Consider the following 251,721-nt stretch of genomic DNA (forward strand, 5'->3'; position numbering starts at 1 on the left):
TAAGAGTTTGCTTTTGTTTATAGACTCTGCACTGGGACTCATCTAGGTGACAAATTTTTATGTTTCAAATGTTTCCTTGTCTTTGCCCATTGCTTATAATTGTTTGTCTCATATAGTTTTGTTAAAATGATGATAAATTTAAGGTTATGATACTTCTTTGATGGGATATTTTTTCTTGTTTTGTTCTTGTACAGGTGCATTTGAACTAGTTATTAAATCTACTGGTACTCCTTACTTGGCTAGACTTTGTTTAGTGCTAGAGAGGTTAATGTTCAAACACCCCTGGTAGACTTTTTTTTTTTTTTTTTTTTTTTTTTTTTGTCTTTTTGAGACAGGCTTTTGCTATGCAGTTCAGGCTGGCCTTGAGCTCACTTTGTAGCCTTGGCTGGTCTTGAACTCACAATGATCCTCCAGCCTCAGCCTCCCAAGTGCTGGCATTACAGGTATGAGCCACCACACCCAGCCCTGGTAGACTTTAATATAAACTTCTGTAAAAAGGCTCTTCTTAAATAAAAGCTAGCTCAGACTTAGAACATATACATGCCTATGATGAAACTCAAGACTCCTTCCCCCAGCTAAGTGAAAGCAGGTCGTGGGGTCCTGGGTCAGCGGTCACTGGGACAGACTCACTCTGACCTTCCTCTCCCTCTAGAGGAAATGTCCAGCCTCTTCTGCTTCAGTTTCCTTTCTCTGGCCTTACTTCTAGCCTTTTCCTGGTCACTTTGTACTTTCCCTTTTAGAGGCGTGTAAAATTAGAAAGAAAGAATGCTGTACTATTTCAACCTTTTCCCCTGAATAAATCCACAGAAAATGAGCTTAGTGTTCTGGGCAGGTCTCCTTTGGGCAATGGAATCTGAGACACAGTGGAAAGAACTGACTTCTGGGTGAAACCACACTTAGGGCACCAAAACACATTTGGACGAAGAAGGCTCTCCAGCCTTTCATTTATATGCATAGGAAAATACTTTAGCAATAAGCTGTGGGCTTTAAAATCTTTGTTGTAAACTTATAAAGCCTAAGGTGATGACCTTACTCTGGCCTTTAATTACCCTTACAGGACTCTGACGGCCAGTGGTTATTCTGCTTGCTAGTTAAATGCCTTCGAGCAGCTGCCACTCTTAAAGCAGAGAACAGGTTTCCTGTGGAAGCCTGTGGCCAATGGAATGTTGACCAGATGGCTGGATTCCTTTCTGAAGACTGATCTCTGGTTATCTGAACCAATAAAACTGAGAACAACCTGGCTCATGGCCAGGGCTACCCTCTGGCAGATACCCAAAGATTCCTCAGTAGAAACTGACTTCCAGCTATAGGCAAATCTCCACTTATATATCGTCCTTATGTCTCTGCTAGTAAACCAGAAACTCTCCCTAAACTTTCAGTGAATTTTTTTTCTTTTTAAATTTTTTTATTTAAAGGGGAAAAAAAACAGAAAAAAGGGTAGATATAATACAGGATTTCAAAAAATAAACAGTAAGAAATCAGTAGTTGATAAGATACATATTGTCACCTTAGAAATAGTTGTTCAAGTTACAAAATTTAAGCATACACAGTGAGATTCAAATAATGACACTGCAAACAGTTCTGCTCAATGATCCAAAAAAAACTTAGTAATATGGTTATCAGTCCTACACACTTGTTTTTTATCTTAGAGGGTAAGATTAAACATATCAAAACAGAACAAAACAGTTCATAAGGAAACAATTTAAAGAAACACAGATTTCAAAGCAAGTCCACTGGAGATCTTCACTGTCTATCTTATTGTCTTTAGTTTTCTTCCAAATAGTTGTCCCCATCTTCACACACATTGAATACATACTGAACATTATAGAACTAATCAAATCATTACAAGATGCTGAAGGCTTTTTAGGTCTTCAGGACCTGACATTGGGGAAGTGAATAATGACTACCATAATGTCTCTCATTCTCTTCATAGTAGCTGTCCTTATCTTTATGTATGCTGAAATTGAACATAAGGGACTAGACTAATATCACTCTGAACAGTGAATAATAGTATTGCCAGATTTTATATCATACTGCTACAGAATTAGCATTGGGTTTCTTAGTGTCTCTTCTTCAGAGTATCTGTTCATTACATTGTGCATTATATAATCTGTCCCCGTAAATAGTTTACAAGTTCTTCCCATGTGTGAATCTCTACATGTATATCTATTCTCTCTGTATTATAGGGAGAAACAGATCATAACCAGATAACAAAACAAATTCCTAGAAAAACATGAAATGAAAAAGGCATATAAGACTACAATATTAGGTGATCTACAGGCGTTACTATGCTTTCTCTTGTTATTTTCAATAGAATTGTCCACACCATCAGGCATTATATAGTTAAGCATAGCATTACATAGCTCTTTTTATAAAAACACAACTTTGAAGACATTGTAGGAGTTGAAAGCAGTTAATAATCAAAACTGGAATGGACATCTTTTACATCTTGTCATCTTCAAAGTAGTTATCTCTACTCTTAGACTTGATACTATTAAGCATACCAAATTTGAATAAAATCAGTCAAGGCAAAACAGAAGTCTAACAAACCAGCTTCAAATAAGATCAGTCATAGTAAGACAATGTAAGTAATACAGGGCTTCAGTTTAAGTTTATAGGAAATTAAGGATAGTTACTGTGGGATAACCTGCTATTTTTGGGTTAGCTGTCTGTGTCCTCAAATCTAATATGGGTAGACAGACCAGAACAAAATAAAATCAAACTAAACAGAGCGATAAGACTACTGTGACTTTTTTTTTTAACTTTTTATCAGTACCAGGGATCAAACTCACAACCGCCTGCTTGCAAGGCAGGTGCTTATGCCGCTGAGCTAAATCCCCAGCCCCAAGACTACTATGACTTTTAAATCCTGATACACTATTAACAATGTCCTCTGCCTTCCTTTTTCAGGCTATTTTTCACCTTTCCCCTTCTCAGGATGCTTTGTATATTTTGGGTCCCACTAGCTTCTTTAGTTTTTAGATTGGGGGGTCAACCTGTTATCTATCTAAGTGTTTGCTGAACCTTTTTACCCCTGAGCTTGATCTTGAGCTGTACTCCTTTACTTACTAAAGTCACAAGGTTTTCCTTCCTTCAGCTGTGTAGTTCTACACTGCCCAAAAGTGTCAGAGCTTTCCAATCTATCTGCAGCTGCTGGACGAGTTGTCCCTATTTCTCTCTGGTTTCCTGTCACATAGCATTGTTTTCTCATCTTTGACTCTCAGTTTATGAACCCTCTTTCAGGTTGAGTGTATTTCCTATTCTGAGCATCTCGATGGATTCTGCCTTCTAATCTACTCTGCCTGCCTTTCTTTTTTGTTAGTGTATCAAGGCTATCAATATTAAAGATTATAGCTTACCATCTCTGCCTCATCTCTGCCCTATTCTATTTTTCTGCTATTATTTGTCCACTTTACTCCTTCATTCCACTGTCTGCCCTGTTCATTGAGGCCTCTCTGCCACTGTTGCTGGAATCCTGGTATTTTTTCCAATCTCTCTCTGGAATGTACTTCAGCATTTTTTGTAGGGTTGGGTGGTGAACTCCCACAGTTCCTCCTTGTCTTGGAAATATCTTGTTTCTCCATTAATTTTGAGAGTTTTGGCTGGTACATCAATCTTGGTTGGAGGTTATTTTCTTTCAGGGCTTAGACTATTTTCCCCCAGGCTCTTCTCGATTTGAAAGTTTGTGTTGATAAGTCTGTCATTATTTTGACAATTTTTCTTTTGTAGGTAATCTGCTTGTTTTCTCTGGCTGCTTTTAATATTCTGTTCATGTGGTGGATTTCTGGAATCTTGATTATTATATGTCTGGGTGTAGATCTGTTTTGGTTGCAGGTGGCTGGAGTTCTGTATGCCTCATTTATCTGGATATCATTTCTTTACCCTATGCTTGGGAAATTTTCCTTAATTATATCTGTGAATAGTCTTTGTAGTTCATTTGTGGTTACTCCTGCTTCTTCGCTCATATTTTTTATTCTTAAGTTATAAATCCTCTTGTCATCTTCTAGCCTTTGAATTGTTTCTTCCTGGTTCCTTGTTATTTTTAAGAGATCTTTTCTTTCACGATCGCAATTCATAAATATCTCTTCAAGTTTTGAAAGCCTAACTTCAGTTTCTGTCAAGGCATTTTTCCAGCTTTCAATGGAGTTTTTAGTTTCCTGGTAATCTCTTTGGATTTGTTTTATGTATTCTAGGTTTTGTTTATATTCTTCACCAAAGGTTTCTCTTCCTTTTCTGAGTTCCTCCGTTCTTCCATCTGTATTTTCTTGGGAGGTGCTTAGCATTTCTTTAATTAATCTTTTTATATCTTGCCTCACTTGGATCAGAATTACAGTTTTAAATTCATCTATGAGGTCATGAAGGTATTTCTTTATGTCCGCTGATGCTGTGTGTAATATTGCGTGATTGCTGTACTGGTTCTCTTCTGTATTTACCTCTCCTGGGCTTATTTTCCCAGGGTCAGTGGCTGGAGGTTTTTATTATTATTATTATTTCTATCTCTTGTCATGTTTCTGGTTTCTTTCAGATAGGTGTGTCTTGGCAGTCTCTGACACTCTCCGTATTGCTTAGGGTCTTTCCAGAGTGTGCTGATTGGGGTTTTGCTGCCCTCCCCAATTTGCTGTTATCTGAGGTACAGACAGGCACACAGGGACAGTGCAGGCTAGCCTCAAGCCTCTGAGTCAGTCGACCTGCAATTTCCTTCAGCAACTTAGGCTGTACCTTGTGGACATCACAGAGTCATTTGTCCCTGGCTACTGGATCCCAACCAGAGGTGTAGCTCAGCCCTAGCAGATCCCACCATCCTCTCTGTGCCAGGGGCTGCTGACTGACGATGCCACAGTGCTGGGCTCTGCCCAACTCTAAGATGTCCTCCAGCCAGCGACAGCAGCCTCAGAACCCAGTCCCCAGCACTCACCAGGAATCAATGCAGTTCTCCATCTTGTCTCCACTCCACGCTGCACCACGGGCTTGGGACTCAACAATTCCCATTATCAGAGGCTGTGGCTTAAGCCTGACCTTGAATCACCTGACTCCACGGTGCTCCCAGCACAGTGTGAACTGGTCTCAGTGAGCACGTAGGGCTCCAGCCCTCCACTCCCGTTCTTCCTTCCTCTTTCTATTTTTTTTCACTTCAGCTTCCTCCTGGGTTTGTGAGAGTGCCTCTCTGCTTGTCTGGCCCTCTCCATGTTGTCAAATTCCAGCATCTGAGCTATTTTTCCAGAGAGGCTCTCCACCCAGTGACCTAGCAAGCAGCCATTTTTTGCGCCCCCCCCCCACAGTCCTTTTCAGTGAATTTTAAGATCACTTAGACTACCCCAGCCTTCAGAGATTAGGCTGAGATAGTTTGGAACAACTGTTCACATTTCACACCTTACATATGTTAATTAAGAGTAAATAGTGACCTTTTTATTTTCTGTGTGCCTAGGATACTGATGTACCTTTACTAACATATAAAATGTGATTGCTAGATGATAATATGTAAGTTTAACCTGTTAGTTTCAAAGACATAAAAATTTAAATAAAGCACAGCCATATCTTGCTGCTAGGAAAGATTGCCCAGGAGATTAAATGGGGAGCACAAGCATCTGGGAGGCTTATTTGCCCAGGGTGGAACTCCCCAAGTCATTTATTTGTTGCCTTATCTCCAGAAGCAATCTCCTGCACAGTACAGCTGGAAAAATGCTGTAAACTGCTAACTCACCTTTTTAGGTATGTCCTCTTCCCATGAACAAAAGCAATAGTTTATTACAAAGTTAAGCTTCCTTCTTTAAACATTCCTGTCAACATAATGCATAAATGTCTTATGGAAACAAAGTTTACAAGCTACTAGAAAACTCTCTCCAGATGGCATTATCAAGTGGAAATAAGAAAGGGGTGCCCAGTTATTTCTTTTTGCAAAGACAGATAGCTCAGTGTGAACCTCGCATGCACTGGAAGATGTTCAACCCTTACATGTCGTTTTTTATATTATAAACCTGGGTAACTCAGTCTCAATGTCTCTCACTCCTTTGGAATGCATTCTTAGCACTGGAAAATGTTCAAACCTCACATTTGGAAAAAGAGCCATTTGATATTTCTCTGCACACAGCATGACCTAACTACTCCCTACAGCCAAAATGGAATACAGAGGGAAGTATTAATTATGATGCTATTAAAGCTGGGTGTGGTAGCATATGCCTATAATCCCAGCACTTGGGAGGCTGAGGCAGGAGAATTGTTTGCAAGTTTGAGACCAGAGTGGGCTACACAGTGAGCTCAAGGCAGCCTGAACTGCATAGAGAGATCCTGTCTCAAAAAGACAAAACAAAATTATGATACTATTTTACAACTACACGCATACTATAAAAATGAGAGGAAATTGTTAGAATTGTCTTATTCTCTGACATTCTCTGCATTGAGAAATACTCCTGATTTATGCCTTAAATGTAATTGTGAGCCACAGGAAAACCAGGCACCTCAGACCCTTAGAATATTACTGCCCTGGAGCCTGAGATTGCTCTTCCCCACACTTTGGAACCTGAGGACAAGATAGCCTTAATCAAAACTCCACCCCCCATTACTGAACCTGAGGTTTCTGCTACCTGCCCTTCCAGTCTTAAGGATGAGGTTTCTAGACCAGCTGTAACCCAGGCCTCTACAGGGTTATGCCCATGCTTGACTAAATTTGTACAAGCTCTTCAAGGACAGTATCCTTTACAGGAGGTACATGGACAATTTGAAACTTCCAGAACTCATGTGCCTTTTTCTCTCAGTGACCTAAAACAGATCAAGCTAGAACTAAGACAATTTTCAAATGAACTTGATAAGTACAGTGAGGTCCTTAGAGGACTTACTCAGACCTATGAGCTAGCTTAGAAAGAGATAATGTTACTCTGAAATCAAACATGACTTCTAGTGAGAGACAAACAGCGTTATAAGCTGCTATTGCATTTGGGGATAAATATCATACTGTTAATTTTAGACAGCCAGGGGACCTGCAGCCAGGAGAACCACCAGTACCCATTTGGGTACAAGCAGCTGCCACCCAAGACCCCCTACTGGCCTCGCAACTAGACAGGAAATTTAAGCAGGAGATAATTTCAACTATGTATTCTTGAAGGCTTAAGGAGGACAAAAACCAAGGCTTCTAGTTATTTAAGAGTGTCAGTTATTTTTCAGCAGAGAGATGAAAACTCCTCTGACTTCTTAGATTTTTTTACTAGAGGCACTGGTAAAACATATTTCCCTAAATCCTATTAAGTAAAGGAACAGATTTTACTTAAACAGATGGTTATTACCCATCAACCCCAGCTATTAGAAAAAAGTTCTAAAAGATAGCCTTTGCTCCAGATAGTCCACTTGATAGGTCGTTTGTTTGTTTGTTTGTTGGTATCGGGAATCAAGCTCACAACTTCACACTTGCCAGTCAGGCACTTATGCCACTGAGCTAAATCCCTGGCTCCCTACTTGATACTTTATTAAAAACTGCCTCCTCAGTATTCTATAACTGTGACTGGGAGAAAGCCAAAGAGAGAAAACAAAGAGACCAAAAAGTGCCTGCCTTTATTGCAGCCTTAAAAGAAACAAACCTGAAGTCTGATTCTTAGGACTCCACTGCTAATACTGTGGAAAGCCAGGCCACCTTAAGGGCTCTGGCCTAAAAAGCCCCCTGGGTCATGCCCTAATTGCAGAGATGACCACTGGAGGTCAGACTGCCCAGTGAGGCCAACGCCTCAGAGTTCAGACCCATCCTATCAGCTGGCCCAGCAGGACTAAAGGGCCCCAGGGCACTGGCCTCCTCCCTCTGGCCTCAGGGCCATCTCTGTGGAGGAGCCCGGAGTGATTACAGCAAGAGGTTAAAAACCAGCCTACTTCTGGACATCAGCTCATGTCTGTTTGTCCTTGTCAACTCTGGTCTCCCTTCCTGAGGTATCATACCTCAACGAACAGTCACCAAAAACATCTTGCTCAGAGCTGTAACTCGTATAACTCTCTCTTCATCTATTCCTTTTAGTTATGTCTGAAAGCCCAACTCCCTTCCTGGAGAGGTTTTATCCTGTCTAAATACTGAATTATGTCTATCCAACTTGCCAACTAATCAAAACTATGCTGAGACTGCTTTTTACAAATACATACTGTCGTTCATGAATAAAAATCTTAGAAGTGTTTTTCATTGATCAAAATAATGTATTATTCTGGTTCTTCATATATGATCAAAAATTCAGGAATAATTATAACTAAAGTTAGAAGGATTTATGAAAAAATGTCAAACTCCGTTAATACAGGGTCCTAAGAGCCAGAAGGTTATAATTGCTATCCGTTAAAAACAGTTTCGAGGGCTGGAGATTTAGCTCAGTGGCATAAGCGCCTGCCTGGAAAGTGCAAGGTCCTGAGTTCAATCCCTGCTACAGCAAAAAAAAAAAAAAAAAAAAAAAGAATCAGTTAAAAAAAAAAAAACAGTTTCGAAAGTTTACTCATCAGATCTAATGCTGGCCTTTGCATACATATTTGACTATACATGCTTTGATTATAATTGGTTCTTGCCTAAAAGATGCCAAACCCCAAGGCATTGTACAGATAAAGCCAAAAACAAATATGCTAGATTCCTTTTACTGAGATCCCCCAGATCTTGTCCAGAGAAAGTTATATGACATATATTGAGGCCTTAACTATACAGTGCCTGGTCTCTCCCTCCCAAATGAAGAAGTAAAATTAATGAGAAGCCATCCTCTGAAATCAGATGGCATTAGACAATCTAAGAGCCCAAGAGATACTTGCAAATTGTAAAAACTGAATGTTGTGTGTACATTCCTAATCTTTTGCTAACATCTCAATAGATGTTCAGGATATTAGATGACAAATCAATGATATGTCAGACTCTAAAATTTCCTGGACCTCATCCTCATCTTCCTCATGGGAAGCTATTACTAGTTTCTCTTGGTGAAAATCTTTGTTAACTACACTCATAATTATCCTGTTGATTCTATTATTTGGTCCATGCATACTTAATTGCTTCTTTGGCTTTGTCTCCTCCAAGTTTAAAGGAGTACACCTACCCAAGATAAAAATGTCTTGTGTTTATCAAGGGCCTTTAGGTAGACTCTTTGCAAGAGTATCGCTAACTTCTCATCAGCAACTACCACCCCCTTCAGCCTGAAGAAGCCAAATTGGTCATTGCCCGTTACTCCCTCGTGGCAGTTCGGGTACTTCTTCAGAGGGGTCAATGTTATAGTTAGACAGGGCTGGGCCCTCAAAGGACCCAATGCAGAAGACCAGATACCTGGAAACTGTGGGTAAGGCAAACACCTTCAGCTGTGAAGCTGATCTCAAGGCAAAAGATCAAACAAATGCACCTACATCCTAAGCATAGTATCAGGAATTGATATTCTAAATAGGTGTCAGATCACCTTGAAGAAGACAGAGGTCACTAATGCAATCCCCTACAGTCAAACCCTGTTCCTGTTTATTACATGGCTCTTTTCCCTATGAGATCCCAATTTAATCAATTTTAGCTGAGCAATTACACTCAATCTTATTGGTTGGCGATAGTCCTGCCCCAGCTCATGCCCCCCTGCCTTGTGAGTTCCCGTTTTTTCCACATTTTTTACCTGCCTCGTATTGTAGTTTTGCTCTGGAAAAGGCAGGATCCTCTGCAACCCACTCAGGACCCCTTTTGTCTCTCACTCAGACAGAAGCTTTCTTTCTCTCAATAAATATATTCTGCTCTTAAAAACAAAAGGGTTAAGCTACAGGTCTGGACTTCTCTCTATTAAGTTAGAAACTTCAGGTTTTTCTCCTCCTTTCCTTTCTGTCCAATCCTCCTCCACGTCCCTCCCACGTGGATTCTTCTTGACTTTTCTCTCACATGACTTCCTCCCACTGCCCTTAGCCTTGAGACACACCCCAGGGGGCCAGCTGGGAGCCGCCCTGCCTGCATGCCATCCTGGCCAGGTTTCCAGGTTCCACAACCCCAGCACTAAGCACCAGAGCCCAGTGTGCCCAGCCCTTCTTGCCCAGAGCCCTCACAGCCCTGGCAACATGAAACAGCAAACACATGGTGCTGTCATAGGAGTCAAGGCCCCACCAGTACTTGTACACACAACAGGACCACGGTGCCCAGGTGTACAAACCTCCATCCACACTCACAGCCTGTATGGCAGGCCCCTTGCCCACCCTGTGCACAGCAGGCCACACTCCTGGCCATGCCTGCAGCTATGGCACCTCCACCCAGCCACACTGTGCCCCCTGCACCTCCACAACAGTCAGCCGCCTGGCTTCACTAGTGAACGGATCTGTGCCCAGCCCAAGAGCAGCCACTTGAGAGCCCACTCATGAAGACTCAGTGTCACTCACGGCACTGCAGGGGCACATTGCCCTGCCAGCTGCTCCTCTAACATTGGTTACATGCACTCAGTCCAGACTACTTCCTCCCTTCCCGCACTCCTCTTCCTGCCTCTCTGGGAGACCTCTCCCAGCTCAGCCAGCATCTGAGCTTTTTCTCTCCAGACCCTAAAAACCACAGTTTTTCTCCAACTTGCCAAAAGTTAACTCTAAGCCCCTTGATTAACGACTGCTCTTCCCTCCGGGAGGTTACATTAACAAAGCTGACAGCTGTGTGCTTTTAATAGAAGACCACAACTATCAGAAAAGTATCTACACTTGTGCTTTACCCAGCTAACTAAGACTATAAAACTAATCCTCTCTTCTGAGGATTCATAACTATTATTTAGAGGCAAACACAGGCTAAAACCCAGAAAATATTTTGGCTTTGGCCCTCCAAGGTCAGCAAAGACCCAGGACATGAGAGGAAATGTTTGCTAACTGTACCTCAGACAAAAGATTACTATTGAGAACATATAAAGAACTAGAAAAAAAAGTCAATCCTTCCAAATTTAAAGACTCATTTCTAAAAAAAGGGCATCTGAGATGCATACACACTTCTCAGATGAAGAAATATGAAGGACAGAGGCTGGGGATTTAGCGGCATAAGTGCCTGCCTTGCAAGTAGGCAGTTGTGAGTTCGATCCTTGGTACCAATAAAAACATAAAGACCATAAAATAAAGACCAAAAAAAAAAAAAAAAGAAATATGAAGGACAAATAAAAATGTGAAAAAATGTTCAGCATCACTGGTCATTTGAGAGATGCAAATTAAAAATACTGAGATTCCATCTCACTCCAGAAAGAATGACTATTACTAAGAAATCAAGCAATAACAAATGCTGGAGAGGCTATGGGGGAAAAGGAACCCTTCTCCAGTGTTGGTGGGAGTGTAGACTGGTGCAACCACTGTGGAAATCAGTGTGGAGATTCCTCAAAAGACTAGGGTTGGAAGTCCCATTCAACTCAGCTATTCCCCTTCTGGCTATCTTCCTAAAAGAATTAAAAATATCATACTACAGTGATATATATATATACCCATGTTTATAGCAGCACAATTTGTAATAACCAGATCTTATAACAACATAAATGCCCATCGACTGAGGAATGGACAAAAAAGATGTGGTTTTTTTTTTTTTTTTTTTTTTTTTTTTTTTTTTTTTTACGATGGAGTACTACTCACCCATAAAGGATAAACTGTAGACTTTTATAAGTAAATGGATGCAACTTGAGACCATACTCATTAATGAAACAAATAAGACTCACATGTATAAACATCTTATTGTCTCATTAGTGTGAGGATCTGAAAGAACCAACATATATGTAATACATGTATATAAAAATAGTTTTGAAAATACCTGGGACACATATCCAGGGGCTATGTTGCCATCACCCACTACTGAGATGAATGGAGGTGGTCTGAATAAAATCAATTATTTTACAGGTGTTGAGATTGACTATATGGTTGTCTTACTTAGTTTTTACTTATCACTGAGACAAAATACCCGACACCCAAAGTTCAGGAAGGAAAGGTTTATTTCTTACAGTTCTTGGAGGTTTCAGTCTGTACTCAGTTGGCTCCAAGGCAGGGTGGCTTGGCGGGACCGCAGTTCCTGGCAGCTGCAAACTGCAAGGCGCAAACCCGCAAAAGTGGCAGACACACTTTCATCCCACCATTACGTCATATGCTGGCTCCATACCTAGGTGGGTGTAGCACTCGAACCACCAGTCTGAGCGCTACACAGTGAACCAATCACAAACACATCATTGCATGACATGTGGGGGCCACTGACATAAAACACGACAGTGGTTTAGTGATGCTTATTTTATTTTATTTATTTGATATCAGGGATCAAACTTAGGAGTTTGTGCTTGTCAGGCAGGCGCTTAGGCCGCTGAGCTAAATCCCCAGCCCATGATGGTTATTTTAAAGATGGTATTTGTACTTAAAGAGTCAAAGAATACTCTCTTGTGATTAGAGATTAGATTCTCTCATATATATATGTGTGTGTGTGTGTGTGTGTGTGTGTGTGTGTGTGTGTATTCAGTGAAATCTGTTTATTATGCTACTCAAAATTCAATACTTTAAATTTCTTTCTTTTATTTTGATACCAGGAATAGAACTCAGGATCTCGTACTTGCCAGGCAGGTGCTGTGCTGCTGAGTTATACCCCCAGCCAATACTTTAAATTTCTTTTTTCTTTCCTTAGCTGTCAATTTCTGGAATGTTTTATTAAATATCATACAGATAACAGAGTCTATAATAAATAAATATCTCACCGTAATTCTCTCAAAACCTTTTTGGTTTTGGTGTACAAGTTTCAGAATATGGCACCCCCTTGTAGGCATCAGGAAGCATGTGGCCTTCATTCTTCTACTGACTCTGCCTCCTCCTTCCCTTCTGGCTCAGTCAGAAAAATGCTACCCTCGGGGCTGGGGATTTAGCTCAGCGGCATAAGCACCTGCCTTGCAAGCAGGCAGTTGTGAGTTTGATCCTCGGTACCGATAAAAAGGAAAAACACAAAAAAAAAAAAAGAAAAGAAAAATGCTACCCTCATTTGTATTGGCCCAGTGTTTTCACACTCAGGGTCCCTGGAATCTTAGCTCCAGACCTCTAAACAGTTTCCTCCAAAGGTCCACAGGCCACAGAATTGTGGCAAATGGAAAGTTGCCTGCGATACTGTGTGAGAGCTGCACATCCCACATCATCCCCAAGGAAGACAAGGCCGAGCATGGCTTGGTGTTTCACATCCCCAAGGCCTGCCCTGCTTTGTGGCTCCATAAACACATTAGAATATTAAGGAAAGAGATGCACTGGGGAAGCTGTCATAACAGCACATGTTACAAGTCTATAACTTTAAGAACAGATCATCGTCATGCTTAGTATGATGGAGGCCAGGTTCTTTCTGATTCTTTCTGAAGATAAGGAAATGCTGTAAATGGTGAAAAACATTTCATAAATATCTTATGTCATTTAACATGCATTCTTTCTAGTACTGAGCTAGGAATTCAGAATCTAGACAAATGTGGTCATAATTTCTTGTCTCAAGAAAGCCCATTCTATTGTGAGGTAGAGGAAGCAAAATTAATATTCATGTCTGAAGTCAACGTAACCCTCAGGATAAGTTCATGCTGACTTCTGCTGCTCTGCTGCACTACAGAGGGAGAGTCTGAAAAATTTAAAGAGGAAAACAAATTTGGATGCATGCTGAGCTGGAAATAGAGAAAGAAATCCCCAAAACACAGCAACTGGAAGTAATTTAAGGGCAAAATAATAAGTTTGCAGATTACAGCCAGTAATACAAGAGGAAGAAAAGAAGGGGTGGGGGAGGAACTAGAACTATCAGAGTAGGAACAACATCCCTTGAACAAGGAGATAGCCCCTAGGACAGTGGTGGCACGCAGAGCCCTCTCTGTCAGCACACAAGCCAAGTCTTCCCAACCAAATTATCAGCATGCTTACAACAGCAGAGATCACATTAACTGTGCAAAAGCATGCCAAATGCAAACTTTTATCTTTTAGTAAAAAGCCGTTTGTATCATTGGAAGCTTTGTTATTGTGTTTTTCTTTTGAGACAAAAGATGCTAATGTTTGAGCTGTTTTTCCTAAGCTGAAACCTCAGTGTTCAGATTTAATTGCAGTGTAAGCACATAGCAATGAGTAAGTGGGTTTTTTTAGATTGCAGTTTATGCTCAGTCCTAAGAGGCTCACCATCACTGCCCTAGGACTTGTTTGAAGAACTTTGGAATTAAAATGTTGCTCAATCAGGCTTCTGCAGTAGGATCTGTGGAAGAAGTAAAACAACACTTCCTGTGTGAAACTCAGGACTCTGGGTCTCTATCATGTAAAGTAAGAATTTTCGTGACCTTCTTTGACCTGGATGTTCCCACATCCAAAAGTCAATAGAAAACTTGTTCTGTCATTGGGAAATCTCTAGAAGAATCAGTAGGAGAAAATGTAGCACTCATCTTAGTATATCCTGAGAGCATTAAGGACCCCACAAAACAAAACAATCCCTGATGAATTTCGTAACCCTCAGCACACATGCAACTCACCAGAGGGTGAAGTTGTCAGGCAGGTGCTGTGCTGCTGAGCTATATCCCCAGCCAATACTTTAAATTCATTTTTTGGATAGCAAGCCGATCACTGACGAGCACACACCTTTCAGATAATGAGATAATCCAAAGGAGGTAATAAACAAGGAGATTTACAAAGCATAGGTAGATAAAAGGGCTAGAAAACACAGAGGAATAAATACAACACTGTGAAAGAATAGGTGAATAAGAAAAGGAGTCAGATGGAGTTATTAGAAGTGAAGCATATTGGGGAAAAAATTCTCCCAAGTCCTCAAGGTAAGAATCCAACAGGAGACTGAAAGAAAGGTCCTGAAATTAAGAGTAAATCTTGAGAAAACAATCCAGAATAATACTTATTTGGGGTGACACCTCTTTCAAGGCATTACTGATAAAGGAATATGAAAGCGATGCTAACAGTTGTATAGAAGAAGAGTCATAGTATGATAAATAAGAACAAGGTTATAAATAATGGTAGTAATTGAAGTGGTAATGGCTCAGAATTTTTCAGAATTGATAGAAGGCTTGAATTGTTAGTTTGAAGAAGCTATTCCAAATAGGGATACTCCAGGCATGAAGGTTAATTTTAGATGTTGATTTAACTGGGTTTGAAAGGCCCTGAAAATTGGCAAGTTATTGTACTGGGTGTGTCTGCAGGGTGTTTCCTCAAAAGGTTATTGTGAGAGACATTGTTGCCTGGCACTACGGGAGGACACCATCTAACTGGCCACGAGGGAGACTAGAACTTTGCTCCACTACCTCAGACATCGGAACTTCAGGGTTGCTGGCCTTGGACTCTGTAGTGAGAATTGTCCTCGGAACCTCCGCCAAAGTGATCACATCTTGTAATGCTCCTCCCACTTCACCGGGGTCCAGCTGTCTGGTGAGACTCGGCACCAGCCTGTGTCACTTACACTGCAACTTGGCTGTGCTCCCGATAAAGACGGCTGGGACTGGAGGGTACACAACTTTTCCTAAGGACCCTTCTTGCTTTTGATTCAGTTTGTGCTGCTTTAATTAGTGCTGTCCAGAATAGTAATTTAGCAAAGAGGACAGGTAACTTAGGTAGTGAGTGCTACAGCCTAGGAGTTACACATTGTTCTGCAAGTAACCCTTACTAAATACATGTACCAACAAATTGGACTTGATGAAGTTTTTTGGACTCTCTCTCTCTCTCTCTCTCTCTCTCTCTCTCTCTGAGACAGTTCTCACTATGTAGTTCAGGTTGGCCTCCAGCTCGTGGTGATTCTCCTGTTTCAGCCTTCCAGGTGCTGAGATGTAGGTACGCCCCACCATGCCTGGCCTCCGGCAAAGTTATGTTTTCTGTCTCTCTGGGAAACTCACACATCAGAGTCCAGGACTTACACTGCTGAACCACCCAACCCCCTAACTGTGTACTCAAGCTCTCAGCCTTAAACTGAAAGTTATAGCAGCTTTCCTGTTTGGAGGCCATAGGACTTAGATTGAGCCACACTGCCAGCAATCCGAGGTCTCTACCTTGCAGGTGGCCCTTTATGACATACCATAATAGACACCATAAGAGCGTAAGCCAATTCCCCTAATAAATTCTCCATCAGGTATCTACAAGCACATACTATTAGTATGTTTTGCTGGAGATGCTGATTAATAACCACAATAAAAGCCCATTTTATTTATTAAATCTAGCCACAGAGATATTTCCTAGATAAAACAGTAAAATACTAGGCTCCAAAGACTAAGAGAAAAATCTCTCAGTTAGGTATAAAATACCCCGGTAGGGAACAGTGCAAACCAGAGACAAGCAGAAACCACCATGCTTGTGTAAAGGAAGCAGGCATGAAATTTATTGTGCCTGGATACAGGCAGGCAGAGGGTGAAAAGGCTGTCTGTGTGGTACAGAGAAAAGCAGAGCCTTTTAGAGGGCTTGGACAAAGTTGGTCAGGGACCTCAGATGAAGAGACTTCAGCAAACATCGTGTTATAAAGTTTTCTGAATGTCTGGTGCCTCAGTGGGCAACATCCTAGGGGTGTCCAGTGTCTTCAGCTGTCCTAATGCTTGGAAGAGTCCATGCTCTATTTTATCTCTTTTCATGACATCCTGGGTTTACTAAGGGCAACAACACCAGTGTTGAACTAGGTTTTCTCTGAGAACAATGCCTCTGCTGGCACCCAGTTGGGTGCTGGGAGATCATGCCTGTGTTGGGTCTGATGTTCCTTATTATTAAAAAAAAGGGAAAAAAATAAGAAAAAAAGGGGAGATGGGCATTGTTTCTCATGGCTTATTTTTGCAGGACATGTGTGCAGCATGGACACCTTGAATCAGGAGAGGGTTTGTAGGGAATGGAATTGTATGGGGGTAGTACCTGAGGTTCATAAGGACTCAGATTTAGGGAGGGACTGCAGTGGTTGAAGATATGGAAATTTAAAGCCAGTAATCTTGGCTAAGAATTCGACCCATGTAGCAGGAAGTGAGTTAGCTGCAGGGTCCTGTAGAGATGGCCAGAACATTCAGAAGAGCACTAAGTGGGAGGTAACCATGGGGCATGGTAGAAGGAACAGGAGGCCTAGCTGAACAAGACCATGTAGAGAGGAGAGGGAGAATTTGACCCTGTCTAGGGAGAGTCACACAGAGTGTCAAAAGTGGGGGCTTAAGGTTCTTGGTTCCACCCAAGAACAAGGAGGACTGAAGGAAGGAAGTGGGTGAAATGGCAGGATAGGCATGCACAGGGCATTCAGGTGTCTCCAGGAATTTGGATCAGCCTGCAGAAAAGAGGAGAGAATATTGGCGATTTTTACAAGGAGAGATCAGGTGAGCAGGCAGCAGAAGTGATGAACCCACTGGGGAAAATTTCAAAGGTGAATAGTGCTTTCGGTCGATGACCTGGGAGGTCCTGTCTACTTAGGCTGTGGGGTCCATGGGTTTAAATGTTTAATGAGGACAGATTTGTTAGTAAGGCTATCTTCATAAGGCTTGGTGGTAAAGGAAGGCAGAAGAAGGCTAGCAGGCTGTCTTACCCCTTTTTAGACCGGTTGAAGAACTGGGAGACAGTCTTTGAGAGGGCTGGTCCATGGGCTGAGGTTTGGCCTGAGCAGAAATGTGTTGTCACATAAAAGTTCAAATGGACTGTACCTTTTAGGTTCCTGGAGAGTGACTTGGACATCAAGGAGAGTGAATAGGAGTAGGGAAATCCAGTCTTTATGGAGCTAGAGTGTGTGCTTAGTGTAGTAACCCTTGTGGATGGAGGCTATTATCTCTCTCTACTTTTTTGGATGGTAGAGACCAGTAGGGGCTGTGGAGGTTTTATTGGACTCCAAGTGACTTGGACACCTCCTGGGTAATTTGACTAATGAAAGCTGAGTCACTGTCTGATTGAATAGAGAAGGGGATGTCAAACCAGAGGTATCAGCTAGGAGGGAGTTGACAGTGACTGAGGCCTTTTCTGAGCCAGTGGAAAGGTCTCTATCCTTCCAGTAAAAGTATTGACCCAAATCAGGAGATACCTTAAGTTTTGCACCCACATGATGTGTGTGAAATCAATTTGCCAGTCCTGCGTTGCAGAAAAGCCTCCCTCCTGATGTGTAGGAGAAGGAGGGTTAGGGTTAGGAGGTGGTGTCTGATTGGCAGGAGGCTCTGGGAGATGGGAAGAAGCAGCAGCAGCAGCCAAGGCAGGAGGCCTGGCAGGAGCCGCCCAAGAGGACCAAGGTCAGTTGGATCCATTGTCAGGGAAAAGTTAGCACTGGGCACAGAGAGTTCAGGTGGAGAAAATAGGAAAGGTTTGAGAGGAGTCACAGGGGGAACAGAGGGTGGGAAGGTTGCAGAGTGTAAAGAATGCCTGGATATGGTGTATCTTGACTGATGAGGGGAGGGGTGGATAGATTTTAAATTTTTGAGGAGACAAGCTAGGGAAGAGGAAGGGGGAAAAGAAGAAAGGTTTCCCATGGAGAGCAGAGAGAGATAACTGTCACACCTGGCATGTTAAAATGAGAGTGGTAACAAGGTCCGCATCGGATGCCTCCAGTTGGGACTCAGGGCTGTAACGAGGTGCGGGTGAGTGACCAAGGCAGGAGTCCCCACATACAGCCCAACACCAAGGGAAGACAGTTCTTCCCAGAGGGCGTATCCATGAGCAGCACTGAGTTTAAATGGCACAGGAAGTAGAGTGAGCATCTCTGTTCCAGGAAGAGGAAGGGTGGAAAAGGAGGGCGGGGCAAGGAGAAAGTGTGAGAGGTGGGAAGAAGAAGACATGAGTTCCTCAGGATTATGGGATGAGTAGTGGGTGAATGGGGCATGTCTAGAGATTTTGAGCATCCCAGGAGTAACATGGCCTTTTTTAAGCTCTGAAAAAAAGAATGAGGAAGGGCCCTGTGATCTAAGGGTTCAATGGAGACTATCTTTATGGGTTTGTAGAAGAGTTTAGTGAGCAAAGCCAAGAATCCAGAGGTGGAAACACCCCATCACACAGAGAAAGGAGCAGAGCGCTTGAGTGTTTTGGGTTTTCTGATACCACAGGAGGGTACTTCCATGTGACTTAGCTCTACATTATGTAGGAATATAATGCCATGTGATTAAAGAGAAACTAAAGAATCTTGTCCAGTATTATGGTTTACACATGAAGTACCTCCAAAGTCTTATGTAGTGAGTATTTCATTCCTGGTACAACAATGTTCAGAAGTAGGGGAAGAGAGATGATTGGATGCTGATGGTGCTAATTCTGTTAATGGAGCAATCCACTCATAACTTTAGGAGGTAGGACAATTGGAGGAAGTAGGTCACTTGAAGTGTGCTTTGGAGGGTATTCCTTGACCCTGGCCCCTTCCTCCCTGGCTTTTGTTCTTTCTGCTTCCCACATGCCATGAAGTGAGCAGCTTTCCTTAACCATGTGCCATCTCACCATGATGCTTATGCCTTGATGTTGGGAACCACAAATTATAAACTGAGTCTAGGAGATGTCCATGCTTGTTCTTGTCCTGCCCTTGAGCCAGATTGGAATATAGAAACTCCTGCTCTTTTCTGGTCACAGCTGGGAGTCACAGGGCTAATGACTGCTGTGGTGTTTGATGGGCAAGAAAAGATCTGCTGGAGATGTTAGCCATCTGGGGAAACTAGTTTCCTCACTGTCCCTGTCTTGTCCTTGTCCTTTCAAGAGTGCTCTGTTCTTATGAGGCCACTGTAGTCACCGTTACTATTCCCAGAAACAACCCTGCCCTCTGCTCATTGTCCTGGACTCAGATGTAATGAATCTGAGTGCCTTGGGGCCTTTTGTTCCCCAAGAACAACTGGTCATCCCAGATCTTTTCCTGCACCCCTATTTTGTCTCTTTAGGCCCACTTTGCACTATAACAGTTGGCAGGAAATTGGGGACTCACTGCACTGCAGGGGTCTCTAATACCTTGACATGGCTCTAAAAAGCAATGGAGCCAACTGACCATGGGCTGAAACCTCAGAAACTATGAGTCAAAATAAACTTTTCCTCCTTTGTTTCTTCTCAGGTATTTGGTCACAGCAACAAAAAGCTTGTTAGAACAAACACATCGAGAGTTCTTATCCATTTGCTTATGAGACATGTATCAAATAATATCTGAGGAAAAGGCTTCCTGTGGCATAACACTCATCACTAATGACCTAAAAAATGAAATCAAATCCCCACTATTTCTGGCCCTAGAACAGGATAGTGAGTATCTCTGCAATGGCAATTGCAAGAAAGTACTTTCTCCGTCTCTGGAAAGCCTTAGCCATACTGACCACTACATCCAACAAACCCTTGGCCCCAAGTTCCAAGGTGAAATTGCCCCATCCCCAAACCCTGCAACATGGGGTCAGCGTCAAGAAAGCCTCTGTATTGGGTGCAAGTTCCCACTAAGAGAGAAGTAATAGTGATTTACTTCTCAACACTATGGTTTCAAGTTGTATCTATTTTCCTACAAATAACTCAAGTTTCTCCTTTATTTATTTATCTGTGTACCAGGGATGGAGCTCATGAACTCACGCTTGCCAAGCAGGGACTTATGCTACTGAGGTAAACCCTGAGCCCCTTAAGTTTCTCCTTTATAGCAGGGTAAGTAGCATATTTTCTTTGTATGTTAATGAGCCATATAGGTTACCTCTGAGTCATTATAAATTAGGCTTCTATAAATACAAATATGCAGAGGTCACTGTAATCTCATGACTTTAACTCTTTCTGAAAGATTCTTAGAAGTGGAATAATTGAGTCTAATAGAATTGCTGGTTTTAATTTTTTAAAGAATCTTCATACTGGTCTCCATAGTTGTTATAGTAGTTTGCATTCCCAGCAACAATGTAGAAAGGTTCTGTTATGGCTTGTATCTATGTGTCCCCGCAAAGCCTCATGTGGTCATAGGTGAGGAGCTTTGAAAGGGGCTGGTTGACGTTGTGCGAATGTGGATTAAACGTGTGATACTGGGATTAAGGGTGTGGATAATGGAAGCCCCGCCTTGCACTAGGTGGCACTAGAATAGACTCGTAGCATGGATGGAATACTGTATAGGATAGAAAGCAGGAAGGCTTGCTGTTGGGGCTGCTGCTGCTACTGTTTGTAGCCTGCTGCCTGCCTGAACTGTTTCTCTTCTGTGGTACCCCTCTGTGATGTGCCCTTTCTTGGGGCCAGCTGACTATGAACTATGAGCTGAAATAAACCTTTCAACCTTGAACTTGTGAGTGTTGGGTATTGTATCCTAGTGATGGGAAAGGTAGCTGAGACAACACTCTCCCTCCCCCAGGCCTCACCAACATTTGTTTGATCTCTGATGGCAGCCATTTTTTCTGGAGTAAGATAAAGTATCAGTATTGTTTTAATTTGCATTGCTGTAGTGACCCAAGATGTTGAACATATTTTCATCTATTTATTGGCCATTTGTATTTCTTTTCTGTGAAGTGTCTATTATTTCAGTTGTCCATTTTTTGATTGGGTCTTTTATTTTTGGGATCTAATTTTTTAAAGTTTTTTTATGTATTGTAGTTGTTAGCTCTCTGAGGAATAGCTGGCAATATTTCTTTTTTTTTGGTATTTTTTAAAAATTATTTTGAAGGTAGTAAAATACAACAGAACAAGAGAGAACAAAGCCAATTGAGACAGTGTAATGAAATTGATACAGAACTTCACAACAGGTTACCAGGATAACAGCAATAGATATCACAGTATATCTCATTATCATCACAATACTTGTTCTTTCAATCATGTATAGCAAAATAAAATGAAGTACAGAACATTATAGAACTTATCAAAACAATATTGAATAGAACAGTATCATTAATCATAATAAAGCAAAACAGTAGTAAAAATATTTGCCTTCAAAAAGATGGTAGAGGGAAATCCCCCTTATTTGCTGTATTGCATATGGTCAACCTCCCAAAAGATGCTCAGATCTCTGGTTCCCATTTGCTAAAGGGGGGCAGGGGAAGTGGGATATTTGACTCTAAGTCCGTGCACTGGTAGGCTCACTATTGCTTAACAGGGAGGCAGGCTGATTGCTTGGTTTCCTAGTGCCTTAAGTTCCAACATGGCGTGGATCTCAGGAGACACTGGTGGTTCTCCCCTTGGGGTTGCCGCAGGCTGCCGCATCACAGCTGCTTACCAAGAAGGCGAGCTGCTTGCTTGGTTTCCCAGTGTCCTACGTTCCAACATGGCACGGATCTCAGGAGACACTGGTGGTTCTTCCCCTGGAGGAGCTGCAGCCTGCCACACCACAGCCGCTTACCAGGGAGGCGAACTGCTTCATTTTTTCTCCATTCTGTAGGTTGTTTCTTCACTCTGTTGATTGTTTCCTTTGATGTGCTAAAGCTGTTTAACTTGATAGAATTGTTGATTCTTGGAAATATTTCCTATGTCATTCACCTGTTGGTGGACCAGCAGGCTGTTTCCAAGGTTTAGCTACTATGATTTGTGCTGTTACAAGCGTTGGTATGTATGTGTCACTGTGGTGTGATGTCTTTAACTCTTTTGGGAGCATACCTAGAAGAGTAACAGGTGGATCAAATGGAATTTCTATTTTAGTTTTTAAAGGAATCTCCATACTGATCTCCATAGTGTTTGTACTAGTTTACACTCCCACCAGTGATGAAGAAGGGTTCCTTTTCTCCATAGTCTCTCCAGCATTTGTTGTTGCTTGATTTCTTGATGATAGCCATTCTTCCAGGAATGAAATGGAATTTCAGGGTTTTAATTTACATTGCTCAAATGGCCAGAGATGTTAAAAATTTTATGTATTTATTGCCATTTATTCTTCATCTGAGAAGTGCCTGTTCATTTCAGATACCTATTTTTTATTGGGTCTATAAGTTTGGGGAGTCTAATTTTAAGTACTTTATATATATTTTAGATATTAATCCTCTGTCAATTATATTACTTTTTATATAACGAAGTTACACAGAGAATGAATACACAGTATAAAACTCCATTTGCTTCTCTGCCCTTCCCCAACCCTCTGCTTCGAAGCTCGTTTTCTTTACCAAGTGTCTCCAGGAATATTGTAACCATTTTGCCTGATGTTAACCAAAATAGTGTGAAAGGGAAGTGACACGGGCAACATATTATTTATTGAGCACCTAAAATGTTTCAAATATTAAACTCACATAATCCTTCCACACATGTGAGTAATATCTTTCCTATTTCACAGACAAGCAGTCCAAGCCTCAGGAGAGTTAAGTGACTTTCCCAAGGTATAAAGAGTAGACTTGTGGTGTAGTCTGCTCAGGAGTGAGTCTCACAGGAAACCCACTTTTACCACTTGATTTGCATTTTGTGTTTGTATTGAATGGCATTGCAAATGTTTTGCTTCAGTTTGGCACAAGCAGAGTTAGTTCCCTGAACTCTTCTATGAAACACACCTTTCTCTACTAAGCCACACATTAGAAATAAACATGCTCAGATAAATAATGCTATAGGAGAGCCACAAACGTCACAATTCTATTCTGTGAATGCTCCCAGAGCTTTGTTTCTAGCTTCATTGAGTTTGGAGTCCCTTCTGATCAGGGTCAAAATTTTCCAGGAAACAGTAAAATCCTAGGGAGGAACAGGCCACTTCACAGCCACATGTGTACTCTGCCCTGCTGCACCCCTAGTTACCCTTGGCTGTACCCTGAACAGGGCTCAGCCATCAATAAGGACATATGAAATCCATCTATGGAGGAGAATCAGTGTTTTACAGTGAATCACCTGTCATTCTTCCAGAAACTTTTGCCCCTCATAGATATTCATCAAGTCTTTCTCTGTAACCTCACTGAGCTCTAAAAGATTCTCTAAAAGGAGGAGATCATGTAACAGAAAGAACTGTTTCATAGTGCAAACACAAGAAATCTAGCAGAAGGAAAAAGCCATTGCTCTCTAAAAAGTGTATTCTGTTCACAGTGAGATATCATCTCACATTTCCCAGGCTCTTCAGTTAGGTAAATATTCTTGGTTATGCGATCAGGAGATAAAAAGAATAACAAAGAAAAGAGAGAGTGTGGAAAAGAGTCATTTGGTCTAAGTAGAATTTTTTTCTTTCTGATTTATTTTGTTTTGTTTTGTTTTTTGAAGGGAGAGAGGCCAGTATCATAAAGTAACTTTTACAAACATATAATTATTACTTTGGCATGGTGACCTGAAATGGAAAGAAAAGACAGAATCATAATATCATAATAGGTTATTGAGTAATCTTAAAATTTTTATTCTGCCTTTATGAGATTTTGGGGGAAAGTAAGTAATTCATACTTGCAAAGGTTTGAACAGTTATAATTATTAAAAAAGCTCATACAAGCCGGGTGTGGTGGTGCATGCTTGTAATCTCAGCACTCAAGAGGCCAAGGCAAGAGGATTATTGCAAGTTCAAGACCAGCCTGTGCTACAAAGTGAGCTCAAGGCTAACCCGAACTGCATAGTGAGACCCTGTCTCAAAAAGACAGGAAGAAAAGGAAGAAGAAGAAGAAGAAGAAGAAGAAGAAGAAGAAGAAGAAGAAGAAGAAGAAGAAGAAGAAGCTCATATAGTGACATAAGTTGAGGCATATCCTTGGTAACAATCTATTTCATGTTTCCTGGCATTTATAAATAAACTTGATATACATACATATATTTTTTGATTTCTCAGAAAATTAAAAATAATAAAATGTAGCAAAGCTGCAAATGTGAAGTTTTCCTTATATTAAATATTGAAAAATCTTGGTTGTTGTGAACTCTGGTATGATTTCCTAGTAACTATTCCCAGAATTCTGTTGTCATTATGTTGTTGGATTTTTTCTATCTTAGATACAGTACAAGCTTTTTAAAGGATTTTCCTTGGTATTAAGTGACATTAAATCCTCCAATTTCCACAGGTCCAATTTCCGGTTCATTTCATCCTTCTCTTCATCTGTTTAGCTTTATAAGCTCCTGTTCTACTTCTCTTTCCTAGCCTTATCATCTCTCAATACTCAGAATTCAGAACAAAGAACTAGCCCACTGTTATGTTAGGTATATGTACCATTATGATTTGGTCTACTACAGAAGTGAATTGCTTATTTTAACAACATGTTTCAGTTAAGTAGAGTATGTATACAGATTTTTATCTTAAAGAAGAAACAAAAACAATGGTACAAAATTTCATAAGATTGTTGGAGAGACACAATGGTTAGTACATTGTGTATTATTATCTTTAAAGTAGTTGCTCCTATTACAAGATATAGGCACGAAAAATTGATCAAGCAATAAAGGCATTATCTTTTGTATGTAGTTTTTGACTTGCTAACGTTTTAAGGAGATTTTAGCGCTTTTTCTTTGCATTACATTTGGGTTCAGGGACCCTAAAGATGAAAAGCATTATGCTTGCAAGAGAAAAATGGGCTTTTTGTAAAATGAGAAATACTCATTTCCCAGATTTTAATGGAGTGCCTTCTCAGACCTCCACAGTTACAAAAATACTTGCGCCGCACTCCCGAACAGACTTTGTTACCCTCCTCCCACCAAATTGATTGAAAGAGATTCCACAGGCCGGGTTTAGAGCATCTCTGCATCCATAGCAACCAGACTAGACTTCAGCTTCTTGTCACTGAGGCGCCCGCTAGGCCGGTGGTCGCCATGGTAACCAAGAGGCGGGTCGCTGCGCATGCGCGGGGCAGGGGAGCCCGCAGCGCGCCGGTGGCCCCTCAGGTTCGCTCGACATGGCGCTGAGGAGGCGGCCGCTACTCCGGCTCCGCGCGGGACTGCGCGACCTCTGCTTGTTGCTGCTTCTCAGGGGTGAGTGGGCACCTTCGCCACTAGGGGAGCAGGCTGGAGAGCAGCCGGGCGCGCCCCAGCGGCCGGAGCCGGTCGGGAGGTCGGCGGCGTCCGCGCGGGACCCCGCAAGGAGCGTCCCGGGCCGAGGGTCCAGGCTCGTCGCCGGCGGCGGCTGGCTGTTCCCGACGGCCAGGCTGCTCCGGAGCGGTGCGGCACTCGCGGAGCCAGAGCGTTGTGAGCTCGAGACCGCCCGCGCCGCCCCGGGCCGGGTCCGCCGCGCCTCCCGCCGAGGCCGGCTAGGCGGCGCCGGGCCCCGCGGAGGGCCCGCTTTGTCTGCTGACCGCCGGGAGACCCGCGCTCCGGCCAGGGCCCCCCTCCCCGGTCCCAGCGGGCTGGCGCTCGCGAAGCGGCGCTGCCCTGGGCCCGGGCCGGACACCGGGCTTCCCTGCGGGGAGCGCACTCCTGTGTGCAGCCCCTCACCTCGGCAGTGATGCCGAGGGCTCAGCCGGCCTCACGACAGGTGTGTTTTAGTGTTGGTGGTCCTGGGCACTGAGGGCAGGGCCCTGGTTCTGGGCAGCGTCCTCAGCCTTTGGAAAGTTTAAAGTTTGAAATGGGTGTTGCTTAGCGGCTGAGTTGCCTGCGCGGGGCTCAGGTTGCAGCCCTCCTGCCTCAAACTCCCGGAGTGGAGCGCAGGGGCTGCGGGCGCTGCCATCCCTCTGGCGCGAGATGGGTTTCGTGTATCTGTTCCAGAGTCTGAGCATGTTCTTCGGCGCAGCCTTTGGAGTAAGCACTATAGTTTCAAACTTAACGTTTATGTAAAGCACTCTCACACTGTTTGCCTGGTAGCTACCCACAGGTAGCCAGGACCTTTTGTGGTCTTGAAGTCGTTCATTGCTTGGTTTTGTTGACACCATTATCCCTTGATGTTTTTCAAAAAATACAGATTAAAATACCAAAGGGCTCCCTGGGAGTGGGGGTGGGCGGATTTAGGAAGACAAAGCGTTCTTGTGTTTGGTGTTCATTCTAGGGGGACATGAGGGATTCTGGTAGGAAAAGTGGGGGCCTGGCCCTGAAGCTCTGGAAACGGCTTCGTGAGAAGGCTGTCTCAGCGTGTAGTTGGTGACCATGTGCTTAGCCTAAAAGTTATTTCCAAAACTGTGTTTCCCATGTACGCTATGAGGAGGTGTGATCGAAGGCTAACTAGGGGACAAGGGTGTCAGGAATGTCCAGCTCCCACTGTGCTGGTCACACGGACACTGCCTTATTGACAGACGGAAACAACTCGCTATTGTTGAAAAGATTTGCTCACATGAAAGTTTGCAGTTTTTATTACAGAAACATTTGGCAGTTTACTACAGGAATGAGTTTCAACTTGATGGTTTATTAATAAAAGTAGAAATGCTAAACACCCTTAACCTGATTTTGCCCTTCTGAGAGGCTAATTTTGTGACTGACTTGCCATTAAGGGCTGGAATTTCCCAGCACATGTTGGGAGGAAGAATCACATTTTGCAAAATGTAACTTTTTTTTTCTTCGGTAATAGTTCTTTTCCTATTATTTGGTTTATATACTACACAGACTTTAAAACATTTTCACAGGTCATGAAGACTGTTTTTATTTTTAGGATTATTTTTAAAATTGCTGCCCATTATTTTTATAATATTATTTAAAAATGTTCATGACATAATAGATATTTCTTTGGTAGTTGCCCTTTACTAGTCTCCATTATAAGGATTGAATGTTAATTGATTTAATCGATAGTTCTTAGCATTGTTAGCTATTTTGCCCATTTGTTGATGCAGAAACAAATATGGAGAGTGCCCAGAGTATATCCAGTGTATCTTAAATTTAGAAGTCTCCACTTTATGTTCATCCCACTTTTGGTTACTTGTACTGCATTAACAGTGGAATTCTTGTTATAGATTAATTTAACCAAAATTGTCAAGTGTTCAAAGCTATGTCATTCGTATATAAAATATTCCTTTGTTAAATTGATGACAGGTGCAGCTCAGCTTTACAAATGTTATGCCACATGTCTTTTTTGAATGATCATACAGTAATTACTGTTAGGTTTCCAAATCTTTTGATGTCCTAGAGAGAGATGCTGCACTTAGAATTAAAACATTAACAGTTAGCATTCTTGGGATAAGATTTGTGTGATAAAGCACAACAAATTTAAACATAAAATTTCTTGGAAGAATTTGAGAAAATACTCGAATTTTTCTATTTGCATGTGTTTGGACTCCTGAAATGTTTTCTTTCCTGCTGTCTGTCTTTTTTTTTTTTTTTTTTTAGAATGACCTATTCTTATATGTCTATTGTAATTCCATTTGCTTACCTGACAGACTTTAATTACCATCGTCTGTGTGTGAGCATGCGTACATGCGTGTGTGTGTGTGTGTGTGTGTGTGTGTGTGTGTGTGTGTTTTAAGAAAAAGAACATCTGCCTTGGAAGCAAGTGCAGTGCTTCACCTCAGCTGCTTATTCCTGAATGATTTACTGATGGGCTTTTGTTCTTGAGTGCAGTAGGCTAGGGAGACTGACTGGGTGGCTCCTGGAGACATTTAATTATAAGTAATTGTGGTATTAATCCAGATAGAATTACCAGCTACTCAACCTCTGAGCTCTGCAGAACTTCCTCTTAAGGCAGTCAGCACTGTAGGATAGGTTTACCTTTGATTCTTTTGAGGGAAACCAGACTTCGATCAAGTGTGCTTTCCGAGATGGCAACATGGTGTAACAGAAGAAGCTATGGGGTTAGTACCAGTAGCAGCTGTTAGAGACATGATATTAGCAAATTCCTTCTCTGCAAATTCTTTGAATTTTTTTGAAGCACAAGCTGGATAAAGTTGGAATGTGTAGAAATGATCAAGATGTGACATGTATGTAGGAAGCCTCTAGAGCTGAATGTAATTTCTATGTATGGCAAGCATATACTACTAAAAAACAACAATAAAGATTAAGATATAGAGACTGCTGAAGAACATCCTAGGCAGGAAGTCGGATTTTCTTTTAAGATGTGATGTAAATGTGAAGCTGTTAGAGCAGAATGCACACATTAAGCTTTTGTATGCAAATCGCAAAATTTCAGCTGTGTAAGCAAATGCCTCTTCTGGAGTGTAAAGACATCCTGGGAAGCACCTTCTTTTACACTAAGCTTAGCACAGGCAGCATCTGCTGTGGCACTCTGTGGGGCATTAAAACTTTACTTTACACCCTCTTTGGTGCTTTCACGGTGCATGGAAAGCATCTGAGAATTAGCCCTTGTTCTGATGTCCCAGGGGTGCTGTAGTTCTTGTGTAGTTGTGTTTTCTTTGTCTTAAAGTGTCATCTATCGTGTGTGGTATGTTACATTTTCCAGGAGTAATTAAAATCTGCAGCAGAGAACCAGTGTTCTTTGTCTAGAAAAATAAGGCTATTTAATAAAATTAGGACTACGGAAATGTTTTTCTTTATATCAGTCATTTATAGAGTATTTCAAGGTTTCTATGGTTCAGTCTTTTTCCTGCAAAAATTCTGCTGTATCCATCCTGTATGCTGTCTGATAACTTCAGTTTACAATGGTCTTTTTTTTTTTCTCTCTCTCTTTTCTCAGACAATTTTTCTGTATAGTTCAGGATGGTTTTAAACTCACTGTGTAGCCTAGGCTGGCCTTGTACTTGTAGTAATCCTCCTGTCTCAGCCTTCCGAGTTCTGAGAATAGATGACTGCTACCACATCTGGTCTGATCTTTAATCATATATCTTAGTTTTAGTTCAGTTCTGCATATCAGGCAGTTAAAAAAGTGTCTTTGATATGTCAAAAACTGTTTTACGTGCTAGGGGTACAAAATAAATAAAGCATCTCAGTGTCTTAGAGTCAGAGTGATTGCATGCTGAGTTTCAGTAGGCTTTAGTTGTTGGAATTGAGTGTGTTTTGTATCTTCTCAGTGATATCAATTAAAAATTTCTTGGAAACAGAGACTGAATTTAATTTCTTATGTATCTTTCCAGAGATGATGTACTAAATATTTTTGTCTTTTTTTGTTGCTTGAAAGTCAGGTAACAGTTCTTAAACACTCTCTGTGTGTCTAGACATTTTTTATTTATTCTAGTTCTAGTGACCAGAGGAACTTTTGGAAACTCTCAAGGTTTTATAATATAGTAGTAGTTGTAGAAGAAAGAGTTGTGTTTCTTCACTAGGTTTAATTTCACAGTCTTTCTGCTGCCTCCTCTCTAGCAACAAGGCTTATGAAAGACATGAAGAGCCAGTTAGGACATATTTTAAGTGACACAACTGCAAGTAACTACTAGTATGTACTGTGTTCTTACACTCATGTAAGACATGAGGATTAGTGTGGCAGAACGTATGCCTGTGTCGATAGGTTCTGTTTCTGAGTGGAACATTTTATGGCTGTTTCTGACTGTTTTGTTTTTGTATTGGATTCTTTTATCCTTTTGTTTTTCAAATTTTCTTTAATGAGAATGTTTATTGTATAATGAAAGAGTGCAATTTGTTTTGGTTTCTAGTGGATACAATAGTGGAATTTTGAATTTGGCACCAGTAGTGGAATATTTAATTTGTTTATTTAATGTGATAGCATGGGGATGGATTATCTTTTCTCTGGCTTCTTAGTGAATGTCAGCCACAGTGGATGAAGGGCTGACTTGAAGTTCAGTTGCTTGATTGTGCATTTTTTGTGACTCTTTAGAGATTAGTTGTCACTGGCTTTGGATGTCAGAGCCAGCTGTAGCTTCCCCAACAAATGGTTCGCTGGATTGAAAGAGAGTTTTGAGAGTGCCCACCTCCTCTCAGTGATTTGAGGAATTGCCTTGGATTGCTTCTTTATAGTGATCACATTTACGGAACCTCTACTCTGTGCCAGCTAGACTACTCTAGGAGGATATCTATTCTTTTTCCTCTGAATGATGAGAATAGGAGGTCAAATTGACAGGCAAAGTAGACTCTGAAAGATGTTCCTTGAAGGCAGCCATCAGCTGATGCACCACCACTTCTTGTTGAGTGTCTTTCTCCAAGGAAAGTGGTCAGCATTTTGAGAATGAAATGCAGCTGTCTGCTGCTCACAAAGAATGCAGCATATTCTGAGACTGCCTGTGTGTGTGTGTTTTTTTTCTTCTCAGTGTTTTGCTGTAAAGCATTTCTATCAGGGTTCTGAAACTTTTAATCATGCATTCCAGTTTTTTGGTGGTCTCCTTTTCCTTGAAAATAAAGCCTTTAATGGGCAGAACAGGGAAATTTGGCATAATGCTTCCCTAATGCAGTGTTGTAGAAGGAATGTACAGTTTAGTTAACTAACTGGACAACATCTGGATAAATATTTTATATGTTTAAAAGTGAGAACATTTATTCGAGTTGACCTGGTGAAGGAGACTTATAAGAAGGAGTTGAGCTTTTGGAATAATTTTGTTTTACCTAACTGCAGATTTGGGGAAATGGAGGTTATGAAAGCCACAAAAGTGGAGGAAATGACTCCTTAAAAGGCGTGGACTTGGGAGTGCACGTTCGGCATTTGGGGAAGTGAGTTTGGATATCAACAGCTGCTATTTATTGAAAACCGTGTCTAGGTATTGTGGTGATTACTTTACCTGGTGTCCTGGTGAACTCAGCTATCTAAACACCACAAGCTGAGTACCTTAAATAGCAGACATTTGTTTTGGAGGCTAGCATGTCCAAGACCAAGATGATTCAGTTCCTGGTGAAGCACCTCTTCTTGGCTTGGAGATGAACATAGCAGCCTTGTCTTTACTTGGTGGAAGGGGAGAGAGCTCTGGGATATCTCTCTGTTATAAGGGCTGCTACCCCATGATACGGGCTCCATCCTCATGACCTCTTTGAAATCTAATTACTTTTGAAAGCTTCTTCTCCTAATATCACAGTAGAGGATAAGGTTTCAGTGAGAAGTTTAGGGGAATATATTCAGTTCATAGCACCTAAATCTTAAATGATCTGAGCAGTGAGTTTATAGGTTGTGTTTGCAAATATGGAATTTGAGGTGCGAGTAGGGAAATTCACAAGCTCTAGGCTGTACTTATTAAATAGAGGAGCCAGACCGTCCATCACAGAGAACATCAGCAAGCACCTAGATAGCTGTTTCAGTGTCAGGCCAACAAATTTGGACTTGCATAAAGTCTAGAAATTCATTTGTTTGTTTGAAGCAGGGAAGTTATATGATCAAAATGGAGTAAAGAAGATCAGAGAGTATAGGTACTGAGAGAGTCTCCTACAGAGAGTATAGGAGACCTGATAGATGAGTTCCATGTACCGTCCTTTCCTGTCATTGATGTTGTGCTAGTTTTTTTTCTTTTTTCTTTTTAATATAGAAGTCCCCTTCTATGCTGTCCAAGGCCTCTATTAGATCCCTGAAACAGGATAATACTGAAACCTATATACACCTTTTCCCCTATATATATATTCAAATTTAATGCTATTTTCATCTCTTTAAATTTTTTTATTTTTTTTTTTTTGTGGGATAACAGGTATGTTTCTTTTTATTGTGTGAAAAAAATAAAACAAAATCTCACAACAAAATAAGAGAATAAATATACTGTATATCATTGTTTAAAATAATTACTCAGTACAGAGCATAATCCAAAAAGAAGCAAATATAATAACAAAACTTTCTTTTCAATGAACTAAGATAAACTACTAGTATAAATGAAACCAATTAGCATATATATTGAAATATTTTAAAACAATGGAATATGTGACTCGGAGAGTGCCTTTTCCATCTTGACTAAGCACTTGTGCCACGGCTTTGTAGTTCCAGGTACATCAGCAAAAGCACAGTAGCATGAATTTTTTTCCTTCTTCACAGTGTTACAGATAGAAGATTTTTCGTACTGTAAATCTTGTGAGTTACATGTTTTTGAGACAGGGTCTTATTGTGTAGTCCAGGCTGGCATTGAACAAACTATAGTTCAGCGATGCCTCAAACTATAGTTTTCCTGCCTCAGCCTCCCAAGAACTAGAATTACAGGCATTTGCCACTGTGTCCTGTTTCTCAGGGTAAATCTTAGCAAGCTGAACTGATTTTTTTCCTTATTAAATCCAGAAAGTGTTGTTAAAGGTAACACTTTCTGGCTTCTCTGACATATCTGAATTGCTAGCAACATTTCTTCTGCGATTTGGGGCATTATCAAGTAAACTAAGAGTTACTTGAACACATGTGAAATTGTGATAGTCTGATAATTCACGTGTCTATTGAAGACTAAATAGTGGTAGACGTACTAGAAGGGCTGACTTATCTCCTAAGCAGTACTGGACAGATAGCCATAGACTTTATCATGCTGTGCAGAATGACATATAGTTTCAAATTTACGGATTAGTTATTTCTGGCATTTTCTATTTAATACCTCACTTCTTTCTCTCTCACACTGTGGCACTCTTTGTCTCTGTTGCTGTGTCTGTCTGTCTCTTTTGCTAGACAAGTGTTCTATAGTTGAACTACATCTCTAGCCTCTCCACTTAATATTTTAGACAACAGTTGATCTCAGGTAACTAAAACTGCAGAAGCAAAATGCAGATAAAACAGACTGCTATACTTGAAAATCTGTCCATGTTAATCTTGTTCTTGAAGTTCATGTTTGCTGATACACCATTCGAGGGTGGTAGTTATTTAGTTACCAGTTTGGATTGTGAGTGCCCTCTTGTCTCTGCTGTCATTGTGGGAAGCCTGTAGTCTTACCTTCAGTCTTGGCTAGATTGTCTTTTCTTCTCTTCTATAATTAAAGATCTTTTCTTAGCCTTTGGTATTCTGAGATGTTGCTACAATGTGTCTATACTTAATCTACATGTTATACTTTTGTATCTGTGGATGAATTTCTTTCCTATGAATTCTCTGGAATTCAAATGTTGCTTAACTTCTATTTGCTTACATTTTTTAGAATGGAACTCTGATTAAACATTGTATAAGGAGGCAAAGAAAAGTTGAAGAGGGGAGGGGAGTGAGGAAAAAAGAATTAAGATAATAGGTACAGGTACAAATTCCCTATGATGAATGTGATCATTATATCAAAAGTGTACCAGTAACAAAAAAATAAACATGGCACTTTGGCCTCCATTATGTCATAACTTTATGTTCTTATCTCTCTGTTCTCTTCTAGGTCCATTATTCATCTTTGTTTTATAGTTACTTCTGTTTTCAACTGTATCTAATCCATTATTATCCATTATATAGATTTTTTCACTGATTATATTGTTCATGTCTAAAATTTTACTCTTTTCTCTGTCTTTTGTCTCTGTCTCTCTCTTTGGAGACAGGTTTCATTATGTAGTTCAGGTTGGCTTTGCACTCGCTCTAGCTCAAGGTGCCTTGAACAGCGATCTTCCTGCCTCTGCTTGTTGAATACTTAGTATACAGGCATGTGCTGCTGCGCCTGGTTATATTCTGTTCTTTTTTGGCCTCCTTTTGCTTGCCTAGCTTTTTATTCCTTTAACGATTGTTTAAAACATTGCATGCACAGGCCTTTTATTTTCCACATATAATATTTTAAGTATCTGTAGTCTTAGCCATCTAAATCTTTTATTTGTTATTACAACTGTTACACATGGTGATTTATATCTTTGCTTAGAAGCTGATATTTGGCTGGTCTTAGTCTGTGTAAACTAGGCCTAACCCAAGGATGCTGTTTTTGGAGAGCATGTACTTCCACAGAGTACCAGAGTGGCCGCCCTCCAGAATGATTGTGGCCCCTCACAGGATTCCTGGCATCATTTAAAAATGTTTGGCTCACTTCCTCACCTCCCTGCTGTCTCCCTACTGAAGTGTTCAAATGAGTGTTTGCCTCAGAGGATCCCTTCTCTCCCAGTTCTGTTGCTTTCTGGCTCAGCCCGCAGTTATTTTGGTTTAATTCCTCTACTTCCTTTGAGCAGAGACATTGTAAAAGGATGGTTTTCTGCAGGATCTAGTTAGTGGAGTGCAAGGCCCTTTGTAGTGTCTAAACTATTCAATACTTTTGGAAACATTGATTTTTACCTAATGTGTTAGCCCTTTTGATTAACATAAGAGTCACACACCCTTCTTGATAAAGATAATGTTTTTTGTTTTGTTGTTTAAGTGTAAAACAAATTGAAGATATTCCATATAGTTTTCAGAGTATGTACTTCCAAGGAGGTTCTGCTGTTCCTCAGGAGACGGTTGTATGGTTCTAATAGTGAATCACTGCTTAAAGGATGGGGCTCTGTTTTAAACATAAATGCAGTCTGAGAACTCGCTGTCTTGGATCAGCGTGTTCAAGGAGCAATCACCTGCCCTTGGAGATTCAGCAACTTAAAGTTTGGAGAATTCCAGCTCTCCACACTGGATGACCACCTGAAATGTCAGTTAACTCTGTTCCAGCAGCTTTGGTGAAGACACGTACAGGCTGAGTTCAGTGACAGCCCTGAGCTTTCCCCTGAGAACTGAGATTCCAGTCCTACGGGATGCAGTGCTACCACACCAAAGGGCATAGCCCTGCAGACTGCAGAGACCAAGAGGCACTTGTTGCTGTGTGGAAAGCCCTCTTGTCCTCAGCCTTTCAGATTCTTTTCTGGACGAAGGCAGCAGCACGACCCCATGGGTGTTAGGATTCTGGATCAGTTTTTAGCTTTGCCACTGACTCATATTTTGGACCTTACAGGAATAATACTTAATCCAAGTTCTTTGAAAGTAATTTAAACCCTACCTCTTTCACGCTACTACCAAAACATCCACATTTCTTTACTTCCGTTATTGGATCATCAGCTGCAGGGGTGTGGGTTTTAGATTCAAAGTGATGTTATGGGCATGCAAGAGAATTTTCATGTTTGTTCATTACAGTTGTGTTTGAATTTGTTGTTGTTGTTGTTTTCTTTGAGACAGGATCTTTCTATGTAGCCCGGGCTGACCTTGAACTCATAGGCATGCACCACTGCCCAGCTGCATTGGAGGGTTTTGCAAACCTTCTCAGTAGAAAGCTATTCTTTTGAAAGTGTAGACATATTTTAGAGCCATAAACTTGATTGGAATCACTGTCACTGATTGAGAGATTGGCAGATTTCATCTTTCAGAAGTTTGGGGTATTTTAGTTTTTAATCAGCTCCACATTCTTACTTACTGAATCTGATGTTTCAAGAGTTCCTGCATTTGTTCACCACAAAGAAGAACAGGATATCCTGTTGTTTAGGTTGATATTCTTAATTAGACCTGATTTTTTACTGTCAGAATTGAGTTTTTTAGTCTGACCGTATTTGTCTAGCTTTAAAGTACACTGTTTTACTTAGGTGTCCCCCTAAAGCCTCTTACAGTCATGAGGGCCTTTTGGAAGCTTATGGGATTATAGGGCATAGGACCCACTAACTGTGAGGACTTGGGGCGTGGTAGAATGGGCAGCTCGCCGTAGGCCTGACCGAGAAGTTTGTGTCTCCCTTCTTGGCCCCTCCTTAGACTCTCCCTGCTGTCCCTGCTTTTTTTACGTGAAGATGCTGTTCCTCTTTTCTGCCCTCTGTCATGCTGTCCTGCCTTAGAGCTGGGGGACTATCGATAGCAACATGAACTAAAGTAAACCTCTTCTTAAGCTGTGGGTCTTGGGTATTTCATCGTAGCAGTGAGGAAAAGATAACTCTGTTAAAGAGTGAACTTGGGGTCTTAGCTGAGTCTCTAGAGCAGTCATGAAATAAGAACAACTGTGTCATTTGTTTACCAAGCACTGTTTTAGACCTCGAGGGAATGTCAGCTCGTTTTGAACACTTCATGGGAAAAGGTGAAGGCTGTGGCCCCTGTCTTCTAAAAGTAGTTTTGTGCCCATGCATGAAAAATTTTCATGTACTGTTTCGGCAGCTTCTAGTCCAGAAGACCAGTTAGGCACCTCGTGTTAAGAGCTGCTTGTGGTCCCAGAATCTCTTGTGGGGAGATAGCTTCTAAAACAGATGTAAGCCACATGAAGTTTTCAGGAGTGGCACACACAAAAGTACCATTTTATTATTTTTTCCATTAATTCTGTAAAGTTTGACTTTTCCTTAATACCATTTTATGAATGTTAATGTCACACATCTGATTGTATTCTCTACATTATTTCCTAGTTACATTACTCTAGAGGGAGGTCAGAGTTGAGATTTTGATTTACATTGAAAAACAAAATATGCATGTAATTTTGGCGATGTGTAATTCTTTGACTTTTGTGGGATTTCATCAGGTTAGTACAGCAAATGAGCATAGTTAAACCATATGAGAAACAAAAAATTATTGAGCTAAAATGATGGTAGGAATTCCTTTCCATCTACCTCTGGTGTCCATTTGTATCTCCTTTTTTCTCTGTCCTCCTTCCTTTCTGTAATTAGGTATTTGTGCTGAGAGGACATTTTATAACACGATGAGGGATTTAGATCTCATTGAAGCCAGAATAAATATTTTCTTCTACTGTTACTCTGTGGATAATATCCCACATGCTGTTTGCAAATTACAGCAAACTATGCCTCCCAGTGGGTTCAGGGTCAGGCAACTTTCTTGAGCAGTATGTTTGTGTTTTGTTCTCTTTTGAGCTGACAGATTTTACTTTCTGAACTTCTCTTGTCCAGTACATTTCCTAGCTGCCAGATGAATAAAATCTATTGAAATATAGTTGCTACTCTTGTGTGAGCAGCACTTTTTAGCTCACATTTTTTTCTAATGTTCTTCTAAGCTCTTTTAGTAAGACCTTGAGGAAGAAAATTAGCTGGAATTTGGAACTCCATTTTTAAACCTTATGACTTGTCTTTTTCTGTTATCTGTAGCAGGTTAACTATTTGTCTGCTTGGTTGAAACCTGTGGTTTCTGTGGAGGAATATACCCTTACATTTGAGGGAGAAACCACTGGATTTGAATTTCAGAGTAAAAGAGGAAGAATTTCAGCACTTCATTACTTCTTTGCATTAGAAGTAATGAAGTGCTGAAATGACATGATTGTTGGAATTCCTTTCCATCTACCTCTGGTGCCCATTTATAATGGATCCGTTTTTTCTCCTTCCTTCCTTCCTTCCTTCTTTCCTTCCTTCCTTCCTTTCTTTCTTCCTTCCTTCCTTCCCTCCTTCCCTCCCTCCCTCCTATAACTAAATACTTGTGCTAAGAGGATATTTCAGAACATTGGATGAGAGCTCTTACTGTTCTCTTAGTCTGTGGAGGAAAAAAATAACAACTTGCCTTATGGGATTATTACAAAGGGAGAGATATTAGGTTATACAATTTAGTACAAGAATAGAATATCATCTCCTTTATTCCTTTGAGTTCTAAAGTTTCATTAGTCCTGTGATTCTTCAACACTTTATTATATATAAAGTCTGGTGCTGTAACAAGATACCATACCTGCCATAAACAACCCAAAGGAAAAAAGGTTTATTTTGGCTCCTGGTTTCAGAGGTTTCAGTCCATGGTCAGCAGATCCCATTGCTTTAGTCCTGTGATGAGGCAGAAGCATTGTGGCAGAAGGGCGGGTGGAAGAAAGATGATTACCTCCTGGTGGCTGGGAAGAAGGGAGGGAGGGTCTAGAAAGAGCCAGAGAAGAAGGAAGGGGTTGGAGGACTAGATTCCAGCCCCAAGATCGAGATACCATCACTGTCTTCTTTCAAGGAGGCTCCACTTCCTAGTAATGTCATCAAACTATGTATCATCCCTGGATTACTTCAGTGATTAAGTTAGAGCTCTTGTTGATCTAATCACGTTCTGGAAACCCTTAGGCTGGAAGCCAAGCTTTTAACCTTTTAACCTTTTCAGGGGACTTTCAGGTAACTGTGAGAAGGTTATAGTTTAGAGGCATATTCTCTTACAAAAGTTTCCCTTAGGGCATTTTATCTAAAGTACAGATTACTGTCCTGAGTTTCTAAAAAAACCAAAAATCTAGTTCAAGTTTCATGAATAAGAAGAAAATTTGTCTTTGAAATTCCTGAATTTAAAAAGTGGTTCAATGATTATTTGTAGAAAGATTAGACCTCTTATTCCTGGGGGAAGATTTCTGTGTCCGAACTATGAAACACTGAATAATAAGAATAATTACAGCATATTTTAAGTAAAACTGTGCCAATATAAATCACTGAGTTTACATTAAAAATGAACAGCATATTAAATAAATTGGTATTAAGAATGGATGAATTCACAACAAGAAAATGCTATGTGAATAGATAAGCTTCCATGTTCAGTGACTATTTCCACTTGAGATTTTTAGTATTATCTTTTCCCATCCACTGTTAGGGAAATGAATTGACAGGAATTTTATATCCTGGGATTATTGTGCCATGTTGTGTTAGGTAAAGAGTGTATTTTTTTCTTTTGTACATTAGGAAAAAGTAAAGGAGAACAATGAAGTATTTCTGTTATTATCTGAAGTTTTTTATTTCTCAGGAAATGCTGAAAAAACATGTGCATAGGCCTTAAAATAAAGCATGATGAGCATCAAATCTTGGCTTTTTACTTTCTCTTTCTAATGGATTATATTAGTATTCATTTCAAAGGATTATTATGGTTTCTAGAGTCTGGAGGTATTAAGAATATAATCACTGAGAACATGGCGGATAGTTAACAGCAACTACCGGAGGCTCTCTGAAAGGCTCGGCTCAGAAATCAGGAATGATGCGGACTAAGGAGACATGAGCTGGTAGAGATATGCTCTGCTGACTCAGGAACAAACTGGGCTGAGAGAAACCAACTTGGAATGCAGTCCTGGCGCTAAAATAGGAACAGAAAAGTCTCGGTGTTGAGGCTGGACCCCGCGCCATTGGAAACCGTGGTTTGGATTTCCCGCCGCTCGGCGGCTGACTGCCTCCACAGCGACTCGGCAAGGAGAGACGCGCAGAAGCTCTGTGAACGGGAGTCTGCGAAGGGAGTTGAAAACAGGACGGACACGGAGGTGTACACTGACTGGTGGCGAGGTGAGTGAGAGAAATTGAAACTCCACCACAGTTTGACTCCAGCGGAGGACTTTCTGGGCTCAGGCAGTCCTGTAAGAGCAGGGCGCGGTGGCGACTCCAGCCACACATTCCCCTCTCGGACGGGATTGGTGAAAAGTGCCTGGCCTGCGTGATGCTGTGGGCGGACTTGGTAGGCTGGCCTAACCCAGATCCCAAAGCTTGACGGTGGCCCGGAGGGGTGACTCCCGCGTAGGCTGCCTAGTCCGTAACTCCCTGGTGTGCAGCGGTGGGCGGGAACACCTAGCCAGCGCAATTTGATCAGGCTGTGGCTGACAGGCAGGGAAGCTGGGCCTCCTATGTAAGCTTGCATTTTATAAGGAACGGAGAAAATGGGGAAGGGAAGCAACAAGAAAGACTCCTCGGCCTCCAATTCTGAGAAACAGGCAATAGCGGACACCGCACCAATAGACATTAAGCGCCATATAGAGAGCCTCATAGACCAATTCAGGAATGAAGTTATCAACGACCTGAAGCTAGAAGTATGCAGAATAGTTAGAGAAATGCTAAGCACCACCCAGGAAAAAACAGATGGTGGAATGGAAGAACAGAAAAAGAGGGGAGAATTGTTTGATGGAGAAAACAGAGAAAGCATAGAGTACGTGAAGCAGGTTCAAAGGGACTATCAAGAAATTAAGAAGTCTATCCAAGACTGGCATAACAGCTTGAAAGAAACTAAGGACAGACTATCTGAACTGGAGGGCAGACTTGTAATATGGGAGAATGAAATGAAAAACTTCTTAAAAATAACAAAGAAACAAACAGCAATAATACAAAGACAAGAAGATGATAAGAGGAGCCATAACTTAAGGATTAAGAACATAAAAGAAGAAGTAGGGACACAAACAAGTGAACTACAAAAGCTACTCACAGAAATAATCCAGGAGAATTTTCCTAATTTAGCAAAAGGTAAAGATACTCAGATGTACGAGGCATACAGGACCCCAGCTACCTACAACCCTAACAGAGAAACACCCAGGCATATAATAATAAAAATTCCAGAAATTCAATACAAGAACAGAATATTAAAAGCTGTAAGAGACAAGAAACAGACCACTTACAAGGGAACACCCATCAGAATTACAGCAGATTTCTCTGTACAAACCATCAAATCACGAAGAGCATGGGGGGAAATAATTCAAGCTTTGAAAGATAATAATCTCCAGCCAAGATTGAGATATCCTGCACAACTGTCCCTGGAAATTGATGGAAAAACAAGGTGCTTTCAGGATAAAGAGGAACTGGGGGAATTTGCAACCACCAATTCAACCCTACAGAAAGTATTGCAGGATATTCTAAAAAAAGAAAAATACAAAGAACCCAGAAATGGTGGCGGGGAGGCCACAACGAATGGAGCAGAGAACAAAATGAAGAAGACAAACTGACAGCTACTGACAGAAAAAGAGCTCAACAGAAATGAGACAGAGAAGATTGGATGATAGGAACAGCTATTTTAGAGAAAATGACATCTTAATAGGTAATACTGATTTAGTATCATCTTGTTTTGAAGTCTCATCTAGCTTTTGTTCTTCTCTCTCCAATGGTCTAAACAGGTTGTATCTTATTGGATTTTATTATGTACGATAGTATAAGCAAAAACCTTTTAAAGACAAGGAGATTATACAGAAACCATTGTTCATTTTCTGTTAGTCGATTCTAAATACTCTGTAATGCTGTCATTCTCTTAAATGGTTTTACATTCTTTTGATATTCTTAATGCTACAGTATATGAAGTTGTACTCAAGGACTTCAAGGAAAGAGTCAATATGGTAACTACTTTTAGGTCGGAATTATCTGGTGGTGAAACACTATTCTGCTTAAATGGTTATGTTTTGATCTGCACTGTTTTGCTGTTATGCCCTCTTTTTTCTCAATCTCCACTCCATTATTTACTTTTTCATTTTTATCTGTTTAATTAAAGGGAAAAAAATAGCAGGATATAATATAGTAACCCACTTTGACTTTCTATTATCTCGATTTGAAGCCCTGTATTACTCTCACTATCTTGTTTCTGACTGATGTTCCCCTATTCTGTTTTGATGGATAGTATCAGGTTCGAAAGTTTAGGTATCAGCTGAGAAGATAATGAGATTCATTATAACGCCCATTCTTGTTGACTTTTATCTACTTTTGAAGACCTACAATGTCTCCAATGTTTTGGTTTTGTCAGTTTTGTTCTTTACTATTTTGTTCAATTGTATTATAACTAATGATATAGGCAATTCTATTAGAGATAGCGGGAGGCATTATGGTAACCATTGATGATCACCTTGTATTATGTTTTTATATTATCTATTATGTCCACCCTTTTGACTTGACCGATTCTGTCCTGTTATGTCTCATTTGGTTTTACTCTCTTCCAAAAAAGCAATAAGAACCGTGGGAGCAATGAAACCCAAAATGTGTAATAGTCATTGTACAAAAGAGAGGAAAAGAAAGTGCTCTAAACTATATAACTGCATGTATATTTAAGTGTATAAGATAGAAAATGATATCACAGAGTTTTATTGGATCATTGAACAGAGCTGTTTGCAGTATCATTGTCGGAATGTCCACTCTACAAGCTTTAATTTTGTGACTTGAACAATTATTTTTAAGATGGCAATATGTAATCCATTAACTAGTGATTTCCTACTGTTCATTTTTTTCTTCTGTAAATCTGTATAACTTGTACCCTTTCACTTTTTTTTCTTTTCTCCTTAAATAAAAAAAAAAAAGAATGTAATCACTATATGCTGCACACATGTACTAATAAAAAAAATTGAAAAAAATATTGTTTAACAGAGGTACTCATTGGTGAACAGTTTTAGAATTTGCCTTGTTATGGACCTAGATAGATGTTTCCTCTTCCTGTAAAGCTTGTTCCAGTCAAACTTTTTTGCAAGAATGAACTGACCTACTAAGCAAATTCAGTTACTCAGCATAGCTGGATTGATAAGCAAGTTTTACCACTGATTAACACTGATCTCAGCGAGTCATTTAATCCTTTTCTGTTTTCTTCCCACAAAACAACTCATATAGATGTACAGGTTATATAATTTTAGAGCCGAAATACACAGTAAGACAGGCCCTCTCGACCTTGGCATTGTTGACATTTTGAGCTGGATAATCCTTTGTTATTAAGGGCCACCCTGTGCATTGGAGGGTATTTTAACAGCATCTTTGGCTTCTAGATGCCAGCAGTAATACCCTAGTTGTGACAATCAGAAATGATTCCACATGTTTTTAGATGGCTCACGGGTGACCTTGTCTCCCCCAGTTGACAACCAGTGCTGCTGTGAAATGTTACTTAGCAAGAGGCAGCTAAGGCCTAAGGAAGTTCAGAAACCAGCTCTAATTATGTGGTGGAACAGGGACTAATGATTTATGAATATAGTTCCAACCCATTTCCAACCCATAAAGAAATTTAATTTTCTTAAATTAATTCAGCATTTCATTCTATACCAAAACCAGGACATTTATTTACTGCCTTGTACTTTACGACCTCCAGTTCTTCATAGAGTACATCTCTTTCTGCAGCCTGAAAGACTTACACAGGGCTTGCGCAGCACTACTAAGAACAGGTAGAAGGGATGGTTTTGGAGGTCTCAGTTTGCCTTTATCAGTCATAAAGTTAAGTTTAGCTCAGGTGTTGAGTTTATGTTAGATGTGATTGTGTAGGACATTGAAACTCATGAATTTGATGCTGGTGAAACATACTGGAGAATATATCTCTAGAAGCTAATGCTGTTTATCAAATGAAATCAATGGGTTGCCTTACATTTATGCTAAACTTTCTTACAGCTTTCATTTTTTCTTTGTATTCATTTTCCATTTTATGGCTTTCAATAAAGGCAAAATCTATACTTATAAGAGGTAGCACTTAGTACATTTTATTTTATTCTATATCTAATGGAATACAGAGGTTTTCAGTGTGTAAAAGTTCAGGTTTAGTTTGGGAACAAGAAGAAAAAGTTACAAAAAAAGTTGGACAAGTGTTAGGGCTTGTATTTAGATGGTCCCCCCCCCCCAGCCTCATGTGGTTATGGGTGGAGCTTTTTCACAGGTGACTGGATCTACAGTGTGTGATGCTGGAATTGATTCATGGTGCAATGCTAAGATTAAGGGCTCTAAGATGAAGGGTGTGAGTGCTACCCACCCTAAGTAGCCTGAATAAGATGTAAGGGATAGAAATTGCTGTGGTCATCCTTTGTTGCTTTGCTGCTTTCTGCCAGTCATGAATTGTTTCTCTTCTCCCGGGCCACCCTGCCTTGGAGCCAGATGATTATGGAGTGAAATCTTTACAAACTGAGCATCTTTCCTCCTTTAACTTTGGGTGTCAGGTAATGAGAAAAGCAATGAGAAAAGTAACTAAGACAAGTTAGCTAAAATTAATTGTCAAAAAGTAAGCCAAATATGCAGGAATGTTAAAGCTGTTAGGTGAATGATTTACTTTAAAGTCAGGACATGTGGTCTCAACATCTGAATTTTGACTGCTTTCAAACTTTGTGCTGAAGATGTCTCTAGATTTCATTGTGGTCTGGTTGGCAGAATCTTTTTCTGCTGTGTAACAAAGCCATGTATCTTTGGAAAACTGAGAACTGCTGTAGGGTTGAAAACCTCAGATGCTTTGCTTTGAAGGTGCTCTCTTTTTTAAATCTACTGAAGTCTTTGGATTTGCATATAATTGGGTTGTTACATAATATGATGTGAACATGTATGTATAAATTTACAAACTGTAGCATGAAGAATATTAGACATTTAAAGTAATTATCTGCCATCATTATGTGTACTTGCTGTTTTTTCCATTTTTCTTAAATGCATTTTAAACTGTCTTAACCTAAACCATTGGCTAGCTAAGATTTTAAGGTTTTCATTGAATATTTTGTTCTTAGTGATTTTTTTTTAACTAGAAATGTGATGAAACTAGAAATTGGACACAGTAGATTATCCTACTAATAAAGGTCAGTTAAAGTTAATGTGAGTTATAGTTTTGGTGGTAGCAGGTAGAGAAGAAAAAGAGCTGTCATACAGGACTACAGTATACCAAGTCTATAAGAACAAGTCATGAAAATAAATGTGTGTAATGATGTGAAAGCTGTGAGGCAAGGAAAGAAGGGAGTAACTCAAGTGTTGTGTTTGGGGACATTGCTTTTTTTAACCATAAAAAAGACTATGAAAAGTATCAGTTTGGTAAAATTAAAAGGTACACATCAATAAAAATAATTACTCCTAACTGTACTACCTCAGAAGCATTAACATTTTATATATTCTTGTCATTTTTCCATATATAAAAATTGAACTTATACTGTAAAAACAATTTTGTATTCTGCTTTTTTTATCCTTTGCTCACAATTCTTTAGGGAATTATTGCTATGAAGTCTAAAGCCTAAGTTTGGTTTTTTTTTTTTTTTTTTTTTTTTGGTCTTTTTGAGACAAGGTCTCGCTGTGTAATTCAAGCTGGCCTTGAGCTCACTTTGTAGCCTAGGCTGGTCTCGAACTCGCAATGATCCTCCTGCCTCAGCCTCCCAAGTGCTGGGATTACAGATGTGAGCCACCATGCCCGGCCAAGCCTAAATTTTGAGCAGCTTATTACTTCATTGATTCTCCTCACCAGTTTATCCTTTTGGTTCCTGTTATTCAGCTTCGTAGCTTGTTTTCATTTTCTCACACATTCTCAGCTATATTGCACAAACTACCATTATATTATCTGTTTCTCAGCCATCTCTTTGCACGGCTTATCCCTTTTTATCTGTCAGATTAAACCTTTTTTTTTTTTTTTTTGTCTTTTTGAGACGGGGCCTCACAATTCAGGCTGGCCTTGAGCTCGCTTTATACATTGTTCTCAAACTTGCAACTGTCCTCCAGCCTCAGCCTCTTGGGTGATGAGATTACAAGCATGTGCCACCACGCCCAGCTTAAAAAAAGATTAAGATAAAAGAGAACATAAAAAACAGATCAGAACAGAACAATTTAAGCAACATAGTGTTTTACCACAGACAACCTGACATAACAGTAGCTACCATAGTGTCTCTTTCCTTGAAATATTTGAGTATACCTTCATACACTAGAGTATCAAACATAACAAAATAGTATAAAACCATTCAAGAGAATGAAAGTATTACAGGGTATTCAGAACCAAATAACAGAAAATAAACAATGGTTACTATATTATCTCTTTGTCCATAAAAAACTTTGTTTATACTGATACACATAATAAAATCCAATAAGATACAACATGATAAAACCGATGGAGACAGAAGAAAAAAAGTGTGATAGGAGTTCAAAACAAGATATTAAATCAGCATTAGCTATTATAATGTCTTGTTTTCTTCAGAATAGCTGTTCATACCATCATAGACAGTAAAATCAAACAACCCAGAAAAAAAACATTCCAACTAATAAATGAAAACATTATAAGACTTCAAAGCAATATAATGGGGATTCATGATTACCATATACTTTTATGCATTCTTACCATTTCTAACTCTAGGGTTATACAGTATTTATACATGTGAGTTTGATTTATTTTGCTCATGAGTATGGTCTCAAGCTGTGCCCATTTATTTATAAATATCTCAGTGTGATCATTATTTATAGCTGAGTATACCACAACTTTTTAAAAATCCATTCCTCAATGATGGACACTTAGGTTGTTTCCAGGATCTGGCTATTACAAATTGTGACTAATGATGATGAACATTTTTTCATGTATTTAATTGCCATTTGTATTTTTTCATCTGAGAACTGTGTATTCATCTCAGATGGCCATTTTTGGATTGGATCTTTGAATTTTGGGAGTCTGATTTTTTTTTAACTCTTTATATGTTTTAGACCGAAGTCTTTTGTCTGAGGGACAGTTCACTAAGATTTTTTCCCAGTTTGTGGATTTTCTTTTCACTATGCTGGAGATTTCTTTTGACATACAGAAACTTTTTAATAAGATGTGATCCCAGTTATTGATTCTGGGAAGTATTTCCCGTGTAGTTTGATTCCTGTTCATGAATTCTCTACCTATCCCTATGTCTTCAAGGTTTTTACCCAATTTGTCTTCTAATAGATTTAGTGTTTCTGTTTTAATATTTAGATCTTTGATCCATTTAGATTTTAATGTAGTGGTGATAGGCATGGGTCTAGTTTTAGTTTTTGGCATATGGAGAGCCAGTTTTTCCAGCACCATTTATTAAAGAGACTGTCGTTCTTCCAGTGAACATGTTTGACCCCTGTATCAAAGATAAGGTGCTTGAGTGTGTTTGTAGTTGTGGTTGTGTCTTCTAATCTATTCCATTGATCTTCAGCTCTATTTTTATTCCAGTGCCATGTTGATTGTATTACAATTGCTTTGTAGTATAATTTCAAGTATAATTGTGATGCCTCTTGCCTTTGCTGCTTAGAATTGTCTTTGCTGTTGTAGGTCTCTTCTGGTTGCAGATGAATTGTAGGAGTAATTTCTCTAGATTTATAAGGTATATTGACGGTATTTTTTTTTTTTTATACTGGGGATTGAACTCACAACCTCGTGCTTGCAAGCCAGGTGTTTATGCCGCTGAGCTAAATCCTCGGCTCTGTTGATGATATTTTTATTGGAATTGCATTGAATCTGTATAACAGTTTTGGGAAATGGCCATTTTCACAATATTTATTCTTCCTACCCATGAGCAAGGGATGTCTTTCCATTTTCTGAGATCCTCTTTGATTTCTTTTTTTAGGGTATTATAATTTTCCCTGTATAGATCTTTCACTTCTTTCATGAGATTAATTCCTAAATATTTCATTTTTTTGGATGCTAGTGTGAAGGGTGTGGCTTCTCTTATTTCTCTCAGTGGTTTTGTTGTTAGTGTATAGGAATGCTATTGATTTTGTATCCGACTACATTGCTGAATTTATTTATTATATCTAGGAGACTTTTATTGAAGTTTTGGGGGTCTTCTATGTAGAGTATCATGTCATCTGCAATAATGATAATTTAACTTCCTCTTTTGCTATCTTTACCCCTTTTATTTCTCTCTCTTGTCTAATTGCTCTGGTGGCTAGTATTTCTAGTACTATATATATATATATTTTTTTTTTTTTTGTCTTTTTCGTTTTTATTGGTACCAGGGATTGAACCTAGGACTGCCTGCTTGCAAGGCAGGCGCTTATGCCACTGAGCTAAATCCCCAGCTCCTCTAGTACTATATTGAATAGGAGTGATGATAAGGGACATCCTTGTCTTGGGCCTGATTTTAAGGTAAAGGCCTTCAGTTATTATCCATTTAATATGATACTGGCTGTTGGTTTGTCATAGATGGCCTTTATCATATTGAGGTAAATACCATCTATACCGATTTTCTGTAAGGTTCTTATCATTAATGAACGTTGGACCTTATCAAAAGCTTTTTCTGCATCTCTAGAAATGATCATGTGATTCTTATTTTTGGCTTTATTGATATGGTGGATTGCATTTATTGATTTACGTATGTTGAACCATCCCTGCATGCCTGGGGTGAATCCCGCTTGGTCATGGTGTATAATCTTCTTGATGATTTGCTGCATCCTATTTGCCAATATTTTATTGAGGATTTTTGCATCTGTGTTCATTAGGGAGATTGGCCTGTAGTTCTCTTTTTTAGTTGGGTCTTTCTCAGGTTTGGTACTAGAGTAACATTTGCTTCCAGGAATGACTTAGGAAGCATTGTTTCCCTTTCCATTTCACTGAAGAGTTTGCAGACTGTTGGCATTAAGTCATCTTGTATTTCTTGTAGAATTCCGCAGAATTCCCAGAATGCGTCTGGGCCTGGGCTCTTCTTTTTATGTAAGGATTTAATTACATTTTCAATTTCATTAATAGAAATTAGGTTATTCAGCAGTTTTACATCTTCTTGACCTAGGTTTGGTACTTCATATGTTTCTAGGAATCTGTCCATTTCTTCTGTGTTATCGAACCTATGAGAGTAGAGGTTTTCGAAATAGGTTTTGATCATCTTCTGCATTTCTACGGAGTTGGTAGTGATTTCACCTTTTTCATTCCTTATTGCATGAATTTGAGCTTTTTCTTCCCTTTTTAAAAATAAGATTGGCTAGGGGCTTATCAATTTTATTTATTCTTTCAAAGAATCAACTCTTTGATTCATTGATTCTTTGGATTGTTTTGTTAGTCTCTGTTGCATTAATTTCTGCTCTGATTTTTTAATTTCTTCCCTTCTTTTGGCTTTGGGTTTGACTTGCTCTTTTTCTAGATGTTTGAGGTGTAACATCAGGTTATTTGTATTTGTTCTGTTTTCCTGATGTGGGAACTCAGTGCAATACATTTTCCTCTGAGGACTGCTTTCATTGCATCCTACAGATTCCGTTAAGTTGTATTTGTATTTTTGTTTGCTCGTAGGTATTGTTTAATTTCCCCTGTGACCCACTGATTACTCAAGAATGTGTCATTCAGTTTCCATGTGTTTGTGGGATTTTTTCAGTATGTTTTATCATTAATTTCTAATTTCATGGTGCTGTGATCTGATAACATGGCATGGGATGATTTCAACTCTTTTGCATTTATTTAAGTATGTTCTGTGGGTTAATATATGGTCTTTTAGAGAATGTCCTATGTACTGCTGAGAAGAATGTGTATTCTGATGTTGGATGGAACACTCTATATATGTCTATCAAGTCCATTTGTTCACAGGTGTGATTCAGTTCTGTTATTTCTTTGCTGATTTGCTGTCTGGTTGATCTGTGCCTTGGTGTCAATGGTGTGTTAAGGTCTCCTGTTATAATTGTGTTACTGCTAATTTGGTTTTTCATTTCTATTAATTCTTGCTTTATATAACTGGGTGCTCTGGAATTTGATGCATATATATTTAAGATTGTTATCTCTTCCTCTTGAAGTTTTCCCCTAACCAGTATGTAATGACCTTCTTTATCTCTTCTGATCATTCTTAGTCTGAAGTTCACATTGTCTGCAAACAGAATAGCTATCCTCACTTTTTTTGGGTTCCTTTTGCATGAAGTATTGTTTTCTATCCTTTGAATTTTAGTCCGTGAGTTTCCTTTTGGGTTAGATGGGTTTCTTGTAAACAGCATATGGTTGGATGTTGTTTCTTGATCCATTCTGCCAGTCTGTTTCTTTTAATTGTTGAATTGAGACCATTTACATTAATGGTTATAACTGTTATATAATGGTTTATTGTTTACATGTTATCTTTCTGCTGTTGCATCTTTATCTTTCCATTCTGTTTAATTGTTTGCTTTGTTTAGTGGTTTTTTCCTAAGTGTATCTAAACTTTCAGTAATCCTTGCAGGGTTGGCTTGGTGATCATGAAGTTCTTCAGCTGTTCTTTGTCATGGAAGTACCTTATTCCTCCATTGTTTTGAAGCACAGTTTTGCAGGTACATCAGTGTAGGTTGGAAATCATTTTCCTTTAGGATCTGAAATACTTCACTCCATGCTCTTCTTGACTCCATTGTTTGTGCTGAGAAGTCTGCTGTGATTCTGATAGGTTTTCCTTTATGGGTGATCTGTCTTTTCTCTTTAACAGCTTTTAATACTCTGTTCTTATGTTCGATTTCTGAAATGGTGATTATTATTTGTCTTGGTGTCATCTTTTTGGTATGGCTATTTGGATTTCTGTATGCTTCACTAATCCTAATGTCAGTTTCCATTCTCATGTTTCTGAAATTTTCAGCTATTACTTCTATAAATAGCCCCTCCATATTATTTGTGTTGTCCCCTTCTTTTTCATTTATCCCTATTAAACTTAGGCTGTTTTTCTTTGAATTTTCTTGCAGCTGTTGAATTGTTGTGTCCTGATTCCTTGTTATTTTTAAATGATCTTTCCTTTCCTGTTCACTAGCTGCAATCTTGTCTTTGAGGTCTGAAATTCTATCTTCAGTTTGTTAGGTGGTTTCGACAACTTTCAATGCAATTTTTGATTTCCTGTATATCTTTTTGAATCTGCTTCATGCATTCTGTTTGTTTCTTATATTTTTCATCCAGGGATTCTCTTTTTGTTTTGTTCCTCTAATTTTTTAACTTTGTCTTCTTTAGATGTGTTCAGCATCTATTTCATTATTTTTATCATTTCTTCTTTTTTGGGGAGATTATTTCTAGTTTGAATTTCTTCCAAGCGTCCCAGAATTGCTTCTTTACTTCAGTTGCTATAATTTCAGGTATTTCAGGTGTATGGCGTATATTTTCTTCTACATAGCTTCTAAGCTTTCTTGGGATAGGTTGGAGGTTTGAGATTGCATTTTGGTCTTTCGTTTGTCATTTTCCTGTATTTCCCTGTTTCAAGTATTATTCCAAGGCTCCCTCTGGGTCTCCAGCCGCCCAATTTCCCAGATTGAGATAGAGTCACTGGAGGTGGCACAGGCAGGCTGAAAACCTACAGAGCTGGAGCCGGTCTAGTGTGACGGGAAGCTGGGCAGTTCCTTGACCACTGTGAGCGATGATCTTAAAATCCCAGGGCTCGGGATGGTACGCAGACACTCACCTCTGGCCACCATGTTCCCTGTGTTCAAATCAGATTAAATTTTAAGTATCACTTTCTGAGAGCTTTCCCTTGATTTGTCAGATTATTAACTCTTATCATATACTTTTATATTTCTGTATATTTTTACTGAATTCATAATTTAGTTATGTTGAATTAAGGGCTGGGGAGATAGCACAGTGGTACATGGTCTGCCTGGCAAGCACCAGGTCATGAGTTTGATCCTCATTGTAATCCCTTATGTTGTCCTCCTTGTGGTCCAGAAAGTATATTTGTAATCCCACTGATACTTTATTGGAATCCTGGCAAATGAATTCCAGTCTACTACTTCCAGTGCAATCTATGGCAAGACAAAGACATATTTATAGTTACAGGAAGCAAAGGAGTCCTCAATCTGACCCAAATGAGGATACACAAAGACCTTGATGCAAGGCCTCCCCAGAATTTAATATCTCATGAAGAAGGCTAGAAGGTGAGTGACCATGACCATGGCGGGAACTATGTGAGCAAGGTGAGCTGAGCTGACCAGGTGGAGAGCAAGCACTTCTGCAAAATATAGAGAGAAGGGTATGCACAAAGACCATAACTCAATTGAGGTAGCATTTGAATGAGCTTAGGAGGCTCTTGCTTCAGTTTTTGATTTGTAAACTTTGTGCCCTGGGAACTCAGCCTTTCATCTTATGATTTGAACCCAGTTAACATTTCTGGTACTATTTGGCTCTACCATCCCACTGTGCTCAACCTTTTATAGGGACCATGGTGTGAGGAAACAGAAAGCTGTCCACAGGCCTCAGGATTACATATCAGTATCTCAGCAAGCCTTATTTGCATTGCTTAGAGCCAATTAAAGGGAGAAGGAAATAGCATAGCCAGCTCTGTGTATATCAGTATATGGAAGCAGGGTTCAGTTTAACTAATACCGAAGCAATTGTTGTGCATTCAGGGGGAGTTGCTCAGGTCATCTCCTACTTGATATGTATTAGTTTTTTCTTTCTTTCTTTCTTTTTTTTTTTTTTTTTTTTTTTTTTTTGGTACCAGGGATTGAACTCATGACTGCGTGCTTACAAGGCAGGCACTTATGCTGCTGAGCTAAATCCCCAGTCCTAGTTTTTTATTTTTTGTATTTTTTTGGTCATTGTTTTGTTTTGGTGCTGGGAATCAAGCCCCAGGGCCTTGGGCATGCCTGGCAGGTGCTTTACCACTGAGCTACATTCTTAGTCCTACAAATACGTTTAGTGTGCAGGATTCATGAGAGTAGGAATTGTTTGCTGTATCTCATTTAGCTCTTGGTATAGCATGTGGTAGGTGTTCAGTATTGGAATAGATGCTTTTTTTTGGTGGTGGTACTGGGGATCGAAGTCATGACCTTGTATTTGCCAGGCAGGCGCTTGCTTACATGGCTGAGCTAAATCCCCAGCCCCCAAATGTTCAGTACTGAATAAATGAGTAAATGTATTAATGAATGAAGAAAAACTAGAGGCAACAGTGTACAAATCAAAGGACAGTCAACCTTCCCTTCCACATCTGACTGCTAGTGAGCTCCAGATGTAGTGAATCAGAATTTTCATTAAAAATGAGGTGATATATTCCTCTTATACTAGATGGAGTCAGAAGGGTAACCAATTTTAGGCCAGCTTGGACTACATAGGAAATAGTAGAAATCTTAAGGCTGCTAATTGTAGCTGGGAATTTAGTTTAGCGGCATAAGCACCTGCTTGAAAAACATGAGGTCGTGAGTTTGATCTTAGGTACCACAATACATACACACAAAACAAAAACCTAATTGCAGCAGGATGTTTCTAAAAGATTTGGGGTCACTGATATAGTGAGATCTTACCTTAAAAAAAAAAAAAGCAAACCCAGTGTGGTGGTGCATGTCTAATCCCTGAGAGGAGGATTACACTTTTGAGCCTAGCCCTGGGTAACTTAGTCAGATTTCCTCTCCCCTGATAAAGGTTGAGAAAATAGCTCAGTGCTGTGGTATGGTAGAGTGTTTGCCTACCATGTGTGTGGCCTTGAGTTCAGCTCACAGTACTACACATAAAACAAAACCCAAAGATGTGCATTTACCTGAGTTAAGTGGTTGTAACCTGTTTCTTAATGTTAGAGCATGGTGCTTACCCTTACAACAAAAGACTAGGTTTAGTGGGCCCATATGTAACTATTGTAAATTTGTACTTTAGTGTACCAATAGCCAGTTGTGCTTATCCATACTTTTCCTTAAGGGATACAGGAAGCCATTCATATGTTTACCCAATTGGTATGATGAATGCCAAGAAGCATGCACATGTGCAAAAATGTCATAACCAAATTTGTACCCACCTTTATGTTCCATTTAACAGCATATGTTTAACTGAGCATTACAGAGGGTCCAGTAGACCCATACCACTACAGAATTTGTTTAAAAAAAAAAGTTTTCTTTGGATTTTTCTAGCAGAAATAGCTCAGTTCAGTATAATGGCATATGAAAAATCAGATTTGCAAGTTTGAAGGATATCAAAAGTGAATCATCAGATTACTCATACATAAATGATTAAGATGATTCATTATGGTAAATATATGCTTTCATAACAGAAGAGTGGTGTGGGTGGATGACAATAATGACAGTCATGATGATGATGATGACAAGGAAGACAATGCCAATAACAATTTTGACATGGGCCAGGCGAGCCAAAGTTCCAGTGACAGTGAAATAGAGCAAGCATCAATTTATACAGATACACAGGGGATTCAGACTTCCTTGATTCAGTTGAGGAGGAGAACAGCAATGTGAGTACATATTTGACTTATTGAAATGTTGTGAAATGGCCACACAACCAGACAGGATCCAATGTTAGAACTAGGTTTGAAAATAGACTGAAGGTCTTGGCAGGGTTGAAATGTGTTGTACAGAATGCCAGTGTTGCCATTAAAAAAAATTTTTTTTTTACTTAAAGAGGAAAAAAAAAAAACAGAAAAAGAGTATAATACAGAATTTCAAAAAAAATAAACAGTAAGAAATCACTAGTTAATAGATTACATATTGTTATCTTAGAAATAGTTGTTCAAGTTACAAAATGAAAGCATACAAAGTGGACATTCAGACAGTGAGACTGCAAACAGTTCTGTTCAATGATCCAACAAAAACTTAGTAATATGGTTATCTACCTTACACACTTAAATATACATGCAGTTATGTCCTTTAGAGCACTTTCTTTTCCTCTCTTTTTTACAATAACAATTACACATTTTGGGTTTTATTACTCCCACAGTTCTTACTACCTTTTTTTGAAGAGAATAAAACCAAATGTAACAAAAACAAAACAGAGTCTGTCAGATCAAAAGGATGGATATAGTACATGATGTAAAAACAGAATACAAGGTGATCAATGATGGTTACCATAATGCCTTCTTGCTATCTTAAAAACAATTGCCTATATCATCAGTTATAATAAAATTGAGCAAAATAGTACAGAACAAAACCAATAAAACCAAACATTGGAGACATTACAAGACTTCAAAAGAAGATAATAGTCAAACCAGAATGGGCTCATAGTGAATCTTATTGTCTTCAAAGTAGTTGCCTATACCCTCAAACTTGATACTATCAAGCAAAATAGAATAGAGTAAAATCAGTCAAAACAAGATGGTGAGAGCAATACAGGGCTTCAAATCAAGTTAATAGGAAATCAAAATGGTTACTATAATATATCCTGCTATTTTTTATTTTTTCCCTTAATTAAAAAAATATAAATAAATAAATAAATAAATAGGAGATTGAGATAAAAGAGGATATAACAGCACAACTTTGTATGTTTTAAGGTCAGAACAGAACAATTTAAGCAACGTAGTGTTTCACCACAAGATAACCCGACGTAACAGTAGTTACCACAGTGTCTCTTTCCTTGAAATATTTGAGTATAACTTTGTATACTATAGCATCAAACATATCAAGACAGTGTAAAACCATTCAAGAGAATGAAATTATTACAGGATTTTTAGAACCAACTAACAGAAAATGACCAATGGTTTCTATATTGTCTCCTTGTCTATAAAAGTTTTTGTTTATACTATCACATATAATAAAATCCAATAAGATACAACATGTTAAGACCGATGGAGACAAAAGAACAAAAGTTTGATGGGACATGATATTAAATCAGCACTAGCTATTATGATGTCTTGTTTTCTTCAGAATAGCTGTTCATACCATCACAGACAATAAAATCAAACAACCCAGAATGAAACCATTCCAATTAATGAATTAAAACATTATAAGACTTCAAAGCAATATAATGGGGACTCATGAGTACCACATACTTTTGTGTTTTCTTATTTCTTGCACTAGGGAAATTATTTGGTATTCATACATGTGAATTTGATTTATTTCATTTATGAGTATGGTCTCAAGCTGTGCCCATTTATTTATAAATATCTCAATGTGATCATTCTTTATAGCTGAGTAGTACTCCATTGTATAAAAATACCACAACTTTTTTATTGGTTCCTCAGTTGATTGACATTTAGGTTGTTTCCAAGATCTGGCTATTACAAATTTTGCTGCTATTAACATGGGTGCACATATATCACTGTGGTATGATGCTTTCAATTCTTCTGAGAATATTCACTTGCCTAGAAGTGAAATAGCTGGAACAAATGGAACTTCCAATCCCAGCTTTTTGAGAAATCTCCAAACTGACCTCCACAGTGGTTGCGCCAATCTGCACTCCCAACAACAGTGCAGGAGAGTTCCTTTTTCCCTACAGCCTCTCCAGCATTTGTTGTTGATGGTTTTCTTGATCCTGGCCATTCTTTCAGGAGTGAGATGGAATCTTAGTATTGTTTTAATTTGCATTTCGCTAATGAATAATGATGATGAACATTTTTCATGTATTTATTTGCCATTTGTATTTCTTCATCTGAGAATTGTGTATTCATCTCAGATGCCCATTGTAACAGACAAAATGCTACAAGATGCTGTGAAATACATGAAGCTTGAAATACAAGTAAACTGTTCTGTGTGTACCAATAGCCATACTCCAAAATGTATTTATTATAACATCTCACTAGGTGACCTGAAAGCATTCATAGGTCTGCTGTCCCTAGAAAGGATTTCTCATGGTGATTGCAGGAATGTAAAAGACTTACAGAGGAGGCATCTGTCAAAATAGGGCATAAAAATTTATGCTCTTATCGATGCAAAGACCTATTGTTGTCGCACTTTCCATATTTATCCTGGAACTCAGCCATCAGGTCCTCATTTGTATAGTAATTAACTGAGTGATATTGTGAACAGACTTGTTGCTCCCATCTCCCAAGCTGACTGGACTGTGACATGGACATCAACTTAGTGATTCCAATTGGTGTTAGTTTGCACAGGAATTGTACCCAAGAACAAAGCAGAAATTCTGAATGACATGTTGCAATTTCCAAGAGAGAATTGTATGAAATAAAATTTGAATTTCAGAAAGATACAACATTGGCCTCATATATGGCCAAGAAAAACAAACTGGTACTGCTGATGTCAACATTTCACCACAATGGATATACTGATAGGGAAACCTCGACCAAATGGAAGCCTGAGTTGGAAACTTTTAAGTGTAAAACCAAGGTGGAGTGTTGATGAGTTATGTGGCAAGTATGGTGTCACTTGAAACACAAAGCATTGGCCAATGATTGTGTTTTACTAAATTCTAAACATATGTGGCATAGTTTTGTCAATTTGCAAAGAAAATAATGAGTGCGAAACATCAGAGAAATTTTCTTAGAGGATTGGAACTGGAGTTCATAATAGATCATTTAGAGTAAAAGGAAAAGGAAAAACAAAATGTTTCTGCCTAGGGAAACTCACAAAAAAAATTGTGGAGCACACTGAACAGGCAGCCACAGCATCCTAAAGAAAACAAGAGGAAAACAAAAACTGTACCCTACAAGGATGTATAGGAAAACAAAGCATATGTGCTATCAGTATAAGCGATACTTGTGTACAGAATGTAGTGTTGGCATGTGTGCAGATGGCCTTGGGTGTGATAATTGAAGTAAAGATTATTTCTTTGGTAGAGTGGTATGGGTGTTGTCATTGTAGTTCAGTGTAGAGTGTGTTATGGTTGTTTTCAAGTAGGAATTTATTTCTGTTGTTCTTTTTCAGAGTTTGTACACCAGGAATCAGTCAATTTTGAAAATTTTGATTTTTTTAATAAATATTAAAAACTCAATACTTTACTTTTGTGATATTTTTCCTGTTACATACTCACTGTTTAATATAATAAAACTCATACAGTTAAAATTGATAATGCATCAATAGAAATATTCTAAAGAATAAACATGGGCCTGACAAACTCACATTTATATGCTTTGATGACAAAATTAGCCTTGTGCTCCAAGGGCTATGGTGTTGATCGATTGAGTGTTTTTGAAGAGGGTATAAAGGTATCCCCTCTTGTATATGTGGTCAGGTAGGACTCATAACTCAGTCCTTCTTAGTCTTTCTAAACTTTTCTGTTTCTCTGGAATTATTTAATTTGCCTTACTTTGTGTTTTATATGAAAACAGAACTTTTCAGGAATGTCTTTTTGTGTCACTGGAAAATAATTATAACTTTTTCACATTTGATCTTGCATATGCAAAGAGAAACTTAGACGATATTCCAAATAGGGGTATTTTTCATTTAGATGTGGACTGTTCTGCTACAGAACCCAATTTTAGGAGATAAGATTGGCTTTTTCTATTTCCTACTGAACATTTTGCCTGTCACATTTCTTTAACAGACCTAATTCTGACAGTTTTCTTTTTACTCAGTTTAACAAAATTTGTAAAAGTTAAATTGAATTTAATAGTAAATAATTATTTTTTCTTTGCTAGATTTAAATTCTGCCATTAACATTGTCTGCCTTTATATAGTGAGCTGCATTGCAAGGGTTCATAGAAAAGGCCCCAATTCTCTGACTGTAATTCTGTCTGTTCACTTCCATCTGGAGGCCTGAGAGGTATAAAGTAGCTTTACATGGTGACAAAATATATTACAGCAGGGGCTGTTGTGCTTTTTATTGCATTTCAGCATACAGAGTATGTACAGAGCAGCAGTATGTTAACTTAGACTATTTTTCTTCAGCTTCTTCTCAATTCTAGGGGCTGATTATTTGGGCAGATGTTTCCTTGGGATTCTAATCACCTACTCTTTCACTGAAGGGACACAGTCTCCTTTCCTAAGAGGAAGACAGACTGTCTTAAGTGCTGTGAGAGCTGGCACACTGTGGAAAGTCTCTGATGTCTGTGGTTAGTGCACTGCATCTCAGAGTGTTGTGCTTGTGGGGCTTCAGCTGCCCTCTGTGCTGTGTATCAGTGCTCACAAGAACAGGGATGCAACTAGACTCCAACCCTGACCCTCTCTGGAACCCCAGTGACAGTGTCTTTCTCAGGGACATCTCTCCTTACCTGTTCCTGGTATTTAGCCGAGCTGGCCTTGAGGAGCAGCCTGACTTGTGGTTGTATAGTCTGCTATCAGATTTTTTTCCCCTCATGAGGGAAGGAAACATTGTGGAATCTGGAAAGTCCAGATCTTGAAGAATTAAAAGCAGTTTTAAAACTGTTTCATTCAAATAACCTTTGCTGAATTTTTGACCAACTGTTTATCTCAGGTTAATAGTTTCTTGATTTCTTTTGATCAGGTGTCATTTTATAAATCTTGTAAATCATGAAAAGTAGATTTAAGGAGTGATCTTCAAGTTTTTTTTTTTTTTTTTTTTTTGGTCTTTTTCCTTTTTATCGGTACCGGGGATCGAACCCACGACTGCCTGCTTGCAAGGCAGGCGCTTATGCCGCTGAGCTATAAATCCCCAGCCCCGATCTTCAAGTTTTTAAAATATAAAGTCTGTTCTTATTTTTCTTATTATGTTGGTAAAGAGTGACATTTAGTTTTGAGTTCTTGAAAATTAGTACTTATAAAATTGTGGGGATTATGTTAGTTTTTTCCAATCATTTTTAGTGTGTGAAAACCTGTAGACTGTGTAGCACCTGGAAAACATGTCTTTTCCCACTAAGCCCAGATCCATTCCTGGGGCCTGTATCTGTGGAGTGCCTGCCGTACTCCCTGTGCCTTCCTGGGGGAAGAGGGGAGCGCCTGTGCTGGTCACTTACACGTAGAAACCTTTGGCTCTTTAGGGATGGAGTGAACCCAGAAGTTCAACTTCAGAGAGGAAAACGAAGAACAATGCCCAATTAACTGAAATCTATGAGACAGATCTGCTGGTCTCGATCTCTCCTCTCTCTGTGTCTGTCTCTCTTTCTGTGGTGGTACTAGGGATTGAACCCAGGGGCTTTGGGCTGAGCTCTACACCTCCCCTCTTAAAAAACTTGACATAATCTCACTAAATTGCTCAGGCTGGGCTCAAACTTGAAATCTTTTTGCCTTAATCTGTCAGACTGCAGAAAGAGATCTCTAATAAAAGAAAAAAGGTATCTTAGAAAAGCACAATAACGAAAACCAGATGCAACTCACTAGAAAGTTCGCATGAGATATTTAGGTTTTGTGGAACTAGCTTTAATGACTTCAGAGAGACAGTAAAACTATTTCTACCTGTACAGGATTTTGCTTTTCCTCCTTATCTAGATCCTGAGGCTACACTGCCCGGGAAAGTACAAAGTGGGTTAGTTGGGTGAGGTATCTTCCCTGTAACGTTGTCCTTAGGATAGCTGAAATGGTAGACAGGAATCCTTTGCTGCAGCATACACTGGTTGTCAAAGTGGGCTGCACTACAAATTAGATAAATAGCAACCTTTTATCTTTGGAGACTATTGTTATGGTGTACAGAGCTTCCATACTGGAATTTCCAAGCTCGTGTACAAAATCCAGCTTTCTGCCTGCTGATATTTGTGAGAGATAGCTCAGTAACCACTCTTCTCCCCCAGGATAGGGTATCACTCCCATGGAACAATAATCCACCATTGGAACCAGAATTTCGGATCCATTCAGTCTACAGAGGGTGTGTAGTTTCATGTGGGGTTGTGTGGGGGAGGAGTGCCTATGAGAACTGTAGAAGAAATGACTGAGGCAGCCCTGAGGAGGGACTCCTGGCCTGTCTAGGGACAGGCTCCAGAGGTGTATCAGCAGTTTTGTTGAGATCTGTTTCCATTTTGTTTCCTGCTTACACTCACCATTTAGAAGGAGATTTGAGAGTGCACGTGTAGAGTCAGTTGTATGCAGGCAGTTTTTAGATCTCTGTCTCTTACTTTGTCTCTTGTCTTTTCTCTGGAGGTGATAGTGGAGAAGACATTGCTTGTCATCTGTAGTTGTGCTGCCTTTTAAAGTTAAATTCGGCTGTGCTTAACCTATGTGTATTTGTGTGCAGATTATGTCTTTTGTTTCTTTTATTTTCTAACTCAGTCATTTTATACTTTGCCCAATGAGATTTTCTACTTATGTTAGTCTAAATATACTTGTTAAGTCAAAACATGTTTTTCAAAATTTCCTTCTATCTGCCATCATGAATTAAATCTCATGTGTAAGTGATATTATAAAGATAAAAATGTTTCTTTATTACCTTAATGGAGCTCATGAAAATTATTAGATATATTGTGAAACGTTTATTTCTGATTTAAGAAAATACTTCAAGGTGAGTCCCTTTTTTCTTTTAAGGAATAAATCATTAGTCAGTTCCTATCTCTCTGTTTTTGAAAAGATCATATGTTTTCTGATGCAAACAGGTTTCTGTGACTGTTCTGTTTCATGGGATTCTCGTGCCTTCTGAAGTGATTTCTCTGTGCATAATGTACAGTGTTCTTTGCTGCTTTCCACCCACAGAGCCTTTCTTGCTGAGAAGGAGGTGTGATCCAGGAGCATGATAAAGGGTTTTCAAACCTGTTTGAATTGGTGGCCCAGATGGTGAGGAAAGCCCTTTGGAGCTAAAAATTGAATGGGTAATAGCAGAGTTTTAAAATGTATAATTAGACTCTTGTGCTCTTTAAGACTGCTTTAGACACTCCACACTCATATTTGTCTGTTTTGTGTTCTGTTTTGTAGTCAATAGTGGGTTCTTTGAAGGAAGCTTTGGTTTATACGCTTTTGAAACCTCAGCATCTGTCTAGAACAGTTGTCTAATATTATAATGATGGTGAACAGTCATCGAGTACTTTCTGTGTGCAAGGCACCATACTTTCTTAGTTCTTACACCTCTCTCTCTCTCTCTCTCTCTCTCTCTCTCTCTCTTTCTCTTTTTGAGACAGGGTCAGTATGCAGTTCAGGCTGGCCTTGGGCTTACTTTTTAGCCCAGGTTGGTCTCAAACTTGCAACAATCCTCCTGCCTCAACTTTCCAAGTGCTGAGATTATAGGCATGTGCCACCATGCCTGGAAGTTCTTATGCTCTTGAGAAGAAAGTACTGTAATTATTCATGGATGGAAAGAAGAGATTAAGACCCAAGTCACAAACATCTGCCAAGCAGTGGAGATAGAATTTAATCCTAGGCATACTAGAATTTTGGTTTAACCATTATATTGTGCTGCCACCTATTATATACTTAAGTTTTTATTTTATTATTGTTATTTTGTTTTTTTCAAAAGATTCTTCACTGTGTAGTTCAGGTTGGCCTTTCCCTCTCAGTGATCCTCCTGCCTCAGCCTCCAAAGTGCTGGTATTATAGGCATGTGCCACTACACTCAGTATTTAAATATTTAAAGGAATATTTACTGAGCAAAACATTGAATGGGACAAACTAATTTTCCCAAGTTACAGTGATGTTTTAAGTCCCTCTAGAATGAATTTGTGTACTGTAAATGGTCAGCAGGATGCACTTTTTATAGTTCAGGAAGATATTACCAACAGGGAGACTTAAAACACCTCATACTCATTATTGGTGAAATGAAAATTAAACAAAAATATACTACCAGGAAGGGGCTGGGTATTCAGCTCAGTGGCATAAAGCGCTGCCTTGCAAGCATCCAGTCGTGAGTCGTGAGTTTCCCGGTACCCCCCCCCCCCCAAAAAAAAGATACCACCAGGACTGCCTCTTAGAGCATAAAAAGAAATCCCTCTACTTATTTATTGTTTTGTTGTTCTAGAATATTTTTATTGCTTGTTCTGTGCCAGGAATTATTATAAACGCTTGATGTGCTGTAACTCATTTGATTATCTCAGTCAGCACTGGCTTCAGAACTTAACAGATCAAAGACAGTGGTACCCAAAATATGTTAGTCCAGGAGCGCAAATTAAGCCCAGTCTGTCTAATCTCAGAAGCTGCACACATATATCTTTGTACTGCCTGGGAATGAGGCGCTGACGATGGCCTGCAAGGTGGTTTTACAGAGTGAGTACAAGCGTGTGCTTGGGAGTTTCTGGTTTCTTTTCTTTTGCAGCACTGTTTAGTGGCTGCGTGACTTTGAGTCGGTTTCCTCTGCTGCAGATGGGATGCACAAAGCATCCAGCGCCCACACTGCAGGGCTGGGAGGACTAGACCTGGCCCGCTGTTGTCGTCTCTGCCCCTCCTTCCCCTGCACTTTTTTTGTGCTGAGGATGGAATGCTCAATTGTGCTCTACCACTGAGCTACATCTCTGTCTTGTTTCTCCTTCTTTAATGCCGACCCATTTCTTTTCCTTTAGGATGTGATAGAACAGCAGAAAAATGAATTGCTTCAATTTCACTGGAATCTTTCCATAGTTGAATTAGGAGATAGTCATGTGTTGATGGGGTGCCAGCTTGAAGGACAGGGATAGGAAAGGCACAGACAGAGTAGCCATGTTAGTTCTTTGTTCCTTCGCATCTCTTGGAAGGAGATGGCTAGGATACCTTAGGGTCTATGCTTTGTTTGGGGAGTAAGAAATTTCAATCTAAAGCTTCTGTGCTCTTTCTCACCATTGTACTGTTTCACATGACCACAAGAGTCATGTTTTTGAGCTGGCTGTGATAATGCCTTTCTGTCTTCTCAGCATTCTGGGCAGGTAGATCACAGGTTTGAGCCCAAGCTGGGCAATTTAGCAACTTAGTGACATCCTGTCTCAAGATAAAGTGCTAGAGTTATGAAGGCCCTCATAAAAATAAAGAGATCCTGTGTTTTAAATTTTAGACTTAAAAACCAATTGATATAATTGGCATATGATAAATAAAACATATTTGAGTATTTACTTTGATACATTGGACCTGTATGTAAACTTTGGAAACCACCACTACAATCAAGAAGAGGAACATTCCCCAGACTTTCCCTGATGGACAGATCTGCCACACCAGTGTATAGCCTCTTTGTCCAGAAGGTGCCAGTGCAACCTTGTGATTCTTCCTTCTGCTTCTCTTTTCTTACCCCACCCATCCTGCCCGTCCCCTGACAGCCTTGTAATGTTTTCTGCCATTGTATATCAAGTTGGATTTCCTGGAGTTTTATATAACATATTAATACCCTAGGTACTCTTTTATGTCTGGTTTATTTCACTGAGCGTAGTTTTTTGTTGCATCTGTGTTGCATTGTAGATCAGTAATTCCTCCCTTTTTATTGCTGAGTGACCTTTCAATATATGGAAGTACCACTGTGTATTTATTTACTGTTGATGGGCATTTGGCTTGTTTCCAGTTTTTAGTATTCTAAGTAAAAGTGCTGTTAGTATTCTATATGTTTTTGTATGAAAATCTCATTTTGTGTGTGTGTAAGTATGTAATTGCTGAGTCAAAAACCAGGAATATATTAGCTGCTATGGTGGCACACACATCTGTAACCCAGGAGGAAGCAGGAGGCAGGACTGCTGTGAATGCAAGGCCAGATTAGGTTACATAGTAAGTTGAAGACCAGCCTGGACTACATAGCAGACTCTGTCTCAAAACAAGTATGTATATATTTCAATATTATAGAACATTTTTCCAAATTGAATATCATTTTACATTTCTACCTGCAGCGGATGGGAAGTTGAATTTTTGACATCCTCATCAAACTGGACATGGTTGAGTTTTGGCCATTGTATCTGACTTACAGTGGTATCTTATTGTTAATTTTCATTTCACCAGTGATGTTGAGTATCAGGTGTTAGTTTGCTACCCTTCAAGTCTGTCACAATTGGGACCGGGGATTTATTTATTTTTTTTAAGTTACTTTATTTGTTAATATTAAGAAGAAAAGGTAAAACAAATTTTCACAACAAAATAATGAAAAAATAACAATTGTTGATAAATTACACATCATTATCTTTAGTCACTCAAGTACAAAATATGGGCATAAAAATTTCTTCAGTCAATATTAGCACAGCCTTTCCTATTCAGTGAACTAAGTGACACTAATGGTATAACTAACTTGCATTTTTTTCTTTTCACTTCTATCCTTTCTCTTTTCCCCTATCTTAGTTTCTTCTTTTTATTGAACAGTTTCCTCCCATTTCACAGTGACTATTGTATATTTTGAACCTTATGGTTTCACATATGTCACTGTGGTGTGATGTTTTTCAATCCTTCTGGGAAGATACACAGAAGGGGAATATCTGGGTTGAATTGGATCTCTAATCCTAATTTTTTTGAGGAATCTTCACACTGATTTCCACAGTTCATGTACTAGTCTACTCTCTAACCAACAGTTGTAAAGGATTTCTTTTTCCCTACAGATCCAGCAGCATTTTTTATTGGTTGATATATTTTTTTAAAAAATTAAATAATTTTTTAATGAATAAGGGAGAGGATGAGATAAAAGGGGACATAACAACATAACAATACAGGTTAAAGCATGACACTTTCAGCAACCTAGTGATTTACCACCAAATAACCCGACTTAATAGTAGTTACCATAGTGTCTTTTTCTTTGAAATATTTGAATATAACTTCATATGCTATAACATCAAACATATCAAGACTGTGTAACACCATTCAAGTGGATGAAAGCATTGTAGAGTATTTAGAACCAGCTAACAGAAAAAATGATCAATGGTTTCAATATTATCTCTTTGCCTATAACAATTTTTGTTTATACTACCACATACGATAAAATCCAGCAAGTTACAACATGATAAAATCAATGGAGACAGAAGAACCATAGTTTGGTGCGGCTTTAAGATAAGATAGTATTAGATCGGCACTAGCTGTTATTATGTCTTATTTTCTTCAAAGTAGCTGTTCATTGCATCACCGGCCATAATATCAAACAGCCCAGAATAAAGCCATTCCAATTAATGAGTGAAAATTTTATAAGGCTTTAAGGCCATATAAGGGGGATTCATGGTTATCATGTACTTTTATATATTTGATTCATTTCCTACACTAGGGAAACTATTTGGAGTTCACAGATGCGAGTTTGATTTAGTTCGCTTATGAGTATGGTTTCAAGCTGCGCCCATTTATTGATAAATACCTCAATGTGATCCTTCTTTATAGCTGAGTAGTACTCCATTGTATAGAAGTACCACAGCTTTTTTATCCATTCCTCGGTTGATGGACATTTGGGTTGTTTCCATGATCTGGCAATTACAAATTGTGCTGCTATAAACATAGGTGCGCATATATCACTTTGGTATGATGCTTTCAGTTCTTCTGGGAAGATGCCTAGTAGTGGAATAGCTGGAACAAATGGGACTTCCAATCCCAAGGGGCTGGGGATTTAGCTCGGTGGTATAAGCACCTACCTTGCAAGCAGGCGGTCGTGAGTTCAATGCCTGGTACCGATAAAAAATTTAAAAAAAAAAAATGGGGTTGGGAATTTAGCTCAGCGGCATAAGCCCCTGCCTTGCAAGTGTGTGGTTGTGAGTTCAATCCTCAGTACCGATAAAAAAGAAAAAGACAAATCTGTCACAATTACTCATTTCTTTTATTTGAGTGAAACAGCCATGCATGATAAGTAAATGAAGCATATACCAGAATAACCATGCCTCATGCTTCAGCTCAAGCACAGGTGATAAAAGCCCTCTTTCCAGCCTTGGTTCCTTGTTTTAACTTGATGCCAGGCCACACTGCCAGAGCCTCTCATGCAGTGCTCCATAGATCTGGTAACAAGTGATGTGCTTGTCTTGTTCTCAGTCTTAGGGAAAAGCCTTCAGTATTTCATTATTAGTTATAATCTTAACTATAGAGTTTCATGGGTACTGCTTACCAGATTAAGAAATTAACTTATTCTCATTTTTTGTTTAATTGAATCAGCTTTTGTTTTTTGTTTTTGTCTGATTTTGTTTTTATAGGAAGCTGTTAGATTTTGTCAAATTCTTTTTCTTCATATATTGAAAATATGACTTTTAAAAAAAACCTAGGTTGGCTTCTTTCAAATTTCAACCCAACTGGGCATTCTTCTGATAAACCTTATTTGCACTGTGTTGTTTTGTGCCTCTGGGAATCAAACCCATGGCCTCTCAACGGCTAAGTCAGTGGTAGCAGACTTACAGCACATGTGGGCTGTGGGAAAGCTCTAGAAGGTTTGCCATCGCTGCTGAGTAAATGTCCAACCTGAGTGCATCTGTAGTCTACAGCTGGCCTTTGTGCTTCACCTGACATTTTGTTTGAGATTTTTATATCTCTGTCTATGTTCTAGGTTTTCTTTTCTTGAAATGTCTTTGATTTTTGGTATCAGGGTAGTGCTAACCTCATGGAACAAGTTGAGCAGTATTTCGTTCTTTTTACTTTTCTAAAGAGTTTGTTCAGAATTGGTACATATTTTCTTTAGATATTTGAAATAATTCACCAGAGAAGCTGTCTGGCCTGAAGTTTTCTTTGTTGGGAAGTTTTTGACCACCAAAAAAAATGGTTTTAAACAAATGTAAGATTGTTAAGTTACTTATTTCTTCTTGAGTGAGCTTTCCTACCACAGTTGTACCTCTCAAGGGATTTATTTTATCAGAGTTGTCAGATTTACAAGCAAGAAGTGCTTTTCGTATTTTATTAGTATTCTTTTACCTTCTGTACAGTTGTAGTGATTCTTTCTTTCTTTCTGTCTTTCTCCTTCCTTCTTTTTTTGTACCAGGAATCAAACTTACAAACTTGTGCTTGCCAGGCAGGGGCTATGCTGCTGAGCTGTATCCTTGGCCCACGTTTCTCATTTCTGATGCTGTTGTTATGTGTCTTCTTGTTACTGATTGGTAGAGGTTTATTAACTTTTGATTTAAAAAAAATTTTTTTTGTTTGCTTCCTGTCTTATGATTTCTGCTTTGATCTTCATTATTTTCTTCTGCTTATGTTCAGATAAAATTTGATTTCATAAAATAGAAGCTTAAGTCATTGATTTGAGAGCTTCCCTTTCTGACATAGGACTTTCGTGCTATGATTTTTCTCTAATTATTGTTTCAGTGGCTCATTCCAAAATCTGATGCCTTGATTGCAATTAGTTCAAATACTTCCTAGTTTTCCTTTCAGTTTCTTCTTTGAGTTTTGAGTTGTTGAAAAATGGGTTAGCTTATAAATCTTAGGATTTTTGGACTTCTGGGAGAACATGGTGGACAGATAACAGCAGCTACGGAGGCTCTCTAGGATTGCCAGCTTAGAATCCAAGAATGGTGCGGTGTGAGGAGTCCTAAGCAAGGGGAGATATACTCTGCCAACCCAGGAACGAATTAAGCTGAGAGAAACCAACTGGAAAAGCAATCCCGGTGCTAGAACAAGAACAGAAAAAATCTCAGCGCGGAAGCTGGAACCCATGCCACTGGAAGCTGCGATTTGAATTTCCTGCCGCCACTGCTGTGTCTGAATCGGCAAAGCAGGGAGAGAGACTCACAAAAGCTCTGAGAGCGGGAATCTGCGAACCTAGTTGAGAGTGGGACTGGCTGGGAGCCCTGCATCGACCTGCGGTGAGTGAGAGGAACGGGGACTCTTCCATAGACTAGGAGGCTCCAACAGAGGACATTCTGAGACCAGGCAGACTAGCCGGAACAGGACGCTGCAGCCAATCCCCTCTCAAGTGGGATTGGTGGGGAGTGCTTGGCCTGGGTGACACCTTGGACTAAGATCCAGTAGGCTAGCCCAAACCAGGTCCCAGCACCTGGCGGTGCACCCTAGCAGTGAAGCCTTCAGTAGGTTGACCTGGAGGGGTGGGCCCAGCAGAGGCTGCCCAGGTCTGTGTCTCCCTAGTATACTGCAGTGGGTGGGAACACCTAGCCGGCAGATTCAAACAAACTGTAACTGACAAAGAAAAAAACCTGGCCTCCTATATAGGCTTGTATGGAAGGAACAAAAAGTATGGGAAGAGGGAGCAACAAGAAAGGTCCTCAGTCCCCAATCCTGAGAACACTGATCCAGGAAACGTAAATGCAAAGGACAATGAGGACAGAAAACATGCGATATCAGACATGGCACCAATAGACATAAAGCCATATCTCTGGAGCCTCATAGATGAGTTCAAAAGTGAAGTATTTAATGAAATAAAGCAAGATATAAGTAGAATAGTTAGAGAAATGCTAAGCACTGCCCAAGAAAAAACAGATGGTGGAATGGAAGAACAGAAAAAAAGGGAGAATTGTTTGATGGAGAAAATAGAGAAAACATAGAATACGTGAAGCAGATTCAAAGAGATTACCAGGAAACTAAAAACTATTGAAAGCTGGCATAACAGCTTGAAAGAAACTAAGGATAGATTATCTGCACTGGAGGACAGATTTGTAAGGTGGGAGCATGAAATGAAAAACTTCTTAAAAATAACAAAGAAATGAACAGCAATAGTACAAAGGCTAGAAGATGATAAGAGGATCTATAACTTAAGAATTAAGAACATAAAAGAAGAAGTAGGGATACAAACAAATGAACTGCAAAGGCTATTCACAGAAATAATCCAGGAGAATTTCCCTAATTTAGCAAAAGGTAAAGATACTGTGTGAGGCATACAGGACCCCAGCCACCTATAGCCCAAACAGAGCTACACCCAGGAATATAATAATCAAAATTCCAGAAATCCAATATAAGAACAGAATATTAAAAGCCATCAGAGACAAGAAACAGATCACTTACAAGGGAACACCCATCAGAATTACAGCAGACTTCTCGGCACAAACCATCAAATCATGAAGAGCGTGGGGTGAAATAATTCAAGCTTTGAAAGATAATAACCTCCAGCCAAGATTGATATATCCTGCACAACTGTCCCTAGAAATTAATGGAAAAACAAGGTGCTTCCAGGATAAAGAGGAACTATGGGAATTTGCAACCACTAGTTCAGCTCTACAGAGAATACTGCAGGATATTCTAAAAAAGAAAAATACCAACATTCCAGAAACAGTGGCCGAGAGGCCACAATGAATGGAGCAGAAAGCGAAATGAAGAAGACAAACTGACAACTAATGACAGAAAAAGAGCTCAACAGAAATGAGGCAGAGAAGGTTAGATGGTAGGAACAGCTATTTTGGAGAAAACAAGACATCATAATAGCTAGTGCTGATTTAATATCATCTTGTTTTGAAGTCCCATCAAGCTTTTGTTCTTCTGTCTCCATCGTCTTAACATGTTATATCTTACATGATTTTATTATATGTGATAATATAAACAAAAACTTTTATAGACTAGGAGATTATACAGAACCCATTGTTCATTTTCTGCTAGTTGATTCTAAATACCCTATAATACTGTCATTCCCTTGAACGGTTTTACATTGTCTTGATATGTTTGATGCTACAGTATATGAAGTTATACTCAAAGATTTCAAGGAAAGAGACACTATGGTAACTACTTTTATGTTGGGATTATCTTGTGGTGAAACACTATTTTGCTTAAATGATTATGTTGTGACCTGTGCTGTTTTGTTGTTATACCCTCTTTTATCTCAATCTCCTTTTTTTATTATTTTTTTTCTATTTTTATCCTTTTAATTAAGGGAAAAATAAATAAAAAATAACAGGATATATTATAGTAACCCACTTTGATTTCCTGTTAACTTGATTTGAAACTCTATATTGCTCTCACCATCTTGTTTTGACTGATTTTCCTCTATTCTGTTTTGCTTGATAGTACCAAGTTTGAGAGTACAGGCAACAACTGTGAAGCCTATAAGATTCATTTTGACGCTGACGCCCGTTCTGGTTGACTATTATCTTCTTTTGAAGACCTGTAATGTCTCCAATGTTTTGGCTTTATTGGTTTTGTTCTTTATTGTTTTGTTCAATTTTATTATAACTGATGATATAGGCACTTCTTTTTAAGATAGCAAGAGGCATTATGGTAACCATTGTTGATCACCTTGTATTTTGTTTTTACATTATGTATTATGTCCATCCTTTTGATTTGACTGACTCTGTCCTGTTATGGCACATTTGGTTTTACTCTCTTCCAAAAAAAGGTAATAAGAACTGTGGGAGTAATAAAACCCAAAATGTGTAATTGTCCTTGTACAAAAGAGACGAAAAGAAAGTGCTCTGAAGGACATAACTGCATGTATATTTGAGTGTATAAGATAGATAACCATAATACTGAGTTTTGTTGGATCATTGAACAGAACTGTTTGCAGTCTCACTGTTTGAATGTCCACTTTATATGCTTTAATTTTGTAACATGAACAACTATTTCTAAGATGACAATATGTAATCTATTAACTGGTGATTTCCTACTGTTTATTTTTTTGAAATTCTATATAACTTGTACCCTTTTTCTGCTTTTTTTTCTTTTTCTCCTTAAATAAAATTTTTTAAAAAAATGAAAAAAAAATAATAGGATTTTAAAGATACCTTCCTGTTACTGATTTCTGGCTTTGTTTTTGGTTTTTGCTTTTTGAGACAGGGTCTCATCATGTAGTTCAGGCTGGCTAGAACTCACTGTGTACCTTAGATTGACCTTAAACTTGTGGCGATCCTCCTTGCATCAGCCTCCCAAGTGCTGGCATTGTAGGCATTGGCCACCATGCCTGGCATCATTGATTTATATTTTCATTGTGGTCAGACAATGGATTTTTTTGATACATGGGGACTGAACTCATGACCTCGCACTTGCCCTGGAGGCATTTATACCTGTGAGCTAAATTCCCTGCCCCAGACAATGGATTTTGTACAGCTGAGGACAGTTTACTGTGATTTATTTTATGGCCCAGAACTTGGTCTGTCTTGGTTAGTGTTCCATCTAACCTTAAGAATAGGTATTCTGCTCCATGTGAAGTGGTTTAGAAACATCAGGTTAGTTAGTCCTGGGCTTCTTTTCTTTTTCAGGCAGGGTCTTGCTGTGTGGCCACGTTGACCTCACCTCATGTCCCTGGGCTCAGGCAGCCGTCCTGCCTGGGCCTCTTGAGCAGCAGGGATCAGAGGCCTGTGTTACCACATCTGGCTGCTTTTTGTTTCTCTACTGATTTTCTATTCAAGAGATGTGGTGTTTTAGTGGTGATTTTTATATTTTCTTATTCTTTCTATGTTTAGAAATTGTAATTGTTTCATGAAGAAAATTTGTCCTTTGCATTTATTGGCTTATTCATTTATTTCTGCTAATGTGAATTCATGGATAGTTTGTCCTTTGTATTATAATCCAGTATTACGCTTTTTTTCCCCCTGAAAATCTTTCAGCTTTGTCCACTGGAGTGAGTGCTTTCAGGTTGGCTCCTGGTCCTTTGATATTTTTGTTGTTGTTTATTTTTCAGCACTTCCTTTTTGGCACTACAAGATGTTCCATTTTCTCTGTCTTAGAATTAGCCCTTTCTCCCAGGAGGTCTGACTCCCATTATGGTAGAAGGTGCTTAGAAAGCAAGGGCTATGTGCAGGGGATGCCCTGTTACTAAGGGGGACTGCTTCTAGCCTTCCTCAGTGCACAGGCTGAGGGGAAGTATATATTCATTCTAACCCATGTGTGCGGATATCTGCATTTAGCTTTTACTGATATCCCTGACGCTTGCCTAGCACAGCAGCCTTGTTACTAGACTGTGCCTCTTGAATATGCGGCGTCTCTCTTGACTGAGAAACTTGGCTGTCGTCATCTACAAAATATTTATAGCTATTTGTTCAAACCTTGTATACATGCAATGTTTTTAGAGTTTGTTTACCCATATAGCCATGCAAAATATTTATCAATTAGAGTACAGTGTTGGTATAAAATTGTTTTCTTGGTGTCAGCCTGCTTAGGGAGCCCAAGGGAGATTTTTGCAGATGAGGTTCCAAGGTTAGAGAACACATCTGCAAGCCATCAGCTACAACAGCAGGTAGCATGGAGTAGAGCAGAGAGCCAGGGTCAGTGCAAGAGAACCAACAGCGTCTTTATGGTGTGATTCTCATACAGGTTGTTATCTCATGTTTACATTCTTACACAGTGCGGTAACCAGTACATACATGTTCACCTGTGCTAAGTCATGGTTACATAACTGCATCCCTCTGTGCGCCTATGCTGGACCAGCAGGGTCACATCCTCAGTCGTTCTTTGATGTCCCTGGGCTTTGAGGCAGTCTTAGTGGTCCCCACATCCCACCCCCTCAATAGTCAGAGGTATACAAATGCAACATTCTGTATGTAACAGGGCACAGGTACCTCCTTGCTTGTTGTAGTTAACAAATTAAGAACCATGTGGTTTTGTAAAACCACTTCCTTTATTTGTACCGTTTTATCTATAAGTAACATCAAGACCTGGCATATAATGTTCAAGACCTGGGCCATATGTTGAGCAAGGACTTTAACTTGGAGCATTAAGTCTGTGGTCCTTGCCCCAACAGAAGCTATTTCTAGCAGTATCCCATATGGAGTAGTCAGTTTTTCTGGTCAGACACTATTCCTTGAGGTCAGCCACTGCCAATGCCTTGTCAAGGCATCTGCTGAGTCATTTCCTGGCTAGAGGAGGGTCTTATGTCCTGAGTCATGATACCCTACATGGTCAACTTTATGGCCACACTCCCATACATGTCATCATAGGTTCACACCCCACAAAGGACAGTTGCCCTGTCTCTCCTGAGCCGCCCAAGGCGGCAGCTAGAGGGTCAGGCACCTCAAGATAGCCCAGTTATTCTACGCATATATGTAGAGGATCTTTTTCATGCATCACAAACAGTCACACTGTCCGCAACTCTGCCCATTGGCTTAACCTTCCTTTCTTGTTCCAAACCAGGGTACTTCCTACTGGGCTGGACAGCAGCTGCTGCCATTGCGAGATTGGGTCATGGCTAGACCCACCAATATATCCAGCATTAGCCCAAGATCCCTCTTGCCCTTCTGCATAGGTACTAGGAGTCATGTCCTGTAGTTCGTCCTGCTGGACGGGTTTTTAGGCCATGTACAGTATAGGTCCTGAAACCATTGTCAGTTTGGCTACCAGCAGACTTACCAAGAAAGAGGCCTGTTGTTGGAGGTATGTCCCCAACACGTGAGAATGGGGCCTGTGCCACTCCTGTCCACATCTGTACCCCAGACCTCTTATGTGTCCCATGATCCCTTGCAGGCTGCAGGGCAGTGTACAGTGCTGCTGTTTCTGGCATCAGGGAATGCCAGCTCTTGGCTCCATTCTACAACTGTGACTAAAACCCACCAGGGAGCTTTCATTTCCCATTTTTGCCACAGGGCCGAGCCAAACAGGAGAAATGGCAGGTTAGGGTCAGTGACTCACAGGGATTGCATCTAGGCTGCAGCCCTCTTTGAGTCTAGAAAAGCTGCTTCCGCTGCATCTGTCTAGCATGCAACTTCTGCTGTGTCTGTGCAACCCCATGCTGTGCCCTTGTCATCTAATATAAAGTGCACAGCAGGGTAGCTAGGTACAGTACATCTGCCAAAAACCTAGCAAGTGCACACATGCCTGTAATTGGCATACTGTCGTGGGTCTGGTCTTACCCAACTATATAACACCCAAGAATCTGACAGACAAGCCAGTTCTCCGGACCTTGTCTTTGTCCATGGCCCAGCAAAGCTTCCTTCAGCCTGGACATAAAGGCTTTCAAATCTGCAAGGAAATCAGAGGTTAACATAATATCATCCAAAACAAAACAGGGACACAGAGTGGGCCACCAGGCCAGAACACAAAGTTGGGCTATTCAGATAGCCTTGTGGCAGCATCTCGAAGGTCTATGGCCTGCCATCCCAGGTGAAGGCAAATTGGTTGTGATTGTCAGCGTCGGGGTTGGACTTCACAGTCATTCTTCACATGTCATCTGGCTTCTGCACTGGCCATACGGCAGAGTTGAAAGGGCGCTGTGCAGGAAGTGTCACCTCTGCTTTTTCCAATTTCAAGACAATCTGTTCCATTTCCTCTGTCCCCAAGCTGTCGGTACTGCTTTATGTGCACAACCCAACTCCCTTTGGGAGAGTGAGTGGCGCATGGTGTGGGTGGCCTTGGAGTTTTTACCATGCAGATTTGCAACTGGAATTTTCCCTGTGTGCCATTGAGCTGAGCACTAGTTAGTATGTCCACTCCCAGTATGTTTTCAGCAACCGGGAGAACAAGCATAAACATCATACAGGCATGAGGCAAGTGCCCAATACCTAGAATCACCTGGGCCTTCCAGATCACCATGTAGTGACCTCCATACCCTTCTGTGCATGCAGTAGGTCCTATAAAATGGTTTGTGTTACTGTATATTAGCACAGAATTGGCTTCCATATCCACCAACGCTAGTGTATGCTGCACATTCTTTGGGGACTAATAAATAGTCAATTCCACATGTGACCTTTGGTCTCCCAGGATCCTCAAGACCTGGCTACCTTGGTTTGCCTCCTAATCAGGGTGAAAGGAAACTAGCCTCACTTCCTGCTTCCCTGGAGCTTCTTTGACCTGCTGACCCTGCCCCATCAGCATGTATTGATGCTCAAGGCATAACGACTTCCACAGAGTCAGCAACACATACAAAGGCTGCCTGTCTAGCTTACTTGTGGCCAGCCAGCAGCTAGCAGGTCCATCCAGATCTGGCAATGACTGACCTCCAGCAATCCCACAGCAGGTCCTTGGGGAGGTATGTCTCTGCTTGCCTGGGGCCCCCTTCTTTTTCTCTTTTGCCAGCACAGTTTTTACAGATCTCCCTTTACCATGGCACTTCAGTTCATCTCCCAGCCTGGCAAGCCATCAACAGCATCGTGGATTGGGTGATCTGTAAGGGGACTAGAGGGGTTGCTACTGACCCAAACGTACCTGCTGGCCTGATTGCCAGGATTATGTCCTTCATGGGTGCCATCACCAGTTCCTCATCTGAGCTGTGGTACTGCAGTACAAACATCATCTGCCACATGCCTCTTTTACATGCAATTGTGAAGTCTAGATAGTGACTTGCTCCAACAGGTCACCAGATGAGCTACTGCCACCTATTTATCACAGTCTGATTTCCTATTTCTGGGGCTGTCCTCTGCACACCCTGCGGAGCTCATCTCCTTAGGGGGCGTGCTGGCTGTGCGGGCTATCCGAGATTGTCTCCTGTGGGCTTAACTGCGTGTTAGCAGCCCCATCGTCCCACATGGCAGCCATGCAGGCACTGCTTCACCCACCTTCTGCTTTAGTTGTTTTGCCAGCTCCCTTAGCTCCATGCCTGTACAGACCATGTATGTTGTGTGCCAGGCCCTCCCAGGCCTCCTCCCTGGGCTAGGGGTTCCTCTAGCTTCACTTTTTGATGAACAGCCAACCTACCATGCAAAACCAGGGGATTTTCTTGGACTTGAGGTCTTTGGGTTCTGGAGACATTTCTAAAAGAGTCAGCGCTTCCCATACCTTGCAGCATGAGCTCTGCAGCAGCCAGCTGCTTGTTGAGAGTCCTCTTCTATCTGCTGCAGCTGATAGAACTTGCTGAATTGGGGCTGGGGATTTAGCTCAGTGACATAAGCGCCTGCCTTGCAAGCAGGCAGTCGTGAGTTCGATCCCCAGTACCGATTAAAAAAAAAAAAAAAAAAAAGAACTTGCTGAACAAGGCCATCTGCCTCTCGACTTCCACAGCAAAAGACGGTGAAGAACAGCCAAGCCACCCGCCTGTTTCACGGTGACGGGGAGGAATTTGTCTATCACTTCCGAGGCTTGTAAGATGTCCCTGGCTGCAAACAGTCTGTTTCCCAGTCCTCTAGTGCTTTGCAAGCTGCCAAGAAGGTGGCTACAGGTAGACATGGAAAGGCAGGGTCACTTATCAGCCTTCCTCAGGGCTCTCTCTCACCTTCAGGCACTGTTACTGCAACCTCCATTGGACCACTTACCTCAGCGTCCTATCAGCTACATCGTTATTGGTCTGCTCAGGGGCCCAAGGGAGATTTTTGCAGGTGAGGTCTCAAGGCTAAAGAACAAGTGTGCAAGACATCAGCTACAGTAGCAGGCAGCATGGAGCACAGCAGAGAGCCGCCAGCGTCTTTGTGGTGTGATTCTCATACAGGTTGTTATCTCATGTTTACATTCTTACATAGTTCGGTAACCAGTGCATGCATGTTCACCTGTGCTAAGTCGTGGTTACATAACTGCATCCCTCTGTGTGCCTGTGCTGGACCAGCAGGGTCACGTCCTCAGTTGTCCTTTGATGCCCCTAGGCTTTGAGGCAGTCTGAGTGGTTCCCCACACTTGGTAACTTTTAGTATCCAGACAGGGTTGGGCATGGTGGTGCACACATGTAATCCCAGCACTTGATTGGTTGAGACAGGATGATGGTCATGATCACCTGGGCTATGTAATGAGTCCAAGGCCAGCCTGAATTACATAGTGAGTTCCAGTCTTTAACAAATCCTGTGGAAACAGTACTTTCCATAGTTACTGATGTAAGGCTCCCACCCTTCCCCCAGGGAAGTAATATCATTTGTCACACAGTTTTCTTTGTCATAATCTCCATCCCATCCTGGTTCCCCAAGCATTCCCCATTAATGTTTAAAAATGTTTTTCTTGAGTAAAGTTTACTCTGGGTAGTTACAGTTTTGAACGTTTGGACAAAGGCAGTCATGTATTCACCATCACATTGTCATACCCTGGAGGGCCCATCATGGAGTTACTTTGTAGGCAGTCCTTACTCCTGGCTTCTTTTAAAATGAAGGTATTTATTAAATAAATTATTTCATGGATTTCAGTAGTACTTTTTGTTATTAAGTTTTTATTTATTTTTTTGAGGTGGAGTCTTGCTAACTTGCTGGGTCTGGCCTCAAACTCTCAGTCCTCCTACCTCAGCCTCCCAAATAACTGGGATTACAGACAGGTGTATGCTGCTTCACCTGTCTTAAATTGTGTTATTAAGTGAATAGAAATATGCGGGGTCATTTTTTTTTTTTTTGTAGTAGCTCTTGAAATATAAAGTATGTAGGCTAGGCTGGCAGAACTCATTGTTTTTTTAGGAATCAAGCTAAGAAGACTAACTGCTTGTTCCGTTCTGCCTGAGGATGCTAGTCTTAAGTGTGGCTTCCTGGGAAATACTTTCTTTCCTCTTAAAATAGTCATCTCTGGGTTTTCTATCCCTAGTAGAATGATTGAAAACCAGCAAATGGAAATTAACTAAAATAGAGTAACTGTGCAAAGCCTACCACTGTTGGTATTTTAAGTCAGTTGAACTGTAATGATGTAGCCTACCTGACTGTGACATCTGTACTATATTTTCTTTTCTCTTTTTTGTACTTTTGCTAGTCTTTTTTTTTTTGTACCGGGGATTGAACTCATGACTTTGTGCTTGCCAGGCAAGTTCTTACACCGCTGAGCTAAATCCCCTGCTCTTTTTCTTATGTTCATGAATACATTCATTTATTCTGTGAACTTTTACATATTTAGACCTAACCATATATATGACACTAAACTATAGATTTTATACTTACATTGGCTTATTTTCCTTCTATCTCCTTAAATTAGTTTTATGTAAAATTAAAATATTTATTTTAAAAAATTTATTGTAGTCATTGATTGCATTTATATTTATTGACATTATTCTAGATATATAAGGAATCCAAATCTTAATTTAAAATATAAGTGGTTTGAATATTTTACGTTTTATTGACCCCTGTATTACAGAAATCCTCTTGTTTATAATCTGTTTTTCTGCTTCAGGTGAGACTGGACTAAACTAATGTGGATATAAGAGAAATCAATATTTTTTTAAAGACCACACCCTCCACTTTCCCTATCTCTCACATTTTAGCCTCCACTGGACAATTTTGAAGGGTATTTAGTTTTCTTTTAATAATGTTAAACCTAAAATCTAAGTTTTGCAGCTTGAATATGTTTCTCGTTTCAGTGTCAATGGAATAAAATAGTAACTCATCCTTATCTTCTATATAGTGATCTTTAGAAGATGAAATCACAGTGTACCTCTGAGGGTAGGGAAACGGAGTGGGTCCTGACAAGATAAGCTAGCTGAAGGGAGAATTGTTGCAGTTGAGTCACAGATGTAGCTCTGAGTTATTCTCTAGCACAGGCTCTTCTCTGGAAAATGCGATACCGCATCTGTAATCAGATGCAAATAGTGTTTACAGAACTGGGCTTACACACAGAGCAGCTTCATGCCGGCTCTGTGCTCAGCACGAGGGTAGGGGGTGATGTATTTGCAAATGAGGCATTTTGCAGAACAAGAGTATGCCTTGACACATGCTCCATGTTTGGTCATTCATGTTTTTCATGCCTCAGTACATCTAAGATGAGTCTTATGAAACAGAGAGGAACATTTTATGCATTTGTCTGTGGTTTATAGAGCCAAGAATATTTTACACTTAGTCTGATTAGTCTGCAGTGAGAAAAAGTAACAGTGCTAGGTTCCTGTGAAGATGCTGACCCCTCTCCACCAAGCATGTGTTACAGTCTTACTTTGGTACGGAGTGGGCTGTACAGTTGTTTCCATTGTGTGGACTCTTTAGTAACCATTTGAAAGATGGGGAAATCAACACATGATTAGAGTAGAAGCAGTGCTGTTACCAGCTCATTTTTAAACCCTTCTCCCTTTACCCCCAGGGTTGCTCTATCACAGAGCTATATCCCGGGGCCCTTTAAATTTTTTTTAACTTAAGACATTGTCTCACAAAGTTGTCCAGGAGAGGCTTGAATTTTCTGTCTTCTTGCCTCAGCCTCCTGACTAAGTAGAATTGTAGGTTATGTGTCACCACACCCAGGTTATGCTTTAAGGGTCTATTTGATTATATCATGCAGATTAGCCTAAATCTCAGTGGGCAAATATAATGGGCTTTAGCTGACTGTTCTTGTTAGGGCCTATGTCTGATGGGTTTAATACATTCTTTGTTGTGTGTAAAGGGGAATGACTCTAGAAACATTGATGTGATCTTAAGTTCCCAAGATTCCCTTGCTTTGCTCTTAAATTCCTTAAAAATTGCTTCAGCAACTGAGACATTGTTTGGTAGGGTATGTTTTTCTCCAGGATGAGCTTTGCTAAGCAGACATACAGAAGTAACCCATTTTGAAGAATAAACATGCAGCAGTGCTCAAGTAGGAAGGCTATGCTGCTGCTTTATATTTAGACTGGGGCCCACTGGGCCAGTGCTGTCCCACAGTGATGTGTGCTGCTGACGTGTACTCCGTTACTGGAGTCTTGGTCAGGGAAACATTTCTTTGGAGCAGGAAACAAACTGGGCAGAATGACAGAAGGCTAAATATAACCCTTTAAAGAGCCAGACATATATACACTGGTTCTTAGCAAACCACACAGCTAATACAAAGGAAAAATGTTTTCTAAAAAACTTCTTTTCCATCTTGGTATTCAATAGTGAGTGTAAACCCCAGCTAATGTAATTTTTCATGGAAAGCGGAAACAGCCATTGATTTTTCTCTTTTCGCTGTCCTTGCAGTTAAATAATACCAGCCATTGTCAAAGCTAGAAGTCCCTTTATCTTATTGTCCATGTTTTTCTTGAATCAACAGATATATTGTGTGCTTCACATGAGATTGTTTAAAAAAAAAAGACAAGTAATGGCACACTGAGACCCTGATGTGTCTGGACATGTGTTGAATGGTCGTCTTAGGCTTTGCATGGTCTTCAGAGTGTGCACACAGTGTTCTAGTGCTCTTGGAAAAATCAGTTGTGGTAGGCCAACCTCTGCAGAATGTGGGCGCTCAGTCTGTGGGCTATGCCATTTTACCCCAGCATTTGTTATGGTTTAAGGGTATTCCTGTTACTGTATTTTATGTTGCTGGTTCTTTTCTTGCCACTGTGTTGAAGGTTAGTGGGTGTCAGCCTCATGCTTAGCAGCAGGTCTGCATTTCTAAGCACAACTCCTGATTTGGGATTAGCCTCACAGGATGAGTAACTTAACACAGCTCCCCCAAGAGGCTTGCACATAAGAAGGATGGGGAGGCTTATCAGAAAATAAAGATCTAGATTTTTCCCAGCCTGTTGATTAGAATTTGGGGTGTGAGAGGTTAAGTAGGGATACGGTATTTTAAACCAGGAATGAACGTCACACCCCTTGTCGGTATGAGCCGATCCCTCAGACCTGGCAGAATTTCCAAAAAGACTCTCAAAACTGAATCAGGAAACTGCTAAACTTGTTCCCACTTAGGAAAGGGAAGGAAAAACAAAAGACACAGCTGCTTCCGAGGAGAATTGGAGGGGCCTGGTGAACGAGATGCTGGTTTACATGTCAGTGCCTTGCTGCTTCCTTTCCCGCCACCTTGTCCGCTCTGTGCTGTCCCTGGAAGGAAGAGGTGGCTGGCTCGAAAGGATGGTGCCAGTGCACATTATGTCAGAGTTTTTAAAGACCACTTCCTATGCACACATGTCTGAGGAAAGGTTTCTGGAGAACAATGGGATATCAATTTAGGGTTCAGGGAACTGACTCATGTCTCCCTTCAGTTTCACGTCCTCTCTGTGTACCCACACAGCTGTGGCTGCCTGTCTCCATTCTAGATAGATTTTAATATTATGTTTATTTTTAAATGTGTATTTTTTTGTACTGGGTACTATATTGCTGGCTACCCAGGCCCTTCATACTGAACTATGTATTTTTTATTTTGAAGTGACTCTTGCCAAGTTACCTAGGCTGCTCCAACTTAAGATCCTCCTGCCTCAGCCTCCTAGAGTCTTGATGTTGCAGGTGTGCGCCACTACACTATACTATTTAGTTTCTTGTAGGAAAGATTAAGAAATAGAACATGAAGTTGAATCTGGCAGCCAGACTCCTGGCTTCTGGTTTTGACTTTGTGCTTGTTGCTGTTAACCACTGTATGTCTGGTCCCCTTTGGGAAGGGAGCATAGTAATCCTGGCCCTTGTCATTTGCAGGATGCTTAAAGATGGAGTTGGAATTCAGAATGTGTTGTGACACAGAGTCAGCAGTATTTAGAAAAATAGGTTCATAAGAGTCCTAGCGGCATAGTGCATTTGTCTTTTCACGTCCCTTGTTTCTAATGACCCTAATGATGAGAGAAAGTATAATGTCTGCTTTGTTTTTTACTTTCCATTAGGCATCAGTCCTGCAGTCTGGATGACAGTTCTCTTCAGGGAACAGTACCCTAGCAGACTTAGCTGTTTTTAACAGAATAACCTGCAAGAGGCAACTTATCGTCACACTTGATCCTGACAAAATTACACTCTCTATGAGTTCTCAGGTCTCACATCTCACTGCTCCCTTTCTGTCCTTTTCTCTCTGTACAGCATCAATTGGCCCTTAAATGTGAACATTTATACTCCGTGTAGCTGGCAACTTTTTCTGTGACATTCCTTCCCCTGCTAACGCTTATTTTCCCCAGAAAAGCATACATTTTCCTTGTAGAACAGTGTCCAGAGTATGGGATGTTAGTAATTCTTGGGTTTGGTTGCTTACCAGAGGATGCTGAAACCCTGGCAGTGCTGGATTGGATTTTCTCAGGCTCCCCAACCAGAAGAAGAGCAGGCTTTGTTGAAAGGCTGTGACTCAGATGGAAATACTTGGCCCATTGTGCTCTACCTCTGCTATCAGCCTGTCTGCGCAGGCAGTGCTGTAGAGCCCTATAGATCCCTTCCAATGTATGGTGTCTGTCATCTTCTCCTGAGCCCTGCAGGAAGACCGCTTCACCGGGAAGGGCCTGTGCTCTTCCTTATTTAGGGTGTTCCATGTTCAGAGCTGGCTTCCTTCCCTATACAGTAGTGTATTTGGACTTTCTGTTAGTGTGGTTCAAACATGAACACACACATGGGGCGGGGTACACATTTTCTGGTGTCAGTCTTAAGGGATGCTAGTCGTATTGGTAAGGGTCCCACAGCTGTTTTAACTGTGTCACCTTTTTAGATGCCTTGCCTCTTGTCATATTGGAAGTTAGGCCTGTACCTTATGAATTGGAGGTCAGCTCACAGTTTAGTCCCTAAGGCCCTCCTTTCAGCTTTCCCCTCTTGTTTTTTACCCTTTCTTTCATCTTCTTTGTATCTCACATGGGATTTTGTGGGACCATTGCTGGTATTATTCCACTAATATGTGATTATATTTAAGACCTCCTGTTATTCTCTGGGCCTGTAGAAAGGCCATCGGTTCCGAGATGATGAATATAATAGTAACAATAATAGTCTTACTCTACACATGTTTATTTGTCTTCAGTTATTGGTGAAAGAAGGGGGAAGATTTTTGAGTAATATTTTACGCTGGGAATTTGAAGTGGTACCAAATCAAATTAAAAGTAGGGCTCAGATTTCCTGATAGTGTGTCATAGCGTTGGCATATGAAAGAGTTTTGAAGATGAATTATAACATAGACTGTTCTTCTGTCCAGGACTAGATTTTTCTGGTTTGACAACATATCTGTTAGCTCTCATGTCTTGTTAAGCCCTAGGAAACCATATGGCCAGGGATGCCAGCTTAGCAAGAAGGAGGGCTGCAAGGTCATGGGGACACTGGCCAGCAGCACATTTGTGAGGAACGTGTGCTCACTACTTGTCAGTTACAAATACAGATATATTCTGAAACGAGGGTATTTCCTAGCTTGAGATAGCTTAATTGTTTTGGAAGCTTAGGATGATGTAATTTTAAAAATGTGAAATGAAAAGAAGGAAAGGAAAAGGGGAAAAAATAAAATGTGAAGCAAGTAAGGGTGACAAGTATTAAAAAACCTCTCAAGTGGCACCTAGGAAGCTGAAGATATCCAACTGATGTTTTTTAGGGTCAGTAAGAAATTCAGTAATGTTTGTAGATATAAATCAAAACCTTTGAAGTATCGCTCATTAATTAGAAGTCAAAGCAGAAAAAAGTAAGTCATTCATACACCTAGAAATAGCCAAGGTTGCAAATGCATCTAATTCGTATGAATCAGTATGTACAACAACACTTGGAAACAGAGTTAAAAGAATAAATTTTTTAAAATTAAAAAAAAGGAAAAAAACCCCACTGACAGTGAGTTAGACAGACTAGAGTTGGAATTGTTGGAATCTTAGGTCTTTGAGCAGCTGCATTGTAAAGCGGGTGTAGATTTTTATCATACCATTTACCACATGTGTTGAGACTGTCTGTGTCTGTCTTACATACAGTCAATAACTTTCAGAAACTTCTTTGGTCTTAGCATTACAGTTGGGAATCAGATGAGTAAGAAGCTGGGCGTGGTGGTGCACCCCTATAATGCCAGCACCGGGAAGGCTGAGGCAGGAGGAGTGCCATGAGTTTGAGGCCAGCTTGAATTACATTATAAGACCCTGTCTCCAAACAAACACACACACACAAAATGAAACAAAATGGTTAAGAATGGTAAAAATAGAGATAATGTTAGCTTGTAGTAATCTTATTGCAGTAGTAGACTAGAAGTCTCAGGACCCCCCCACCTTAAATATTGCTCCACCCTATTAGCTGTATGAACCAACTTCATTGGAACTCTGAGTCACAAGTTACAGTGAGCAAGTACACATCTAATTTTTTTTTTTTTTTTGTCTTTTTCGTTTTTATCGGTACTAGGGATGGAACTCACGACTACCTGCTTGCAAGGCAGGCGCTTATGCTGCTGCGCTAAATCCCCAGTCCCAATTTTTTAAAAAGCTGTCTTTAAGCTGGCTTAAAGTTGGTGCTGTTTTTGCATACCATTGGCCTTCTCTTTGCCTCACATGGCAGCTGTCTGGTCTTGAGCAGTAGCAGCTAATTCTGTTTCTTCCCTGCACCAGAGAGCACAGAGCAGACCTTAACTGCACATCATGTGTATGTGCTATTAGGGGCAGCCTTGTTGGAAGAGGGGGATCTCTGGGGCCTGTCTGTGATAGGAGCTCTCCCTGTGTCCAGAAAGGAAGCAGGTTTGCTCACTCCACTACCACCATGATGTTCTGTCTCCCCTCACACCTAGAGCAGTGAAACTAGTTGACTGTGGACTGAAACCGTGGAAACCATGAACTGAATAAACTGTTTCCTCTTTTAAGTTGTGGGTATTAGGTAGTTTGTCCTAGCAACAGGAAAGTGGAATCGCGTCAGCAACAGGCATGGAGAGGGATGTGGTCTACCGTATGCCCCTGGGCTATGGCTGTTGGGCTGTGACCCATCTGCTAGCTAGAGGGAGTTGTTGATGCGATTCAGAGGGCTTGTGTATCATAGTGTCTTTTACTCAACCTCATCTAGAATTCAGTAAAAAATTACAAGGGATACTAACAGTAAAAAACAGTTTGAGGAGTCAACAAATGTGAGAACTCTGGAGTGGCAGACATGTTAGAAATAGAAGACTAGGAATTTAGAACAAATGTGATCAAAATGCCAGTTGCTAATGAAAAGAGTAGACAACATGAAATAACTGACAGTGCAAGCAGAGAGACAGATATTTTAAGAGGATCAACAAGAGAAGTGAGAGATAGAAGCCCAGAACAGAATGTGAATGGTGTTGGTGAACTTTGCAGTAGACTAAATATGATGGTGGGAGGAATCTGTGAGCTTAAGGATCTGCCAGTAGAAATTTCTCAAAGTGAGAGTGACACGGAGAGCACTACAGGGACGGAGGACAGATTCCTGAAACCTTCACCTTTTTACTCATTACAAGCATGATTTGTGTTTCCTTTTGAGGCCGTGAGGGACTTAAACTGTTTTTGCTAAAAAGCAAGTGATTCTTCATATGGGTCTACAGATGCTTAGTAACAAATAGAAGAGCAAAGCTTGGCCTTTGTTCTGTGTGTCACCTTTTTACCTCAAGCCGCTGCTCATTAGGGAGTGTCTGTGGATTAACCCCGCTTCTTCAGGACTGAGCATACCACCAGGACTGAGAGTACCATGGTGAGACTTGCAGAGACCTTACTACCAATCCATATCCAGAGGGTGCAGACATTGCCCTAAAAGCTGCTCCTCACAGATTTCAGCAGACTGGGACTGCCTCAAGCAGTGATGGGCAGCTCAGGGAGACTGGACTAAGGGATAGGCCGTCTTTTGAAATCATTTTGTGAAATCAGAACTGAGATGGTATCAACCAGACCTGGTCAATCCAAACACTTCCACTCTTTTGTGGATGCACCAGTCCTATTGTCAGAGCCACACCCTTTTCAGCTCCTCAAGCTGAAATCCCCTCTGTATTTTCTCACTCTGCCTTATAAATCTCCCTCTGCCTCCCATGGGTACATCCAGCAATGCTTTTCTGAGCTGATGAGTCAAGACCTTATCTGTGGCAAGTTAAGGCCCCCATCCCTTTTTGGGGGAGCTCCTTGGACCTCATCCAGTGTTAGAAGCACAAAGAGATCTGGGGGAAAAAAAGCAGAATAGACTATAAGAAAAGTGGGACATCTACAAAAAATGTAATATCTATCAGTAATAACAAGACAAGAAGGGAACAAAAACATGACAACAGTGAAACGACAGCAACTTTAAGACTTCTCAAAGTTGATGTCAGACTTACTAAACTGTTAGTTAGCTCCAGGAATCTCCATCAACATGAAGCAGAATAAAGCTGAAAAATCTAGAACTAGGCAATCGAACTTCAAACTTCAGAAAGACAAAGAAAAAGCCTGACAGCAGATCGGAAAATCCTCTTAGCCACAAACCACAGTGAGGACGGCTGCAAACCACAGTGGGCTTCTCTTCAGAAACAGAGGAAAAGAGGAAGGCACCATGTGTAGCTCGGGGAGCTGCCAGGACATGTGGTTCCTCTGCAGCTGAGGACTTGGGAGTCTCTTGGTGGCGAATGCTCACTTTTGAAAGGAGCTATCAGCTTCCCAGAGCGTACCAACAGCTCTTTGTCAAAAACCTCCTTTGATTTTGTGTGTGTGTGTGTGTGTGTGTGTGTGTGTGTGTGTGTGTTATCGGGGATTGAACTCACAATCTCGTGCTTGCCAGGCAGGTGCTGTGCAACTGAGCTACATCCCTAGACCCTTCTTTAGATTTTTTAAAAGCTGAGTATCACTGGATATTTCTGTATCTTTGTAACTTCCTTTTAGTTTATAATTATTTCAACATTATGACCTAAAACACTTGTTTATAAAATGACAGTGAGTCATGATTGTGTTTGGATTCTGTTGGAGACACTAAAGGAAAGCTAAGTAACAGTTTTATTTTCAAAGATTAATATTTATAATATCCCAGAAATAATATTTTTTCAGTTATGTACACTTACGTTTAAAAATTAGATGCAAACTTAAATATATGGAGAAGTCTGTGGTCCACCTGGCTTCTTTCTGTGTATGTGTGAGTGGGAGAATGGCTGACTGGATTGTGCTGGGCCAGAGGACAACGGGGAGGCGCTTCTGCAACCACGGGCAGCTTCCTGGGCCTGTGCTCCTGCACGCCAGCTATCTGTTAGTGTTTCTAGGTCTTTTTTGGGCTCACTAATAAAAAAGCAGCAGGCAGAGGCTGCTGTTCCTGCCCAATTAAAGTTTAGTGAAAAGAGAAAATCGCCCATCTGTATGACTGAAAGACATTTTTCCTTCCCAAAGATGGTGTTTGGTTACAATTCCGGTCTCTGGAACAAAACACCCAAAATGAAGGAAGGACAGGTTTATTTAATTCACTGTGGAGGTTTCAGTCCATAATCAGCTGGCTCCAGGGCAGGGTGGCATGGCCCAGGGCAACACTTAACAGGGGCAGCCAAAGCAAAAGAGGGGAGAGCTCTTCCCCTCTTATATTGTACACAGGCCACCCCTCTTCCAGGGCAGGTGTAGCACTCCTTGCCCTCCTCTTCCATAGGACCAGGATATTTACAAAATAAGAACCCTGGGTCCTAGCCAAGTCTCAGTTAAACCCAACCTCTCAGGTTGAAACAATGTATCAACCATAACAAGCTGTCTTACTACCATGGAGGATATTTACAGTTGAATGTGAGAGTTGCTGTTCTGCCATTATCCCCAGTTGTGTATAATCTATGTGAGTGCTCCTACTTTTGTGTTTACACCATCATTTAGTATTGCCACAATTTAAAAAAATTTTATTCCAATAAAATGTACATAAAATTTACCATCTAAAAAATACTAAGTATAGTTATAATAATGTAAAACCACCACCATTACTGTCCATTTTCAAAATTATGTCTTGTGTGTGTGTTTTGAGATGGGGTCTAGTTTTGTAGTTTAGTATGGCCTTGAACTCTGTACCCAAGGTGGCCCCAAATTCCTAGTGATCCTCCTGCTGTGGCCTCCCATGCCGCCTCATGTAAGTGATACCACATAGTATTGACTTTGTGTGTTAGTCCTATATAGTGGAATGTCTCTGGGGGTTCATCTGTGTTGTAGCTTGTGTCAAAATGTCATTGCTTTTTAAGGCTGAATAATGTCCTTTTATACATATATACCACGTTATTTATCAGTTCATCTGGAGGTAGACATTTGAGTCTTTCCCCCTTGGGGTGGTTATTATAAGTAGTGCTGCTATGAACTTTGGTGTACTTGTGTTTGTGTGAGTCCCACATAGCAGTGTGATTTCTGAATCACATAACGATTCTGTGTTTTAGCTTTTTGAGGCACTGCTTAGCTTTTTCACACTGGCTACACAGTTTTACATTTCCTTCAGCAATGCACAAGAGTTCGTTTCCCCACACTCTCATCAACCTGTGTTATTGCCTGCCTGCCTTCCTCCCCCCTTCTTCCTTCCTTCCTTCCTTCCTTCCTTTCTTTCTTTCTTTCTTTCTTTCTTTCTTTCTTTCTTTCTTTCTTTCTTTCTTTCTTTCTTTCTTCCTTCCTTCCTTCCTTCCTTCCTCCCTCCCTCCCTCCCTCCCTCCCTTCCTTCCTTCCTTCCTTCCTTCCTTCCTTCCTTCCTTCCAGTCTGTCTTTGATGCTAGCTTTCCCAAGTGTGGTACAGCAGCCTCATGATAGTTTTTATTTCCCTAATGGTTACTTCTGTTGCACACCTTCCCTTGTGCTCTGTAGTCACTGTGTGTCTTTGGTGAATGTCCATTATGTATTTTTTAATTGGGCTGATGTTTTGCTGGTGAGTTATAGAAGTTTTTGTATATTCTGGACATTAATCCTTATTGCATTTGTGTGTTGTGAAATTTTCTCCGTTTCCTTATTTCCTTGATAGTGTTTAGTATGTTGAAGTTCAGTTTACCTATGTTTCTTTTTGTTGCCTTTGCTTTTTGTGTCATATAAAAAATCAGTGCCAAACCAATGTAAAGGTATTTCCTTGTTTTATTCTAAACATTTCATAGTTTTCTCTCTTACATTTAGATACTTGTTCCTTTTGAGTTTATTTTTGTACATGGTATGTATAGCTGTTTATCATTTTTGCATGTGAATGTCTAGTTTTCCAGGCATCCATTTGTGTGAAGATTGTCATTTTCCCATGGAATGATTTTGGCATTCTCTTTGAAGATATTCTGAAAATCACATGAAGTTTCACTACTGGGTTATATGACTGTCTTTATATTGATTCCATACTATTACTGTGTCTAAGCATTGAAGATAATATAAAGATAAGTAAATATGCTGCCTGTTTTTACACTGAAAAGTAAGCTCCATGAAAGCATAGATTTTTATGTTTTATTTATATCATTTGTAATATCTACGGCAGGCCTTACCATGTAAGAAGTGCTAAATAGTAATTGCCAAATGAATGGATTATCCCAAAGATCTCAGAAGTCAGAAGGATGGGGTAAGACAGATGAGAAATTCAATAAGGACAGCATTTACATGTAATAGATTTCCTCTTTTCTTTCTCTTAACTCCTTTGCTTAGTTGTAAATAATTGAGTAGCTCGGAAATTCTCTGTGTACTATTGGTCTTCAGCAGCCACCACTTCCAGAAGATTCTGGCTACATCAGCGTCTTCTCTGCACACATGAAGTAGCAATCCCAGAATTAATAGTGTTGCATTTCTGGCTTCCAGTCCTCATGTTTATATACTAACTACTAATTTTTAAATTTTAGTTACTTACATATTTACAGTACTGGAAGATGGAACCCAGGGAGTGCTGGGCTGCATTTTGTAAGTTTCATCATGAGAACAGGACTCTCTCAGGCTGGTCTTATATTCTCTTGCCTCAGCCTCCTGAGTGGCTGGAATTCCAGGCAGGTGCTCGGCTAGTTATTACTAAATTCTAAAGAGGGAGTATAGGCTATTGGCAGTGAGCAAAGTAAGGAGTTAGGATGTTTGTAAGTGAAAGAATTGTTAGGTTTAGTGTGAGAATTCTAATAAAGGACTCTTAGCAGATCTGGGTCCCCTGGCTGCCTGTGACACCTGTTTAGGGTAGCTGGGTAGGCATGAGGTCACACCAAGGTTCTGTAACACTTTCAGGTGACCTCAAGTGACCCTTGGGCAGCGCGTTGTTCCCACACTGATGCCCCAGCATTATGTGGGCTGATAATGCTTTCTACTTGTCAGTTCTATGCACAAGAAAGACTTGTGTGTCTGCTTGTATTATACCTACTAAGTTTTGTGTACTTTTTTATTTAGAATGTTATATTTGCCTTTGATATTGGTCTCTTGTGAAAGCTAATACTAAGTTCTGGTTATTTTAATAATTCATGCTTATTTGTGAAAAATAACCAATAATTTTGTGTTACAATCTGTAAAACTTCTTATTGTAAATACAGTAGATATGGTTTTTATACTTCTTCAGAACTCAGTGATGTCCTTTTATGCTACAGAATAGACACATTTGGAACCCTAAGACTGAAGAGGAAGGAAGTGCCAAAAGATATATAAAAGAAAAAGCTGAGAAAAGATAGCAGATTAGAGGGAAAGGCTGTGTTATGCAATGGAAAGACAAAATAGTGTCTCTTTATTGTCAAAAATTCATAATATAGAAATAATAGAACTTGAAAGAAAAAATAAGACAAAAAATTCCAATACTGGTCAATGATTAATAATTCTATGGGTGGTGTTGGCAGAGTTGACCAATGTCTAACAAAAAATATGGAAAACATATTATAAAATATTTATGCACCTTCTAAACCAATATGGAACTCATTTATTTATTAAAAAATGGGATTCTAAAAGCCATTTACAGTTTAGCTTAGGTCTGATAGACCAAGTAATTGAGAAATACAGGGTCATGAAACACCAACCAGGATGTCTGTGATCAGTGTCTTTGTGTTTAGTGGTAGATATTTTATACAAATATACCACCCGCATAATAAAAGGAAAGGCCCATACGACAGTGTAAGGTGTGCTGTTCAAAGGAAGACAGTATGCAAAAGGGACTCAGAAAGACACTAGATACTGCTGTCCAGCTTGTAATAGTGTGTTGAGCAATGGATGCGTTACGATATACCATACACAGAAATGTTATTGAATGGATTAATAAAGTTGTCAGCTTTGTATTTCCTGTATGTTATAAAACTAATGAAAAATATGCACTGTTTGGTCATCTTGTATTTAACTGGCCTGGTGAATGATTAAGCAGTACGGGGAATCCACTTCTTTGGCCTCATTTTTGCCAGATTTAATTTAGTACATCCTTTGTCCCAGGACACAGGAATAAAAGAGGTGCTTATTACCTTAGTTTCTTTCAGGTTGTTAAACAGTAAATTGGTTTAGTTTTCTCTAGAGATTTATCATAAAGATGAATCTATTGGTCTTTTTAGAACTTGACCTTGTAAGGCCCCCATAGTTGCCTTAGCAATGAACTGATCTTTTATATCCAAGATCATCTGCTTGTTGCCAACTGAAGTATTTCCACCTTATCAATGAGTATGTTTCTCCCCAGTAAGATAGGCTCCTATCCTTTCTTGTGGTGCTTAGTTCTCTCACTCATTTTCTCATTTCTCTTGGTTTACACTTGTTAAAGAAGGGAACTGACAGATCTTGGAAACAATCTAAATGCCCATCAACTGAGGAGTGGATAAAAAAGATGTGATATTTTTATGCAATAGAGTACTAGTTGGCCATAAAGAAGGATACACTGGAGACTTTTATAGGTAAATGGATGCAGTTTAGGGCCATGCTCATCAGTGAAATAAATTAGACAGACGTGTAAACATTGTATTGTCTCACTAGTATGAGAAGCTCAAACAAATGTACATGTATATAGGTACATGTATATAAAAAGGTAATTAAGATAGTGACACTGCTGACTTCTCTGAAGTCATTGAAGAGAGAGATCTGTGCTGGGATTGTTCAGACAGTTGAATGCAGATGTCTTGTGCTCTGGGTGAATAATTTGGGGATGACAGTTTGCAGTGTATGTACCATTGTTGCCCCTGATGGATGTGCTTTGACTTTTTCTTTCTTCTTTGGAAATAAGATGGGTTAGGTGGTGAGGGAAGAGGGAGCAGACTGCATCCTGCTGTTGTCCGGTCAGGTAGCGCTGGCAAGTGTGAGTCACTGTGCAGCCTTCGCTGGCCTTTGGGCCTATGCTGTGGCTGGTGTTCAGATGTCCCCTCGAGGCCTCATGTGTCCATAGGTGGGGCTTTTCAGGGGTGGCTGCATCTTGGGTTTGTGCTGCATGATGGTGGGATTGATTCACAGTGCAATGCTATGATTAAGGGTTAGTGCTGTCTGCACTAAGGACGGGCAGCCTGAGTAGGATACCAGGATAAGACAGAAAGGACAGAAAGAGCAGCTTGTCTCTTGCTTGCTTTTGCTCTTTTGTCCACCGTGAACTGTTTCTCCTCTGTGATGCCCCTCTGCCAAGGCACCCTACCTTGGAGCCAGCTGACTATGAATTGAGACCTCTACAAACTGTGAGCTGAGTAAACCTTTCTTCCTTTATCTTTTGGCACAGGTATTTTGCCTCGGCAATGAGAAAAGTAGCTAAGTCCAACACTGGTCCCTAATCACAGTTACTTGTGGCTAATCTTGGTGTATCATCTGAGTGATGGTGATCATACCAAAAGGATTGTGTGTGGCCAGTTTCCTTAGAAGGTTCCCAGGTGGCCTTGGTAAGCTACTCAGAGCATCCTTTGTCCTTACTAGTGGGTCGCTGGGAGCTTTCAGACTGATGGCAAGGTAGAAAGCGCATATGTGTGGGATATATTTCTGGTCTCCAGGAGGAGTGGCTCAGGGTTTCCAAAACAAAGTAAAACTGTTGTCATTTGTCCTGGTGCCGTAACTTTCCTTAAAAGTAAATATCTTAGAACTGTTAGCAACTCAGGTATATTTGTGTTTTCCATCTCCTTTTACTCATTTCATTTACTAAGACAAGAGTGATACCTTATATTAAAAAATGGACCACAGTGTAATGGGATGAATACAAAGAGCTGGATCTTGCCATACATTAAAAGAGAGCAGTGGATTGCTGTGGCCAGCAACCTGTTCCGTGTAAGGAGGAGAAGGCCTTTGTGTGTGTTTCCTATAAGTCAGCTTTTGGAGGCCTCACTCAGTGCTGTTTGTATGAAGGCCTCCTTTGGGAATGGCAGCTTTCTGAAGAGCCAGGTAGCTGAAGGATGGCATTTTGTAGGTAGTTAATGCATCTACTTGATCTTCCCTCCAAGACTGAGAAATTTGAGACCATGAATGTAGCATATCTTTATATCCTCAGTGGTACACATTTGGCTTCATGAAAGTCACATGAAGACTGGGGCAGACTTCTTCAGGGACCAGAAAATGAGATGAAAGCAGAGGAGCATCCAGACCTTAACTAGCTGATAACTGCCCAGAGGAAGTTGATGCTGACCTAGGGGCTCTAGCCCAAGAGTTTGGCTAGGTGCTAGATACTGAGAATACTTTCGCAGGACTTGGAGTCTGGAAGGCAGCGGAGAGGCCCGAGGGAGGAGTGGCAGGAGTTCTGAAAGGGAACAGTCAATTGCTGCTGCGGCGTGTTGCTGAGAGTTTTGGAATATAATACTTCTCTGCACTCTGTGATTAATGACTGTCACCTATGTGTGGGGAAAGCCCAAGTTTTTGCTGTTTAGAAATGTATCACCTCTAATTTGGCTTTTCTTCTTCCCTTTAGGCTGCTTGATAGAGGCAGTGAATCTCAAATCCAGCAACCGGAACCCAGTGGTACAGGAGTTTGAGAGTAAGTACACAATGCTGCAAGGAGGCTGGGCACCCTCTAGTGGACACGTGGTTGTCTTACAGTCAGCGCAGGACATGCTTGGGGTCTCAGCTGTGCTGGGGGTGATCTGGGTGCTAAGCAGTGTGCCTGTTAGAGCCATGTATCACTCTGTGTGGGCTACATCACCTGACACCTGCTTACTGCTTGGCTTGTGCTTAAACAACAAAGAAATTGTTTAAAGTGAGTCACAATGTTAGTAGTATAGGTTTTCTGGCGAATAGGTTTTCTGGTGAAGCCTATTTTCTCAGAGACTCAACCTGGAGATACCTGGTTGGTATCTGCCTCTCTTGCCCTAGAGATGGCTTGTAGGGTCTAGGCACACATGTGAGTCCGGAAGCACTCTGTAGTCACAGGGCTCACTTTCCCTTTGCTCATTAGGTGTGGAGTTGTCTTGTATCATTACGGATTCACAGACCAGTGACCCCAGGATCGAGTGGAAGAAAATCCAAGATGACCAGACTTCATATGTGTTTTTTGAAAACAGAATTCAAGGTATGACCCTTGGCCCTCTGCCTGCTGACCTTCCTCTCGTCCCTAGGCTGGGACATGCAGTAGTGACCAGAAAGGTATCTCAGACTACTGACTACATTAATAGCCAGAACTGTGTTTAAAATGTACTATTATGAAGCCAGGCATTGTATCACATGTCTGTGATCCCAGCACTGGAGAAGCGGAGGCAGGAGAATTGCCATGAGTTCAAGGCCAGCCTGGGCTACATAGTGAGTTCAAGGCCAGCCTGAACTATATAATGACACTGTGTCTAAAACAAACAAACAACATTTTGCCATGAAAATTTCAAATGCAAAAGCAGTATATTGAGCTTCCCTGTACCTGTTGGCTTATGTCAGCAAATATTAACTAGTTAGAATGTAACTCTATGTAACAATCCATTTTTAAAATCAAACTTTTAAAGTTAAAGCATTTTTAGTATTAGTATTTGGTGAAGTAAGAATTCCTTAAGGAAAACAATGTAGATTTTATAGTTCCGTGTTTCTGGAATAGAAAGCCAGGTGCATTGTGGTCCAAAATGAATCTGACACATGGAAGGGGTTTGCAATGAGGTATTCTTTCCTTTTTCCCTCTTTCTGTTGGCTGTTGTTTATTTATTCATTTATTGACTTTAAGAATTTCATTGGTATGTGACATCCTAATTCTTTTTTTCCTCTTTCTGCACCCCCATTTTAAAAAAAATTTTCTGCTAAGATCAGATTTATTTTTTTTTAAAGTCTATGTTGGGCTGGGGATTTAGCTCAGTGGCATAAGCGCCCGCCTTGCAATCAGGCAGTTGTGAGTTCCATCCCCGGTACCGAGAAAAAAGGAAAAAGACCAAAAAAAAAAAAAAAGTCTTTGTCAAGTTAATTGCCATCAGCACAGATTAAAAGTCAGGCTCACAGGCCAAAAACCCATAAAAGGAATCTTGGTTACTATTCTCTCATTGCTGAGACAAAACACCTGATCTCCATAATGAAGGAAGGGAAAGTTTATTTAGCTTTCAGGTTTTGGAGGTTTCAGTCCATATGCAACTGATGCCAAGACAGGGTGGCGTGGCTAAGGGGCAGCAGTGCATGGTGGTTACGGCAGATACCAAAAGTGATGAAAGCAAAAGCACAAAAGGGAGAAGCAAGCCACTTCCCCTCCGTTATGCTGTGTGCCAGCTCCCTGCCCCAGGGCAGGTGCAGCACTCACACCGCCAGGCCAGCGCTAGACAGCGAACCAATCACAAACTCTGGATCCAGCCATCTTTGAAACGCCTACCCCTCCATGGGAGGTTGTGGGGGGATGTCCAGACATGAACCATAACAACATGTAAGGTAATTAGATATACGTACAGCCATTTTTGAGGAATAAAAGCAGGTGTTCTCAGCCATTTTCTGCTTATGACCTGTGCCGGGAGTGTACAGGCGAAGTAATCAGGACAGTGGCACAGAGGCCACCCGTATGTCCCAGGGGTTGTGCTGGCTGCTTCCCCAAGGGAAAAGCAGTGCTGGACAGGTTAGCAGACATCATCTGGGGCCAAGCACCAGCTGCCAGGGGATATGGCCTTGAAGTAAGGACACCTTCTTGTGGTCTGGGACGGTATGCAGAATGGCCAGCTCACTAGGCAAGATGGGATGACTTGGAGAAAGATGTGGGGCAGAAGAGAAACAATACACAAAGATACAAACCGAAGAGAGCTCTGCGTGAGAGAGGGATGCAGGTTCCTCGCTGTGGCCAGGCCTAGAGCAGAGAGAGAGAAGCTGTGGAGCAGGAGCCCAGACTGGGCCGGCTCCCGGCCAGGCAGGTGCCCCAGTGTGGCGAGCGCAGGTTCTGGGAGAATCAACTGGAAGGCTGAGGGAGCTGTTCTGCCTTAGGGAGTGGAGCTGCCGGCATAGCCATGGCATGGAGTAGGACTGCCACGTTTCATCTGCAGAGCCCGCCTGCAGGAGCGGTGGGCACCCTAGACTGAGTGTGGAGGCAGTGCCCCCTTGGGCAACTGCTAGCGAGGGCCTCAGCCGTGCAGAGGGAGGAAAGGGCTTCATCTTCCTTTGGCCAAAAGGGAGGCAGGACCAGACCTACAGGAGTAGGCACTTTGAGAGTACTCAGAGAACTTGCAAGTTGAGAAGGATTTTATGGAAATAGCCTAAAATGTGGACATTCTGGTTTGGGTTCTCTGCAAACCAAAGATATGTTTTCCCCTACTAACAAGGGGTACTTCCTCAGCCCTTATTTTTAAAGAGATGGACATGTTATTTTCAGTGAAATAAGTGTTTTCTTTGGCCACATAGGCTCCCTCTGCTAAGTGCATACAGTTGGGATCATCAGAGAGACCAAGTAAAACATTCTGTAAAGAATTTTCTGGGAATTAACTTTTTTCTCAGCCATACAGATGGGGATGAAAACGAGGATTTTCCGCACAGGACACGCAGGTTGGAGGAACACTTGCATGTGCTCGGCCTTTGCATGTGCTCTGCAGGATTGCACTGAGAGCACCACATTAGAATGGACAGTTGAACGGTTGTTTGCAGGGTACATAGTTGTGCAGCCAACACCACTATCAGATTCCACAGCATTTCATTGCCGTGAAGAGCCCCGTAACTGTCAGCATCCATCATGGCCACCAGAAGCCCTGCGCCTGCTTTCTGTACCTATGCATCTGCCCACTCCCAGCACTTTGTATGAAGGAATCTTAGTCCTTGTGTTTGGCATCTTTCACTTAGCATGGTATTTTCAAGATTCATTCACACTGTAGCAGGTGTTAATATCTCCTTCTTTATGACTTTCATTGTAGGTAAAACATGTTTTCTGTCTTCCCTGGTTAATGCATATTTGGGTTGTTTCATTTTGTGATTGTTACCAGTAATGTTGCTGTGAACATTCACGGTCAGGTTTTTGCATGAATATGTTCTCCTTTCTGAAAGATAAGTGACCAAGAGTATATCCGCGGATCATGTGACAGTGGCATGTTCAGTTTTCAGAGACATTGACTGTTTTCCAAAGTTGTTTCAGTGTCTTACAGTCCTACTAGTGTTGCATTCCTTGCATCCTTATCAGTGCTTACCACCAGACTTTGTGATGTAGCTGTCTGAGAGGGTGGAAAGTAGCACAGTATGGCAAGATGTTTTTGATTTGTATTTTGAACATCTTTAAATGTGCATATCAAGCAGTCTTACATTTCTTTCGAGAAATGTCTATTCAAACCTTCATTTTTATTTTTTTACTTAGTTGTAAATACATATTATAGATAATAATTCTTCATCAGATACATGATAGGCAGATACTGTGTTCTGCTTTGTGGAATGTATATTTGTGTTCTCTAAGGACAGTTATTTTTAAGCTTGACGATGTCCAGTGAACTTGTGTTTTGGCCTTGTGAAGATCGAAGTCCATAGTCTCATCTGGATGTTAGGTCATTGGTACATGTTGTGAGGCTCAATTTCTTTCCTTTGCATGTAGATACCTAATTGTCCCATTGTCCCAACATTCTTTTTTTCCCCAGATTTCTTTTTTTAATACTTACTTTGTTTTTCTTTTAGCAGAGTATCCCTCTTGGGAATGATGAGAAAGAGATGCATTCTCTGGCTTAGCAGAGACATACAAAATGAGTACTACTTATACTCCAGAGTCTATTTTTGGTACTCATGTTACCAATAGGAATAAGTCATGATTCCTGTCCTTGGGGAGTTCATTCCATTATATGGAGAAACAGAATCTTCTTCAAGTGGCAAAGATGTCTCTAAAAAGTGTTTTAGCATTGTGTCTTCTTTTCCATAGGGGACCTGGCAGGTCGTGCAGAAATATTGGGGAAAACTTCCCTCAAGATCTGGAATGTGACACGCTCTGATGCAGCCCTCTATCGATGTGAGGTGGTTGCTAGAAATGACCGCAAAGAAATTGATGAGATTGCCATTGAGCTAACTGTGCAAGGTAGGAACTTCTCCTGGTCAAGCGTTTTCATCTGTCAAGCCTCATAGGTTGCTAAGGGTAAGAGATCAGTTCTTATTCTGATTTCTTTCCATCCAGAGCTTACTCCTGGGGGTGTCTTATAGCTTAGGGAAGGGAGCTAGTGAGGCTGAGGCTGCCTGTGTGAGTGGGAGATGGCGGGAATGGAGCCGCTACCCTTTTCCTAGGGTGCTCCAGCGTCCCCCGGCTCCTCTCCTGCCCTAACGTGGGAGGAATTGGGAGCTCGAGGGATCAGGTTTGTGGTTGAGCACCGAGGACAGCATGCAGTGTGGCAGCAGGTCAGCTGGGAGACAGCAGCAGTGCAAGGTCACTCAGCTGGGCTTCCTGGTTGGTAGCTGATTTATTCAGGTGTGTTCAGCTATGTTGCCTCGGTTTAAAACTTCTAAACAGCCCATGTTTTTCCTGCAGTGAAGCCAGTAACCCCCATCTGCAGAGTACCAAAGGCCGTGCCTGCGGGCAAGACAGCGACGCTGCAGTGCCAAGAGAGCGAGGGCCTTCCACGGCCCCACTACAGCTGGTACCGCAATGATGTGCCACTGCCAATGGACTCCAGGGCCAACCCCAGATTCCGAAACTCCTCCTTTCTCTTAAACTCTGAAACAGGCACTCTGGTAAGCTCTCTCTCTTTTTTTTAATCCGTACTGGGGATTGAACTCACAACCATGTGCTTGCAAGGCAGGCGCTTATGCCGCTGAGCTAGATCTCCAGCCCCTGGTAAGCTCTCTTCTGAGAGGTAAAGGTGATGTCTTTATTGAACCAAGCAGTGCTTTTTATAGAAAGAATGGTTATTAAGAGAGATAGTAAGACTGCATGCTAAGACAGGAGTTAAATATCCAGGATGTTAGGGATTCTACAGGAGTGAGCGCAAGGGGTAGTAAAATAAAAGGGGAGACTGCAGACTGGAGAGAGACCGAAGAAGGATACTAGACAAGTGCTGTAGGCAGACATTACTTGAGTCCAGTGTGGCTAATCAGTTGCACAAACTATTGTGAGACATCAGGGGAGCTTGGCTCCTGGCTGGATGTTCGATGACACTGGTGCTGCTTTAGGCATGATAGTGAGTGTGGCCTTGAAAAGTCCTCATCTTCAAGAGATTGAAGTATTCACTGATGAAATGTGCCACTGGTGGAGCACGAGTGGCATGGAGAGAGGAAACCAGACGGGTCAGGCTGTCCTGCCAGCCAGCTGCCCTGGGCTCGCACTCTGTGTGTTCATCAGGGAGGTCCCGGCTGTGGAATGCCCAGCATGTGTGGTAGTAGGTCACCGTAACCGATAGGACCCTTGGTCTTTGTTTAGGCCGAAGCATTGCCTGAGGAGCAGTCACTGTCACTGTCTGCCGAGTAAAAGTGAAGCACAGCTTCTCATTCTGGGGGTTGCCCAGCTTTGTGTCTGCAGTGCTAGTGGGATGTGCTTGGGCCCCTCTAGGCAGGAGCAGAGAGAACTTAGCAGGAAAAAGCTGACCAGTGCCAGAGAGGGAAACAGGAGCAAGACAGCAATGGCTCCCAGCTGCTGACACCCGCAGCACCCGGGGAGGCAGCGGTGGCCTTGGCCATCAACCGTCTGCTTGCTGAGCTGCCACTTTTGGAAACAGGTTTTCAGCTCTGTGCGCAAGGAGGACTCCGGGCAGTACTATTGCATTGCTTCCAATGACGCAGGCTCAGCGAGGTGTGAGGAGCAGCAGATGGAAGTCTGTGAGTTAACCTTTTGAAAATATTTCATTGGAAAATTGGGAAATGAATAGGACTTTGACACTGAATTTTAGATCATCAGTTTAAACATTCCAGATCTTGGAACAAAGATTCCAGGTGTTTGCTGTGTGTTCTGGCAGGGAAGGCAAGTGAGGGCAGTGAGCTAAGCGGTGGGGTGGGAGGCACAGCAGGCCAAGTGTTCACCAAGGATGGACGGGCAGTGCGTTGCATCTCTTCACACAAACGTGCTTTCTGCAGATGATCTGAACATCGCAGGCATCATTGGAGGGGTTCTGGTCGTCCTTGTGGTCCTGGTCCTGATAACGCTGGGCATCTGCTGTGCATACAGACATGGCTACTTCATCAACAGCAAACAGGATGGAGAGAGGTGGGCTGCCTTCCAGGGGAAAGCAGGCACAGGCCAGCATTCACAGGGCAGCCGCACCACTGATGCTTTGTTCTTCCACTCACAGCTACAAGAGCACGGGGAAACCTGACAGCGTTAACTACATCAGGACGGATGAGGAGGTGAGGAACCAGAGCACAGGTAGCCTGTAGGACACGAGGTGTCTATATGGCCCAGCCAGGACAGCCTGTTCCCCACTGGACTCCCAGGGCCCCATGGGAAGATCCACTCCCAGTGATGGTGCACACTTGCAGCATTCATGCTTTGCAAGCCCCAGTACACATTACTGTGTTTATTCTGTGTGTGTGTGTGTGTGTGTGTGTGTGTGTGTGTGTGTGCGCGCGCGCACATGTGCACACACATGTGGGTGGGAATACTGGGCAGTGAAACCTAGGGCCTCCATCCTGAGTTAATCCCCACCCCTTTTTATTTTTAAGTAGGGTCTCAGCCATTAAGTAGCCATTTTTGAGCCAATTTGAGATTCGCTTGCCCCAGCTTTCTTCCAGTGCTCTGAGCCCCTTGCTGTCCAGCTGTTACTGCTAATAATCACTGTTTGATTTGTTTTCAGTTTGGCCCCAGCTCCCTCTTCCGAGACTTGCTTAGTCCACACTTAGTTTGGCCAGGTTTCCCCTTTTGACCACCCAACTCGGGCCCTGGGTGTGTTCTGACTGTGGGCCGGCTTTACAGGGCGACTTCAGACACAAGTCCTCGTTTGTCATCTGAGAGCTGGCGGTGTGGCTGAGCACATGCAGATACCTCTACTGGACTCTCCCTTGGGGCAGTGCACCCCGCCAGCTGCATGCACCTGGATGCCTCCAGACACTCAGGTGGAAGCTTTGTATTTTGGCCAAAGTTGACTGCTACGCCTTTCTTACTCTTTAACAAGCCACACGAATAAAAGAGCCTTCAAGACGACACAGTAACCACCACAAAAAGGTCAAGTTCGGCGAGTTGATCGCGTTTGTGGCCAGTGCCATGGGGTGGTAGGTGATAGCAGCGGCCTATCCACAGCAGCTCACTCGAGCTGCCCACTGTGCACCCGTGTGGTCCCGTCACAGCAAGACGCACCTCCAGCTCTGAACCTGAACAGGGCTGGCGTATGGGGTTGTGTGTGGCCTAACCCTCCCCGCAGTCTCTTCTCAAAGCCTGTCCACCTTAGAAATCTTTCTGACCTATGTTTGAAAGCACCAGACTGGGGAGGGCTAAGGGCTTGAGGGAAGAAGAGCTTGTCTTCCCCAGGAGGCCTGGCTGTCTGCAAGGGGATCAGGATTCAAGGAAACCCTTTTGTGTTAGGCTCAGTCTGAAATGGTACTGAAATACACTTTTCTATAGGTCTGCTTATTTTATAACACTTGACATTCTAAATTTTTGCTAAAGATGTATTTTGGTTATTGAAAATTTCTATTTAAACTGTAAATACATTGTCATACAGTGTTTAAAAACCTATTTTTTTAAGAATTCAGCTGACAGTGGAAGTTCTAGGATACTAATGTTAAATTGGAAAATACCAGTAATTCTTTTACCCAGGGAGTCCTCTGAAGGAGGCTGTTGGAACATTCATTCCTTTGTCCATCCAAGTGTTAGAATATGCCTAAGAAAACATAGGCTGTCCGCATCAGACCACGGTTAAAGACACCTTCCCGTACTCCTACTCAGCACTGTGGATGCCTCCGCACTGTCCAGGGAAGCCTGAGAACACCTCAGCTCTGGACTGCCTGTGTCCTGAAACAGACCACACTGCTAGGCTCCGGGGGCTGGCCGAGCCACCCTTCCGAGTGGGGGTGGCCCCAACACCTTCATAGCCCTGGCCAGATTTGTCCCCGCCGGTTTGATGGTAGTCCATGTGCCGCAGAGTGCGGTTGGGTGCTTGGGGGCAGCACATCCTGTGTGATATCCCAGCCTTGGGTTCCAGTGAGGCCTGGTTGTTGGCGGCTCAAGACATTCAGCAGCTGCTACTTGCTTAGCAGTAGTTCACTTTGTGCAGTGCCTAAGATGGCCCAGGCCCAAGGCGGTTTTGAAACTGAGTCTGCAGGCTATTTTTTTAAAGAACCCGAATCCACTGGTCCTCTTCCCCCTGGAGACGGCACCCGGCATCACAGGTCCTTGCTCCTCACAATAACTGTGTGGCAGAGGCCAGCCTGTGGTGAGGACAGGATAGCGCCCATGTCCACAGCAGTTTTCTCATTTTGATCTTGAATTTTTTACCTGCCTGACACTGCTCACATTGTGGGGACACAGAAACATCGTGGAAAAGCCTCGGCTCCTCCAAGGGCAGGTGATTTCAGGTGCTGCACATGGCCATGTCAACTCCTGGCATGGACGGGGCCGGTGCCAGAGCTGCTCATGGTGCAGGTTCATTATGCACCCCAGCAGGGTTTTTGCGTGGAATGCAGGCCTAACCTTAAGAGTTCTACTTTCAGGGTCTTAGTTCTTTAGACTTCCAGTTATTTTTGTTGAGTACTGGGGCTGTGTTGACTGGGCTGGTATGTGACACGCCATCCTTTTGATGTTGCTCTTCTGCACTCACCGGGAGGGAGGCTCCTGTTTTGGGGTGTTTGGATATCACAACCCCACTTCCTTCCCACTGGCTCTAGGGCCTATCTAGGGCCTATTGGAGGTCGACACACTGTCCCCTTCCTGGGGTCTCTGTGGTAGGACAGCCCAGTCTTCGTTCTCACACCCCAGGTTGTCTTTGCACCAGTGCCCTGGGAACTGGGTTTGACAGGCAGTGTGGTGACACGGCTGGGCCTGGGAACTGCAGGGAAGGAGCGCTGGTCAGCGGCGGTTGTGCAAGGCTGTCTTGGGGCCTGTGGTAGGAACGTTGCTGTACATAGTGTCACAGACTTGTACTAACCCACATGTAATTTGGTGTTTGTTAAAAGCCTCATTTATAAAAACTTTAAAGACATCGAACCTCCCGCCTGTCTTTGTCTTACAGTTGGGTGCTCATCTCCCTGGCACTTTGTTATGCAGGTTCCCTGGCAAGGCACGGTCCCTGCCACTGCTGCAGAGAAGCTGAGTCTACTCGATCAGAAGCAGCTGGGCGACTCACTGTGCCAATGGCGAGGCCACCTGTGTCACTGGTTATGTGGGGGTGTGCTTGGGCAGAGTCTACTGGCTTTCCATGTCCTATACCCAACTACCCCACACACACCTAAATCAGTGACGGGCCGATGGGTGCAGTGCACTTGTCTGGCTAGCGTGCCTGAGGCCCCGGGTTCCAGCACCGGCACTGCAAGCACAGCAGGAAAGAGTGCAGAGAGGTTTGGGGAGGGCCATGCATGGCACAGCTCTGCATTCACCAAAGCAGAAGGCACACTGCCCCTGACCTCCATGCGGTTCTTCCTGCCACTCTGGGAAGCAGTCCTGGAGGTTCTCCACTGGGACCGTCCTTACCAGGTGTGACCACACGCGAACACTGACTCTCAGTGCCACCCAAAGGAGAGAAAGCGGGCTTAAGACGACATTGCTGTGTGTCTTCATCTTTTTCACTGAATCTGGCTCTTCCCCAAAGCCAAAATGACGGTGACAGACAAGCAGCGTGAACTGATCTGGACACTGCAGCTGCTGTGAGATTGTAGCGGAACACAGAAAAAGACGACTCTCCCACTGGCTTCAGGGTGGGGCAGGTGTGTTTGAAGCAATGACCATGGGTCTTTTAAATGATTTTTAAAAATAAAGAATTATTCATGTATTTTTAGTCACACTTCATATGTTACATTCAGGTGTAAAACACCACCCCAAACCCGGGGTGGCATAGTACATCTGTAACTCCAGCACATAGGCTGAGGGCAGAAGACAGAGTCTGAGGCTAGCCTAGGCTGCACGAAAAGACCCATGAAAGGCTAGCAAAGTAATTACAGCATTGAGATCCAGTACGTTATAATTAACAGGTTCCCATGACAAAACTTTCAGTAACTTTAAAAGAAGCAAGAAAACTCCAGAGTTAACTTCTAGTACTCTTGCTTCTGTAATATTGGGGTTAAAATCTAACCGGACCAGAACAAACCAGACTGATAAGCCTAGGGGTGCACCTGTGGTCGAGGCTGCCCAGGACTCAGGCCGAGGCTGGAGGATCTCCTGAGGCAGGAGTTGGGCCCAGCCTCGGTGACAGAGCACGACCTTGCTTTTAAAAAACAACGAAAAACAGTGGCATAAGCACCTGCCTGGAAAGCTCAAGGTTGTGAGTTCGATCCCTGGTCGTCCCCCGCCACCCCCAAATTTGGGGGCCGGGGTTTTAGCTCAGCAGTGTAAAGTGCCTGCTTGGCAAATGCGAGGTCGTGAGTTCAATCCCCAGCACCAAACAAACAAAAAAACACAACAAAACCCCACTGCGTTTCTGCCTGGAGAAAGTTGCATTCACCAGAGGGGGAAGGGGGAGAAGAGCATTCCCCCCAGGGGAGCAGCCCCTGGCAGAGGACCTGTGGCCTGCCTCACTGTCAGTGCCCGGCCCACCACAGCTCCGCAGAACTGGCCGTCTTCCTGTGAACTGGCCAGTCTGACCCCCCTGCTTCTCAGTTGGGGAGCTTTCCTTTTCTTCCATTTGTCAGTACACTGGCTTTATCTTTGTCAGACAGCTTCTCGTTTTAGCTTGCTCTCACTGTCCCTCCGGTGAGAGCTCTGGAGGGACGGCTGCCTGAGATCACGACAGACAGCTTCCGCAGGCGCATAGGCAGTGGCAGGTGCCACGGGCCGCCTCCCTGACGGCAGAGTTTGGGTTTCATGCTTACGTACTTTATATACAATTTCCGTGACTATAATAAAAGCCCCATCTTAAATTCTGAGGCTGGGGATTAGCTCAGCAGCGCAGTGCTGGCCCGGCAAGTTTGATCCCCAGTAGCCCCCCCAAAAAACCTCACCAAATCCTGTGGAATGCTAGGTGTTTTTATTTAGTCTTAGCCTTTAATACTTCATTTTAGAAAGCTGTACAATATTTTGAAAATCTTCAATTATAAATAGAAAAAATATTAGTCACAATTTTATAATTAGATACAGGAAAATATGTATTATAAGGGATTCAGATAAGTTAATAGAAACTTGGTTATATAAAAGAAAGGTGACGTATTCTGTGTTCCTTAAAGACCAGATGTGTAGCTTATCAGAAGAGACCTGACATTCAACGGCATTAAGATTTAATATTAATCTGGCATTCAGTTACTTTACAATGTTTTAACCCCAAGTTCTATAAAAAGAAATATAAAAGGCTGGCCAGCCTGGCCCAGACCAGCAGTGGGCCTTGGTGTGACAGTGGCGAGGGCTGTCCTTTCGGCTGCCTCAGTTGGCTGTCTTCAGGGGCGCCTCGCACAGGGACCTCTTGCTGAGGGCAGGGCTGCCCTTCCTCCTGGCAGGGGAGGTCACCTTCCACTGCGAGGGCTGTGTGGACCTGCAGGGAGAGGCAGGTGCTCTGGACTAAAGAAGCCCCGACAAGAAAACTCCATCTCCACCTCAGAAGGGCCCTTTGGCGAACTTACGGTTTATCCGGCAGTGATAAACATAAAATGTCAGTTCCTTGCCTCTGGGCTTTACTTTTATCTGAAAGGAAACACAATTTCAGTTTTCCTACACTGTGAAAGGCAGCTGGTGGGTCAAGTAAGGAAATGAGCGCTTGCCTTTGGCGGGAAGAGGCGTCTGCGATGTCTCTATGTAACTCAGCCCTGCTCCGAACGTGACCTCGCTGAGGGGCTCTGGGAAGGAAGGAGAAGCACCCGTCAGCGGACAGTTGGCTGCTGGGGTAAGCAGCTTCCCTGCTGGCTCTTACCCACAGGCCCAGCTTGCAGCCTGGTGAGGCCTTTGCTCAGCTCTGCTGGGGTAAGCCTTCTGCACGCCCCCACCTCCTCCTCTGACCACAGCCTCGTCAGGCTGCTGTGGCCCTTGCGCCCTCGTGGTCGCATCTGGTGACTCCTTGTGTCCTGTGTCTCTGGGCTCATCTTGGTCCACTCACTATGGGACTTCACTTGAAGCCCCAAAAACGACATCACCAACTCACTGCCGCTTCCCGCTTTCCCCTTACTTGATACCAGGGATACTCCTCAGTTGCTACTCAATAACTGGTCCATCTACGCTAGAAACACCAGGCATCAGCTGCTTCCCACACGGAGTCCATCACCAGGCCCTGGGCATTCCAGCTCCCAAGGCCCTGCATCCCCCGTCCACCTGGCCCTGGCTGTCCACAGTTCTTCCTTCAGTCCACCCCACGCAGGGAGCACACTGCGGAATGCAGACCAAAGCAGATTGGACTTGCATTCTGGCTCTATCTTACAGTGTGAGCTGCACTAGGAACCTCAACTCCTCATTTCTATAGTGGAGATAAAAACTTACTAACCAACAGGTGGCTGTCACAATGAAATGATAAAGTACCTGCCACAAGGCAAGTGCTAAGTGAGTGGTGGCAACTCCTGCGGTTTTTCAGGCACTATAACTTACCAGACACTATTCTTTTGTCACCAGAGTTATGTTTAAAATCAAATTGCTGCCACTTAAAAGCCCTTTGAGGGCAACCCACTTGGGACCCCTCTGTCTCTCTTAGAAGCTTTATTACTCAATAGATATTCTGCTCTTAAAAAAAAAAAAAAAAAAAAATCACCTTGAGGACTCTGGTCTGAAGAGCTCAAATCTCCACCTGGTCTCTGTGGGCCCCAGCAGCCCTTACACACACACACACACACACACACACACACACACACACACACACCCATGCACATGCACCATGGGCCACTGTTCCTGGGCATCACCTCTCCAGGCCCTGGCGTGTCACACCTGTGCATCCACCACAATGTGCACCAGCTTGTGTCAGCAGATGTGGCTCCCGGAGGTGTTGCCCGTGCTGCCTGAGCTGTCAACACATGTCTAGGGAGCGGGGCGCAGGCCTGGTCCAGCTGCCTGCCTTCCTCCAGGAGCACTGCGATTCCTCCCATCCTGCACACTGTGACCTCCTGGAATTCAGGTGGCACCTGTGGGTCTACGTTCTAAGGACCCTGCACTTCTAAAGACCTGGGGGTGCTCCAGCTTTATAGTAATGGCAGAGAACTGTGCCTTTATCACAGCTCTGCGTGGCATTCTGCCTCTGAGGGGTTCCTTGTACTGCCCGAGACTTCCCTTGCCTTGCATGAGCCCTTGCCTCACGTGTGCACTGCTCTGCCTAGTTGGAAGCCTATGCAGAGTCCAGATAGCCATCTTTCCCCTGCCATGGAGCACTGTGCTTAGATTCAAAGGCAAGAGTCATCTTGGCTGCCTGAGTTACAGCGGTAAGAGGTATCTCCTCGACCCTTGCCCATGTAGCAGAGCTGGTCTCTATGCTGAATACCCTTGGTGGGCTGCAGGGTTTCCTGCTGGCCTTGCAGAGCTGGGACAGTCATTCCCACCTAACTTGGGAGCTACCTGCATTTAGGGACCACACTGATGGTGCCAGCGCTCAGGGTGTTTCGGCTGTGGGACAGTTCTCCCACGGGGAGCCAACAGAAGGCCTTTTTAAAGCATTTCTTCCTGGTTTAAAACCGACATGGGCAGAAGCTGCGTCACTGCAGGCAGCATCACGCCCCACGTCCTGCTGCCTGCACACACCTCCAGCTTGTGTTCAGTGCATCTGCATCCGTGAGCTGCCCAGGTCCCCTGCTGAGGGCACATGCTGCCAGGGGGCCGAAAGACTGAAAGCTGGGGCTATGGTGTGAGGGGGCTAGAGGGAAAGTACACTCCCTGTTCCTGCAGCAAAACAAGCCAGCACACAGAACACACTGCGAGAGGCTGGCTGCTGTTCTTTACCTCACACCTGCCCATAGCAGGCACAGCTGCCGGCTACCTCTCCTGAGGCATGTCCCAGCACAGCAACAAAGGCTAACGAAATCAGCCAGTTAGCAGCAAGTGGTATTGCCCACAGGGCTGACACCGGGCCCCGTCCCTACAGACAGGAGCTCGAAGCAGAGGCATCACACTTCATGCACCTATCTGAGCTGGGGAAGGCAGGTTGGGCAGCAGCCCCAGCTTTGTCGCTGCACGGACCCTGGGTGACTCCCACTATACCTCCGGCCCTGGCCCCACAGTTGGTAGAGTTGCATGGCTGTAGGCAAGAAGAGGCTGAGGACGGCACGGGGGCCAGAGCCGGAGAGTGGCCCAGTGCAGGCCCCCCATGGAGGCCACACCTTGAGGATGCAGTGGGGGACACACAGGCCCCAGTCCGTAGTTTGGACAGTACCATTTTCCTTATACTACGCATCAGGATCCCTCATCTGCAAACAGGAAATCTAAAAGGCTCTAAAATCCGAGCAGTTCTGCAGCACCCCAATGCGAGGCCGTCTGTGGAAAACTCCCCACCTGACTGCGATGGGCTGCAGTCAAAATATAGGCATGGGAAAAAACCCTACACTGCTGTGCTTTTGGTAATTTTTTTTTTTTTTTTATCAGTACGAGGGATTGAACTCACAACCACGTGCTTGCAAGGCAGGGGCTTATGCCGCTGAGCTAAATTCCCAGCCCATAGGCCGTGCTTTTGTAAAAGCGGTATATGAAACAGATTCTGTGTTCAGGCTTGGGCTGCATCCCCAAGATACTTCTACACACACAGATATTCCAAAATCTAAAAACCCCTGAAATCTAAAACACTTCTGGTTCCAAGTGTTTTGGATGGCATGATTTTTTTTTTTTGGTACTGGAGATCGAACTCATGACTTCATGCATGCCAGGCAGGCACTTATGCTGCTGAGCCAAATCCCCAGCTCCAAGTATTTTGGATAAAGGATCCTTGATGTGCAAAATAATTTTCTCAAGATAATGGTTTCTAAGGAGTTTGAGACAATGAGAAGCTGTAAAATAAAAACTGGCACAAAACTGCCATTCTCACTGCCTTCTGTGAACAGCACAGGACACCAGGGGGAGCGCGATGCTGCTGCTGCGAGGTTGGGCTGGACTGGTACCTGCAAAGGGGCTGGGAGAACCCTGAGGCTCGGGATGCACCTGTAAGCGGGGTGAACCAAGTGACCCAGCATGCATGCAATGCAGCTGCATGGGAGGAGTGGGTCAGACAGGCACACGTAGGTCCTGTCCAAGAGGTCTGGCAGCTCCGGCGAGAACCGGGCCACTCAGACTCACTACTCACGCTGGGGAGTGCTGACCGCCCGCGTGGCCACCCAGTCCGTGGACCCATTCAGCTCTCGCTCCAGGCTGCAGGAAGACACTGCAACAGAATGGAAAAAAGCCCAGATGCCATCACAAAACAGAAACACCCACTGAGAAAACTAAGATTCATATGGTAAAATTCAAATTCCTAATGTTTAAAGTGTTCTTACAAAGAAGAAATTCAGAAATGACTACAAATAAATGACCCAGGTGGGGGAAAAAATGTCCACTCTCACTAGAATTCAAAGAAACAGAAATTAAAATCATGGAAATTTTGGTCTATAAATCTCAGCAAAGACAATGTAAAATTACAAAACCACTGTTTCTAAACAGGAATACAGACATTCCTGTACCATTTGGCACAAATGGTGGACAGTTTGATATGATGAAAATTTTGAAATACAGCCTTTGGCTGCTGGGAGTATGCTCAACTCACACAAGGCTGTGTACGCCAGGATATTTGCTACTGTGACACTAACTTACATAAAAAATTGGAAAGCATCTATACTTTCCAGAACTGGGTAGCAGTGGTGGGCATGGTGCCGCACGCACTTGGGAGGCTGAGGCAGGAGGATCACCTTGAGTTTGAGGCCAGCCTGGGGGACACAGTAAGTTCAAGACCATTCTGAGCTACATATCAAGACCCTGTTTCAAAAATAAAGAAAACAAAAATAGAATCGGGTAGTAAGAAACAGTTTTAGTACTCATACAACATGGAATGCTATAAAGCCATGGGCAAAGTTTTGGAAGTTCATGAAATTTTCACTCTATGTCATTGAAAGTGTATTTGGAGAAGCAGGTTGTAAAACAAGGCATACTAACGTCACAATTTCCTAAATAAACATTTGCGTATGTGAGGAGTAGAAGCAATGAGATCTCTGCCTCGGGTGAGTCCTGCATTTCCTTCTCATTCCCAAATCTTTTAGCATAAATATGTGTCATTTTCTTATCCGTAATCTTATATTCCCAATTAGTGCTACATGTCTTTTTTTTTTTTTTTTGGTACTGGGGATCAAACTCACAACCTCACACTTGCCAGGCAGGTGCTTATACCACTGACCTAAATCCCCAGCCCTCAGTGCTACATGTCTTACAAATAAGAAAGAGAAACCATTGTAATGGGAATGAGAAGCAGACCCATGTTGTCACCTGCAAGTCTCTGCTGTCTGGGGCCCACCTTCAGGCTTACCGCGGCTGCTGGGTTTTTCCTGGCTTTCAGAACCCAGAGAGAAGGGCGGTATTCCCATACTCCTGTTGCGGTGCTTGTTCTTAGACTCCACAGCTTTCTTGACAGAGTTCAGGATTGCGATGGTACTCAGGGACATGCGCCTGGGGAGGGGGACAGGCCGCTGGACTGACTCAGGGGAAGACCACCATGTGGGCAGCAGCGGCCTGGGACGCCCACCCACTTCCTTTTGCCCCGCTGCCGGCCACCCTGGCCAGCCTCACGGCATGGGCACAGTGAAGGGGCTCCCGAGGGTGACACTGGCAGAGAGGACACGGAACCTCTGAAGAGCACCACAAGCCACTCAGGTGCCATCACCCCACGCTGCTTACTTCGCCCCAGGCAGTAACATCCTTGGAGGCCCCCTCTCCAGCATGTCGTCTGTGCTGGGCCCTGCTGCTGAGGGCCGGCTTGTGCCAGGAGACTCGGCAGGCTTCTGGCCGGTGGCAGCTGATGCTGCTTCTAAGCCTGGGGCCACCTGTTGGAGAAGGTAAGTGAGGTCTCCACGCGCTGTGAGCAAGCCCAGTCAGTCCACTTTGGAACACATCAGCATGGGCCAGTGTGATTTCTCTTAGTCAGCACAGTGTCCTGTGCAGATGTGGCCTTCAGGAGAGCGCTTTGTCACACAGCGCCTCTGTCTGGATCCCTTGTCAGTGAGGACCTCATGCTTCTAGCATGAGCGGGAGCTAAGCCCAGGAGACCCTGGGTCTGCAGCGGGGCAGACAGAAGTCAGAAGGCAACGGCCTAAGGCACCCTGAAGTCCCTGCCATGCAGATCAAGCACCCCCTCCACTGTGCCTGTGACTTCTCGGGTAAGGTCTCAAGGCAGCACCTGCGGGACCTCCAGTCACGCGTGCCCAGCAGGTGCACGGAGCACAGGTGGGCTCTGTGCAGGCCAGGGAAGCACAGAGCACACCGGAAAGCCAGCCACTCTGAGGCAGGGCTCCTGCCTACCTGGGTGGCGGGTGCCCTGGCGTCACTGTGGGCTGCCCTGTCTGCTTCTGCATGTCTGGCCAGCTCTTGCTCCTGGGCCAGCTGTTCATTGTACTTCTTCATGTCATACTCGAGTTCTGAGGCCAGTTGTTTGTCTACTGCAAAGAAATCCTTCACTTCATCTTGGTAATCCTGCATCACCTCCTAAAACATAGCCAAAAGCATTTCTTAGTGTTTCACTGAATAAAGAGCACAGCTTGACACAGAACAAAAGAACAGTAAGACTTGTATTCCTGAGTGCAGGCAGTTTCTGTTGTGTTAGCGCACAGACTGCTTAAAGCAATGGCACATTCGAGGACACACAAGCTGGCCATGAAAGGAGATGGAAGGGATTGTCCCGCAGCTTCCTGTCTACCTGCAGGTGACAAGTGACGCCTGGACTCCTGAGGAGACAGACGAGCCCTGCCACAGTCGCAGAGGCTGCCCCTGTCCCTGTCCACTTCCCCACTGGCATCCAGGATCACACTTCTGTTTCTAAGGATTCCACAGTAAACCCCACAGATCACATCTGGGCAAGAACATTCCCAGGTCTTAAAAGGGCTGCTTTTAAGGGAGCAAGAGGTCTTGGCCAAGAGGGAAAAGTCATCTTGTCGACAGTATCAGAGGAAGGGAAAGACAGACTGCAGCTCCAAGGAGGTGGCAGCCCCGGTTGGAAGGGAAAAATCCCTCTGAGCTCCCTCCCGCCTCCCAAGGCATCCTCTGCTTGAGCTCAGAAGCAGGATGAAGACTTGCTGAAGCACCTTAGGACCTCAATTCTTATATTCCCCTGAACCCTCTGAGGTTTAAAATAGTTATGGTAATAAAAACGTAACAATAATTGGAAATTCCCCTTTTTTTCCATGTAGTGAGCTTATCTCATCTTCCTTGGCTTTCCTAGGATAAAAAGATATTATAAAAATTATATCTACTGTAATGTTTTGGTAGCCTTTATAGCAAAACAATTTTGTGGAAAAAAAATACCATAGACAGAGCATAAAAGTTGCTAGTAATATTAAAGGAAAATACTGTGGCATTTATTTGAGTGATTTTTACAAGAAAGGCCCGAGGTCTCATTTAGGTCTGCCTTGAGAGTACATACCTCGGCTTTGTTCAAGTGGACCTTCCCACGGTCCCCCTTCAAGAGTGACTCTGGCCCAGAGTGCGTGGTACCTGCCTCCCATCCCCAAGGTACTTTGCCTAGGGCAGTCTATGAGATGCTTGGAGGGTAAACATCCCATAATTAAACCCCATGGCCACCTCTGACCCTACCCTGCACCGGGATGACTTTGTCCTTGGCCGTGGTAAGAAAGTCTAGAACACTCTAATCCTACTGAGGTGGACTCAACTCAGCATGACATATCCACCCTGCATAACCCGCAGAGCAGGAGCGTCTGCCGAGGTGCCCTGGCAAACCCCACCTGGTGGGAATATTTCCAAACCACCTGGGGAAGGAGATCTGTCGCTCTTGCTGCTTTCTGGGTTCCCATCATTACTGTCTGTCTATGCCTGCAGAAAAGCCATGACAAGCACAGTGGTGAATGCAACCCCAAAAGTCAAGCTCCTCCTTTACCCTGAGATAGTACATGAGCTCCCGCAGAGCCGGGATCTTATTTTTCTCCAGCATAGTCTTCAGGGAAATGATGAGTGGGATGATATTCTCTATGAAGTTCCTCTTCTGAACCTGCAGTAACACAGAGACATGTTTTAGAGTAATAAATGTCTAAAAGACAGAACGTTAATTTAATTTACTTTTGTAAGGGGCTGGGGATTTAGCTCAGCGGCATAAACACCTGCCTTGTAAGCAGGCGGTTGTGAGTTCGATCCCTAGTACTGATAAAAAGTTAAAAAAAAAAAAAAAAGCAAATTTACTTTTGTACAGCCACCCTAACACACTCCGAATCTGATTTTTTGGCTGAGATACTGATGTACAGATCTACCGCTTCTCTCTTAAAGACTCTGTAGCATTACAGCAAAATACTCTGAAGTGTGTACAGCGGGTCACAGATAAATGCCACTCAATTTTCTAAGTCAGAAAACAAGTAATGAATACTCTGCAATGACAAAAAGCTCCAGATCGCTCAGGGAGCCTTCCCTCTGGCTCCACTTCTAGTCAGCATCGTCCCCTCTGGAATGAAAATGAGCTTGCTCTGCTCTGCAGAGACCTGCTGCACTGGAAGCCCAGCCCAGAAAAGGCAAAGTGTGAGGCTAGCCAGCTCTGCGTACACATGCACACACTGCCTGGAAGATGCAACTTCTGCCTGTATATTTACATAGTACTCGATTTAAATAATCAGTAACTCAAATATTTCCAATAAGTCATTCAGAATTAAAATATTCCATTAGCTCACATGTATAACATTTATCCTTCTGAACTTGCGAAGTAATTTTTCTTCTCATTTAAAGTCACTAATATGTTTCTTGCTTGTAAACTTGCTTCTTCCAAAATGGCTCATGAGGCCAGGTAAGGTGACCCACATCTGTAATCCCACCATGCGGGAGGCTGAGGGTATCACTGTGAGTTCAAGGCCAGCCTAAACTACATGGTGAGATCTTGTCTCAAAACAAATCCTAGAACAGGAGAGCAACAGGTAAGACAAGAAGCAACTGAAGAAACATGGAACTGAACACAGGATACTAGTGTAGGAACAGTCTTAAACACGATCACATGCCTCCTTGGCCCGACATAAAGCCAGCCTCTGGGGATGCACAATGTTGTAGCTTGGCATAACTGATGCCATCTGGAGCCCGGCATTTAACTAGTGCTCTGTACTCAGGAAAATGGAAAATTACTGAAGTATAAGTCCCATGAGAAAAGCAGAGTGCACTGTACCTACAGGAGAAAAATTAACCTGCTCAACAAAAGCAGCAGGATACAGGTGTCAACCAAAAATTCATGAAAGATTTGAGCTAAACTGTTTCCAACAGTATGTCTTTTGTGACTGTCTCTTTTAAAAACTCTTAACTTTCCAGTTCAGACCCACTTGTTTGGACCCTGAACACTGTGTCTGTGTATATATATATATATACGTGTGTGTGTGTGTGTGTGTGTGTGTGTGTGTGTGTGTGTCTGCATACGAGTGTTACTGAGCTCAGTTAATTAAATTCCAAATTTATCAGTTTGAATGCTTGGATTCCTATATTATTTTTCAGGAACTCACCTCATTTGGGGGTTCATCCTGGACTATAGGATCCAAGCCTCTCTTTGAGGCTATTGTTCCTCAGGGGGACTGCCACAGAGATATTCCCCATCCTTAAGGAATTTTTTTGAGAAACCAAAACCCCTAGATGCTAATTTGGAGGGAGCATTCCAGATCCTTACTGTTAAGATTGTTCTAGTTTTTGTTGGGCTGCCCCTTGGGGGTCTGTAGAGCTGTTGAACACAACATTAAAATTTCCAAGGCTGTTCCCAGACAAGACATTGCCTGGGACTTGTTGACTTGTTGAACTAGTTCTCATTTCATTTCTTTGTTTTGTTAATCTTGTCACCAATTTAATGTTTGTAATTAGTTTGTTATTCATGTAATTGGCTGAGTCTGCTTTTGCTTTTTGTTGCCTTTGCAATATGTTCTTAACCATTTTCAGGAATTTTGTCTATGGTGAACCTGTTTACCCAGGGAAGCTTCAAACTTTTTGTTAATTTAAATGGCCTGCTTTTGTAGTCTCTTGGCCTATGGAAGGGACTTTTAACTTGTCTTTGTGTTAGCAGGTCTACCTCAACTCTGAAAAACAGCGTTGCTGCTGCAGATACCCCATCCAGCAGGTAGAGGGGGTACCTGTCCCTGCCTACAGGCCCTACACCCACCTTTTGCCCCGCATTCTGAAACCTGAGGCCCAGACTTCTGGGGCTCCCACTGCAGAGCTCGGCCCCCCTTCTTCCTCCCTGCTTGCTAGGCATTCAGCTGGAGCAAGGCACCTTAACTACTTCCTGTCCAGCGACTCCCAACGCAGCAGGAGCAACACAAGCGACCAGAGAGCAGCAAACCGAGAGGAGCCAGAGCCAAAGCTGAAACCTTTGGTGTGCAACAGGGGCAACGGTAGCTTTCAGCTCTCTAGGGCCAAGAGCACGGGCAGCAACGTGGCTTCCCTGATGGTCAAAGGCCCAGCTGGCTGTAGTGCATCTTTTCTGGGCTTCTGCCCCAAAACCCTCACTCGCCCTATTCAAGGTAAGGAGGCTCTCTTATGGTTTTGCTAGACTCATTTGTGTGCTTTTAAAAAGCAGCTACTTGGAAGCCAACTAACCTGTCTAAACAGAGGTAAGTTAGGGACCTGACAAGGCTCCACCTGTGTTCTTGGAGTGCCTCCAACATATCTATTGATCCAGAGGCACCAAAAAATAAACGTACCCTAAATATCATGTTTGTTTCCCAGTCAGCCCCAGATATTAAAAAAGCTTCAAAGGCTAGAAAGATTCAAAGGTAAAGCACTCTTTGAGTTAATGGAGACAGCCCAAAAGGTCAGCTTCTTGGTTGATACAGGAGCGAGCTATTCAGTCCTACAACAGCCAGTGGTTCTCTTGACTCAAACCAAGACAAGCATTCAAGGAACAGCTAGAAAAACTAAAGCTTACCCATGGACTCAGGCCAGTATTTCAGATTTGAGCAGAGCACCCCTAACCCACTTTTTCTTTTTCATGCCCGAATGTCCTTACCCCCTGATCGGACGAGACTTGCTCCACAAGTTACAGGCTCAAATCTCTTTCTCTCTTTTTTTTATCAGTTCCGGGGACCAAACTCATGACCGTGTGCTTGTAAGGCACACAGTTATGCTGCTGAGCTAAATCTCCAGCCTGCTCAAATCTCTTTTGAGGGTATAAACCTCTCAGTGACTCTTGGGTTTCACAGAAAGACTAGAGATCTTCAGAAAGCTAAATCAGAGGTGACTACCACCTTTCCTTCTGCATTCTTTTTACTTGCACCTGACTGAAGGATACTTATTTCTGGCAAACTCGCCCTTGGCAAATTCCTCTCCAACTTCATTGCTGCAAAAATGGCAAAAGGAGATTCCTGGGGTCTGGGCAGAATTCAACCCCCTGGGACTTGCAATCAACCAACCTCCAATTGTTGTCATTCTTAACCTTGGGGCCATCCTAATCCAGGTCTGCCAATATCCTCAGTTTACAGGCCAAGAAAGGAATTTCCAAGCACATTTAAAGGCTAAAAGAGGTCAATATCCTGATTCCTTGTAAGTCAGCCTGGAACACACCTTTGCTACCTGTCCAGAAGCCTGGGACTTCAGACTATCGGCCTGTCCAAGACCTCCGAGAGGTAAATAAAGAGTCATGACTCTATACCCCACTGTTCCTAATCCATATGCTTTGCTCAGTTTGCTGCCTCCTATGCACACCTGCACACTGGACCTGAAGGATGCTTTCTTCTCCCTGCCACTGGCTCCGGTAAGTCAACCCCTCTTTGCCTTTGAATGGACAGACCCTAAGACAGGAGAACTGGGACAACTGACCTGGATGCATTTACCTCAGGGGTTCAAAAATGCGCTAACTCTATTTGATGAGGCCCTGAGCAGGGACCTGCAAGATTTTTGGGCAGATGCTTCAATATGTAGATGATTTACTATTGGTCACTGCAGATTTGTCTTCTTGTCTGAAAGCCACGAAGGCTAGACAAATTGGGCTAACAAGTTTCCGCCAAAAAGGCACAGCTCTGCCTGCCCAAAATCACTTATCTGGAGTATGTATTAAAAGAAGGAAATTGGACTTTGTCAGATAAAAAGATTGAGGCTATCTTAAAAATCCCTTCCCCAAAGACTAAACGTCAAGTAAGAAAGTTTCTAGGTGCTTTGGGCTACTGCTGGTGTAGATCCTGGGTTTTGCTGAAATGGACCAGCTACTCTACACCTCTACTGGAGGGGACCCATCTGGACCTCTAACCTGGACTGAGTTAGAGGAACAAGCTTTCGAGGATTTAAAACAGGCTCTCATGAATACTCCAGCCCTTGTTCTCCCTGACTTAGCCAAACCTTTCAAATTACATGTGGCCGAGTCATAGAATAGCAAAAGGGGCCTTAACCCAACCCAGCACCTACTACCCTGGGAGAGGCCTGTCACCTACCTTTCCCAGTGATTAGACTCCATGGCTGCAGGGTGGCCAAACTGCCTACAGATAACTGCAGTCACTGCAACCAAAGAAGCCACTAAGTTGACTTTTGGCCAGAGACTCCAAATGGTGGCCTCACACATTGTGGAGACACTACTGTGGTCACCTCTGGATTCTCGCATTGTTCAATATCAAGCCCTTTTACTGGATACTGACTGCATTGAGTTCCTGGCTACCTCTGCCCTCAATTCAGGGACTCTCCTGCCTGATGATGACCCTCAATGCGGATACATAATTGTATGGGCATTACTGACTTGGCCTCAATCGAGCTGACCTGATGGATGGACTGCTTGCTTAGCCTGAAGCCATTCTTTTCACAGACAGCAGCAGTTACCTCCAAGGTACTCGACTGACAAGAGCTATAGTGACCACCAAAACTGAGATAATATGGGCCCAAGCTTTAGGATCGGGAACTTCATCTCAGGGGGCAGAACTGATAGCTCTTACTCAAGCCCTAAGGTGGGGACAAATAGTTGGTATGCTTTTGCTACCATTCATGTGTATGTGGCCATTTATCAGGAAAGGGGATTACTAACCTCAGCAAGAACAAAGATGAAGAATGCCCCTGAGATCTTAGACCTCCTGGCTGCCATTTGGTTGCCTTGAAAGGTTGCCATGTACATTGTTTAGGGCACCAACGAGAAGACACCCCAATAGCTCGTGAATATGCTCTTGCTGTTAAGACAGCCAGAGAGGTGGCACTAAAACCAATGGGGCCAGCTCTCCTGTCACCCATACTACTCAAGTCATCCTATTCAGACTTGAGACCAGCCAAGAACCTAGAAGCCCAACTTTCTCTGGAAGGCTGACAGATCGTTGGGCTCCCAGCTCATCCAGGAGACCCACTGGGCCACTCACTTGGGGGAACCAAATTGGCCAAGTAGAGACTAAAGAGATCAGCCAATCATGTTCACAATGTCTTCAAGTGAGCCCTCAGATGGCCACCACTGATGTTCTAAAGGGACAATGAAGACTTACCCCTAGAGACCACTGGAAGATAGACTTTACTGAAATGGATCCAGGAAAAGGAGGACAAAAGTATCTCTTACCTCTTCTAGACAAATTCACCAGATGGACTGAAGGATTCGCCACTCAAGACTGAATCAGCTCTCATCATAGCTAAGAAACTTCACCATGGGACAGTGCATTTCAGTTTGCCCACTTCCCTGGGGTCTGACAATGGCCCAGCTTTCATAGCTCAGATCACTCAAAATTTAGATACAGCTTTAGAAATCAATTGGGAATTACACTGTGTCTACTGGCCTCAAAGTTCAGGCCCAGTAGAGAAAACAAACCACTGAAAAACTATTTCAAAACGGACTCTTGAGACTGGTGAAAACTGGTTAAGTCTCCTCCTTTTGCCCTTCTGTGTGTGTGATGTACCCCCTACCTCCAGGATGTTAGTCCTTTTGAGGCCATGTATGGCAACCCCTCTCTTTGATCCCCCAAGATGGTAAGCTGGCTGCTGTCACTAATGGGAAACTTGTTAAGTCCTTACAGGCTCTCCAGCCCTTTCTGCACTCGACCCACCACTTGTTCTGGGGCCACCAGACCATTCCTGAAATACCTGATGACCCTCTGGCAACTCAACCTGGTGATCAAATCTACATCAAAAGAGACAACCCACATTCCTGGGACTCGTTTGGAAGGATCTTGTACAGTCACCTTGGGTACTCCCACGGCCATCAAGGTCACAGGAAACAGCCATTAGATTCATCACTCCCACTTTAAGCCTGCAATACTAGAGATTCCAGCTAAGTGGATTATGTATAACTAATACTGAAGCATGATTATAAACACCTCAAACTTTGATTCTGGTTCTTCATGCTGGTGGGGGCAAGGATCTAAGTCCCTTACTTTGGGAAACATTCAGGGCCCTAGACTTTGTATTCAGTCTGTAAATTTCTCCATTTCAAATTAATTGTAATTCAACTGTGTATGTACGAAATGTCTCTTCCCTCCTCAACCAACACTGAGTCTCCCCGCTGGGAACTTGGTTTGCCTATACTAATCGCCTCACCTCTTGTGCTTGTCTGGCTGTCTTTACTGGACCTAACCCTGAATGCTGTATCTTTTTTTTTTTTTTTTTTTTTTTGCTTTTTCGTTTTTACCAGTACCAGGGATCCAACTCACGACTGCCTGCTTTTGAGGCAGGCACTTATGCCACTGAGCTAAATCCCCAGCCCCTGAATGCTGTATCTTAACTCATGTTCTTCCCCAAGTGCACTGGTATTCTGGAGAAGGAGGGAGGTAACATATAGGATTACCCAACCTCACAAGAAAAAAGAGGCCCCAGTGCTAATTTCTGCCCTTTTGGGATTTGGAGTAGCCAGTTCCACAGCACTAGGAACCACAGGCCTCATGGTGGGGGGGAGGGGACCAAAATTACCAGATACTAAGCAAAGAAATACACTGTGAACAAAATGTTCATCACCATCTCTAAACTTCCTGCTTGAGATGGTCCTTCAGAACTGGCGAGGTCTAGACCTTCTATTCTTAACACAAGGGAGTTTGTGCCTAGCCCTTGGTAAATCTTGTTGTTTTTAAAAACAGTCTTAATCAGCTCAGATAGTGCCTATATGATAGGAAAAATAAGAGACATTATCAACAGAGTTGACATAAAAATTTGTCCTCCACAACCCATGGCTGACCATCCTACTGACTCTGGCAGGAGCCCTGATTGTCATCCTACTGGCCATTACTATTGGCCCCTGTATGATAAACTATTTAATGTGTTACATCCAAAGCCGAGTCCAATCCATTAAATTAATGGTTATATGTTCCCAATATGAGGAACTGCAAAATGTAGATGAGGAAGATGACTTTTAAAAAGGTGACCAGGAATCAAGGATTTGATTCATGCACTAAAACTAATGAGGAATGTTGTAGCTTGGCATAACTGATGCCATCTTAATCCCTGTAATTTTTTTTTTTTTTTTTTTGGTACTGGGGATCAAACTCATGACTTTGTGTTTGCCAAGCAGGCACTTACGACACTGAGCTAAACCCCCAGCCCTGTGAGCCCTGCATTTAACTAATGCTCAGTATTCAGGAAAATGGAAAATTACTGAGGTATAAGTCCCATGAGAAAAGCAGAATGTGCCGTACCTATACGAGAAAAATTAAACCTGCTCAACAAAAGAAGGATACAGGTGTCAACCGAAAATTAATGAAAGATTTGAGCTAAACTGTTTCCAACAGGATGTCTTTTGTGATTGTCTCTTTTAAAAACTCTACAACTGGGGGCTGTGGATTTAGCTCAGCGGCATAAGCACCTGCCTTGCAAGCAGGTGGTTGTGAGTTCGATCTCCGGTACTGATAAAAATGAAAAAGACAAAAAAACAAACAAACAAACAAAAAACCTCCACAACTTAACAGTTCAGTGTCACTTGTTTGGACGCTGAACAGGGGTGTGTGGGTGGTCTGTATACGAGTGGTCCTGAGCTCAGTTAATTAAATTCCAAATATATAAATTTGGCTGCTTGGATTCCTATGCTTTTGTTCATGAATTCACCTCACAGAAGTGAAGCCCAGAACTGCTGCGTGAGGGCTGTTCTAGAGCTGCTGTGAGGAGTGGCAAATGCAGCAACAGGCCACTAGAGCTTGCTGTGGAGGGACATCAGGAAGGGAGCAGGCACATGGGAACAGGTCATCAGAGTTTAGAAGTGCCAGAGGGAGGTGGGATTAGCAGGGGAGGGAGAGGGCGCCACACCGAGGACCAGGACAGAGCGTTGGGGGGCAGAGGCCACTGAAGAGCAGGGCAGGGCCAGGCATACTCAGAGTGTGTCCTGGGAGGCTCAGGCTTTTACTCAGCTTTGCCACTGACACAGTTTACAAAGACCTCAGGAGAGCATGCATGACATGTTTCCCCATCTGGAGAGATCGGTCCTACGAGCTTTCATGGAAGGACACACAGGGTAACCAATACCGCAGGTCGCCTCTAGCCTGTCACCCCGAGTTCCCTACTGTCCCCCGGTTAGTCTGTTCCTAGTCTGTTTTAAGCAGGGGAATGAAACTGTACTTCAGGAAGATTGCTCTGGCAACAAGGTGGCTCACAGCCTGCAACAGAAAGAACCAGAAAGCCAGGTGCGGTGGCATACACCTGTGATCCCAGCACTTGGGAGGCTGAGGCAGGGGCATGGCTGTGAGTTCAAGGCCAGCCTGTGCCACATAATGAGATCCTGTGTCAAAAAAAGAAAAAAGAAAGAAAAAAGAAAAATTAAAAAAAGAAAGACAGAAAGAAAGAGCTAGAGACAGAAAGGTGCTAAGGAAAACACTGGGAAAGGCCTGAAAGGTCAGAGCCAGCAGGAACCCAGAGAAGCGATCTGCAAGACTGAAGGGGCAGGATCCTGCAGTGAACCTGTGCAACGCATCCACTCCTCTTGGTCAGGTGAGAGACAGAAATCAGTCATTTGAACCGGGACCTGGTAAGGCCTGAGGGGTGAATGGGCTTCCCAAAGGCAATCACATTTTACCTTCCCACTCCGAGGGCACGCCTACCCGGCCAGACTTCCTTTCTGTGCTCTGCTGTAGCACCAGGTGCCCCCTTTAACCGACTGGCAGCTAATCGGGAGAAGGAAGTGACAGGCGGCAGGGAGAAGAACGGGTTAGGATGGGCTCAGCCTTGACGGGCAGGCAGGTGGAACCAGGTCCATGCTTGCACAAAATGCAGCTAGGCGCAGACCTGAGGGTCCCCATCGTTGGGGAATGATAGCACACACACCTGCGAGATGAGCTGCTTCTTCGCTTCCTGCATGACGACGTCGGCCAAGGCCACCTCGTCTTCCTCAAAGAGGAGATCCTTATCCGATTTGGCTCTCATTGCCAAAAGCTTGATCTCTTTTGAGCTGAGGACCTCAAAGGTATCGGATAGTAACTCACTGGCTTCCATGTCCACAGGCAGGACACCATCTGCAAAGCAGGCTGAGAAAGGGAACAGAGACCAGCATCTGTGAAATGCTCATCCCAGAGGAAGGAAATTTGCAGCCCTGGGGGGCCAACGGGGCTGGGAGCGAGTCCTGCTGGGGGGTCCCTGTGGGCCACAGCTGATGGCAAAGGAGGACAAAGGACGGTGCTACAGATCTCCTGGCCCTTTATCAATACCCACATTGCCCCAAGCATGTGGCCTACCCAAGATGCTAAGGCAGATCTTGGAAGTGATGTTGAACCGCTGCTCATCTGTGAAGTGCTCCAAAAGAAACTTGTAGATTTTCATTCGGTTCCCTTTGTTTGTCTTTCCTTTCAGTGAAAACAGCTTCTTCTCTCTGGGGCAGAAGGAGACAATTTCATCATCACATGAACAGGGTGGATTCAGAAAGCTCCCTGGCAGTGTGCGCGCCAGACACAAGGATCTGGAGATCTAGGGCTCAGCGCAGGCATTCTGACCTCTGGATTCTGCTCAGGGTCTGTGTCCCGCCCCGGGAAGATGCAGCCAGCCTCCCATGCCTCACTCTGCTCTGCTGAGAGGCAGAGACCACTGGGCGACCTACTGACCTCTCCGACTGGGGGAACTTGTTATACTTCTCGTGCTTCTCGTAGTTGTTGAAGTGGAAAATGCACTCGATGAAGTGCTGGAAGAACATGACGGGGTTCCTCTTCAGTAGCAGGTGCGCCAGGCAGAACTCTCCAAAGCTGCAAAGGCGGGAGATTCAAGAGGAGGAGACCCACTTGCCATCCACAAATGACCTCTACAAATATACCAGTGACTCGGGACAGAAGAAAACGGCAAGATGAAGTAAGAGGTTCCTCACCCAGCCCAGCAGCGGGTTCTACAGATCAAAAGCAAAGCCGAAGCTGGGCTTGGTGGCACATGCTGTAATCCTAGCACTTACAGGAAATTGAGGCAGGAAGATCACCATGTTTGAGCCCATCCTGGGCAACTTACTGACTTAGCAAAACCTTGTCTCAAAATGTATAGTTAAAAAGGGCTGGAGATGTTGCTTAGTATGAGGCCCTACATTAACCCGAGCACTATAAACAACCCAACAGAAGATGACAAGCTAGGGAGAAATTCGGTTGCTTTTGTTCGTTTTTCCTCAGTGCTCTCGTTTGAACCCAAGGCCAGTGTAAAGTTTTCACTTTCAAGTTTCCTTTCACAATTTTGATAAAATGTGACGCTGAAGCTAGAAGAAAACCAGCCAACCAACCTACCCTAACCACTTCTTGAAGTACAGATCATGGCAACTGTCATCTGAAATCAGCACCTCAGCTTCATCCCCCGATCTTCAAGCTTTGTCCACAGTGATGAACAACAGCCAATTGTGGTAACTGGGACTTTACTTCTTAGAAGGATGATTAACAAGAGCTTTGCAGTCTGGGTCAGCAGGGTAAGTACAGCACTCCCCACAGAATGATCACCCAGTGCTGCAATCGCCAGCAAGCCCTGGGTGCCCTCTGTTACCTGGGCCCTCAAACCAGGGAGAGGCTCCCAAAACATGTTTCCGATGGCCCACACTGGACAGATGCCACCAAGACTTCACCAAGATGAGGGAGAGAGCCTACCAGTTTCCAGAACTAAATGCAGAGCTGGCTTCCTCCAGGCATGCAACCTACTCACATTCCTCTCAGAGGAAGGCCACTTCCTCTGACACACTCCAGTCAGGGGACAAGGACCGCTTTTCCCAGCCCCCTAATTCTTCCCTCTTTTGTTTACGAAATGTTCACTGAGTGCCTACTTGAGTTCCAGACCCCCTTTCAGGTGTGAGGCTTTAGCCATCCACCCCTCAGGAACCCTATAATGTAGTAGGTAAAGTCCATCCAGAGGGTGCTGTCAAAAGTGTTCTGAAGAAAAGCAAAGCCAAAGAAGAGTGTAGAGGAGCGCGGAGTAAGAGCTGGCTACCGTGCAAACACACACACACACACACACACACACACACACACACTCTCTCTCTCTCTCTCACTCTTCTGCTCCACTTGACCCAGCCCATCACATCCAGCCCCTGCTATCACAGCCCTGTCACTCACCTACTCTGCTCTCTACTCCTTGGTATCCCGCTCAACTTTTCCATTGCATTCTCGGTCCTAACAGGACCCACTGTCTTCAATGCCACACAAAGGAGCTGACTGATTAACCTTCTGTTTCTGACTTTATGGCCTGCAGGGCCCCCAAGTGTGTCCCATGTCACCAGTCCATCGTCACATCCCGGACCACGTCTCTACATTGGCTACCCACCAGCCGATTTGATGAACAACCCACCCACCCTTCCAGCTGTCAGGCTCCCTAACCCCCTTCCATCTGTTCCTCACACTTCACGAAGCCCTCTAAGTAGCTAACTGCTTCCTGTGTCTCCCAAACCAACCATGATCTAGCATCCCTTTTTTCCTCCAGGGGACATGATACCATGTCACTTTCTTGCCTTGATTTTCTCTGGACTCTGCCTCCTTGTACTTTTGAGGCAACTACCCAGTTGCATAGCTTGTATTTAGATGTCCCCAAAACCTCATGAGTTTATAGCTGGGATTTTCTGGATGTGGTTGGATCTAGGGTGCATAAGTGTGGATCAAGGGTCTGTGGTAATGAATCAGTCCACTGATTGGCTTATCATACTTCTGGGTATGGGCCGCCCCATCTAACAGGCATACAGCTGAATGGGGTAACAGAAAAGGAGGCCTGCTTCTTCTGCTTCCTGCTGGTGCCTTCTGCCTGCCTTGTCATGGATTGTTTCTTCTGTGACACTCCTCTGCCATGCCACCCTGCCTTGTAGCTAGCTCTCCAAATTGTGAGCCTTTCACTTTGGGTGTTGAATATTGTCTCAGCAATGAAAAACAAATTACTAAGACACCAATCCAAGTGTTACTTGGCTACTGCCCTATGGCTACTAGACCACAAGGCCATTCACCTATGTGGGAAGAGGTAGTAAAAAAATGACAATTTTAAAACCCCCAAATTTTGGTTATATGACCAATTAAAAGTTTCACATAAGTTTATGGCCAGGGATTTAGCTCAGCAGCATAAGCACTTGCCTTGCAAGTGTGCAGTGGCGAGTTTGATCCCCAGTACCAAAAAAAAAAAAAAAAGTTTCACACACATTTGCTCATGCCAAAATTTTCAGGAAATTCAGCTGAATAAATAAGACCTACACTGGAAAACAAATATTAAAAAAGACTTTAATGTAAGCAGATAGCCTGGTCCTTGGTTTAAAATTTAGGGAACAGATTAACTTTAGCAAATATAGTCATCAACTCTTTGAAGCTGAAAATCCTGCCCATAGTTGAGTACAACTGAAATGAACCCAGAATGCCAAAAATAAAATGAAAGGCTTTAAGGGATATTAAAATGCTAGAAGAAATGCTGATAACCTCATGATAGTGTAAGATCTCTTTGTCTTTCTAATTGATGCTGAGTGCTTGCATTCACAGGTTCTATATATATTTTACACACTGATGAATGCTTCTTTTAAAATAAATCTTTTATATTTTTAAACATTTTAATTTTTTAACCTATATATTAAAACCATACAAATCATACATAATTATTGGGTATGATATTTTAATCCATGTGTATACTATGTAATGTTTAAGGAAGGCTAACAGTACTTATTGCCCCTTTTTAATACGGATGAGTAAGAACTAACAAAAGTGACCAAGAAATAAGAAAATACAGGTTCCACAACCAATCTTTTCTCCGAGATTCACTGCTGAAAGCACTCCAGCAATTTCCAATTATGCAAACCTCTGGGCTACGCACTATGTAAGTGTCTAGCCGTGAGCTCAGCATTAGGGAGGGGCTGTAAGGCGAGAGGAAGTGCCGCCATTATTGGTTCCCTCTCCTACTTACACAAAGAAACAGGAAAGTGAGAGCCCGGGCTTTGTGCTTCTGGGACTAGGCAGTATTAATCAGAATGGTAACCTTCTGCTACTCGATTATGGGAAGCGTTCCTCCTTGGAAAATTACACCCAAAGAAAACAGCAGCAATTCTTCCACAGAACTCAAACTAAATTACTGGTGACCATATTTAGAATGCAGGGACCCATTATTATATGCTATTTATAGTCAATAAACTCTATAAAGACCTTTTCCCATTATGGTGGCTTTTGCCAAGGCATTCAACATTCTGTTTTTCAGTTGCAGACTGGCTCTCAAAAGAATAATTCACATGGTATTATCTACAAGAACAAAGTCTATCAGACCAATCCTCAACTCTGAAAAGAAATCCTTAAAAAAATGACACAAGTTGTATGCTGCTGTGATTTCAGCTACTTGGAGGCTGAGGCAAGGGGACTCCAAGTTTGAGGACAGCCTGGACAATTTTGTAACATCCCATCTCAAAATAAAATGATAGAAAGGACTGGCAGTGCTTTGATACTCTCAGAGCTGAATCCCTGGGACTGCTTGCCACTACCAAAGAGCCTTAGCATTTGTATCTCTATTCTACACTGCAATTGTGTTAATTTCTGAAAATTCTTCCTTACAATTTCTGCACTTAAAAGAAAGTATGAATTCTTTAACGAAAGTAACATTTTTGGTGGGTTGAGAAATCAACACAGACAAGTCAACAATGACTTCTATATAAATTTAGTATGGCAGAACCATCTTTTATTACTTCTTTGGGAGAGCAAATAACATTAGCAAATGTAGCCAATACAGAGATTAATGAAAGAGTTACTTAATGGAGTTCTTTGTTTTGTTTTGTTTTGAACTTATATGCAAAATACAGATCTGTGATATAGCTAGCTTACCATTTAAAAACCCTGCTACATTTTCAGGCAACTACCAAAAGCTCACAAAATCCTAAATAAATATGTAAGAAAAAAAAAGAATCCTAAGGAAAAGAAATTGTGTGCATACCAAAAATTAGGTAATCTGCTCAGCTGTGTGACATGAGGGTAAGACCTACCTGGCAACATCTGGGTGTGAATCTATCAGCGTGCTGACAAATCGAAAGAACAGAGAGCCCTTCCATTTCACGAATTCTTCCTGTACAAAGAGAGAACAGCACGATGAAGGATGAGTGTTAACCGTAACCCTTTGGTGCATCCAGCCATGTAGGTCTTACTGATGTTCCCCATGTGACAGCACAGCCGCGGCTCTGGGCTGCCCAGAAGACATGGCTCAGCTGGCAGGATTCACTTTCCAGTCATTTTGAAAGTGCAGGCATGGCTGGGAGTGGAGAAGGGGCGAGAGGAAAAAAAAGCAAGCACAGACATGGAGCACGTAGGCAGAACAGCACTAGATACCTTACTGTGCTGAAGTGACATGCTTTCATTTTAATTATTTTGTTATCTTCTAAAATTTTTAGTTTTTTTTTTTATTAGTACATGTTTGCGATATGTAATGTTGGCATTCCTTGTGTGGAGCTGGTACATGTATGTAACACATCTTAATTTCTTTTTAATTCTTTTTCCCTCTCTTCTTCCTCATCTCACTCCATCTTTTGATCCCTTCCCTTTGAGAAGATTTCTCGATCCCCTCTTATCTCTCTTATTTTGCTTCTTATATTTAGGGTTTCTTATTTAAAAGAAACTGTGAGATATTTAAACTTATGTGTCTGATTTATTTCACTTAACATTATGGTCTCAAGGGAAGCACGTGGCTTGAATACAACAGGACAGAACCAGTGGTGACTGTTGGAATATACTGCTTGACAAGATAAACCCACAGAACACAAAAGGGCAGATACATGACTTAGTCAAATGCTTTCTTTTTAATCATAAATATTATTTCTCCCTCCTTACAAGCCAAGCATGTTCTCTGAATGAATACCATATCCAATATTCTGTAGAAACTTTTAATTCACTATTTTGCTTTACACACTGCAATCTCTCACTGGACTTCCAGAGCAACACTTTTGAAATAGCCACCAGCACCAATCATTGACAGTAGTTACATCTGAGAAACACAGACTTGCTTGAGGTCAAGATGCATAAGAGAACTGGAGTAAGAACTACTTGTCTGGCCTGGGTGTTTTTTCCTACATGGCATTTATTTGCAAAGGTGGAACTTACCAATGTTTAATAGGATATCTGAAAAACACTCTAAATGAATACTTGCAGGTGAAGATGTGTTTAAACAACTACACTAACATCAGAAACATTCTAGGGTGAGAACATTCGAAACCAGAAATGAAACTAATTATTTCTAGATTCCACTACAAAGCAAGCACATTTCCTGCGCTAATTAAGTATCCCTTACTCCTGACCAGCGGGTGCAGCGGGTAGGGGAAGGACAGTGCCCTTCTCACGCGTACTTGCAGGAGGTTGGTAAGCAGGATGAGCGTCTGCTTTCGGATGAAGGGGTCGGAGTCCTTCAGGCACATGGCCACGTAGGGGATGTACTTGTCCACCATGACGGGGTACCGGATGCACAGGTCGCACAGCACGATGACAACGTTGTTGCGCACGGCCACGTCCTCACACACCTCAAGCTCTCTCACCAGGGCTGGAACACTTTTCTTTGCGAGGTCCTCGTGTTGCAAGCACAGTTTGCCTACCGCAGAAGGAACAAAATGGTTTTTCTCTGTTCTACAGATTTTACTTATAAAAAAGAACAATAACCACAAACAACAAAAATGAGAAGTTGACATAACTATCCTAGGTATTACACAGTTTGAAATACCTTAAGGAAAAATAAACTTCATCAGGGGTTTCATGAGGTACGTTACAGAATGTTCCTTTATGTTAAACAAAATATCTAATAGATGACTCATTTTACTTTTTTTCTTTTTGGCCACACTAGGGACTGAAACCAGGGCCTCTGCACTGAGCTAAATCTCTAGCCCTTTTTTATTTTGAGAAAGGGTCTTGCTAAATTGCCCAGGTGAAGACTGAACTTAAAATACAACCAAACCAAACCACATTAACAAACAAACAAAATGCAAAACAAAAACCCAAACTTGCAAGTCTCTTTCCTATCTCAGCCTCCCAGAGTGCTGGGATTACAGGCATTGTGTCATGGGCTACCATACCTTGCTTCACTTTACTTTTGATGAAACACATACTCTAAATACCTTTTAAGGACATGAAATATTAGCTAGGCAGGTAGGAAAAAATGTCACCTCATTTGTTCAAAGTCACAAGGACAGCTGCTGAGTCTTACTTGTGTATGTTTTGAGGCTTGGGAAATGTTGTACTCTTAAAATTCTCAGGTAATTTTAAAATAACTGATACTAGAAAAAAGTTCATCAAACACGTCTGTCATAAAGTACATAATTACACTAGAGAAAATTCAAATTATAGACAGGTCAGTGTTTTCAAGATTAATGACAACTTGAGTTCATGAAGTAATGGGCTTACAGATCGTCTGTCAATTCTGTAAAGCATTAAATTAACCATCTTTCTTATAAACTAAACTTTTTCCCACTTCTAGAACTCAATGCAGTGACTTAAATACAACTCTTTATAAAGAAGACTTCATGGTGCTATGCCAAGTACAAACCATGACAGGAACAAGAGCTGGAGATGAGGCTCCGAGGGGAAGCTCTTTCCTAGCCTGAGTAAGGCCCTGGGTTCAACTCAAAACACTAGAAGAAACAAAACACTCAATAATGTTGACAATAATGGTAATAAATGAACACACACCTACTGACAAACATAAGGCTCGTTTGCTACAGAAGTGCTCCCATCTGACTGTCTGGGTACTCATCCACCTGAAGGCACTTGATGTTTCTCCTCTTTAATGTTAAACATTTTAGTATATGTCTGTACTTCATGCACTTTACAGTCAACTTATGTACCACAGCTTGCTTCTTTCTTGCAACTCCCTTTCCCTCCTCTTCCCTCTGCTCTATCCCATTTCCCATTCTTGTTGATGTTAGTTCTTAGCTCATGTTATGACCTGTAAGGTTTGCCTTAATTGAGGTCATTAGGCTCCTGTACATGGCTCATCTTTATTCTGCTTGCTTCCCCTTCCCTTCCTCCTCAGCCTTTGCTGACATTCCACTGGATGCCTCCACTATCGCAAGAGATCCAGTCCCTTGTCCCCCTTCTCCCATCCTTTATTGTTATCTTTGTTTGCATTTTACTTCATCCAAACGAGATACTATATTGTAATTAAGTTTGCATATCTGGCTTACTTCACTCAACATATTTTCCAGGTGCATTCATTTTCCTATATATGTTTCAAAGTGTGTCATTCTTTATAGTTGAGTTATACTCCTTTAGACAGAGATACCATATTTTCTTTACCCTGTTGATAGGTATGGAGGCTGCATCCAGGATTTAGCTATTACAAATTTTACTGCTATTAACACTGGTAAGTGTTATGGTTGATATATTGTGTCAACCTGAGAAGTTTAGAAGTTTAAGAGACTCAACAGGGAGCCAGGGTTCTTTGTAAATATCCTCCTCCAGTGCAGGAGGAGGGCAAGGAGATTTTGTGAGTGCTACATGGGCCATGGTGGGAGGTGGCCTTTGTACAAATATAAGGGAAGAAATAAAGCTTGCCCTCCCTGCCCCACCTTTTGCTCTGGCTGCTGCCTTGAAGTATTGCCCCAGTGCCACACCACCCTGCCTTGGAGCCAGCTGATTATAGACTAAAACCGTGACTGACTGTGAGCTAAACCTTTCCTTCATTTTAGGTGTTGGGTATTTTATCTCAGCAACAACAGAAAAGTAACCAAGACAGAATTTGGTACCAGGAATGGGGTTGTGACTATACATGGTCATGTGATTCAAGAGCCTTTAGGAATGGCTTGTGGGAAGAATTTGGACAGATTAGGAGATGTCACCTGAAGGAGTAAAGATGGAATAGCTTACGCTATTCTGTTTGGGAGAGTCTGATCAGAGATCAGAAGACAGAAAACCGGTAAAGACCAGGCTCCGGAGGTTTCTTCTAGGAAAAGCTGCACTGGGTGCTAGAATTCAGATGATGTGTGTTATGTCTTGGCAGAAAGTTTGTCTGCATTTTTCTTGTGTCCAGAGGTTTTGCCTGAAACTAAGATTGAAAGGTAGTCCACTAATTAATCTGGCAGAAGAAATTCAAGGAAGTCAAATGTTGAATTGTGGCATGGCTATTGCTGGGGATTTTTAGCCAGATTTACATTGTAAATCAAGAGCAAATAGACCAGCAGTGATTTAAACACATGAGTCTGGCCAGAAAAGAAGCGTCAATAAAGCTGTGGACTGCAAAGACAGAGATGAGGAAATCTCAATTGTTGAAAATGACCAGAAGAATAAAACAGATAGACTGAAGGCATCACAAAAAGCAGCAAGTCTTAAACTTTTGCAGTCTCAAAACTGCAAAAGTGAGACTTTGCTTTGAGGCAAAAGCCACAGAGCACAATATTCCAGAATGGCAGCAGCATAGAAAATGTGTTCCTCAGAACTGGATTCAGAGTGCCTAGTGATCCAGGCACTCATCCCCTATAGGCAAAGGAGAGGAAAGCCTGGCTACTGCTCTGGCTGGAAGCAGACCTTGGCATCATCCATGAGGTGCTGGTTTTAGGTGCACACAGAATGCAAGTGCCCTGAGGTTTAAAAGGCTTTCACTCTGATTTCAGAAGGCCTGAGAGTCCAAGCAGTGTGCCCCCAAGAGGGCAGTATGTAAAGCTGTGAGTGTGAAGCCAGAGATGCAGGGGAGACCTTGAAAGTTTGGAAAAGCCAGGAACACGGATTATGTAAGGAAAGCTGCAAAGACAGAGCAAAGTGGGCCTAAGAGAGAGGCTGTAAAAGCTACAACCACCAGAAGTGCCACAGGAGTGGAACCACATAAGCCCTTTGGAGCTCACACTCTGCCACAGATTGCTTCAGATGCTGGATGTACAACTACAGAACTTAATGTTTGCCCTGCTGGATTTTGGACTTGCTTTAGTTCTAGTGCTTTGCATCCCCATTTGTACCTTTTGGAATGGGAATGTTTATCTTGTACCACATTGTATGTTGGAAATGTTTAACTTTATTTTCATTTGTATAGGGACTTACAGCTAAAGGTTTGTCTTACATCTCAGAGGAGACTTGGGACTTTTCAGCAATGCTGAAACTGTTAGGACTTTGGCAACTCTTGCATATGGACTAAATGCCTTTTGCATAAAGGGATGTACATGAGTCTTTGGGTGGGGCAAGAACAAAATGTTATGATTCTAATGTAATATAATATTAGTAGATTTAATGTTAGTTCTTTAGGATTGTTAAACCTGTGTTATAATATTCAAATTGTGAAATGATAAAAATAAGCATGCCTTTATATCTGGCGACCTGTTAAAAGAAATGTGTCTGCTTGCCAAGTTATGGTTGATATATTGAGTCAATTGGAGCATTTAGAAGTTTAACACTTTGAGAAGTTAGAAGTTTAAGAGACTCAGCAGGGAGCCAGGGTTCTTATTTTGAAAGTATTCTGGTCCTGTGCAAGACAAGGAGACTTTGTGAATGCTACACCTGCCCTGGAGTGGCGGTGGCCTGCGTAGAATATAAGGAAGGAAAAGGGCCCCCCACCTTTTGGCCTGGCTCTTGCCTTGAAGTGTTGCCCTGATGCCACACCATCCTGCCTTGGAGCCAGCTGATTATGGACTGAAACTTCTGCAAACAATGAGCTAAATAAATCTTTCCTTCCTTCGTTTTGGGTGTCAGGTATTTTGTCCCAAGAGTGAGAGAAAAGCAACCAAGAATTATACATATATTGCTGTAGTATGATAGCTGATCCTCTGTGGGGAAGATGCCTAGAAGGGGACAGATGGGTCATGTGGAATTTCTAATTTTAGTTCTTTGAAAAATCCCCATACTGATTCCCAAAGGGTCGTACCAATTTACATTCCCACCAACAATGGAGAGTTCTTTTTTCACCACAGCCATGCCAGCATTTGTTATTGTTTGATTACTTAATGACTGCCATTGTTTCTGGGTAAAATGGAATCTTAGTGTTGTTTTAATTTATATTTCTCTAATGATGAGGTATATGCAGCATTTTTTCATTATTAGCCATTTGTATTCCTTCCTCTGTGAAGTGTCCGTTCACTTTTTTTGCTCATTTCTTAACTAGATCTTTAATTCTAGGTGATTTTTCAGTTTTTGCATATTTATTCTAGATATAACTCCTCTGAATAGCTAGCAAACTTTTTTCTCATTCTGTAGGTTGTCTCTACTGATTGCTTCACTCTGCTGATTCTTTTGCTGTACAGAAGCTTTACAGTCTGATATAATCCCACTTGTTGATTCTTGTACAGTTGAGGTTTGGTTGAAAATATTCTTTCCTACATCTATGTCTTCTACTTTTTAACTTTTTTTCGACTTTTATTTTTAATTTTCCAAACTTTTATTGAAAAATCAAGGAGGTATGATGAATTCCTTTTAAGAAAAGTCATTTCTCGTATGAGTGAAGGCTGTGCATACCACCATCCATATGGGCTGAGCACATTCTTGTCTCAAACTTTAGCTTCCCAGAGTACATCATGTCTCGGACATGCTCTTCACATCAATGTCCTGGCAGGAGGGCTGGATGCCAGCAATCAAGGGACAAACTTGTAGGATGGATCTCTTGTCCTGCACAGCTCCTGACACTCCCTGGGCAATTTCAATTATGTCAACTTCACTGAAATAGCAGTTCTGGCTGCTGAGATGCTTGTCCATGGCATGAAGAAAAGCCATGCCGCAGTATTTCTTTAGCTGGGTCCCACTGGAGAAGAGGTCCCACCAAGAGCTTCAGTGGTGGCAGCCAGTGGTGAGCCCACGACCATGAAGGCACCAGAGCCACAACTTTGGCAATAGGACCCACATTTTGAATTTCTCCACCAGCAATGACAGGAATGCCAAAGTGCTGTGCATACTCTGGTACCTTGTACACGTCTGTCATTTGGGGCCTCCCACAGGTCAAGATTTCCTGGTGAAGCAAATGGAGTCACTTCCCATGCCCACCAAATGGCACCTACACCTGCATTGATGAGGTTCTTGGCCTGGGCTGCAGTGACCACACTGCCTCCAATGACTTGGAGATTGGAGTATTTTTCTTTGATGTAATTGATCATTTTTTATCTATTTTATCTCCTAGTAGGTTTAATGTTTGTTTTAGTGTTTAGATCTTTGATTCATTTTGATTTTAATTTACTATATGGTGAAAGATAGCTTCAATTCTGTGCACACAGATTAACGATTTTCCTCCTTATCCTTTGTTGAATTGGCTATCTTTCCTCCAACATATGCTTTTGCCCCATTGTTCAAGATTAAATAGCTCAATGTGTCTGTGGAAGTTTCCATATCCTCAATTCTGTTCCAGAGACCCATGTATATCAGTTTTTGTCCCAGTACCATGCTGTTTTTATAACTATTTCTTTATAACATAGCTTGAAGTCAGGTATTGCTGTGCCTCTCACTTTGCTCTTACTGCCCAAAACTGCTTTGCAATTCTTGCTTGCCTCTGGTTCCATATCAATTTTAGCATTGTTTTCTTTGGATCTGTAGTGCCACTGCTATTTTGATTGGGATTGCACTGAGTGTGTCTAACAGTTCTTTGAGTGTTACCATTTTGGCAATACTGACTTTGCCTATCCAGAAGCAGGGGACAGCTTTCCATTTTCTGATATCTTCTCCAATCTTATCTTTTAGAGTTCTGCTGTTTTCTTTGTAGAGGTCTTTCAAACCCTTAATTAGGTTAATACTTAGGTATTTCATTTTTCTTGATGCTACCATGAATTATTTTCATACCTTCTTCCTTATTGAGTTCATTATTGGTATACACAAATGCAATAGTTTTTTTCTGTATTGATTTTATATCCTGCTACACTGAAGTTAGTTATTAATTCTAAGGGTTTTCTGGTGGAATTCTTTGGGTCTTTTACATAGAGTATCATGTCTTCTGCACATAATGATAATTTGAGTTCTTACTTTCCTGAATGTGTCCATTTCATTTATTTCTTTCTCTTGACTGACCGCACTGGCTAATGTTTTCAAGTACTACGTTGGACAGAAGAGGTGATAGTGGGCATCCCTGTCTTGTTCTCGATTTTAGAAGGAATGCTTTTAGTTATTCCCCAGTTAGTATGATACTAGCTACTGGTTTGTCATAAACAGCCTGTATCATATACAGGTATGGTACATCTGTGTCTGTTTTCTTCAGGGATTTTATCATGAAGTGGCATTGGATTTTGTTGAAAGCCTTTTCTGCATCTATTTATGTGATCATATGGTTTTGGACCTTGCTAAAGGTTCTCACTGTAAGCACCCTACCATGCCAGCAGAGTTGCGTGCTTATATCAGAATTACCTGCTCAAATCCAAAGAATGAGAGTAGACAGAAACTCAGCACCCTAAAACACCCCCACGGCTGGGCTTATTTAAGACAAAGGGATAGACAGAAGCTACCCACGCAGCCTCAGGGTCCCACACGTTATTCTCACCTAAGGTGATGATGGCGTGCGCTCTGATCACGGAAGGCATGACAGTGCGTTTGACCCAGGAGGGCGGCTGGGAGCTGGCAGGGGCATCACTGGACCCTTGAGATGGCAGCACTACAAGGAAGGAAACAGATTTACTGACACGCTGAGGGGCTGATCAGCCTTCAGAGAGCACAGCACAATGTGACTTCCAGTGCCTTACAGTGATCTGCATCAGCAGAAGAAGCCAGAATGGACTGAATCATGAGGAAGACTCGCTTCTCTACTCTGGCTGGACACAGCTGGGCGATATCTCCCAAGGTAAAAATGTACTTCACCTACAAAGAGAATTGGTTTACAATAAGAATAAAGGCAAGATGAAAACCTGAGCAGGAGTAACAACATTTCAATGGAATACTTTTTTTTTTAATTTCCCAAAGTATAAAAATTATTGTTTTTTGTTTCAGAAAAATACATGGCCACTGTGAAAAATCCAGTTGACACTTTATGAAGTTCATTTGAAATTAGGGGGACTATATAACTTTCTAACTTAAATCCACACATTTCTGTGAACAATGGTTACTAATAATACACTTTCCAATCAGCTACCCTGAAGTCTGTGTTACTTTGAAGTTTTTTTGTATTACTTTGAATATTGAGTATTTTTTCATGCTAACAATAGAACAGTATGTTTAACAACTACATAAGTATATTATTTAAAAACAATGAATGTCATAATTTTTCTCACTATTTCACAATTAATGTACATTCACATTATTTCTAACCCTTCAGTATTGTTTACATTAGTTTTGGTGAGCACCTCTGTACTCTTAGAACGCAACTTCCTTAGATATGAAATTTAAGGTGAAAGGGCAGGTAAAACCACCCTATATTTTAGAACATGATTCCAAACTGTCCTCCAGGTTAGTTTATGACCTGGATTACTAACCAGCACACAAGGACCTGCTTTCTTACAGCTACCACTAGGAGTCTGAGAGCAGTCTGAACAAGACTCCATCTCAAAAACACAGAAAAAAAAAAAAATCAAGAAAATAAAAAATCTTCTTTGAAGTTGGGAAGTCAAAAGTAAATATAGTTGGGTTTAGGAAATTTTGAACACAGAGTATCTCTTAACGGATTACAAACTAAGTAATACACATAGGGTAAAACTTCTCCATATATTTTGACTGAAGAATAGTTCTGGTGACATATTTAATAGTGAAACAAACAAATAAAATCTTAGAGGAAAAGATTCATGGATCACAATCAACATTTTTCTTAGTGCGGCCAGTAATTTCCCAAACAAACAGAAAAGCAATTGTCTCTCAAACTTTGGGCCTGATCTAAACTATACACCTCATACCTAAAGTGTACAGATTCTTATAAAAATACCATGTATTACTAAATGTCGGCATAGCAGTTCCTCAGGCACAACAGTCTTCTCTTTCACAAATCTAAACTTGGTCTGCGATCACTAACAATTCTAAGAGCTAAGTTGGCTGAGCAGAAACTAAAACACAGCGAGGTACTGCTCGACTCATTTAAACAGAGGAGAAAAACGGACACCGTTGACTAGGTGATGGTCTGCAGGAAAGGGCGTCAAGAGGGGCTCCTTGGTTCTTTTACTTAGCAGCATCTGACGCTGTAGCAGAACTACCGTAACATACCTATCAACAGCCCACTGACGTTACTTGTTCTGACTCGAGGAAATCTCTTACGTCAAAACCATTTCTAACACAGGCATGCCATGGAAGACAATCTCACCTTTCTAAGAACATCTGTGTATGGAATTGTTAAATCTCTCATTTTATTTTAGGTATTACTACTGACCAACCCTCTTCCCTGGTTTTATAGTTCAATGGTCAAATAGCTCAGAAGACATAACAGTTTTAAAATTTAAACAAGCCAAAAAGCCCAAGAGCATATCCCTTATCTTATTATTTCTACACCTGATTTTACTAAGTTTACAACGCATATTATTTGTCCTATTGGAATCAGGGTTTTCATAATCTCTACCTAGATGAAGCTATCAAGCAAAAAACAACAGGTTATTAATTTAAAAAAATTTTAAAAAGTGAGTGAACTACCAAATCCTTTGTGTTAATAATAACTGAAGTGCACAGTTTTATTTTAAAAAACTAATACCCCATTTATTTTTGTTTAATTTATGATATCATCCTTACCTTAAAAAAATCCCCACTGATATAATAGGAAGAGGAAAGAAAGGAAAAGCAGCTGCTTACCAGCAGGTCTTTGTCCAGACTCTCTGCCCTGTCCTCCTTCAGAACAATGTTGGAAAGTTGTTGCTCGCAGGTGGACAGCACATCCCCACACACCCGCTTCAGAAGGTCCTGCACAAGGAACAGACCAGTGCTGAAGGGGTCACACGTCTCCCAGGCAATGCACCAACCCCCCAGTCTCAGACTCCCAGGAGCTTCAGGTGCATAAAAGCCCCAGCCACCATGGGATCCTAAACCAACAAGACCGACTGTAGCAGGCTGGCCATGAGAACTGGCTGGGGGAACTCTCAAAGAATGTGTATGCTGTTTTTCTACATTTGCCCTACTAGAGCAAAAGGCATACATTCAGGAAGATCTAGTGCCCTAACTTATAGAATGCGCACAACAGCAGTGCCCCTTTTACAACAGAGAAAAAGGCTGCATATGTACGTGGTAAATTAACTACTGTGATACACATTTTCCTTTAAAAAGACATTCAGTAGAATGGACCGTTGTGGTCCCTGAAGCTATTCCTTAGGGAAGAGTTTTTGGTGTCTCTTCCTAGTTGTGAAAAATTCCAAGGGCCACTGCCAGTGTACATCCAATGCACCTGTGGAGCAAGACAGCCTCGCAAGCACACTCTGGAATTCCTGGGCTTCCCGCTACGCACAGGCCGCTTCAAGTACCCAGGCTGAGTGGATGCTTGAGCCCCGGTGTTTCCTCATCAGCTCAGGCACACCTGTCACTCAGGCCACCTGTCACCCAGGGCCATCTGTCCTGCACCGACACAGTCTGCTCACAAGTTTGTCTCCCACTGTAGGGAAGGTGCCGTGGGAAGACTGCTATCATCAAGTGCCCAGCAGCACTGCTGCACACAGTATCCATCAATGTTTGCCACACTGTGCTGAGACTGCTATTATGAACAAGATGGATTTTAGTCTCACTTGGCTTAAGATGTTCTAAAACTGTTATCTTTATTACTTTCACATAATCACTGCACCAAGACTAAAAGAATGCACAAGATGAACCATAAGGCTGGCCAAGAAAGCATCTGAAACCCAGAGGCTTTTTCTGAAGAGGAGAAAAAAGTTAATGCATCAGACCACAAGACTAGGTGGTCTTAGTGCCACCTCTGTGTGTCACTGAGCCTGGACAGCTGGCGATGCCATCTTTGCCTGGGAATTCCAGCAAGCAGGGCTCTCATCAAGTTATTGTGACTCGGGGGCACATTCTGAGGCAAGCCCCTTCGTCTTAAGCAGACCTAATATGTTTCTTCCTCAAAACTTGGCTCCTTGTAATTCCTACCCACTGGTCTACATGAGTCCTTGGGGTATATCAATAAATCCAATGCTTTTATTTAGTCATTCATAGATTGGAATTTAGCTAGGCAGCCTGTCCAAATGCAGTACGGTAATTCTTCCCTTCTCTACATTAGACCTCCATGGAAGCCTCCAGCGGATCCACACATTAACTTACAGTAACCGCTCAGCTAACCATGCCTGTATAGATAAACTCCATTTTATCAACAATTCTCCAAAAGCTTGTTGCTGAAATTGAATTTTATGTTACATAGTAAAAATATATAGTGAATGTTTACATTTTCAAAATGTTTATTAGAGTAAAAGATACTCTGCCCCTAATCCCCCTCAAAATACAATCCTTTACTTTGAACACACTTATCCTGTTGTTTTTGCCACTGTCTGAAGCAGTTCTGCAAGTCCTCTTTTGTGTCTTTATGAGGTATGATAAAAAATAGGTAAGAGCACAGTAAGTGCTTCTGCTGCGTGCCGTCTGAGGAAAGGCAAGCTCCTAAGATCACACTGGGTTCCATCCTCCTTGCCTACTGGGTCTGGCCCTTCCCCAAAGCCAGAGTGACTATGAGAAGCAAACACTTTGAATCAATTTAGGACACCACAGAGCCATGATGGTACAAGTTACAAGTCACAAAAAAGGGCTTCTAAAATTACTTCAAGAGATGGAAAGAATGACAGAATAATTGTGCCAAACTGAGGGAAGTATTTGCAGAATTAACGGCAATGTGTCTTTTATCATAGTATGTTTTTAAAAATTCACAGAATTATCCAAACCACATTTCATGGGACATGTAAACTTAGATTTAACCAGGACAAAGAACAGGACCATCACGCTTTTTGTTCTGGACACAATTCTATTAGTACACAGCAAGATCTCATTGAGATTTTAATGACAGGCACAAAAGACTGCTAATTCAAATCAAGAAAGACCTAATCCTTTCCATACACACTGCACTGCTGAGCTGTATCTTCATCATACGTTCTTTGGGTGCTTACTTTTAGTAAAATATAGAATGATCATTTATACAGAAAAGTAGTTTAGAACAACTGAGGTTCTGAAAATCATAGGGCCTTATTCCACTCTCTCCTACCAAAGAGGATGGTACTGGTGGAAGAAAAACCAGCTGTTTTTCTAACATTTTTAAGTTTTAAATTTCACCTCTCCTCTCTCAGTTTCTAAATCTGAAGGCAATTCTTTGTCTTCCCCACCAAGTTCTACCACAGCATAACCTACAGTTCTAACGACTACCAGCCATTAGTGGGCAGCAAGTGCGTTACGGCCCTGACAGCCCACGGCACATGTAACTGTTTCCAGTCCATCCTGTGCAAGGATCCTGGGAAGGTTCAGACATGGCTGTTCCACTCCTGCTTCTGTCATCAGTCAGTGTGCCACTGACCCCGCAGGATTGCACTTGCAAAATCTGCCTCAGATTTTCCTTACATCATTCTTTCCTTATTCATACTAGACTTACAATAATGCCAGTTATTTTTTTAATGTTTGATGATATTCAAAATGCTCCTTCAAATGTTTCTTACTTAAAAGCTTTTCATACAATTTCTTGGTTAGAGAGACAGTAACCCAAGTATCCATTGCAGTGATGTGAGTGCTGGATGGCGTGTGCACCAGAGTTCCAGGTACCACCGAGAGAAGGAATGGCTCCAGTGCTCTCTCTAGACAGGTGCATTTTTGTCTCTTCTACGTCATAAGCAAGAAACCTGCAGTACACTGCTGTACTGGAGCTGTTATTTTAAGTGGAAAATGGAGCATATAGAGGAAAGTCTTTCTTGAAGGAACTATTTAAGAAAAAAAAGCATAGCAAAGTACTAGGTACTTTACTAGATAAAGTAATCTTTATTTTAATTCTGGAAAACTTAAAAACAGTCTAACAATTAGTTAAACTAACCTGTGACTACTGTAACTCTTGTCCTCATTTTTTCTCATTATGAATAGCACTACCTAGAGGTCTATCTCATGATTAAAAACACAGGACATAGTGATAAAATGATTCATTAGAAGTATTGGTATGGATACCTAAAAGAGGTCAAAGCACCTCTTTGTCTCACATAAATCACTGATTTGTATATGAGTATATGTGTAAACACAGTAGCTATAGACTGTGGACAATTTGGGTATACAACCCCAGCAAGAGACTTGAACAACATAACCTCCTAATAACAGGACAAGTATTTACTGGTTATGCTTTATCAAAAAAATAAAAATCTTCTGATCTGGAGAGAAATACCTGATTAGGTAGAAAATTATCTATTAAATATTCTTGGAACGAGAGTGTAAGCTACAATTTATCAAAAGATGCCTTCCAGAATTCTCACCAGGAAATAAATGCCAACCAGCAGACATACCCTGCTAGAAGACACTTGTACCTAGAGCTAAGGGCACCTAGGTCAGCAGCAGTCGAATCTTCATTGGCCATGTGAGCTGCTAGACCCAGAGTACTGCCTTGCTGTAGCAGCAGCAACTAGGACCACACATCCTTACAACCCTCAGATTTCAAAGCTGGGTAACAGGCCCAAGTAGAAATCCAAGTACAGGTAAGTTAGAAACATCAGAGGAACGTGTGTGGCCATACCTGTTCTTCCATCAGTGTTTTCGCGGATGCTCTACAAAGACTTTGCAAAGTATCAACAGCAGGACTGATCAACCCTAGAGACCACTGAAATCCACTCAGCTTACACTTGATGACATCTAAGAAGGAAGTCAAAACCTTTTAAGTGTATCATGTAAACATTTTCTCTCTCTCTCTCTCAAGCCGATGACTTTTTCAGAAAACTCTCCAGTACACACTCACCTGCCACTCTCTCCCGGGTGCTCTCAGGAAGGTGCTTTGCCGTACGCCCGATGACACACAGTATATGTCCTAAGGTGTTTGAATTGGGATTCTGCTGACTAAAGGGCAGGAGAGATGCCAAAACAGAATCAGATTAAACATAGGGCTGCTCACAGAATGCCTTTTCTTCTAGATAGCTGATACTGGAGGGACAGGGCAGGCAGAATGATTTGAGTGTCATGCTACAAGAACAGTAAGGGACTTCATGGACAAAGGAGCATGCTTCAAAGTGATTCTTACTTTTCATATTTGTTTTTATACTAGATTTTAAAGAAGCTATCTCTGTGCATGGCTATGAAACAGCCCTCTTCCCTGAGACATGAACTTTGCTTCCTGTCTGTAGTCAGGAGGCTGTGTCAGGAGCACGCGAACCTGCTCAGTGTCTCCCAGGACTGCAGGACCTTGGTGTAGTTCAGCGTGGGTGCTGAGCCGGCGATCTTGGAAAGCAGCATCCAGGCAGGTGCGGCACGCTCCGTATCAGTGTGAGAGATCGTGTTGTTAACAAAAGTGGAAGAGAATTTATCTTTCTTAGACCAGATGTGAAAAGCCTTATTTAAATAGCGGCTGGGAAGAAAAGAAGAGAAAGCAGAACTGTAACTACAAATACACAAAACTGTTCAAATCACCCCTTTGCTAAAGAGGTTTCAAGTTTTGCAGCTCCATGATTCCCCTGGCACAAAAACTATGCTCACAGGGCCAGACACCAAACCAGTTGTCTTTAATCTTTCTTGTAGAGTAAGTAGTATTTGTTTTCCCCTTACAAAATACTTATTTTCTTAACAGAAAAAATAAAATTTAATTCTTATCCTCATCCCCTCCAAAATTTCCACACATTCATATGAGATAGGATAATAACACAGTTCCAGAGCTTACAGGGTCATACTGACAAAAAACAGAAACACTGTCCTTTTTTCAGTTGAGATTAGGGAAAAGTGATATGGAGAAACTAAGTGAGCTAAAATTTGCTGTATCCCATTAATACTGCTTAGGAACAGATTTTCAAACCTTTTTTTGTTTTTTGTCTTTTTCATTTTTATCGGTACCAGGGATCGAACTCACGACCGCCTGCTTGCAAGGCAGGTGCTTATGCCGCTGAGCTAAATCCCCAGCCCCCAAACCTTTTAAAATAAAAATTTAAAAATGTTCTGATATACACTATACTTTTTTAAAACTATTTTTTCTTTTTAAAGAAATGAATTAAACTATATAAATAATGAGATAATGCCACATATTAAAGAGAAGAGAAAAAAACATTCTATCAATTAATTTTTCTTATACTGCTAGGAACACACCTATACACCCACACCCACACACATGCAGACTTTCTTGTTAAGTATTTTAAGAAAGAAAATTTTCAAAGCATGCAGAACAACACAACTGTAACAAAATAAATATATCCACTATTCTAGTAAACACATGCACATAAATGGTTTTATTTTTAAATTACTGTTACTTATTATTAAATTGGCTGTTGATTAAAAATCTACCATAAATCGGGGCTGGGGATTTAGCTCAGCAGCATAAGCGCCTTGCCTTGCAAATAGGCAGTCATAAGTTTGATCCCTGATACCAATTTAAAAAAAAAAAATCTACCATAAGTCCCATTTTACCATAATTAGGTCACAGTATGACTTAGACCTGAGTTATGTCCAAATAAAATAAACAAATATTTTAAAATTTAGTTTTGCCGGAGATACAACTCAGCAGTATAAGCACCTGTTTGGCAAATGCAAGGTCCTGAGTTGATCTCTGGTAAAAAAAAAAAATTACTTTCAAAGAGCCATATAAAGTATTAAGTGAGACTTATTATAAGACAGCAGAATTGGCAAAACAATTCTCTGAAATCCTGGGTTTTAAGTCTCCAGTTTGACCCCAGCTAGCCTCCTGTCCCCTCCTCAGCTGGCCAATGCCAGTCATGAGCATTCTCCACCTCACCAGAAGGAAACCCAAGAGACACTGGCCAGAACCGCCACTGGCCTCAAATCGGAACCACCACACGCACGGTCCGTGGGCCTTTGGCAGAGGCATGGCATCAGTCATCATCCGAAGGCTTCGGTCTCCTGGTTATTTCTCTTTCATTTCTCTCATCTTTTCTTTCCATCACTCCCTGTCATGCTGGGGTGTGGGGCCTGAACCCAGATCTGGGTAGGAGCCACGGACCCAGCTTCCAATCGCTTTAACTGCTGGCTCTGAAAAGCTCTACTTCTCATCCTCTTACACATTCACTGCAAAGAGCTCCCCATCACGGGTGGCTGGGCATCCCAAAGCAGACTTGCACTCCCCACTGCCCGACCTCTGCTTTCTGTACCTCAGTCGATGGTAAATGAAAGACTCAGGCATGGAGTCCCGAGGCCTCTAAGCCTCGGCACTGCTCTTTTCTGCCTCCACATTCTCACTGTTACACTGCTTGGCTAATTCCTACAGTCTCCAGTATTCAGCTCATGCACTACTTCTGGGGAGACACCTGCTACGGTTAGGATGTGGTCCTGTGTGGCAGTGTTGGAGATGTGACTTCTAAGAGAGGAAGTCTACTGGAAGGTAATGAGGGCACGGGGTACTGCCCTCAGAAGAGCCTCCTGGAGTTAGTTTTCAGGAGAGCAACTTGTTATGGAATAAGCCTGGCCCTGGAATGCTCCCATTGCCTGTGCCCACATGGTGATCTTTCCACGACTGGCCCTGCCAAGATGATGATGCCCCCCACTATGCAGCCCTTACCAGAGGCTGATTTGGCCAGGCAACCTGGTCCAAACCTATGAGCTGAGTAGACCTCACTTCTTCGTAAGGTATTCTGCTCCAAGTATTTTGTTATGGCAAGAAAAAATGGACTAGGAGACCATCCTAAACTTAAGAAGAGAAAGGAGGGGGAGAAGAAAGAAGAAAGAGAAATAATAGTCACCAAAAAGCTACCTGCTTTTTTTTTTGGTACTGGGGAGTGAATTCATGACCATGCGATTGCATATACCCGCTCTTTTTTAAAATTACTGACCATCCCAGGGAACTTTTACTTGTAGCCTGTATCTACCAATATTTTCTGTTTGAAATTTAAATCAAGGAATACTTGATTTAAAAATATTTGTCACTTAATTCACTTAAAAATAACAATAAGTGAATTATATTTTAACATAAATAACAGTTTTACCAAAAATAAGTCTTTTCCACAACAAACTTTGTAAAAGTGTGGTACACCTTTATACATCTGTAAGATCTAGATGAATCCAAAGATGGGAGATTCTGATACCTGCCCTGCATGCAAGTCTCTTCTATTATCATCCTATAGCTTTGGGAAACTTCCAGTGTACTATCACAGAAGAATGAGAGGGCAGAGTGGCTAACACATCTGAATATTATGATTAAAAAGTCAGATTTCATAAGTTCCTTAGCCTATGCCTTACAATGGCCAAGTCTTCCTTATACTGCTGGCCCTTTTCTTCTCCTTCTTGACTTTGCACAAATGATCGTGATAGCTACTTTAATGAGGAAAGAAAAACTAGCAAGCTATAGTTTTCATGCTATTAATTCTTCTGTTTTTCTAATTCACCTTTGAATTCTTTTAGCTCTGATGTTTCCTTGCACTAGTTGAAGTTGCACTAGTTGAAGTACAACCCTTCCCGCACTCTTTCCAGAAGCTTTCTTCATTAAAGAACACCCATCTTACAGTCATCCACAGATGGCTTACTCTACCCTAAAGTGGGGGGAAAGGACTGCAGAGGGCGTAAGGTGACCACCTTCCTTCCAGATGACAGACTGTGTTACAGACTGATGGAATGCAGCAAGTTAGGCCAGGGGAGTGAGGCAGGAATCCCACAAGTAAGTGCAGGAAATCCCAAAGGATGAGCAAAAGCGTGCAAGGCAGGGAAGGCTGAAAGGACATTTTGTGGAGAGGGAAGGCCGTGCTCAAGGCAGGACTGTGCACCAGCGTGAGAGGGTGTTGGGGAGCAGGCCACAGCTGCTGGGCAAAGAATTTCCACGGGCAAACGAGAGGCAAAGACTCGTGAGAGATGACCAAGAACATCTTACGAAGATTCCTGAAGCGCCGAGGGAGGGAGAGGTCACTGGGGAGAGGGCAGCAGGTCAGGATGGAGGAGAGCGGTGGGGTGGCGGCAGGGAGAAAGGGACATATTTTCATGATGGAAAAGGCTGAGTCATGCTTTATCTTGAGATGTACATTGCTAGGCTTTGAAAATTTATGCTCTAACCAAGTAAGTAAAAATGGCCATTTTCTCAAATTCTCAACAGTGCTTGGTTGGAGGTGTAAAGTGTCAGGTCTCCCATTTTGCCAAACTTAACAGTGTTTTAACTTGAGCTCCTTTGGTTGTTAGAGAAGTTGAGCATCAGATTATCTGGTTTTGTTTACTGTTCCATTACTATTTTGCATTTTACAAACTGCTTTTTTGTGTAACCTATTTTTCCATCAAGGAGTCTATCTTTTCTTTACTAATTTATAAAAGGACAGTCCAAGTGTGATCAAAAATATAGTGAATGTTTAAGTTAAAAACTTCATTACAGTAAGACACATGCCATTAATTCCCCTCAAAGTACTCCCCCGGCTTCAGATACACTCATCGCATCTTGGCATTCTCCTCACTTCATTTGTTGTCATGGTGCCTGTGTTGTAGCACGGCCGGCCAGCAGGCAGGAGGGGCCCTCCCAGACTGAACCCATATCTTCCCACTTTTGAAGCAGTTCTAAAGTGTTTTCCCATTGTGCTGTCATGGCTACCCAGACTCCCCGATCTGATACAAAACATTTCCCTTCCATGGTCATACTGACTTTGGGGAACAGCCAGAAATCACACCAGGCTCTGACAAGGTGGAAGGAACTGCAATGTCTTTACGAGCCTGCCCTTCCACCAGGCGACACTTGGCAGCAGCACTGCTTTTGCTCAAGCCTAGAGAATATACTCATGAAAGAGGACCTGCAGAATCGTGGCAAGCGGCAAGAACAATGGGGTAAGTGTGTTCAGAGCAAGGAGAGTATTCTGAGAAGATTCATGGCAATGTTATCTTTTACTATAATAAACATTTAAAAATTTAAACGTTCACCATGTATTTGGATTATACCTCATAAATACAGGACATTACTCTGTCACATTATAGGTTTTTCCAACTCGTGTTTTCAGTGCTGTTTTAGTCTTTTGTGGTGGGATCTTTTTGTAACAATGCCTTGACACTAGATAATTTCCCAGGACAGGAATGCACCACTCACAGCTCCAGAGCCTCGGAAGTTTAAGGCGCCAGCACGTCAGATGTCTGCAGGAGGCTGCTCTGTGCTTCCGAGGAACTGCCCTGCATGCTGCCTTCTCTAAACAACAGGAGCACTGGACACTCACTGGCAGAAGGGACAGGGACAGTCCACTCCTGAATCTGTTTTATAATGACACTAATCTTTTCACGTGTATGGAATACTCATAATCTAATCACCCTACATCCCAGTGCTGTTACATTGGTCATTAGATCTCAACAAGGGGGACCAATAAACCACAAGAATGACAATCATCATTCGAACAAGCAATCATCTGAGGCACCACGATGTGCCAAGGTGTCTGCTTCGGGCTGGGTTAACCTCTTCCCTTTAGAAGCACATTGTGCTGGATGTGGCAGCACACGCCTGAATCCCAGCAGTTGGGGGCCACAGCCAGTTGCCTGAGTCTGACATCAGCCTGAGCTATGTAGTAAGTTCAAGGCCAGCCTGGACTACTGCCTTGGAAACAAAGTAAGCAAGTTGTGGCTGAATTACGTCCCTAAGCTGAACAGCCCTAGAGTGTGACTGCATTTGCAGGCAGGACCTATAAAGAAGCGATGAAGTTAACACGAAGGGTTCAGGTGGGCTCCAAGCAACCTGGCAGGTATGCTGGCCAAGATACTGAGACGCACACATGGGAAGACCACTGAGGACACAAGAAGGTGGCCACATAGGTGTCAAGAGAAACCGAAGCTGCCAGGGCCTCGAGCTCACACTCCGACCTCCAGAACTGTCAGAGAGTAAATATCTGTTATTTACTAGTATAAGGGATTATATCATTAACATTTAGTATTTAAAAAAATTGACAAAGAACTGTGCCCCCTTTAGATAAAAGAATTACTACATCCTAAACACTTTACAAACTCTAACATGCCTATCATTGTATTATCCATTTCATGGATAATATCGTCCATCTGTGCCCTCTCTTTTCTTTTGTAAATCTTGGTAGAATTTCGTCTTTCCTGTTAAGCTTTTTGAAGACTAAGTTTACTCTTTTTATTCAGTTTAGAAGTATCTATGTTTAATGCTAGAAATAAAAACTGCAATGAGAGTAACTCAGTAAATGGATTTCACCCTGAGTTATGTACAAAAAAAGAAAGCCAAAGGGTTGGGGATATAGCATGTACAGCAATGAAAATGAATACACAGCTACAGAGTGCTTGCCCATCATGTATAAAGTTCTGGTTACAATGTTCAGCACTACAAAAAAGGAGCAGGGAAGGAGGGAGGGAGACAGACAGACACGAAGAGGGAGAGGGAAAATGGAAAGAAAAGAGGAAAGAAAGAAGAAAGAAGGGAAACAAAGAAAGGAAAAAGGTATGTGAGAACAAAGTAACACTGAAAAGCTGTGCAGGGGCAAAAGAGCACAAGACTTACTCCAATGCGAGGAAGGCCTAAAAAGCAACAATCATCAAATTTGTGATACTGACACAACGAGGGACAAATATAAAAATAGCGTAAAAAAACAGAGAATCACACACTAGAACTGTGAGCACCTTGTTTGACAGATGACACTGCAGAGCAGTGATTAAAAGATTTTCTTTTTAATTAGTGTTGCTAGTTTAATTGGATCTTAAATTTAGAAAAACATCAAATTTGATCCCTCACTAGTATAGTGCCCAAAAGTCAATGGCAGAGAAGCTAATGGTCTAACAGTGAAAAAGAAAAACAAAAACAATGCAGCAAATTTCTAGGGGATTATGTAGAATCCTGAGTTTAAAAAAATTCCTTTTCTTAAAATACATTAAACTTAAAGACAACTACTGACAAACTGATTTTATTGAAAGACATCATTAAGGCTTCACCCTCAGTACAGCAAAAAAACAAAAACGAAAGAACAAAAGCACACAGAAACCCACACCATTTAGGGGTTGGATGTGAGAGAACTTGTGCTCAGCAACATGCAAAGGCTTCAGTCTCAGCACCAAAAACAAAACCCAAGAGGGTAAAGTAAAATCCAGGACAACAGAGGTGAATGGATAGTTTACAAATGTGACTATCTAAATGCTAATCTACAAATAAAAAATGTCTCAATCTGATGAGTCAACACAATATAAATTGAAGCCACCATGAAATAACGCTATGCATTCGCCAGAATGGCTAAAAAATACAAAACACTGGCCAGAATATGGAGCAACTGGAACTGTTATATTCTGCTGGTAAGAAGGCAAACTGCCATGACCACTTGAGGAACTATCTAGAAGTTCCTACACAGGTGAATAAATATTCTCTTAGGTATACAGCCAACAGATGTACACATATATACCTAACAGTCAACAAACTGGAAGTAACCTAGTCAACTGTCAACATTAGAATGGACAGTGGTTCATTCATGCTGTACTACGTGTGTGTCTGTGCGCATGTACAGCAATGAAAATGAATACACAGCTACAGCTGCAAACATCATAACCTGAACACAGCTCACATTACCATGTGTAAAATCAGCCAAGTCTCACAAAAGCACACATTCCACAAAATTTCATTTATATAACGCTCAAGAATTAAACACACAGTAGTTGAGTATAGGAAAACGGTGTGGATGCTAAAACCTACGTGGGAAGGAAGGGAAGGCGGCTGACTGGAACAGTGTGAGGACACTTTCTGGGGCCACCTATGTTCTATATTTGACCGAGGTGAATCACCTTGGTCCATGGATTTTTTGAGGGTAGTATTTATTAACTTCATGATTTGCTTACTTTTTTACTCTTACTATACTTTTAATACAGAAGTTTAAAAGAAAAAAGAAATAAACTTGCCAACAGCTTCTCATGAGATACCTCAGACTTCTTTTTGTGAGAGTGGCTACCTTTCCTCACTTTACCACGATGCTTTAATATGATGAGTTCACATAATGTGGTATCCACAGAAAAAGTGAAAACACAGTTTGCTTCTAGCTAAATATTCCCTTCGAAGCACCTCAGCAAACGTAAGAGTTGATATGAAGAACAAAATGTAATGAGCGAATACATTTTCAGCCAGAGTTTTAATACCAAAGAGATCTTAAGAGACCACGTAATCCCTCTGGCTGCTCTTGCAGATGAGACAGCTCTAGCCCAGAGAAAAGTGATTTACAAGGCCCCCAAGTGGCATTTATACCACTGAATCTGTTACTCTTTCCGTTGCACTATAATTCTTTCAGAATGGTATGCAAAAAGTAGAGAAATGCCTCTAATATGACAAAGAAATGTAAGAGAAAGAGAAAAATGACTGACAGCTCAAATGTTCACAATTCACAGTGTACATTAAATAAATGTTATCAAGTCCACCAATCAATAAAATGTTATAAGAAGTTTTAATTTGCTCAAACAAGGAAGTTATTGTTCACAATAACTATCACTGGGATAGAGAACGATATACCAGCCTACACCTGGCAAGCAATGGAGGGAAGCAAAGGAAGTCATCAAAGGTGCCATAAAGTCACCACAAAAATGCTAAGAGACATGAAGTAGGTCAAAGAAAGAAAAGACCAAGACTGAGTGTTCACATACATTAAACTGGAAAGTTGATTTTTCAAGATCAATTGAATAATTTACTATAAAGAAGCCATATTGCCCTTATACGAAACAAGTCACATGGTTGACACACCTCATATCCTGGCTTTCTGTAGTGAGGAGGGTGAGAAGAGCCCAGGCAAGCACCTGGCTTTCATCCTCTCTGTGAAATTTACTGTGATGCTTAATGTTCTGCAACAAGAGCTGGTCCAAGCACTCCAGCGCCTTTTCCTGCACCGTGCTCTCACTGTCCATCACCATGGGGATGACCCCCATCAGCCAAGCTTTCTGAAGTGTCACATATTTGGGCTGGGCCTGGGAATTGGAAAAATTATGATATTAAAGGTCTGAACACAAAAATATCTAAATATCAGTCAGTGAGGTAGTTGGAAACATTTTGCTATTTTAAAGTTATTGCACCTATATGTCTAGAGGACTTGACCTGCCTTGGGTGTGATCCCTAACACCACACCACTACCAAAGCTCCCTACCTCCCAAAAAAACAACCAAAAAAGCCCTATGAACTATGAATGCAGACCGTGAAATGAAAAAAAGAAATCAATATCCAAAAAATAAAACAAAAACAAAGTCAACCTCTAGGTCATCATAAATCTGTGCATACTGAAATCTTAACGTCATAAACACATTTCATTACAAAAATGTAAATCAGAACATTTTTGGTCGCTCACAACCAAGAACAAATAATGGTTATCCTAAAGAATTAGAATGCTGACAGAAAGTAGAAATAGACATTGCTTAATGCCATCTTTCATGAAATAGGGAAATACACATGATTTTTAAGTTCTTCAGGAGCTATTTAGTTGGCATGAGTTAAGTTATATATAGTATTGGTGAACTGTCACTTTTGGCACTGACCTCCATATACAAGCATGTATCTTAACTGAAAAAAATTAATCTGCACTTTAGCTTAACCACACTAATTGCAAGATTTCTTTTTCTACGTAAAATTTATGATAGAATTGCTTAGCACTGGCTCCGAATGACATTTACTAGAAGGTGTGGTCTATGACATGTAACTGAAGGATACTTCTCCCGCACTGTACAGTACTACAGTAGATGTGGTGGTTTCTAACTGGCACCTTAACATTTAACAGCAGGTAATGATGGATTACACAGAATTTACCTTTTTTTTTTTCCTTTTTTGCTGCTGGGGACTGATCTCAGTATCTTTGCATACAAAGCATGCCGTGATGCTTTATCTCGACATTGATGGTTCTACTTGCATTGATTGAGAAATACCCAGAGAATCAGTAAGTCATACTTGCAGGTGTATGTGGGTGTTTCCAGAGATATTTGGCATGAGAGAAAGCGAACTGAGGTGGGGCACCCACCCTCAATGTGGCCTGTACCAACTGGTGGGCTGGGGACCAGATGAAACAAAAGCAGGAAGAAGCCCACCAACAGAGGTGCAAGCCTGTGTTCCTCTACCTCCCCCTTTCTTTCTTTCTTTCTTTCTTTCTTTCTTTTGGCTTGGCTGCCATGAGGTAAGCAGTTCTCTGTTACACCCTTCTACCATAAAAGCACAGAAGCAACACAACTGGCTGACCATATATTAAAACATCTGGAACCACAAACGAAATGCACCTTATCTCCTTTACGTTGGTTTTTTCGGGGATTTGCCACAGCAATGGAAAGCTGACTAACTTACACACGCTCTAGCCCTGAGCTGTACCCCCAGGCCCAGAATTACTTCTGACACAAGATACTAGGTAACAGATGCGAAACACCTTGCCTCTCACCATAAGAAGTTCAGTAAGAGACTGTAGAGCCTGCTTCCGGACAGACACAGCAGGATCCCGACAGTGGTCCTGCAGAATTGTCAGGTCTTCCTCCATACTCAAGATGTCACAGTGTTTCAAAATAGTCACTAACACCTAAAGGCATACATACAACAGGAAGTAGTGACTGGAGTGTGTCTACACAGAAGGACCCAAAAGCAGAGTAAGGAATACTGCAAGTCTGTGGCTCTTAACATACAGGGTGCTGTGGATCCATTCTTCCCTGTTGCACCCCACATTTTCAATCAGATACTAAGGTCTTTCTCCAGAGAAAATCTGACATTTCATGTAATCAAATATTTATAACCAATTCTAAAAATCTAATGAAATTCATCCATGGTCCCCAGATTAAGAATTTAAACAAAACAAATTACATTTATAAGTCTGTGATTCTTAAAAAGCCAGCATCCCAGTATGAAAGCTTAAAAAAAGAAAATTTTTTTAGTTCATCTGTACAACATATACAGAACAGAATAGGGGCCAACTATGAAAAGCAAATTCAGTCCACATAAGGGCCAAATGCATACTGACCTAAGATTTAAAGATATTTCCAAGTTTTTAGTGCTTAAAAAGAAAGTACACTTAAGAGTGTGCACAAAAGCTCCCACCTGGAGGGCAGACTTCCTGACATTGGTCTTCTCGTCCTGGATTCTCTTCCTCAGCATTGTCATGACATATCCTTCTGTTAAAAGGGTGCCAAAGAATCACCGTCATCTGAGAAGACCAGAGGGTAGCTAACATCTCACCACATAACACCAAGGAAACACTCTTCTCAAAGTCTCACTCATTAGCTGTTTTTAAATTCTAAGAAGTCAGAATATGACAAGGTGATGAAACAGAAGAAAATCTGAGTAAATTAGGTATCTTCTACAAAAAGCATTTCACCTGGAATACTAAAAATTTCATTTTAAAACTGGCTCTTACTGTAAACATTCTAAATGAATTACTTAGCTCTTTAAAAATTCAGCCGCAAATAGGAATAATCCAAATCATGGAGTTGTATAGAACATAGCCTTAACCTGTCCACGGGATGGCCTCTTTATACACATATTAGCAAAGACTCCAGACCTTTTAAAATATAGATGATGGTATTTAATAAGAAATAGAAATTTAAAATGAGAACTGAAAAAAAAATTAATAATTCACTAAAATAGCAAGACATGTTATTATTAATTTCTTAAAATGAAAAATAACTGCATTTTCCAAAACAAAAAATAGCAAAAAGAGTAACCCTGCTTTACATGTCTGTAAACTCTTCAGTGCCAGGCTTAGTACAATGCAGCTAGATCCACATCTCTTTTCCTGTTCAACTTCACCTGCTGCGGGAACTCAGTAAAACTCTACCTTACACTTGTGAGAAGATCAGGTGGAAGAAGGAAAATGAGGTCTTATTATGAATACAGCAGTCACCTATGGGCCCTGGAAGGGAGGTGATAGTTCAGGGCCTCCAAACCAGACATGGGGAACTGCTGACACATAAGAAATTACCTTGGAAAAGAAACAGAATGGAAAGGGGCACAGAAAAGCAATGAAGCCAAAAGTAGGCTCTTTGAAAAGATGGAAATTAGTAAATGTTTTGCTAGATTGACCAAGAAAATTAAAAGCAATTGGCTGAAATCAGGAATCAAAGAGACAACACTTAACCAACTTTACATAAACAAAAAGAATTGTAAAGTAAACAGTAAGATCAATTTTATGCCAAGGAATAACCTAGAGTAACCTAGAAATAGATGGTAACCATGAAATAGATAAATATCTAGACAGGTACAAAGTGCAAAGCTAGACTAGAGGTTATCAGAGGAGAATACTACCAAAAATAGACATTAACCCTTCACAGACTTTCAAAAATTAGAAGAAAATTAGAAGAGAATACATTTCCCATCTCATAATATTTGACCAGTAATTACTACAATAGCAAAACCAAAGGCATTTCAAGAAAAACAAAAAACCAAAACCAAACAAACAAGAAAAACTAATACTTTTTATGAATATTGACACCAACATTCTTGATGAAACACCAGCAAATCAATCAAGCATGGTACAACGAGGGTAACATACCATGCTTAGAATTTATCCCTATAATGAAATGTTGAATCTACATGTGAAAATCAAGTCACTGAAAAAACACAGCAACAGAATTAAAAACAAAAACACAACCATCTCACTAGATACAGAAAAGACACATACAAAATCCAACACCTTTCATGATGAAAACATCCAATAAACTTGGAATAAAAGGAAACTTCCTCACACTGATAAAGGTCACTCTGAAAAACTCCACAGCTAACATCAGACTTAATGGTGATGGATGAAAACCATCCTTCACTACCAAAACAAACCGAGATGCCTATTTTTCCTACCTCTATTTGACAATGTACCAGAAATTCTAGTCGGGGCAAAAAAGTAAGAAAAGGAAATAAAGGCATTCAGACTGGAAACTGAAAAATTTATTTTTATCCATACTTGACTTGACTTTCTGCACAGAAATGTAAAAGGAGCTATTAAAAGCTATTGGAGCTAGTACCAAAATTTGGCAATTTTGCAAAATATAACATCAATCAGCAAAACTCATTTGTAAAAACTAGGCAATTCTAATAGATACGGAGAGTAATTTCATTTATAATAGGATCAAAAAGAATTAAATACTTCAGCTTAAAGATCAAGACTTGTTCACATGAAAACAGAACACACAGCTTAAATATCACACAATTTCTCCTATGAGAACTCACATCCCAGCACTCGGGGGTTGAAGCAGGATTGCCAAGGTTTGGGACCAGCCTGGGTTACACAATGAGTTCAAGGCCTATCTGAATTGCAGAGAGAGACTGTGTCAAAAAATGAACAACAAAAAAGAGAAACTCAAAGTTAAATGATTTAAAGAGCAAAATAAAAGACAGACAGAAACGGAGATAGATGGGAAGTAAAAAGAATTAAGACGTGTTATGTACATGTCACAATGAGTGAGATCGTTTTGTATTGCAAACACACACTAATAAAAAAAAAAACCCAACAGAATGTCACAAAACAATTAAAGACCTAAACAAATAAACAGACATCAGATATTCATGGATTAGAGGACTCACCATGTTAAGATAGCCATACTCTCCCAAGCTGATCTACATATCAATCCCTATCAAAATACAAGATGCTTTTCTTGCCCCTACCCTTTTTTTGTAGAATCAACAGCTAAAGTTTCATGTGGAAATATAAGGGACCCAGAAAAGCTTATGGTTTTGAAAAGTTCTGAAAAAGAATATACAGAACCAATTAACTCTTTACTTTAAAACTTACTATTGAAGGAAAACAGAGTGTCATCCAAAAATTTGTCTCTTGGAAACAAAAAATATTTATCTGGGCTGAGGACAGTTAAGCAACCCTAAACAGAGTAAAAGATGTCTCTAGCCTTGAGTTTTCTGAGCAGAGGCAGGAAATAAACTCTCCTCTACTGGAGAAAGCACTAGATTCTTCTAGCCCAGAGAAGCACTACAGGGATCTGCAAAAAAACCTCACCCCCGCACTTCCCTCCAGTTTCCTGTCCTTGAAAGCCTGAAACTGCCCGTACCCTAAACAGGACTTTTCCCATTCACTGTTTCTACAATTTAACTACTTTTTGTTAAAGATGCTAGAAGTGAGGTTTAAACCACTACTCTGAGTTATTTTCATTCAGGTTTCTCTCATGATGGGCACTGCATATATTAATAATCTTTCTTTTCTTGTTAATCTGTGTCTATTTTTACAAGAATTCACTTCAGTTAAAAAAAGAACTCATGAGGACTGGGGAAAAAATCAGTTTTTTTTCTATAATAACAGAAATCAGTATAGTGTGCTCTAGGGTGCAGTTATTAGATCAATGGAATAAAATACAGAATACAGAGATAAACTTATACATCTATGGTCAAATGATTTTTGACAAGAGTACTAGGAATATTCAAAGGTGAAGGAATAGTCTTTCAAACAAAAGGTCCTGTGTCAACTGGATATTTATAAGCAAAGAGTGAAGATGAACTCCTGCCTCACATCCTGTATAAAAATTAGACTCACAGACCTGCAAGTGAAAGTGAAAAGTATGAAACTCTTAGATGAAAATATAGGCATAAACCTTTGTGACCTCCTATTTGGTATTGGGTTTTTAGCTATGACATCAAAGAGTAAGTGAAAAAGAACAATGTTACTTGGACTTCAAAATTTTCTAAAAATCTACTTAAAAATAAACAAAGGTATTGGCTATTTCACAAGCAAAACAAAACAGAACAAACAAACAAGACAAAGCAAGTAAGAGGTTGGATAGATATTGATAGACACACAGATTCCAATAAATGTGAAAATCTCACACTATTAGGCCTTAGGGAAATAGAAATCAAAAGGATGGTGATATATATCAAAACATCACACCTAGCAGGATAGACACAAGTGCTGGTAAGAAGACAGAGAAATAGGAATTGCCACATACTGCTAATGGCTTTGTACAATGGTGTGGCTACTGTGTACAAGTTAGGTCATATCAAACACTTGCTACATGACTGAACAATTCCGCTTTCAGGTGTATGGTGAAAAGCAATGAAAATATACATCCATGTCAAAACTTACAAGCATATTCATGGCACAGTAACTTGCTAAGTGGATTCCAGAATGAACTGAGGAAAACTGACAAGATAGCAGAATGACCAGAACAGAAACAGGAAGAAGAATGGGCACAGTTAGCTCATCTTTTTATCATGTTTGGTGGTGACTTTTCCCCCCAACACAAGTTTAATCTCTCCTACACTTTTCCTAGTAATTGGTTCTTTTCATAGCAATCTCAAGAGTTCACAACAACTAACTTTAAAAACCAAATAAAATATTCACTAATATTTTCTTAATGTTAGAGGGGTTTAGTACATGGTAACTGAGGCATTTATCTTATTATCTTGAAATACAGTATGAGAATTCAACTAAAGATATAATAGAAGTCATTTTTAAGGAAAAAAATTTCAATCAAGAATGAATTTTTTAGTTTTCTTTTGAGACAAGATCTTGTTTTGTAGTTCAGACTGGCCTTGAGCTCATGAAGTAGCTCAGTTTACTCTCAAACTCACAGCAATCCTGCCTCAACACCCTGTGTGCCGGGATTATAAGTGTGCATGACCTTACCTACCAAAGGTGTCAATTTATCAGAAAATAAAATTCAAAGTTTCTAGACTCTGTTTATAAACTCTGTAATCCAATGGTGCTTCACATCTCGCGGTGATAAAGTCTGATATACCTCTCAATCCAAGTATGCAACCACTGCTGTCTGTATTGATTTGCCTTGTTGATTCAGAAGGGTTAGATGTCTGCTTCTGATAGGAACATGCTAAAAGAAAGTAAAAATCTGTTATACTTTTAATAGAATACATAAATACTGCATGTTATCAAGTTACTATTATTATAGAGATAAATTTCAACTTCTTTCATGAAGAAGAAAAGTACAACATTAACATAGGTAAATATGCAAGGAGAAAAATATTTCAAACATTCAGCAAGTCTATAAAAGACCATTATGTAATATTTGAAAATATATTCATCTATTACCTGATGAAGCTCTGGACGAAGTACCAGGATGAATCCCTGTTTCTGAAACTGTAGGACCCAAAAATAAGCAAATACAAGGGAAAAAGACTCGTAAACAATCAGCAAATATACACAGAAGCAGCATTCAAATCAAGATAGTTAGGCCTAATGACAGAACACACAGATTCCAAATCACAACAGATAATGTCATTCTTGATACACACTCAAGGACACAGTGCCAATGTGAGGCCCAATGTAGTCAATGTCCAGCAGTGCACAGAGGCTGCAAAGACAGACAACACCCTTCTAACATGTGAACATGTAATACTCCTTAATAAGGGCCTTCTGGGCCAGGGATAAGGCTCAGTGGCACAGCACCTGCCTGGCAAGCATAGGTTCTTGAGTTTGATTCCTCATTCAAAATAAAGAAAAAAATCCCTTCAAATGGATCAGGTGACCCTATTTAAAAGGTCATTCAAAGTTCGAGGTATATGCCAATACTTAGGAGGCTGAGCTAAAAGGATCACCAGTTGGAGGCCAGCCCAGCCTACAGACTGAAAGCCTGCCTCAAAAAAACCCAAAAAACTTAAGAGGTGGAGCTCAGTGGCATAGCACATGCTTGGTATGTACAAGGGCCTGGGTTTGATTCTTATCACCAGAATAAAGTTACCAGGCAATGCAAGATACTGAAAATGATTTATAAAGATAAAAGCTAATCATACCAAAGCCGGCTGTGGCAGTAATGAGCTTATAACCCCAATCATGAATTTGAGCCTACTGTTGGCAAAACAGTAACTCAACAAGCCCAAGGCTCAAGTGAATAAAGAATAAGAGGTGGGGATGTGGCCCAGAGCAGAGGCCCCAGGTCCAGCCCCCAGTACTGCAAAGACTCACCACTGTCACCACCATGTCATACCCAATGTTTCCACCACAGCGAAGAAACAAAGAACGGTTTCTTGCTGTCTATATCTCAGAATGAAGGCCAGGGCCTGCACACGCCAGGCAAATGCTGCACTGTTTTTTGTCACTAAACCGACCCTCAGTATCTGCTACTTACTGTTAATCAGCAGCTCCAATATGCTCTCTGATGTGCCGTGAGCAGACAGCTCCAGACAACGTGCAAAACTGGACAGCGCCTTACTGCGCACAGTAGGGGCCTTGTCCAAACAACGGTCAAACATGATCTCCTGCACCAAGAATCTGTGCCTCAGGAACCTCTGCTGCTCCAAGGAGACAGTGCCATCTACCTCTCTTTCAGGCAGCTCTAAGAGAGCTAAGACAACATCAAGAGTAAAAACCCGGTGGGCAATCTGGCAAAGCAAATTGTAAAAATCACCATGAGACAGGAACAGGAACCACAAGAAATCCTTCTGCTTCAGATCTGACTGTCCTTGGCCAGGACAAGGGATTTCATGCAGACAGGTGCCTACCTTGGAACTTTGTGAGTACTTGTAAAGCCATGAGATGAACATAGCATATTCCCCAGAAGGAAGTTTACCGAGCAGGTGGACGAGGGACTGAGCTGCAGAGGTTCGGTACTCTGATTTATCTGTCACCTGAAACACAAAATACAGTTGTTTAGCCTGTAAGTACATGCAGAACAACGCTGTGAGGTAAGTTAAAAACTAGTGAGTATAACAAGCTTAATCATCTTTACATGCTATGTAAATCACTAAGAAATTTTAGGCTTCAGACCACTTTGAAACTAACTATAAATTCTTTTCAGAAAATTACACATATAAATTTAACATACAACTTCAGAGTTTATGGCTCCTTAGGATCTACAGGGTTGAATTAAAGAATCATTAACAATTACATGAATTTAGAAGATATTCATGAAAATTTGAATATTGGCTGAATTATTTAGGTGTGTTAACATTTGTGGTTAGATTTCTTATTCTTTAGAGATATATACTGACATATTAGGAATGAAAGATATAATGGAACCTACTTAAAAATCAACCCAGTGGGGCTGGGGATTTAGCTCAGCGGCATAAGTGCCTGCCTAGCAAGCAGGCAGTCGTGAGTTCAATCCCTGGTACTGATAAAAACGAAAAAAAAAGAAAAAAAAAATCAACCCAGTATATACATGTGTGAGGAAGATTGATTGAGATGGGAGATGAGTATACGGTGGTCATTTAGCCCATAATTCTCTCTGATTCTGTTTAATATTTTTCAAAATAAACCTTATCGTTTAAAAGAATACTTTGTTCAGAAGAACATTTAGTATTAAATGAAGAGTTTTAGTAATTACAGATACATTGTAAATAACAAATATACTTTTTTTTCACTTATATCACGTACTAGCATATTATCACTATCATTACTAAAGAAAATGGTACCTTGGCACAGATGTGCTGCAGCAGAATACGAAGAACTGGAAATATACTCTCTTTTAGTTCATCAACAAGTGAGCTATTTAAAAGAAACACATGTATCTAGAGTTTATAACTATTATTAACAAAACAGTAATTTCCCTTGACTTCATCCTCAAGACCATTACTCCTGTGTTTTAAAAATTAAAACAAATCTATCCACACAGTCTAAGAGTTGTTTCAGTAAAATGAATGTAAGATATTGCAATAGAGCATTGATATATAGTATCAGAGTAGAAAACCTCTTAAGCACTTTTTCTGTACAGTTTTACAGAGTTGCTGTTGAGAAACCAAGTCAGGAAAGAACAAAAATGCGATTTTCAAACAGCTATTTTAGTTATTAAATTTCATATAAAGACATGAAATATAGCTGGGCATACTAGCACATGACTATAATCCCTGAACTTGAAGCTGAGGCAAGAGTATTTCAACTTTGAGTCTTGCCTGGACAACTTAGTGAGATTGTCTTTAAAAAACAAAAAAGTGCTGCAGGTAGGAGCACCCTGGGAAGGAGCACCTCCCCCAAACCAAACCACACCAAAACAGACAAACCAACCAAAACACTTGGAAATACATCGTTTAGGGATAAATGTAACAAGAGGTTAAGACACAGTACCACCTTGTGGCAGCTCAGAGGAACACTGCTACTTTAATGCACTTGTAACACTACTTAAGACTAAGAGCTTAGTAAAATGTCCAGCTTTAATTCATTCTGCATTAAATTCATTTTTGTCACTGCATCAGTGTTACAGCAATGGTCAACAACATGAGCTTCTTGGAGAAATCAAAGTGACCATGTTTCCATGTGAGGCAGTCAGATGCTCGGTGTCTAAAAAAACTCTTAGCAAGACAGGATGTGCTTCCTGATGAGAAGACCTCTCACCACCCCTTGCGACCAGCTCTGCAGTGCACAGCTGGAGGCGGGTCCCACACTCTCGGGTACACACTCACTACTCTTCTCTGCCCCTCCACACTGCAAGCCTGATTCGTTGAGGGAGGGACAAGATGGCTGGGATACAGTAAACATCTTTCCCAATAAAAATAACACAGGACTTTATAGGTGGAGCTGAGTGACTTAAAAGGAAAAGGTAGTCTATCATTTTATTGCTAAGGAAGCAAAAGTAATTTCCTTCTTTCTTCTAGGGAAAGGGGATTAGAAAAGTGAGAAGAAGTGAGGAAAAAGGGGCAAGGAACAAAGGCAAAGAGAAGGGCCTAAAGAAACATAAAGAGGAGAGGATGCAGACTTCTATCTCTGCTGGAGACGGGACTACCCAAGCTAGTAGTGGTGAACCTATAGCACATGTGTTACTGAGATTTTAGGACAAAAGATGTTAATGTAGAAATTGTTTTTTTTTGTAAACTACAACTTGAAGATTCAGGTTCAACTGCAAAGTTGGCACTTTGTAATAAACACGTGGATTTTGGGTGGCAGATGGGCACTCGTTCTCTAAAAGGTTTGCTACACTGACCTACACAGACAGTGGTAAGAAAAAGAAAGGAACTGTCTTTCTCAAAGGCTGACTGCACATGACACATGGACTTAAGCTACAGTTGGTTCTGCTCAAGAGCTGGGGGTATTCTATCTTTTTAACAATGTCTTGACGTAGGGGCTGCCATCAGTGATCTAGATCACATGACCCAGATTATTTTGACATTCAAAACCACCATCAGGCCAAACATTTCAACTCTAGGTATCAGACATCTTGCTTAGTGTGGGGCCCAGAAGTCTGAAGCAATGTGACAGACAACAAACATTTAAGATCTGCGTGCTTCACCTGATAAACTGGACTGCCTGATTTTTACGATTGATAACTTGAGCAGTAATAGTAAGAGGGGGGTGATAGGATCCTTCACCTACTTCCAACATCAGTAACACATTCAGCATTCGATGAAAAATATAACCAATAACCTAGAAGAGAAGAGAAAATTCAATTTATGCATGAAAGAAAATCCAAAGATCTCAAAGACAGTAATGCAGAGTACAGTAATTCACATTTTTAAAAATTCCATTTATTATTAAAATAAAGCTAATCAAAACAAAACAGTGAAATTGATACAGAATTTAAAAACAAGATAATAGGAAATCAACAATGGCTGTCACAATGCTTGTTATCTTTGAAATAGCTGTCCATACCATCAGACACATTAAAACTAAAACAATAAAACCAATCAAAACAGTGAAAGTGATAAAAGATTTGAAAACAAGATAATAAGTAATCAACAATGGCTACCAAAATATATCTTATTATCTTTGAAATAGCTGCCCATGTCATCAGATATAATCAAATCAAATCAAACCAAATAAAACAATAAAACCAATCAACAATGATACAGGATCTTAAAACAAATAAGAAATTGACAATGGCTACCACCTTCTCTTTTTAGATGTTTCTTCCCCTTTCACTTTCACAACATCTAGTGTACATTTTGGATCCCACTAACTCCTTCAGTTTTTATACTTGGGAGACCACATGACATTCACCTATGTGACTCTGAACCATGTTGCCTAAAAGCACTATCACAAGTAGCATCCATTTACCTACAAGAGCCTGGTGATCATCCTTTAAGCTGAGTAGCTTTCCAGTGTATAAAAATGCCATACCTTTCTTATCCATTCTGCAGATGATGCGTAAGCTGCCCCCGCTATTTTCTGGTTCCCTGTCACATGGAGCATTGTTTTTTTTCCTTTGACTTTCAATCTATGAATTTCCTTTTGGGTTAATGTGTTTCTTTTATACTGCATATTGATGGATCTTGTTTCGTAATCCACTTTGCCTGTTTCTTTTTATTGGTAAGGCCATCTACATTAATTGCTAATTACACCTAAAATGCACTGGCTCTTGTCTCTGCCATGCTTTTTTCCTACCACTGGCTCTCTATTTTCCCCTTCCATTTAACTGTCTGCTGCACTTAGTAATCCCACTCTGCTGCTGGGCCTAGGATTGGGGTCATTTTTCTCTCTCTCTAAAATGTCCTTTAGTACTCGTTGTAAGGTTGGTGTGGTGGTCATGAATTCTTTCCGCTGTTCTTTGTCATGGAAGTATCTTATCTTTCCATTAATTTTGAAAGATAGCTTTGCAAGGTACATTAGTCTGGATTGGAAGTTCTTTTTTTCCAGGACTTAAAATACTTCACTCGAAGTTCTTCTTGACTCGATGTTTGTTTTGAAGTCTGTTTTGATTCTGATGGGTTTCCTTTATAGGTGATCTGTTTCTTTTATCCAACAGCCTTTAATATCCTGTTCTTGTGCTGAATTTCTGGGATCTTGATTATTATATATCTGAGTGTAGATTTACTTTGGTTGGGGTTTTACATGCCTCACTTATCTGTATGTCAGCTGCTTTTCCCACGCTTGGAAAGTTCTCTGCTTATGACTTCTGTAAATAATCTATATCATTTGTGTTGACTCCTGTTTCTTCGCTGACACCTATCACTCATATTATTTTTCTTTGCGCTATCTTGCAGCCATTGAATTATGTCCTGGTTCCTTATTATTTTTAAGAGATTGTTCCTTTCACTATTCACTAGCTGCCATTCTGTTTTCAAGGTCTGAAAGTCTATCTTCAGTTACTTTCAAATGGTTTTGCCAGCTTTCAATGGAGTTTTGAATTTCCTGGATATGAGTCTGTTTCGTGCATTACAATTCTCTATATTGTTCATTCAAGGTTTCCCTCATTCTTCTATGCTTTTATTTTTATCAGTGTCTTCTTTAGATATGTTCAGCAATCCTCTTATTATGGCTGTCATTCTTCTCTTACCTGAGATACTATTTGTGATCTATGAAGCAGTTTCTCTACTTCAGTTGCCATCATCCCGGAAATTTCAGGTATGCAACTTGTGCTTTCTTTCATGTCCATGTCTGCTGGACTTGTTCTTTCTGGGCTGGAAGCCAGAGATCATTGTTTACTCTTTGTCTTGACATTTTCATGAGTTCCTCTGGACCAATGTGTGGTGGGGTCCCAGGCACTTCCCACGTTGGCTACCTGTCCATAGTGTAGGAGGATGGGTCAGGCATCTGGGTTTCTCCTAACCCAGATTCCCCAGGAGGCAGTGGGGTGTAGGGTGGGTTTCCCCAGGCCCTTATCATTTCTCCAAGGCTGGCTGCTTCTCCCAGTCTGCACTGACTAGTGGCAGGAGAATCAGATAGGTGGCCTATGTGTACACAGAAGCTGGGCTGCCTGTGTACACGTGGGGGCTGGGCTGGCTGCTTCTCCTGGTACATACTGGTTACCCACAGGAGATTCTGATGGCGCTACTGTAAGTCACTGTAAAACATCTGAGGATAGGCAAGATTAACAGAATTTCTAGCTGAAAACTAGGGATGTATTTCTTGGATAATTACTAGGTACCGAACAAATGTACAATGTGTGAAATAACTATTCATAGAACATTATCTAATTTCTCTCCCCATTTGCTGCATATAATCTACAACTGAGGGCAAGCAGAGAACTGCTACTTATGAACAGTAAAGAATGCCACTAGTATTCCCTTATTCTAAAAAAGGGGAAAGAATAATACCTTAGTTATATTTCACCTGAAATTTACAAAGAACTTATATGTTACCTCATATAATTTATTCAACTGGCTAATATATACATCTGACAAAACCTTTACTAAAATCAAAATATGTAGCAGGTAGTACATTAAGTTTTCTTTTTTCATATAGCCAAACTTTAATATCTTTAACTTTCAAGTCTTTCAACAACTCCATGAGGCACACAGGACAATGTACAATATCTACTTACAGATTACAAAAGAAACTCCCCTGGTGAGCTGGTTGTCTGGTGAAGTAAAGATCTGGTTAAATCAAGGTTCCCTAACTCTCCCAACTAAAAGGACAGGAAATTTTCCTGCCCATTTTATCTTTTCAAATGTTAAAAAGCACATGAACATAGAAATATTTCTGTGGATTATATCTTCTCCATATTTTAAGCACACAAATTATATATAATTATAAAATACTGAACATTTTCTAAGCAAGCATTTCACTCAGCATTTGGCATATTTAATTTAAATAGAAGATGACCAAATTTGCATATTTTTCAGTTAACCGAAGTATAAAAATGACAACTTTATCAAAACTTTTCTGTGGATGGTATGCTGTAAAACATTCAATACACAAAGCAATGTTATAATCTGGACAGTGGTATCTAGTCTCTTTTGGAATTCTTTTTGCATCCTGTCTTTCTTTAAAAAACACACTTTACACTTTGGTGTTGACCTTTCCTTTTTTCCTGTAGGTGGTACAATTTCTATAAAATGTCTCCCCATTGGAGCTGGGGATTTAGCTCAGCAGCATAAGCGCCTGACTTGCAAGCAGGCGGTCGTGAGTTCGATCCCCAGTACCGATAAAAATGAAAAAGACAAAAAAAAAAAAAAGTCTCCCCATTAAACGTGATGGTGCAGACACCCTGGATGGCATTTCACTACCCTGTATTTTTCAATTATTTTATCTCTTGGACCTAATCTAAACTATAATCTAAATTATATGGCTTTTTAAACATCTTGAGTTTTGCATAAATCACAAACCAGTTTTATATTGTTTGGTCCAAAAGGTGCTAAGTATTTTACAATTTTTTTCTTACTTTTTGATTACAGAAAAGCTTGCTAGATGTTGGTCAACTCAGACAACATCGCTGATAGAATTATAATCACTGATCACTACTAGAAATTTTAAAGTTTTGTTTCTTCAAGTTCTACCATTTCTGCATTAGGAAGAGCTGATGATAAGGAGATGTTCCTTTTGTCTTTTCCACTTCCTAACTGACATCTCCTCTCTGATCTGCTAACATTTCTTTTTCTCAATTTTTCTCTTCTGCAGATCTCTTGGCACTTCCCTCCTATTCAGTCTCAGTGTCCCAAATGTGTCAGTTCTGTAGCATAAAAGACTACCAGAGTTGTGGAGACATACAAAACTTTTATCTCTTATACTTATGTTAAGAGATTTTACAGACTATAGCATAAAATTACAGGTTATTTTTCACAAATAAAATAAACGCAAATTAGTAAAAGAAAATAATAGGAACTTCCTCTTATTAGGCTATATATTAGCCTATATATAGGCTAATACAACGTTGTAAATAAAAAACTATGCAAAAATAGCTGACATAAAATAGACAGATTATGAGTGGATCTCGTAAAACAAGAACTGATTGGCTGAAAGAACACCAGTGACAGTGACGTAGGGGAGGCAGTACGTAAACTATCGTGCTGCCGAGCAACTCTCGGAGTAAACTGTTTAAGTGGTTAAATGTTAGAACTGAGTTGAATAACTCACACAAGGAAACAGAGCTAGTAAACAGTGGAGGAGTAACTGAAATATAGGTGTACAGAACCTCAAGCACATCCTTATTTCTTCCTTATAATCCCTAAATGTTCTTGTAAATTAACTGCGATAGCCACCAAAAGCCACAGGCACATCATTTTCTCCAAAGTCTTGTTATTTATTAAGCATATCTAAGTTTAAAAATACTATAATGCATGAATTCCCTAGGTCCAATGTTTATTGTAGGTAATGTAAGGGGCAACATCAAGATATCAGTGCTAACTAGGAATAAAAACCCATAAAAATGCTATACAATATCAGCTAAATTAATACAAATACTAACAGATACCCCGAAGTACACACGAATTGCCAAGGGAAACCTGAAAATTCTTCGACATTTTAGTCTTCTTTTTTAGAATAATTTGATGACTGTTTCTATAACGGCAACTTCAACAGCTTATCTATTCTTCCTATTTCATACTAGAACCATTTTTTTTTCTTTTTGTTTGTTTTTTGGTCTGAAACCTAACAATTTGTTGTGATCTCCAAGTACACAGGATATAAACCTAGTAACAAAGACCAGACAGTACACTAATTTTTATTATACAAATAATATAAGGCCCTCAATGTGACAGTAACATAAAATGGCATTGTAGTAGTTGCCACTGACCTTAGGAGGATACACACCAAGACTTTGGTGGACGGTACCAAAAACCTACAAATATACTGTGTTCTTCCCTGTGGTAAAATCTGACCAGCACAATGAGAGATTAAACAAAATGACCAATAGAAGTAAAACTCTACTGTAACCAAAATTTTGTGAATGTGGTCTCTTAAAATATCTTATGGCAGTGTACTCATGCTTCTTATCTGTGGCTGACTGCAGAGTTGGAAAATGACACCGCTAACAAAAAGGAATTCCAAATGCTTTTATATTTTCCAACTTTCCACCTTGTGATCTGTCTGCTTTCAGCTGGTAACTAAATTAGATCATCCTCTCTTACCTTATCTCCTTCTCCATGAAATGGGGAGCACAGCAAATATAATCCATAGTAGGCCAGTTCTGGTATATATTTTGTTTGGCTAAGGTTTCTAAAGAAAAAAGGCAAAACACTTGTTAATAGATATGATTTTACTAGGAATATTTCTTAACTCTATAAACCTTATTATTATTGTTGCTATTTTTGGATGCAGTGGCCAGCCTGGCTTTAAACATCTGGACTCAAGTAATCCTTCTGCCTTAGCCTTTCAAGTAGCTGGGGCTTTAGGCATGTGCCACCTCAGAAGGCTGCTAAGCCTAGCCCTGTTTAAGTGAGTAAATTCTACCTATATGCCAATTAGAATAAAATGACACAGTTCTACTGAAGAAAAACTACTATACTGTATTTAAATTATAACCTTGGAAATTTTAATGGCTCACCTGGCTTGTATAACATGAAATTCATGAAGAACTGGCTCGAAACTAGTTAATGCAACAAAGACCTGGAAAAGACATTGAAGAAAGGTCTTATTTTTTTCCTACTTAGTAAGAATTAGCAATGGCCAATCTATGTCCTCTGAAGTTGCCCCAAGTTCACTTACCTCGATACAAGTCTGAACACACTGTGGCTTTTCTTTGAGAGAAAATTTGGGCAGAAGCCTTAAAAAATTCTTCAGAAGGTGCAAGATAGCATTTCGAATTTGAGAAAGGTCTTGGGCAGAAAAATAAATATTCTCTTCATCATCTTCTTCTTCCTCTATGATTTCATCCATCTAGATTATGAAAAGTCCAGGTTATACAGGTGACCATACAATGACGCCAAGGTGTACTTTACGCAAGTCATGCTCAGTTGAACTCCAGATGCCAACTGAACCACTGATGTGACAGGACCATGACCAGGACCCTTCACCATTCTAGGTCCATAGCCACAGTGGTAAATCACTGGACTAGATGATTGCTACCATAGTTTCTACCTCTGTTTTCTTTTTTTAATGAGAATTCCTGTATTTCTTATAAGTTTTAATGTCAATAAACCTCTTCTGTACAATCTTGTTGTACAAGAACGTGGAAATCACGCTCTTCTACTATGTTCTTAGCGACATGACCTTCACAATACTTCAACTGCCCTCTAGTCACAATAATAAGGCAAATGTACCAGTTAGCATGGTGCCAAGCACATCTGGGAACAAGTCCAGCAGGGAGGCTGGATAGGCTGCAAGTCATACTGGATAGCAATGAGAATTTAGGACCTTTTAGTTATAGTCACAGCACTTAAAACCTTATCCTTAAAACAAATGAAAATTATGTGTTGGTGTAAATTCCCCTCACTTCTCACCTCAGCAACGTCTTTCCTGTGTGGCTTTCCTCTCTTTCTGCTTCCTTTTGAATTAACCTGAGAGCTCTGAGGTTGTTCTTTCTTTCTTTTCCGATTTAAGTTAGATTCCTGAGGCCAGCTCTTCTTTAAAATCTGAATGCACTTGTCAAACATTACTGGGTGGAACACCTGATTGGCTACACTGCCTGGCCATAAAGAACAAAGAATAAGTGGATTAAATTGTCTTGAAACATGCATATTAACAACAGATAAAAATTGAAAGAAAAGCAAAAAAGATTTTTACTAATTTTGAGTAACAATGATTTTTAATAAAAACATCCTTTTCAACTTCAGACTGAAGGGTAAGCGATGGTGTTAAATAAGAATTGAGTGTGATGGTTCATACTTGTAGCCCCAGCATTCTGGGAGGCTGAGGCAGGAAGATTGCAAGTTCTAATTCAGAAGAGTTGGGGAAGAATCTCAGAGCAGAGGCCCTGGGTTAAATCCACAGTACTGCATAAATTAAATAAACAAACAAACAGATTTCTGCATGTGGCTACAGCAGAGCAATTGGTTTTATACTTGTCTTTCTACTGGTAAGCAACCTGGCTAATAAAAACAATAAAAAATTTAAGACACCAAGTAACAGGCAGTGTAAGAAAACCAATCCCAGTGCTTGGGATTTAGCTCAGCGGCATAAGCACCTGCCTTGCAAGCAGGCAGTGGGTTCGATCCCCGGTACCAATAAAAAAGAAAAAGAAAACCAATCCCTGAAAAAAGGGAAACAAAGAATAAAGGTAAAACTGACACAGTTTTTATATCTAGCAGCAACTTCTAGACAACAGCAGAGAAAGAGTAAATCAAAGCAGATTGTGAAGATCTTGCTAAATTGAAAAATCTGAGATAGAAAGTCAGGGGTAGTTGGAATACATGTGGCACTGAAGGAACTGGAGTGCAAAAAAAAAAAAAAAAAAAAAAAACCAGCCCAGAATCTGTACAGAAACGCGTATCAGCTACACATATATGTAGTAAAACTTTATCATGGTAGGAAAAGAACTATTTTCAAGAAACCAGAAGAGAATTATTTTTAAAATTCAGAGCTGAGACACATTTAAGCACTCACCAGCCACAGTGAAAAGACTTAAAAATTCGAAGCATTCAGTACAGACCTTACAGGAAATACGCCTTAGTAATAAGGCTTAGCTAAATATAGAATCAAAGCTACCTTAAACTACCTTAAAGCAGTTTTTAAAAGTCTCAAAAGGATCACGTTACTCCACAAGCAACTGTGATGTATCAGCACATACTTCAATACTACTTAAGAGAGCCACAAAATCCAGATACTCAACAACTTAGCCTAAACCTATCTAGATTCAGTACAGTCTCTGTCATAATCTCAGCTGCCTTTTTTTTGGACAGAAATTCACATGCAGATGTTAAAATTCACAGAAATGCAAGGGACTCGATATAGCGAAAATGATCTTAAGTATCAAGAATCAAGAGTATCTAGATCATAATACAGAAACACTTAGAAATAGAAGGCAACTGGCCAAAAACAGCTTGCCGACAGTGGTCCACACAGTTGGTAACAGCCACCTCTTGCTCTGGCCTGAGTACTGATCTTCATCAGAAGAAAGCACCTCTGGCCAGGGAGGAGGAATAAAACTCAATTGCTAAAACTATTTATTTACTTAGGTACTGGGAATTGAACTCAGGACCTTGCACTTGCCAAGCAGGCCTTGTGCTATTGAGCTGTATCCCTGGGCCTACTATTTTTCTAAGAGACAGCCTAGATACAACTAAGATACTAGAGTGCTTAGTCACTAAGTTCTTAGAAACTTATTACAAAAGTCATTATGGGAGCATTCACGGTAACACATCATTTTTCAAGACGCTGAACATCTTTTTACATGTTCCCAAATCACAGAGAATAAACTGCTTAATTTATTAAAATGTATTCATATAAACAATGACGAACAGCAAGATTACTAGCCCTCTGATTTTTCTCAACCCTAAGAACTTATGGTTCTCAAGCTCCATCTCTACACTCTATTCTTTCTGGCTCAGATTTAGGCCAACAGAGGACAAGGCACATTTACATTGCCCAGCCACCTAAATGCTAACAAATATGACTACGAGGAAGGAGAATAGTCGTAAGTAGATTCCATTTTGGTGTTTTCTTTCAAGTGTTTGTAACTAACCTACACACATCCTACAAATCAACTCTAGATTACTTATAATACCTAATACAATGGAAATGCTATATAACTAGTTGCCCACTATATTATTTTGGGAATAATGACAAAGATTCTGGGCACATTCAATATCGAAGCAATCTTCATATGCTTAAACCACAGTACATGTGAGTAACCTGTAATGTTTTTCAAGTATTTTCCATCTACAGGTGGTTGAACCCACAGATGCAGAACCCACTGATATGGTGGGCCAACTGTATACATACCTGGTATTTCGAGAAGCAAAAAATAAAGTCCAGCAGCATGAAGGCCATACTTTCGATACTGCACACTGATGTTTTTCTTATGTACTATTTGAACAAAGTGATGGAATAATGCCACCAGTGTACTATGGGAAATACTATTCTCAGTGAAAAAAGTCCAAATGCTCTGGAGGGAGACAGCAAATCATGAAACCCAGTAATTAAAGAGGAATGCAAAAATATCTTCTTTGATTTTTTTAAGTATTTTTTAGTGCCTCACAAGAAGAATAACAAGTACAGGAGATGTAACTCAATGGTAGTACATGTACTTAGCATGTGGCATTTGATCCCCAGCACCAAAACAAAGTAATAGAGAAGTCTGTTAGTCTGGCTTCTAATGATAAATTAATAATAAATGATTATTACCTTCAAAGGATTAAAACAAGAGATGAAAAAAATAATTTATTATTCAAAATTACAAAGATAAAAATAAGAAATTTATTGAATATTTCAGAGATATTATTAGCTAACATCACATTAAAAATATCAGACTAGTATCGAAATTTTTGGTAAAAAGGTAAGACAGTTCAATGAGCATATCACATTCTTTATTCCTTTTGAACTACGTGCTAAAAAAAGCTAAAATTAAAATATAATAATAATGACTCTCATCATCTACCTAAATGTGGCTAGCTTGACTGCTTTTTCTTTACCTCTGAATATCCACATTCTTCAGTGGCAAAGGGGAAAAGACTTTCATAGAGATTTGTGAACGCACTCAATTCAGTCTCTATGATCTGTGCTTCTATGCTGGAATCCAAAGGCTCAGTCTCTGTAAAGTCCAGTTCCCAGACTGTGTCCACCCATTCTAGAAGAAAATGCAACCACATTAAAAAGTACTCAAAACCACTTGAAAACCAATCACCTTTAAGCCAGGCATGGCCTGTGTATTCCTGCAATCCCAACACTCAGAAGGCTGAGGCAGGAAGATCAGTGTTGAAGGCCAGCCTGGTCTATGTAGTGGGTTAAAATTCAGTTTGCACTACATGGTGAGAATTTTGTCTCAGAAAACAAAACAAAAACTAATCACTTTTAGACTGCATGCACACTTCAGAAAAGTCACAGCTCTCATTTAATTACTGCAATACAGGTGTAGCATTACTAAAAATAGTAAGTGTAAAGAAAATCTTTTTTCCTAATCATAACAGAGTTTGCTCTTAATCATCTAAAAACATCAAGAAACAAAACACTTTTTAGATAGAACAGTTTTGGGAAATGATATTTTTACACACAACAGATAACCTTTTCCACAAATTCTAGATACTTAACCATAAATTCTATTCTTACCAGATAACCTTTTCCATAAATTCTAGATACTTAACCATAAATTGTACATACTTAACAGATAACCTTTTCCATAAATTCTAGATAAGAGATTAACCAATGGTGGTTTCACATTCACTACTGTGAAAAATCTCATATTGTGGGGTGCTTTTCTGGGCCATTACACAACAATGTACCATGTTATAAAACAGGTATCATTTTCCCCAAGAAGTTTAAACTGACTCCTACAGAAATACTCAGCAATTTCACCACTGGGAAAAATGCATTAACATCGCATTCTCTCTAGATTCTACACCAAGCTCTCTTAACTCTAGGCCTTATCATACTTTTTTTTTTTTTTTTTTTTTTGGTCTTTTTCCTTTTTATCAGTACCGGGGATTGAACTCACGACTGCCTGCTTGCAAGGCAGGCGCCTATGCCACTGAGCTAAATCCCCAGCCCCCTTATCATACATTTTAACCAGCTATTTTTCTTCAGTGTTTTCACTTTTATCTCACAGCTAAAACTGGGACTAGATAAAAACGTGGATATCTCAGAAAAATTACCTGTCAAGTACTTCAAATTAATATTTTTGTCACTGATTTGGAGAAGCTGAGCAGGATATGCAAAAGAGATGGGATGCTGCCACTTTTATTTTTTATTCCATGATTATAGGTGTTAACATTGCACTTAGCAAATGAAAAGCATGACGGTTAACTAATTCCATCCTTCTTATAATAAAACCTGGGCATCATTTTTTGTCACTTGAGCTTAACCCTAAGGAAGTCCCTGTACTCAAGTGACTTGGCATAGCAGTCCTTCCAAAAGATATGCAATATGCTGCCTAACATAAAACCTTAAGAACACAATTGTACATCACTGCATTTCCAGTAAATGTGTCAATGCTTGGTACAGACATTAGAGGGTGATAATGGAGCACCAGCATCTCACTTCTTGTTTTGGTTTTGCATATGAAGCACAGTACTGTCAAATTTGGAAAGAATTAGCTGTCCAATTCCACTGTCAACTAAAGTCATCCGCATGCCTTTAGTCACATCATTCCTAACATTAGGTTCTCACAGGAAATTAGCATCCAAAAGCTGCTAAGGTACTCCTGCAACTGCCCAGGTTGACTATGTGGGCTTGGATCTGGGAGGCAGGACATCCTGTGGTGGTGGCTAAGAGGGGGAAAGAACGAAGGACAAGACACCCGCGTTAATGGCCTAGCTGATGCCAGTAGCTCGCTGCGGGAATACCAGCTCCATTCCTGTGACGATATCTGCGTTCGAACCATCTAGCGGACATACCAACAGGAAGTCAAGAAACTAGTCTGGCTTAAGAAAGAGATCTCAGATCCACTGGAACAGATAAAAATCGCCACATCTATGGGAGACCTGTAGAGTACGAGGGGGCAGCCTAGGAAAACAGACTCAAGCATGGAGATCAACCAACTTCAGCTATTTTCCCTGCAGGGCTATCCTGCGGACTTCACACTACGCCAGCAACTCCCCTCCCCCACCCCGGCCCGGGCTGAGGCGCGGCCGGGGACGCAACGCACCGCAACCTGCGCTTCGGGACTCGCGGTTGCGTCTCCTCACCCGGGCTGAGGTCCACTGGGCACCAAGGCTGCAGGCTGCTCCCAAGGCCCCGCAGCGCCACCATGATCCCAGAGATACCCTTCTGCCACCGCCGTGCTCAACTTTCAAAGCTCGCTCCCGCGCGCGCTCCGAGACGTTCTTGAGGACCAATAACCGCTTGCAGAATTTCCAACTGACCAATCAGTGTGACGAACCGGTTTCATTATTTTCACCAACCGCGGAGGTTGTCCGCCTTCGCATGCGCAAAGAATAGGGGCGGGGCAAGGAGTGGAGGTCGTGAGACGTTCCGCAGGGTGGTGTATTTACTGCTTTCTGTGACAAGAAGGGCCCAGGTGCTCTGTTTAAACTTGTAGCTTCATTCCCGCTTCTTTTTTTCCTAACAAGAGGAAATATAATTTCAAACAGAATGTTCCCTGTCATAACAGTCACCTTTGCTCCCTATCAAGCTGCTTTTTGCGCGCGTGTCAAAGGGCTACCAGCACCGCGTCACCCAGCTCCCGGAAGTTGCATGTCAAGTGTGATTGATAACCCAGTGTTTACCGATCTAAACCATAAGAGGAAAGCATCCCCAGAATATGCCTGCATTTCTTTGTATTTAACAGAACGTCTGGGCCCAACTTGTACTGCAAAGAAGACGGGGCTGTCATGTCTACTGAGGGAGAGGACGCTGCTCTCCCGCTGCACATGCGCAGTGAGCACACCTCAGTAGCACCGGAGGCTGGAGTAGGAGAGAAAGTCTTGCGCATGCGTGTGGTATCCCTAGCGCATCGAGCTGGATCTCGCCTCCCCCTCTCCGCCCAGAGCAGCGAAACACCTCGGTGCGATTCGCCGTGGGAGTCTGTGCTGCTTTCCTTGCTGCTAGGCGCTAATCCCCACTCGGTGGGAGGCGGAAGGTGGACTCAACGCACCACGCCGCTGCCCTCTTTAGAGTTGCACAGTCGACCCTAGTCCGCTAGCTGCCGCCAGCTGCTCCGGACTGACGCGACGCTCCTCCGTGCAGCGCTGCTGGGGACGCGGCAGCCCATCCCGGCCTCCAGGCCCTACCCTGCCCTGCCCTGCTCTGCCCTGCCCTGTCTCCCTTCCCGGGCTGCGGGCGACCCTTGCCCCTCGCCCGGCCGCGGCGAGCCAAGCTGTGGTGCAGCGGCCGAGCGCGCTCCCTTAGGGCCCTCGTCCTCCTTCCCTAGGGCAGCCCGCGCCAGCAGGCGGGAGCCGACCTCGGGGAGCCCGGCTCGCCGCGGCCCGGCGGAGCGATGAGCTTCTTCGGCTTTGGGCAGAGCGTGGAGGTGGAAATCCTGCTGAACGATGCGGAGAGTAGAAAGCGAGCGGAGCACAAGACCGAGGACGGCAAAAAGGAGAAGTATTTCCTTTTCTATGACGGGGAGACCGTCTCCGGGAAGGTGAGCCTCGCGCTTAAGAACCCCAACAAGCGGCTGGAGCACCAGGGCATCAAGATCGAATTCATCGGGCAGATTGGTGAGTCGACCCCCGGAACCTCCCCTCCCCCTGCACCATCCTCCTGGCCGGGGCCTGAACAAGGGCTGGGGGAGAACGGAACTAGAGGGCCCAGCTCCAACCGGGCTCAAGGTCTCTTGTCAGCTGCATTCCGAAGCCTGGGGTACTGCCCGTGGGCGACTCCCCTTGCCTCACAGTCTTCTCTGCCACTCACTGTCAGGTAGGTGGGGCCAGCAGGGGCGGGAGAGAGCACCCAAGTGTACCATCCATGGGACACCTGAACCGTGGGTCTCCCCGTAGTGTCCTCAGCGTGCTTGAAGATGCTTCTTGCCCCCAGGATTTGTGAGCGAAGTGCTCCAGCCTTAGACTGCAGGTGGGTTTGTTAGCAGAAACCGAGCTTCCACACTGGCTTTCTCATCTCTGGTCAGCTGCAGCCCTCAGACCTGGAGTTAAGCTGCGCCCTCACCCACGCCCCTTTTCTCTTTAGATGTGTTTGAGAGAGCTCCCTTATCTCCGCTCAGATCAGAACTACCTATCCTGTGCTTGGTGTTAAAAGAAGGCCTCTTTCTGCCTGCCTACCTAAACTGCATTTCTCAAACCGTTATTAGAGTGCTAGTATTCAGTCATCTGATTTTCTTCTTAAAGACAAAGAAGTGATGTTTCTAAAGCCGCAATAAATGATCACTATTTCTCAGTGCTCCATAACAACTTTCAAGCACAGTTCTTAATCATGGGACCTAGACATCCAGAGGCAGTAACAATAAGGGAGATTTGGGAGCTGCCTGACAAGATTCAGTTATTTCCAATTCAGAAATTATTTGGAGACATGTATGTTACCAGAACACTCAGGTATTTCTAAAATTAATCACTTTTTGGCAGGAGGTCAAGAGTAGGCTTACAGTGAATACATAGTGGGCTGCAGAGGTCTCTGGCAGGGAATCTGTACCTTGTACCCCACTCATATGACACTGATTTGGAGACTTCCTTGGGAGTGGGTATGGAACTTACCATATCCTGAGAGTTCAGCAAAACATTTGTGCTCTTCCTTTTATAGGGGCAGGAAGTACAGACACAGGTAGGAGAAACCCTAGCAAAAGGAGTCCTGGCAGCCTAAACTTGTAGTCTATTGTTTAGTTTCAAACAACTTTGCCTGTGATACTTAAGAAAATGAAATCAGGTTAAAGGCTGACTGATCTTTAGGAACCTTTCTATTGCTATTTTAAAGGCAACCTTGTTACTGTACTAGAAAAGGCGTTGGAGAATAGGTGTCATGCCTTCTGCTTTTCTGCTTTTGGCTCAGATGGTAGGGCTTCTCAACAGCAGTGCTATTGACACTTAGGATCTGGTAAGGCTTTATTGTAACAGGTTTTTAGCTGTTTATCACCAGTCTGTACCAATCAGATGCCAGAGATACCCTGACTGGTAACCACAAAACTGTCCTGTTATGTTGCTGTATGGCCCCCCGGAAGGTAAAATTAGCCTTTGTAAAGAACCACAGATTTCACAAGATAGAAACATGTAATGTTGCATGTAATACATGAAATAGTTGAGATATTCTTGACTGGGAACTGGTATTTTCAGGTAGGAGTTTTAAAGTTATTGCATCATTTCTTTTTCTCCATAATACCAGCATAGACAAGCACATTTAGTTTGTTTTATTCCATCCCTTCCAAGTGGATTTTGCCAATGTGGAGGATAAACTAATATCTCTGGGAGCCAGGCAGTATAAAATGAGCCATTCGAACAGAAATCCGTCTGGTGTAAATGAAAGGGAGTTGAGGGGACTATTTGATGTGTGTATCTCACCTGGTCTCTTATCCATCTCCTTAATTCCAAGATGTCATTCTTACTGAATTTTTTAAAAACCTTTGTTGCTTCCACTGCTAATTCTTCCTACACTCTTGGGTGCTCTGGGCTGAGTTGTCCATGAGAGTCTGGGAAAGTTAAGCCTCTTGGTGGGCCTCAAGTGTAAAGCAAGGAAAATAAAATCACTTGGTAATTATTTTGAGCATATCAAGGAATCTTGTCTCATGTACTTTATACAGGATTCTTTTTACAAAAATGATAGTAGTTGATAGAGCAATATTGCTGTTTCACAAGTTCTATTGTATTAACTGATTTCCTGTTTTCCCTTATACCTCTTATTCCCAGTTAGATTTCCCTGTGTACGTAGAGAGCGCGCACATCTTGGCTCTTGGCCTTTAAGCACTTGGTTCTGCCATGGGAACCAGTTCCACCTGGTGTTGCATATTAAGCCAGTCCCAGCTGTGTACCTCCATTCCCAGTTATCCATAATTCCTTGAAAAAAGAGAAATCGAATAATATGCAGACCAATCGATGACATATTTCTTACTATTGGGCTTTGGGGTGCTTCTTTCTTTCTTTCTTTTTGTTCTATTGTTACTGGGAATTTGGGGATTGAACCCAGGATATTTGCACTGAACTACACTCCCAAGTCCTTTTATAAATTTTTTTTTTTTATTTCAAGACAAAGTTTTGCTGAGTTGCTGAGTTGCCTAGGCTGGACTCTTAACATTCTTCCTACCTCAGCTTCCCAGGGTGGTGGGATATATTCCCATGACCTATGGGATATATTTCTTGATGAAGAACAAAATACAAGAAAAGTCTTTCTGGTTAACTTTGATATAAAAGGGAATTTGTATTCTTAAAACTGGGAGCACAAAGTGACTTTGCTTAGAAAACTGTTTTTTTTTTTTTTTTTTTCTGTTTCGACCTCTCAGTTCCTCCAGAAGCAGGGCATGAGGTATTGTGTCGTGTACTTAAGGCAGTCATTCTGATGAAACCTCAGGGCGGTAGAGCGAGACAGCTGGGTAACTCTGCTGAAATTGTGGTCCTGTGGTTTTCTTCTTCATTGCATTCTTCGTGTATCAAGTGGGTGGAGCTTCTGATGTGTTCTGAGGTCTGTTTGAGTATGGGTGACCTAGGAAGGTAAGAAGGTGACATCATTGAGCCCTGACTTCCTTCATCGCTGATTTTGGATGGGGATTTTGGGAGAAGTGGGGCTTTGTCCCATCCCTTCTCTGTCTTTTCAGCTGTCTGCTGGATATGTCCCCCTGGACATACTTCAGCTGCCTCAGTGATGCATCAAAACAGAGCCATGCCCAGTTCTTCCACACACACCAAACCCCTCATCCCACCCTGTTGCTTCTCCTGTTTCTCCACTGTGGCCTGTGTCACCTGTGTCAATTGAACCCCAGAAATCGAGGCATCATCCTAGGGTCTTCACCCTTGAAATTTGGCTTCTAATTGTTGGTCCTCTGTAACAGCTCAGCAGTAGATCTGTTTTCCCTTACTGGGGACCGAACCCAGCCCCTGGTGCATTCTAGGCAAGTGCTCTATCACTAATATCCTCAGCGCTTTTTTAAAATTTTAAGACAGGTTCAAACCAAGTTCCTCAAGATGAGTTTGAACTTCTGCCCCTCCTGCCTGAACCTTTTGAGCAGCTGGGATTACATGCACATACTGCCACACAGAGATTTTCTGTATAGATCTTAAAATCTACATTGGTTGTTTACTCTCTGTGCTGCTCCTTGTAGTATGTAGCCTCCTGCTTGACCTTCCTGCCTTTTCCCCTCTCCTTCACATCATCTTGTGTAAGAATGAACTTCCTGTTGAAGATTTTTTTTTTTTTTTTAAATTGGTACCAGGGATCGAACTCATGACCGCTTGCTTGCAAGGCAGGGGCTTATGCCACTGAGCTAAATCCCCAGCCCCAAGAATGAACTTCCTAAAAGGCAATTCTAAGATTTTAGTTGCCTCCTGAAAGTTCTTATCAACTCCCTATTCGTTCACAGCAAATTCTTCCTGAGGTGACCCCTACCTCTCTTTCCAGATTCATTTTCCCTGGCCCTTTTCCTCAAAACCACCTGTTCTTTCAGAATTTTGGTGTCTTCTTTTTGTCTATTAACATCTTTGTAAAACATCTGCTCTTACATGGATGCTGTTATTCACTCTTCAGAGCCCAGCTAGCATCACCTCCAGAGTGAGGCCTTTCCTCACTGTCCTTGCTCAAGCTCTTCCTGTGGTGTCCTTCGCAGGCCTCACTGACACCTGTTCCCAAACAGAATTTGGTTTTGTTTATTCAGGTTGTCTGCCTCCCTCTCGGAAGGCCGTTTGTCTCTATGGCTAGTACGTACTGGTAGAAGTTCTCAGTCGAATGTATTTGTTACCTGGAAACATTTGTCTAAGACTTCACAGAAGCTATTCTCTGGATTTGTTTTTCTTACCTTCTAAAAAAGCTAGAGTTATTTTAACACATTTCTGCCAGCTGGAATCACCAGTGATGGTTCACACACGATTGCCCCATCTGGTGACATGGGACAGTCACTTGGATAGTCATGCCTGTACCTCGGCCCCTTCATGAAAAGAGAGAGTGCGGATTTGGTTTTCTGTTGACCATCAGTGTGTGGACTTTCTGCATATGCTGTCCTGGAGCTCTGATGATTTTTGACTAGTTTGGCACCCACCAGTGTAGCACCCTTACTGAGGGAGGGAGGTAAGAAATGCTGAAGCTCAAGTCAGGGCACTCCCCTTCCCCCCAGTACTGGAGATTGAATCCCTTCCCACTGAGCTACATCCCCATCCCTTTTCTGTTTTCCTGATTTTCAACGCAGTATCTCACTAAATTGCTGTGTTGTCCTCAGTAGAATTAAACTTGTAGTCCTCCTGCTTCAGCCTCCCAGAGTGCTAGGATTATATTGGATACCACCAGGCCTAGCCATGGCTTTCTTTCATCATATTCCTTTGACTTCTATATATAAGAAAATGGGAGCTGTTGGATCTGCGGGTCATTGGCTTTGATGTTATGGTTTGAATCGGCCCCTGAAGAACTTGTTTGTTCTCCTAGGTTGTGTATGTTTCAGTTACCTTCAGTGAGGTTTTGAACAGCATTAGTCTCCTCTCTGGACGTAGCAAATGTTTTTCGATGGCTTGCTCTGTCTAATAATGCCAACGATGTGTGGAGAGAGACTCTGCCAGGTTAGGTCTGTGGAATAGTAAGGTGTAAGGTTTAGGTGCTCCACCCACTGTGATTGCCAACAGTTTTAAAAGATGCAGTACAGGTCACTAAGGAAAGAACTGAATTGTTGGAAGTAAAAAAAAATCATTTCCAGCAGGAATCCTTTGGAGAATGCTTGTAAAAAAAAAAAAAAAAAAAAAATGCAAGGCAGACCCAGGCCACCATGGTAACTAATTGCTGTTAAAGAAACCAATTAGAATTAGAAGGTCAAACTTGTAGAGGAGAGAGGCTATGAACATCCCTGTACTCAAAAGCCAAAGAGATACTTATTTGGATCTTGAAAAAATTTTTAATGGACCAGCAATACCAATCAGACTTCCAAAATTTCCAGAGACTTGCTGTTTTAATTCAGTACTCATTGGCACACTAAATGAAAGGCATGTTGACATTAAATACAGTAATCCTTGCCTACTGATAATTGCCAATAGGGATTGGGGGGGAGCTGCACATCACAGAGCTGGGAGTGCAGTCTAGGGATGTGTCTGCTCCCGGGGGTTTACTGGGAGCCAGGAGAGTTGAGTGGGCCTTATCAAGCATGAATCTTGACTAGATTGTCAGCCAGCAAAGGGCTGGGAGGATCAGATAAAGAGGCAGCTCTTCTAAGATTGACATGAAGCCTGGACTGAACGACCCTGTCCCAGCACGGGATTCCGGCCTGTGATGCAAAGCTGGCTTGTTTTCCTTCAGAATGGCAACCACATTTCTTGGCTGTTGGTGTCAGGTTTTACTGTAAAACATCCTGAGTGAAACAGTTATTTCCGTCTTTTGGACTGAGAAGGAAACTGAAGACAGAGAAGTTACCATCAAAAGATAAAAATTAAACCTGCCAGTTCCTGTTTTCTAGTTGGAAATGTGTAGTCTCCAAAGGCTTTGGTGGCTGAGAATAATTAGAGATGGAATAGAGGAGTTCATGGTCTTTTTAGGGCCTAGACTTTTTGCATTCTTGCTTTTAAGTTATGCAAGATGATCCATCAACAGATGAATAGATAAAATGTGGTATTTACACATGGAGAGCACTACTCTGCCATAAAGAAAGATGAACCTGCATCCTTTGTAGGAGAACAGATGTTCCTTGAGACCATCATTTAAGTGAAATATAAGTGTAATGCAAGTGACACACAAATTTAAATATTGCATAGTTTCTGTTATATGTGAAACAAAGTATAAACAAAGGATAAAATAAAAGACTGATAATAGAAAGTAGGGAGAGAGATTATTATCAAATAGGAAGAGGATCAAGAGATAGAATGTGAGTGGGAGGGAGACGAGATGGGGCATGCAAAAGGAATTAAAATGCGTTACGTACATGTACCAATTCTGTAAGCAGAGTGTGTACATTACGTACTGCAAATGTGTACTAGTGAACAGGACAGGGATCAAGGGATGGGGAGGCAGAAAGCAGGGAAGGGAAAGGGATGAAAAAGAATTGATACATACATTTTTCAGCTCTCACAAGGGATGTAAACGTGATGTACAACAAACATGTACTAATTAAAAACAATAGGAAAAGGGAGACACAAAGTCCCCCCTTGTTATCTTTGTCTCCCTTGCATAGTTTATTTCCTTAAATGTGGAGTCACAAATCATTTAACTGAGTGAGGAAATTTTCTTAATATGATAAATACCATGCTGCCTAGCTCCAATAAAATCATGATGAAAACCAATGAAGAAAAGAGCATTATACAAGATAAAACCAATCTTCGTAGCAAGCAGCAAGATAGGGCTGCTTTTTCTGCCTCTTTGGCTTACAGTGTTTCAAAAGCATTGCAAACAGTTTATAAATTGTAAATTTAAAAGGGCCAGTCCAGTCCTACTCAGATCACATACTGCCCGCCCTCTTTTGCATCAGATGCAGACACTGATGTCTGTTATAGCAGGAAAAGCAGCCAGGAGAATGGGGTGTTGTGCAGGAAAGAACTTTACCTGCCCAAGTGCCCTGCTGTGGCAGGCAAAGCGCCATTAGTACAGTTGCTAGCAGTGTTCAGATGCTGTCAGCCTGAGTGCTCTCTGGATCTTCTCTGTTTTGTTTATTTCTCATGTTGCCTTCTGGCTGTGTGAGCCTATGTGTGTATTTTTCCATCCCTCTCTTCTCATCTTCTTGATTCTGGGACTTGCCATGGCCACTAGGGCTTTTCTCTGCCTTTCTCTGGCTTCTAGAACTAGGTTACTGAGGCACAGGGCTCCAGTTAGTGTTCAGTTCTCACACAGGAGCCAGCACTGTTACCCTGGGCTCCGGTGTCAAGTACGAGTCCTGTCACTGGGGCTGGCCAAACTCCTGCAGTAGCCCTGCACTTTCTTACTTGGCTAGGCAGAACAGAGGTTGAATTGCTTGCTTTTCATCACAGAGTTTGGAATCGTCATCTCCCCTTCAGCAGAAACATTCTTCTGGGCTAAGGCTCAATGGCATAAGCACCTGCCTTGCAAGCAGGTGGTTGTGAGTTTGATCTCCAGTACCGATTTGAAAAAAAAATTCTTCTAAACATTTAGTGTTTAGAAAAGAAGGTGTATTCATAGAAAAAGATAAATCAAAGTATGACAACAGAGCAGATCAAGAGTGCTCTGCCTGCTTCACTTCCTAGCTCATTAGCCCTACCATGCATCATAGCTTAGCTTAGCTCTTGTACCTAAGAACACATGAGGGGTGGTGGTTTGAATTGTCATGTCGGCACATGTCATCACAATCCAAATTAACTTTCATCCAGTGTGAGCCCAGGTATAGGGCCTCTCCAGGAAGCCTCATCTTTAGAGGGCCATCAGTCCAAACTGGGAAAGAAAGATACAGCAAAACTTAAATAGCTGAATGCAAACAGAAATAAAATAGGACAAATGATGGCATGAGCTTATCACAGAGAAAAAAATGTTTCCAGGAGAGGATGAATTTAGAGCAATGTTTTTCAAAGTGTGATACCCCCACACCCACCCCAGGAATTTGCTGGAAAGGTACATTCTGAGGCTCTACTCCAGACCCTGAGTCAAAAACAAACCTCCAGAGGATGCTAATGCATGCAAAGTTTGAGGACTGCTGATCTAAGTGAGAGAAATAACATAAAAGCATCTGTGTTAGAAAGATCACATGCCTGCCTTTCTTATGATAACAGCTCATGGCTTTATTGATTATTTGCTATCTAGTAGTTACTGTCCTACATCTTTTACCTGCATTACCTCTTCTACTTCTCATTATAGAAGGTTATACAGATGTAGTTCAGAGGAAGCCTGCTCTAATCTCAGCCCTACAGCCAACTCTGTGACTCTGAGCCAGTCTTATAACCATGCCATGCCTCAGTTTTCTTGTGTTAAATGAGCAGTAAGGCCTGACCTAGCTCTCTTGCAAGATTGCTAAGGGATAATACCATTAAACAATGGTGTGTATTCTTTCAACAGTTAGAGATGTTAAAATGATAATCTGTTTTGATATTGAATTCCTTGTAGTATGGAACCCTCAGAGCTGCTCACTGAGACTAGGTGAGGCTATTTCTCCACTGTCCTTCTAAAAGTACTTCTTTACTTTTAGCGGGGAAGAGGGCAAAGTCACTGGATTGCTACCGAGGGCAACGTCTTAGGATTATAATGGGTTCTCTTTGTGCCACAGAATTTCAGTATATAAAAGGGATGAATCAAATAGACGTTGTGGAATGTACCTGTAATCCTTGTAAGTTGGGAGGCCGAAACAAGTGGATCACTTGAACCCGTTCAAAGCCAGCCATGGCAACATAGTGAGACACCCCTCCACCAAAATACAAAAAACCCCCAAACAAATAAACAAACAAAAACAGTGGAAGAATCTGGGGAAAGGAGGGAGAAGAGAGGACGAATGTCTGGGAATACAGAAAATGGGTAGGGGTCAGGGAAAGAGAAAGAGTTCAAAAACAAATGTGGAGCAGAGCTATTTGGGAAGCCCTTCCCAACGAGTAGGCCTCTGGCCTGGGGTACCTTGGATCTGATGGCAGAGGTGTTGTCTCTTTCCAGAACTCTATTATGACCGCGGGAATCACCATGAGTTTGTGTCCCTGGTGAAGGACTTGGCTCGGCCCGGAGAGATCACTCAGTCCCAGGCCTTCGACTTTGAGTTCACCCACGTGGAAAAGCCATATGAGTCTTACACAGGGCAGAACGTAAAGCTGCGGTGAGTTCCCCACCCATCCCCTCTGTCCCAGAACCTGTCCAATATGGGTGAGGACCTGCAGCTGTCCCCACTTCCAAAGATCTCTATGAGAAAGAAGAATTTTGCGGTGTCCTGGTAAATGTTTAAAAGTAGGCTTTTGGGGGTCAGAGCCCCCTGGTTTGTGCACCTGTCTGTTTCTACAGTGTAAGTACACTGAAGCCAGTTTCCAAGTACTGGCTGTGTGCTCTCACATGCAGATGTGGGGCAAAGTGGATGGTTGCCCCTGCTCAATCACATACCAGTGGAGGGGCATTCGCTTTTGGGCAAGGAGCATCAGTGTGTGTAGGACAGTTGTTAAGAAGCATTGAATTTGAACTGGGCATGGGGACGTGCTAGTAATCCAAGCACTGGGTAGACTGAGGCAGGAGGATCACTGAGTATTTCAGGCCAGCTTGGGCTATGTAGTGAGTTCAACGCTGGCCTTAACTATAAAAGTGAGACAAGAAACCAAACCAAACCAGAAAAACAACCCAAACAAGCAAAGTAGCACTGAGGTTTTTTGTATATTACCTTTGTTTGAATACAATTAATTATAAGATAATATAATTAACCTTAAATAATGGCTGTATTTAATAACCAGGTCATAAAATTCTTGAAAATTAGAGCATCACCTTTGGTAACTGACTTACCCCAGCACACCATTGACTGAGTGTGAAGAGATACTGAGCCCTCATCTAGTTCTGCTTCACAGCAGCAACATAATCGTGAGCTCTAGAACTCAGTTTTCTTACTTAAAAAATGGGTAATGTGTTTAGATTCTGGTTTTAGATTTGCCTTCTTCATCTTTCGGGTTTGACAAGAAAATAAAAATGCAACACATTATAACAAGCTCTAAACATTATGTGTGCAGACCTTTCTTTATTAGGAGCACATTTTATAATAGCTAAATCTTAGAAGCAGGCTATGCCTTTCAGTAGATGAATAAATGAAGAAAATATGGTATTTATATACAGTGGAATACTGCTCTGCCTTAAACAAGGATAAACTCGAGGCATTTGTAGATAAATGCACCTTGAAACCATAATGTTAAGTGAGATAAATCAGACACACAAGTTTAAACATCACATGATTTCTCTTATATGAGAAACTCAAAATATAAAGAACAAAAAGATAATAGGAAGTAGGGAGTTGAAGAAAAGCATGGAAACAACTTTTGCAAGTAGGAAGGGGATCAACGCATTAAGGTGTGTTACATATATGTACAAACTCCTTGTGATACACATGATCATGTACTGCAAACATGCTCTAAAGAAAAATCTAAAACACTAGTGAACAGAGCAGTCAGTATTTCCAAGGCTCTAAGCTCCATCGCTGGTTCTGCACATGCTGTAGATAAAAAATGCATCGTAAGTACATGGCATTGTTTTTGCTGCTCCAGGCGTGGAAACTTTGACTGTAGAGACTGTTACCAGGGCCTCTGGGTAACAATTCCACAGTAGTCATAGACTTAGATTTAACTGCAGGATTATGCATTGAGACAAAGCACTCTGAGCACCTCATCCCAGGTCTTAATGCTGATCTCCTAAGATCAGCTTGGTTTTTCTTCTTTTTTTTTTGGTTTTTTGACAGTTTCACTATGTCATTCAGGCTGTCCTTGAATTCACAACAATCCTCCTGCTTCAGCCTCCTGAATGCTGAAATTACAATTGTGTACCACCACGACCAGCAAGATCAGCTTGTTACCATCACTTCAAGATCTGAATTTGGCATGGTGCTAACTGTTGCTATACCTTCCCTTCTTTCTTCTGATTTCCTTCTTGTTTATACTTTTTAAATCTATGCACAGAGGTCTAAGCACTGACATTATCCACAATAAAGACAATACTTCATTATATCACTCAGCAATGTGACAGTGAAGATTATCTAGTCATCACTTAAACTTGGCTGTGGGATTTACCAATTTTATTGCAGTGGATTTACTTAAATATTTTCATGTCAGAAAGAAAGATGTTGGAAAGAGTATGGTGATTTCTCAAAAATTACAGAGGCTCAGTGGTATTGATTAGTGGGCTTAAAATCTACATTATGTGTCTTTTTGTGTCAGGCTCATTTCAATTGGCAAAGTGTCCTTAAAACTCACCTGCCTTTTAGCATATGCCAGAACTATCTTCCAGTTTGTCATACTTTGTTGTATGTACATACATTTTGCTTACTCATTCATTTTATTCAATTACTGAGGGACACAACTTGGTGGGCTCAGTCCCCAAACTCTCTCACTCATTTGCTTATTCTCCGTTTCTCTATCTCTCTCTTTCTCTCTGACCCCCCCCCCACTTAAATGTATAATTATCATATGATTGAGCAATTCCATTTCAGGGTATGTATTTAAAGGAAAACAAGCCTTGGAACTGACATTTATACACCCTTGTTTGAAGTAGTACTACTCACAATTACTAAAGGGTAGAAAAGGTCACTCAAGATGGTAGAAATAATATCAAGAAGAAGAAAGTCTTTTTTGCACACTTTAGAGGAAAATAAGGCACTGGTAGCTGACGTGGTTGTAGATGCCTGTAATCCTAGCACTCTGGGCAGCTGAGGCAGGAAGACTGCAAGTTTGAGCACAGCTTGAGCAACTTAGCATGACCTTATATCAATATAAAAAAATCAAAATAGGGCTGGTGATATAGCTTGGTATAAAACCCCTGATTCAGTCCACAGTAACACACACACACACACACACAGGCGAAGAAGAGAAGGAGGAAGAGAAGGAGGAAGAGGAGGTGGCTATTAGATTTGGTTCCTGGGAAGCCGTGTATTCCTTTCTCCTTTCAGAAGAGCAGTTTTTGTTGGCTGGCTGGTGGTAGTAGTGGCTGCTGCAAAGGGATGCAGCGGTTGGTTAGGTACTTGTCATGTGATAGCTGTCTCTGAAGAAAGGCAGTACACTCTACCCCAATCCAGTACCCAATAAATTGGGTAGAGTATAAAGGACAGAAAGAGGTTTGTCTTGTATTTTTGCACTTGTTGCTTTTGCTGTCTTCCACTACCATGAACTGTTGCCCATCAGCCTGTGTGATCTTGCCTTGGAGTCAGCTGATTATGGACTGAAACCTCTACAAACTGAGCTAAATAAACATTTACCCTTTTTATTTTGAATGTCAGTTATTTCATCTCAGCAGTAAGAAAAGTAAGACAGAATTTGGTACCAGAACTGGAGTGGTTCCTGTGACTGTACCATGTGGTTCAGGAGCCTTTGGGAATGGTTTGTGGGAAGAGTTTGGAATGACTCAGAGATGAAAAAGTAGAGCTGGAACACTTTAGGCTGTACTGTAAGGGAGATTCTAGTCAAAGCTCAGAAGACTGAGAGAAATCCTGCCAGAAAAGTCCAGACTCCAGAGGTTTCTACTGGGATGACAGACTGCATTGGTTGTTAGACCTCAGACGATGTGTATGATGGTTTGGCAGAAAGTTTATTTGTATTTTGCTCTTGTCCAGAGACTTTGCCTGAAACTAGATTAAGGGTGGCAGACTAATTAATCTTGCAGAAGAAATTTCAAGACAGTCTAATGCTGAAGCAGTGGCATGAAAAAAACTACTGTTGGGGTCTTTTAGCCAGATTTATATTGAGAATAAAGAGCAAAGAGCCTAGCGGAATGATTCAGGATATTGTAAGTTTGACCAGAAAGGAAGCTGCATTAAAGTTGTGGCCTACAAAGATGAGGAGGAGGAAAAATTGATTTCAGAAAGTCTAGTAAGGAAAAACCAAGTATTTCAGAAGGAGACAACAAAAAATAACCAACAAGCCAAGGGTGGTGGTACATATTTGTAATCTCTCTGGAGGCTGAAGCAGGAGGATTGCTGTGATTTTCTAGGCCAACCTAGATATGCATTGAGTTCAAGGCCAGCCTAGACTAAATAGAGAGAGGTTGTATCAAAAGAAAAAGAAAAGAAAGAAAAACCAACAACTCCAGCCTTTGCAGCCTTAGAGTTAGGAAGGTGAGGAAAGACTTTGTTTTGAGAAGAGAGCCCCAGAACACCATGTTTCCGCAATGGCAGCAGCTTCAGGAAGTTATTTCACAGGATTTCATTCAAAGGTGCTTGACTGATATAGACAGGAAGGAAGAGCCTGGCTACTGCTCCAGCTGGTGGCAGACCTGGCATCATCCATGTGCACTGGTTTTAGGTGCATGCAGAAAGCAAGAGATCAGGAAGGCTCCCACCCAGATTTTAAAAAAGGGCTGGGAGGCCAGATGGTGACTCCTGATATGATAATATGTAACATGAGAGTGAAGCCAGTGGTGTGGTGGAGACTTCAGAAGTTTGGAGAAGCCAGAAATGTGAATCGTCTGAGGAAAACGGCAAGGAAATAGCAAAGCTATACCCAGAGAGAACTGTGGGAGATATAGTCACTGGCAGTGCCACAGGGGCAGAGCCACTCAAGCCCTTTGGAGTTCACATCTTGCCACAGATTGCCTTGGATGCTGCACCTGTAATACAGAACGTAATGTTTGCCCTGCTGAATTTCAGACTTGTTTGCTCCTATGCCTTTGTGACTCCCTCTTTGTAGCTTCTATGTTGTACCTTTGCATGTTGGAAATGTTTAACTTTGTTTTCATTAGTACAGGGGACACAGCTAAGAACTTGCCTTAAATCTCGGAGGAGACTTGGAACTTGAACTTTTCAGCAATGCTGAAACTGTTAAGACTTTGGCAACTCTTGAGATGAACTAAATGCCTTTTGTGTAAAGGAATGTATAAGAGTCTTTGGAGGGCCAGGTATAGAATGTTATGGTTTATGTCTAGATGCTGCCCCAAAACGTCATATACTCATGGGGGACAGGCTTTTTGGATGTGGCTGAATGTAGAGTGTATGATGCTGGGATTTAGGGTGCTGACATTAAGGTTGGATGACTGCTGGATCTGTCCACTGATTGAATTAGCACCCCCCTCATCCTAGTAGTCGGAATAAGATAAAAGGGGCAGCAAGAGGCTTGTACCCCCACTTGTTGCTTGCCATGACTATTCTCTGTCATGCTACCCTACCGTGGAGCCAGCCTGTGATGGACTGAAGCCTCTACAAACTAAGAGCTAGATAAACGTTTCTTCCTTTAACTAGTGTGTTAGGTATTTTGTCTCAGCAACAGGAAATGTAACTTAAGACAGTAACATAAATGTGTAGCTTATGACAGTACCACAAATGTGGTTAGCATGTCTTTACAATTACTCCATTAACACTTACCAGGCTATAGGGATTATCGAAGAGTTATTTAGAAGAAAATATAAAGGGATGTTTTCTCCATTGCATGTTAGTATTAGTGTTAGGTTGCAGTAACACTGGGAAGGCAGTGCTAAAGTGGCTGCATGGATCTTGGGCTTGTTAAAGATTTGCAAGCTGGAGCTGTTCTCTTTTTAATGGTCCTTGCTACAGCAAACGCCTCTCCAAGGCTGAGTGAGCCGGGTTTTTGCTTTTTACACTCAGTTTCTGTTGCTTTACATGAAGACTTCCTCTTTTCAGAATACCTTTTTTCCTCTGCCCATGTCACTGAGTTGTAGTATTTCAATCAACACATTCTATGGCTTCTAATTTTTCTGTTGGTGACCGTCTCCCCCAGTGGACTGGGAGATTCCCATGACAGTGTACCTTATCCATGCTATGTCTAGAGTAAGGCATAGCATACTAAAATTACTGAATGAATAGCTATTTAATTTTCCCGTTTCCTATTAACAAACATTTTTCAACTTTCTCTTTTAACTATGAGTTGAAAAATGTTCATTTATCAAATATTGTTTGGATAGGTTCTATGAGCTTCCGCATCACTGGGATAAAATACTCTATACCCAAAATATAAGGGTTTATTTCATCTCATAGTTTCCAGTGGGTTCAAGGCAAAAATGGCATGGTGAAAGGGCATGGCAGAGGAAAGCTGCCACGCCATGGTGGCCAGAAACCAGAGAGAAAGAACGGGGGGCAAGAATAAACCCTCCCAAGTCACACACCAGTGACCTGCCTTTTCTTATCAGGCCTCAGCATCTAACAGCACATTCAGATATGAATTTACCAGAGGCTCAATTCAGTGAGGAGTGTGGCACCACATAATCCAGATCACCTTTCGCAACTCCAAATACGTATGATGGGGGAGGAGGATTTTAGATTTAAACCTTAGCATCCTACATGCACAAAGGTAGACATTAAGAAAATGAAACGTGAATATACTACATAGTTGTTAATGATAAGGTCTAAGCATGCTATGTTTTTGGCATACAGTGCAGAGAAGTAACTTTTAATCCAGGGGATTTGGGAAGAGGAATTCAATCTCCCTGGAACTGTAGCTGCAACATTTTGTTTACATGTACATTTGTGTGTTTTTTCTGAGAAGTGGCTTCAAAGGTCCTCACAAGGATGCCAAACCCCAGGGATTAAGCATCACTGTAAGGGGTTGCTGAGATGGGTCAGTTTCTCCCTAAATCGAGGTGCCTCCGGAGAGTGGAGTGTTCATTCGTAATAGCTGCATCTTCCACAGCTATTTCCTGCGGGCCACCATCAGCCGCCGCCTCAACGATGTTGTCAAAGAAATGGACATTGTGGTGCACACACTGAGCACGTACCCAGAGCTGAACTCTTCTATCAAGATGGAGGTTGGGATCGAGGATTGCCTGCACATTGAGTTTGAGTACAATAAATCCAAGTAAGTGTCGGGATAGTTATCCAGGGAACTTAGGACAGAACCTTATCTGGATGCAAAGTGACGGGAGACTGTGACTTGACTTCACCATGTCCTGATGAGATGCTCTGGGGGAAAACCATAGAAATGGTATAGCGAAAATATATGTTGCGGCAGTTTTAGAAAATGGAGGGGGAAATACTTCTAAACCATAATACAGTACATTAAAATATTACACCTAATTTAAATAATGTGTTATATTTAAATATCCTAACATGCCTTTTCAAAGCTGAGCTAAACTAAAGGTTATTTGTTTTGGATTCTAAGTACAGCTATTTCCTTCTGTGCATGAGATCAATCACAGAACACAATTCCATTATCATCTGTTTCCTCCTCTTCAGCAATCAAAGTGAGGAAACCAAACACTGGCAGTGGTTTGTTGCTTCCTCCCTAAACTGAAATGAATTGTGGTGAAGAACACCTGATGCATTTTATAAAGACTTTAAAATAACTTTAATTGGCAAGTGGAAAAATGTGTTCATTGTTAGAATGTGGAATACTTAGCTGCTTCTAAGTCATAACATTTTCTGGCAATCTGACAGTTTAAATGGCCTCTTTTTTGAATATAATACATTCCTGAAAATGTTTGGAAATCAAATGTCCAGAAGAAAAAGTGACATTCTATTCCTTGAGAGCTTAACAAAATTACCAAATCTCTAGTTACGGTTCTCACTGTAATACCCCCAGGCCCACTGTCAACCAAGGGCCAAGGATGGTGGGAGCTGAACTGCGTGGTTTGACTTTGAAGGGGTGGGCACACACTTGGAGCTGAGAACAGGCAGCAAGTTAAGGTGTACCTTTCCTTCCCTGCCCTCTGACCTGGAACCCAGTCAGTGCTGTAGAACATGACCAGTGCAGCCTAGAAACAGCCTACTTGGCCTGGCCCCCTTAGAGCAGGCAATGAGGTTCTGGGAAGGTGGCTGATCTGGGCCTGTCATGGAAACAGGCTTCTTCCTTTCTTGGTCTTGGGATACTGTGTGGTCCTCCCCACCTGCAACCCATCTTGCAAAGACAATAGCCAGCAGCAGTGCCTCTGTAAGAGCTTGGAATAGCCACTCAGTATGTATATACAAGCTCTAGAGGAAGTAAAGAGAGTTCTAGAGTGTTATGTTATGTACCACTTCCCCATGATGAATGTAATTGTTATGTTCTACAAATATATACTAAACAAAAAAATATATACAAGACCAGATTTAGTGTGCTTTAGTGAGTCATTACACATCAGTTAAGAAACAGGTATTTCCAAACTGCTGTTCTCTGTCGATAACAGACTGTGCTGTGTGAGAATACATGATTTATATATAGTAGAAAGGACCAGGGACTTCCCATCAGGCCCTGCTCTGCCATTAGGAAGTTTGACTAAGGCTGACAGGTATTATCGTTTTTGCACCTCAGTTTCTTATCTGAAAAGTGAGGCACAGAGACCAGATTAGTGGGTTTCAGACGCATAGAAAAAGTATGAGATGAGGGAGGAGCCACAGTTGTCTCTCACACAGGTGTGCTTCTGTACAAGATTTCATTCAGAATAAGGAAATGTTTCATTTACAAATCTTTCTGAAACCTTAGAGTCCCTGGTCATTAAGTATCCCTGTGAAATGCTACCAGTGGCCTCCTGCACCCTACAGGTATGGTCAGGAAAGGTGCTCAGTGCCTGCACTCTTTCCAAAGATCGCACACAGAAGCACTGCGAAATAGTAGGAAGTACACCATCCTGGTACTGGGGCTCACCTCTGTCTTTGCCCACTATACTCATCCTGGTCCAACTTTCATTTTCCACCTTTTAGTCAAAAAAGCTAAATTCTGAATTGCCTGCCAGTATTCATGTCCCATGAATGTGAGCTCCCACTTTGAAGAGTTTTTCTGTCATGCCTGATAGGTTACCAGTACTATTGAGTGACTCAAAGTGAAAAACTTGAAGGGTAAGAAAGTGTTACTGCAATGTGGTTAAACTGCAATAGCTCATAGGCTACAAGCCTTACGAGTAGAGGCCAGAGGCCAGAAAGCAAGCACTGAGCAAGCACGCTCATCTCGCTTGACTATTCTTGCCTGCTCTGCCCTGCCCAGCACAGACAGAAGTGTTTAGTATGAGCCATTAAGGCTCAGCTCCCCAGTAACATTACACAGAAATCAGAGAGAAAGGGAGAAACTTGGTTCATACACTTGTGGGATCAGCTTCTTATACATTAGAAAAACTCATCTAAAAAAGCATACAGAAGTATAGAAGGTATATGCTGAGGAGATGGGGCAGATGACTATGAACAGATGAAGTATCATGTCGGATTGACATCCTTTGAGTTGGAAGAACGAAGTCACTTAGAATGGCATCGGGAGCCAGGCATGGTGGCTCACGCCTATAATCCCAGCACTCGGGAGGCTGAGGTGGGAGGATCCTTGTCAGTTAGAGATCAGCCTGGGCCACAAAGTGAGCTCGAGGCCAGCCTGAACTGCATAGTGAGGCCCCATCTCAAAAAAGACAAAAAAAAAAAAAAAAAAAAAAAAAAAAGAATGGCATTGGGGAGCCATCCCTCCAGAGCAGTGAGGGTGAGTGCTGTGTCTGCACCTTCAGCCAGCATCCAAGGCTGGCACATTGTCTCCTCTGTGTTGAAACAAAACAGACTGCACCAATGTCTTGCTTCTGTGTTCTCTTCCTCAGATACCACTTGAAAGATGTCATTGTAGGGAAGATATACTTCCTGCTGGTGAGAATCAAAATCAAGCACATGGAGATAGACATCATCAAACGGGAAACAACAGGCACTGGCCCCAATGTTTACCATGAGAATGACACAATAGCCAAGTACGAGATCATGGATGGGGCGCCAGTGCGAGGTGAGCCTTCCGGCAGGGGACCTTGGCCACAGTCTGCAGTCCCAGGCTCTGCACAGGATTTAGAAGGGCCTGAGAGATAACGTTACAGTAAGATGCCCTGTTAACCTGTGATTTCTTAATCTAATTGTGCACCGTGGGTATCAATAAAGAAGAAGCAAAAAGGTGATTGCGTGGGATTTCGGGGTCCTGCCCCATTGTCCCGCAGCACAGCTCTATGCCCACCTTGTTTGCTATCAGCGAACATTTCACTCCTTTTTCCTAGTAACATTCTGACATTCTTTGCTGCTTGAGCCAAAAGTTTCATGATGGTAGTTTTTTTACTTAGTTCCACCTATGATAAAATTTATTTATTCATTTACTTATTTTTTAAGGCATGGAGGATTGGACCTAGAGCCTCATGTGTGATAGACAAGTGCTGTACCACTGAGCGCTACCCCCAGAATCCAGCCCTAGTGAAATGATTAACTCTGACTTATTTACTGAGTGCTACTAGATAGGCTTGCCCACACAGTCAGGCATCACAGCGGGCAGTGGGCACCAGTGGAAGTGGTTCTCCCTAAGGTCCATGGAGCTCATACTATATTGGGGTGAGTAGATTTGATACTTGGGTATCTGTCTGATTATTTAGAAGTAGCAATCATTTATGTTCTTCATACCTCTATCAATCATCCATAGAGGCTACCTCTTCTCACTTAGAAGTGCTTGGTGCTTCTGAGGTTGTATTCAGTGTATTCTCAGACCGTTCCATGTGGAAGGAGGAGTATCACAGATACAGTATCATTCTTTGGTGTGACTGTTCTTTAGTGTCAACATTGGGACTGAGCTCTCCTGATTCTGTCTGATGTTTATTTTATTTATTTAACCACATCTGCAAGTAGAGTCAACAGTCATATCTCTTATACCTGCGAATTGGGGCACTGAAAACACACAACAGCAGATAAGCAAAAAGATCTTTTATATTTAGCTTTTAGATTGCATTATGGGTCTGTCCTTTCTCAGTGGAATTATTGACCTAATTTTGTTCCTTGTGCACTAGGGAAGAGTACAGTGTCAGAGCTGGAAGGACCTAAAATATTGTACAGTGGGATTCTGTAATTTTCCACATGAGAAAATTAAAGTCCAGAGAAAGCAATAGATTTACTCAGAAGTCATACAGCTGGTCAGTAGAAAACAGGGGTCAAGATAAGGCTTTTCTGTCTCCCACCATTAGAGCAGGGATATATTCTTGGGCAAACACTAACTAGGATGCAGGGAGGTGGCCTCACAGGTACTGGGTGGCACAGTGAAGGAGCTGGAATTTGACAGCTGCCTCTTGGATAGCTATGATCTAGAAATATTATATGTGATGAAAATATACTGAGTAACTTCCTCGCACCATTCACACGCACCTGTTTCTTACTGCTTCTTGCATCGGAAGGTGAGAGGACATTCAAAAGCCACGGAAGACTGGAATGAAACTGGGAGTCACAGTTTTGCTTTGGTGGCAGAATGCAACTTCCCCAAAGGCAGAAAGAAGCATCTGCTTACTGTTCTGTGTCATGCTCAGCTAGTATCTTACTTGCTGTCATCAGAGAGGGAGAGAGCACAGTCATTTCCTTTGTCCCTTGACTCGATTCCCACCTCACCTCTTACAGGAGAGTCCATCCCGATCCGGCTCTTCCTGGCAGGGTACGAGCTCACACCCACCATGCGGGACATAAACAAGAAGTTCTCTGTGCGCTATTACCTCAACCTAGTGCTGATTGATGAGGAGGAACGGCGCTACTTCAAGCAGCAGGTAAGTCGCCTCCTCCAGGCCCCTGGATGCTGCCATCATTCCTGTGTGTGGTCAGGTTCTAATTTTGATAATACAGAATGGTACAAGGGAGAGAGCTTCTAAGTCTATATACCACTTGTTATGTTACCAGGAGGTGGAGACATTAGGTTACCAGAATCCCAAAGCAGGAATGAGAGTTCCCACTTAATACCCAGGGTCTGCTTGCTTTTCCAGGCCTGCCCCCACAACCACCCTGTGCTCTGCCCCACAGCAGGAGCGTGATATATCAGCACTGTGTGCTTCAATGAGAGATAAACAGAAGAGATTCTTACACAGGATTCCCTAGGACAGAAGAGGAAGGCTCTGGAGAAGTCCCAGAGCTTCCCCCTCAGCTGTCACATTGCTCCCTCTCCTAATTCTGCAGGAAGTGGTGTTATGGCGGAAGGGCGACATTGTCCGGAAGAGCATGTCCCACCAGGCAGCCATCGCCTCACAGCGCTTCGAGGGCACAGCCTCCCTGGGCGAGGTGCGGACCCCCAGCCAGCTGTCTGACAACAACTGCAGGCAGTAGGCCCCTGGCCAAAAAGCTGCGGGGCTTCTACCCCAGCACTCCCCATCTACCAGACACCAGTGGCTGAGGGAGGGGAAGGGTGGTGTGAGGCTCAGCTGATCGTTATTTGCAACCTGAAAACAAATCATGTTTTTGACTTAAATTCTTTTCTCTGAAGAACTGAAGGGGCTGGGTTGGGAAGCAGTCCCCTTGGGCTTCTGTGGCCAATGCCAGGCTGGGGAGAGGAAGCATTGTGGAAGCTTGTCTCTCTCTGGGGAGTCAGAGCCCTCCTCCTGGGCTGCTGTTTGTCTCTGGGAGGACAGCCAGGAGCACGCAGCCTTGGCTTGTGGTTCTGGGTTTCCTGATGCAGGATCTGAGCACATCCCTGGGATTTAGAGCCGCCAGCAAGGGCCTGGGGAGTCATGTCTTATATTCCTCTTGACCGTCCCTGAGAAGGTGGCAAGAGGAGAAGGCCCGTCCCTTCCTAATGAGGTCGGGGGGACCTCAAAATCAGGAAGCCAACTCCCTGGGAGTCTCGGACGTGGTGCTTTGGAGTTTCCACAGTCATCTTCGTTCTGGCCTGTCACTGCTGGGACTCAGATGCCTACCTTCCCACCAGATGTGGCTTGTCATGAATATCCCGGGACCAAAACTGATGGAACAACCCAGGGCTGTCTCCTCATCCGAGAGAGATACCTGGGTCCAGTGAAGCCCTGGGGGTCTGTGTATACACAGATGGCCAGGAGACTAAGCCAGGCCCACTGAGGAAGGAGGACTCAAGCATGGTGACTGCCTGCCTTTAAGTGACTCCCCTTGGCAGTCTAAGGTCCAGATCCTTCCAGGGTATTACTGTGGTAACCCAGCCAGCTCCAAGCAAGAGCGTCTGTTCCCTTTTAAGACGTCCTAGGAAGGGGCCAGGACTCTTTTTCCTCCCTGAGACTGCTCTTCATTTCTTGTACCCCACTTAATTTCCAGGAATTGGGGCTTGCTTTTAAGCACTTGGAAATTCCGTTCTTATCCCTACTTTGAGCCCCTTTACCTCTCTAACTGTAGGTTAAGAGAGGGAGGTGAGAATCCCACCAGAGGATTTTGTTACCACAATTTTAAGATGATTTTAGTTGCCAGATTACATCTTCATCTTTAGAAGTTCACTCACCCAAGTTTAGGATCATTATTTTTTTGTTTAAAAATCATAAATATGACAAGTTTTGTGGATGTTATTACACTAGAAAAAACTTTTTTCCCTTGTTGCTCTGTGTTTGGGCCTATCCTGAAGTAGTAAAAGTATTACCATCTTTTCTGCCTCATCTGGGTGACCAGGAATTATTCTATTGTTCTCCTTACCTTTATAAAAAGACCAGTCAGATCCCACTGGTCAATGAGTACTGCATCTGGTCCTCCTAAGTGGTAATTTGGAAAGTAGAAACATTGGTTCCTGTTTCCTCTTTGAGTTAGTGTAGAAAACGGGACTGCTCTTATCATCAGAAATCAGGACAAGCTTAGGCCTTGCCTGGGCCAAGTTTCTGGGTCCATGAGACTAGAGGGAAAGACACGTGGGGGAACGCGTACAGTTAACTGGGAGCAGCAGAACCAAGGTGAGTTTGTGCCCCACGCACACCTGGAGTTCAAATGCGACACACAATCCCAATGGGGCAGGGTCAGCCGCCCGGCTGCCCTTGGCTCACCAAGGCTGGGGCTTCACATTCAAGAAAGGTGGGCTGTATCCTTGCTTTTTTCAAGAGAACAGGCTGTGGCATGCCTCCTCTTAATAGGTGGTATCCTAGCAGGAAACATTTGTCAATTCCTCTGCCTCCTACGACAACAGAAACTCATTTCCCAACTTTCCTAACACCTTAACCTTTCTTTTGGGAAAACTAGAATGTAGGATTTGCTTTACCTCAAGAGCTATGAACAAGCCAGGTGTTTTTTGCTGACTCTATCCATTCTTTCTTCTCTGTCAACTGTGAAAGTGAGGGGAGGTTCCTGTCGCCTTCCTTGAAGGTCCCCAGACCTGGGAGCACATTAGGTACTAAACCAGGCAGTGCAACTTGTAACTAAGCAGCTGCAGTGTTTACATGTTTCTTAATGTGTTGTCTTTTCAATGGCTGTATTTTAAAAGAACACTTGTTTTAATGGTTTAAAATGGTCTAATTAAAGGATGCCCTAGAGCTTTGGGGGCATTGTGCCCATGGTCGCCAGGTTCTGTTGTCTCTTGTCTCAGCACTGTCCCACCTCTGACACCCAGGGAAAGGCAACACCTGCCACAGCACCCACTGCGGCCTGCTGAGATGGCCCTGGTGAGCACTGATGCACACTCCATCACCCAGCCGCATTAGAGCAGGGCGCGGCTGAGGAGTAAACTAGGTTTTACCGTCTGCCTCCTGGTCCTGAAACCACTCAGCATTTAAACTGAATTCTGTGTGGCCCAGAGGACTGAGGGGCAGGTGAGCAAGGCTGCCTATAAGAAAGGCCACACGTTGGCTTCAGTGAGTGTTGTAACTACTGGCAATGATAAAGGTAAGGTGCCCTGTGTCTTCTAAGCTGCAAAAAGAAGCCAGTCTGAAGGTAAGAGATCTTCAGTGGCATATACCACCACACCGAATTCAGTTTAAAAAGAAACACTGTCCAGCTTTTAGTATTAAACTTTTATTGAAAAAGCATACACAAAACCACGTAGGTGAATAATCCCAAGTGATATGACAAGCAAGCTATCTTGTCTTATGAAAGCTTCTCTGGACTGACGCCTTGTCCATTCCGGCAACAGTGCCTCAGTTAATTCGCTTCCTTCTCTTCCAGATGCAAAATAAAATCAAACTCTTCTACCAGGAAGAGAAAAAAGGAAGGATTAGGTCTTACATGTTCTTTTGCACATAAGTTAATGCCAGGCATTGGTAGGTACTTAGTGTACATGTTAGGAAAGCAGACAGTATTTATTCCTAAGTGAAGGGTACCTTACTAAGTGCCAAGCACAGGAGCCACAGGAACCCTAGTAGTATGCAGCTCAGTGTACTTGCTCCATCTTGTGTGTGATACCAAAGGAAACTTTTTTTTTTTTTTTTTTTTTTTTTTGGTATTTTTTTCATTTTTACCGGTACCGGGTATCGAACTCATGACTGCCTGCTTACAAGGCAGGCGCTTATGCCACTGAGCTAAATCCCCAGCCCCTTACCAAAGGAAACTTTACTCGGGTTGAACGACGTGCCCAAGTTTAATCAGGTAATGGGTTTGAATTCACGGTGCCCTTTCTGGTATGTGGACAATGAGGGCAAGGGCCCACTATTACCTTGTGTAAGGGACTGAATGGAGAGTCTCTGGCGAGTGAAGAGAGCCATGTTCTTTAAGGGACCATCAGAAGTTTTGTGAGCCTGGTGATAGGTTTTAAGCTCAGCCAGAGAGATGAAACGCTTCAGTTTCCGAACCAACTGTACGTCCACCTGTGTGACAACAGAGTATGGGGCAGAAAGCTGTGTCCAGCCAGACTCTGCCCACTGGCTGTTTAAGAGCTGGGTTTACTGTGTTGCCCAGCTTGGCCTCCTACTTTAATTTCTCAAGTAGCCAGGACTACAAGCATGCACCATCACCTCTGCCTGCTGGGCTTTTAATGTTTGCATACCATGGGCAGGGCTACCAACATTCTAGTCTCCGAACACCACCAAAACCTCATTGATTCAGCTGTATTGTATTCCTTGACCTGAAACCAGCCATACCCTTTCTCCACTTTGTGTATTTCCCCCCAGGCAATCTTTACCATGAACCATTTGGGGTTGTCCTTTTTGCTGGATGGATCATAATGGGGACTGTTTTTCTCAAACTGTGTGTGGTCTGGGTAAGCCTCCTTCACAATCTGCAACCAGACCAAAAACCTCCAGTCATTCACCTGCACAGTCAGTTCTGTCCTCAGCTTTGCCTAGTGCATTAGTCAAATGTCTGTCAGCACTGTAGTCAATCTTAACAAACTAACTTCACACCCTGTAGAGTCTAACCCTAGGGGATTTGCTGCAGAGTCAATCTGGGCTTAGATATCTGGAAATACACAGCATAAGGCAAGCACATTTAGGAAATCAACCCTGTTTTTATAAAAGTATTAGAAGGATATTCTAAACGAAATGCTAAACGTTATTATTGGCACTCCTTCTTTGTTCCAACAGTATAATTAATAATTTATCCCAGTTGCTTTTGGATTGAAAAAAGGCCTGCTTTTGAATAAGACTAAGGTTTGGAAATGAAGAACAGTATATGCTGGAGGCCTGGAGTGAAGGCTTGCCTGACTTAGTTCTGACCATACACGAAGAGGCCAGGGCAGTTCATCTATTTCTTATTATTACCTATTTACAGTACATTCCTCTAAATTTACATGAGTAAGTCTTCCTGGAAGTCTCCTGGAAGGAGAGCAATTCATACCAAAACCTGTTTGCCTAACCTTCACAAGTCCTGCGATGCCTGGCTCTTTGCAGTTGCTATGGTAGAAGAAGGCTTCATCCTCCAGTTTCATGGCTCTAAGGAAATTCCGAGCCTGTCTCCCGAAAACAACAGAAATCTCAAGTCACAAGAAAGTCCTTTTCCTTTGCCAAGACTCCCAGACACACACGAGTTCACTGGCCAGAACCAGGCCACTTGCTTTCATACCGTAATTAAGGTATTTTGAAAACATTTTCAAGCTCTTAGTCAAGAGGGTCTGATGCTAACTAAGTCGTGAGACGAAGTGAGGCATTTGCCTCACCTTAGGTCTCATGGGTCCTGCCCATCTTACCTGGTAGTTACGAACACCATCCCAGCAGGCTGTCTGCTCCGGCTCTGCTTTGAGATCCTCAATGCTGAACTAGGTACAAAGAAATAGTCATTCCCTCCACAATCTCTAGCCAGTTGATCAGCAGACAGCTACTGCCCCTACAAACTGAAGCATTGTAGGCTACATTGGAAATCTGTAGTTTACTGAGAAGTAAGTATCCCATGTAGCCACTTATTACATGAATATCAGCATTGTTATCTTGTTATTTTTAGTAAGAGCATTAGTTGACTAGATAATTCATATGATAAAGTAATATGCTGGTTTCCCACATTTCATTTGTTAAAGTATTACATACTTCTCAATATTTCTCCTTACATTTTCTCAGGGCTACTAAAATTGGTATACATTCCTTGGATATATAAAAATTGTTCGCAGAGTAGACACCAAGAACCATGGAAAATGATAAAAACAAGCTAAGATTGAGGTTGGCGTATTGTAGCTCAGAGGCCAAATCTAGCCCTTTACCTAAGTTTGTAATAAAGTTTTACTTGAACACAACTACACCTGTTTGTTTATGGCCACTTTCTTACTACACAAGCAGAACTGCAACAGACTGAGATTCAGAAGCCTACAATATTATTTCACTCTTTGTCCCTTTGCAAAAAAGTTTGCCAATTCATGCAAAAAATATAGGAGAACAGATATAGGTTAAACATGTCAACCTGAAATCTGGTACACTCAGATGTCCCTACATTCAAAAACTTTTGGATTTGGATTTTGGGTTTTTTGATTAGGGATGCTAAACCTATAAAGTCTATGCAAATATTTTACAGCCTGGAGGTCTTAAGCATTTCAGGTAAAAGACAGTCAACCTACAGTTAGTTGATCATGAATCCAGCTGATTTTATTCATTTTTACCATTTTGTATCCTTCAGAGCTGGTGGTGGAATCCTATGGTTACCTTTCAGTTTTTAAAAACAGTGTGAAAGGATTGCAGACAAGCATAGTCTCACCTTCACATCAACACCTTTCTCTAGTCGGCTTTCTGGCTCTGTCTTCATCAGCCAGTAGTTGCTCAGATTCTGCCCATGGTTTTTTGAGTCTGAAGTTGTCTGTGCATTGGAGTTCTCCACAAGAGCTGATAGCTCATTTGAGTTCTCAGTTTTGGTGCGTTTTCCTGATAGTCCCTTCTTGTCTGCAAAAAGAAAAGGCAAAGACCTATCAAGTAATACTTTATTATGGACAAGCTTGTCCTTTGGTGTGATACCTAGATTCAAACCCTGGGTCTAACAAGTACTAGCTACAGTACCTTAGTCTTACACACATGAAACTTCAGGTTATTATAAAAACAGGACCAGAATTCCTGCCTTATAGGCTATCTTCTAGGTAATCTATTTAGTAAGATAAGAACATCTTGTGGGTTAAGAATAAAACATCTTGGTAGTAGTCAATGTTTCCTTCTCTCACTTTTTGTCCTGTGCCTTTACTTGGGCTAGCTTTTTTCACTGAGGAAATGAGTACCTGAGAATTTGTTTTGATGATAAAATGAGAATACAAACAAAAGGCTTAGAAATTACCTGGCTCAATAATAAATGGTCAGTAAATATTAGAGATTATTATCATTTTAGACTTCTTTCCCTCTTGTTCACTGTACTTCATGCTTCCTCCTTTCTGCTCCCTGAAAATGCTAAGAGAAGTTGAGAAAATAAGTTCATCCAGGACCTTGTAGATTTAATAAAAACTGGAGTTTATCCTAAGAGAATTAGAGAAAAATATGCCTGGCACATGATGGGCACTTAAGAGCTAACAGTTGTTAAGTTCATAGTATGTAACAGACTTCAAGCTGTGTTATTCTAACCCAAACTTGGTGAATGTGCGTAACCTTTGAAATGTTCTATTCTCCAGATCACAATCTGGTGATGGCAGAATCAAGGTCAAAGGTCAGGACCAGTAACTTGGGTCTGTTTCAATCTGTGCTTAATGACTGTACTCAAGACTGCCTCTGAATTTAAGTTTCTACATGAATCATCATGAAATATCATTTACAGATACCTAATGCTTTGAACTCAGCATATTTCCCTTGCCCAATTATTTCTGTCAGTCTCTTAAGAATTAATAGGCATTCTGCAAATATGTGTTATTAAATCACTACATTGTGTTGCAGGCAACCTGGAGACCTCTTCCTTCCTAAAAGCCATACTTGCTTTACTTTCCAAATGTTTTATTCCTGCTCTTCATACACTTAAAATGCCATTCACTTTGTCAAAAATGACATCATATTTTCTGCGTACTGTAAGCTGGCTTGTAGAAGGCTTTCCCGTACAGGACTGTAACCCCATTTCGTCCTCACTGCCTTCCCCATCAGTCCTCTGGTACCTCTTACTATTCAGTCTCCAGGACCCTTTCACTTACCCGTGCTTTCAATTTCTCTTAGAGAGGGAACGCTGTTTTTTTTTTTTGTTTTTTTTTTTTTTTTTACCTCTAGTTAATTATTCACAACATTTAAATTATTTAACACATAAAAATGTATCTAATCGGGTATCATGGGATGTTGGATAGGTATACATGGTATAATGTTTAAGTCACTGTAAACGTAACTCTGTGTATCCTTTCTAAATGCCGAAAACATTCAAAATCTTTTCTTTTTAAAATGTACTGTAGTTCTGATAGCCACCTCACTGGGAAGCAGCACACTGGAACTTCCTGTTTTACTATCCTAACTTCGTACCCATTGATCAACCTCTCCCCATCCCTCCCTGTGCCCTGAACCCTGGCTTCTGGAAACCACTATTCTACTCTCAGCATAAGAGAGTTCGTGAGGCAGTTATCGTTTTGTGCCTGGCTTACTAACACAATGTCAAGTTCCATCCACGTAGTGAAGGAACTATACGGCACTGTATACTCTACCTCAGCTTGAGGCGTCCTGTAGCGCAAACGTCCAGATTGCTTACTAGCTCTCTCTGGAACAAGAAGCACGCGGGAGACTGGGACAGTAGAGAATGAGGGCTAGCATTCCTCACAAGTGAACCACGAAAGCTTTCGCCACGAGCAGGGAGGGGACATGAACAGTACTGACCAGGCCCGCGGGTGCATCTCACCTGGGCCAGAAGTTCCAGCCAGCCTCTTCCAGGGTCTCGGCATGGTCTGTGTGCAGCGTGTAAGGCGCAGAGACGTCTGGAATCGACCAGGAGGTACAAGAAACACCTCTAGGGGTGGGGATATAGCTCGGCGCCACGGCGCCTGCCTGGTGAGCGCGAGCTCCTGAGTTCGATTCCCCGTGCGAAAAGAACAACAACAGCAAAAGATACCTTCACCACTCTCCAAAACCTGTGCGGGGCAAGCTGGACAAAGAGGAAGGCCAGCGGCGTTCAGCTTTGGAACACAGACAATGGCACCTAAGCCGCTCAAGCCCTACCTCCCGCGCCTCGCGGAGCCAGCCCTAAGCACTTCCCGCAGTGAGCCCCATCCAGCGCGCGCCCACCGGCCACGGGAGGCGCATAGCTTGGACGCCATGCAACAGCGTCGCGCAGGGATCTCTGGGAGTTGTAGTTTCTGCCCGCCGCAGGCGCCTGAGCCGATGGGCGGGACTTGCGGAGAGCTGGCTCCCAGAGTGCCTCGGGGGCGAGGTGCTGCCAGGTTGCGGAGGTGGGTCTGGCGAGCCTCCGGCTGTACTACTTGTGTGAGGACTTCGTCGTGCAAAAGCGGCGGCGATGTGGCGCGGTTACGGGCGCCTGCTACTACGCTTCGGCTGCCTGCGTGGCAGCGTTTGGACTCGCGCCACGGCTCGCCGCCACCACTGGACCACCTGCATCGACCGTAAGGGCCTCCCTGCGCTAGGGACGAGGGGCGCGGTGCCAGGCCGCCGTCCTGCTCGACGTCCTCATCCCAGTCCCCTCCTCGCGGGTCTGGGCTCCCCGGACGCTCCCCGCGCCTTCCGTCACTGTCGCGCCGGGACCCGCGCCCAGCTCATCCCCGGGGAACTTGGGGCTTTGCCTTGTGTGATGAAAACTCTGTAGATTGGAAAGGCAGTGAGACCGGGAGAGGCCGAGTGCTGTGGGCTGTGGGTTGGCTCCAGATAATACAGAAGTTGTTTGTAGTTTAATACCTGCGGGTATGGAACACTGACTGTGGGATCTCTTGCAGAAGAAATACTGCAAGTGGGAATCTGCCGCGACCCTTATCCTCCTGATGGGAGGAAAGGAACTGCTCAACCACTGTAGTACCTTTATTTATATACTGAGAAAGATGTCAGTCCCCCTCTGCCTAGCAACCCGTTGTTGCTTGGCAGGCCAGGGCCCCTTGCCTTCTTGGTGCTGGAACAACTTGTTTACATAGCTTGTTTTGGTCTTTCTGTTTTTTCTGGGCCGGCCTTGCTTTAGCCCCACACATGTGATCAATCTCCAGCTTCAAAGGCTCCCTACAGGAATCTCCAGTCAGACTATACAGCTGGGTGTTCTTAGGCACCAGGTGAATAAATTGACTGTGTCTGGTGGTGGTTGCTGTCCAGTTGGACCAATACCCAGTCAGTTCGTGACTTCTTTATTAATCACCAGTTTTTCTTCTGAAGTAATTTTTATTTTAAATAAATGGTCCTTTTCTTTATAGAAAAATGAGCCTTTTAGATTGACAATAAATTTGTAATGTACTCTAAGGAATGAAGTACTGTTTTCTTAAGTCCTGAAACTGTGGTGGATTCACAAATAAGATTACTAACAGGCCAAATTGAGTAGTAATCAATTAATATTTATTAATAATCAAGCTCGATGGCCAGCAGCAGCGGTCCACTAACAATGGGTACGCTCCAACCAACTGGCTCCTAAGTGAAGCTTGCATTGCTATTTAAGGCTTTTTAGCGTGGTGGGGGGTCTGCTGGTAAAATTTCCCAAGAAGCAGGTGCCATTTTTGGTTTTTTTGCAGTTTGTCCCTCTGGAATGTTTACTTCACTTTCCAGGACAGTTGTCAGGACAGATGTTTCCTGATGTTTACTCAAAGACCTAGTTTCGGCAAGTCCATAACCACAAAATTTAGTCACCATTCAACATGGTGGCGATTATGCTGAGGAGTCGTTTTATAGTGCTATGAAACTTAACGTATAACCAAACTCCTTCAGGAGGTGCTGCCCTGTTCTGGTACTTAGAATTTGGTAGGGGGGAAAAGAAAGAAAGAAAGAAAAAAATTGTCATGACAAGTAAGTTGACTATTTCCTGCAGCTAATGGTGTGACTTCAGCCATTGAGACTTCTTTCACTTTTTTAAAAGAAATTTTATTTCAACTTATATGTATTTCTCATGGAATAGTCTGAGAATTTGTGAAACTCAGATATATTTAGAATTCAGAAGGAGTGGACCAGAACCTAGAAAACTCTCCTCTGTTGTCAGAATAAGTATGTGAAAAGAGAATAAGTGTTGGAAAGTCTATCAACTAGGAGGTAAGTTACACAATAATATAAACCATGTCTTATGTACACTGAATCTCCATTCTCTAGATGTAGAGATCAAGAGAATCAATATTTTTTTCTTGATGTCTAGCTATAACATATCTGATCCGGCCCACGGACCAGTTTGTGGGTCTCACCTGGAGAGGGGATCAGGGATGGGGGCAGGACAAGAGAAAAGAGAGATGGAGACAGGATGCGATTCCAATCGAGTCTCGTTTATTTTTAAAATGGCTACAACTTATATAGGGTGGGGGGGCGGGCCAAGGGCAGGAAGAGGGCAGAGTGTTACCTGATAGGTCATCATCACATCCGGATATATGACGTAAGCAGGAGAAGATTATGGGTAATGTAGGCGGACATGAGGATCATGGGAAATATAGGCTGACACACAAAATGCCCTCAGGCAGGAGGGGCAGGGCAGCAGCAGCTATTCGAAGCCGCTCCCTACATCTCCTCCCTTATTATTATTTATATTTTTTGGAACATGGCAGGCCCTGGGAGGACAGCGCCTATCTTGGGTCAAGGACTCCTCATATGAACCCAATCGAGCCTTACCTGTCATGGGTCTGCAGGACAGCTGTTGGTCCTGGACCTGTCTTAGGTGGCCAATTGGCATTACGTATGTGTCCTAGTTGCCCGTCTCTGACTGCCTGTCCAGTGCCTCAGGGCATCTGGGCCACAGCATCATGTGGGCCGTCAGTGGGTGAATTTTCCCGATAAGTTTGTTGTTCTGCCATTTCCAACCGATGGTAATATACCTGAATGGGCTTTGCCATAAATGTGTCAACCTTGTTATTAACGTTATAGAGTGTCACGATCCTCTGGAAAATACAAGGTCCTACAGTAAGCAGCAACAGCAAGGCAGCTAGGGGTCCCAAGAGGGGGGCAATGTAAGGGAAGAAGGCCCCCCCCACATGGAGGAGAAGGTGGTTGCTCCGATGCGCTCCTTTTCTCTCTCTTTGAGGTGCTCTCTCAGTATACTCATGGACTCTTTGACTACTCCCGAGTGGTCAGCATAAAAACAACACTCTTCCTTGAGGGCTGCACATAAGCCACCCTCCTTCATAAATAGGAGGTCTAGTCCTCTTCTATTTTGCAGGACTACCTCAGATAAAGAGGTCAGGGACGCCTGTAGAGCTGTCACAGATGCTTCTATTTCTTTTAAATCCTGATCCACTGCTGCCTGTAATTGAGCTAGATGCTTATTTCCCAACACTAGAGCTGTGGTCCCTGTCCCTATTCCCGTTGCTACTCCTAATCCTAGTAACACAGCTAAGGTGAGCGTCGCAGGTTCTCTCTTAGATATATAGCTGATCTGCGATGCCTGGAGGTAGTAGTCTCCTGGGTGGAAGGTTATGCGAGGAAGAACCTGTACAAGAACACAAAAATCTGCAGACTTGTTAAAAACAGCAGTTGCTGTACAGGGTGAGAGGCCAAAATTTCAGGCCCAAGACGTTCCTGGGGGTGGAATGAGGTAATTATTTGGCTTGAATTTGGAATGAAGCTGGGCACAGAGTTGTGTTGCCAGTGCTGGTGGATGACTGGAATCCCCAAGACAAGTTCCTCTACCTGAGACATCAGGGAGAGTCAGCTTGTGGTGATTGTCCCAGTCACAGGCAGATGAGCTAGAAGAACTGATAAAGGTTAAATTGAGGGCCTTTCCTTCATAATATGGGGGAGGAGCAGCCAAGCATAACCAACATGATTGGGTGAGATCAGGTCGGGTATGATTTAAAGCCATGTATGCTCCTTTAATCAAACTGAATAGGTTAGAATGTGAATATTGAGGGGCAGGTACATGATCTGTCTGTTGTAGCGGAGCTTGAGAAACCGTTATGGCTGAGGGACTTACTGTGGTTATTTGAACAGTAGTAACAGGATCTGTAGTGGGCTGATCGTATTTTGGATTTGGATAATATTTTGGCTTTAGAGCAAAGTTTGGGCCTATGGGCACAAATGAAGTCTGTAGGGGAACCTTTTTTATGAGAATAAGACTTCCCCTGTCTTTACCTGACTCATAAACTCGCAGTCCCCAGGTGCGTCCTGTCAGCCAACCTGGGTCCTCAAGAGTGCTGACAGTGACGTTTAGAACCTGACAGGATCTTTGATTGGCCAGTGGGTAGTCACCTAGGCTGCACCCCGGCGGCCCCCATGTCAGTTTAAGGTGTTTATTGGGGAAGGCAGGTTGCCACCCTGTTGCAGCTGTTTCACAGCCCCAATAAGCACAAAAACATTCTCCCGGGGAATTACAATATGATCTGCCCCCGGTTGCTGCGGGACAAAGGTAAAAATGACTTTGTTTGGGACATCGGAGCCCTGGAAAGAACCAATAGGGTGTGGGCGCAAACCATGGACTTCCTGATCCTATCCAAGTCCAAACCACCGCTTGGTCTTTCCAGTGACTAAGCTCCCATTTCTTTTTTTTTTTTTTTTTTAAACCTCGACTTGTAAGAATGGATAAGCTCCCATTTCCAGGGTAGATAGGGCGGTACAGAGAAGGGAGCATGGCAGCGCCATTTTTTTTTTTTTTTTGTCTTTTTAAATAAAAACAACCCTACATTTATTGCTCCCAGTAAAAACGTAAGGGTAGACAAAACAATATGAACAAACATTTTACGAATACTCCCAAGGTAAACCACTTAATCAGCTGCCTTTTTTATATGGGTACACACTATAATTGACATTTATCTTAATTGCCTGCCATTGCTTCTCACTGCTGTCTTAATTCATTGATCATTTCTAGTTGGAGACACTTTGCAGCAGAGTAATATTATCTCCTTTCAGCATGATCCTACCCAGTTGTTTTCTTGACTTGGTTTTAGAATGAATTTCTTCTGCATCATCTAATCGCCGTTTTTTTGTTTGTTTGTTTGTTTGTTTTTTATTGGCACGAGGGATCGAACTCATGACTGCCTGCTTGCAAGGCAGGCACTTATGCCACTGAGCTAAATCTCCAGGCACTATTTTTTTTTTTATTTATTTTTTTAACAGTACCGGGCTTTGTATTTTACTTTTATTATACCGGGGAATCAAACTCACAACCTTGTGCTTGTCAGGCAAGCACTTGTGCCACTGAGCTAAATCTCCAGCACCTTTGTTTTGTTTTGTTTTGTTTTGTTTTTTTAACCACCAGAGTCAGTATGGAGGCGGTGCCATTTTGAATACTGGAGCGGTGCACGTGGTGGCCTCCAGACAAAGGCAGTGGTGGCATGTCGCCATCTTGAAAAGGCTCCAGGATATCAAGGACCACAGAGCCGGGAGGGCTGGGTGCCTTAGATAAGCTGGGTGGAGTACAATTGCAGAAGGCAGATAATGCAGCCTCACCCTGGGCGAGCCTCTCTGCAACCTGGGATCTGCGTGAGGTTGTATCAGCAGCTTAGAGATTAAAATCCAATATAAAAAGCAGTTACAGGAACTTTTTTTGGACCAAAAACTTCATAATATTCTTTAAGAGCATCTCCTACTCTATTCCACCTGTTTAAATTAATGGTACCCTCTAGGGGGAACCATGGACACACTAAATGTATAAACTGAAACTACTTTATCAAATCTTTGTCTCATAACCTTAATCTCTCTAGTCTTGAGTGCCTCCCTGAGGCCAGTCACGAACAATTTGTGCTCACTGAGTGCTTGTCCCATGCTAATGCCGTTCACCTACTGTAATTCAGGCGAGACGTAAGGTGGCCGTCTGCATGGATCACAGGAACGATGTCCTTGAATCAGTCACGCTGGCCAGTGCTTTACTCCTGTGAACGGTTCCGCGTCGTTATCCCTTGTGCCAGGTGGGGTCCCTTCATGGTCATCACTTGATCTGCCCCACGTTGGGCGCCACTTGATCCGGCCCGAGGACCAGTTTGTGGGTCTCACCTGGAGAGGGGATCGGGGATGGGGGCAGGGCAAGAGAAAAGAGAGATGGAGACAGGATGCAATTCCAATCGAGTTTCATTTATTTTTAAAATGGCTACAACTTATAAAGGGTGAGGGGGCGGGCCAAGGGCAGGAAGAGGGCACAGAGTGTTATCTGATAGGTCATCATCACATCCGGATATATGACGTAAGCAGGAGAGGATTATGGGTAATGTAGGCGGACATGAGGATCATGGGAAATGTAGGCTGACACACAAAATGCCCTCAGGCAGGAGGGGCAGGGCAGCAGCAGCTATTCGAAGCCGCTCATATCCAGTGAAATTAGCTTAATAAAGAAGTGAGTTTTCATTACTGTTAAAGGCAAATTCTAAGGCAGTTGTTTAGTTGTGTATTTTTGGATCAGAGTAGTTGGGAGCTGAAGATACCGCTCAGCATAGAACATTTGTGTTTTTACTCGAGGCCAGGGGTTCAGTCCCCAGTACTGTAAGAAATGAAGCTAAATAATGGTTAACGCATACATGTAATTGTTGTTTAACATCTCTTTATTTCATTGCCTATTTTAATGTTAAATGATTTTTAATGAAGATTTCTTTTTCTTCTATGCCATGTATATTTGTTGTTTGTGTGTCTCTTAGGAAATTTGCTCACAATCTAGCATGATGGATTTTGCAGTGGCCCGAGGTTTTAAGATTCCCCTTCCTGACACTTGAAGTGTACAATTAATCTTTTCAGAATTAGAGTTGAAAAGCCTGATTCCTTGTCCAGTCCTCATGCACTACAGCTTTCTGCAACTGGGAATCATTCTTTTGAACACCAGGATTCTCAGTTAGAACTCAGTTCTCTAATTAATTTTCTTTCTTTGGTGCATTTAAAAATGCTTATATTACCCAGAGGTTTGTGGGATTTTGTTTTGTGTTTACCCTTCAGTCCCTTTAATGTCTTTAATTGTCTCCCTTGGTTCGTTTCCCTGTGTAGCTTTGCCTTGTTAGTGTGTGCGTGTGCTGCCGCCTTGCATTGTACCATTGACTCTGGACAAGTTGATGATGCATATTTTCTGTCAGTTTAAGTATGTTGGTCCCCACACTTTGGTTGTTTGAACTACTTAGGAAGTAGTGGTTTACACCACCAAATAAGAGAAAGATGAAAATTTCTTAATATTTATTGAGCACTTGCTGGGGTTAAAATTGTGTAGGATTTCATTTCATATAAGATGTTTGTATTAACAATTATGTGATCCTTTTTGTGAATGAACCATTCATCTTTGGAACCCCAGCATTGCTACATGGTAGATGCTCAATAAATATTCTTTTTTAAAAAAACAATAAGTTTATTACACATTTATTTATTTGTTTAGTATTTATTGATATTGTTAAGCATTGAACCCAGGGCATCATGCATGTGAGGCAAGTACTGTACCGCTGTGCTGCATCCCCAGTCCAATAAATGTTTTTTGGGGTGATCTTTGAACTATAATCCATAGCAGTATTGTAAGTGCATGAAAATGAAAATGAAAAATGTAATCATTCTGTACTGCAAACATTCATTAATTTTAAAAAATGATCTGTACCCCCTAGTGAGAGAATCATGAATTGTTTTGCCCTACCCATATTGGTACAATAGATTTCAGCCCTGGGCATCTTTAGGAGCCCTAATCTTGTGTCCTCACAGCTCTTCACTTCTGAGTTTCTCTTTTGAATGAGTGGGACGTGGGTTTGCTCTGCAGAAGCCGACCATGACACCTGTACTTGTGTTCTGTTAGGACTCTGCATCACTGGCAGATGCTTAAGTAGATTGTTGTCTAGCATAGCTCCATAGTCGTCTTTAGTCTTGTTTGGTCAGTAATAATGACCAATATTTCAGCATTGAAAGATGATACTGTAGTAAGTAATACAAAGGTGAAACTAGAGGCATCAGGTAAGCTACACTCAAATAAGTATCACGTTTTCCCAAATATGTAGGGTCTAAAAAAAGATGACATGAAAGGAGAAAAGAGACTCCCATTACAAAAGAAGAAGGGAATAGGAGAGGATGATGTGAAAAGGAAGTAAAAGAAACTATGATGTTGGTGTGGATTTATTGAATTGTGAAACTCGCGAGTTTGAAACAATATGTATGTTATTGCCACTTTTTTATTTTAAAAAGACATCGATATGTAGAAATAATCAAGTAAGCATCTGGAATAGTGTTAATTTATGTGTTTTATTCTTTCTCTGGGAATGAGATGCTAAGCACATTTTTTAACAAGTATTTTTTGACTTGTTCTATTATAAACTATTTCTACATAGAGGAAATTAAGAATTGCTGAGACATATATGAGGTAATTGTTGTGTTACCAACTTGATTTTAGTAATCATTTCACAGTATTTATATATCTTGAAACATGATGGTTGCACTTCCAAAAAAATGATGCCAAGCCCTATATGCCCTTTTGCCCCTTTCATTTTCCCAGCCACCAATGTATGACATGGATTCATTGTGTCTTCAGGAATAGCCATGCTCTCCTTTTAGTTTTTCTAGGCATATCTGAAATAGGTGATTCTTTCACAACAACAACAACAAAAATAATTGCTAATAAAGTAGATCTCATTTTCCCGTTGCAAATTTCTGCTCCTATTGACTTGTGTTGGTTCCCAGGCTTTACAATCCTCTCTTTTCTAAAAGTTTCTAAAAGATTATCTCAGCAGAGAAATCTTGTCAGTATAATCCTTATTTTTACCTTCTGTATGTATCTGGGAATTTGCATTATCTTGCAAAATGTGAAAAATATTTTAGGCCTTAACTATTTGGCAGCTCTGCCTTCTAGTTCAATTCTATTTTACTCTGTGCAGTCTTTGAGAAAACTGTGAAAACTAAATTCTGTGTTTATAGCACTGGTGTGATTGTCCATCTTGCTCTTCCCACTCTGATCCTATTTCTCTCATTTTTTCACTATGGCCCCTGCCTGTTTAGCACTACAACTGCGTTTTGCTAAGTGAAGAGCCCTTCAGAAGTCACTATGTATTGTCCCTCCTCCCTCCACCTGAGAAACTACTTAGCAGTGGATGATGTCATACTCTGGCAGCTAAGGCCTTGCTCTGTGTGGAAAGTGCTACAGTTGGTCCTGTGTCAGCTGCTTGGTGCTTCTTGTTGGTGGTACTGTGTTTCTAGCACCTGTTGTAAATTTGAGCATGTACAATCCTGCCCACAGCTTCCATAGGACTCAATGAAGAACAGAAAGAATTTCAAAAAGTGGCTTTTGACTTTGCTGCCCGGGAGATGGCGCCAAACATGGCAGAGTGGGACCAAAAGGTAAGAGTTTTCCTTTCAGCTAGATGTCCCAACAAAGGTGGCCCTTATGTCATCTCTGTATAATTCTAATTACTTGGTATCTATTCTCCTCTTCCCAGCACTTGTAAGGAGACTGGTAATGGGTAAATCGGTTCATAGAAGGCATCTCAGTCATCTTATAAGATACCTTTTTGTTTTACTTGAACAAAGATTTGGACATACTTAAAACCAGTATAATTCTGTGGATAATTAAAAAGGGAAAAAGGAAATGACAGAAACTTTAAGAGAATCTCTCTGCTCTTTCAAATGCAAATTCCCTGGCCCCCTTATTTATTTTCTAAAAGAGAATATGCCTCTAAAATAGTGATGGCTCTGCTTTTCTTTTTGCATATAGGAACTATTCCCTGTTGAAGTGATGCGAAAGGCAGCCCGGCTAGGCTTTGGGGGAGTCTACGTTCGAACGGATGTTGGTGGGTCTGGACTGTCACGACTGGATACTTCTGTCATCTTTGAAGCCTTGGCTACAGGCTGTACCAGCACCACAGCCTACATAAGCATCCACAAGTGAGTGTCCAAGCTGGGACAGCGCAAGGTCGTGTTCACTTGGGTTGAATAGGACATTTCAGATTCACAAGGAAAAGACTGATCATGTCAGGTGGGCTGCCCTAGTTCCTTGAGGACCTAAACTATTAATAGTACTTGGACTTGATTTTGCTGTCTTTACATTGCTCAGAGAATCAAGTTTGTCAGACTTCTGTAGTAGAGTAGTCAGTCCTGTTGCCCCTGCCCTCCATCCATAGATAAAGCCTCTAGTAATTTGAGAAAACACATATAATTGAATTTTAGATATTCATTTAATATCATTACAAATAGTATAGAATCCAGGTGAAAATTCTTTGGTCCTGGTTATCTCTGGGTATTACATATTCCAGCAGTATGTTTTAATCCAATCCTTTCCTTTAAGTTGTATCTTCTCATTTGTGCCTTTCCTGTTCTCATTCTGTCTCTGTTTTACTCTATTTTGCTGTCCTTTGTTCTCTTTCCCTACTACTCCCCATTTCCTTTTTTTCTTTATCTGTGTCAATGTCTTTTCCTTCTTGGTGACCCAATCAGCATGTGTACCTGGATGATTGATCGCTTTGGAACTGAGGAACAGAGGCACAAATTTTGTCCACCACTTTGTACCATGGAGAAGTTCGCCTCTTACTGCCTCACTGAACCAGGTGGGTTTGTCATCCTGCAGATGAGACCTAATAAGAAGAGTGATATAACTCTGGTGTAGCCACTGAGCTCTCCCTTCTGCTGATAAGCACACAGAGACACTGTAGCAAGTGGTTTGGTCACTGAGTAATGACAGTCTCATGACCTGATGTCACAGGACCCAGAAGCCTTTAGATCAGAGTCTCTGACTGCTGCAGACCAGACCTCCTCACAAGCAACTCACTGCAAGTTGGTGTGTTGGGAAAGAGAGAGTGGTTTGCTTGGTGAAAGCAGTTTTCACAAAGTACAGAGAATTCCTTTAGCCATCTAGATTTTAAAGTAGTGCGTGCTCACTAAACTAAAGTCAAAGTGGTTCAAAAATCTGAATATTAAAACAAAAACATTACCAGGTGGATAGAAATCTTGATGACATAGGAGTTGGCAGAGAATTCATGAACAAAAATCAAACTGCACAGGAAATACTTCCCACAATGAACAACTGGGAACCTGTTTTATTAAAAAGTTTTTGCATGTCAAAAGAAATCTCCAACAGAGTGAAAAGAAAACTCATGAATTGGGAAAATATCTTAGCCAACTGTCCCTCAGACAAAGGAGTTTTATCTAGAACATATAAAGAATTAAAATAAAATCAGGCCCCCAAAATTCAAGGACCTCATCCTAAAATGGGCATCTGAGATGAATACACATTCCTCATATGAAGAAATACAAATGGCAAATAAATATAGGAAAAAATGTCAAACATCAGTGGTCATTCAGGAAATGCAAATTAAAACAACAGGGAGATTCCATCTCACCCCAGAAAGCATGACCAGGATCAAGAAATCAACCAATAACTAATGCTGGAGGGGCTGTAGGGAAAAAGGAACCCTTCTCCACTGTTTATGGGAGTAAAGGCTGATGCAACCACTGTGGAAATCATTGTGGAGGTTCCTCAAAGAGCTAGGATTAGAGGTTCCATTTGACCCAGCTATCTTGCTTTTGGGCATATTCCCAGAATTGAAAACGTCATTCCACAGTGATACATATTCACCCATGTTTATAGCAACACAATTTGCAATAGCCAAATCTTGGAAACAACCCAAGTGCCCATCAATCAAAGAATGAATAAAAAAAGTTGTCGTATTTTTATACAATAGAGTACTACTCAGCTGTAAATATATATAAATATATATAAATACATGTATTTATATATATTTCTTTTTCCTTTTATATGTATATACACACACATAAGATAGCTAAAATGACTATGCTACTAATTGTATTAGTTATTAGAGAAAACAGTTACATGATTAGATCAGTTTTTCAGGTTTATATCTGTTAATCTAAGCAACTCTTTTGAAGGTAATAATGTGCATTATTACAATCATTGTCAAATTCCTCTCATCTTGTTTTATAAACCTATACTGTTATTGTATTGGGTTTGTTGTTTGTCTCTTTTGCTTTTTGTTTTTCTTTTCTGTGTCTTTTTTTCTCTTAAATAAAAAAAATAGTAAAGATAAAGTAGTGCATGCTTTTTTTCTGTCAGGAAAATTTTCTAGGGGGTGGCACCATGTTGGTTTGTTTAATTTCACTTCTTCACTCCCTTTTGATTCGTGCCTCAGGTAGTGGGAGTGATGCTGCATCTCTTTTGACCTCTGCTAAACGCCAAGGAGATCATTACATCCTCAATGGCTCTAAGGTACCTACAGACTGTCTTCCCAGAGCTTCTACATTCCTGCTCCCTTGAGTCTGTGAGTTAATATTCCGGTATGGTTTTGTGTGTCAGGAAGAGAGCCTCTTGACCTATTTCCCTGTATCACCTCACTATTTATCTCTGCTGATGGATTCCAGATAATTTCATTCATTTCATTCTCTTTTCTATATTCTTAACAACTAAATTCTTGTTCTTTGTTCACTGCCGTGACCTGGTATCTCAGCTCAGTTTCTGTGTTGCAACCAGGGACTCAAATGTTTTTTCAGAAGTTATGGTCAGAACTCACATGGTCCTTGACACCCATGTACCCCACCCTGGTCTCTAACACAGGCCTTCATCAGTGGAGGCGGTGAAGCAGACATCTATGTGGTCATGTGCCGAACTGGAGGACCAGGCCCCAAAGGCATCTCATGCATAGTTGTTGAGAAGGGGTCTCCTGGCCTTAGCTTTGGCAAGAAGGAGAAAAAGGTGAGTGGCTGTGGGATAAGAAACCGTTCAAGCTATGTGGCTCTGCCACTGGCCTCTGAGCACCTACAATGTTTCATTAAATAGGCTTCACATACTTCGGAATCTGCCTTTAGAACAGGGGCTTCTATTATGGTTTTCAACAGGAGCATATAAAATAGAATAGGATATTGTTTAAAAAAAAAAGCACCAAGCTTCTGAAGAGAGGGACAAAGTTTGCCATTAAGCTTTGTAAGCTGCCTATTTAACTTTTGTTATCTCTTTTACATCTACTGTTGATCTGTATTTCGTACCTAGGTGCTGTTGTGTTGAACTTTATCTCAAGCAGGGTTTACTATAGGAAGTTTGATATTAACCAGAGGACTTAGGAATGAAAAGCATAGGGGCCACTTTTCTTTAAAAATAAAGTAAAACTCATTGAGTGGATTGTGGTTATTTTAGTAATCTTAAGGACAGTGTTTCCATAGGTGCTCTGAAAAATAAGGCATTTCAATTATTATGATTCCTAGATTAGTGGTAATTAACTAATTAAGGCTGAAACTTACTCAGATTTTTTGGATCAGGTAATCAAAAGAGTCTACCTCCAATTGTTGTTAGGACTTTGGGGGAAAGTCAGGTAATGAAATGACCCTCAAATATAACTCTCTTGTATCTCTTAGTGTTTCTGTATTTTCTTTCATGATCTTTCATGCCCTTCTGTAATTTCCAAGGAGTCCTGAATTGTAGCTCCACTGTTGTAATATAACAGGCATTTATAAGGTACTAAGTTATTTGCTAGGTATCTACTATATGCAGCCTTTTGGTAGTTTCAGTGAATAAAAATACTATTTTTTTATGATGTTGAGGATCAAACTCAGGGCCTTATGCATCCTAGGCAAGTGTTCTACCATTGCACTATACCCCCAACCCTTGGGGATGCAAAACTATTAGAAACTTGAGAGTTTTGGATTATCCAAAACATGCTGTTTTATTTATATAAACTCAATGATATAGGGAAAGCTCATATGTGGTATATAACTATTGGATTTTTTAATCCTAGAAATATTTGTCTTGAGTAACGAGAAAAGACACACAAAACTGACTTTTGTAGCTCAGCCCAGTTTTACAGAATCAAGTTATACTGTGCAGATATTTGTTTTTATAAAGAGTGATGTCTGTTTTAACTCATGTAGGTAGTATCCACTCAATACTTGTTGTCGAAACAGAAGTATTGTTGATAGAACAAGTTGACAGTTTACAAAAAATTACAAATATTTTAAGTAAGTACAAGTGCATTTAGGCCTCCTTGTTTACTATCTCTCACCTTTAAGTGTATATATATTTTCTTTCTTTTGTTTTTATTAGTTTTGTTTCATATATTTTTAAATGTAAGAGAACTTTGGAAGAATATCTCTTCATTCACTAGACAGCTAGCAAATACCAACTGTACGCCAGGCACTCTTTTAAGTTACTGTCCAGCAGTGAAGAAGATACACAGAAGTTCACCTTGTGGAACTCACATTTTAGTAGGCAGCCATCTCACAAATGAGTTCCCTTCTATTAGTGCTGTCAGGAAGGAAATTAAACAGAGTGACATGATTCTGATTGAAGAGAAGTTTCTTTACTCAGGAAAGGACTCTCAAGGCCATGGCATTTGAGGTGAGATCTGGAGTATTGGCAGACACTGTTTCAGAATTCTGGGCAGCAATAAAAGCAGATTCAGAGTGCCTGAGGTGAGAATAAGATTAGCCTATTTGAAGAGCTGAGAAAAAACAGAAAGAAAGGGAGGTATTGCTAGAGTGTGGTAAACAAGAAAGGGATGATGGATGCAGTTGGAGAGGTGTTCAGAGCAGCAGGCCTTTCTCCTTCTCTATTTGTTAATCTTTCCTACGGTGGAACCCTTTCATTTGGCATATTGAACACGATGCTGCTGAGGATTATAAACCTCTAGTTTTGCACTGACTATGGAAGAATAATGAAGACTTGTTCTGTTTCATGTTTAATTGCTAAAGGTTTAATTAGAAGAATGAGTTTTATTAGAGTGGTGGAAGTAAAGAATTATCAGAGGGTATCAAGATCATAAGGTAAAGAAGAGACAAGAGTGACAACAGGATTGGGCTATAGTAGTAGTGGTCCAGGTATGCAAGGTCTCTCAAAAGAGAGGGATCGCCACCCTTTCTGGCCACAGCTTTCCAGAGCTTCTGACAGGTTTAGGAGCGGAATTTTCTCTGAGAAGGGAATAAGGTGGATCTTTGCACAAAGCAGAATTATAGAGCAGAAGTTAGGAGGTAGCAGCTATTTATTCCTTAATGATTGATTCTTACCTTTTAGGTGTTTATATTCTCTGAGGCACAATAAATACACAGGTAACTGCTACACTGGTCAGTGTTAGAAGATTTTAAATAGTGGTGAAGACTGGAAATTAAAATGGACAAATTCAGGGGCAAATCTGGTTGTTAGGTGAGGAGGCCTCATCCAAGCTGGGTGGTGGTGAGAATGGGGAAGTTCCATTGGGATGCACAGAGCAAGAGTGCGCTTGAAAACCCAAAGATAAGGAGCTCAGGCCAGCTTATCAAAGTGGAGATAGGAGGAGAAGATTGGGCCAGGTGTTAGGAGGTTTAAGGAAATGATAAAAGCCTTATGTAAAAGGGCTCTTTTGTCAAGTAAGGAAATGTGTTGAATACTTTGTGTGAAAAAAAAACTTGATGTAAAAACAGTGGTATCAAAGAGCAGTTTTAGAGAAGCACCCACAGTGAGGATGGACCCTGTCCCAGTCCTACAAGAAGAAGTTGTGAGAAATGTTTGTAGACTATCTAGTAAGGTAGACATTAGCAAGTAGATTCTTTCAATGTGTTTTAAGATGCATAGTTGAAATGAGTGTGTTTGCATGTTGACAGCCCTTTAAATCTGAACATTTTCTTTTTCTTCATTTTATATTCTCACGGGTCTAAGTCCCGGGGTGCTGGACCCCATATTTCACAGGCTTCCCTCTACAGGGAATGCTGCTCTGCAAGATGGACTGTTAGGCAGCCACTCAGTCCTTGATTTTTGCCAGGTGGGGTGGAACTCCCAGCCAACCCGAGCTGTAATCTTTGAAGACTGTGCTGTCCCTGTGGCCAACAGAATTGGAAATGAAGGACAGGGCTTCCTCATTGCTATGAAAGGACTGAACGGAGGGCGGATCAATGTTGGTGAGGACAGGACCGAAGGGAGTGGGCTGGAGCCAGCAGCGTCTCTTGAGGCTCAGTTGAAATGTTAGCATTCTTCCCCTTTAGCTTCCTGTTCCCTGGGGGCTGCTCATGCTTCCATCATCCTCACGCGAGATCATCTCACTGTCCGCAAGCAGTTTGGAGCACCTTTGGCCAGTAACCAGGTAAGGTCCCAGGCGTCTCTGCATTTGTTCTCCACTCTTTAGACGAGCCAGAGGACCCACACTGTCCAGGAGAGAGAGGCCACAATGTCCCTTGTCGGTCTGCCACTATCTTAACTGGGGCTTCTGCTTTGTGTCCACTGATCTTTTTGGAGGCAATGTTGTCAAAGTGCAAGGCAAGCAAAATGGACGCAGAAAGCAGTGAGTTTTCTCTGTAGAAGAAGCAGGAGTTTTTGAATCGTGGGATCACTTGGTCCCAGATCAGGTGCCTGTCTAAGCTCCTCTGGCTTGTCTGGTTCTTTTTGCCCTGTTGCTGCAGTACCTGCAGTTCCAGTTGGCAGATATGGCAGCAAGGCTGGTGGCTTCCCGCCTGATGGTCCGCACTGCAGCCGTGGCTCTGCAGGAGGAGAGGAAAGATGCGGTGGTACTGTGCTCCATGGCTAAGCTCTTTGCTACAGAGGAGTGCTTTGCTGTAAGTGATAAACCCTTAGGCCTACCTGGGATAAGCAAGGAGCATCCCCTGGCCCCAGGAATCTGGAGAGGCAGGTCAGCTGTGGAGTATGGAACTCAGCCCTCAGGTTGCTGCAGGAGTTACCAAGGAGTTTGTGGATATGAGTACATTCAGAAGGGCTAAGGGTGTGGTTCGGCCCCGAGTTTTAGCTTCTAGCACCAAAAATAAATAAATAAATAGCTTGGGGAAAAATATCATTTAACTATCTTGTGAGGGGCCTGTCTGGGATCTCTCATAGCTGGATTTTTAGCCCACTTTGTTATGGCACTGATATCTGGTTGTGTTCTAATGAAACACTACCTTTGGGAGTTACAGAGCAAACAGTGCCTCTAGCCTAAGTTTAACACTGTTGTGTTTACAGAGTCAGGGGCAAAACCATTTCCACATGGAGGTAAATTAGAACTGGGTGGCATCTGAGCATCATATAGTTCACCCAAGGTGGCTGTGGCAAGTTCTTACCAAGGGGTGATAAAGAAGAAAGACAAAGGTCTGAATTTTCTCTCCAGTAGAAACTGGTAAATTCAGTAGGTGAAATTTCCTTATTGTCTCTGACCATAGAGAATATGGGGCCTTGCTTTGGAGTTAGGTGGTTAATCTGTGGGTTGTTCTTCTTCCTGTTAATTTATAGCAGGATGTCAGATAGGGCAAAGTTAGGGAGAAAATCCACTTACTCCACAGTCTTCCCACAATCGAAGAGATTCTTTTCTCCCTGAAGATCTGCAACCAGGCAGTACAAATGCACGGAGGCTATGGCTATCTGAAAGAGTACGCTGTTCAGCAGTACATGCGGGACTCCAGGGTCCACCAAATTCTAGAAGGTAAAATTTGCCAGAGGTTATTCTCTTCCTGTTGGGAAAGTGCAAAGATCATTGCTTTTCTCACCTGTCTTGTCCCTCTGCTGGCTAGTCCTCTGGGTCCCATCAGGCCCTGTCTGTCTTTTGGCTCCCTCCTTCCTTACCCCTCTCTGGAAGTGGCCTGTTGCAGCATTAGAAAGAACCCTAGCTGGGGAGCACCCAGATTCCATGAGGAAGGCATCCTATTACTCCACTTTCACTCTTTTTCTTTATGGACCTGAGAGTACAATCTGAGAGAGCAAATGGGAACTCCTATTGAAAAGTATGACAGCACCTGTTCCTCACTGTTATCAGGGGCCTGGTCCTCAGGGAGCTCTGCAGTTCGGTAATAACTTCCAAGACAAACACAAGCTAGCATGAGCACCAGCAGCTCTATTGATTGATTATAAGCCCCATGATCTAAATGATTTCTGTGTCAGTATTGCTAAGAGATTTTCCAGTAAAATAAAATGTCAGTATACAAGTATTTCCTTGTAAAATGCATAAGCCATTGGAGACAGGCTCAATGTGGTCTCCTGTACTCTTCAGCCAGTGTGGAAGTGACAGGAGTCTTATTGGTAGCTGGTGTTGGTAGGTGAGGCTGTTAACACTTTAGGAAAAGCAGATAGGACAGAGGCTTCTTTAAGTGACTTCAATGAAGCAGTGTGGAACTACTTTAATGGGGACATAGGAGAAGCCTTTAAGTACTGACTTTCCTGCCTCTTTCAGTGCATTCTTTTTAAACTGCTGCACACAGCAGAAGCCCCTAGCAGACTCATTAAGATTACTGGGCCCCATCCTGAGAGATTTTATTCCAGTGCGCATAGCTTGGAACTGAAATTTGCATTTCTAACAAGTTTTTAAGTAGACTGCTGCTGCTTGCTTGGGGTAACCACATTCTGAACACCACTCTTTTGGTGTTACGTCTAAATCACAGCATTCTAAGGCTTAGTCCCGCTGCCTTGTAGTCCACCTTATCTCTAATATATATTTATTGAGCTTAATCCGTATCATTCAGATTAACTTCGCCAGAATATTGTGGCGATGGAAACTATCTTCATTATAACACTCTTTTAATTAGGCTATATTAAATGAGAAACCAAATATATTTGTCTTGGGTTATGCTCTCTGTGCTAGTACAATTGGGCAGTAGCCTCTCTGTTGCTTTGTTTCATCATGGACTGTTGGTTAAATTTGTAATTTTTTTTGTACTAGAGGCCACTGCTAAAAGTAAAGCAAACAGTTCAGCCCTTGATCCTTTCCTTTCAGTGAAAGTATTTTATTTTAAAGTTGAGTTTTCTGATTACCAAAGAAACTTAAAAATATGTGGAGAAAAAAGATCACTCATGTTTCTATATCCAGAATTACCATTTTGATTACTATTACATTGGTATATGTTCTTGCTTTTTTAAATTCATGGGCTAAAAATTGAACCTAGGGCCTTGTACCTCCGTGCCAAGCAAGTGCTATATCACTGAACTACACCCCCAGCACTATACTTCTTTTGTTCCTTTTTCTGGTATTGTAAATCTATAGTTTTTTAGGTTAATGTTATACTACTTTTAGTCTGCCTGTTTAAAATACAAGCATTTTTATCAGGAGACGTGTTTTGTAATATTTTTCATTGTCATTTTTCTGTATTTTAGAGAGGAGTTTGCAATAGTCCCATTCCTCCCAGGAGTAAGAGCATCAATTCTAGTGCAGTCTACTGCTATTTTGCTGCTATTGAACCTTCCTACTTTCACTTTTTTGCAGGTAGCAATGAGGTGATGAAGGTGCTGATCTCTCGAAGCCTGCTTCAGGAGTAGCACCATGCTTGATATGTGGACTCTTGGGTTTCAGTTGAATCATGGAGTGGATTGAAGAGCTGAGCTCTTCCAAGGGAGACAGCAGAGCTGCACTGTGTTAGTGGCAGTATTTGGTTCTCACATTGACGCAGAGTTCTCAGTAGAACTAGAAGAGGTGCCCTGATTAGAAATGTCACAAGAAGACCTATCACCTTATTTGCCTAATGCTGGAAAAGTAGCCAGTGACTATTCAGAGCCAAAGTCTTGTCTTGGACCTTCATTGCCTTGTCTGCATTTTGTTGGTTCACTGGATTCCTCAAGGGACCTGGGTACTTCCATGGAGACTTTCCCTGGTTCTAGAGCAAAGGCGAGGGGAAAGAGAATGCCCTCCTGTCTCATGATGACTGTGCATGGTGTCAGTATCTCTGGAAGGCACACCTCTGGATGTAAATCATGATGAAATGAGTATTTGGGGAAATTTACGGGTATGTCTCTGCTTCTGTACTAATCAGACATCAAGGGCTGAGATTATTTGGAAATCAGAATATTTGATGTTGCTTTTTCTTTCTGAGAAGCCTGTGGTCTAGGAATGGTAACCAAGGTTTCTGTAATCTTTCTTGAGAATTACGTGTATACTAAGTATATTTTCTAAGTTTGTTTCCGTTTTTTGGAGTTGCTTCTCTTTTAAATATTTTTGATCACTACATTAATAAACAAAGTCTGCTACTTTCTGTGTTATCTCCACGTCTATTAAAGTTAGCTTTTATCTCTTTAAGCCTTTACAATTGTTTTTAAGGTTTTTACTATATTTGTTTAAACATTTAGCTGTATTTTGGAGTAACAATTAAAAATCTGTCCTAAGTCAGTTTTTGTCCTTTTTAAAAAATGTGCTTAACTTATTAATAGTTTTGCAAGCTATGCATTGCTTATGGTATATGAAAGTAGATTTAAAGTAATATTCAAAGGCAAAGACTTTATAAGACTTTATAGAAAATACAGTGTTCTATTAGACACAGTTGTACATGCCTGTAATCCCAGCTACTTGGGAGGCTAAGGTAGAAACCTGTCTTAAAAAGATCTGGGAGTGTATTTCATTGCTCCTTGGGTTCAGTCCCTGGCATTTCAAGGAGACAGAGAAAGGCAGGGAGGGAAAAAGAGAAAATATCTGTAGTTATCAAAAAAGAAAGAAAGAAAACACAACTGTCTTTAAATGCATATTCTGGGGACAGAACTGTGTTGAACACTGCAAGGAACAGAGTGTAACTGCAGTGTACTACAAAGTTTAAAATAGGATTCTGTCTGCCTTTAATAGAGGAACTAAGGCAGTTACAGTGCATGGGAAAGAGACAGCAGTTTAAGATTGACAGGGCAGCAGAAGTGATGAGGTCAGAAGAGGTTCATAGACAAATTGGGAACTCAAATTAAGCTTTCATGAAAATGTATAATAGTTAAAAAGAACTAAGAAATTCAGTTTCAAAAAACAAAGAGGCACAGTCAGGAAATATATGAGATTTATATGGAATCTATTGGTACTTTTGCTTATTGTGGTTTGGGGTTGGCTGGGATAGAAAAAAATTATAAGTTGAATCTGGATGGAAATGATGAGAACTAAGAATGAGGTTTTATTTGGTAAGCAGAGGAAAGCAATGGAAAGTTTGTACTGAGGAAGATGTGAGACTAATCCATTTATAAGAACAGTGTGGAGTACATACACACTAATATCCATACACGGATGGATATTAGTGGAAAGAAGGTAAGTCATAACCAGTCCAGTAGGATCTGGAAATAGTCAAGGTAGGAAGCAGTTTGATCCCTTCCTTGGAAAGTAGCAGAAAAGAGCCAGTGTTAGTGACTATCAAGTAATACTTAGAATGCCCACTGTGAAGCTCGAAGACCTCCCACTGAAAAGCTTCTATATTGACTCAAACAAAACCAATGCATTGTTGATGTCTTATTATGTATTCTCCTTATAAGACCAAAGAAATGACAGTTACTAAAAATATATTTCTTTGGGTTAAAGATGTAACTCAGTGGTAGAGCATTTGCCTGGCATGTGAGAATCCTTGGGTTTGATAACTAGCACTGAGGGAAGGGACGTTTCTCACTATCACCTCAAATATATTCAGAGATTTCAGTTTCTTAATATCTTTGCAAGGAATTTGACAACTGTAGCCAGTAAACATAGTGAACTTATGCTAATTTCTATCATTGGTTCATTTGGTTGTATCATAAAAGCAAAAAAGAACAGGGCCTGGGGATTTAGCTTAGTGGCATAAACACCTGCCTTGCAAGCGTGTGGTCATGAGTTCAATCCCCAGTACCGTTTAAAAAAAAAAAAAAAAAGGCGAAAAGAACAGCAAATATAAGCTTAAGAAAAACCTATGTGGCTGGGGATTTAGCTCAGCAGTTCAAGTGCTTGCCTGGTAAGCACGAAGTTGTGAGTTCAATCCCTGGTACCAAAGGGAAAAAAAGAAAAACCTATGTAGGGGTACCATGTTAGGTGCAGAATGTATGCTCATGACCAAATACAACTTAGATTGAACAGGTATGATGGATTAGAAAGGCTAACAGGTAAGAAACAATTTCAGTTTATAGTGAGGAGAACATAGACTTGGGTGGTGCTCTGAGCTGGAAACATCAGAATGGGATGTAAGCAGAAAGTCCAGATTTTCTCTTCACCCCTCCACCCCTGGTACTGGTGACTGAACCATGGCAGGTTCCAGGAATCGTCTGTGTCTCACTCGTAGCATTGCTTCACTGGATGCCTGACCAGAGGCAAGACCTTTCAAGACTAAAGTATCTAACAGGGTTATTGTACTCCTTTCCCACCTCTACAAATAATATTTGACTATAAAAGAGTCTTATATGAAAGATGCTGAATTTTATTCTGCAGTAACTTCACAGGCAGAAAAACAAAATTGAACCTTGCTTTTGATACCATACAAAAAATGTAAATGAACAAAAATTTGAACATAACTGGATTGAAGAGTTAAATTAAGATCTGACTATAAAACTCCTAAAAGAAGGGAAAGGCTTCATGACACGGGCCCTTGGAATGATTTCATTGGTATAACCTTGAGAACACAGCTAGCAAAAGCAAAGACATGGGTCTACATCAAACTGAACAGCTTCCGTACAGCAAAGAAAACAGAAGTCAGTCTAGGAATTGGGAGAAGATACTTGCATAACTTACAAGGGAGTAACTTCTAAAATAGATAAGGAACTCATTTGCTCGCATCAGCCAAGAGAGGTGACAGGGCGCACATCAAGGGATAGTGGTAAGGAGGAAGTGCAAGCACCCATCGAAGGAGGTGCAAAGGAAGAATGACTCATTCTGAGCGGAAGGGGGCAACTGGAGAAACGGGAAAATGACAGTCCAGTGCCACCATAAGGATTGAGAATAAACAAAACACCAAGGCCCTTTGCCAGTTAGACATTAAAAGTATGAGTTTTGTTTGCTTCTGAGGCAGTCATAAGCAGTTTTTGCCAAAAAATAATGACTCTTCATTTGGGCTTACAGATGTCCAATAGGTAACTAAAAGCAGAACAAAGCTTGACCTTCATTTTGTATCTGTGTCCTTGATTACTTTAAAATGGGGTCACATTGTTGCTCAGCTCTGCATGAGGCATGTTAATCAGAGAGTATCTGTCTAAACATTGAAAAAACAAGGATGATTAGCCCTTGAACTTACATAACCTATCTTCTGGCCCTTCAAGGCTGAGGACACTGAGATAAGAGATTTACAGGGGCATTCAACTACCACTGAGTGCCCAGAAAGAAGTCTCTACTCAGTTACTCTAAAGCTGAGGTCATCTTAGATTCCAGCAGAGCACCTACAAGACTGAGACTACCTTAAGCGAGACAGTCACTTCAGAGAGACTGAATTTACCCCCAGAAACAATAAGGACACCATCTTGCAAAATCAGAATTGAGATGATCAACCTGTTTCTAGCCCACCTCAGCTAATCCGCAAGGGCTGGCCTCGTTTTCTTGTGAAGGAGCCAGTCTGATCTGAAGAAGGTAAAGTCCTATCTTTATTTTCTGTTTCTAACGGTGCCTCACATGTTTACCTATGCCTCACACTAATGCCTTCTGAAATTCTTTTTTTTGGAGTAATGAATTAAAAACCTATTCCACAGGGCAAATTGAAATCTCCCATCTTCTTCTTTGGAGCCTTCTTTGAACCCAGTCTAGTGATAAAAACAGTAGGAGAAGAAGTGGTTTGGAGATACTGTCCTAAACTTTTTACAGACCAAGAGGATATTTGTCTTCGATGGAATATTTCTGTGAACTGTAGAGCAGGCAGTTGGTATGTGGGAAGAGTAAAAAAGACTTGGCATGTCTCGGCTTCCTCCACCCCACATGGTCACAGTACTGTGCCTTTGTATTTAGGCTGAATGCTTTTATTGCTATTAAAACTTCCACTCATTTGTCCTTGCTTCTGAATATAGATGTGATTTTTATTTGTTCGTTTAGTTTTTGGTTTTGTGTTGTTATTTTATGGGATCAAACAAAGAGCTCTGAGCATGGTTGGCAGCCACTGCACCACTGACTTACACGCTCACCTCAATGTAGTTTTTTGTGGTCTTCTAGATTTAAAATCTGTTCCCGTTGCCTTCCCTCACAGAATTTGTACTATTTGCCCTGTTCACTTGTGCCAACTGATTTAATTATGAATGAAAGAATTTGCTACACATATGTCCTTAGATTTTTTTTTTGGAACAATTTAATATGTCACAACAGGAAAGTACTGAAGTTCTGAATGTACTCAAAACCAACATCTCTTGTAGAGTTGAAGGAGCAGCCCAAATCAGTGCAGGGGGCTTTGATAACAAAGAATTAATGTCAGAGCAACTCAAAAAGAGAGAATCAAAACCTAGTCACTAAAGTGAGGCTGGAAATACCCTCATGATAGAGTGGCTAGATAAAGCACAAGATTTGCGAATAGTTTTGGAAACATAATACACTACAAAAAGTATTTGTTGTTTATTAAGTTTTGAATTTAACTGGACATTCTGTGTTTTTCTTTGCTAAATCTGCCAACCCTTCCCAAAGAACATTTACTGTGCTTTTTTTTGCATATGCTACAAATGAACATTTTAACATTTTCTTGAAAATCCCTCTGATCATAGGATATAGGACATAGGAAAGTTTCTGAGAGACCCATGATTCTTTTTTTCTGCTCTATTCCCTCATAACTTGTCATTTTCTGACATTTAGTATATCCTAGACAGATTTTTGTTGTCTACTAATGCCCTTTCATTAGATTGTTAGTTCCTTGGAGGCAGAATCCCCTCCCCCCATTCTTTTTTGTACCTAAAACAATGCCTATCACACGAGAAACTCAGTAAATATTTACTTAGGTGAGCAAATTATTTTCTCTCTTTTTGACAACTTTTGCTCTGTCTATGATAGAAGAGTCTGTTTATGAAGATCCATCAATATACTATATACAAGGAACACATTTAACTCAAAAGGAAATTCATAGACTGAAAATCAAAGAGAAAACAATTGTTCCACATGACAGGAGACCAGAAAAGGGCAAGGATAATTTGCCTATCAACTGCAGAATGGATAAGAAATATACAGTATATTCATACAATGGGAAGCTACCCATCTATAAAATAGGATAATCTCAAAGCTTTTGTAAGGAAATGGATGCAACTGGAAATCATGCTCGTGAGTGAAATGATTTGGACTCGTATGGGTGAACACTGAGTTAATTCCCTAGCATAAAAAACAGAAGGGATCTAAAACACAAAAGATACTATGAAAGTGATAGGGGAAGAAATGCCAAAAAAGGGAAAGTGGAAAACACTGTTCATTTCCTATTATCTTGTTTTGAATTTTTGTATCATTTCACACTTTTACTAGGTTTGGCTTTATTCTGTCTTGTTTTGTTAGAGTTTACTGTTTGATGGTATGAGCAGCCATTTTGAAGATAATGGGATGCAGTATGCTAATCATTGTTGATTTCTCATTGTTTTGAAGTCCTATAATGCTTTCATTCTTTTGTTTTGGTTGGTTTTATTCTGTTTTGTCTTCTTTGATTTTATTTTATGTGATAGTATAGACAACTGTTTTGAAGAAAACAACCCATAAAAAAAAAAAGAAAACAACCCATTATGGTAGCCATTGTTCCTATCATCTTGTTTTGAAATCCTATAATGCTTTTTATTGGTGTTAGTCTATTCATATTGTTTGTTTTTATTTTTTATTTTTTGGTACTGGGGATCAAACTCACATCCTCATGCTTGCAAAGCAGGTGCTTATGCTGCTGAGCTAAGTCCTTGGCAGTGTTTGTTTTTATTATGTGTGAAGGTATGGACAGCTGTTTTGAAGAAACAAAGAGACATTATGGTAGCCATTGCTGATTTCCTGTTGTCTTGTTTTGAAATCCTGTATCATTTGCATTGTGCTATTCTAATGTGCTTTATTCTGTTTTGTTTTATTCTCTTTAAAAAACACAACAGAAATAATAAAAGCAATAAACATCTCAAAAAAGGATATCTGTGTTAAAGCTGTTAAACAACATATTACTGAAGGAGCTGTGGTGTTGCTACAGTTGAGTTGTATGTTCAAGCACTATCTCCTGGTACCTCAGAGTGTGGCCTTATTTGCCACATGTAATTAATTAAGATTAGGTCATGCTAGAGTAGGGTAAATCTTTAATTCAAAATGATTGGTCTCTATAAGAAGATGGTCATGGGAGAACACATGCAAAGGAAGAATACCACATTAAGGTGGAGACAGAGGGTCCTGGGACCAATTCAGTGGTAAAGTGTTTGCCTAGCATGCATGAAACTCTTGGTTCCATTTGCAGCATTGAAAATAAAAGTACAGAGGCAGAGATTGGAATGATACATCTATAAGCTAGGATATACCAAGGATTGCTGGCTGTCACCAGAAACTACAAGAGAAGCAAGCAGTAGCTTCTCTCTCACAGATCTCAGAAGAAACCAACCCTGCTTGTATTTGAGTTTCTAGAACTGTAAAAAAAAAAAAAAAAAAAAAAAAGAAAAAAGATGTCTATTGTTTAAGCCACGAAGTCTGGTTATTTTGATGTGAAAGCTTGAGTGAATTAATTCAGTCAACCTTATTGAAATGCTGTAAAGGAAGATTTGTCTTGTAACCCACAAACGAGCCCCCAAACTCAAGTTCAAAAAAAGCCGCACTGATTTATTTTATCCTGGGCCCAGCAAAAGTGCAGTTGGAGTTTGCAAAAACTGTGTGTCTCTCTCAAAGCTTGCAGCCTTTATGTACATATCACAGTTTACAAAGTAAGGAGTTATGGGCGTGGATCGAGAAGTCTGCTAAGGAAATGAGGAAAACCTTTGTTTTCCTTAGCAGAGGATAGAGGAGTCTAGCGGTAATTAACAATTGTTTGTCAACTTATTTAAGCACCACGTCTTAGGCTGGGTTCCCAGGGATTCACAATTTTTTACAGAGGAGAGCATTGATTAACATATCAATTAGGTCACCCAGAGGGGGGAAAAACACATATAGAACAGTAGGCGACCTTATAGGTACTTTAGCATAATACAAATGACAAATCTCTTTTTGCTAGGGTACAGCAGTTTGCAAGTGGTTTCTCAAAAATTAATCAGAACATATTTCTAGATACTAGTAACATGCAATTAGGAAATTAAAATTTAAAATATCCTATTAATAGTCAAAACAGTAAAATATTTATGCATAAATTTCAGAAAATATGTCCAACCTCCACAATGAAAATTATAAAGTATTGCTTTTAAAGAGGACTCAAATAAATGGAAAGACATATTCATAGATTGAAAAACTCAGTATTGCTAAGATTAAAGTTCTTTCAACACATACAGAATCAACTGGAAATAATGCAGTGCAAAATCTTTGCAGAATTATTTTTGGAGGTAGAGTTTTATTCTGAATTCATTTGGACTCAACTAGCATAGAATTTCAGTTATTGAATATACACTATTGAATATTTGATTTCCTGCTAAATACTAAAATGGAAGAATGTAATTGGAACCCAGTATCACCCTGATATAAAATCAGATACTCAAAAAAACTATATACCAATAGCTTTGATGAGTATTCATGTGAACATCCTCGATAAGACTGTTTCAGACAAAATGCAACACACGTTAAAAGACTATACTCCCTGATTAAGTCCTCTTCATTCTAGGAATGCTAGAATGTTTCAACATGTACATAAAGTAGTAACTGTGTTGTGCCACATAAATAGGGTCACATGACCTCAATAAGCACAGGGAAGGCTTTTTTAAAGATCCAATATCCCTTCAAGATTTAAAAAAAAGAAAAAAAACTGGGTAGAGGCTGGCATCCTGGTGCATGCCTGTAATTCCAGCACTCAGGAGGCTGAGACAGAAGGATTGCTGGGAGTTCAAGGCCAGCCTGGGCATAAAGTGACTTCATGCCAGCCTGAACTCCTTAATAGAACCGTATCTCAAAAAGACAAAACAAAAGCAAAACAATCTAGGTAAAATATATTTCCTCAATAGGATAAAAGTTGCATACAAAACTCACAAGCTGTATCATACTTAATGGCTGTTGTTTATCCAGAAATGGAGGGTTGTGGGATGGGGTAATCTGGTTTCATCCCAAGCACGTGGGACTTTTAGGATGGTTCTGGAAATGTACTTTGGCAAACCTGAGTTTGCAACGCCTTCCTGAAGTTTTCTAAGGAGCATTCAAGCTCTCCAATAAAACTTCTAACATCCAAAGCTGATCTGTAGGCTTACCTGATTTTTGTACCTCATTTCTTCAAAAAGGCCGAAATAAACTAAAAAATTCTAGTCCCCTTCTCTATGCCATTGAGGCTATATTCCTCTAACAGAATCAATCAAAACGTAACAAGAGGGTGATACAGGACTTCAAGATAAGACAGCAGTGGATACCATAATACCTCTCATTGTCTTCAGAGTGATTGCCTATATCATCAGGTATAATAAAGTGAAACAAAAAATAGAGTAAAATGAAAGCAATGAAAGCAATACAGGGATTGGAAACAAGATAACAGGAAATAATGGCTACCAGAATATATTTTGTTCTCTTTGAAATAGCTGCCCATATTATAATAAAATCAAATAAAACAAAGCAATAAAACCAAACTAAACAGAACAATGAAAATCATACAGGGTTTCAAAACACAGTAACACATTAACAGTGACCACTGCCTTCCCTTTTTAGATATTTCCTCCCCATTCGCTTTTATAATATCGACCGTGCATTTTGGGTCCCACTAACTCCTTTAGTTTTTTGTACAAGGGAGACAGCACAGTGTTCACCTCTGAGACTGAAGCGTTTCATCCATGTGCATGATCTCAAGATGTATCTGATAGAATTTTTGGCCTGGAAGGGAACCATCTGATAGGATTTTGGCGCGGCTGAAAAGATAAGAAATATGAAATATGAGAGACCTTTATTTTAAGAATGTGGGGAGAGACCCCCTGACCCTCTGGGATCTGGCATTCTCTCCACCAGACACGTGGTGTGGGGGCATATATGTAGCTTAGGTTTGGGGTGGTGCCTAAGGGGCATTAGCGATGCACAGGTAGCCCATTGGTATTTATTTCGTGCCACAGGTAAATTGCCTAGGGGCAATTGAAGATGACCTGAAGATAGAGATTCTTGGTGAAATGACCTGAAGATAGAGATTCTTGGTTCCGCCTCCAAGGCTTTACTGGCTACACTGTCCCATCTGGGGCAAAAACCTTTCAGTATCCACTTAGCTACAAGGAACTCAAGAACTTGGAGCATTACTAGAAAATTGGTGACAAAGATATTTGGGGGAGAGGTATGTGGCTAGGCCTCTTCACATGGGCAAAGGATGTTAAAACTTTATATGCTATGTAAGCACTCATCAAAAATGACCTCAACAGAAGAGGACTTTAACATCAGGTGGGTAAGATGACACTGTCTGTAGATAGTGTCAGCTCCCTTCTTGAGTCACCCCTGTCATTGCCCAATTAGGCTAATGCACAGAGTGGCCAAGGTGGCAGGGATAGAGGTTATGCATATGCTCAGCAACATTGACTTCCACTCACCAAGGCTGATTTGGCTACAGTCTCTGCAAAATGCCCAATATTCCAGAAGAGAGACAAGCACTGGTCCCCAATATGGCACCATTCCCAGGGTAATCAGTCTGTGATCAGGTGATATGTTGAGTATACTGCACTGCTTCCATCACAGGAAGGACCATGCTTTGTCCTTACTGGCATAGATACTTATTGTGGATATGGATTTGCCTTCCCTGCCTATAATGCTTCTGCCAAAAGTTCTATGCTTGGGCTCACAGAATGCCTTATCCACCTTCATGGACTTCCACACAGCATTGACTCTGACCAAAGAACATGTTTTATGGCCAAAGAAGTAAGACAGTGGGTTTATGTTCATGGAGTTCACCTGTCTTATCATGTTCCTCATTATCCAGAAGGAACTGGATTGACAGAAAGGTGGAATGGTGTTTTGAAGACCAGTAACATTGTCAACTAGGTGATAATTGCTTGCAAGGCTGGGGTAGAGGTCTTCAAATGACTCTATATGCTATGAATCAGCCTCCACTGATTCAAATGGTGCTGGGTCTCCCATAGCCAGGATTCAAGAACTCTAGGAAGAGAAAGAGTACCATCACCATTACCCCTAGTAACCTACTAGCAAAGTTTGCTCTGCTGGCATAGAAGTCTTAGTTCTAGAGGGGGCAAGGCTTGTACCAGTGAAGATTTTCTCCTGGTCATTTTGGTTTCCTCATGCTTCTGACTAAACAAAGCAAAAAGGGAGTTAGTCCTGGCAAGAGTGATTGACCTAGACTATCAAGGGGGAAATTGGACTATCGCTCCACAATGGAGGAAAAGAAATAATAAGCTTGGAGTACAAGAGATTCCTTAGGGTGCCTCCAGTTATTACTTTGTCTTGGAAAACCAGCTCAGGGTGTGTGGACAGAAGATACTCTTGAACAGTGAGGACATTCACGAATCTACAGGCTGCAAAGCTAGATGGATAGAGTCACACAGGCCACTGGGAGTGGTGAGAGTGAATATAACCTCAGGGCAGGCCCACACCTTCATTGACTGCCCAGCAGGTGAGGTGGCAGAGGATTAGGCATTCACACACACAGGAGTGAAAACAAAATAGGGCTTAGGAGTGACTCATGCTGCCCTCACACCTCAAGTACTGTGAGCCCTGCAAAGAAATCATTAAAGTGAGAATTTTTTAGACTTATTTTCCTTTTTATTTGTTGGGATTTTTCTCCTTTTTTTCTATTTCATTTATTCGTTGGTTCATTCTTTTTTTGTTTTTCTTGTTGGATCTTTCTATTCATGTTCTTTTGGCTCTTTAATAGATCTTTTGTCCAACTTTTCATCTTTCTCTTCTTTGTTATTCAAATTTTACTTATTTCATTTTCCCTTCCTGAGCCCTCCATTTTATTAGTATTACTTTTGAATGTTATTAATTTCTAGATACTTAGTTGACTATGCAATTATAGTTTCTTTTGTATTGTTAATACAATAGTTATAGCTTTAGTTGATATTTACAGCATGTAAATGTTTGGTTTGTCTTTATCTCTATTATTATTGCAGGTGGGTTTTCCATTGTTGAGGGTGGCAGACTGGTAGAGTTTATTGATTCCTATGATATGTCAATATCTGATTTGCCTTTTACTGTTGCTGCTTTTTTTAAAAAAATTAATTTTTACTTTAAAGAGAATAAAGCAAAATAAAACAGAACAAAGCCAATCAAAACAAACCAGTGTAAGTGACACAGGACTTCAAAAGATACGAAACCTGTTGGTTACCATAATGCCTCTTGTGGTCTTCAAGATACCTGTGGATACCTTCTGAGGTAGTAAAACAAACAAAACAGAACAGAATAGAACCAATAAAAACAAAACAATGAATTCAGTAAAGGGCTTGAAAACAAGACAATAGTAAATCCACAATGGTTGCCATAATATACCTTGCTCTCTTTGAAATAGCTGCCCATGCCATAGGATATAACAGAATCAAACAAAACAAAACAATAAAACCCAACCCAAGAAAACAATGAAAATGATACAAGACTTCAAAACAAGATAATAGGAAATTAACAATAGCTACCACTTCAGAATGAGATCCTCATAGATGCCACATTGCATATTGTTAACCTCTCAATAGATGATCAGACTGCCAGCTTTAGACCTTCAAAATCGGTGAAACACTATACACCACAAGCATTAAATTGTATTTTACCTCCATAGCTACCGTTGTAGCCTGTGTTTCTCTGGACCAACCAGTCACTTATGGGGAGTGGGGATTGGCTCTTGTTTCCCAGCCTGTGTGCTACAAGGGGCTGCCACCTGGTTCTCCCCGCAGTGGCCTGTGCATGGCACCAATTCTCAGGGAGGGCTTGCTTCTCGATGACTTGTTCTCTTCCCCTGCAGTCCACGAATGGTTCTTGTTGCTCCTTTTCTTTATTCTGCCATTGCCAGTGGTGGTGTAGTTGTTGCTGTTGATTTTTGTTGTATGCCAATGTCTGATCTGTCTTTATGTCAACATTACTATAGTTTGTGTTCAAAGAACTGGGTGCTAGACCATTTACACTGTACCTACCCAAATTAACTGAGGTAGTCAGTGTAAGGAACAGCATGAGTCAGAGACTATCACCGACCATCAGGCTTGTGGGAAGGGAACACGGTGTAAAATTTATTATGCTTGGGTGCAGACAGGCAGAGAGTGCAAAGGCCATCTGTGGGGATATAGAGAAAAACAGAATGTTTTATGGGGCTTGGATAAAGAGGGTCAAGTAAAGCTGTCTGGTAAGGTATCTAGTAACGGGCGTCAGACTTCAGGTGAGATCTGAACAGACATCCGTGGTTGAATTCTAAATGTCTAGTGCCTCAGTGGTCACAGTTCTCAGGGTATCTGGTGTAAATGATGGATGGCCTGGTACCTGGAAGATTCCATGCTCCATCTTATCTTTACAACAATCTGTGTTTGCCAGAGGCAACTGCACTGATGCTGAGCTTAGTTTTCTTTGAGAATAATGCTACTGCTGACACACAGGTCAGGCGCTAGGAAAACCATGCCTGATTGAGCCTGACACATCAGATCTTGGGGCAGAGGCAGAGGCCTATAATTAGCTGTGCCAGAGCATGGGCTTCTGGTTGGGAGGCTGCCCCACAGGGCCATCCTGATTGACAAGCCTCCTCACAGGCAGGTGATTGTATAAATCATGGTGGTGGAGGGGGTTACCTGGGACCTGAAATTTTAAACTCAGATTATAATATAAACGGGACTGACTGTAAGGTTTGGTTTTGTTTTCTAGCAAGTGCGTGGGGTTTTTTATGGGGGGTGTTTTTTTCTTTATTTTTTTCCTCTCTCTGTATTCTCTCTTCCTCATCACTTCAGCTTCCCTCATTCTATTCCTTCTTTCATCTGGCATATATAGAGTAGATATATATAGAGAGAGCATATATATCTATGTACGTGGAAAGAAGAATGAAAGTTAACTGGTACTTTAAATATTACATTTTATTGACATGTCAGGGTAAGCCTCACCAAATTTGTGCATAGAGGATCCAAACATAATCTATCTACCAATAGATTAACCAATTGAAGCACTCAAATGTTTCCCTCAGTTGCCAACTACATTTCCCTTTCTCTACATCCCTTCTCCTACCCCTACAAATGATTTCTCAGGCTCCTATCCCTTTAATCCAGCTATAAAAATAATTCCAACAGAATCAGATCTTTGGTCTATTTTCAGATACTGCTATTTCTTTTCTCTTCCATTTTACCTCTTTCCTTTTTCTTTTCTTCCTCTGTCCATATTCCCACCTATCTGACAGTAGCAATATAGAACAGTCTATATGGGGCATTGATAAAAGGGTGAAATTGTTTAGTAAAAGATTTTAACATATATGAGTGTTGTGCTGTTGGATTTGTTGTTGATATGACAGTAGGGATTTCAACACAGTAACCAGATATAGTCTTACTAAGCTGAGAAGGATGAAGAAACAGACAAACATCAAAAAGTAAACAAAGCCCAAACACATAGTTGGAAAGCAATTATCTCCATATTAACAACAAACACTTTGCTCCTTAATCAACCTGCAGCTGTCAGCAAATACACACAAAATAGAAAAGGCAACAAAATTCCTCCATTGGACATCCATGGGAGGCAATCAGAAGCTAAGCAGCTGAATTATACAAACTGAGAATGGAAGAAACAGATTAATTAATAAGGCACACAGTGAGCTCAAAGATAATGTAACTAAATATGTAATAGATTTAATAAAATGATCAGTGAGATCAAAGAAAACATATAAAAAGGTAATGGAGCTATCTAAAATGATATAAAGTTAGGAAAGAATCAGTGTCCATGAAAAGGTAGCAAACATAAATCCAGGAGATAAGAGTTCTGTTGAAACTATAGATGGCGGCCAGGCATGGTGGTGCACCCCTGTAATTCCAGCACTTGAGAGACTGAAGCAGGAGGATTGTGAGAAACTCAAAGCCAGCATAGGCTACATAGGAAGTTCAAAGCCACCCTGAACTACGTAGAAGACCCTGTCTCAAAAAAAAAAAAAAAGAAGTATAGAGCAAAAGGGCTCAATTTAGAAGACAGGGCTGATGCAGGTGACCATATACGCAGAGATATCTAAAGAACAAGAGATCATGGGAAAGGGATACAACATCTGCTGCCTCATCTGAGAAAGACTAAGATTAGCTAGAATTAGTAAAAAAAAAAAAATCAGAAGATAGCACAAATGGCATAAAAATCCTATTTACAGAAATCATACCAGAAAATTTCCAATTATGGGGAAAGAATATAATATACAGGTAAACAAGGTATATGGAAACCTAAATACCTATGTTCCTCTTGTCTGAAACCAGTTGAGTGGTGTTGGCTCTAAAGAATTACAACACAGGGGCTGGGGATTTAGCTCAGCAGCATAAGCGCCTGCTTTGCAAGCAGGCAGTCCTGAGTTCGATCGCCGGTACCGATAAAAATGAAAAAGACAAAAACACATTACAGTTACATTACTCCCAAAGTTCAACATAAGGAAAGAAATTTAAAAGCTGTCCAAGAAAAGCAACAAATCACTTATAAAAATCAACTCAGTATTATAGCAGACTTTGTACACAACCCTTAAGTGCTTCAAGCCCTAAATGAAAAAAACTTCCAACCAGCAAGTTATCCGCAAAAGTGACAAAATAAACTAGAAATCAGTGGCAAAAGAAACCGCAAAAAGTGTGCAAATGCATGGAAATTGAACATCACGCTCTTGAATAATCACAGAGTCACAGAAGAAATTAAGAAAGAAATTAGGTACTTCCAAGAATTAAATGATAGTGCCAGGATAACATGTCAAAACTTATGGAACATAATGAAAAGAATTCTAAGATGCAAGTTTATAGCTGTAAATGTCTATATCAGAAAAAGAGCCCAAATACAATGATGCTTTTTAACATTCTAGAGAAACAATAATAATCCAAATCCAGAGCTACTACAAGAAAACAAATTATAAAGATTAGAGCTGAAATAGAGACTAAAAAAAACAGTACAAAGAAGGAATGACTCATTGGTTCTTTGAAAGAAAAACCTTTAGCCAATCTCACCAGTAAAAGGAAAGAAAAGTCACAAATGAATGCAGTTAGAAATGAACAATTTCAGTGAAGTATAACATACATGAAAGGTATCTTACTGTTTTTTTAACGAGTGGTGGTGGTTAATATAATTGATTTATATATATGTATTAGAATCCATGGCAATAGAAACAAACTGTGTATCATGCAGATAAGATGGTTAATAATGTACACAGTTTGGGGTGGAGACTTATTATTTTTCTGTAACCTCATATCCCTCCTTGTCCTCCATAGTGCACCTCAGGGTTGTGATAAGAACAAAGGAGTCAGCTTACCATCATGAGGCAAGTCTGTAATTCAGCAATATGGGAGGCTGAGGCAGAAAGATCTTAAATTCAAGTGCAAACTAGGTAAGAAAGACACAGTCAGTACAATTACAAATGAAAAGGGAGTGACAGAGTGGGAGTGGCACACAACAGTGGGACACTTTCCCAAGGAGCCCCACAGAGCCAGCAGTGGTGAGTGAGGTGAACCAGCACTGTGTTTCAGCATATAGACACACAGAACAAAAGCAGCCACCATTTTATTTCAAGGGATTCTGGGTGAACCTGACAGCAAAACAGTCCGGGTCACTTCACTGCTAGCATCCCAGAGTGGAATGAGGGAAGAGCCATCCAGTCATAGTGGACAGCCAGGAGTCAGGACGCAAGCTGGGGGATTCTGCTGAGAAGTAGGAGTGGACCGCCCAGACTCGGCTCCGGTGGCTGCCAAAAGCCGGTCTTAGCCCTACTTACAAAGATTACAAATGGTCCTCTTGTCTGAAACCAGTAGAGTAGTGCTGGCTCAGTGGCACAGCAGATAAGCAGCCTTGGCTTGTGGTGAGATAAGGTCCTCCCCCTGCCCTACAGCCAGTGGGTAAGAGGAGCTAGTGGTGTGGAGCAGAGCAGGCTGTGCAAGGTCCAGAAGGAGCCAAAGGTACACTGGTCTGGGAAAAACCCAGAAGGCACCACAGCACCTGGGAGAAAAACAAGTAAGAAGAAGCGAACATTCAAAACGTTGTCAGCTGAAGACAGGTCCCAGCCCCTACATCCAGAGGCCATGATCAGACCTCACCCAGTGAAATCTTTCTCTAAGTGTGGCAAGGTTACACAGTGCATTTCTGGAATCGGTGGACATCAGGGGAATTTTGTTGTTATTTTATTCTTTTTCTTTTTCTTTGTTTAATTGATTTTCCTTTTTCAGTCTGATTGGGGCTTTTTAAAATTTACTATTTAGTTGTTTTTTTTTTTTTTTTTACCATTATTTCTGTTTTGTTCTATTATCTTCTTTCTTTCTTGTCCCAACTATGTGATACTTTCAAGTAAGTGAAAATTATCTCTTCTCTTTCTGGTTCTTTCTTGTTTACTTTTCTCTCATTGCTGGGACAAAATACTTGACACCCAAAACTGAAGGAAGGGAAGATTTATTTAGCTCACTGTGAAGGTATCAGTCCATACTCAGCTGGCTCCAGGGCAGGGTGGTATGGCACCAGGGCAGCTCTTCAAGACAGCAGCCAACAAAAGCAGCCAGAGCAAAAGTGGGAGGAAGAGCCTCCTTTCCTCTTACCCTGTAGGCAGGCCTCCCCCATACCCCTTTTCTCCAGGGCAGATGCAGCACTCATAAAATCTCTCTGCCCTCCTCTTGCACAAAGTAAGGATCCTGGCTCCTTGCCCCGTCTTTTAAATTTCTAAACTTCTCACATTGACCCAATGTACCAACCATAACAAGGTTCACTTCAGTATTCTTCTGCTTTGTCTTTTATTCTTTCTCTGGTGCTTTTCTCCAGTTTTGTAGAACTTAGGAGATCATTCTTAGCTTTACAACCTTGTTTTTTCTGTTTTTCCTCATTCATCTCTCTGTTTTGCCCCTTTTCTTCTTAAATACCACCAAACAGTGTAAAATCAATATATCAAGGGAAATTCATTGCATACAAGTTCCTGGTATAGGTTGGATTTTGTTATATAACTGTAGGGCTTGCTCTTATGGTTAAAGGTACCACATTAATAATTACCACAGTGTGTCAGCCAGTAGGCTGTGCTTAAGATTATTGTTTTTGCTACTCATACTGCTTTAGTCAGGATGTCATATGTGTTATAATCAGTTTTTCTGCCTTGTGTAACAACGCTATGATTGTCTAGAGTAGTAATCACCATCACCATAGTCCTGTACTGAAGGATAGTATGCAGATCCAAATAGGTAGCAACTTTGCATCCTTAATAAATTGGGAAGGGAGGTTCTTGGGATTGACACAAAGACCAGGAACCACTTACACAAAAAAGACTCCTCTGAGGAATAGAGATTTCGTAGGAAAGCTTCACTACTAGTGATAAATCTACCATAAGAAATTTATAAGCACCAATATAAAAAATAAAACAAAATAAAAATAGAAAATGACAAGATGCAGAAGCAAAATGCAACCCCTGACCTCCAGCCTAGTCAGGACAGGTCCAAAGTACAATGAGATAGAAAAATTAGGCAACACACATTGGAACTTTCTGAAATGATAGCAGCAGAAATGAAAAGAAAAACAAATGGATTTGTCTGTGGGGAAGATGATTTCAGGTTTAAAAAAGTTGTGTTCACAATGTGAGAATTCCTAATGAATCTAGAGTAGACAGATAAAAACAAAAGGAAATAAAATCAAAGCAGGGGAGCTTAGGAAAATGATGTCAACAATTAGTGCCCAACATAGGAAAGAAATGGAAGCCATGAAAGATCCAAACAGATATCCAGGAGATTAAAAATTCCGCAAAAAGTGTGCATGATAGATTGAAGGTGAAGAGAGGATATCAGATTTAGAAGACAGGATTGCGGTTAAGAGATCATGAACAGGAAGATATCTTAAAAGTATCAAGGGACCATGAAAAATCAATCCAATAGCTGCAAGGTGAAGCAAACAAGAACAACATAAGCTTGATCAGAGTAAGTGAGAAAGCCAGATAGCACAAATGCCACACAAAAACCTAATCATAGAAGTAATAGCAGAAGCCTTAAAAGAAAACAACCTTCAACCCAGATTGACACTCTGTAAAATTATCTTTTAAAATAAATTAAGATATAAGGTTCTTCTATGACAACAACTAAAGAAATTCATGACCACCAAACCAGCTTTCCAAAACATTCTGAAGGATATTCTAGAAAGATATAAGGAAGACCACAATTCCAAGAACACTAATATGCTGCATAAAAGAACCACACGTAATTTAGAAAAAAATTCAAAGACTTAAAGGATAGAAAACAATAGTTTGTGCAATGGGAACCTAGAGAAAACCAGGGATAGCTATTATATTTGCATATAATGTGACTATATAGGTGAGACTATGGAGAAAGTTAGAACAAAAATAATCTCTCAGGTTAAAAAAAGAGATGATGGCCATAATGAAGGATTTAATCAACAAATATGGAGTTGCCCTTAAATTTAAAAAAATAAAATAGAGGAGGCTAGAAAAATGATAGAAATCATGAATGACCAACATAGAAAAGAAATGGAATTCATGAAACAGATTCAAACAGATATCTAGTAAATTAAAAATTCCACTGGAAGTTTGTAAAGTGAATGAAACAAAGTGAAGATAGAATATCAGACCTAGAAGACAGGATCAAAGTTAGCAATCACAAAAAGAAAGATCTTAAAATGGCAAGGAACCATGAAAAAATCAATGCAATAACTGCAAGATGATGCAAAGAGGAACAATGTAAGATTGATTACAATCAATGTAAAAGCAGGAATCAGCACAAGTGAAATAAAAAACCATAGAAGTAATAGCAGAAAACTTCCCAAGCATAGTAAAAGAATTTAACATAAAGATAAATGAGGCATATAGAACTCCAACTACACCAAGGCATATAATAATCAAAATCCCAGAAATTCAGCACAAGAACAAAATATTAAACCCTGGAAACTGGATTCACAGACTGGGGGAGAGAGAAGAAGGCCACACCAGCAAATAAGCCCAGTCTGGGAACCAGTGCTGTGTGCAGGCCACCACCAGACAGAAAAGCCAGACCCAAGCCTCTCCCCACAAGCTGGTGCCATTTGTGGACTGGTGCAGAGAAGAGGCCACACCAGCAAAAAAGCTCAGTCTGGGAACCAACACTTTGCGTGGGCTGCTGCTGGACCAGGAAGAGCTAGACCCAAGTGTCTCCCCATGAGTCAGTACCATTTGAGAACTGAGGGAGAGAGAACAAGGCCACACCAGCAAACAAGCCCAAACTGGGAACCAGCACCATGCCACAGGCCATCATCAGACTGGGAAAAGGCGAACCCCAACACCTTCTGGCACATGGGCTGGCAATACAAGAAATACCAGTCCCCCAGCTCCACCCCCCATAAGCGACCAGCTTATCCAGAGAAACACAGGCTGTGATGACAGCTATGGAGGTGAAATGCAATCTGATGCCTGTGGTGCTTTGGTGTCTCACTGACATTGCAGGTCTAGGGTCTGATCATAGGCTCAGAAGATAGCAGTACACAGTGTGACATCTAGGGGGGATCTCCTACGGTTGTAGCCATTGTGGATTACCTATGGTCTTGTTTTGAGGTCCTATATTGTTTTGTTGGGTTGGGTTTTACTTTCTCTTGTTTTATGTTAAATCTGACAGAGAATCAGCTATTTTAATGCTAGCAAGATACATTACGGTAGCAATTTTAGATTTTTCTATTGGCTTGTTTTGAAATCTTTTATTGCATTCATTGTTTTGTTTTTATTGTTTCTATTTTATTCTATTCTGTTTGATTTTTACTATGCCCAAGTTATCTGCAGCTATTTTGAAAACACCAAAAGGGATTATGGTAACTGTTGTTGATTTCATAATGCTTTAAAGTCCTATATTTCTTACACTGGTTTATTTTGATTGATTTTATTGTTTTATCCTCAATAAAATAAAATAAAATAAAATAAAACAACCCTGGAAATTGGAAATCAGTAGCAAAAGAAACCGAAAAACTACATAAACATAAGGAAATTAAATAACACCCTACTTCACGGAAAGAAGACTACCCTCATTAATAAATTGTGCTGGAGAAACTCACTTTCAACGTGTCAAAGATTAAAACTAGACCCATGTTTTATTACCATTCACTAAACTAAAATCAAAATGGATCAAAGATCTAATATTAAAATAAACACCAAATCTGGTGGAGGAGAGAATAGACAGAACTCTTGAAGGCATAGATTTAGGCAGTGACTTCATGAACAAAACTCCAATTGAATGGGAAATACTACAAAAAAATCAACGTCTGGGATCTCATTTTATTAAAAAGCGTTTTCATAGCAAAATAAATTACCAATAGAGTGAAAAGAGAATCTACAGAGTATAAAAAACTTTAGCCAGTTTGTCCCTCAGACAAAGGACTAATATCTGGAACTTATAAAGAACTGAAAAAAATTAGACCATCCCAAATTTAAAAACCCAGTCCAAAAATGGGTATCTAAGACACTTCCCACAAGAAAAACACAAACAGCAAATAAATATGTGAAAAAATGTTCAACATTATTAGTCATTTGAGAGATTCCAATTAAAACAACACAGATTCCATTTCACTCCAGAAAGAATGGTCATCATCAAGAAATCAACTAATAACGAATGCTGGCAGGGCTGCAGGAAAAAGGAACCCTTTTACACAGTTGGTGGAAGTGTAGACGCAACCACTGTGGAAATCAGTGCAGAAATTCCTCAAAAAACTGGGATTAGAGATTCTGTTTGATCCAGTTATCCCCTTCCTGGGTGTCTGGAAGAATGAAAAACATCATAACACAGCAATCTATGTGACCCTGCTTTTATAGGGCAGGGTGGGCTGGTGGGACAGGAGGAGGCTATGGGGTGATCTCTGATGGGTCATCATCACATCTGTGTATGTGATGTGAGCAGGAGAGGATTATGGTTAATGTAGGCAGGCACATTATGTGCCCATAGGAGGGAGAGGTGGGGAGACAGCAGTGGGGTGGTCGCACCGCTCCCTACATCTCCTCTCTCTCTCTCTCTCTCTCTCTCTATATATATATATATATATATATATATATATATATATATATTTTTTTTTTTTTTTTTTTTTAAATCAGGAGTATGGCAGGCCCTGTGAGGACAGTGCCTGTCTTAGGTCAAGGACCTCATTACATGGACCCAACCGGGTCTTACCCGTCATGGGCTTGCAGGACAGCAAGTGGTGCTGTGCCTGTCTTAGGTGGCCAGTGTTGTAGCATGCATGTCCTAGTTGCCCGTCTGTGGCTGCCTGTCCATTATCTCTAGGGCAGGTAGGCCACATCGTCATATGGGCCACTTGTAGGAATTCTTTCCCGGTAGGTTTGTTAATTTGACATCTCCAGCTGGTGATAGTGTACCTGAATGGGCTTTGTTATAAATGCGTCTATCCAGTTATTAATGAGCGCCATAATCCTCTGAAAAATACAAGGACCCACAGAGAGGAGAAGCAACAAGGCAGCTAGGGGCCCCAGGAGGGGCGCTAGGTAGGGGAAGGGCACTCCCCAGAGCATGGAGAAGGGGTTAGAGGCCATTTGTGATGGGAGGTCCAAATCCACCATTGGTCAAGGGTGGTCCAAGGAGGATCTCCAGAAGGCAAATGGTTTGGCATTTTCTGTAAGGAAGCACAAGAAGTTGCCTCAGGGTATGTGTTTACTCCTGGGCCTTTTGGGGGTTATTATTATTATTTGGCTCATTAATTTGCCTAACAAGGCGTTCGGGGAGCCATCTAGCCTCTTTGTCTTGGCGGGAGTATACACACACTGAACCGCGTCCCCATATGAGAACAGGGTCAGGGCCATGCCATGAGTTAGTCAGGGAGTCTCTCTGTAGTACAGAAGCAAATTGCTTTTGTGTTTCAGTATGCCAAAAACGCATGGCTGCTGACTGTCCAGAAGCATCCAAATTTAAAAAATTAAGGATAAATAAGGCAAGAGATAGAATATTTCTAGGGGATCTTTGGATGAGGTACCATGATCCCCCTTTGACTTTATCAATAGTGAGTTTGAGAGAACATTGTGTGTATGTTCAACAATGCCTTGGCCTTGTGGGTCAATTGACACTATGTGGGGCTTGGGATGACATTGCCAGAGCCCTTGGGAATACTGAGTGAGGGTTAGGTGGGCTAGCTTGTTACCACAATCGACCAAGAGGGGGCCCTGCTGTCATTTAGAGGGCAGTCCTGGACAAAGTGTCCCAATTGGTTGCATTTAAAGCATGTACCATTATTTTTTTGCACAAGAAAGACTTGTTTGACCATGGCGGCCATAGCTAGACCCTGGTCGCATAGGTGTATGTAGCCAGATAGATCTTCCTATTTTTTTCAAATTTTATTTTGAAAGTATACAACACAACAAGTCAGAATAAAGCCAACTAAGATTGTACAGTGAAATTGGTACAGAACTTCACAGCAGGTTACTGGGATAACAGTAATAGGTATCATAGTATATTTTGTTATCTTTATAATAGTTGTTCTTTCAATCACGTATATCAAAATGAGATGAAATATGGAACACTATAGAACTTATCAAAACAGAATATTAAATAGATCAGTACCATTAATCAGAAAAGAGCAAAACAGTAATAAAAATATTTGCCTTTAAAGAAATGGTAGAAGGAAGTCCCCCTTATTTGTTATGGTCAACCTCCCAGGAGATATGCAGATTTCTGGTTTGCATTTGCTAATAGGTGGGGGGGGGGTGGGGGAAGAAGGAGGATAAGGGAAGTGGGATATTTGACTCTAGGCCATGTAGCTGTAGGTTCTCTATTGCTAAGCAGGGAGGCAGGATGGTCATTTGCTTTCACAGCATCCTCAGTTCCAACATGGCGGAGATCTCAGGAGACACTGCTGGTTCTCCCCCTGGAACGGCTACAGTCTGCTACCCTGTCTCCACTTACCAGGGAGGGGAGGTGCTGGCTTGGCTTCCCAGAGTCCTAAGTTCCAACATGGCACGGATCTCAGGAGACACTGTTGGTTCTCCCCCTGGAAGGGCTGCAGTGTGCCACCCTGCGTTTGCTTACCAGGGAGGGGAGGTGCTTGCTTGGCTTCCCAAAGTCCTAAGTTCCAACATGGCGTGGATCTCGCGATCTTTCTATTTTTTTAATGAGGCCGAATTGCAGCTTGGCAAGCTGATGTCGCATTTTCATAGGCTATTGTTTAATTAGGGCCACATTAGTTTCAACGGTGCCAAAAAGGCGCTCGGCTGCCTGGAGGCGGTCGACAAAATCAGAAAATGGTTCTTCTGGTTTTTGTCTAATTTGGGTAAGGGAGGAGGTTACATCACCCCTGGAGGGAAGTTTTCTCCAAGCTCTCGTAGTGGCTGCATTAACTTGTGCCAAGAGGCCGGGATCATATCTCATTTGGGCTTCTTTGGTGTTAAAATCCCCAGTTCCCATTAACATGGGAAGGGTCCAGGAGTTTTGTCTAGTGGCATTATCTCTAGCAATATTTTCACATTGTTCCATGAATTCAGACTTCCAGAGTAAATAATTGCCCCTGGAGAGAGTAGCTTTGGCTAAATCCCTCCATTCATTTGGAATGATCCAACCTTGGGTCATAGAATCTAAAACAGCAAGAGTGAAAGCAGCTGTAGGGCCATATTGGGCAACTGCTATCTTTAATTCTTTTAAAGCTGCCACTGTGAATGGCGTATGGGTCCTAATGACTTGTGGAGCTAGCGGCATGGTGCCGTCTTGTGGCTGTGCAGTGCTATCTTGGGGAGGTACATTTGTTTCTGTCACTGGAAACGCCATTTTGGGGGGGAAAAAAACCCTGATGTGGTGGAAGTGAGGCAAGTACCATTTTAGATAGAGAGTTGTGGCAAGCCTCGAGTGGTAGGGGCTCGGATGGTGGTGGGCCACCATCTTAGGGCTTTTTAAACATATCATTTGACTCATCGGAGGGGCAAGAAGGTTTAGATTTGTCTCCTGAAGGGAGCGACGTTGGTGAAGTGGAAGCACGTAAAGCTACTTCAAACTTGGGTGATTGTTTTATCAATTTGAGGGTCTCGGCAGTGCTGTGTAAGTAGCTTCGAGATTAGGTTCCAGTAGGCAAAGGCTATAACTGGGACCTTTTTAGGGCCAAAGACCTGATAGTAATTCTTTAATGCATCTCCTGCTCTTTCCCATCTTTTTGCATCAATAGAGCCCTCTAAAGGGAACCAAGGGCAAACCTTATGAATAAATTGAAAAATACTGCAATAAATCTTTTTCTTTAGCCTTTATCCCTCTTGTCTTTAAAGATTTACTTAAAGTTGATACAAAGTGTTTATGGTCACTTAATGCCTGACCCATGACTCTAGCGGCGCGGCAGGCTCCCACGTAGCATTGGTCGCAAAACTTTTAGTTTCACTTTTACGTGCGTGTCTCAGGACGGCTCCCTCGTTGAGCCCTTCGTGCCAGGAGCCCCACGACGGGTGCCACTTGACCTGGCCCACAGGTCAATCCGGATCTACAGGACAGTTTCCTGGAGAAGGAACGGGGATTAACACAGACAGGGCCGGAGACAGAGAGATGGAGACAAGTCGAGGGAGTCCGATCAAGTCTCATTTATTGATAAAGTGGTTGCTGCTTTTATAGGGCAGGGGTGGGCTGGTGGGACAGGAAGAGGCTATGGGGTGATCTCTGATGGGTCATTGTCACGTCCGTGTACATGACGTGAGCAGGAAAGGATTATGGTTAATGTAGGCAGGAGCATTATGTGCCCATAGGAGGGAGAGGCGGGGAGACAGCAGTGGGGTGGTCGCACTGCTCCTTACATCTATGTGCACCCATGTTTATAGCAGCATAGTTTATAATAGCTAAATCTTGGAAACATCCCAAGCGCCCATCATCCAATGAATGGATAGAAAGAAGTAGGAATATTTTAAGTAGGATTAATGGCAATGTGTCTTTTTAATGAAATAAAATTTGAAATGTGAACACTCACTGCAGTTTTCAGTCACCCTCATATTGCAGTGAGACAGCAGTGTGTTTGGAGGTGAGGAGCAGGTCCCATAGAGCCCTTTACAGCTGGGTACAGTTCTTCCCCATTCTGTCCTGTGTCTGACTTCAAGTCTAAGTTGAGGTCCTCCATGTCTGTGGGGCTGGCTATGTGGGCATCTTGGCAAAACAGAAAAGAGGCTTGTCTTCCATGGCTTGTGAGGATGTCTGCCTATCAACTAAAGGGATTAGTTAGATGATAAAGTAGTTAAGAAACAGTTAATAAAATTAAATACAAAATTTATAAATAGAAAATTAGCTGTTAACATAAATTCCTAAATTTGATGCAACAGTTAATTTTCAAACTATCACAGTGAAAATAATATGGATACCATTCTCCCCCAAAATATGATAACCAGAAAATAGGACCTAGCATGATTTTTCAGGATGCTTATAATATAAACCTTATCCTGTAAATAAGCCCCAGTTAAAATCATCAGCCTGATGGATGCATTTAGTACATCCATTACAACATGATGTATGAATTGAATTATAAAAGAATGTTAACATATAATATAATTAAATGATATTATTGACATTAGTACTTAAATGATACTATCAAGTATAATTATTTGTAAACACCCAAGCAGGGGCCTTTGGAGAGAGATAAATGCCTATGTGAACAGATGAACTGGAAACTTATTGCCAAATGACCTATCAGAGCACAGACAACGCATGAATATCTGCACACTTGGGAACAAATGGATGTGTTGTGTCTAACGCTAGTCTTCATAATTGAATACATTGTGTGTTATCACAGACATCCTAATGAACTCCTGTGAAGTAAAGAAATATTTTCTGAATGTTGATGTCTCCAATTTTGGTGCCTTTGGTGGACCATCATGTTTGTTATTGTTGCTTTCTGAGACAGAGTCTCATTATGTATTCCAGGCTGGCTTTTAAATCCCTATGTAGCCCAGGCTATTCTTGAACTCTTGACGATCCTCCTGCCTCAGTCTCCTGAGTGCTGGGATTATAGGTATGTGCCACCACACCTGACTGGATCATCATTCTTAACTGTCAGCATTTTTGTTGCCACTGCTACCTCATAAGCCTTCAACTGACACTTGATTTAATGAAACATGTGATGCCTACCTGTACGTCATGTGTGGTGCAGGAATTGAGGGATAAAACCACTGAGAGCTGTGTTGCCAGTGCACCTTGAGCAACCCACATGGACTAGAAGTGCACGTTAAAGGACAATGCTGTTGCTGGACAAGAGATTTTGGGACCATGGGTTCTATAGGACATGGACTCACAAAGATGCAGGCCAGAATTTGGGGTTTGAAGAGTTATGATGTTCCAGAAAAAGATGATATGACTGTATTTAAATAAATGTAGATTTTTGTACCTGAATAAATGAATAAATATAGATTGTTAAACATGAATAAATATAGGTTGCTATATATGAAAAAAAATACATCCCTTGAAAATAGGCCCTGTTACATCCTTTGGTGCAAAAATTAATGAGACCTGGTTTTATTTTTGGGGAAATATACTATAATTGGGCGGTACTGGGATGCTCCCCACTCTCCACCTACACCTGGGCAGCATCAGGGCCACCTTCCTTAACCTTTGTAATAAAGCTTTCTACACAGAGGAAGTGATAAAATCAAATATACTCCAAGCCTGACCTTGGAAATTCTAACACTCCAGATCAGGACACATACGCATTAAACCTGCCCGCATGAACCACAGTAATCTTTCTTCACACAGAGCTCACTGATGCGTTTGGACTGTGTCTCATCCATCTAATTATAATAGTGAACTGTGGGAAAGGACATTCACAGCAGACTCAGAATCCTGTCTGTCACATTGTCAGACTCACTCTAGAAGACCCCAGTGGGAGTGCCCCAGAACTGGCACATTTCAAACCCCTAAACCCTGTGTCCCCTGCTCTCATGCCATTTCCTTTCTCATGAGCAAGTCCACTCACTCTGAGCATACTATTGCCTTAAGAACCTTTGTTGCTTTTTCTTAGCATCATGTGCTACATCCAAGTCTTTGTTCATTGTGCACAAGGATCTCAGAACCTGTCTGGGATCTAAACACATAAGTAACAAAAGCATGAACATGGCTACTCCTCTCATTTTATGTAGCTAATGCAATATTGGCATTAAAACAAAGCAAGCTCAGTCCACCTAAATTGAAAATGAGGTACATATAATTGAGCCAACAATGAGTACTTGCATGGTTAAGATGAAAATCCCTTGCTAAAAATGGATAAAACTTTGTTCTACTCTGCCTCAAATATAAAAATAGAATTGTGACTGTCTGTATTTTACTAGTGATCTACAATTTTTGCCCTGAAGAAATAAAATTTTTTCTACATTTCCTTTAAAATAATTATCCTAATGTTACTGGATTTGGGGGGTACTTGCCTCTTGGTTTCCGGGTTCTTTTCTGAAACAAAGAATTGAACAAGACAAGCAAAATGGTGACAAAGTTTGTCTGAAAAGTGAAGATGAAGGATGAGGAATAAATGGCTCTGTGAGTGAACTTGGGATAAAAAGAGGGAGAAAATAAAATAAAAATGAAACTACACTATCTTAGTTACTTTTCTCATTGCTGAGACAAAATACCTTATATTCACAGTAAAAGGCCGAAAGATTTGTTTAGCTCACAGTTTGTAGAGGTTTCAGTTCATAATTGCTGGCTCAAAGGTAAGATGGCATATATAAAACACAAGAAAAATAATTTCTGTCACT

General features: G+C 41.5%; 5 protein-coding genes across 9 annotated transcripts; 3 read left to right on the forward strand and 2 right to left on the reverse strand.

The window, feature by feature from the left end:
- Positions 1 to 25,471: 25,471 nt before the first annotated feature.
- Jam3 (junctional adhesion molecule 3) lies at positions 25,472 to 102,377 on the forward strand. Of its 3 annotated transcripts, XM_063256117.1 has the most exons (10): positions 25,498 to 25,617; positions 91,656 to 91,812; positions 92,826 to 92,891; positions 93,309 to 93,422; positions 97,182 to 97,334; positions 97,779 to 97,981; positions 98,962 to 99,061; positions 99,317 to 99,446; positions 99,532 to 99,586; positions 100,033 to 100,173. In XM_063256117.1, the coding sequence occupies exons 2-10, from the start codon at positions 91,749 to 91,751 to the stop codon at positions 100,099 to 100,101; spliced, it is 954 nt and encodes a 317-aa protein (XP_063112187.1). In that variant the 5' UTR covers positions 25,498 to 25,617; positions 91,656 to 91,748; the 3' UTR covers positions 100,102 to 100,173. The 3 variants fall into 3 exon arrangements, with proteins under 3 accessions (XP_023421927.1, XP_013011083.1, XP_063112187.1); XM_023566159.2 differs by lacking the exon at positions 91,656 to 91,812 and having other exon boundaries at positions 25,472 to 25,617; positions 100,152 to 102,377; XM_013155629.3 differs by lacking the exon at positions 91,656 to 91,812 and having other exon boundaries at positions 25,472 to 25,617; positions 100,033 to 100,170.
- A 1,955-nt stretch (positions 102,378 to 104,332) lies between these two features.
- Positions 104,333 to 174,085, reverse strand: Ncapd3 (non-SMC condensin II complex subunit D3). Of its 2 annotated transcripts, none has more exons than XM_003472545.5 (35): positions 173,844 to 174,085; positions 171,636 to 171,790; positions 170,947 to 171,109; positions 168,507 to 168,691; positions 167,773 to 167,943; positions 167,612 to 167,673; positions 167,196 to 167,283; positions 161,702 to 161,835; positions 159,894 to 159,966; positions 158,982 to 159,107; positions 158,609 to 158,861; positions 157,573 to 157,620; positions 157,265 to 157,354; positions 152,631 to 152,704; positions 151,984 to 152,118; positions 150,318 to 150,538; positions 141,864 to 142,055; positions 141,453 to 141,550; positions 141,234 to 141,349; positions 137,357 to 137,464; positions 135,337 to 135,451; positions 135,138 to 135,248; positions 128,065 to 128,303; positions 126,715 to 126,794; positions 122,372 to 122,509; positions 122,009 to 122,142; positions 121,602 to 121,801; positions 112,339 to 112,449; positions 110,751 to 110,933; positions 110,130 to 110,275; positions 109,762 to 109,901; positions 108,553 to 108,630; positions 105,074 to 105,148; positions 104,936 to 104,996; positions 104,333 to 104,847 (listed from the first exon to the last, which is right to left on the reverse strand). In XM_003472545.5, exons 1-35 carry the CDS (start codon positions 173,905 to 173,907, stop codon positions 104,739 to 104,741), a joined length of 4,476 nt encoding a protein of 1,491 aa, XP_003472593.2. In that variant the 5' UTR covers positions 173,908 to 174,085; the 3' UTR covers positions 104,333 to 104,738. The 2 variants fall into 2 exon arrangements, with proteins under 2 accessions (XP_003472593.2, XP_063112186.1); XM_063256116.1 differs by having other exon boundaries at positions 173,804 to 173,937.
- A 500-nt stretch (positions 174,086 to 174,585) lies between these two features.
- Vps26b (VPS26 retromer complex component B) lies at positions 174,586 to 198,482 on the forward strand. Its single transcript, XM_003472567.5, has 6 exons — positions 174,586 to 175,316; positions 184,300 to 184,456; positions 190,953 to 191,117; positions 193,807 to 193,982; positions 195,617 to 195,759; positions 196,163 to 198,482. The coding sequence occupies exons 1-6, from the start codon at positions 175,094 to 175,096 to the stop codon at positions 196,307 to 196,309; spliced, it is 1,011 nt and encodes a 336-aa protein (XP_003472615.1). The 5' UTR covers positions 174,586 to 175,093; the 3' UTR covers positions 196,310 to 198,482.
- Positions 198,483 to 198,918: 436 nt separating this feature from the next.
- On the reverse strand, positions 198,919 to 204,537 carry Thyn1 (thymocyte nuclear protein 1). Its single transcript, XM_003472544.5, has 7 exons — positions 204,116 to 204,537; positions 202,031 to 202,212; positions 201,039 to 201,107; positions 200,709 to 200,801; positions 200,037 to 200,132; positions 199,572 to 199,722; positions 198,919 to 199,107 (listed from the first exon to the last, which is right to left on the reverse strand). Exons 1-7 carry the CDS (start codon positions 204,156 to 204,158, stop codon positions 199,061 to 199,063), a joined length of 681 nt encoding a protein of 226 aa, XP_003472592.1. The 5' UTR covers positions 204,159 to 204,537; the 3' UTR covers positions 198,919 to 199,060.
- Positions 204,538 to 204,607: 70 nt separating this feature from the next.
- Acad8 (acyl-CoA dehydrogenase family member 8) lies at positions 204,608 to 224,178 on the forward strand. Of its 2 annotated transcripts, none has more exons than XM_013155498.3 (11): positions 204,608 to 204,833; positions 213,509 to 213,609; positions 213,983 to 214,152; positions 214,702 to 214,811; positions 216,411 to 216,487; positions 216,833 to 216,970; positions 220,002 to 220,137; positions 220,222 to 220,319; positions 220,636 to 220,788; positions 221,506 to 221,645; positions 223,416 to 224,178. In XM_013155498.3, exons 1-11 carry the CDS (start codon positions 204,728 to 204,730, stop codon positions 223,417 to 223,419), a joined length of 1,233 nt encoding a protein of 410 aa, XP_013010952.1. In that variant the 5' UTR covers positions 204,608 to 204,727; the 3' UTR covers positions 223,420 to 224,178. The 2 variants fall into 2 exon arrangements, with proteins under 2 accessions (XP_013010952.1, XP_003472591.1); XM_003472543.5 differs by having other exon boundaries at positions 204,610 to 204,833; positions 221,543 to 221,645.
- The last annotated feature ends 27,543 nt before the right edge of the window (positions 224,179 to 251,721 follow it).

The sequence above is a fragment of the Cavia porcellus genome, unplaced genomic scaffold (assembly GCF_034190915.1).
Source record: "Cavia porcellus strain 051 isolate PalLab524CR breed Dunkin Hartley unplaced genomic scaffold, mCavPor4.1 scaffold_9, whole genome shotgun sequence".
Taxonomy (NCBI): Eukaryota; Metazoa; Chordata; class Mammalia; order Rodentia; family Caviidae; genus Cavia; species Cavia porcellus.

Excerpts from the sequence above, each read along its gene's own strand:
- Acad8 (XM_003472543.5), top strand. The coding sequence starts at position 204,728 with ATGTGGCGCGGTTACGGGCGCCTGCTACTACGCTTCGGCTGCCTGCGT. Across the intron at positions 204,834-213,508 it reads CTGGACCACCTGCATCGACC|CTTCCATAGGACTCAATGAA; the intron begins GTAAGGGCCTCC and ends TCCTGCCCACAG. Across the intron at positions 214,812-216,410 it reads TTACTGCCTCACTGAACCAG|GTAGTGGGAGTGATGCTGCA; the intron begins GTGGGTTTGTCA and ends TTCGTGCCTCAG.
- Thyn1 (XM_003472544.5), bottom strand. The coding sequence starts at position 204,158 with ATGCCGAGACCCTGGAAGAGGCTGGCTGGAACTTCTGGCCCAG. Across the intron at positions 202,213-204,115 it reads GGCTGGAACTTCTGGCCCAG|ACAAGAAGGGACTATCAGGA; the intron begins GTGAGATGCACC and ends TTCTTTTTGCAG. Across the intron at positions 199,108-199,571 it reads CATTCAGTCCCTTACACAAG|AAGAGTTTGATTTTATTTTG; the intron begins GTAATAGTGGGC and ends TCTTCCTGGTAG.
- Jam3 (XM_013155629.3), top strand. The coding sequence starts at position 25,542 with ATGGCGCTGAGGAGGCGGCCGCTACTCCGGCTCCGCGCGGGACTGCGC. Across the intron at positions 92,892-93,308 it reads AGTGGTACAGGAGTTTGAGA|GTGTGGAGTTGTCTTGTATC; the intron begins GTAAGTACACAA and ends TTTGCTCATTAG. Across the intron at positions 93,423-97,181 it reads TTTTGAAAACAGAATTCAAG|GGGACCTGGCAGGTCGTGCA; the intron begins GTATGACCCTTG and ends TCTTTTCCATAG.
- Vps26b (XM_003472567.5), top strand. The coding sequence starts at position 175,094 with ATGAGCTTCTTCGGCTTTGGGCAGAGCGTGGAGGTGGAAATCCTGCTG. Across the intron at positions 175,317-184,299 it reads CGAATTCATCGGGCAGATTG|AACTCTATTATGACCGCGGG; the intron begins GTGAGTCGACCC and ends GTCTCTTTCCAG. Across the intron at positions 193,983-195,616 it reads GGATGGGGCGCCAGTGCGAG|GAGAGTCCATCCCGATCCGG; the intron begins GTGAGCCTTCCG and ends CACCTCTTACAG.
- Ncapd3 (XM_003472545.5), bottom strand. The coding sequence starts at position 173,907 with ATGGTGGCGCTGCGGGGCCTTGGGAGCAGCCTGCAGCCTTGGTGCCCA. Across the intron at positions 152,705-157,264 it reads TTGCATACTTGGATTGAGAG|AAGGATATGTCATGACAATG; the intron begins GTATATCAGACT and ends CCCTTTTAACAG. Across the intron at positions 104,997-105,073 it reads GACGCCTCTTCCCGCCAAAG|ATAAAAGTAAAGCCCAGAGG; the intron begins GCAAGCGCTCAT and ends GTTTCCTTTCAG.